Source organism: Giraffa tippelskirchi, chromosome 4, assembly GCF_054371585.1.
Source record: "Giraffa tippelskirchi isolate mGirTip1 chromosome 4, T2T-mGirTip1v1.2.pri, whole genome shotgun sequence".
Classification (NCBI taxonomy): Eukaryota; Metazoa; Chordata; class Mammalia; order Artiodactyla; family Giraffidae; genus Giraffa; species Giraffa tippelskirchi.
The window spans coordinates 25,094,796-25,383,153 of NC_137278.1; the positions used below are offsets into that span (position 1 = coordinate 25,094,796).

At 40.0% G+C, this 288,358-nt stretch overlaps 1 pseudogene; it reads right to left on the reverse strand.

Annotated features, from left to right (window-relative positions):
* Window positions 1-118,278: 118,278 nt before the first annotated feature.
* LOC145545588 (small ribosomal subunit protein uS5 pseudogene) lies at window positions 118,279-119,208 on the reverse strand (annotated as a pseudogene).
* Between the last annotated feature and the right edge of the window lie 169,150 nt (window positions 119,209-288,358).

Genomic DNA, 288,358 nt, shown 5'->3' on the forward strand with positions numbered 1-288,358 from the left:
TTTACTGTTGACATATAGACATATAATTAAATTTATACCAAATTTGTATCTTGTAAATTTGCCAAACTCCAATCAATTCAAATAATGAATCATAGACTATCTTGCATTTCCAACAGAAAATTATATTACCTACAAATAATATATCTTGTCTTCCTCCCCTTAGTTTTTATACCTCTTCTTTTTGTTTTTTATTTATTTTTGTTAAGGTGCTAACTAGGCCTCCAGTACAAGGTTGAGTAGAAGAGTTTACCGAGTTTTTTCTTTGTCTTACTCCTTTTCCTTTTATCAGAGTTCTGAGGAAAGGAGTTATTTCCCTTGAAAACTTAGCTAGTGAAATCTCTCCCCTTACAACCTTAGGATATGTGATAACATGGGCTTGTAAAGTAAGGGTGGACCACACCAGCCAATATATGCTTTAGTTCTGAAGTCATGGCAGGTCTATTTCATTCAACCTAAATGCAGATTTAAAAGTGAATAACTGGGAAACATCTTTCATTAAAGAAGATGGTAGTATTGAAATTAGTAATTCTCTGGTACATGTGCATAATATTTATATAATAAATCCCTTTCTGGGGGACCCTAAGCTTCCTAATCTAGAAACCTAACATCCCAGGACTCATGGGAGCAACAGGGATCAAAGCTCAATACTTCAAATAGTTTCATTAAAAAAGCTTATCAGGTTCATCGCAGCACTGTTTACAATAGCCAGGACATGGAAGCAACCTAGATGTCCATCAGCAGACGAATGGATAAGGAAGCTGTGGTACATATACACAACGGAATATTACTCAGCCATTAAAAAAAATACATTTGAATCGGTTCTACTGAGATGGATGAAACTGGAGCCCATTATACAGAGTGAAGTGAGCCAGAAAGAAAAACAACAATACAGTATACTAATGCATATATATGGAATTTGAAAGATGGTAACGATAACCCTATATGCGAGACAGAATAAGAGACACAGATGCATGGAACAATTTTATGGACTCTGAGGGAGAAGGTGAGGGTGGGACGTTCTGGGAGAATAGCATTGAAACATGTATATTATCATATGTGAAACAGAACACCATTCCATGTTCGATGCATGATACAAGGGCTCAGGGCCGGGGCAATGGGATGATCCAGAAGGATGGGATGGGGAGGGAGGTGGGTGGGGGGTCCAGGAGGGGGAACACATGTAAACCCATGGCTGATTCATGTCAATGTATGGCAAAAACTATTGCAATGTTGTGAAGTGATTGGCCCCCAACTAAAATAAATAAATTTATAAAAAAAAAAAAAAAAGCTTATCAGGAAAAGATTGAATTAATAGAGTGTCAGTGGTAAAGGTTTCACATTATACTTAATTCTGTGGCAGCCTATGTTCTCCCTAGAGTTCACAGGTACTGGAGATAGAAAGTAAAGGAGTAAGGGCGCAAGGCTGCTTTTTGCAACTTGATGCCTGGGCCCTCTGTGGCCGAGTCTAGCTCAGCTGTGCGCTTGCCTCTGCAACCCAACCAATGTTTACTTGTTTCCAAATCACATGGTGATGCTGCTCAGCTTTTTCTTGGATGCCATCAATTTGCGCCTAGGTCATTGCCTCTCAAAGTAGTCACTTGTTGGTCTACAATGAGGTAAGTGCAGAAAGTGAGAGTAGGCATATAGATCTTTTGAATACAAATTGATATTGTTCTGGCATTTTTACTGTATTTATCAAAAGTATCAGTCCACGGAGGATGAGACATTTTAAAAATTAAAAGTCCTTTATTGCAGAGAATGTCCCTGACATTTAACCTATTGTTTTGTTGGAAGATTAAAGGAGAAAAGATCATCCCAATCTTTTATTTTATTTTTTTAATTTACTAATTCCGTCTGCCTGCAGCACTGACAGGATTTCTTCTTGAACCTGAAGGTTCAGCTTAATATCACTTTCACATGTACATCCTCTCACTACTGTCACCAAGTCAGACTTAGCTGCTTGCTTTCTGGTGCTCCCCCACACCTTACAATTTTATCTGCTTTTGTTTCATTCTTTGTTTTATAGATAGTTGTCTAGGTATCTGTCTGTCTTCACTCCACATGAGGCTGTGAGCCATCAAGGGCAAAGATTGTGTTCTGTTTCCACTTGTTAGAGAGCCTGTATCACTGGCATCTCCATCTTGAACACTGCAGTTCTGTCTTTTTTGTATCTGTCTGTGCAAGGCATACGGAACATACCAAGAAGATGTTTGCAGAATAAATGTATAGCTTCTTTATATGCATTACTCATCCAATAAATAATTTGGTGTGCTGCCTCTGTCATGAACTGCTATACAAGAAGGTAAACCAGTGACTAAGACCCGTTAAGTTTCTGTCTTCGTACAGTTTACATTCTAATAGGTAGGAATGAATAAATGATAAGGTCAGTGTTCAAGGAGTATATGAAGAGATACAACAAGGCTCCATGGGTAGTGAATGTGCTTCTCCAGCTTTATCATCTCGAGACAGCTTTGTCTTGGTTTGGCAAGACAAATCAACCAAGGACAGGCAGTCTGGCTTCCAAAGAATCAGACAGAGAGGCTGCACCGAAAGTGCTCCAGGAATAGGCACCAGCCCCAGGATCATTCATTTCAGGGCCCAGTCTTGATGTAAAGAAGTACTGCTTGGTAATCTTGTCTCGTTGACAATACTGCGTGGGGACACCCTTATCATTGTGTCTCAGCCTCACTGTGGAAACTTACAGATTGTGCTGCCAAGAAGGATCATTTAAAAACCAACAACACGAGGGAAAGAATAGAACCAATTACTTACTTCTAAAAACCAGGGCCTCTATTTTGGATTTAATTCTGTCACTGCCAAGCGTAGAGTCCAAGATACCTAAAGTAGAGCTATTATCTCAAAATGTTTCAAAACAATAGACTAAATTTGTCTGAGCAATAGCTTCTGTAATCAAGACCAATGGTTTCTGAGACTTCACTTTTCTTAGGGAGCAGCACCCTTTATTGGGACAAAATCTTATGTGAAAGCTAAAGTTACAAACTGGATTAATTTATTCATTCCAAAGTTATTACTTGAGCCCTGCCAAATACCAGACACGTACTAGGCACTTTTATCACTAGTGATAAACAAAAGAGAAAAATGACTGGTTTTCAAAAAGTTTACATCCAAGGGACTTCCCTGGAGATCCAGCAGTTAAGACACTGTGCTTCCACCGCAGGGGACCTGGGGTCTACCCCTGATTGCGGAACTAGGCCCCTGTATCCCGGGTGGTCCCCCCAAAATGTTCACAGCCAAGTGTGTGTGTTAGTTGTTCAGTCATGTCTCTTTTTGACCCCATTGACTGTAGCCTGCCAGGCTACTTTGTCCATGGAGTTCTCCAGGCAAGAATACTGGAGTGGATAGCCACTCCCTTCTCCAGGGGATCTTCCTCATCCAGGGATCAAACCCAGGTCTCCTGCATTGCAGGCAGATTCTTTACCATCTGAGCTACCAGGGAAGCCTATCCAAGTGAGAGGAGAAGACAATAATAGCAACAATAACAAAAAAGGGCCACATGTCATGGAAAAAACGAAAGTGGGGAATGGACTTAGAGAATGCCAAGATTGGTGCCATATATAGGGTGATTAGGAAAGGCCTCTTGGATGAGTTAACCTTTGAAGAGACCTAGAGCAAGTGAGGGGAGGAAACTTTAGGACATGAGGGGGAAGAGCATTTTAAGCAAGAGAGCAAGTGCAAAGGTCCTGAGGTAGGTATATGCATGCAGAGTCCCAGGAATGACAGGAGGCTGGTGAGGGCTGCAACAGGGGGATTAAGGAGCAGATGAGTCTGGAGAGGTAGTGAGGAGTATGAAGAATGGGAAGATTATGATTAAAAGCTGGTGCTTAATTTTTTTCTGAATCCTGCATATGATGCAAAGCTGTTGAAGAATTTTGAGCAGAGGAGGAGAGACATAGGTTAACATTTTAAATTGTGCCTCAGGAAGCTGCCTAGCTATGTATCTGTAGTAACTGGAAGGAAAGCAGAGTATATGGGTGCAAATGAAGATGTGATGAGGGAAGCTTGTGAAATATCTCTTCCAATTGATTCTCATCCCTCAGTGAATTAAGAAGGAGACTAATTAGCCAAGAGCTAGTATGGGAGAAGGGTTGTTAGAGGAGAGGGGAAAGCAGAAAATAGCTTTTCAGCACAATGGAAGAGTGAATGAGCTAGGAAAATGAAAACTGCCAGGCAGCACAAAGTCCTGGTTATGAATTCATCGTTTGTGATTCTGAATCCAAAGGGAGATCAGTCAAAAGGGCTGGCTGCTATTCTCCAGCTCCAGTTTGGTTTTGGTTGATACTCTCTTCATCCATCTGCCCTGATAACTCAGTTGGTAAAGAATCCGCCTGCGATGCAGGAGACCCCAGTTCGATTTCTAGGTCAGGAAGATCCGCTGGAGAAGAGATAGGCTACCCAGTCTAGTATTCTTGGGCTTCCCTGGTGGCACGCTGGTAAAGAATCCACCTGCAGTGTGGGAGACCTGGGTTTGATCCCTGGGTTGGGAAGATCCACTGGAGAAGGGAAAGGCTACCCACTTCAGGATTCTGGTCCTGGAGAATTCCATGGAATCCATGGGGTCGCAAAGAGTCAGACACAACTGAGCTACTTTAACTTCACTTTCACTTTCACTTTCTCCATCCATCTGCCATAGTCTGGTACCAGGAAGAAGGGGATGGAGTGTCTGGCTTCCCCTAAGTTACAGAAGGAAGAGCTGACTGAATGAAGAAGAAGGAAAGGATAATAATGAGCCCGAGTATCTGATTCTGGGTGTGTCAGGAAAGGGAACAGGAAAGGGCAAGATCAAAAAATACTTTATGTCCATTCAGTGGGCTCACTGAATGGTGGGGATAGATATTAGATTTGTTTAGGAAAGTGAGGTAGAAAGATGTACTGAAGAACCAGAGATACTGTCTGAAATTATGATGGGGGAGGGGCTGGTGCCTCTAGGGTTACAAGGACTAATATGAGGCCATGGGAAGGGGCGAAGTGGGCAGAGGGCAGATCATAGGAGGAATCAATGTCAAGTCACTGAAAGACTCAAGAAGGACCATCTATGTGGACACTGAGGCCACCAAGAATCTGGATCGGAGTACACGGTGTTGGAGAGAGGAGAGGAAGAGCTTTATGGGAGTCTACAGATGAATGGGGTGAGGGTAGTCTTGCCATGGGAGCTTCTAAGCCACACAAGGGCAGTTTAGCGGGGAGACAGGGAGACTGGCTAGCACGGAAAACCAATTCAATCCTCACTTCGTTTCCTAACGTAATCACTGGGGCACTACCAAGAAACATTCAGGGTTTACACAGAGGACTGGAATGTTTCAGATTGAAGGAGGAGCAAAACTTTGAAGCCTCAGGGTTTTAAATAAGCATTTTTGGACAAATGCAGTGCCTTACAAATTCCTTGCGTTCACTGGTTTGTGTTGCCCTGTCCTCAGGAATACCCTAGTCTGGGCTTTGCCTGCTAGCACTCCAAGCACCCAACCTCTGCAGTCATTTATGTGCGTGTGTGCATGTGTGTGCTCCGTCATGTCTGACTCTTTGCAGCTTCACGGACTGTAGCCCGCCAGTCTCTTCTGTCCATGGAATTTACCAGGCAAGAATACTGGAGTGAGTTGCCCTTTTCTTCTCCAGGGGATCTTCCTGATCCAGGAGTCAAACCTGCATCCCATGCATTGGCGAGTGGATTCTTTACCACTGTGTCACCTGGGAAGTCCTCAGCCATTTACACACAGCTTTAAATAAGCACCCACTCCTGGTAAGGGGTTGGGACATCTTTCTGTCCACTCTTCACCTGCTGCTGTAACATCTTTGGAGCCGCCATCTTTGCCTCTGTATTCTAGCCCCTGTTACCAATCCTTTGACCCTTGATTTGGGGATTGGTTGTTCTCCTGGACCCAGTCTCTTCCTCCTCTGTTGAAGTGGAGCAGAGCTCTATGGTACTCCCCCTCCACTCCACGTCCTCAGCCTGCCTTGTGTCCGTAGAAAAATTTTAGCCAAAGAATAAGTTAAATCATAGAAGTGAGAAAATGCAGAAGCAAAAGAAAGCAGTCAAACAGGACATAATAATAATGGTTTAGTCATTAAATGAAGTCTAGGACCTTTAGTTCCTCCTCAAGGGCTATAGATAGTATTTTGAGCTATATCCTTTGAGCTGTTTTGTAGATACTGAAAGTCCCACCAGGTGGAAGAAGTTAACTATGTGATGACCATATTGTAGCCATGACACAAACTGCCACATTTCCAAGAATTGACCTCAAAGAAATGGGAACAAACTAATCCTGGAACTGAAGACTAGCTGTTCTTAAAACAATCAAGATAACTGTCAGAGCTAACTGTGCCATTTCTGTACGTAACTCCACCTATAAAGGATCTTATCCACTGGCTGTTGGCGGCAGGGTGAGTTGGCCTTTGTGCACGAGTCTGCTGCCTCTCCACTTCCATTGCCACACCAGCCTCCAAAATAAAGCAAACTTTCTTTTCACCAACCTTGCCCCAGAGTATTGGCTTTAGAGCATTGAGCACTTTCAGTAACACTCTCAACTCTGAATGTTCACCTGGTCTTTATGACACTCACAGTTTTGGCTTCCTGCATCAGCCATAAGCATCTTTTCAGGAGGAAGGAAGATAATGGAGCCATTTGTTCCTTAAGTAATATGATGGTGTTCTAGATGGAGAACAATGCTGGATAACTGAAACCAGAGAGAAATATTACAGAGCATAACATGAAATATATATGCTATGAATCATCAGTCATGGTTCTATTTCTTTTGTGACAATGTGAAACTGTGACAGCCTGCATCAAGATGAATAATAAAAAACAAAGAAAACATGAATATCAATTTGGAGAGGAAACACTGCTACTCTATCCAGATTATTTTTTCCCTCCTACTAATTTTGACAAGTAGCATCTCTGTCATCTGGGTTCCTAGGTGGCTCAGCAGTAAAGAATCCACCTGCCAATGCAGGAGACACGGGAGATGTGGGTTCGATACCTGGTCAAGAATAACTTTGGAGTAGGAAATGGCAACCCACTCCAGCACTCTTGTCAGGATAATTCCATGGACAGAAGAGCCTGGCAGGCTAAAGTCCACGGGGTCACAAAGAGACATGGCTGAGCTAGTGAGCACGCACATATGCCTCTCTTTCATAACAACAGGCCCATTATACTACACCTTCCCACCCATAACCTAGTCACACACCGAGGCAGAGACATCTGGGGCCAGTACCTCCCTCTCACCACCTTTCAAATTCTTTCTTCCAAGATACTAGTCAGGCTCAGGTCCTTCTGAAAGACTTTCAGAAAATTCTTTCCTTTTGGTAAACACCTACTTGCATGGGGCCATGTGATTGAATGGGCTTCTCTGATTTATCGATTGTCTCCAGGGGTTTCTGGCTGCTTCAGATACAATACAAGCTCCTATAAGAGGGACTAGCACCTAGGAGCACCCAGAGCCTCACTGGTGCTTGGTTTACTGACCTTGTCTGTTTTCCCACTGCATGGCTGATGCCCAGATATTGTACAGGCAGCCCGGTGAGCAGGGAAGTTTATCCTTTGCTGAGGCAGAGGAGGTGATTGGAATCATAGCTGCTGGAGAAGTCTAGGGATTCAGCTCTTTGCTCCTCTGCTTACACACCATGGTTCCTTAGTCTCATAACTAATATCCTTGTGTAGCATTTTTTCACCTGTAAAATGAGGGTGGAGACAGTACCCACCTAACAGATGATAGTGAGGATTAAATTGACAGTACACGTAACATGCTTAGTGTCTGTAATAAAATAAACACTCAGCATACATCTGCTACTGTGTTTGTTTGTTCCTTTTCCCCTGTGATCCCTAACTGGCTTCCCTTAGCAGCTCAAAAGGTTTGTAAGCTTTCCCATCTGCAGTGGTAAAGTTCCATGCTGCTGTTGTGCATACTTTATCATCAATTCAAACTGTTCACAGCTCAGTCAAGCTCCTGGCTTCACTGTTAGGATTTAGATAGTGCCTTGGATGTCCTGGGCAATGGTTACGATGACTAAAGTAGCCCTCTACGGTTCATAGCCCTTTACGGTCCTCGATCTTCTCTCAGCACCAGGACTGCCACATACAGTTGTGGAGGTTGTGTACTGCTCAGCTCCAGATTACACCATTCACATTATAGTCTATATGAACGGTGCCCCCTAGAGCTCTGCGCTGGAATGATTTCCGCAGCCATAGCCATGAACCTGCTCACAGCTGTCCAGTGAGGTTGGTGTTATTATTCTCATTTTAAAAATAAGAAAATTGGGGCTCACAGGAATTAAAAAAAAAAATCTAAAATACAAAGTAAGAGGTTTTACAAGAAGTTTTGTGCCTGCTTCTCACAGTCTGTGTATTTTGTCAGTTGCCAGGAAATTACCCTGGAGAAAAGCAAACAATCAATTTCAAATGGTTTGCCTTATTGCATCTTCTTCTCCACCCCCACACTGAGAAATGGAAAATTCAATAACTAATAAAGAGCACGGTAAGGTCCTTTCCCTTCGTTGAAAGGATTTAATCACGGGGGTGAACTCCACAAATATTTGGGCAGTGGATGCGGGAATGAGTCAGCGAATGCTGTTCTTCCTTGCGCCAAGGCTCCTTGGAGCGCCCTGCGTAGTCTTTGGGTGAGAGGACGACTCTGAGTTGGGTGGGTCTGTCTGTTGGGAAGGTTGTGTTCACCAGGCTCTGAAGAATGAAGGCACACATGGATGATGACTATTGCATGTGCAGCCTGTCCCTGGTCCCAGGTTCTATCTCTGTTTGTCAGGATTCATTGGAACATCGACTGAGTTTCAGGCAATCCACCAGGTGTCCATTTTCCAAGAGAAAGACTGTCAATGTACACAGAGGTTATTTTCAGTACCCATGGCTTTGAATGATCCTCCCCTCCTCTTGCGTTTGCCTTGGAGAGGGGTCCACCGGGGTCTTGGCAGTAGGAACTGTCTGTCATCTTTCCCCGGCATCTGGTCTGCAGCATGATTCCCTCCCATCCAGCCCTCATACTGTCCACCCCAGGGGCACACTGTATTCCACGATGCTTGTCCAGCACTAATTGCGTGGGGAAGAGGGAAACGAGGTTTTTAGCAAAGCCACAAAATTCTCTCCATAGTTCATAGTCTGACCCCAATCCATAAATCTGACCCCTCATTCCAGCCGCTCTCTCTTCACTTTCTCATAAACTCCTGATTCACCAGACTGCTGATAGCTCCCAGACTTTCTACCTCTGTTCTTGCTCTTTGCTCTGCTTGTGGAGCCCCGGCTTCTCTGCCTGAGCAGAGTTCTCATCTCCTGCAATGGCTCTTTCTCTCATGCTTGGTTTGGTCAGCACCAACAGCTCCTTCCTTTTAGGTGGGGGTCATCCCAATTTAAAAACATCTCTTTTTTAAATACTTTACTGCCTATTAGAGTCACCTTGCATGTGTCTTTTCTTTTTCTCTTCTTTTCTAAAAAAATATCTGGCTGCAGTGGATCATAGTTGTGACGTGTGGGATGTTTTAGTTGCAGTATGCAGGCTCTTAGTTGGGGTATGTGGGATCTAGTTCCCTGACCAGGGATTGAAACCAAGCCCCCTGTGTTGGGAGCATAGAGTCTTAGCCACTGGGCCACCGGGGAAGTCCCCAATGTATATGTTCGTCAGTCTTCTATTAGGTGTTCCTCAGAGGTATGGTCTGTGTTTGTGTCTTCTTTTTCCATTAGACTGCAAGTTTCTTGAGGGCAAGAGGCATTATTTATCCACTTCTGACTCCTCCATGGGGTCAGAACAGGGAACAGGGCTGCTCTGTGACTTGGCCGATTCAATTGAATTTCTAAATAATCTAAATGAAGTTCTCCCTTGATGACAAACGAGGTTAACTGTGTGCATTTATGGGTTGGCTGTTGCCAGGAGACACGAGGCAATCACTTTCAATATGACTGTTTAGAAATGAAGCTGAACGCAGCTGGATGCCGGAGAAGCCCTTTCTGGCAATTAGACTGGCAAGTAACCAAATCCCACAATGGCAGGTGGGAGGTCTCATTGGCTCTTACCCTGTGTCTCTGTCTGGCTTTGTTCCCAGGATAATGCCTAAGCAGAGGCAATACTGGGAAGCACATAAATTCAGAATGTGACCTCCAATTCAGGACAAAGAGGGAGGGAAGCCATATATCCTACCCGCTCCTGTGATGGGTCAGTGCTGCAGGTTGCGTAGGATCTCTGTGACCCACGGGGTACAGACAGGGACAAGCCGGATTCTGCCTGCTTCTAGGCTGGCCACAAGTTCTGTCATCACTTAGGTGATGATTTCATCCAATGATGTGGCTCTTGCACAGTTTATTTGCAAGCTTTCTCTTGAAAAACACTGAGTAAAAGCTAACTTGGTCCAGGTCCTCTAGTTTCCTACTCCTGGCGCTCTTAGTTGTCAGAATCTGCATTCTCTCTTTTTATTCCAGGGAAATGCTCTCAGGTTTCTCGATTACAAACAGGGATGAAAAAAGCTCTCCCAGGGGTTTGCATTTTTAATTCCTGGCAACAGCCATCAGAGACAAAGGACATCAAAGGACAGGGCAGCTTAACTTTTCTGGTGCCCTTGATATCACACCTCGGACTGGCTTCTTTCACCTAATATGTATGTAGATATTTACCACAGTTCTTGGCACATGGTGAAGGTTCAATAAATGTTTGTTGAACTTGACTCATAAGCCAAACAAACTTGATCAGTAAGCTTTCATGAAAAATCTACTGTTACTATAGTATCAAGAATAAAGAAGCAATGGGGAAAAAATGCTCTCTGGCTCAACAGGCTAGACCAACTGAGCAGTCAAGACAGGTAGAGAGGAAGTAATAATGGTAATAATATTAACAACAGTAGTAGTAACTCCCATTTTTTGAACAGCTACTATGTGCCAGGAACTTGATATATTTTTCACATCTGTTTCTCATATTTATTTCTCACAACAGCCCTGTGAGGTTATTATGATGTTGGCCTAATGTCCACTTCAATCTTATTTTGGTTAGTGGTATTTATGAAACATGTATTTTGTGCCAGTCATGATACTAAGTATATACCCAAACACATATTCTATCTATCTATGCAGACATATATTCTATCTATCTATCCATCCATTCATACATCCATCTATCCATCCATCCATTCTTCTACCATCTTCACTGTCCATCATTCGATGTGCATGTTATTATTACTCCAGTTTTGAAATGGAGAAAGCACATTACAGAGAGGGACTCTCTCCAAGTCACAAGCTGTGGGCTGAGATGAGAGCCAGGGTTTGAAGCAGGATTGGTTCAGTGTTCTCTTTCCACTTTGCCATGCTATCTCATCCATAGGATTATGGGATTTATGAAATTTTAATTAGCAAAATTATCTCACGGGTAAGAAAGTTGCAGTTCTGCCCCGGCTTTCATTTTCACCCTGGCTGCAGCTGGGCTGCTCCTGCAGTCCTGGTCCTGCCATCCTGTGGATGCTCCAGACAGAGGCGCTCCCCGGGGAAGCTGTTTCTGGTCCCTAAGGGCTCTTGCAGGCAAGTTTCATAAAACATTGCTTTATACCTGCACAATGGGCCTCCCAACCAGAGCTTCTCTGTGGAACAAGATGCCTCGGGATCCACATGACATCTGAACTTGAACAACCTGGATGCAGGAAGAGTGAACATTCCACAATGAGCTTCTATGGGGTTGAACAATCAGCTCGTAGAAGTGGTGGCACGCTGCTTCATAAGGCACTTCCTTGTGTTCTCTCCTCCCTTTCCTTTGCCCCTTGACTGTCCCTGCTCTTCTGCTCCCTGGGTTTGTACCCCTCCAGTAAACTGTTGCTATAGAAGCTGTTGCCTCAGGTTCTGTTGTCTAAGACAGTCCTTCTCTACAACTCTTACCTTTCTTCCACGATTTTCCTCTCATTCTGTTCTCAAAGCTGCATCCTTTTCTTGGTGGATAGAGCAGTCAGCTATGGCTTTCCAGGAGGAATAAAACCCTTCCACCTCATGTTACTCTGAATCTTAAGTTCTAGTCTCCTAGCTGGCAGTTGTGGGTTTATAGAACACTTTACCAGGGAAGTTGGAATGTACTGGGCAATGAAAAACATGATGTAGTAACTAACATCTGTGAAACAAATAGCTTTCAGAAGCACTATGCACAAGGCACTGTTTTCAGCCTTGTGGAAAAGAAGGAATAAATGAATATTGATTGTGTGTCTGTTATGTTCAATAATTCTTTCACACATTTATTCATCAAGTGTCCCTGTATGCAGCATGCTGGCTGCTGTTCTAAGGGAGTCCTAGGGATCCCAGCTGAAGGAGGAAGCCCATGCCTTCAAACAGCTTTGGGTTTAATGAGCTCTGGGCTCTGTGCTGCGCAGTCTTACTAAAGCTTGGTTACTTGTTAAGTGCTTTCATATCCATCATTTCACTGGGCCTTGGAGACCAACTTTGTAGAGAGGACTGTATCCATTCCACTGGTGAAAACACTGAGGTTTAGTGAGATGACATGACCTCCCAGAGATCTCACATTGAGTTAAGTAAGAACTTAGATTTGATCCACCTAGCTGACTCTTGACTACACTCAACTATTAGGGTGGTTTTCCTCATTTCAGACTTTGTCCTCTGGTAATGTCATTCTGTTCAGTCCTGAAGCTTCCAGAGAAACATGGACAGTCTGTCTGTGCAGCTTCTGTTAGAATTGCATGACCCACAGCAGGAAGTGTTCCCTGAAGTCCTAACGTGCCCTGGTCATGTGGCATCGTTTAGAAAGGAAACAGACATTGTGTTATGATGTCAGAAATCCAAACCCAAGGGTTCAAAAATCTTCACACCTGAAAAACGCCTTTGCAAAGTCAAAGTTGAGTATGGGGTAACCAGTCCCCACACTAAAGAAAATATTATCATATGGTTTCCTCTGGCAAGGGTATGGGGATTAGAGTGCTTTGAGAAACATTCCAGAAGGCTGTGCAGGGTCATCTCATTCTAAAGGAGGGCAGAAGCTTTCCTCCAAAGCCAATCGAACAACTTCTCTCCATCACTCACTAATGACTTAGCCTCATTTAAAAATTGTTGTTGCTATTGTTGATCAGTCGCTAAGCCATGTCCGACTCTTTGCAACCCCATGGACTGCAGCACGCCAGGCTTCCCTGTCCTTTACTATCCTCCTGGAGTTTGCTCAAACTCATGTCCATTGAGTCGGTGATGCCATCCAACCATTTCATCCTCTGTTGCCCACTTCTCCTCCTACCCTCAATCTTTCCCAGCATCAGGGTCTTTTCCAATGAATTGGATCTTCACATCAGGTGGCCAAAGCATACTGCTTCAGCTTCAACATCAGTCCTTTCAGTGAATATTCAGGGTTGATTTCCTTTAGCATTACTCTTAAATATATACATAAATACTTATATGTATATGTATATATATATATATATATATATATATATATATATATATATATATATATATATATATAAGCAAGTCTTTCACAAGATAAGCAAATAAGATTTTTTTAAATTGTAAAATAGCAACTTAACCTCAGACAGAGAAGCCAAGGCAGTAACCAGATCCAGAGATCTGTGTTATTAGAATACTGGTATCAAGCAAAAATGAGGCAGTGAATCACTTCAGCAAAGTTTACTCAGGGAGAAAATTCATTTATTTATAAAAAACAAGTTAATTCACCATCCCAGGGAACTGTTGTTCCTTCCCACTTATGAAATCAGGGCTCCCTTTTTAAGCCAGAGTACTCTTCCAGGACAATAATGAAGAATAATGCAGCTTTTTATTGCCTCTGGGGTATGTCTGTGCACAGATGGCCTCGAAAATAAAACAGTATTCTGGCATGAATTCAGTCTTTTTTTTCTCTAACCCAAGTCTCGTGAATGGGAGCAACACCATGTTCTTTAGCTCCTGAGGAGTCCCTCAAGATAAACGGAACAAACAAACCCTCATGCATGCATTATTTACATTTATACTGACAGCCCATAAATACTTGTTTATGCAAATTCCCCAACTAGTTATGGATTGTGACAACCTCCAGAAATAAATTTTAGACTGCACAGATTTTTAACTTCATTGCTGCTGAATCTTTCTGAGATATGACCCCTGGCTCAGCTGTTACTCAAAGGTCCATGCAGCCTGGATGCCAGAATTTTGCATCTTCTGTGGCTTAAGGCAGTGCAGAGGCTACATGGTCCTCCAGCTTACACCTCCTTCCTCAGAAATCACAGATCAAAGTGGTTCTGAAGAGTGTCGTCGGAAAAGATCAGCTTTCTAAGCTGACTTTCATTGATTTCTAGAGATTTTCACTCTGGAAGCATTCAACGTATTAAGTTAGAGAGGTGGTGCTAAGTTCCTTCAAAATTATTGTGGGGCAAATTGGTGAAAACTTTTATGCATGTCATTTCCAGGTTCAGAAATCTTCAGTGGTTTCTACATTCAAACGATTAAAAGCTAGGTTCTCTAACTGGCAGCCAAATCTCATTTCACCTGGAGTTATTCATTCATGATATATTTGTCAAGGGCTCACTCACTAAGCATTGTGTTCTGGGCGTCAGCATCCTTGGCTTTATAGACCTGACATCTATGGGAGACAATCACACAGGTAAGTATTGCATTATATCAGTCCCAAGAGTCATTATGAAGAGGTGCAGGGTGCTGTGAGAGCATCTCAGTGAGACTCCAGACCTGGGCTGGAAAGCCTAAAGAACCAGAAAAGAGTTGAGGCTGAAGACCAAGGACAAAGGGGTCCAGGGCAAGAGAGATAGGGAATCTTGGGTCATGCTGGGCCTTCAGGAAAATTCTATGTGAAGAATTTAGGTCCTTCCCATAGGAGAAATTAGCGGCCCTTGTGGGATATCAAGCAGCAAGATAATAAAACGATTTTCTATTTAAACATATCACTGGTTGTTGTTTAGAAGTGGTTTGGATAGAGAGCGCCAGGGACCAAGGAACCATCCAAGAATTTGTCACAGTGACCCAGAAGGGAATGCAAGGGCAGCTTGGATAAAGATGATAATCTTGGAGAAGGTGATAAGTGAATGAAGTTGTCTAGTGGGATTGTTTTGTGCTTAAAGTCATTGCTATTCTTTCCCCTGTTCTAGAGTAACTATCTAAGAGGTGAGGAGGAAATGATGCAGACTTTGGAGACAGGAGTCCTAGAATACACTACTTCTGCTCCACACTAGACTACCACTGAATAGGTCATTAATAATAGTTGCTAAATGGATGAATTATTAATAGGAGGATCATAATAAAAATGAAGAGAAACAAAAAAAAATTAAAATGTTTTAAAAGTGTTTAATACTATTTGACATTCAAGACTATCAGTTTCTTTTCTTTGTTTTAGTTCAATAAACATTCTTCCGGCACCAAAAATATGTGGTATGCAAGGTGCTGAATTTCTGTGATGGCCACGGGAAGCCAGGACAATCCATCAATGCGATTTTCCTCAAGAACAGATAAAACGGTGCTGAAGGAAGAGGAAATTAATTATGTTAATTTACTAGTTGTTCTTTGCCTTGGTTTTTCCAATCAGGTACAGCAAATTACTGTTATCTTTGAGGAAATATGAGTTTGTCTGTGTTCAGATTTGTATTTCATTCAACAAAGCATCATTTCCTGGTTCTATGAAAACACAACTAAAGGGCTTTCTTCAACACTGCCTAGTTTTTAAAAATACCATTTAGACATCTATCAACTTTCTCCCTTAAAATGTATGACTATTTCTATTCTACTTGGGATCGTTTGTCCTACAAAATTTATGAGTGATTCAGAAGGAAATGTTTTCACTTATTTCATATTTATTTCATTGACTTCCTAGTATAACAGCACCATAAAAACAACTCAAAATTCAATTTGATACAACCTAGGAGCATATTGTTCTTGAATCTGTAGAATAAATGAAAATTACCTTATCGAACATTTATTGGGGACCTGCTACGTGCCAGATTCTATGCTAGGGGCTATGGAAGATCTAAAGACAAGCAAAAAATTTCCCTAACTTACTAGAAATCTACAGTCCATTAAGACATAAAGATAAGCCCAAAAACGTCTGCTATATGAGACAGGGTAAGCTTCAGTGAAATTTCATGGTATAGTGAGAGCATAAAGGTTGGAAAGTGTACTCTCTATGTACATTCACAAAGCAGAACTAGAAAGATATCATCTGGGCGGGTTTTACTGGAATAAAAAGCTAAATCAGAAAGACAACTTTCTTAATAGAATGAATGATAAATTTAGCTTATTGGTTTTCCCCGCTAAATCATATCTAGTAGTTAGGAGTTTGGGGTTACAAGTGACAGAAAATCTATTCAAACTCGATTAAGCAAATGAGAGTCTATGACTAACGTAGTGAAAACTCCAGTGGTGGACTTGACTAAAGCCCCAGTCCTCAGAGGTGCATGACTCTGACCTCTGCTGTGTCACCCCCATTCTCAGGGATGCTCTTCTTCCAAGATCAGACATTGGCTGCATCCAGCCAGGCCTTGAATCCTCCTCCCTCCAGCTTCAAGTAAATGAGAATCTATTTCCCAAGACTCCACCAGTTTTCAAGGTCTCACTGGTCTTACTGTGTGTTTTAACCATCTTTCAACCAATCACTATGATCTGGAGAATGCATTATACTGATTGACTCTGGTCAGTAAGGATTTACCCTAGATCTTGGAATGGGTTCAACTCCAACCAAACTACATAGGCTGGGAGCAGGCAAAATTCATGTGCACTTTACCAAAAGAAGGGTAAAGGAGTTTGGATGGCAAAAATAATATTATATTGTACTAGGCAGATCAATGAATGAGGAGAGTATCAGAAGTGGTTAAAGAAGGAGGGGACATATGTATACCTGACTCATATTGATGTATGGCAGAAACCCACACAGTATTTTAAAGCAATTTATCTTCCAGTCAAAAATAAATAAATTTTTAAAAAGAAGTGCTGTTTAGAACAAAAAATGTAATTATATTTCCAAATTGTTTTTAAGTTAAAACATGACTGATGTACTCTGATGTTACTCTTCATCTTTGCTTTTCAAAAATTAGCCATCTACTTTATATGCTAATTATCAAACATTCGCTGAGGCCTCATGTAGCTAGAACTGTTGAATGTTCAGGGCATAATGACATTATCTTTACTCTTAACAGCTTGCCATCCCCTGAAATAAGCAAGAAAGACAGAATCAGAAAACCTCAGGGTTTCTACTTTTCTCTTTTTAAAGTGTTTTTAGACAATATGAATGTTATATTATATAACATTATATATACATAAAAAATATATAAATATATATATATATAAATTAAAAGAGAGACTCAATAAGCCAATAAAGAAATTATTTGGCTATTGGACTGCCTTTGTTGTCTCTGATATATGACTTGTTCAACATATCAAGGCAATGTCTATCTTTAACCCAGCTGCCAAAGTGACCCTCTTAAAATGTGGATAAAATAATGGATTTGCTTATGTTGATGAATTCCAAATTCCTAAACGTGATTCTCAACTGTGGTCTCATTAACCACAACTTCCTGTTCAAACACCCGATATTTCAGATCCTGTGAACTCTTTAGGCCTCATATGTACTTACTGTATCATTATTGTTTATTCTGTCCTATTTTCTATATACTTACAGATCAAATGCCACCTCTCCTCTATGCAGCTTTCCTGCACAGATTTAGTTCCCTTTTATGATCTTCCATAGCATAGTATAAAATGTCTGTCTCTGTTGAGCACTTGTGCGTGGTATTGCAGTGGATTTTTCTTTGCCTGTCTACCATACTTTGGGACTATGAGCACCTTGAAAGGAATCAGTGTCTTATTTATTTTTGTATCTCTAAGACTAGCTTAGTATATAATCTAAAGGTATTTTTTTTGTGTGTGTGTGTGTGTGTTAGTCACTCAGTTGTGTCCGACTCTTTGCAACCCCATGGACTGTAGCCCACCAGGCTCCTCTGTCCATGAAATTCTCCAGGCAAGAATACTAGAGTGTATTGCCATGCTCTTCTCCAGGGGATCTTCTTGACTCTGGGATCCAACCTGGGTCATTAGTTGAGGGTTAAAAAAAATATGAACTGAGGATAGCCTGAAAATGGTTGCAACAGTAGTCATTTCCAACTATTATTTTCTAGCAACAATCCATTCCTACTATTCACCTGGAAAAAGTGTTTAAAAGAATTTTTAACCTGCGTGGGATTATTTTCAAAGTTTAATTGTTTAAAAATAAGCTTGCCAGATCACCTGTCATAATCACTTTAAGAAGCAGATGCACCAGGTTAGAGAAGGAACAAAACTAGCAGGGCTTAAGAAGACCTAGGTTTCTGTCCTGCCTCCACAGCTATCATGCTCTGTGACTTTTCTGCTAACTGATGGACATCTCAGTTTTCTCATCTGCAAAATGGAGCCTGAGAAGCTCGTCTGAGATAGAGCACCTCTGCTCTATACCAGAGATAGACTCAAGGAAATTACAGGGTTTTAAGGAACTGTAACATAGTCTTTTCAAGCTTTCTTTCCAGAAATTCACTGATCAGAGAGGAGGTGGCATCTGACTGAGCTTTTCAAGTGCAGGCATTCATTTCCTGTAAGGCCCAATACTACATTCCTGGACAACGCTCATGTTAGGAAGTTCTCTACACTGAGCCGAAGTCTGCTTTTTCTCTGTAGCTTTACTCCTTGATCAACTTGATCAACCCTCTGGAGTCACAAGAATGTCAATGCCATTTGAGTCCATGGCAGCCCTTCAGTCACTATGAGATAGCTGTCACAGCTCCCCGGAGCCTCATCTTCGGATTAAACAGCCCGAGCTTATTCAAGCATCCCTTACAGGTCTCAGATGCTGATCCCCTCATTCTGACCACTATCCTTGGAACGTGTTCCATTGCACCTTTGGAAGAGAACAAAATGCACAGAAGTGTCTGATCCAGACAGACCCAGGAAGCCATGGTTCCCTTTGAGCTGGGCATTGCATTTCTTCCTTCAGTGCTTAATGGCTCAACAATTTTAGGTTTCTTCAGCCTCAGAATCCTGTTGGCTAGGGTTGTGCTTGTGGTCAGTCGATATTTCATGATTTTTAAATATGATAAATATTTCATAATTTAAAATAAAAATATCTTTAAAAATCCTCTGTCAATCTAAGCCACCCCTTCTGGTACTTAGGCATTTCATTTTTTAACCATAAGTGGAGGTGTCTGCATTTATCTATATTGCTCTCAATCCTTAAATACAACCCTCCCAGGAATCCCCTTACAGAGTAGCGACCGCAAGTAATGATCACGGCTCTGGTATTGAACCAGGATCACCCTGCTGCTCCTCTTCTCCCTGCCCTCAACTACTTGGCTGGCTGACGTCTGGCTTGAAAACCTGCTCAGACTCTCTTCTTTGCCTGCTTCCTTTTTCCTCACATTAGTGAACTTTCCACTCATCAAACCCCTTCCTTTATTGGGTTACCTATGTCTATGAGTTGTTTTAGTTGCTAAGTTATGTCCGACTCTTTTGTGACCCCATGAACTATAAGCCTCCAGGATCCTCTATGTCCATGGAATTTTCCAGGCAAGACTACTGGAGTAGATTTCCATGTCTTTCTCTAGGGGATCTTCCTGACCTAGGGATTGAACCCACATCTCGTGCATTGCAGGCAGGTTCTTTACCACCGAGCCACTGTCTATGAGAAGGCTTTCCTGGGGGTTCAGTGGTGAAACAAAAATCAAAAAACAAAACTGCCTGCAATGCAGGAGATATGGGTTAGATCCCTAGGTCAGGAAGATCCCCTGGAGAAGGAAATGGCAATCTACTCCAGTATTCTTGCCTGAAATATTCTACAGACAGAGGAGCCTGGTGGGCTACAGTTTATGGGATCACAAAAGAGTCAGACAAGACTTAGCGACTAAACAACAACAAATGTCTCTGAGTAGGAAATAACTCTCATAACCAGCCTCAACCTGCAAAATTATTACTGCCCTAGGAAGACCCCTACTCCCTCTTCATAGGAGGGGCATTATGGATTCTGGAACATGGGAACTGCTCAATAGATGCTAACTGGAGACTGGATTTAATGGGATGGCTGCCAGAGAAAAGTGAACCATAAATAGATACATGAGGGTAAAGTATCCCAAACATCTGAGAGTGATATGATATCTAATAGAAGAGAACTTGAGGAAAGGAGCATTAGAGAAAAGCTATGCTGCTTAAAGTAAGGATAAAAGATGACAAACTTGATTTAAAATGTGAAACTGCTAAAATAAGCTGTGTAAGAAAGGATCACATTAAGAATTTTAGAAAGAAAAGCATCTCCTGTGATGTGGGTCAGACTCCCTGGTTTGATATATCAAGCCCAGCAGAGCAAGGATAATGTTTGAGAAGGTATCATTTTCATTGCAAAGTCTAGGGTGGAATTCAGCTTCTCCTAATTCTGCACTGCAGACATTTCAGAGCTACCCAAGGATAAAGAGGTGCATTCAGTCTTGCATTTAGACGACTCTGCCTCAGATTCTCCTCAAGAAGTAGCACCATGTGGTTGTTAGCATGGACATAACATTTGTGTCTCCTCCAAATTCTTGTGTTGAATTCCTAACCTCCAGTGTAATGGAATTAGAAGGTGGGTCTTTGGGAAGGTAATGAAGTCATGAGGGTGGAACCCTCATGAATGGGATTTGTGCCCTTATGAGAGATCCCAGAGATCCCTCTTTGTTCTCTACCATGTGAGGCAATAAGGAGAAGACAGCCATCTTCAAACCAGGAAGAAGGCTTTCGCCAGAACCCAGCCATGCTAGCACCCTGATCTCAGACCTCTAGCTTCCAGAGCTGTGAGAAAAAACTTTTTGCTGTTTTCAAGCTACCCAATCCATGGTAGAATTTGTTATAGTCGCCAGAACAGACTGAGACTCTTGTGTTGGATCTGAGTAGCCTACACTACTCATTCAGTGTTGTAACTGTTGAATAACATTGAGAATTCTTCTTTTTAAAAAATCTCTATTGAATTTGTTACAGTATTGCTTCTGTTCTTTCTTTACGTTTTGGTTTTTTTTGACCGAGAGGCATGTAGGATCTTAGCTCCCTGACCAGGGATCGAACCTACACACTCTGCAATCAAGGTGAAGTCTTAACCACTGGACCACAGGGAAGTCGCTACTGAGGATTCTCATCCCAGAAGCTGCCACACTCTCACTTGTAATGTTTTAACTCTTAGAGTATATGCCAGCCAAACCTAGAACTGGCAAAGAATGATGTTTCTCTCTCCTTCCCTCCTTACTTTTTCCACACTGATTTGCTATGTGCTCATACAAACTCAGAAACTCTATTTGGCCCTGGGACAACCAGGAGGAATTGAACAGAATCAGAATAATTTTAATGCATAGTAAATATAGTTTCAAATTTATATGCCAGTAACAACTGACAGCATCTGTCTGGTCAAAGAAGATGGGAGAGGCATAGTTGGAGGCAAGAATCAAGTGAGGAGAGTTTCAAGTCATAAGCGTGAACATGATTAAGGGCTGCAGGCAGTCATATAACTGTGCTCCAAATCCCACATTACTTCTGGAATATACTGTCATTAAGTATGCCATTTCTCAAAAGCATCTCACTCCTGGGCATTGAAACGAATATATGGTTCTTGAATGTAATGTATCTCAAAGAATTATCTCATATCTTGTCAGCAACAAAAAAAAAGTAATAATTCTATGCTTTAAAGAATGAGTAGAAGATGATATAGTGACAGGAAGATTAAAAAAAAATTCCACCCCAATGGGTAAAAGCTTCACAAATGAGTATTTTTAGATAGCAAACTCATTTAGGAGCAAGTTGTCGAATATTAAATGATGCTGAAAGAAGAACACTTTTGCCATATTGTTTGAAACTTGAAAATAGAGCTTCATATGCTTCATGGAGCTTAAGCTACTTGAATAAAAATGAAATTTCTCTAGGCTAGAAATTATATAGCTGTGGTCTTTTTTTAATTTCCTTAAGACGACAACTAGGATGGAAAGGAAGAGATTCTGGTGGTGTGGTTTTTTGGTCTATGCTTCCGGCTGAGTAAGATGCTGAGAGGAAAATGAAGAGAATGTGGAGGGGTTAGCTTGAGGAAAAAAAGTAAAACTGGAAGAAGCGTGACCAGACATCGTCTCATGGAGATTATCAGTTGCATTCTGTTTCCTTTGTTTCTGTCCCTCTTTCTCTCATTTTTTCCCCCTAAACTGGACAAGTAACTTCCTCAAGGGCAGGATTTAAATTATGAAACTTTTCAAAAGCAATGTCAAGTTAACGTAAGTCTTTGGTTTAGCTTAAAAATATTGATTTGCTAGGACTTTAATAATAATACTGAAGTATTTTTGTAATACTAGGAGATCACATTCTACACAGACTGGGTATGAAGTTAAATTTCATTGTATTTGATAAATTTTATGTTCCAGAGATTCGAAGTCATTTGTCAAATAGCCGAAAATCTCTTTTCACAACAATTCATCATAAAAGTCTAACTATTTGGAAATGGTTTAAGTATGTATAACCTGAAATATCATGTTAATAACATTTTCTTTAGGTATTTCACTGAATATGTTCTAGTTTATTGTTTCATATAATTAAAATAAACCTTTAATTACAAATCTAAATATTTTCAGAAAAAGTTTAAATAACTTTTAGAGGGAAAATGAACAAAAATGAGTTAGACTTCAAATGAAAAGTTCAAGGGAAATAGATTTTGGTGAAAAATATTAAGCTAGTCATTGTTTCCACTTGGAGAAATAAATTGAGAAATGCTTAAAATATATTCTGGGAACTTTATGACTTTTTGATGTCTTATCAACATTCAAATTACTTACAGAGTTGTTCCCCCAACTCATTTGGAAAGGTCTTGCAGCTGTTTGCAGAGTCGACCAGTGTCAGGAAATCAGCTAGAGCTCCATCCTGTATGTCCCAGTAGAGCTCATGGCTCTGTCTTCACCGCTCTTACAAAGTAGATCCACACCTGAAGTGGGTTAGGAGTAGCATGGACTTGAGAAGATGGTTCTAGAAACCCAGGGTTTAATCCAAGTTCTGCATCCTCACCCTCATTCATTTCTTGACATTTTATAATCTGGCTGCCTTTTATCCATCCTATTTCCCAGTATATGGGCTTCCTTGGTGGCTCAGTGCTAAAGAATCCACCTGCCAATGCAGGAGACAAAGGAGAAGCACGTTCGATCCCTGGTTGGGAAGATCCCCTGGAGTAGGAAATGGCAACCCGCTCCAGTATTCTTGCCTGGGAATCCCATAGATAGAGGAGCCTGGTGGGCTACAGTCCATGGAGTCACAAAGAGTCAGACACGACAGAGCGACTGAGCACACACAAACACATAGCCCAGTTTACTGAAAAGTTGATCATACTATTCTGTTCCTCAAAACCAGTGATCTTTGTCTTCAGAGTCCATATCCCTTTGCACTAGCATCCTTGGTTGCCTCTTCCTTGGCTCTTTCTCCTCGCAGGGCCTCTAGGAAATAGTACCATGCTCAATCTCTTTCTTCCTTCCATTGTGTCTCTCTTCCTCTTCCTAACCTCTTAAGGTAGCTGGTTGCTGAACTTTTGTTCTCAGCTTCTTCATGTCTCTCTGGCTTCTTCCTCTTCAATCCTCTATAATTTCACAAATATAATTATTGAGTATTGATTAGAAAAGATTCTAATCAAAGTATATCTCAAAGTAATCAAAAGTATTTCTCTCCAGGACTAACTCTCTCTTGAGTATTGTATATCTCCACATGGATGTCCCATTGATAGCTCAACACAGCAGATCTCAAACTGAATTATTACTCTCCTTTCCAAACTCACCCTTCCTCTTTACCAGTTTTTATCAGTAGCACCATCATGAAACTATGTATTTTACAGTCTTCATATTTCTCTTTTAATGGCATCACCGTGTCTGTATTTTCTTTTATAATTGGTTTCAGATTCAGTTCAACTCAGTCGCTCAGTCATGTCTGACTCTTTGTGACCCCATGAATTGCAACACACCAGGCCTCCCTGTCCATCACCAAATCCTGGAGTTTACCCAAACTCATGTCCATCGAGTCGGTGATGCCATCCAGCCATCTCATCCTTTGTCGTCCCCTTCTCCTCCTGCCCTCAATCATTCCCAGCATCAGGGTCTTTTCCAATGAGTCAACTCTTCGCATGAGGTGGCCAAAGTATTGGAGTTTCAGCTTCAACATCAGTCCTTCCAATGAACACCCAGGACTGATCTCCTTTAGGATGGACTGGTTGGATCTCCTTGCAGTCCAAGGGACTCTCAAGAGTTTTCTCCAACACCACAGTTCAAAAGCACCAATGCTTCAGCGCTCAGCTTTCTTCACAGTCCAATTCTCACATCCATACATGACTATTGGAAAAACCATAGGCTTGACTAGACGGACCTTTGTTGGCAAAGTAATGTCTTTGCTTTTTAATATGCTGTCTAGGTTGGTCATAACTTTCCTTACAAGGAGTAAGCATCTTTTAATTTCATGGTTGCAATCACCATCTGCTAGCCAATCTGATCACATGGACCATAGCCTTGTCTAACTCAGTGAAACCCACCCAAGACAGACTGGTCATGGTGGAGAGGTCTGACAGAATGTGGTCCACTGGAGAAGGGAATAGCAAACCACTTCAATATTCTTGCCTTGAGAACCCCATGAACAGTATGAAGAGGCAAAATGATAGGATACTGAAAGAGGAACTCCCCAGGTCGGTAGGTGCCCAATATGCTACTGGAGGTCAGTGGAGAAATAACTCCAGAAAGAATGAAGGGATGGAGCCAAAGCAAAAACAATACCCAGTTGTGGATGTGACTGTGATAGAAGCAAGGTCTGATGCTGTAAAGAGCAATATTGCATAGGAACCTGGAATAAGTCCATGAATCAAGGCAAATTGGAAGTGGTCAAACAGGAGATGGCAAGAGTCAATGCCGACATTCTAGGAATGAGTGAACTAAGATGGACTGGAATGGGTGAATTTAACTCAGATGACCATTATATCTACTACTGTGGGCAGGAATCCCTTAGAAGAAATGGAGTAGCCATCATGGTCAACAAAAGAGTCCAAAATGCAGTACTTGGATGCAATCTCAAAAATGACAGAATGATCTCTGTTTGTTTCCAAGGCAAACCATTCAATATCATGGTAATCCAAGCCTATGCCCCAACCAGTAACGCTGAAGAAGCTGAAGTTGAATGGTTCTGTGAAGACCTACAAGACCTTTTAGACCTAACACCCGAAAAAGATGTCCTTTTCATTGTAGGGATTTCAGATTATAACATCTTATCTCTTATTTCATTTAATTAATTCATGTTTTTCAGAAAAGCAAGAATAATCTTTGATCTGTACAAGTCACATGGCCACTTACATATTACCTGGAGAGCAAACATTACATTTTAAGTATTTAGACTTACATGGTCCTTCTACAACAATTCATTTACTCTTTGCACATGCTCTATAGGGTTATAATTACTTTATGTGTTCTGATATAGTTTGCATAGGAAAATAAAATAATACAATAATGAAATGCTACTAAAATACTGTAATGGCTGAGATTTGTTAGTATGGATATAACTTAGAAACATTTTGCATTCTTTGTATGCATATAATATATAAACCTGTATATAATGTATAATGCATGCATTTTATCCTATCTATCATAACTGTGCCACAATTTGCAAATCCATCGAATAGTCAAAACCCTTCCTCTATGCACAGGTAAAGGTTATGCTATAAGTTTTAATAGTTTTGAATTATATTTAAAGACTGAAGTGTGTATATATGTATATGTATATGTATATATATATATACACATATATATATGCACACACACATTATATATTCCTTGAGGTATATATAAATGTCCTTCAAGATATATATATATAATATATATTAGAAATATATAATATACACTATAAATATATATAATATATTTATATATCTATATATAATATAGATATTATTCTTAATTGCCTTCAAACTTAATGTTAAACTTTTTACCCTGATTATGTTAATTCCCACCTTAATTTTAATCATACATTGATTTTCCTCCATTTGTAATGTCCTCCTTCACATCTCCACCTATTGCAATCTCTTTTCGAACATCTGCTCAGATATCACTTTCCTATAATCATGTTACCAATCTCTCCATTTTTTCCTTACCATCTCACTTTATATTGATCATTTTAATGCAGAAATAACATCCTGCCTAATATTACAACTATTTGCCTTTGTTTATTATTCTATATTAGAATAAAACTTTCTTTAAAGTAGAGACTTTATTTTAACTTCTATTTTCTCCTGAAAGCACCAAACATGGAACATAACAGGTATTCAACGAAAAGGCATTTACTTAGTGAATTGATGCATGGTTATAGTTGCCATTTTTAAATATCATTGCATTTCAACTTCTTGGAAAATAAGGGTAGGAGCTGCCCTGTATTAGTAGTGCCTGCTTTTTGGAGGAAAAACACATTATCAGGCCGTAAATAGATTTGTACAGAGGTGTCTTGTCATATTACAAAATCATGTGCTTGGATTCTAGAATGTTATCATGTTCATCATTCTGCCTTTGTGCAAGATCTTTCTTGCACACATATAAAAGTTGGATTGGAATAATTTAACTATTAATATATTTAATAATATTTACTAATATATTTAATACATAATAAATATATTTAACAGTATATTTATATTTAATTTATATTTAAATATATTAAATAATATATTTAATCATATAATAGGATACTAATATATTTAACTTATTAATATATTTAAATATTAATATAATTTAACTAATAATTTAACTATTTAACTATTAATAAGTATTCCCTGACAAAGAATTCCATCTTGGGTGTATCCTGTATCCTTCATAATTTGCCATAAATATGAACTCTCCTTAAAATTCCAAACAAGAAAGCTGCTGGTTCTCTGAAAAAAAAAGTCTGAAGTCTTGAGCACAATACAACTGATTTGTTTTTTAAAGTGTGTTTGTTAGAAAGCATAGCCTTACAAAAAGTGAGCAGAATTCAAAATATTCTTCACTTTTGTGTTAAGTGAGGGATCTTACAATGAAGATAATAAAATTGAATAAAGTATATTCTTGGCAGAATGGCAAAATATGTCATTCTTCAAATTACTATAGCAATAAATCATTGCTAACATCTTGATTCAAAGTTTCCGTTGTTAATCTTTACACCGATCCATTCCTTCATTCATTTATCCATTCCTTCACACTTTTATGCATGCAAAAACATTCACTAACCATGCACCAGGCATGAGGCATGAGTGTTAGATTGACGACCTCTTGATTGCCATTGGAATAAGGATTTTGATGGAAATTCTAGCAGTTCTTCTTAGAGTTGTAGCTGTCTTCTTGCCTATTATGAACATTTGTGAATTATTTGGTCATATAGATTCCTGCATGATCAAAGGTTAAACTTGTGTGTTTTGCATAAGATGATGTCTGGGACTCCCACCATGAAATATTGCAGGTGAATAGTTCCCAGGTGGCTCAGTGGTAAAGAATTCACCTGCAATGGAGGAGATGCGGATTCAATCCCTGGGTTGGGAAGATCCCCTGGAGTAGGAAATGGCAACTCACTCCAGTATTCTTACCTGGAGAATCTCATGGACAGAAGAGCCTGGCCAGCTACAGTCCATGGGATCACAAAGAGTTGGACATGACTTGGCAATTGCACACACATAATTCTAATGCTTCCTTGAAAGCCAACAACCCCTCTCTTTGATTTTGACTCTAAGCTAGGGGCAACACTAGCAGGGAAAGTTCTGAGAGGCCAGGGCTGCAGCTCGTCCCTGACCTGGTGACTCCCTGTTTTTGCATTTCTGGTCATTTTGTTCCTTCTGTGCTCAACACTTTTTAACCTCCTTCACTTCTAAAGCCTCTGGGTTTGGGCTTCCCAGGTGGCACTAGTGGTAAAGAACTCACCAATGTAGGAGATATATAAGGCGCAAGTTCAATTCCTGGGATTGGAAGATCCCCTGGAGGAGGGCATGGAAACCCTTTTGAGTATTCTTGCCTAGAGAATCCAATGCACAGAGAAGCCTGGTAGGCTACAGTCCACAGGGCTGCAAAGAGTCAGACACAACTGAAGTGACTTGGCACGCATGCACCCAGAGCCTCTGGGCTTAGGGGAAAGACATTGCGTAATCACTTTTCTCCTAGATCTCCTAGGTGGGTGTGTTTAGCAAGGTTTTCTAAGAGTTCCTGAAGTAGTTCTGTGTTTTCTCTTTTTTTCTTTTTTTTCACTGTGTTTGCATATTTATATCACAAAAAGATCATAACATAGAGCTCTGATTATGAAAGCAGACTGGAAATCATCTTCACCGAAGTCTTGAAACTCGAGCTCAGAAGAGAGCATGGTTTTTTAATGATCACACCTGGGACGATTGATACTGGTGACCAAGCGCAAGCTCGGTCTTGAGCCTCTCTATCTGGTACATTTTCTCCCACAGCAGTTCAAGCATTTATGCAGCTGTAGAAGCTGGAACAAGTCTGGTAATGACTCCGAGACTTGTGTTCTCATTTGTAACATGAAGACCATATTACTTTGGTGACAAGATTGAGAACTGTGCGAAATACATGCAAAGAACTGGCTCCATTTCTGGCACCCAGAAAGCACTCAGGATCTAGCTGAGTTTCTTTAAGCATGTTGTGAGAACAGATGAAGGTGTTTCTCTGGAAGCTGGAAAGCCTTCACAGATACAGAGTTTATACCACTTAACAATACAAATCATTTGTTTCTCACAATAGTCTCTCTGTTGAAGTATGTGCTTGTCAGCTTCTGAAATTATGAATAGCCCAAGTTGCATCAGCAGAATAGAGAAAAAAAAGAACAAAGCAAAAACACAACATATCACTACCCCGCCAATCCACCTATTCAAGCTGGTTGACTTTTCCATTTAGTATTTGTTTTTTGTCTTATATAGATGGAAATGGGGGTATTTTTCTCTTCCTTTTTCAGATATTTTTGGGATTAGAAACTTTGAGGAGGGAGGAGATGACAGGGGGCAGGTTAACACAGAAGTCAGCCTATATTCCAGGAAAGAAAGATGCCATGGCAGGCCAGTGACAGTTGAGACTGGGAGGTGGGAGAGGCCAGGCTGGTTAAGGGGACTTGAGCCATGGACTGAGTCCTGCTCAGAGTGAAGGAATACAGATGAGGCATCTTAATCTGCACAGGAGTTCCTGTGACAGGATGTCAGACCTTGCAGGACCCTCAAGGTCATCTTGAGAAACAACTGTCTTACACAGATAGGAGTCAGAGATCAGGGAAGAAAATGAGGGAGAGGGTGTTTATTGGTCTACCAGCCCCATAATAGGCTCTTATCTTATTTGGTTTTCTCAGCAAGACTTCTTCATGCTTGGTGGAAAACCAGGCTTGAAATCACAGGTGGAAAGTGGCTGTACCTGCCTGGGGGCCCTGAGAGTCTTGATAGCACCTGCCTTCCCACCTAAGCTCTGCCCAGATGTAAAAGAATATTCTTCTGAAGTCATGAGGGTTAATTTTCTTCTTTATGGTTTGATGGTAGTGAAAGTATCAATCTCAACCACTGGTCACTTAACGGAAAGAAGATTTATTATTTTAATACCAAAGACATTTGATATCAAATATAGTAAGCTGACAAATGCACCCTACCCTCTACCCCCAAATACTCAGCTCCTAATCCCTAAAACTTTGAGTGTTACCTATATGGCAAAAGAGACTTTGTAGATATGATCAAGTTAAGAATACTGAGATGGGGTTGGCCCTAAATGTTATCACAATGTTTTTATAAAAGGAGGCAGAGAGAGATTTGACTCCAGAAACAAAAGGCAAGGTATGCACTGAAGCAAGATGCTGCATGCTGGCTTTGAAGATTAAGGAAGGAGCCTCAGGCCAACTAATATAAGGAATGCAGCTCTCAGTTCAGTTCAGTCGCTCAGTCGGGTCTGTTTGTGACCCCATGAACCGCAGCATGCCAGGCCTCCCTGTCCATCACCAACTCCCAGAGTCCACCCAAACCCATGTCCATCGAGTCGGTGATGCCATCCAATCATCTCATCCTCTGTTGTCCCCTTCTCCTCCTGCCCTCAGTCTTTCCCAGCATCAAGGTATTTTCCAATGACTCAGCTCTTCGCATCAGGTGGCCAAAGTATTGGAGTTTCAGCTTCAACATCAGTCCTTCCAATGAACACCCAGGACTGATCTCCTTTAGGATGAACTGGTTGGATCTCCTTGCAGTCCAAGGGACTCTCAAGAGTCTTCTCCTACACCATAGTTCAAAAGCATCAATTCTTCAGTGCTCAGCTTTCTTTATAGTCCAATTCTCACATCCATACATGACCACTGGAAAAACTATAGCCTTGACTAGATGGACCTTTGTTGACAAAGTAATGTCTCTGCTTTTTAATATGCGTCTAGGTTGGTTATAGCTTTCCTTCCAAGGAGTAAGCGTCTTTTAATTTCATGGCTGCAATCACGATCTGCAGTGATTTTGGAGCCCATAAAAATAAAGTCAGCCACTGTTTCCACTGTTTCCCCATCTATTTGCCATGAAGTGATGGGACCGGATGCCATGATCTTAAGTTTTCTGAATGTTGAGCTTTAAGCCAACTTTTTCACTCTCCTCTTTCACTTTCATCAAGAGGCTCTTTAGTTCTTCTTCACTTTCTGCCATAAAGGTGGTGTCATCTGAATATCTGAGGTTATTGATATTTTTCCCGGCAATCTTGATTCCAGCTTGTGCTTCCTCCAGCCCAGCGTTTCTCATGATGTAGGCATAGGAGGAAAGAAAAGGTGAAAAGCGTTACCCAAAAACGTTCATGATAGATGAATGTGAGGAACAATGTCTTCCCGCTCCTTGTCTTTCATGGTGGAAACTTCACATTATATTCTTACATAACTATTAATACAAACATGAACTTAGAGGGTGAAGGGCAGGAAAGACATGCCATCCTAGGCACTCTGAGCAGTAGAGTACGTCTTAGGCACTTGAAGCATTCCCTTGAGAGTTACAGGATGGTGAAGGTAGGATCTGAACCCTGATTTACCTAAGTACATTTTTTACCTCTTCTGCCATTCCGTACGGCTTCATACAGAAAAAGGCATACACAGAAATAGAGCTAGACCACAAATTCCCTGTAACTGAGTCCAGAAGTATTTCCACCTTCCCATACAGCTCTCTTTTGTAAAAAGAAACATTCTTGACATGTTGTTTAGCTTGTCTTCATCCAATAAATACTTTTGTTCAGTCTAACAGAGGTAGTCTTTTATTGTTTCCACCAAACAAAGAGTAAAGTGTTTTAAAGGATAAAGTGGGTAATTTGGCAAAGAGATGATTCTTAAAGATTGTTTAAGAATACTGAGGGAGAAAATGAACATATAATTCAGTGTGACCCTATGGACTGTAGCCTACCAGGCTCCTCAGTTCATGGGATTTTCCAGGCAAGAATACTGGAATGGGTTGCCATTTCCTTCTCCAGGGGATCTTCCTGACCCAGGGATTGAACCGACATCTCCTACATTGGTAGGCAGATTCTTTACCACTGAGCCACCAGCAAAGCTTGTATTAAAGGGGAAAAGTGGCTAACTTGTCAAAGAGATGATTCTTCAAAGGTTGTTAAAGAATATTAAGGGGAAAATGAAGATCTAATTCATCGAGTTCTCCTTTGGGTGGTGTGCTTGATACCCATCTTTTCATTCATCTTTGCAAGGCTATCAGGTTAGTTTTACTATCTTTAATTTGTCTATGAGTAAATCCAAGACTAGGAGGGATTGGAGGATTGTCCTAAGCCTCTCAGTTAGATCAGTGGTTCTCAAGCTTGAGTCTGTGTCAGAGTCTCCGGGAAAGCTTGTTCAAACACAGATAGATGAGTCTGGCTCACGGAGTTTCTGATTCTGTATATCCGGGGTGGGGCCCAAGAACCTGCATTTCTAGCAAGTTCCCTGTAATTCTGATGCTGCTCATCTGGCAGCCACGCCTTCAGAACTTCTGAGCTGGAGCGTTTTTAAAAGTATCTGGACTCAGAACTGTTTGAATCCAAATCATACTGTCTCAGGATTGCCTTTCTGGAATTCCCTTCAGGTTCTCCAGTGAGCAGAGAATCATGGGACCCAGCTGCACATAAGACACACATCTACTGGCAAAGACTGCCTGAATGCCCAGGCTTCAATTTCCAACCCATTCACTGGGTCCAGCCACGGCTAAGAGAACAGAATGTCAGAGAATGTTTGAGAGAAGGAGACTGGACGGCAGCTGAGAAGAATTGCCCAGAGTTTCAGTTTCTCTTCTACTCCTAACTCTTATTTACTGGAAAGAAAACAGTTTTCATTTATTTAAAAATCTATATTCTTACACACTTATGTTACTTTTATGCTCACATACTACATTAAATTACAAAAAATATAAAATTCAAAATAAGGCAAAATTATGAGAGACTGCAACATTATTTCCATGGATCATCAGATATAAACAGTTTAAAAGTTGTGCTTTCTTGGAGGTAATTCCAGTTGGGGTTAGTTTTAACATCAATGTGTATGAAAGACTGGGCATGGTTTAGGGTCATAGCTGATTTCACTTATTTTTCTTTTATTCACCTCTAGCTCTATTATCAACAGGATGCTTGCTCTTTGTCAAGTTTGGAAAGTGCAATGGCTGCAAATGAAAATTTCCAACACATAGGACAACTACTGACATTTTATATGATTTCCTTTACTCATTTTCTTTTGTGACCTTTTATTTTAAAGCACATAAAAGTAGTCACATATGACTACTGAGCTGTTAAAATCGGGAGGGTGCAAATTGAGATGGGATGAACGTATAAATACTAAAAAAAATTCCAAAATTTGATATAAAAATATACAGGATATCTGTTCATAATTTTTGCAATAATTACATAAGTTTAGTATACTTGAGATGCTGGTTAAATATGTATTTTAAAAAGGCACAGCCTCAGGGATTATATGGGGTTGGGAAGATGAAGTGAGAAGTAGGGAAATAGGAAAATTGAGGGTTTGTGATCGGCAACTGGGGGTAGTTTAACTATTGAATGTAAAATACCTGGCTGGTGACAGTACCATGGATGTGGGAGTCTGAGATGAACTGGTTGAGAATGAAGGTTCTTAGACCTGATCAGGAAGTCAAGGTGCCGGACAGTTCATCCATTTGAATAGTGAAGTTCCCCTCGGAAGGTAGCAGTGGCTAGGAAGGAGAGGAAGCTTGGTTCTTGGTACTTCGTAGGGGCTGAAGCTGATGCACAGTTGGGAAGCCCTGGTGATGGAGATAGATGTAGAAATAAGTAGGTGAGAGGAGGATCTGTGCCAGGGCTCAGCCTATAGTCCCCAGGTCAAATCCAGCTCATTGTCTCTTTTTATAAATAAAGCTTGTTGGACACAGTCCCTCCCATCTCTTGATGTATTTTCTATGATGACTTTTGCTACAATGGTAGAATTGAGTACTTGAGACTGAGGCTGCATGTCTCATAAAGCTTAAAATATTTACTACCTGGCCCTTTACAGAAAATTCACCAACCTTGGATTTATGTCCTGGTCAAAATGAGCCTCAGTGAAGGAGGGGTTTCTTTCTAGTAGGGAGAGGTAAATGCTTTGAGAATGCTGAAATCAATCCCAGGGAGGCAACTGTACCGTTAAAGCTGCAACTCCTGAGAGATCTTAGGACCAATATTAACTTCAAAGCCTTCAGTGTCTTCTCTGCTGTGTATCTTTAGGCTTCTGCAGACACTAGCATTTATGAGAGTCACAAGGGTGCTTTACAAATGGAATATGATAGCGAGGTTTGTGTAAGTTGGCATGTACAAAACTATATACTCTCTTGTGTGCATACTGAGTTGTTCAGTTATGTCTGACTCTGTGTGACCCCATGGACTGTAGCCCATCAGGCTCCTCTGTCCAGGGGATTCTCTAGGCAAGAATACTGGAGTGGGTATCCATTCCCTTCTTCAGGGGATCTTCCTGACCCAGAGATTGAACCAGTGCCTCTTGCATTGCAGGCAGATTCTTTACCACTGAGCCACCTGGGAAGACTCACTCCCAAACCCCTGGAAATGTTTGACTTGTGTAGCATTTCTTGTTTCTATTTAGAAACAAGGAAAGCTTCACTTACTTCCTCTTATGCTTTACACACAACTAGACTCTATTATGGGAAGATTTTTTTCTTCTTGATAAAAATACCTGATCTATGGCATGAAAGATCTCATTTGTCAGAAAATACATAATGCTTCCAATTCTCCTTGATGTAATTATCCTCTCAGTAAGAAAGGGTGCAGCACTTTGGAAAGGGCAGTGGACTCAGATGCATTAGACCCAGCATATATTTATAGCTTTGCTTCTATTTTGTTGCCTCTAGATTTCAGTCTTCTCATCTATCACAATGATGGCAACAAAATGCAACCACTTACTGAGTGATGATAATAACTACTTTTCCCTGAGAGACAGTAGAATTTAGTGACTGTGAGTGGAGACTATGGAGCCTGACTGCCTGGCTTTGAACTCTGGAACCTCACTGGGTGAGTCACTAAAATTCTCTGGACCATAGTTTTTCCCTTATTTGAAAAAGGAGGACTGCTGTTGTTGTTGTTTAGTTGCTAAGTTTTGTCTGACTCTTTTGTGACCCCATGGACTGTAGCCTGCCAGGCTCCTCTGTCCATGGGATTCCCCAGGCAAGAATACTGGAATGGGTTGCAATTTCCTGATCCAGGGGATCTTCCCGACCCAGGGATTGAACCTGCGTCTCCTGCACTGGCAGGTTGATTCTTTACTGTTGAGCCACCAGGGAAGCCCAAAAGAGGAGGATAGTACTTCATTAATTGAATTAATATTTATGATACACTTGAAGCAGTGCCTGGCACAGAAAGAAATGCTATTTTAGTCTGTTAAAAATAATTAAAATAAAATGCTAGGTCTTTTATATCCACTGTAATTACTATAGTAGCAATTGTACTATACTCTATAATTACTAATAGCATATTAGGCTTAGTTCTTTATATGTACTGTTATTTAATGATAATGTCAATGCTGCACAGAAAGTATTATTTCCACAAATTTTGTACCTGAATAAACAGAATCAGAGAGGTTAACTAAATCGTTCAATACCACACAGCTAGTAAATGAAGGAGCAAGAATTATTCCAACTCTTCTTATGCCAAGTTTTTGCCAGAAATAAAGCCTTGGATTTGATCACTCGTCAGAAGTAAATAATCCCAGTTAGTTGCGGAGTTAACTTGCCAGGTTTAATGTTGGCCCATCTCTTGGCAATGTCCCTGACTTGTATGGGGCCTTGGAAATATGACCTAAGTTTTCCATTTTTGAAATGTTTTGTAGAGGATGGAAATGATAGTAACATATAGTACTAAGGGTAGGTAAACATCTGTTAATTTTAATCTGTGCTGTATCTGTTTTACCAGTTCTGGGAATAACAGCTTAATATTCCTTTGGGAAACCACCCCTTCTCTACAAAAGGACATCCATTCTAGATTTGAAAAAATGATTATGTAAAGGAAGAAGAAAGACCAGGGCAAACATGGGGAATGGCAAACAGCTCTGTGCAGCTGAAGCACAGAGAATATGATAAGGAGTGACTAAAGGGTTTATTAGGTGCTACAAGTTTCTTGGGGGATTAAATGAGATATAGATGTGAAAATGTTTTTTGCAAACTATAAAAATGTCATCATGTTGTTTATTAATTTAAAGGCCTGATATGCTAAGCTTATGAATTTAGATTCCCCCACTTCCATAGGTATTTCTTTTCCTTTTTTTTGGCCTGGAGTTACATGGTGGGATTTGCATTTTAGAAAGGTGATTTGATGCTTTTTGAGAATGATGGCTTAGAGGGGCTGGACTGAGGCAGGCTGGTTGATGAAGAGGCTGTAACTTGAGCGAGAGGTGATGTGACAGTTAATTTTATGTGTCAACCTGGCTGAGCCACAGTGCTCAGATATGAAGTCAAACTTTATTCTGGATGTTTCTGCAAGATTATTTTGGATGAGATTAACATTTAAATTGCATAAAACACACTGTTGTCCAATCAGCTGCAGGCTTGAATAGACTACTGGTCCACCCTACAGATTAGGGCTAGCCAGCCTCCCTAATAACATGAGCTAATTTCTTACAATAAAGATTTCTCTACATATGTGCACATCTATTGGTTCTCTGGAGATCGCTGACTGATACAGATGATAGACTCTGTACCAGGGCAGTGGCTGTGGAGATGGAAAGCAGGGTAGGAGTTGAAGAACTGGCTAGGAGATGAAATTGGTATCATTCGCCGCCATTCTGGGGGTGAGCAGAGAGGAAGGATGAAAGGCTTCAATGGTGATCAGATGGGCTGCTGGATGGATTCTCGTGCCAGGTGTCAGGAGCAGAAGCCCAGTACTGTTGACTATTATGTTCAGGCCCCAGTTAGAAACTGCACATGCCTGAAATAGAGGCAAGTGGACGCGAGCTCAGGGAAATCCCCATTAGGGCAGTGCAAGCTGCTGAGAGTGGGTGGAGGACAGAAAGTGTGTGAGATCTGGCTCTTCCGGTTTCCACTTCCTGTCCTGGTTTACTGGCTGGTCTGAGGAGAGCCCCGTGACCCGGCCCGTTAGGAGCATCACTGCTCTGCAGGTCAGCATTTCTAGCAGATGCCAAGAGGTGTGTGTTTGGGTGTGTAGGCACACACTATAAGCATCTGAAACAAAACCAATGACCTATGCAATAAATAAAACTGTCATGTCACTCGTGTTCCCAAAGTCCGACTTCAATTCTATACAAAAAACAAAAAAAACAGAAGGGAAAATACCTCCTGGAGGCAAAATCATCTCTGGTAAATGTGTGTGGATAGATGTTGGGGAGGGGAACGCCTTGCCTACCTGGCTGGTAGGGCACTAGGAATAGGAAACCAATCAAGAAGTACTCAGCGAAGATGTCCCCTCACATCCAGGACATGGTGGGGATGAGGGGTGGGGATTCAGATTCAGTTGTGTGAGTATTTACTGAGACTGGGAAGGCACAGCTGAGATCCATGGAACATTTTTAGAATAAAACTAAAGGAGATGCAGGAAAAAAAATACATGTAAGAATTCAGATTCAATGGACGTGAATGTGAGGCAACTCCTGGAGATGGTGAAGGACAGGGAGGCCTGGCATGCTGCAGTCCATGGGGTCGCAAAGAGTCAGACATGACTGAGGGACTGAACAACGACAAGAATTCAGAAAAAAGATAACATTTTAGAGAAGGAAGAGACAGCTTCTTGGAAGAAGGCAAGTAGAAGGTGAACCTTGGAACATACTTTGTGCAAAGTTTTGAGCATTCATTTATTAGAAAACGTAACTGGTTAGGAGAAAACATTGCATTTTTCTAAATGGCTTTTCGTCTGCACAGTTGCAGGCCACATGATGCCACCCATTGGTGGAAACTGGGATTGTAACTGTTCTCCAAGTGGAGCTGAGAGTAGAAGGGATTTAGATAGCAATGGAGAATTTGAGGACTTACATTGTCTAGGATGGATTTTGCATCGAGTCTATATTACTCTTTGGAATAAAGGAATGTAACCTCCACTTATCTACTGCATAAGCAGATTTAAAGTACCTGGAATATCTTACTAAACGCAGATACAAATCTGTATAAAGCAACTGCAATGCATTTTTCTCCTCTGGTTCCAGGATACAATGCTAATTACTAGTGAAGTTTCTGGAGACTATAGTGATTTGTTATTTTAGCAAATTCTTAGGTTGAGTTCATGTCCTTTCATCTGTCCTATCTTTCAACAGCAACCTCTTCCGATTATATTACAAGGCTGGAACTGAAAAGTTTCTGATTGCTGGTCCATCCGTTTTAGAATGTTTCTTGGAAGGTCTCAGGATTTGCTTTGGTTTTAGATATTAACATTTAGGCTACTTGGAAAACCATAAAATATTCTTGAACGTGGTAGAAAATTCAAAATATGATACCTTGAGAGGATATTGTGTGCGTGTATATGTCTGTATGTGTGTGTATGTTAAATACTGTGCCCAAAATCATGTGTATGTGTTAGTCGCTCAGTTGTGTCTGACTCTTTGTGACCATGGACTGTAGCCCACCAGGCTCCTCTGTCCATGGAGTTCTCCAAGCAAGAATACTGGAGTTGTTTGCCATTCCATTCTCCAGGGACTCTTCCCAACCCAGGGACTGATCCCAGGTCTCCTGCATTGCAGGCAGGTTCTTTACTGCTGAGCCACCAGGGAAGCCCAAAATCATGGTCTCATTTTATTCTTCTTATTGTCAGAGGTTTATACATTCTCAATACAGATCTTAAGCAGTACCTCTGTAGTATATATAAACATACTTGAAATGTAGCCTTGAAGGGACATTTGTAATTCTCTTTCAACGAAAACTGCTAAACTACTGTTAATCATTTCATGCCTAAATCCATAATTTTCCCTCCCCCTTTTTCTGAACATATTCAACCAAAGCAGGGACTGGCACCTACATAGAAACTGAAGCATAGATTTTGAATGTTTGGGAACATTTAGCATTTAGATTTTCAGTCTCCTGAGAAACTGAAATTCAGTGATTGAAATTCTGATCTCATAGTGGTAAATGGATGTAATACACCCTTGAAATCTACATGTGAGGTTAGCTCATGAATTATTCTGTTTGAGAATAAACTGAAAAAAAAAACAACACAGATGTATTTCAAACTCCAATATGATGCTGGTATCCAAAAAGAGCAAACATAACATAGAAGTAAAAAGTACTAGAAGAAATTGATCAAGATTTGGAAAGGTTATAGGACGTGCACCTAGGCTTTCATTGGTACGTACAATCTACTCCTCTCCCTTGCTCCAGTAGCTGACTGTTAAGTATATTAATATTATGGACTTTGTTTTTTCCCTTATTTTGGCATTTTCTTGGAGAACTGACCTTAAAGTGTATTTTTGTGTTGTTTTCTTTTGTTTTTACAGTCAAACATTAAACCTCCCCAAACGAATTTTTTCTTGGTCATGCCCGAATGGTTCAACACTATAGCTTGGTATTTTCCTATGCTTCAATACTTTGAATCTACAGTGTATTTTAGTAAAATGTACTACCACCTTTTTGCCAAGTGAGGGTGGAGAGAGCTGCAGCTCTGGAGTCAGGTTGGCAGACATGGGTCAAATCCCAGGTATCCCATGGAAGAGATGTCCAAGGCTGTGGGGAGATCTCCATTCTCTGGACATTACCTTCCTGAGTAATAAGAAAAAGACTTCCCTCCTTGCAGAGTTCCTCTGAGATTAAAGATTACATTTGTAAAATACTTGGTAGAGAGAGTTATGGTAGGTAAGAAAAGCTTAAAATCCATACTCGAGAAAATATCAATTCAGTTTTTAGAGTGGGTAAAGAATCTGCCTGCAGTGCCGGAAATGCAGGAGACGTGAGTTTGATCCCTGGGCCGGGAAGATCCCCTGAAAGAGGAAATGGCAACCCACTCCAGTATTCTTACTTTGGAAATCTCAAGGACAGAGGAGCCTGGTGGACTACAGTCCAAAGGGTCACAAAGAGTCGGACGTGACTGAGAACAATTGGCTTCAATCATTGCTGTCACCTCAGAACTTTGTCCACATCTCAGGACATTTGCAGTTTCTTCTGACTGTAGTTTTTGGGTCTTCATTATCTTCTCTAACTGTGAGCCTTCAGCAGGCAACGTCTGTGACTTCACCATCTTAGCATTCTTTACAACAAGGCTTCCTGGTTTCCCCATGTGTCATCTGCCAAATGCTGGGTTCCATAATATACTTCTTGAGAAAAAAAATATTCCATGATCTAATAAGTCTGGGAAATGTTGCATACATGCCATGACCCCCTTCTGAGAAATTTTCAACTTGTATTAACTCATCGAATGTGCTGAAGAGCCCAACAAAAAAGAAATTCTAACTCTGTTTGACTCAGTGTTTTTCAACCTCATTAGACTATGAGAACCACCTTTGCTCTTTAACAGCATCTATTAATTTTGAGGATAACACTTCTCTCCAGGAGGCTAGTGCAGTGTCTGTAGAACAGACAGACAGTAAGTATATATAACATTACATTTCATGTATTGATACTATATTTCATGTATTACATTTTATATAAGCTCTTCTTATTTCTAACAGTTATATAATTCTGACCATATAAAATAGGTCTGATTTTTCTCATTTGTTCAAGAACCCCTGGGCTTCTGGAAAGAAAATTGAGTTCCACATGCCAAATGTGCCAACTTAAAATGTTAATTAAAACAATTGCAACAATTGTAAGACACAGACATAGAGAACAGACTTATGGGCATGCCAGGGGGTGGGGGGAAGAAGGAGAGGGTGAGATGTATGGAGAGAGTAACATGAAAACTTACACGACCATATGTAAAATAGATAGCCAATGGGAATTTGCTGTATGTCTCAGGGGACTCAAACAGGGGCTCTGTAACAACCTAAACGGGTGGGATGGGGAGGGAGATGGGAGGGAGTTTCAAGAGGGAGGGGACATGTATATCTATGGCTGATTCATGCTGATGTTTGGCAGAAATCAACAAAATTCTGTAAAGCAATTATTCCATTAAAAATAAATTAATTAAAAAACAATAGCAACAATTGTAAATACAATGGCAACTTCTGTTCTTTTAAAAACGAATTGTGTTGGATGAAGCTAAATTTGAAAAGTGAGATTCCATTGGTGATATATAAAACTGTTAAAATTAAACAAAATATCCAACTCTCAGCTCATAAATGTTAGAATTGCATCTGCTCCTTCTCTTAGGGGAGCAATAACAGATAAAGGTATTCCCATAAATGAGTATTCCAGAAAGCAGAAACTGAGCATGCCAAACATTAAAACATTAAAAAAATCTCAACTATGATACAAATCTTTCCTAAAAATATCACACACTTCTCATCCTTATTATTAGCTCATAGAGAATATAATTTGACCCATTTTTGATGACACGGGAACAATGCCATACCACTATCCTGGCCAAAGTACAAGTATGTTCCTTCCCAAGAATATGCAGTGAGGTTCTTAGAGCATCTTTCTTCCTTCTCTAAATATTCCTACACTGCAGCTCTCTTATTTATTGTTATCAGCATCTTACTATGCTGCCAAGGTGAATTTCTTCAGACGTTCTTCTCTCCTGACACTTTTGTCCCAACTGGACCTTGTCCCCAACTGACTTCTAATCTGAAGACAATGCAGACATCAGACAGCTTGGTAAACAATAGCTGTTTTTAGCAAACATTTGTAAATAAGTAAGTTCATGTCAGCATCTGAAAAATGTCTTTATAGCAATTACTATCCATTTGTATTAACATAGTAACTAAGAGTAACACTAAAACATCATTTCGTGTAAGGGTGGGGTTCCATAAAAACTTTTATTGCTTTCTGATAGCTATGTTCCCACCTCTAGCTCGTGTACTGATGACTTGATTGAGCCAAGAGTTAACCAGTATTCATCGCTGTCAGATGCTGGGACAAATGCTGTGTGTTGGTGGTTTCTGAGAAGGACTAATCAGTAGCACTTCTCTCTTCCTACCAAATTCTTACTGACTGAAATTAAAGAAGTGAGGTGAAGTGAACTTCACTTCATGTTCGACTCTTTGCTACCACATGGACTATACAGTCCATGGAATTCTCCAGGTCAGAATACTAGCGTGGGTAGCCTTTCCCTTCTCCAGGGGATCTTCCCAACCCAGGGATTGAACCCAGGTCTCCCACATTGCATGCAGATTCTGTACAGGGCTCAAAACATCAGCTTTGTTGTTGATGAGCATAGATTGGAGAGCAGAGCTTTGATCTGCAGCCCTAATCTGGCTTCTGCCTCAGCCCCTCCTGGACTGAACTGACCCTCTCAGTCTAGGAACTGCAGCTCCTGTCACCCCTCCACACAGGTGGCTACTCATCAATTTATGTGCTTTTAGGCTAAAGTAATAATAATTACCAATTACTGGGCAGTTGCCTTTAACCCAATATGGTGTTAGGTTTTACATACACCATATATAATTCTCAGAGCCTGTGGGGTACTTTTATAGAGAAAGAAATGAAGACTGAGAGACAAGTAATTTGCCCAAACTCTGAAAATTAATCAAAGATAAGGCTGAAATTTAAGTGTGATTTTACGCTGTTCATACACTCGTGTTCTTAGCTCTCAGAGAGTGATCTACAGGTTTCTCCACTGCAGGAACCTTTTCATAGACCACACTCATCCTCACTACAGTGAAGTGTCACTATTTCCCCCTCCTGCTCTTCAAGAGCTGTTCAATGTGTACTTGATCCTTAGTGCAACCATGAAGTTCCAGTTGCTAATTTTACAAAGACTCACATAACTTAGAGTGCCTCGCAGCACGCATTTGACTATTCAGAGACCATGATGGTGGCATAAGAAAAAATGTATTTGGCAGAGGGAAAAAACACATCAACACAACCACGAAACAAGTAGAACACATTGCAGATGGCACATCACGCGTGTGTCCTATGAGTGACCTTCACTGGAGGGCTTTACGATGCATAAGTGGAGAAGATACGTACCAAGAAGCATTTCTTTCCTAGGAGAGAGAAATCCTGTTGCTAATTATTATTCTCTGAACACCCTGATTTTCTATGGAAGTGCCTTTCTCATTTCCCCTAGCTACCATTACCATTTCTTGATTTTCTTTCTTGTTCATGAGCCCTAAGGCACAGAACCCAACTTTTGGTTGGCGCTCCCTCTAGTGGCAGTTTAATGAATTTCCTGTAATTTACCCTTCGTTAATGAGATCTATCTGCATGGTGAAAATCAGAGAAGAATCTTCACTCACATACTTAATTTTCATATAGTCTTTATTTCTATAATTTTAATGACCAGAAAATGCCTGTAAAATTGATCTAAAATTATTTGTCAGCTACTTCAATTTTGACAATTATTAAAGGAAATTTCCCATTGAATACATTAAAGGGTATGTTTAGAACATTCCGTTAGGTTAAATTTTAAGTAGTTAGAATTCTGAAGACAGAGTATCTCATTTGTTATGGTAGAGATCGTGTATACCCCCCCCCTCAAATTCATATGTTAAAGTCTCAAATCCCAGAACTTCCTAATGTAACAGTATTTGAACACAGGATATTGAAAGAGGTGATTAAGTTAAAATGGAACTGTTAGGGTGGGTCCTAATCCAATAATGCATGCTCAGCTGCTGTCGTATTCAACTCTCTGTGACCGCATGGACTGTAGCCCGCCAGGCTCCTCTGTCCATGGGCTTTCCCAGGCAAGGATACTGGAGTGCGTTGCCATTTCCTTCTCCAGGGGATCTTCCCGACCCAGGGACTGAATTCGCATCTCCTGCATCGCTTGCACTGGCAGGCAGATTCTTTACCACTGAGCCCCCTGGAAAGCCCAATCCAATGCTAGTGGTGTTCTTCTAAGAAAAGTAAGAGATAACAGGGATATGCTAACATAGAGCGACTGCCATGTGATGAAACAGCAGGAGGGTGGCCATTGGCAAACCAAGGAGAGAAGTCTCAGGAGAAACCAAACCTGCCTGTACCTTGATCTTAAAAGGTTCTTAAAAGGTTCTTTTTCTCTAGGACTGCTAAGCTAGTAGGAAGCAAAATCAGAGTTAACCCTGAGAATTCATTGCCATCCTTTCAGGGAACCTTCCTGGGAATGAAGTCAGCATAATGAAAGTTTAAATGAGGGACAGATTTCTGACATACAATTTGAGCACCTGGATTCAGCAACGTATTAAGTCTTCTCTCGGACTTTTTCCATTTCAAAAGATCTTCACGACTCAGATAATCACAATGGTGTGATCACTCACCTAGAGCCAGACATCCTGGAGTGTGAAGTCAAGTGGGCCTTAGAAAGCATCACTACGAACAAAGCTAGTGGAGGTGATGGAATTCCAGTTGAGCTATTTCAAATCCTGAAAGATGATGCTATGAAAGTGCTGCACTCAATATGCCAGCAAATTTGGAAAACTCAGCAGTGGCCACAGGACTGGAAAAGGTCAGTTTTCATTCCAATCCCAAAGAAAGGCAATGCCAAAGAATGCTCAAACTACCACACAATTACACTCGTCTCACATGCTAGTAAAGTAATGCTCAAAATTCTCCAAGCCAGGCTTTAGCAATACATGAATCATGAACTTGCAGATGTTCAAGTTGGTTTTAGAAAAGGCAGAGAAACCAGAGATCAAATTGCCAACATCCTCTGGATCATCGAAAAAGCAAGAGAGTTCCAGAAAAACATTTATTTCTGCTTTATTGACTATGCGAAAGCCTTTGACTGTGTGGATCACAATAAACTGTAGAAAATTCTGAAAGAGATGGGAATACCAGACCACCTGACCTGCCTCTTGAGAAACCTGTATGCAGGTCAGGAAGCAACAGTTAGAACAGGACATGGAACAACAGACTGGTTCCAAATAGGAAAAGGAGTACGTCAAGGCTGTATATTGTCACCCTGCTTATTTAACTTATATGCAGACTACATCATGAGAAACGCTGGGCTGGAGGAAGCACAAGCTGGAATCAAGATTGCCAGGAGAAATATCAATAACTCTAGATATGCAGATGACACCACCCTTATGGCAGAAAGTGAAGAGGAACTAAAAAACCTCTTGATAAAAGTGAAAGAAGAGAGTGAAAAAGTTGGCTTAAAGCTCAACATTCAGAAAACTAAGATCATGGCATCTGGTCCCATCATTTCATGGGAAATAGATGGGGAAACAGTGCAAACAGTGTCAGACTTAATTTTTGGGGGCTCCAAAATCACTGCAGATCATGATTGCAGCCATGAAATTAAAAGACGCTTACTCCTTGGAAGGAAAGTTATGACCAACCTAGACAACATATTAAAAAGCAGAGACATTACTTTGCCAACAAAGGTCTGTCTAGTCAAGGCTATGGTTTTTCCAGTGGTCATGTATGGATGTGAGAGTTGGACTGTGAAGAAAGCTGAGCACTGAAGAAGTGATGCTTTTGAACTGTGGTGTTGAAGACTCTTGAGAGTCCCTTGGACTGCAAGGAGATCCAACCAGTCCATCCTAAAGGAGATCAGTCCTGGGTGTTCATTGGAAGGACTGATGTTGAAGCTGAAACTCCAATACTTTGACCACCTCATGCGAAGAGTTGACTCACTGGAAAAGACTCTGATGCTGGGAAGGATTAGGGGCAGGAAGAGAAGGGGACGACAGAGGATGAGATGGCTGGATGACATCACCGACTCAATGGACATGGGTTTGGGTAAACTCTGGGATTTGGTGATGGACAGGGAGGCCTGGTGTGCTGCGATTCATGGGGTCGCAAAGAGTCGAACACGACTGAGTGACTGAACTGAACTGAACTGAAGTTTTTCTATTGAACAAAATCAGTTACCATTGAATTTCAGAAAACAAACTCCCAACTGTCCTCATTAATACAATTCAGAGAGATTTTTGTTAACTGTAATTCATTCTAGCTAATTTTATTTCTATTTCTTTGATACAGATCCCAGAGATAAAGCACAGACATTTTTGTTTTTGCAGTCATTCTCATTGATAAGCAGTGAAAACACTGCTGTGTATCTTAGGCCAGTTGGATGCCTGCTAGGCATTTCAGATTAACATAGCCAAAGCAAGATTCCGCAACTGCAGTCCCAAACTAACTCCTTCTTCTAGCATCTCGATAAATGACATCTGTAATTCACCTAGGTGCTCGAGTATCATCTGTAGGTCATTATTTATTTTTCCTTCATTCTTATGCCTCACATCTAGTGTGAAAGTGAAAGTGCTAGTCGCTCAGTCGTGTCTGACTCTTTGCGACCCCTAGACTGTAGCCCGCCAGGCTCCTCTGTCCATGGGAATTCCTAGGCAAGGACACTGGAGTGGGTAGCTGTTCCCTTCATCAGGGCATCTTCCCGACTCAGGGATCGAACCCAGGTCTCCTGCATTGCAAGCAGATTCTTTACTGTCTGAGCCACCAGGGGAGCCCATGCCTCACATCTAATCTACTAGCAAATCCTTGTGAATTCTTCTCCATAGTATATTCCAAATTCTTCTTCCTTTGAATCATCCTTATCGCTTTCTTACACACCTGGAAAAACCAAGCGTTCTTTCAGCTGTCACAGTGTGGTGTGTTCTGCACACAACAATCCCAGTGGTCTCTTAATATATGCATCAGGACAGAGATGACTCCCTGCTCAGAAGCCTCCAATGACCTCTCATTGCCTTAAAGATAAAATTCAGCTTCTTTACCGTATTTGCAATGTCTCACATGATGTGACACCAAGTTACGTCTCCAAATCCATCCTATGTCACTTCCTCCCCTGCCTGTTATGTTCATCAGTGTCCTACCTGGTTCTGGAAGGCTTATTCAAGAGTTGTGACATGTCAAAGGCAAATATCTAAAAGAATGCCTACATGCTCAGCCTGGTCTGTTTTTCAACTGTTGTCAACTCCAGTGGAGATTTCCAGAGAGCAAGGATGATTTGTACAACGTTTCATAGATCCCCGAGAGTTGCTATTTTATTACAATGAATACTAAACAATATCTATAGTGAGATAATGTGTTCTTTTAGTCATTGTTCAGAGATGCACAATGAAGCCGGGGCAGGTTTTAAATTACCCAATGTGGTAATGATTACCAGCACCAAAACTGGAATTATAGCCTATTAGGTCTGGTTCATTAACTTTTCTTCTCTTCTTTTATTTTTCTTGTCAAACTTTAAATTTTAGGTTTTATACATAAAAACATTTGTATTTTAAAAATCTGTATGCATTTGTCTTTCAAGTCTCTTGGATCTCTCGACTAAATGATGCACTTTTACCCTTTAACATTCTGTTACTTTCTGGTAATAATTAGATTGGGGCCAGAATGACTCTATTCCTAAAATCTTTTATCAGGATAAAAAATGTCGAAGCATTAAAGAATTGCTTTCAACAGCTACATGAACTAAGTGTATGATGACAATGTTCCTTAATGCTCAGACATGCCTAGTCTGTGTGGGAAGAAAGTAGTCCACCCTGCACAGTGGGGCACATGTGTAAGGAATTCTGTACCAATGAATATTTACACAAAAGACTTCAATAAAGGAATGTGTAAAAATCAGAAAAAGTCAACCATCCTTCATACAGAGAAAAATGAACTTTGTGATGGCTTCTTAGGAATGTACTTGCACGAAAACTGATGTATGCAAACCTGCTGTGTGTCCTCACACATTTCTACACACTTGGAGACATTGCTTCAAGGCTCAAGGCTTATTTCAGAAGAATAATGAAAGGCAGGCGGGGGAGGGGAGGTGGTCCTGGAGGCACTCATTACCTAGGTGCTTGTCTTTTTTGACTTATACCTTCCTGCTCTGGAAGGGGATCATTTTTAAACATGTATTTGTTTAAACATTTGTATAATAAATAAATAAATCCTGTGTGTGTGCTCACTCATGTCCGAAGCTTTGCTACCCCATGGACTGTAACCTGCCAGGCTTCTCTGTCCGTGGGATTATCCCGGCTAGAATACTGGAGTGGGGTGCCGTTTCCTCCTCCAGGGGATCTTCCTGATCCAGAGATTGAACCTGCATCTTTTGCATTGGCAAGCTGGTTCTTTACCACTATACCACCTGGGAATGAATAAATACATATAAAACCCTGCCTGACCAAGGGCACATTAGTGAACAAAATGCCTGCCGCTGGCCACTTAGAAAAGCAAACTGCTTACTACAGACGTGGATAAAAGTGAGCTATAAATTTTCAGTGTGCAATTGTTTCTTTTTTCTTCACTATTGAAAACCCTGAAACAAATGAAAATATTTTGACATCGTGTATATCAACTTTATGGTGGATACAAGTCTTAATCTCCTGAGTCAGTGACATAGGGGAAAATGGGGCTTTTAAAAGATATACTGGCAGGTCATAAACTAAACTGGGCTTCTGGGGAGTTCTGTGGTTAGGAGGAAAAGCGAGCCCTTCCACTCCCTCCTTGCTGCAGAGAAAGGCAGGGAGGTAAGCAGCCCCGGGGCACACGCAGAAGCACCAGGTCCAGAATGTGGGAGGCCACATTCCCGGGAGGTTGGAGGGGTCCAGGCTGGTGGTTCGCCCCATAGGGTCATGGTTGGAAAATGATGAGGGAGGTGGGAAAGAGGCTGTCACCAGATTATAAATCATGGTTTAAGGGACTCACATTTATTCCTCTCAGTACCTGCCTGTTCCCTCTTTATTGACAGAGGAGGAAGTCCAGATGGGATACTCTGATTGGAAAGGATCTTACAAACTACCAAAAAGGCTCCTGCTAAGCTGGTGCAGGGAGAGGTCAGGAAGGGTGTCAGTCTCCCTTGACCTCATATTTTCTGATCTCCATTTTTCTTCCAGTCAGATTTCAAAATATGTCATTGCACTATATTTTGAAGACTGCAGGGAACAATGAAAAACACATGTGCCGTACAGTTTCGGACTTAAGTTCTGACTCTATGACTTATTAACGCTTTCCTAACTCTCAAGTGAATGGGGCCAGGCCACTGTAACTTTCTGAATTTAAGCTTCTAATCAGTAACATTTCTGTTTCAGAGGGTTTATCAAATATTTATTAAACATTAATTGGGCTTTCCCTGGTGGCTCAGCGGTGAAGAACCCACCTACCAATGCAAGGTTCGATCCCTGGGTTTGACCAGACTTAGTGACTCAACAACAACAGCAAAACATTAATTGAATGCCTACCATGTGTCAGACACTGTCCTGGGTACTGGGAGCCACCATTCTCATAGTTTAAAGATTGGTGAGGGAGAAATGTTTATCAAATAATTAATCAAACAATCTACGCTATGCAGGTTGTACACTACACAACTCCAGGGAGATCCATTCATGCTGTAGTCCATATGAACAGGGTTGCACCTGGTAAGCATTCTGAAAAAAAGGAAACTGTGTCCATTAGATAATATCAAAAGGACAATTAATTTAGACTCATGAGTTGGAAAATACTTCTACAAGGAAGTACTACTTAAACTGAGATGCAAAATAAGTAATAGTTTCATGTCCAGAACTAGGCTGGACATCCTCTAGCATCTACAATATACTTTCATTATCTGTGCATTTCTTCTCCTGTAAGCATCTTTGTTGGGTCTTTTCCTCTGATTTGGGATGTTGCTGGATAGATTCCTGAGCAAGGCAGTCTCAAGACCTAGAAAGGACCTGAGACAGTAGGCAAGTTGTGAGAGAAATAACTCAAGCACAGAATAAATTCCACCTTTGGATGTCAGGATGGATTCTGAGCCATTCAGTTCAGTTCGGTTCAGTCGTTCAGTTGCTCAGTCATGTCTGACTCTTTGTGACCTCATGGACTGTGGCACACCAGACTTCCCTGTCCATCACCAACTCCTGGAGCTTGCTCAAACTCACATCCATCGAGTTGGTGATGCCATCCAACCATCTCATCCTCTGTGGTCCCCTTCTCCTCCTGCCTTCAATATTTCCCTGCATCGGGGTCTTTTCCAAAGAGTCAGTTCTTCCCATCAGGTGGCCAAAGTATTGTATTCTTTGTATTGTATGCTGGAAGTATTCTGAGCCATGGTTGAGTTAAAATTCAAACCTAAGTGTTCTTGCTTGGAATGGAGGCTACAGATAAGGAATGAAACACAACAAGCTGTGCTGCTATTATTACTGTTACTAATGACATTTCCAGGCCTGGATTATCCTTGCTGATGTTCTCAATTCAGGCTTGGGGAGCAGGGTTCATGGAATGGACACTACAATTCACAGTCCACCTGGTGCTCTCTGCTGACCTCTACTGTGGGTCTCAGAGTGTGGGAAGGGGCCAGGGCAGGAGGGTGTGAGGGGACAAAGGTAGGGAGGACCTCAGTCATAGCAGGGATCACAGTGGGAACTGAGTGTCAAGGACAAGAGTCTTGGAGCTGAAGTCTGCTGATGAAAAATTACCTTCCCAAGGGTGGAGAAAAGCTCTTTAACCCTGAGTCCTAGGCTCAGGAGGGAAGGACGACATCCTTCATGGCTTCCTCTGTGGGTTATGGGCCAGCTCAGCTTCTCACTCCTCCCTGAGTAGGTCATCACTTTCCTGAGTCAGGTCTTTGTTCACACTGTGACTTCAGTTTCAGTCCTGGGTACACATCTTTTGTTGGACAGACTCCCTCTCTGCTCTTCTCAATCCTTCATAGTCTACATGAAGGGGTTCCTTTGCCCCTTAGCTTCCCAATGGGTTTGGTCAATAAGGACACCCTGCCCCGTTAGAAGATGAGAGAGAGGAGAGTTAAGTCAGACGATGCATTTCTGGCTCTTGTCCTGCAATGTCAATTCAGGCTGGCTGTGTTCCTTAACTAGTGGTCGCTGTTCCTTTCCAGATGTCCAAGTTGGACATGACTGAGTGACTTTCACTTCACTTAACTTCACTTAACAATGTACGGTGTCTCTCTCCGGGTTTTGGTAATTGCACATTCTTTCCAGGTCAGGGTTGGAAAGAATGCAACCTTTACCAGTTCTGGGTTACTGTACTCTTCCAAGGGTTACTGTGGTTTCTCTCACCCATACCTTCAGAAATAGCCCCTTCGGGGGGGGGGGACTCTCCTGAAACTATCCCATTTTGAGAGTGTCATCTGCTTCCTGTTGGGATTCTGATTGATAAACATGCCCTTCCACTTCCTCCCTTACTGATGAACTACATCAAGTATTTCAAGTTCTAACTCTAACTCTAGACCACTTCCTACCACTGCAACTCAACATCACACACAGAATTATTCACCCAACATTCTGATAACCCACAACACCTATGCTCTCCTCTGTTTGGTTCTTCTCAGGTTCTACAGGGGTTCTTTGTTGCATGTCTGGGTTACTCCTCCCTATCCATACCAGACTGTGAGTTCTTCAGGGTAGGATTGTTTCTTACTCAACCTGTTCCTTTTGTGAGTGCACTAAAGCTAACCATGGGAAGCTGGCAAGGGCCAGTGTAACATTTATAGAATGCGTCATCTTCTTCCTAGAATTGCTGCTGGTGACATTCATTTTCTATAAGGCCCCGGGTATGGGTTTTTCTAACTTGTTTGAGACTCTTGATGTGTTGATATCTAGATAATCAGGGATCCAAAGGAGGTGAGTTGGTTTGCTGGGACTTGAGCAAAAACTTCTGCCCCAATTTGCATTGTGATTAGTGAACCTAATCAAATCATGCCATACCAGTCACTGCACATTAAGAATCTACAGTGTGTTAGGAATTCATTCATCCTAGTAGGATGCCATGACCTTCAGATCAGAGTTTTAGACAGTTTACAAAGAACTTTGGAGAAAACGTGAGCTGAGGAAAAACAGAGATTCCTCTTATTTTGAAGCTTACATTCGGTATGTGCTGTTCCCTCACAGGCTTGGGCAATAATACTAGTATTCTGGCCTGGAGTATTCCATGGACTGTATAGTCCATGGGGTCACAAAGAGTTGGACATGACTGAGTGACTTTCACTTCACTTCACAAGAAGTCACATAATCTCCCTGTCTTCTTCCTTCACTTCCTTTCTTTATCTTCCCTGGCTGCAGATGTCTGTAGCCCCCAAATGCCAAAGTTTTATAGTAAATAGAAGTCTTCTTCCTCAGAATTTTCTCATGATAAACAGAAATGCGGGAAGTCAAGTATGATTCAGATTAAGTTTCTGTGCATGCTCAGTCATGTCTGACTCTTTGTGACCCCATGGACTGTAGCCTACCAGGCTCCTCTGTCCATGGAATATTTCAGGCAAGAATACTGGAATGAGTTGCCATTTCCTCCTCCAGGGGATCTTCCCAACCCAGGGATCGAACCTGCATTTCCTGCATCACTATTAATTTTCTCAACAGTGATTTATCTTAGTTATGATTGGGAATCCAAGACTTGTATAATTCTCCATAGTATTAAAGGCACCTGAGGAAGCAGGGTGGCAGTTTCAGGTCCAGCACTTCTTGCTCACTGTCCCCTTCTGTCTTTCACCATCTTTTTGACTGACCAGTCCACTTAGTTGGAATCTTCTTGGTGATAGTACACATCCCAAGGGATCCTGGTGCTGCTTGGGTCCCTATGGACGAACTCAGAGTAATTGGTCTGTGAGCCTCCAGGGCAGCATTGTGAGGCTCTTCTGACTCTTCACTTACAGAAGTACAGTGAATGTCTTCATTTATTTTCTCTGGGTGTTTCTTTATAAATTCCACTCATCTTTCTTTGGAGTTTTTGATTAAAATGCTGTCAGCTGAGGAGTTTGATGTCTGAGTGAAGACTCTGTTTGTGAGGCATTTTTCTTCTCGGAGCAGTTGGACTAGAAAATTCTTTCATGCTTGAGAACATTTCTATTGTTGTTTTCACTGTGAATGTAAAGTGGGAGCTGACAGAATGTGTTAACCTTTCTGTTCTGTGCTATTTCATCTGCATCGCTCCTGGTCCCTGCACACAGCTTTGGATTCCTCAAGCTCAACGAAGCAGCTGCAGCCAAGAGTGCTGCAGGCACAGGGTAGCAGGGAGCCCAGGAGAGGGATGCCCTGCTCTCATTGCCCAAGGGTGCCTGCTCTGCACGTGGTGGCTCTAAGGATTGAAACGTGACAAGGCACAAGCACTTTCAGTGAGGCTACTTGGGTGTGGGACAGACTCATATCCCCAAGTCCCTTTTATTAGCACTTTGTCTCCATAGCAGTCTCACTGTAAGATAAGTTAAATACTTGAATATTCTTAGTGGATTTGAAAATCATTTGTCGTGAGCTTACTGTGTGTCTGGTGCCATGTTAAGCACTACAGAATTCACAATTATGGTCCTCCAGAAGCTCAAGTCTGATGGAGAGAGACGCACATGCTGAGTAGCACAGGGTGTGACAGGAGCAAAGATGCAGAGTCTTCTGTGTCTGGGTTTAAATGATGCTCCAGTCTAAATTCTACCCACTGAGCACAGGGCCACTGTGGTGGTGGTGGTTTAGCCACTAAGTTGTGTCTGATTCTTTTGTGACCCGTGACCCCATGGACTGTAGCCTGCCAGGTTCTTCTGTCCATGGGATTTTCCAGGCAAGAATACTGGAGTGGGTTGCCATTTCCTCCTCCAGGAGATCCTGACTTAAAGATTGAACCCTGGTCTCCTGTAATACAGGTGGGTTCAATGCAGGTGCAATGCAGGTGGGTTCTTTACTGACTGAGCTATCAAACTTGGGAGAACAACACAGAGGTGGGAGGTTAAATGTGTTGTCTTGTTCTCTTGCTCAGGGTCTCAACTGATCAGCTTAGTAAAATGACATTCACCTTTTAGTCCAATGATATTGTCCTCTGAGACTGACGAAATGAAGAGCCTCCTGAAGCCTCTTAAGTGCAATGCGGTGTGAGGTCTGCTGGAAGACAAATATCTTAAATGGCGGCTGTCTGCATCTGAGTTTCAAGGAAGAGACAGTGGGGTGCAGAGACTTCTGGAGTGCAAGGACTGTGCGTTTTGTATTCAAGGAACCCAGTGGGGTGCCTAGCACAGAGTAGAAACCAGTAACTTAATGAATTACTTACTGGTTTAATGAGTTAGGAGTTGGGTGATCTGTGTTCTGTCTGGGTGGCTTTTAAGCTCTCACTTTTTCCTCATTTTGATTTCCTCACCTATGAAATGTCGGTTCATGTTTGAAGGCTCTTGCTTTGATATTTTCTCAGTTAATAAAATTACAAAAATCCACCGTCTCAGAAAAATTACAAAAATCACTCCCAGGGTGAGTGACTATGCCCAGGAGCGAAGAGAAGGTCTCTGAAGCATATGTGACATCAGTTCATGCTGCAAAGTGAAGTCAAATAAGGTCCAAAGCCAGTGCATTTCAAGTGGAGAGTCTGAGGTTGACCAAACAGTTCAGAGATTAAACATTCAAGGTTAAAGCTACATTTACGTTAAGGGAATCTATATCTCTGTTCCACTTAAGAGAACTTTTTTTTTCCAATGCTTTTTGTCTACAGAGTTCTTTGGAACACTAAAACTTCAGGAAGAAAAAAGGTGAAAGAAACTGAGGCCAGAAGTCGTGATATAATTCATAAAATTAATTGTTACAATTGATTTAAAGAGGTCAAGGCTGCCTAGAAGGATGGGATATGAGGTGGGAGGGAGACTCAAGAGAGAGGAGATATATGCATACTTATAGTTGATACTTGGGCTTCCCTGATGGCTCAGTGGTGAAGAATCCACTTACAATACAGGAGACGCATGTTTGATCCCTGGGTCAGGAAGATCCCCTGGAGAAGGAAATGGAAACCCACTCCAGTATTCTTGACTGGGAAATCCCATGGACAGAGGAACCTGATTGGTTATAGTCCATGGGATCTCGAGAGTCGGACACGACTTAGCAACCAAGCCACCACCATAGCTGATTCACATTGTTGTACAGCAGAAACTAGAAAACATTATAAAGCAAATATACTTCAATTAAAAATAAATTAAAAAAATAATATATGATAAAATCCTAATTCATTTTTCATTTTAACCTAAAGCCCAACTCATGTATCTTTATATCAATAATAAATATAGTGAATATCAAAAAAGGGGTCAAGGATGGAAATGTTATGTTGCATGCCTATTTCATCTAATACTTGACAGAAGAAATAATTCATGGCAATACATGAGTTACCTGGGAAAAGGTGGGACTTTTCCCACTCAATCACTCAGTTCCTAACCATGTTTCTGGTTTACTGTGAAGGACCACTTGGTTGAGATAACAGGCACTGGAGTCTCTAAATGCAGGTGTTATTTCCTAATGTTCCTCCTTTAAATTCTCACCTAAAATTCAGCCCAGAATTTTCACTTGAATCTTTGTTGATATTTGAGGAGCTCTGGAAGAGAAAGAGAGCCATATCTCGGAAGCTATCTTTTTTTGTCTAGATTCAGGCATGTAGGACATATATTAGAGTTTTATTTCAAATTAGGTGATGGCTGTAGTGAGGAAAAGAGAGGTAGGATGCTGGACAAAGTGAAAAAAATCACTAATTAGGACTTTGCAAAGGTTATACTGGATGGTTATAGATATCGGCAATGTAGTCATAAAGTTGTATTTTTTAGGAAGAGAAAACATCATCTTTGGATAGAAAGAGTTGGTAGGTAAGTCAGGGAAGGGTTTTGGGAGGAATTTGAGTTCAGGACTGAATTTTAATCATGAAGGAATGTGAAGGTCAAGGCAGAGTCTAGCCTTTGCATGCATTGATTTGGAGCAGAGTAAAGAAGATGGTTGAAAAAGCTGAACAAATGAGCTATTTCTATTGCACTTCAGAGCAAATACCATTGCACTTTCTTGACTCTGTATCCCTTCCCTGCTTGCCTCCAGTATTGATCCCAGAATCCAGGTCAGGCTGAAGTGGAAACCAACTAGTTTCAACTTCTAAGGATTTGAGGTCAAATCCTAGTAGGTCATTGCAATACCAGTCTACTTAGGAAAGTCCTGTTTCCAAATGCTTCTTGTTTTAGAGGTTTTCAGAAATTTGAGTGTTTGAAATTCTTTAGAAAGGCATGAGAGAAGTCAGTGGTAAGTATAAGTCCACTGAGAGTGCTGCTTCTGAAAGAGTTAGCTGTGTATGGGCTCAGTGGTGTCCAACTCTCTGCGATCCCCTGGACTGTAGCTCTCCAGGCCTCTCTGTCCATGGAATTTTCCAGGCATGAATACTGAAGTGGGTTTGCATTTCCTACTCCAGGGGATCTTCCCAACCCGGGGATCGAACCTGAGGCTCTTGTGTCTCCTGCATTGGCAAGTGGGTTCTTTACCACTGCACCACCTGGGAAGCCTGAAAGAGTTAGCTACTTCGTATTAATGATGGCAGTGGATATGACACCTGTCATGTTCACCAGTATCTAACTGTCATCTGATCAGAACGTTCCTTTTCCCTACAGTTATCTTAAAGTGTCACAACTTTCAGGCTGTGGTCCACTCTTTGCTGGAAGACTGGGGGGGAAATGTAGAAATCTCCAGCTTATCTCTCAGGGTCTGCAACAGTTAAATACGTTCCAATTTCAAACGAAATAATTCCTTATGGTGGGAGGAAGGTTTTAGTTCTCAGATCAGGTAGTCATTAGCTAAGCTATTGTCCATCTGCTAACTTCAGACTTACTGACTTCTTCTGGGAAATGAAAATAAAAACCAGAAATTTAAAAAAAGAGACCTGAATGCGTTTCATGTGCTGCCAACCATAAAAGATACCATTTGAATTTATGAATAACGAATAAAAGGGCTTTCAGTTGGACTCAATTTTCTTGGCTGCCACCAAACTTCCCTATGAAACAAATATCCATTAACTGATATGCTGGTCACCTCTCAGGACACATTAAGAAATATGACTGGAATGCTAGATGGGGTCAGAAATCATTTTTAGTGTGAAATGAGTCTTAAAATTCACTACTTCTTGAGTTTCTTACACTTATAAAAGTTTACAAGCTTAGAGAAATACTGAAATTCTTCCCAAAGGAGAGCATGAGCTGATTCAGATGAGCTAAATTAACCCAGAAACCTTAAAGCTCCCTAAAGTAATTGCCCACATGGGGATTTTACACAGAATAGTAAGGGACATGAGGTGGACTAGAGAGTGAGAGACCAAGCCTGGTTCTGGTGATGCTCTTTGTAGCTATTACACCTTAGACAAGTCTTCAAGTCTTCTTTCTCATTAGCAATATGATGAAACCTACTTATAAATTGTTTTGAAAATCCGTACCACAGTTTCCAGCCTATATACTCAGATTTATAAATATGTGTCTTTATACTTGAAAACTTGTGCCACATTTAGAAACATGTTTTAAACTTGATTATGCTTAATTGTGCTCCTTTTATTTGAGAGAGGGACTATTCTGAAGAAAAGAATGCTTTTCATCTTGAACTTTTCTCTGGTGCTATTCTTCCCAGGAGTACAACCCACCTTACTGACAATACCTCATTATTCATCACACAAAAAAGTTGTCTCCTGTAACAGTGTTTGTCTCAGAAGTCTCCTAGAAGAAATGAGATTGGGACTATTTGTGAGGAATTGAAGAATTCAAAGAATTTTCAAGATCAGAATGAAATCAAGGTCTTTCAGTTTACAGACAAGAAGAAAAAACACTCATCAGAGTCTCTTGAGGAACAGAATCTACTGTTCACCTTCCTCTATGAGACATGTATTTGATGAACCAAGATATCCCATGCATGCATTTCAAGGAGTCTTTTGAAACTGAACCCAGGCACATTTCAAATGTTGGTTTTTTGACGTATGCATATTATTAGAGTCTGAAAATGATAGGGAAGCAGTATTCTTATTTGCTAAATGAAATGCTGTTAAATCAATGTAGTAAAAGGTATCACATAAATTTATATGGGAGATAGTTAATAAGGGAATTGCCATCATTTAGGCATGAACAATATTTTTATCATCCCCATAATTCTCAAAGATAGAAAATTACGTAATCTTCAAGATTGACTAACACTTGCAAATGACCTGTGATATAGTCCAACTTTCCTCTGAAGATTACCCCTAAGAGAGGTTATTCCACTTCAGCATGAACAAACACAATGATTGTATATCCATCTCATTACTTCACAGCTTCTGGGTTAGAAACATCTTATATTGAGTTAAATTTGATTCAATATAATTTACATCCAGTGGTCTCAAATTCCACCTCACCAAGATACATTTTTTTTCCCTCATGCAAATTAGGAACTTTCAAGAATTTGAAGTTGGCACATTTTCCCTGTCTTTGTGAGTCTTTGGAGAAATCTGAAAAGAAATTACATGTTGCTTACTCCAATGATTCAGGTATGTTTGCAGATGCCTGAAAGCCTGATTCATCTTGTGGATAGTTCTACCTTACTCTTTGTCCTGAATAGGGTAGGCTCTTAGAACTGGACAAATAGATATTTCTTGGTCAACAGAGATATTGATGAGACTCAGCCATAAATATAAAAGTAGAATTGATCTTTTCTCCTGGTTATTCATTTTCTAATGGTGATATATATAATTTCAGCCTTCTGGTATCTCCCTATTACCTATTATTAGAATGACCATGAAGGGTGCAACCCTAGTAACTGACTTCTGATTTTCTCTGCCACCTAAAGTCCAGCAGCACTGAGCTTTACCTCACTTTCTTAGTTGGCTGAAATTGAAAGTGCCAGCAGAGCAGCTGCTGATCCCATTGATCAGCTTGGACTGGTCAATTCAATTCCTGTTAGCTTTCTAGTTTCTGAGCACAAGATAAAACGGTTGTTAATAAAGACACTGATTGGAGAAGCTGAGATCAGAAACTTAAGGTTCATGTGTTGTTCAACAGCACACCATCAGCCTCAGTGTGGCCTTGCTCACTTTTAAGGGTTGGATATATGCCCTGTGATAGCTGTGCAGAGGGGCAAATGGTTTCCACATTGCATTACTTTGTTTGATATAAATATTTACAGTACTCCTACTGTAAGATTTCTAGTAGGATAAACCTCTTGCTATTTAAGTGATGCGTCGTTGGGATACTTTTTTTCACATTCAGATATTTTTGTAAAACGAAAAAAGTTAACCCATGATCTGGAAGGGGCAGAAAAGCAGGATTCTAAATTTAGAACATAACCCCCCTTTTCATTCATTTTCTGGAAGCCAATTATCTCCGATTTTGTCACCAAAGTCTACTTTGCCTGCATTGTGTAAGGTATTTTCACGATGAATAGAACCCTAGTTCTTCTGCTAGGGTATGACACTCCAGTCTCTCCTGAATGTCCTGGGTGATCAATGAGGACTTTCCTTCCTGGCTGGTCAGAGATTGACTAGCTTCTCACCTTGGGCATCAATCATTTGGAAATCACTCAACTTATAGCTCCTCTGTCACGCTTCCCTGACTGCATGCATTTGTAGTCCTTCGTGCTCAGTCACATCCAACTCTTTTCAACCCTCTGGACCACAGCCTGCCAGGCACCTCTGCCCATGGGATTCTCCAGGCAAGAATACTGAAGTGGATTACCATGCCCTCCTCCAAGGGATCTTCCTGACCCCGGGGATCAAACCTGCATCTCTTAGGTCTCCTGCTTTGGCAGGCAGGTAGTTTACCACTAGCACCACTTGGGAAGCCCCAGTTGTAGTCCTACATAAGCACAACTCAGTATTCTACAAGGACTCAAGGAGACTTCAATTAGATTTCTGGAATTATTTTTCACAACACACTCCTCTCTAACCTCTTTCTTGCACCTTCTAGCTGCTTCATCTTCCCTAGACCCTAATCTAACTTCTGTCTCCTCAGCTCAGAAAGATAGCCATGCTCTGCTTGGAGTCCCCTTCTCTGCACTGTGGTCCAGAATATGCTTTCAGACAGAAATCTGGGGTGACCAAAGGGTTCACCTTGCTAGTTTCGCTTTGTGGGTCACAGAAGGGTCTGTATTCAAAATTATATTATGACTCTGCTAGGGTCTGGAATGACATTCCTGCCATACACAACTGAAAAACTGGAAAAAATATTTAAAAAATTGTTTACTGACATTGGAAAATAGATAACAGAGGACTGTGGTCCCAGAGAGATGAGAAATGATACTCTTGCCACTAAATCATAATATTTTTCCAGAACTCTTTCTCTCATCATCTTTCTGTATACATTCATCAAATCTGTAAGGAGTGTGAAAAAAAAAAAAAAACCACCAAGATTTCTTGTCTTAACTTTCTATCCTTTGCAAGTGCTTGTGTGCTTGTTTTTTGGGCCAATATTTTATATTGAAAAATTTCAATAGACTAATGGTTAAATTCAAGTTTGGAAACCTGAAGATTGAAGATTCATACTGTATTTAAAGTACAGTGTGGAAGAAATAGAGCTGGGAAAAGTCATCGATGTCAAAATGAGGGATTCTCTGGGCTAGATATTAGATTTCACTCTCTTTTCAGAGTGCCTTTGGTGAATGCACCCATTATTTTTCTTCTGTCTTTGAATCTGTCAGAGCATGTAAATAAGCAGCATTCTTATTATTTTTTAATCCTGAAGGACAGCAGTTTTAAAAATAATCATGCTACTGAAAGTCTAAAATTGAATAATTGCTTATAAAAAAGTTAACAAGTAAACACTGTTTTTTGAGGTGCCATTTCTCTGTTTCCGGCTCCTGACATTTAACTTTTTCTGACTCTACATGCATGGTAAACATTAGAAATGGGAAGGACAATACATCATAAACTTCCAAGCATATAAAGGAAGTTAGGTCTCTGAACATACTGGACCTTCTTTGTTACTTTATTTCACGTAGATTTTGGAAGAAATCATGATGTGAAATGACCATTTGAGTTTTTTCACCTCCCTTTATCAGCATTTGGTTAACATAATCAAGTTATGCATCAATTCTCATCTTTATGGATTTCTAGAAATTGTTTAAACTCAAAGAAAACAAGTTCATGTGGGATGTATAATTGGGTAACAGTTATGGAAAGATCCCCTGTTTACAGTCCTATCCCCTCTCCAAACCAAGCATAATGCAGAGTTTTCTCTTCTTGGAATTTCCTCTACTCTGTCCATCAGTAAAATGTCACACATGTTTAAATCTCATTTTAAATTCTTCTTTATCAAATTTTCTCTTCCTTTATCAAGACAATGTATCTGCCACATTTCCCATGCTTTCTATGAATTCAATACAACAGCAGTCTTACTGTATGTGGTTATATAATAAGTTGAATTATTGAGACTAAATGTATAGTATTTATTGCTCAATCACAATAAGTTTTCCCATGTTACAGAAATCATGGAGAATGTGATGCTTTGTCCATTTAAGATTTTCTTTGGTTTGAGTTGCAGTATCTTAAATGTTGAAGGAGGTCATTGAGAGAATGTAACCACCAGTTGGGGCTTACCTGGTGGCTCAGATGGTAAAGAATCTGCCTGCAGTGCAGGAGACCTGGGTTCAATCTCTGGGTCAGGAAGATCCCCTGGAGAAGGGCATGGCTACTCACTCCAGTATTCTTACCTGGAGAATCCCAGGCACAAAGGAACCTGGTAGGCTACAGTCTATGGGGTCACAAAGAGTCAGACACTACTGAGTGACCATCACTTTCACTTTCTACCATCAATTGACCCAAGAGCTGGACCTTGGCAGTCAGAGGCTACTCACCCTCTCCCCTGTCCTTACAATGTTCTCTCTGTCCAACGTTCCCTCAGTGGGAGACATTTTCAAAGATACTCAGGACTCCTGATTGAACTCTACAGCTCTTTCTTCTTCATGATGATGCTCTTCCTGACCCTTACTGTGGCCAGAGTCAAAATGTGGGCTCCCATCCACTCCTATCTTTATCTGGATGAGATGTAGGGAGAAACAGGAGTCTACTTAGTTCATGCATGTAACAGAGCTAGAGCTCTTAGGATGGTCAAACAAGAAGGGATCTAAGAGATTTACTCCCCCCTTCCCCCAATTACAGATGGAGAAACTGAGGCCAAAAAATGGAACCGATTTTCTAAAAATCAGCAGCTTTACTTTTACCTTGGTGATTTTTTTTTTTTAACCTTTCTGGATTGCAGGGAAGTCCAAGTATTTATGGATTTGTCTGTTCTGCCTTGCTGGTTTCATATGCAAAGAGCAATATTTGGCACAGCGGGAAAGTAGAGCCCAGTTCTGGCTGTCTGCTGCAGCTGGCACAGTTAGAATGTTAATCGACACTTAATGGTGGTTTGATGACTCCAGGTCTGCAGCAAGTTGGCTTCTCCTGCCTGTTGTTAATGAAATGTATTATGCTGGTTCATCATAGATAGAATGGGTCAACAAATACTGTAGTACTTTGAAGGGAATGAAGCAGTACTTCATGTTCAAAGGCTTTGTATGCAATGTCATTGGTCTTACTAGTATGGATACCTTGGTTCTTAAAATTCTCAACATTCCACAGCTTCATAGTCAGAATTATACTTTAAAGAATCATTTTTGTTCACCAGTGAGAAAATTCGCTTTTTTTTTTCTTTTTTGGCTGCACTGGGTCTTTGTTGCTGTGTGTGCATTTCCCATTGCAGTGGCTTCTCTAGTGTGGGGGCGCAGTAGTTGTGGTGCACAGGCTTAGCTGCTCCACGACATGTGGGATCTTCCTGGACCAGGGGTCAAAGCTGTGTTCTCTGCATTGCTTCTTTGCACATATCTTTTGTTTGCTTGTGTGTTTGGACCAACCTGCATGCCCTGCAATGGAAGAACTGGAATCTTAGAGCCCTAACCATCGTCACCTTCAGAAAAGGCCCCCTAGATTCACTTCTACTAGCTCTTTTGACATTTGAATCAACCCTGTGACCTGATTTTTCTTTTAGTCCTCATTTTACATACTAGGAAATTGCCCAAATTTATATTTCTAGAAGAGGTAGAGCTGGGATTTAAATCTAGATCTCTCTGGCCTTGGGGCTCCCCAAGTGGCTCAGCAGTAAAGAATCTGCCTGCAGTGCAGGAGATGCAGGAGACATGAGTTCGATCCCTGGTTTGGGAAGATCTCCTGGAGAAGGAAATGGCAATGCCCTCCAGTATCTTGCCTGGAAAATTCCATGGACAGAGGAGCCTGGTAGGCTACAGTCCAAAGGATTACAGAGTCAAACTCGACTGACTGACTGAGCACACATGCCCTCTGGCATTAGAAAGAAATAATGTGTGGGTTTTGAACTAGCTTGATATTGTAATGACCTGGAATTGCCAGGAATACTGGCATCGTGCCTGGATCACAGCCATGGGTTTCTGAGGCAGACAAACTCACAGGGAATTATGGAAAAAAGAAGCGAATGGGCACATTATTATCAGCTGAGATTTGGCCCAAAAACCCAAAGGAGAGAATTCTGACTAACCCATTTGACCTCTGTGGAGCGCTCTTTTTTTGTGTGTGCATTTTTTGAATTTTTTATTTCTTAAATTTTAATTGAAATATAGTTGATTTACAATATTGTGTTAGTTTAAAGAGTACAGTAAAGTGATTCAGTTCTGCATATATACAGTACTCGGGCCTCAGCCTGCAGCAGACCATAAGGCCAGCTGCTCTGTTTCACTGCCTTGCTCACAGTGCATCTTAAACTTTCCCCTACTATAGTCCTTTGAAAGGAAAGAGCAGCAAAAGAGAATCAAAGCACTGCAACCAATTCTGACTTTTGATGCACATGCGTGTGTGTTCAGCCACCAGTCGTGTCCGACTCCTTGTGACCTGATGGACTGTAGCCCAAGGCTCCTCTGTTCATGGATTCTCCAGGAAAGAATGTTGGAGTGATTGCCATTTCTTTCTCCTCTTTTATGCACACCAATCTACTATTATTAGAGCAGTTTCTACCAGGGTGGAAAAAGAAACACAAGAAGAAAATTAGGAAACAATGTTTTTTCCCTTCATTCATATCTGTCTTTGAACGGCAACTCTCATATTCCCCCTTTCGACTTCAAATGCCCAAATCTGTTGGATTTGAACCCTTGCCTGCATTTCCTTTTTAAATGAGGCCTTTCCCTAACTTTTCAGATTACCTGGACTCCTCATTTTCTCCTACTCATCTGTTGGATTTTTGTTAAAAAATTTCACAGTACCAGAAATCTCAGCCGCTACCCCCCAACCTCTTAGACTTGACTGTTTATCCTTTCATTCTTTTCAGGGCCACAATTCTTTATTATTAATAAGTGATACAAAATATCCATCCATTCATCTATCCATCCAATTACTTAGTCCTAAAGTGAAAATGTAGACTAACTTCTAGATGTCTGATTTTGCCAGTGTAAGAGCGACACAATATATTGGTGGAATCAAATAAAGAATATTTTCTGGGGAAATCGATGGGTGTGGGATTAATCTCAATATCAGAGTCAATACTGAAGCGGTTCCAGGGAGTTATGTAAGTGACTACCAGACTTCAATTCAGTCCAGACGCTATCATCAGACATATATCTGTGTTTATTTCATTATGCAAATGAAATTATTGGTGGTCCAGTTCTGTTGTAATTCAGCTCTGCTAACTAGACGTGTAAGATGAATATTTAAACAGGACATTAAGCAGGGCTTGATGTTCAGCGAGGATTGATGAGAAAGCAGATGAATTCTGGCATGGGAGTCGAGCTGACTGAATTTTCAGCTTGGACTTGCCACTAACTAACATTGTGAGCCTACAATAATTCCCTCCTTGATCTCAGTCTCCCAACGGTAAGATGAGAGGAGGGCACTCTTAAACACTGTAGATCTAGAATGTTGTGTACGGGTTATCTCTAAAAGTCTGATCTCAGTTCCTTTTCAAGATCTAACTTAGATAGCATTTCTTCACGAAGTCTGGTCTCCTTTCCCTGATACAGTAACTTCTTCTTTCAACTCCCCAGTGCATTTTAATGAGTGCAGTTTCAACACTCCATACTTTGCATTATTATTTTTGGGGACCACTTTCTAGTCTTCTACTAAGTCTTCTGTAGAAATCCTTCATAGCAGGGTAGATCTAAATGTAAAACACAGAACTCTAAAACTCCTAGAAAATAACAAGGTAAAAAAATCTAGACGACCTTGGCTATGGCAGTGACTTTATAGATACAACACTAAGGGCACAATCCATGAAAGCAATAATTGATTAACCCGGATTCATTAAAATAAAAACTTATGCTCTGTAAAATATGCTAATAAGAGAATGAGAAGGAAGTTGCAGACTGGGAGAAAATAATTGCAAAAACATATCTAATAAAGAACTGCTCTCCAAAATATAAGAAGAACTCTTAAAACATAACAGTAATAAAATTTAACATCTCAATTAAAAAATGGCAGAAGACCTGAACAGATACCTCATCAAAGATGTAAAAATGACAAGCAAGCATATGAAAGGATGCTTCACATCATGTTATTCGAGAAATGCAAACTAAAACAATGAGATATCACTATATACCTTTTAGAGCGACCAAAATGTGCAACAATATCAAACACCAGATGCTGGCAAGGATGCAGTGCGAGAGGAACTCTTTCATTGCTGATGAGAAAGAGAAATTGTACAGCCACTTTGAAAAACAGTTTGGCAGTTTCTTTTCTTTTTTGGCTTGTTGATGTGATTGATTTTCAAGTGTTGAACCAGTTTTGCCTACCTGAGACAAACCCCACTTGGTTGTGGTATATAATTCTTTTTACATATTGTTGGATTTGATTTGCTAATATTTTGTTGTGGATTTTTGCATCTCATCATTTACCATATTGCATTAATTATCCTGTAATTCAGATTAACTCAAAACATATTCCATTGTTGAGTCCAATGAAAATATCACAAAATAACATTTTTATATAGGAGTTCAGGATGCTGAAAACAAATTATTAATGGCATTCACTAATTATCCTAAGTATATTACTTAATTCAATTGCCATATATAATATGGAAATAAGTGTTATTACTTCTACCCTTCAGATGAGAAAATAATTTATTCTTCATTTAATTATCAATGCATTTTGTGTGAATACAGCATAAATTGTGGAAAGGAATTAAACTCAGCTCCAAATCTCATCCAGTAAGTAGCAGAGACAAAGTGGACTTGACTACAAAGTCCATGTTCTTTCTATTATAGTATTTGGAAGCCAGCTTACTTTAGGCTGATGAATGCCAATACCCTTGGAAGTAACAGTGAAGTGGGAGAAAGCCGAGAAGATTTAAAATTCTTCAAACAACAGATGTAAGGCTCTGGAAGCTTTGGGCCTTCTTAATAGTCTCAGGGCTTTCTAGAAGGAGGCTGCCTAAGAACAATGTCTTGCAACCCAACCAACTCCCCATCTAGAAACAAGAGCTTGCAATTTGGCAATCACTGGGTCAGAGGGCCAATCATAAATAGAACCTCTCATGTGAACTCAAGGATGCCTCTTTACTTTTAATTGGACTTTGGGGATGTGTCTTATTGTTTCAAAAATGAACCATAGACACTCAACCAATCTCATCATGTATCTGTAGATGGCCTAGATCCCTGTCCATAAGGCTGGTTATCTGCCTCAGTCTCCTTTCTTAGTTATAAGTAGATACTAGCAGGCTTCCCTGGTAGCTCAACTGGTAAAGAATCCACCTGCAATGCAGGAGACCCCAATTCGATTCCTGGGTCAGGAAGATCCCCTGGAGAAGAGATAGGCTACTCACTCCAGTATTCTTGGGTTTCCCTGGTGGCTCAAATGGTAAAGAATCTGCCTGCAATGTGGGAGACCTGGATTCGATCCCTGAGTTGGGATGATTGTTTGGAGAAGGGCATGGTAACCCACTCTAGTATTCTGCCTGGAGAATTGCCGTGGACAGAGGAGCCTGGAGGGCTACAGTCCATGGGGTCACAAACAGCTGGACATGACTGAGTGACTAAGCACAGCACAGCATAGCCCAGTCACACTGGACCCACAGTATCCAGCCAAGTTCTTGTCAGTCCTTTCTCCCTGGTCTGGTTCCCATTCAATATCCACTGGTTTCTACTCAGAGCCAAGTTGCAAATGGAAAGACTCCCCCAGAATCACGGGCAACCATGGTCCAACTCTGAAGCACGGGCCCAATGTCCTTATTTCCTGCTGTTATTTTCAGCCAACTTGAGCTGGAAAATAATGGATCCTGTGACTACTTCTCTTCCCACACTCTCGATTCCTATCTGAACCTCCCAGCTGCCCTTTGCAGAACAGCATTTGTGGTAAATTCTTCCTTAGTTTTAGTGCTCTTCACATTCCTGAAGCCTCATCTTGCATCAAACTCATGTCAGGATGTTATAAATGTCTATGCAGATGGTCCTGTGGAGTCCAGTTCTGCGATACAGTCTCTCTTCTTCAGAACTGCAAAGAACCAGCCATGGCTGAGAGGTCCTGAACAAGAGGTCAGTCAGTACCATGACAATTTCCTTATTAATGCTTTCCAATATGACTGTTTCAGGCTTGGGAAGGCTAAAGTTTCAGATAAGCTCAGATATGCTGCATTTAAATGATTGCATAAACAGTTTTGATGGATGATGACTACTTACAAGGCAGCTAGACCCGTGCAACCTCAAAAGCACTTCAGCACCACTGCCAAATTTGTCTAGGCTGATCCGAAGACCAGACAGTCCTTTGCTATGAGTAACTCATGCAGCTGTACAAACAGGCTTCAGATCTATTTGTTTCTTTAATCCAATTGGATTCTACTGGGACATGATTCATTCTGATATTTCTATGATTTATGATTGTAATGATAAGCCTTCTATAATCCTGAAGCTTAAAGGGCTTCAGCACCTTGGCCTGGGGAAGTCATCAGATTTAGTGGAAACAAAGTTGGTCTTAGCATTAGAAGCTTTATCCTGAAATTACATGAAAGACAAAAAATAAAGTTGCTCTGTTCCTCCTCTCTTCCTCCACCTCTGTCCATATTCTTTTTGGAAAATTAATGAACACATAACCAATTGAATTAAAACTAGTTTTAGTTCCAAATCCATTAGGAAATAAGGTCCTAGGGGGAATTTTAAGTAATTTCATTTCAGCTGATTAAGATGTTTAGATATGATGCATCCCATTTAATGCTTGGAAACACTGTCGAAGTGAAAAGCACTCTAAGTATACAATGTCCTATGAGCTGGCAAATTGGTGGTGGTATCTACTTAAAACTTCTGTTAATTCAGTAAAAATTCCTTGAAAGCTTTCCTGATTCCCTACTCATAAGGCAAAGGTCTAAGGTCTCCAGGCATCTGTGAGATGAATTCCCACCCATCAAAAATATGTTCACATTTGCTTATTTTTAATTTGCTCAGCTTACTTAGATCTAGTCTTGTTTCGGAGCCTGTTCTTGTCCCTGTTTTGATATTTTAGTCTTATTTAATGATTTGGATTCCCTACATTTCAAGAATGATCTAGACAGGTATGGCGAGTTCATCATCAGCTAATCTCATTTGACAGGATGTAAAGAGGCCTCAAGAAAAGAGGCCTTAAGTCTCCTATGCAAAAATAATATGATGTCATGTCCATAAATACATAATCAGGCACTTTACAAGTCATCACTGGCTACCTTTTTGTCCCATGCTTATACAGAAAATATCAGATCAGTGCTGCTGTCCTTACAATGCTTACAGTCTTGTGAGTTACAAAATAAGGACAGGTAATATTTCTTTAAGGCTTTCCTGGTGGCTCAGTGGTAAAGAATCCACCTGCCAATGCAGGAGATACAAGTTCAATCCCTGGATCAGAAAGATTCCTTGGAATAGGAAATGACAACCCAGTCTTCTTGCTTGGGAAATCCTATGGACAGAGAAGCCTGGCGGGCTATAGTCCACAGGGTCACAAAAGAGTTGGACCTGACTTAGTGACTAGATGAAGCATTTCTTTAGTTCTTCCTATGTGCTAGATATTTCACTAAGTGCTTCACATGGGCTATTTCATTTAATCCTGACAATTGTCTTATGAATAGGCACTATGATCACTCCTATTTTAAAGATTAGAAAACTAAGGCAATTATAAAGGCATTAAGTAACTTGGCCAAGATAATACATCTAAGGTATTTTGGAATTGGGATTTGAACCAAGTTAGCGTAACTGTAGGGCTCTGGCGTGTAACCATCACCCAGCCCTGCTTTATGGAAGGAAGATGTGCAATTTTACATGAGGATTGTACAACGTTCTTTAAGATAACAAAGGAGACATTATCTGCCTTTGACCGGCTAGGGGAGCTGATGGAAAGAATTCACTCATGTACCAACTATGTCAAAGCCGCGTGCCATAGATGCTAGCCATTATGGAAAGGAGGCAAGGAGGAATGTCCAGATTCAGAGCCACACTGGGTAGCAATGCGAATCTAGGGGAGACTCTGTTCAGAGCCACAACTCCTCATTGCTAAAATACTTCTTCTTTATTGGGGACATTCTTCCAACCTGTCTCTCTTAAGGTAATGGTTTTGTCACTAGAGTGCCGTATAATGGACAGAGAATTTGCTGTCAGAAAGATACAAAGTTCAAATATCTACTCCATAATTTACTAGTTTTATTGCATGCGTGCTAAGTCACTTCAGTCGTGTCTGACTCTTTGCGACCCTACGGACTGTAGCCTACCAGGCTCCTCTGTGCTTGGGATTCTCCAGGCAAGAATACTGGAGTGGGTTGCCATGCCCTCCTCCACTTCCCCTGGAGGTGGGCATGGCAACCAGATTTATTACCTTGAACATATTTCTCCAAGTCTTTGAATTTTAATTTTATCATGTGCAAAATGAAGATGTTAATAATTTCTTCACAACCCTATTATGAGCATAAACGACTAAAGGGAGAAATGATTTCATTGCCTGCAATGTGCTGTGGGCCCTGTCAGTGGCAGTTTCTCCCGTTCAGACTCTGCTCTCAGGGAAAGTTTTCACATCACTCTTGTGTACTTCAGTGCAATCACATTCCGAACTAGATTTTCTTTCTCAAAAGGGCAGCTGAACACCAGGACTGACCTTTCACTGGCTTCTTCCCTTCAAGAGCTTTCAAATGTCAGAGATTTTACTGAGGATGTTTTCTTGGGGAATATTTTGGTGCTGTGAAATTTAGCTGCTGAGTAGGCAGTTTTTCTGTTAATTATTCAAGGCTTGGGGGTCTTGTCGTCTGTGAAATAGTCCTAAACTCTAAGGGGTAAAGGGATGGAACAGCTGAGTCCCGAGAGATGTTGGGAAGAAAGCAAAACCCAACAGTGCAGTCTAAGCTCTGAGCTGTAATGAAAATGTGAGGGTCTGTGGTTACCTCAACTCTGATGTGAAGTTTCCATCTCTCCAGAGAGCAATACAAGGCAGGGTGTTGCTCTGCAAAAATGAGCTGAAGTCACACTATTTCCAAATAGCCTCCTTCCTGTCAGCAAGTGAACAATCTTGGTCGTAATCAATATGTTCAATTAAAGAATCAGTATACAGGGACCCCAATCCCATGCCACTCATAGATCTTTGCCAAGCATATGGAAAGTATTTTGAGCATCATTCTAGTTACTTGAACAGGTGTATTTAGTGTTAACTTCTTCTACTTCCCCAAACACCCAAACACTTTGGGGATATTGAATCCCAAAAATCTTCAGATGTAATTCATCTAGCTAACATATCTCCTTTCAATTTATTTTTTCCTGTACCATTATCTCCACTGTATCCTCTTACTCATATTTGCCCCTCTTTCCCTTTCTTCTTTTTGTTTTGAGAAAAGGTTACTGTAGGTGAGAGCCATTTTCATTTCTCTATTTAGATTTCAGATCTTTGATGGGATTAAGTAAGCTATATCTAATTCATAAAATTTCAAACTGGCTTATTTTTCCTAGGTGCTAAATAAATTTTTTTTTTTCTCTTAAAAACACTAAGTTGCTAAGGCTTACTCTTCAACAATGTTTCCCATTATGTCAGATGTTGAACGAAGGAAACAAAGCTCATAAATAAATTCTGCTTTATTGTTTACATAAATCAATAAGTTGGCTTGACATAAATCCTCTGAAAGTCAATTAGGAAGGTAAATGTTTCTCCTATGAGTTAAAGAAATCAGTGGTGACATGACTCAGTTCTTCGTACAGAAAAACAATTGAATGAGGCTTCTTTCAGACATTAGTTACGGAGAAAAGTGCTGGGCTCTCATGTTACTTTTTAACGAATAGATAGAGAAGGCAATAATAAAACAGACAAGTTAAAGACAAATCATAGGAAATGAGTAAAAGGTAAAACAAATAATTTACAAACCCAAGTGCATACTCTCCCTCAGAAAAGATGTTCAGATTCACTAGTAGTTACAGAAATACAAATTAATATAGTGTTGTGTTTCTTTTACCTTTAAGTCTGGAAATATTAAAATGAACTATATCACCTGATATGGGCTGAGATGTGAAGAAAATATCATATACTGCTGAAAGAAATACTAAGTGTTACAGACTTATTTGAAGGCAATATGAACATTCATTAAAAGGTTAAAAATCCATATGCCCTTCTACTTAGCAATCCCAGTTCCAATTTCAGTTCTGGGATTCTAGTCTTTAGAAATAAATATACAAGGTATACATATGTTCAAGGATGTCTATTTTTGACACTATGAAATATAATATGACCATTAAGAATAATGAGGTAGAGCTTTATTAGATGACTTACAATTTCCAGAAGGTAACTGCTGAGTAAGAAAAGAGGCATACTGGAAAGTGTGACTAATTTGATCACATTTTTATAAAATATTTGATTTTAAAAAGTTCTGTTTATGTACATTACCAGTCATTCTCTATCAAATTGTATTAGTATTGAGAAAAACATGGAAGGATATAATCTAAGGATATAATTAATGATGGATATGAAAATAAGTCTCAAGATCTGACACTTCTATCCACCTAGATTTCACAGTCACATTATGCATGGCCTTGTGGAGTCCTGACTCGTCGGGGGGGTTGATCTGTTTCTGTCTCTATGTCTCTATCTATCTATTTGTCTATTTATTTACTTCTCTATTTTACCACCTTTTTGATGTGTTGACAATGAGAGGGTTTTCTAGGCTTTCCAATTTTTCACATGTTCAGAAATAGTAGTCTCTCTGGGCTCTTTTTTAATAATAACGTTTTTAGTTGCAGAAGTCTGATAGTTAGGTTCATGTTTAGGTTCAGTGATTCAACATGGCCAGAGTCTAAATCTCTCTTAACACCTGACAACTAAGACTAGGGATAAGCAACCAAGGCCTGACCTGCCATGTTGAACAACAGTGTATTTTTCCATAAAGATATTTGGAAAGGCAGCCAAGTCTATGGGGTCAGGCACATGTGGGTTTCCCAGTTTTTCTAAGAGTGTGAATCTTCTCAGGATATTTCACTTCCTTGAGCTTGTAACAATCTATAAAGTGGGTATGATTATACCTATCTATTGTTCCTATGATAATTATTTGCAGCTGAAAATATAAAGTACTTCTCACTGTGTCAGTACAAAGTAGCCCCTCAGAATGGTAACTTAGAAGTATGGGTCTGTCCATTGGCATGTCTCCAAGGTGATTTATTCTGTGTATTCATGACAGATAAAGTTGTACAGTGAGGTGAGTGTCCATACTTTCCTGCAGAAGAGGGGATACTTTGGATTTACTTTTTAAAAAACTGCCTATTAAAAGTTTTATTGGAGTATAGCTGATTTACTAGACTGTTGTGTTACTTTCTGCTGTACAGCAAAGTGAATCAGTTAAACTGACCATTCTTTTTTAGATTTTTTTCCCATATGTTTACAATAGCTAGGACATGGAAGCAACCCAAATGTCCATCAATAGAGAAATGAATAGAGAAGATATGTTACATATGTATAATGGAATATTACTCAGCCATAAAAAGGATGGAATAATGTCATTTGCAGCAACATGGATCTACATTTTGAGATTACATTTAAGTAGAAGAACCCTTCAGAAATACTCAGCTCTTTGTGAAAGTTTGGGTAGGAATTTGTGCAATGTTTGCTGCAACCAGTCTAGACCCTCTGACTTTCATTGCCCCCATATTCACGGACACCTATCTAAGGGCCTCATCACTGGGTTCTTACCCTCAAACTAGTATGACCATTGGTAATAGCCTTTCCATGTGGTTTAATGTGGAAAATCAATGGTTCTTTGCCTCTCTTTTGAAACATGGCTATGGAAATAAGCTACATTCACTTGCTACATTTCTGAGATAGATCTTCTCAAAACCTGTGCTGCAATAATGTGGATAAATAATTTAGTGGTAGAATAACTTGTTTCATATCAAAGAATCTGAAGGGATTTTCCAAGGGTATTTCAATGTGGTTTATCTACATCAAAGTGACTAAAGAAGTAAAGTGCTATAACAGTAGGCCAATGCAGCAAATCTCCATTCCTTATGCTATACCTTTCAGAGGAAAAAAGATCCGGATTAAGCATAAACAAATGAACTGGAAAACGCTTTCCTCAGGAAATTGCCTTTCATCTTTAACTTTAAATAAAACTTATTTTTCACCAATCAAAGGAGTTTTTCAGGTGGAAAGACTGTATTTATGAAATGCAGGGTAAGGTAATAACCCATTCTTGCGCTGCTTAGGAGGTGATTAAAAACACTCAAAATATAATTATATTTTGGTATTATAGGTTACAATATCATATGTATGCTGATCTGCAAGTAATTTCCTTTTCTTTACCATTATGTTGGATTAGTAGGGTCCCCCCCAATCCAAACCAGACTTATTAAAAATGATAATTACTGAGAAACTAGTATATGCCAAATCTTGGAGATTGGAATGGAGACCTTGTCCTTTCTCTGAAGGAGGTTCTCTGAAGGGCAAGGAGCCTAATGAATAATTCAAAGCTGGAAGAGACTAAACTTAGAGAAGGAAAATGGTCATGATTTCACAGGGCGGTGATATTTAAGCTAACCTTAAAGAGCAACTAAGGCAAAGGCAAGGGGAACTTTATTTTAAGAAGGATTGTCAGGAATAAAAGCAAAGGTGACTATGAGACCTTCATGAGTTTAGGAATTTAGACCAAATTTAGTTCAATTTGCTTAGAATTAAGGGAGATATAGCTCAAAGACAACCTGATAATGGGACAACCCTAAGTGACAAGCTTAGCATTTAGGAGCCAGCAGGAAAGTGACATCAGATTTGTATTTTAGAAAGACCCTTACAGCAGTGTGACAGACTGCTTGGAAGGTAAAGGCTTTCAATAAGATTTAAGAACTGCAAAGTACTATACAGACATTGGTTGTAAATATTACTGTCAATGTTTTGTGTGCTGAGAGAGATCAGAGATGAGAAACTTCTTAAATTCTTCTCTCTGGTGGGGGTTGGGGCTTACTAGTAAGCCCCACAGAACTGGAATGGAGACCGCACAGGGCTGTTACCCAGAGAAAGATTATCAGGTTAAGTCCAAAGTCTTTCCTGAATGGACTTTGCATACCATGCCATAGATGGAAGGTGAAAAACAAAGGCTGAACCACGAGCCAAGACTTAGGACCAACTCATGTCCGTGAGTAAATCACAGAGATTCGTGCAAGAAATAGCATCCAAATTGGCAGAAAAGAGAGGAGGTAGGCAAATCCCAGAGGGGAGAGTCAGATGGCAGGATTGTTATTATTATTAGTTTTTATCCCCATATATGTCTCCTAAGCACTTCTTTAAATGGGCGAGGTCAAAAAAGGCAGGCCTGGATAGAGACGATGAAGGCTTGAGTCACCAGCAGCATCACAGAGGATGAGGAGGAAAGAAGAAATTCTATCAATATTAAGAAGACTTAATAGCTGATTAGATACAAGTGAGGAGTTAAGATATCCCCCCCCCCTTTTTTTTAAGCCTGAACAACCTAGACAATGCTGAAGTTGAAGCTCCAATACTTTGGCCACCTGACGCGAAGAGCTGACTCATTGAAAAATACCCTGATGCTGGGAAATACTGTGGGTAGGAGGAGAAAGGGGTGACAGAGGATGAGACGGTTGGATGGTATCATCAACTCAATGAACATGAGTTTGAGCAAACTCAGGGAGATAGTGAAGGACAGGGAAGCCTGGCGTGCTGCAGTCCATGGGGTTGCGAAGAGTTGGACACGAAGGATACGACTGAGCGACAGAACAACAAAACTGGACAAACAGAAAGAGAATGAGAACTAGGAACTGAGTAATATATTCACCTTCGATGATGCTGAATATCTGCAAGAAACTGTCTAGGAAGGAATTGAACATATGTTGTTGAATCTCAGAGGAAAGTTTAATGCTAAGTGTAGAAAGGAGAAAAGAATGCCTCATACCTTGTGACCACAGTCTCTAGTGTCTTCCCCCATGTCAATCATGCACTAAGCTCCCCAGCTGTGCTATGGGCTGTGATCCAATAGATCCCTTCTTAGGGCTCAAGACAAAGGGAACCTGGAATGGAGGGAATACGAGAGGAAGAGCATGAGTAATCTCCTGCAGGTGTGTACAGTTTTGGTAGAAAATGACAAGGACAATTCAGCTGCAGCAGGGCTCTTGCAGTACTTCTTAACAAATGGGAGAAATCCTTATAATCTCTTGCATTTGGAGAAGCTTCTGTTCAAGTCTGTGGTTCTTTGCATAGATGCTATACTTCAATCCAAAGTATCCAATACTTTGGCCACCTGATGTAAAGAACTGACTCATTGGAAAAGACACTGATGCTGGGAAAGATTAAAGGTGGGAGAAGGGGATGACGGAGGATGAGATGGTTGGATGGTGTCACCGACTTGATGGGCACGAGTTTGAGTAAGCTCTGGAAGTTGGTGATGGACAGAGAGACCTGGCTTGCTGCAGTCCATGGGTCACAAAGAGTTGGATACGACTCAGCGACTGAACTGAACTGACTGACTGACCAGTATTGACTCCACCCAGCCTTATGAAGGAGAGGGACAGTGCTCCCTCGGGGTACATAGATCACCTCTGGATAGTCTCATTCAGACCAAAAACATACTGAAATACAACAAAGCGTCGAGCCGCTTGTTTAACTATAGTTTTCCAAAGAACTGTGGCAAACTGGAAACAAGACTTCAGTGTCTTCCTACGGGGGAAAGGCCATCAGAACAACGAGATAAAAATGCACACCCCTCCAAAAAATACGTACACCCTCTTTACCTCACAGGGCTGTGGTGAGGATCAGTTTTCAAAATACATATGAAAAGTTGTTGAATGTGAGAATAAGCCAAAGAAAATAATTTGCATTATTCTCTGTGATTGCATAGATAAAATCTGGCAAGAATTTGTTTGCTAAATCAATACTTTTTTGCTTCCCACAGCTATGCACTTAAATGTAAAGAAGCAATATAACCAAGAAGACAGAACAACAAGAAAACAATTTATTTTTTAAATAGGCAAAATTTACCTTAGGACTCAGCCCCTATATATAGTAATTTATCAAAAATAGTTGTTGTGATCAAGTGTAGAGGAGAAAATGTTACCAGATGGACTTCATCCTCAAACTTTAAGATTTAAAGCTGAGTTGAGATGGATGGTGATGAGTGCATATGTGTGTGTGTGTGTTGTGCATTTGTAGGGGGTCAAAAAGGAGTTGCTTATGAGGGAGTTGGATGACTTCCCATTTGAATCAGAAAGAAGAAAATGGGTATGGCTGAATAGATTTAGGGTAGGAATGCAAGCTGCCAGGTCTCAACCTCTGAAAGACCCAAACATTTATAAACTCAAGTTCCAGAGGATTAGATCTGAACTCTTGATTTAGGGTGGACAAACTGCCTTTCCTAATTTTAATGCTGCTTTTGAGATAGTACTGAGTTTGCACAAGAGCTAGAAAAAAAAGGTCTGTATTATTTTCTTGGGTCCTGTTTGTCCTGGGTCGACCAGATGCTCTGTAATGATTTCAGAAAACAAACTTATCCATCACATTCTAAATGATACAAGTACTGTAACACTTCTGTTTGGATGTGTTGAGAGTGAGGGCATTGGGTTTGGGGAAATAAAGACAAGTTCAGATAGAGCTAGATTGTTGTTAGTAATATGTCTCTACCCTTCTAGAGTAAAAATAAAGTAATGGAAAATTGATACTATTATTTCAGCAGCGAAAAGCTGGTTTCCTGGATGTTCGTTAAACACTTCGAAATACGTATGTCAAACCTTGATGCATGCTATTCTAGTCCACTTCCAACCCATCTTTCAAGACCCTGGTACATTTTGGGGCTTCCAAAGCTTCCATGATTTTTTCAGTTTGTAAGCTGGAAATAATTTTCCCTCACTGAATTGCTACCACATTCCTTCCTTGTAATGTATCTGTTTGTGCTTTATTTTCCCTACCAGACTGTGAACTCCCTGATGACAAGTACCGTGTCCAACATATCTTTGTATTATCAAATTCTGTTTTCCATATAGTAGGAACTTTGTAAATATTTACTGAGTGAATATAAGAAGGACCATCTTGGTGAAGGGAGGCCCTGGCGTGCTGCAGCCCATGGGGTCGCAAAGAGTCGGACATGACTGAGCGGCTGACCTGAACTGAACTGAATATGTAGTCTCTTGTGTCTGGCTTCTTTAAATTAGCATAAATTTTATGAGATTCATCCATGTTTGTATCATGAATTAGTATTAGTACTTCATTTCTCTTTGTTACTAAATAATATTTTGTTGTGTTTCTCTTTCCATTTATTTCTTGATACACATTTGGGTTGTTTTCACTTTCGGCCATTATGAATAATGCTACAGTGATTATTTGGATAACATTTGAATAGCTTGTCTGGACATATATTTTTAATTCTCTTGAGCATATATTTAACAGTGGAACTTTTGAGTCACATGGTAAACCTATTATTACTATTTTAGGAAACTGATACTTTGCCCTTCAAAGAGAGTGCATGATTTTACATTTCCACCAACAATATATGTCTTAATTTCTCCACATTCTTCCATTTTATTACCAATACTTATTTATGTCTCTCTTTTTATTACAGTTGCCTAGTAAAATGATATCTTATTACTTTAATTTGCATTTCTCTAATAACTAACGATGGTGAGGATCTCTTGTGTATTATCTGGCCATTTATATATTTTCTAGTAGGTATGTTTCTATTAGGCCTTTTTCTAATAGGCAATATGTCTAGTCAAATATTTTGCCTTTTTAAAACTTAGGTCATTTGTATTTGTATTTATTGATTTTTATTGAAGTATAGTTGATTGACAATTTTGTGCCAATCTCTGCTGTACAGCAGAGTGACTCAGTTTTACACATACATACATTCTTTGATTATTTGTCTTTTTAGTATCAAGCTGTGAGCGTTATTTATATGTAAGTCCGTTATCAGGTATATCAATTGGAAATATTTTCTCCCAGTCTTTGGTTTGTATTTTCAGTTTCTTGATGGTACCCTTGAATTTCAGACATTTTTTTTTTTTTTTTTTATAAATTTATTTATTTTAGTTGGGGGCTAATTACTTTACAATATTGTAATAGTTTTTGCCATACATTGACATGAATCAGCCATGGGTTTACATGTGTTTCCCTTCCTGGACCCCCCACCCACCTCCCTCCCCACCCCATCCCTCTGGGTCATCCCATTGCTCCGGCCCTGAGCCCTTGTCTCATGCATCGAACATGGAATGGTGTTCTGTTTCACATATGATAATATACATGTTTCAATGCTATCCTCCCAGAACATCCCACCCTCACCTTCTCCCTCAGAGTCCATAAAATTGTTCTATGCATCTGTGTCTCTTATTCTGTCTCGCATATAGAGTTATCGTTACCATCTTTCAAATTCCATATATATGCATTAGTATACTGTATTGGTGCTTTTCTTTCTGGCTTACTTCACTCTGTATACTGGGCTCCAGTTTCATCCATCTCAGTAGAACCGATTCAAATGTATTTTTTTTAATGGCTGAGTAATATTCCATTGTGTACATGTACCACAGCTTCCTTATCCATTCGTCTGCTGATGGACATCTAGGTTGCTTCCATGTCCTGGCTATTGTAAACAGTGCCGCAATGAACATTGGGGTACACGCGTCTCGTTCAATTCTGGTTTCCTTGGTGTGTATGCCCAGCAGTGGGATTGCTGGGTCATATGGCAGTTCTATTCCCAGTTTTTTAAGGAATCTCCACACTGTTCTCCATAGTGGCATTTTAAATCTTGATGTAGTTCAATTTATACCAAATTTAGTTTTGCTCTTGAAATAGAAAATTATGTGGGTAGAACATCAAAATATAAAAATTGACCTCTTCCCCCATTTTAAATGCATTTCAGTTATTCAGATTAAATGGTTCAATAAAAGTCAAACTCTTTGGCTTTGTTGTAAATAGCAGTTTCATTAATATTTAAGAAACAACTTGAGTATGGCATATCTACAGGATAAGGTTCACTCAACCCCACACACACAGTAACTTGCAGGTATCCCTTCCTCTGCACACCATCACTTTCTTTAAAAATCTCAAGTCAGGCAATGTCACCACAGGTCCCTCTTGTCCTCAAATTTACTGTTTTCTCTGGTTGTTCACTCCATGTTTGATCAGGAAGGAATTTAACTATCTTTCTTGTTTCTATCTAAAACACCATATATATTTTAAATTAGTTACAAATGGCCTCAATTCCCCTGAGTTATATCACCTGTGATTACCCTATACCAATATTTTCTCAGACTTTACATTAGGTGAAATGGTTTTAGTTTAAAAGACCACTTTGGTAAAAAACAAATATTAATACATTATCATCTAGCTATAATATGTATTTTATTAAAACTGTCTTTCATTCAATTCAGCTAATTGTTATGCAGTTATTATCCTCATCTCACAGATAAAGAACCTAAAGCATGTAAATATTAAGTAACTTATCAGCTCTTCAACCATGGGGAAGAGGTTGTGCTGACCAAAATCTACACTCTTTGATGTTGCTGCTGCTGCTGCTGCTAAGTCGCTTCAGCTGTGTCCGACTCTGTGCGACCCCATAGACGGCCGCCCACCAGGCTCCTCCATCCCTGGGATTCTCCAGGCAAGAATACTGGAGTGAGGTGCCATTTCCTTCTCGAATGCATGCGTGCATGCTAAGTCACTTCAGTTGTGTCCGACTCTGTGCGGCCCTATGGACAGCAGCCCACCAGGCTCCTCCGTCCACAGGATTCCCCAGGCAAGAACACTGGAGTGGGTTGCCATTTCCTTCTCCACTCTTTGGTGCTAGTTGTTCTTATATCTATTTGGAGACTTTGAAGGAAAAAAAATGCTTATCTCATAATAAACTTACTTGAATATATTGTTAGTTAATGTATCAGTTTTTCCTCTGAATTTTGGAATTCAAATCATGATTCCAAGGGTACTGTGATCTTATCTGAAAAATATGGGAAGTATTTTCCATAGCAATTAAAAAATGATATACAAAGGTGCTTTGTGATTATCCTCATTTAGTAATTGCATAATTTTATAAAGTAATTAAGTGGCATAATCTTGAAATGCTAGTCTCATTGTGGAATTCTTTATCATTTGTGATTTTGTTGTAATGAGAGTGAAATAAAAAAAGGTGCTGACACTGTTAATAGACTTATTTTTAGAATCCCTAATAGATTAAAACTGATGGCTTCATCAATCTGTTTGAGTGTCCTTGGCATTTATGGTTCTCACTGATAGGTGATATTTATAACTGTCTTAACAAGCAATTTCAGCCAAATCGGCTTTCGCGTCATAAGTACAGGGAGTCATTCATGTTGAAAATGATGTAAGGAGTGGAGCATAATTTAAAATATATAAATTGATGTTTTTTGCATTGCTCACCATTTCATTTTTAGTATTAAAACTCTGGTACAGATATTCATCTATGGATAAGAAATATCTGCCCGATAAACACCATCTACAGGACAAGGTAAGGATTTATCTGTTTAATCCAAAGAGGGCCCTTAAAAGGGTTTCTTTTTATGGAATATAATAGTCCATTGTGTCTTCCTTTACAACCTCTTTCAGTGGCTATCAACAGTAGTGAGTTATGAATAAGTACTTTCTCAGTTCATATAATGGTCTAGAAATTTAACACTGATCAATGGACCCGCCCAGGTAAACTTAGCTCTCTCCTTTAACAAAGTAGGAAAAATCATGTGGAAAAAATCCTCAGGCTAAACCTACGGAAAATTTCCAAGTCCTTGTGGCTCTGATGTTGATAAATCAACTCTGGAACACAGTGCCCTCTTTTCAATATTTTGATTTTGTCCTTTTGAAAGCTGTCTCTAAACACATTTATATCAATGTTTTCATTTTAAATCACTGCTATCAAAAAACTTCCACAAATCTCCTCAATAGGGTTGACCATCAAAGTTTTGAAAACTGAACAATCAAACTAAAATAAGTTAAAAAATAACTTTCTTGGCTTTGGAGGCAGCTTCTCATAGTAGGTCTTGCTGTGTATTTACTCTAAGTTCCCAGGCTGATTACACTCTTCAATGTATAAAGGGTGGTATGTCATATATGTTCAGCTAGCTAACATGAATAGGTAGCTAATTTAATGGGATAATTTTTTTTTTGGTCTAATTATCATGTAACTCTACATTTAGGATATATTATGACAAGTACAATTGTCTTCCTAAAACCCAATCTTGATTATAATTCTCTCTATTTTCACATTCACTAAATCATTAGTGACATTCCCCAAATATTCTCAGTTTCCCCTCATTCTGGGTAGATTTGCTCTTCTTGGTCCCTTGTGATTGGATGGAGCCTTGTAGCTATTTCTGGCCAATGAGATGAGAGCAGGAGTAAATGTGTGCCCTTTCTGGGGTGAATCTTTACTTGCTAGGGCAAGCACTTTAAGAGCTCCCTGTGTCCCTGAGCATGATGATCTGCAATGTTTGAGATGGTGACTGCTTCTCAGACCAACACCTTGGATATCTGCAATGAGCAACAAGTTCCCTGTCAAACCATGGGGGACATGTAGCATAAGCATGAAATAAACCTTTATTGCTATAAGATACTAAAATTGGGGGCTTCTTATTATAGCAGCATAATCAAGCCTATTCTGATTGGTACATTTCTCTACTTCCCCACCACTTACTGAAAAACGTTAATTGGGTACAGAATGAAGAATGCACTCTGGCATGCAAGACTGTTAAATATGGGTCATTCTTCTTTTCTTAGGAAGATTCATACATCTTGATTTCCAGTAGAACTGGACTCTGTGACCTGAGTTTTGGTCTCTAAGTTTTTTGTGAGAGCCTCATTGATTCTCTATTGTATGTGAATTTTCTCTTTTTGAATTCCCATAAGTATATCTCGTCATCATCTGTGGCATCTCTTTATTCTATTTTTTTATTTTATTTATCTAGAAACTTACTCTCTTTACAGATAATTAATAAATTAGTTTAATGTCAACCCTTGTGACTTAATCATATCTATATTTCTTATAGAAATTAGCTCTATTTCTAGACTATAAGAAGCAGTCAGTGAATATTCATTACATTGGATTATTTTCTTCTTAAAGGTATAGCAATAAAAATAGTAGGTTTTTCATTCTTTTTTTTTAAATTTTGTCTTTCCTCAAGCAAAAGTGATTCCTAACAAGATTATTATAAACTGATAGAAATAAGAGACATCTATGAATTGATTCTTCATGTAGGTTTTTTTTTTCTGATTCATCTTAATCTATCCATCTATTTATTCTTCTTATTATTTCATTCACTCATCTGCTACTTTATGGAAGTAATATGTTTACAGAAACAAGCAGATGTATTAGGACTTATAGATGATGGTTTTATGCTACATTTCTGAATGTACTTCTCAGAAATAAGTATACAAAATACTTCTATTCTGAATTATGAAGCTTGTCATATTTTAAAATAATATGTGTATATAGTCATTAATTGATATATTAACTTTAGACATTAGCTATTAACTTTCTAAAGATTTTATTCATTTCAGTAATCTGAGAACTCTCATTCTTTCATATTTATACCATTATTTTTAGTTTTTCTATTGGTTGATATTGTGTTTTAATACTTTAAAAATTCTTATTCTTGTTTCATCATTTGTTGATTGATGTTATCTCTTGACTGCTTACTTGGTGAATGAAGATATTGTTTCTTCACCTTTACTTTAAATTTTTCAACTTTTAGAATATTATCTGTAGCCTTAATTAAGTCTTCTGTGTTTTGTCCAGAGGGTCATTTTAAAAGTTTAAAATCAATAAAGTGCATTTATTTTATTGACTAAGTAAAAGTGTTCACTGCAGAGTCTGAGTACCATGACTTAATTTTGTTCTTATACGACAGTTTGTTATCTTCCGCTTGTTGTTTTCAATGGCTTTTAAAATAAAAGTCTAGTACTGCCTGCCTTTATGACAGTGTTATGTTTTCCCATCATCTCAATAATACTCTCTAATCTAGGAACTCTTCTCTTGGCAGGAGGTTTGCTTCCGATGTCATTCTACTCTATACCGTTGTTCAGTTGCTAAGTCGTGTCCGACTCTTTGCGAGCCTATGGAGTGTAGCCTGTTGGGCTTCTTTGGCCTTGTACTGATTGATTCCTTTTTTTTTTTAATTGTTTATTTATCTATTTTTTAACTTTACAATATTGTATTTGCTTTGCCATACATTGACATGAATCCACCATGGGTGTACATGTTTTCCCCTTCCAGAACCCCCCTCCCACCTCCCTACCCATCCCATCCCTCTGGGTCATCCCGGTGCACGAGCCCCGAGCACCCTGGAGCCCATTATACAGAGTGAAGTAAGCCAGAAAGGAAAACACCAATACAGTATACTGATTGATTCTTTTTTAGATCTGTCTTTTCTCTTACTACTCCAGAACCTCATTCCTGAATCTTATTGTTTCTCTTTCTTGGTTTATCTCCTTGTTTTTCTGGAGTGTGTGTTTAAGTAACTTTTTAATAAAGAATTTATAAGATGAAAATTTCTGGAATCTTTTCATGTCTAAAAATGCCCTTTTTCCCCCCTGAGATTACTATTGATTCATACATTGGGATTCAATCCTAAGTCGACTGTCATTTTCCTTTAAGGACATGAGCAAAATCGCTGTTGCTGGACATAAATTAGAGCCAACATGATGATTCTTTTTCATATACAAGCTATTTGCTTTCTTTCTGTGCACCCTGTTCCACACTGAGCACAGCACACACAAAGTTTCAGAATCTTCTCTTTATTCTTAATGTTATGAAATTCTATAGGCATATCTGAGTGTGAATTTTGTCTTTAACATTTTACTGAGTACTTGATGGGCCTCTTTAATTTGTTTCCTTCATTTCTGCAAAGTCTAGTCTACTAATATTTATAAATTTCCTCTCATCCGTTTTCTCTGTTCTTTATTTCTTGAGTATATGTGCTCTTAATTCAAACTTTGTTGTCTTTGACATTTATTTTTCCCTAATAAGTTGGTCCCTTTTGTCTTCATTTGAGATTTTTTGGCTTTATATATACGTGCTTCTGCGAAATATCTTTTGCTTGGTAAAGATTGTATTTTTAAATTAAAAAATGTTATTTTTCTTTCATTGATTTTTTTTTATTACAGCAATTTGTCATTACTTTCTTATTTTATAGATACAGTGGCTTGTGAAATTCATGTGCAATGATGCTCTCCTGTGAAACCCAGATCCCTCTCCAACCTGGAAGCACTTTTTCATTCCCCTACTTTCTATACTCAAAGTATTGTTGCTGAAAGGGGGTGGAGATAGGGTAGAGTTTGGTGTATAAAGAGCTGGCCTCTTGTTTAAATTCTGTAAATATCTGAAGGGTCTTAAATGCCTAAGAACGCCCTGGGGTTGCCTAAGGTGTCTCTTACAACTGAATCACAGGTCAACATCTTCTGCCCAATCCTGTCTTCCACCCTCCCTTATTCCCTTCATTTGGGAGCATGACAAATCTCTCTCTCTCTCAGAGTATGTTTCTCATGGAGTCAGGCATAAGACATTATGTGAGGATACTAATTTGAAGTTGTTTTTTTAAAAAAAATTCTTGAACTTCCCTACTAGTCCAGTGGTTGGGACTCCTCACTGTCAGTGCAGGGGATATGGGTTCAATCCCTGGTCAGAAAACTAGATGCATGTGGTGGAGACAAAAGGTAAAATAAAATAATTTTTTAAATTATTTTGTTTTCTGAATTCTGATTCCCTCAGAGTTATTTATCTATTATTCATGTGTATGCCTGTGGGTGTGTATGTGTATTCATGTGGTTTATTTAAAATCTAGAACACTATTACACATACCATACTTCTCCCTAGATGGTTTTATTCATTATTTTGACCAAGAAAAAAAAAATTAAAAAACAATTTTTTTTTTATTTTGAATTAAACATCTGACTTTTTTATTCTCTGCTTAAGGGGTTTGGAAAGGAGTCATCAACTCCTTAGAACTTCACTTCACCACTTTTCTCAGCCCCTTTTCCTTCCCTGCTCTCTCTTTCCATGTCCAGTGTTCTTCCTGCAGGACACTCGGTCTTTGCTAACAAAGTCTCTGCAAGTCTCCAGGCAATGGCTTGTGTGGCTCCATTTTGTCAGCAGGTATGCTTACGATGCCCTCTGTGTTCTAGAAATGTACTAAATTATCTCCTTTGTCAATGCTCCCTCCATTCTTTCAGTTGTGGTGCTGAGTCATGCCTTCTTGCTTTTGTACATTCTGTTAGTGTAACCCTAAGAGGAACAGCATGCTCCATGCTCTCTCTTGAACCCAGTGTCTTTAGACTTCTGTGACTTTTGGTAGAATAGTTTTGCTGCTGGTTGTCCTTCAGGGAGTTGAATTTCAACTTAGTTTGTGGTGCTGTTCATTCTCTTCTCTCCATTACCCAAAGTTTCCCCTCAAAATTAAACATACATCATTAATGGAGATCTATTTCTCTGGTTTCTTTTCACTCTTAGAATCATCTGTGATAAATATGGCCAGCCTCCGGTTACAGAAGAGGGAAAGGAGATTCAGAGATTAACGAGTTTTCCCATAATTTATCAGCCCATCAATAGTTGGAGGAAGAATTTGACCTTACATCACAGTTTTGCCTCAAAAAAAAAAGTCAAAATTTTTTTCTTTTTTTGCCCCAAATATCAACCTTGAGAGGCTGTTTTTCTTCTTGATGTTGTTGTTGTTCTTTCTCTTGTTTCTGAGTTTCAGCTATTACGATTCAGTGTTGGTTTCTTTGTAGGTGGTGAGCTAGGACTCCAATGTCTTGTTCAATTTCCCTTCTGCCTCCCACACTGATGACTGATCTAAATTTTCCCTTTGGGTTTTAGCAAGTGGAGGAAACCATAAGAGGGTTGCTTTACTTTACTCTCACTTTCAAAAATCCTTATGAACTATTAAAACTAAGTTTTAATGTATTTTCACCTTACAAATTTCAAAACATGTAAAATAAATGAAGATATACAAGAGGAGGGAGTATCAAAAAAGTTGTGTAGTCAAGTCACCCTAACCCCAAAGGGAAAGAAGTAATAGTATGCATGGGAGCTTAGCACTCGGCCAAAGTGAATGCCTTTTGTACCGACACTCAATATAGGCTTTCATTTCAGTGTCTTAAATAAGCAATTACTGAAAGAAGTCATATATTCATTAGTGATATTCCTTTCTTCTTTCATTCAAGCATTCTGCAAATATTTATTGGATGACAATCAAGTGCTTAATATTGTTCTGGGCATAGGCGATGTGGCTGTCAACCTGAAGGACAAGGTCATATCTTTAAAGTGCTAAACAGTCTGGGGGTGGAAGACAGATAATAAATAAGTGGACAAATAAATAAATAATGTAATTTTAGGTAGTGATAAGAGAAATGAAGAAAATATAGCAGAATAGTGTTAGTTGCTCAGTTGTGTCTGACTCTTTGCGACATCACAGGCTAGAGCCCACCAGGCTCCTCTACCCATGGAGTTCTCCAGGCAAGAATACTGGAGTGGGGCGCCATTCCCTTCTCCAGGGGATCTTCCCAAGCCAGGGATCAAACCCAGATCTCCTACATTGCAGACAGATTCTTTACCATCTGAGCCACAGGGAAGGGAACGTTAATTACTGGAGGAGGAGAATGTTAATTGATTACCTAATTAGTCAAGGTTTCTCATGACCCCTTAGTGATCTACCTTAAGATCTTATATTCAAGGTATGGGAAGCTTTTGCAATATTCTCTCCTTGAATGTGGGCTGTTTTAGTAACTTGCTTTGCATCAAGAAAAATTGATGAAGGTGATGGGATATCACTGCCACCATTAGGTTAAAAAATTATATCCTCTGTCTTGCTAGCAGCTCCTCTCTGTTGCTTTGACAAGGAAGCTGCTATGTTAGCTGGGTCCTTATGACAAGGAACAAAAGGCAGCTTCTGAACCAGTCAGGACAGAGGCGCTTAATCCATCAACCTTCACAAAATGAATTCTGCCAACAAGCCGAATGATGCTGGAAGTAGATCCTTACCTGGAACTTCCAATGAGAAACCAGCTCTGACCAGCAAACTGACTGCAGAAAACCCCTGAAGTACTAGTCTTAGCTAAGCATGCCCAGATTACTGACTCACAGAAACTGTAAGATAATAACTGTGTTGTTTTAACTGCCAAGCCTGTGGTAATATTGTAATATAGCAGTGACATTATTGTTATTTATATGCTTAAAACTTATGCTGTGCATACAGCAGTTTCTTTTAAGTTGATTACAAGAGTGCATGCTTATTTGCCATTCATTTGTACTGGAGTATAATTGGGTTTGCTGCCTCTCTGTGATAATCGTTGATTTTTACCTTCTGGATCATTTGGACGCTTTTTTAAAAAAAATCCAGTTATCTAATCTATTTGTGCAAAATTATGCTGGTTGCTAAGAGAAGTATCTCTGTCAGTTTCCACATTTGTTAGCTTCTCAGAGTTACAGGGTCATTCATGGCCTATTACCATTAATAATGTTTAAATGTGCTAAGGTGCAATACTTTGTCATATACCATTTTTCTTTAAGGCGCTTAGAACTTATTCAGTTTCTTGCTCTGTAGAAAATTCCATGCTTACAGAAATTGCAAAAGTGCTCATGTATCAAAAATCACCCAGGGTTTATTCTATTAGAGCCCCATGAGCGCTCACCTGAGGGGTTGTGTGTGCAGCCTGTGGCTGACAGCTAGTGGTTGGATTATAGATATTGCCATCTAAACATCTTTGGTACTGTTTCCTACAATGAGTTCAACATAACATGTTTATCTGATAGCTTCCAGGCTGAGCTCCTAGCAGAAAATCTTCAGAGGAAACTGCTGGGCCTGCATCTGCTCTATCACTTACGCAGAGATCTCCCTGCAAAGCTGGCTTGCCGAAGAATGGGAAAAGTCTTCCAGGAAGATGAACAAGAGCAATAAAAACTATATATACTATGGGAGGGAATAAAAGGGGAGAGACAGGCCAGACAAAGGGTTAGTTAGGCCAAATGCTCACTCTTTTATTGCCACCTCAAGTCTTCTCTCCTTGGGGACCATCAGAAAGTAGAAATAGAGCTGATACTCCCTCTTCCTGCACTCATATCTGTGGGGGATTCTCTATTAAAGAACTTGCATCTCTTTTCCCGACAGGACTGCACTTTCCTCTTTTATGGATTGTCTAAAGCCAAAGTCACAACTCCGACTATTCCCGTTTGAATGATTTTTTTTCTCTAGTTCTCTAGTTGCCGTGAGCAGGGGTTACTCTTCATTTTGGTGCCTGGGCTTCTCATTGCAGTGCCTTCTCTTGTTGCAGAGCATGGGCTCTGGGCATGCAGGCTTCAGTAGTTGCACCATGCAGGCTTCAGTAGCTGTGACACACAGCCGCGGTAGTTGTGGCTCATGGGCTCTAGAGTGCGGGTTCATTGGTTGTGGTGCATGGGCTTAGTTGCTCTGTGGCACGTGAGATCTTCCTTAAGCAAGGATCAGACCCACATCGCCACCAGGGACATCCACTGTGCCACCAGGGACATCCAGAAAGTTTGTTTTTTGAAATAAAAATGTATACTCATTAACACAGGATTATCATGTATATGTTACTTACTCCAAGGAAAGATTTTAGCTGCTATCTTGTGTCTCCATTTTGGTCACAGTTGTGTTGCCCACCCGGCTAAACCATCTGACCCCAGAGTATCTATAGAAGGACAAACTATGTTGGCATTCTCTTAATGGAATGACATATGACCCATAGCGTCCTGGTCCCCAGGTCTTCACCTAGTATGTGCCAAGCTTACATTTTTTTTGTTGTTGTTAATAAAAATCTATCAATCAATATGTAGTCTTCGTTATCATCCCTCCTCTAGTGACTGACAAGCAAAGATAGAGTTTCAAAGCAAGTTGTTTCCCAGTCTTAAGGCAGCATGGAAACACCAGAATTGGGTGATGCCTTTGGAAACTTTGCTGATGTCACTGACAGGATGGAACACAGAAAATAGTCTCTTACCAGTGCGAAGGGCATGGGGTTATTGTCATCTTTGATATTCAGAAAATGGCAGGTTTATGTTTGCGTGGTGTGTCCATGGAAGTCTGTGTGCATGTGTATGATGAGGTCCTGAAATTGTCCTATGTATGGGCTGCCCCTCCTAGAGTGTAAGAGACCAACTTATGGTGACATGCGAACTTCTTGAGGGTTTAATTTTAAGTAGAGACAGCTTCAGAAGGTAGATCATTTCTCTTCCCTTAGATTCTCCTATGTGAAGTGCACAAGCTGTTATCTTTGTTGATAGAACAAAGACAGACATATCACAATGTTCCAGCAATAATATGTTCACCTCAATAATTCTGAAAATATATGCTTTCCCCAAATCTTAGAAGTCTCATTTTTTTAAACAGTAGCCATTAGATAAGTGTAACTAGGGATGATTCAGAAGTTAAAATATTTGTGTGTGTGTGTGTGTAAGAGAGAGAGAGAGAGGTTGACTCTTGACTCCATCTGTGATCAGTAGTGTGCCCTTGAGCTGGTTACAATTGCTTCAAAATTCAATTTTGATACTATACAAATTTTCCCTATTTGCTCCATCTGTAAAGTTAAAATAATAACAGCTTCTTAAAAGGATTTGTAAGAATTAAAAGAGATGCTCCATGTGAAACAGACCCATTAGAAAGAACAGTGCCTGACACTCAGTAAATACTAGCTATTAGTATACCCTTGCAGTAATTTGATACTTAAAATTGTCTTAAGTCATCTTAAAGATGATGTGTCAGTGGTCATACACTGTAAGTGGTTATATGATGCAAGCGTGGTGGTAATTGTGTGTATTTATTGCTTTTGATACTAAATAATCTAATGTTTTTCTGGTTGACTATTTTGGGGAGAAGTTAGATCCCTTACTCATATCATGTACAAATGTATATTCATAATGGGTTAAATATTAAAATATAAAAAATGAAAACGTGAAATAACTGGAAGAAAATACGAATATGTGTATTGTATTGATCATCGAGAGCACCTTCAGAAACATGACCAAGCAGAAACTAGACAAATAAAAATCATTTAATTACACTATAGGAAAATTGAAAACAAACACAAAAGCACCCTGTCTATGAAAGAGGATATCATAATAAAGTGCAAGACTACAACTGACCCATTTTTATACCTGATTTTTAAAAAAAATTAGTTCTTTGGGCTGCACTGGGGGTCTTCTTCGCTACATGTGGTCTTGCAGGGAGCAGGGACTACTCTTTAACTTTGGTGAATGGTGGATTTCTCACTGTGATAGCTTCTCTTGTTGCGGAGCATGGGCTCCAGAGCATTGGCTCAGTTGTGGCTCACAGCTTTAGTTGCTCTGCAGCATGTGGGATCTTCCTGGACCAGAGAGTGAACCTGTGTCGCCTGCATGGCAAGATGGATTCTGAACCACTGAACCACAAGGAAGCCCTACAATTGATCCTTAAACAACAGGGATTTAAACTATGTGGGTCCATTTATATGTGGATTTTGTCTAAGGAATATAGTACCTGTATTTTCATTTTATAGATCTTTAAATTAACCAAACATCAGTTCAGTTCAGTTCAGTCACTCAGTGGTGTCAGACTCTTTGCGACCCCATGGACTGCAGCACGACAGGCCTCCCTGTCCATCACCAACTCCCAGAGCTTACTCCAACTCATGTCCATCGAGTCGGTGATGCCATCCAACCATCTCATCCTCTGTGGTCCCCTTCTCCCCCCGCCTTCGATCTTTCTCAGCATCAGGGTCTTTTCCAATGAGTCGGTTCTTTGCATCAGGTGGCCAAAGTATTGGAGTTTCAGCTTCAGCATCAGTCCTTCCAATGAATATTCAGGACTGATTTCCTTTAGGATGGACTGGTTGGGTCTCCTTGTAGTCTAAGGGACTCTCAAGAGTCTCCTCCAACACCACAGTTCAAAAGCATCAATTCTTCAGCGCTCAGCTTTCTTTATGGTCCAGCTCTCACATCGGTACATGACTACTGGAAAACCATAGCTTTGACTAACTAAGCATAGGGAAAACTTTGTGTTTAGATTAGAGATCACAATGTGAGAATCAAAAGAACTAGAGTTTAAGTATTGATTTTCTTCAAACTGTCAGCTTTGTCCGCTTGGCTAAGTCATTTATCAATTCCTTTGTTTTTGAGGCAGAGATTAGCAGTACCTGGATTGTTGACTGTGTAGGGGCTTGGTGACCCTAACCCTTCCATCATGCAAGGGTCAACTCTAGTTTCAAACAGGGAAATTTTTCTATAAATATGGATGAAGGGGTAATGCACACAGTGTGCAAAATCTGTTTACAGATCAATTAAGGAAAAATTAATGTTCAAATAGAAAACGAGCAAAGGTTACGACCTCCATTTAATATTGCTGATGTGCTCAGTTGTGGCCAACTCTTTGAGACCCCATGGACTGTAGCCCGCCAGGTTCCTCTGTCCACGGAATTTTCCAGGCAAGAATACTGGAGTGAGTTGCCATTTCCTTCTCCATCATTTAATATTAGTAGAAACACACAACTCAATAATCAGAGTTTTAATTGAATACAGGAAAAGAGGCATTATGCATACTGGTAGTTATCATGTTACATGATTATATCTTTCTAGAGGACAATTTGGCAGTACATATTAGAATTAAAAATTTCCATTCTCTTTGATTCAACAAATCCATTTTTAGGAAATTTTTCTTACCAAATTAGTTGTTGTTGTTACGACTTCAGTCATGTCTGACTCTTTCTGACCCCATGGACTGCAGCACACCAGGCTTCCCTGTCCTTCACTATCTCCTGGAATTGGCTCAAACTCATGTCCATTGAGTCAGTGATGCCATCCAACGATCTCCTCTCTGTCACCCTCTTCTCCTGCCCTCAACCTTGCCCAGCATCAGGGTCTTATCCAATGTGTTGGTTTGTCGCATCAGGTCGGCTCTTCGCATCAGTATTGGAGCTTCAGCTTCAGCATCAGTCCTTCCAATGAATATTCAGGGTTGACTTCCTTTAGGATTGACTGGTTTGATCTCCTAAAATTATTTGTACAAGTTAGCAAAGATACAGTGTAGTCATAATGGTCGTGGTAGCCCTGTATTTTAGTGACAGAGAATTATAGTCATTCTATACACTTAATATCTTCATTCTAGCATTGGTTACCTAGGTCAGCCTTATTCAATGTGTGAGGAGATTAAGGGTAGAGAGAAATCCTTGAAAAGGCTATTTCCTTCTTGGTTCTGGTTGCAATAACACACCCTCTGTTTCCCTGGTCCTTATGGGGATATATGAACCTAAGTCTTTATTTGGGGTGTTGGGATTCTCTGAACTCCAATCTGACCCTCTGAGCAATGGTTCTCAGGGCTGGCTTCTTACTGAAATCAAATGGCTAAGTATACTGATGCTAGGTCCCATCACTCGGTATTCTTACTTAATTGGTTTGAGCTCAGGCACTGATTTTTTCCAATGTTCCTAGCTAGTGGAATGATTCATCTCACTACACAGCTTAGGCTAAGCCTGAGGCAGAAGGTCCCTGTTGAATGACAAGTATTATTATTCCTTCCACCCTTATTTCCATGTGCACAGCAACCGTGGTCTCCTTCACCCTGCACAAATCCTTTCTCCTCCTCAAGGGAGTGACACCACCAAACCAGGCACAATTAGCGTGGCACTAATTTCCTGCAGTCAGAGCTACAATGATCCTGATTATGGCTGGAAAACCGGGCGGCATTATTTTGTGCTAAACTTCTGAGTTCTGATTCATTTAATTTCATAGGCAGCAAAGCAGAAATATAAAATAGCTTCACTCCTGAATTGTGAGAGTGAGAAACTGCAGAACACATCTTTTGTTTACCATAAATCTCTAAAGTGCTGATATGAAACCTGACCCTTCCTGGCTTCCTGGAAACAGCCTGACTTTATCATTCAGAAACTGGAAACACTAGGACAAAAGGTCTGTTGGCCCTAAGAACTCATCTAGAAGGTCTTAGCATACTATCTAAAAATACCTAAAGTTAGTAATTGCAAAATAACCTGGCTGACAATTTGGGTATGGAAAACATATAAGAGGTTTCAGCAGTCCATTCCTACTTTCCAGCATTTCACACGTGCTTCCTGAATGGCATTGCTAGAACAGTTTGCATCACTGGGGTATTGTGGTTGATAATGCAGACTCTGAGAACAGATTGCCTATTTTAATTACAATCCACCATTTTCCACCACTCTGAGCCTCAGTTGTCTCTTATTTAAATTGAGGTGGGCTATAATTGTACCTTATTTCATGGAATGTGTTGAGGACTAAATAAAAGGCCCTTTGAATAGTGACAACCACATAGTTAACTCTCTGTGAAGGTTAACTCTTGAAAGAGCAAAAACTTGTCTTTAGCTCAGGCTACTAATGGGGCTAGAAAAACGAACTCAGAAAAAGCTAGTTAACAGAAATCTCTTTCTCCCCAGGTCCTACAGTAGCTATAAAATCCCACAGGACCCCCTCCTTGAGTAATTATGATTTTCTTATCTATGATTTCCCAGGCCAACTTTGCTACTCACATATATTACTAGGGATATTCAGTTAGGTAATCACCTTGGACTCAATGACCAAATTCCTAGTTAATCTCTGCTTTTCTTAATATAGCCTAGAAAAAGCAATTGAGCCAGAAATGATCTCTTCTTCCTTTCAATTTTCCTCCAAGTCCTTCATCAGAACCCAAACATTGTATAAGATGTTTCCCTTTTTCTATTTTTAAAGTAGCTTGCTAGGCTACCCTCCTTCACTGCATTGAATCAATAAATCTGGTCCAGCAGAGCCAGATTTGTGCCTACTGGTCTTTTCTTGATAAGACTTTGGCTCTGTTGTTATTATAAAGGAAATAGTAATAGTAAGATGGTTAGGGACCCAGAGGTGCCATCGCATATATTGCAGAGATATTTTATTGACTTATTGCTTACTTAAGTCTGAGACAGATTTTGTGTGTGTGGCAGGTAGGATCTGAGATGGAGAATTATGAATTTTTATTAATGGACATGGCTTACTTGTTACTTTGTAAAATGCATACACCGACAAAGAAGAAATCAGCCATTTGTGGCTTGGTAATAGGTGAGGAAATTCATTGGAGAAAACAAATCTTTTGCAGGGAGAATGAAAATCACTGAACAGGTAGGTTTTCTTTTTTCTTTTTAAGGGAAGAGGAGTAGAGATGGAAAATGGCTTCAGGCCAAGCAAAAGGTAGGGTTTCTACCCTGGTCTCAGAGTTGGGGAATAGAGATGGAGTCAGAGCCATGATCTCTGCCATGAACATCTCATGGGATCCTGGGGAGAGGGGCCCACATCACAGAAAGCCTCCATGACTGTGAGAAAATCTCAACCATCAAGATGTAGGTCAAGGTGACCTTGAAAAGAGCTATTGACAACTTTTCCCAAAAGTAATATTGACAGTCCACCTAGAGAAATCAATGTTCCTATCTTGATGTGGAACATCACATTCACATGTCAATAGAGAGAAAAAAGAAGAGTGGGGAAGAAGAAGTGGTATATAATTTTCTATTTGTAATTCCTACCACTTTTGAAAGAAACACTAGGCTACACTCTGTAGATATAAATGTCACAGCATTTTGGAAGAGAGAAAGCAATAGGGTAAGGGTTTAGGAAAGGCTTTAGGAAGAGACAGACCCTAGAATGATGCTTGAAAGATGGGCAGATTGGGGAGGGCACTCTAAGCTGGAGGAGAGTATAAAGAAGAAAGGCATGAGATTGGCGTGTAACAGCACTGTTTCTCTAATCAGTGGTTGTTGTTGTTCAGTAGCTAAATAGTGTCTGACTTTTTGCCACCCCATGAACTGTGGCACACCAGGCTTCCCTGTCCTTCACTATATCCCTGAGTTTGCTCAAACTCATGTTCGTTGAGTTAGTGATGCCATCCAATCAGTGGTTAACTTTCTTTGAAAAAGTTGGGAAAAAAACTTAAGTGACGTTTTGGCCAGTTTTTTTTTTTTTTTCAAAAGTCCACATCTGTCTTTGAATCTCTGCTTTGAATCTAAAGCAGATTTCCATTGGAATATTCTGTGATGGAAATATTTTATATCTCTGCTGTCCAATATGGTAACTCTCAATATATGGTTACTGAACACTCGAAGTATGGCTAGAGTGCTAAGGAACTGAATGGTGACTTTAATTTTGATTAATTCAAATCTAAGTTTCTACAAGTACACATAGTTACCATGTTGGACACCACAAAAAAGATTAGTTGACTTCTAAATTCTTTGGCAGAATTTTGTATTTGCATACTAACAGTGTTTCTCTCATTGAAAGCAGAGTCCAGAAATAGGTCATCTTTATAAATCACGTTTGGGCTTCCCAGGTGGTGCCCACTGGTAAAGAACCTGCCTGCCAATGGAGAGGACATAAGAGATGTGAGTTCAATACCTGGGTCAGGAAAATCTCCTGCAGGAGGGCATGCAACACACTCCAGTATTCCTGCCTGAAGAATCCCGTGGACAGAGGAGCCTGGTGGGCTACAGTCCATAGGGTCGCAAAGAGTTGGATGTGACTGAAGCTACGTAGCATGCACCCACAAATCATTCTTACCCTTTTCACCAGGAGTTAAGGACAATCAGCTCAGTTCAGTCTCTCAGTCATATCTGAATCTTTGCGACCCCATGGACTGCAGCATGCCAGGCTTCCCTGTCCATCACCAACTTCCAGAGCTTGCTAAAACTCATGTCCATCAAGTCAGTGATGCCATCCAACCATCTCATCCTCTGGCATCCCCTTCTACTCCTGCCTTCAATGTTTCCTAGCTTTAGAATCTTTTCCAATGGGTTGGTTCTTTGCATCAGATGGCCAAGGTTTTAGAGCTTCAGCTTCAGCATCAATCCTTCCAACGAATATTCAGGAATGATTTCCTTTTGGATTGACTGGTTTGATCGCCTTGCACTCCAAGGCACTCTCAAGAGTCTCCTCCAACATCACAGTTCAAAAGCATCAATTCTTCAGCGCTCAGCTTTCTTTATAGTCCAACTCTGACATCCATACATGACTATTGGAAAAACCATAGCTTTGACTAGACGGCCCTTTATTAGTAAAGTAATGTCTCTGCTTTTCAATATGCTGTCTAGGTTGGTCATAGTTTTTCTTCCAAGAGCAAGCATCTTTTAATTTCATGGCTACAGTCACCATCTGCAGTGATTTGGAGACTCCCAAAATAAAGTCTCTCACTGTTTCCATTGTTTCCCCATCTATTTGCTGTGAAGTGATTGGACCAGATGCCATGATCTCAGTTTTCTGAATGTTGAGTTTTAAGCCAAACTCACTTACTCAAACTCATTCTCCTCTTTCACTTTCATCAAGAGGCTCTTTAGCTCTTTGCTTTGTGCAGTAAGGGTAGGGTCATCTGCATATCTGGGGTTATTGATATTTCTCTCAGCAATCTTGATACCAGGTTGTGCTTCATCCAGTCTGGCAGTTTGCATGATGCAATTTGCATAGAAGTTAAATAAGTAGGGTGACAATATACAGCTTTGATATACTCCTTTCCTGATTTTTAACCAGTCTGTTTTTCCATGTCCAGTTCTAACTGTTGCTTCTTGACCTGCATACAGATTTCTGATGGCAGAAATGGAGGCAGGTCAGGTGGTGTGGTATTCCCATCTCTTTCAGAATTTTCCACAGTTTGTTGTGATCCACACAGTCAAAGGCTTTAGCATAGTCAATAAAGCAGAAGTAGAATTTTTCTGGAACTCTCTTGCTTTTTTGATGATCCATTGGATGTTGGCAATTTGATCTCTGGCCCCTCTGCCTTTTCTAAAACCAGCTTGCATATCTGGAAGTTCACGGTTCACATACTGTTGAAGCCTGGCTTGGAAAATTTTGAGGATTACTTTGCTAGTGTGTGAGATGAGTGCAATTGTGCGGTAGTTTGAGCATTCTTTGGCATTGCCTTTCTTTGGGATTGGAATGAAAACTGACCTTTTCCAGTCCTGTGGCCACTGCTGAGTTTTCCAAATTTGCTGGCATATTGAATGAAGCACTTTCACATCATCTTTTAGGATTTGAAATAGCTCAACTGGAATTCCATCATCTCCACTAGCTTTGTTTGTAGTGATGCTTCATAAGGTCCACTTGACTTTTCATTCCAGGCTATCTGGCTCTAGGTGAGTGATCACACCATCATGGTTATTTGGGTCACGAAGATCTTTTTCGTACAGTTCTTCTGTGTATTCGTGCCACCTCTTCTTAATATCTTCTGCTTCTGTTAGGTCCATACTATTTCTGTCCTTTATTGTGTCCATCTTTTCATGAAATGTTCCCTTGGTATCTTTAACTTTCTTGAAGAGATTTTTAGTCTTTCCCATTCTATTGTTTTCCTCTGTTTCTTTGCATTGATCACTGAGGAAGGCTTTCTTATCTCTCCTTGCTATTCTTTGGAACTCTGCATTCAAATGGGTATATCTTCCCTTTTCTCCTTTGTCTTTAGCTTCTCTTCTTTTCTATTTTAAGGCCTCCTCAGACAACCATTTTCCTTTTTGCATTTCTTTTTCTTGGGGATAGTCTTGATCACTGCCTCCTGAACAATGTCACAAACCTCCCTCCGTACTTCTTCAGGCACTCTGTCTATCAGATCTAATCCCTGGAATCTATTTGTCACTTCCACTGTATAATCATAAGGGATTTGATTTAGGTCATACCTGAATGGTCTAATGGTTTTCCCTACTTTCTTCAATTTAAGTCTGAATTTTACAATAAGGAGTTCATGATCTGAGCCACAGTCAGCTGCTGGTCTTGTTTTTGCTTACTGTATAGAGGTTCTTCATCTTTGGCTGCAAAGAATATAATCAATCTGATTTTGATATTGACCATCTGGTGATGTCCATGTGTGTAGAGTCTTCTCTTGTGTTATGGAAAGTGAGTGTTTGCTATGACCAGGGTGTTCTCTTGGCTAAAAACTCTGTTAGACTTTGCCCTGCTTCATTTTGTACTCCAAGGCCAAATTTGCCTGTTACTCCAGGTATCAATTGGCTTTTGCATTCCAGTACCCTGTAATGAAGGGGACATTGTTTTGGGTGTTAGTTCTAGAAGGTCTTGTAGGTCTTCATAGAACTGTTCAACTTCAGCTGTTTCAGCATTACTGGTTGGGACATAGACTTGGATTACTATGATATTGAATGGTTTGCCTTGGAAACAGAGTTCATTCTGTCATTTTTGAGATTGCACCCAAGTACTGTGATTCAGACTCTTTTGTTGACAATGAGGGGCACTCCATTTCTTCTTAGGGATTCTTGCCCACAGTAGTAGATATAATGGTCATCTCGGTTAAATTCGCTCATTGCAGTCCATTATAGCTCACTGATTCCTAAAATGTCGATGTTCACTCTTGCCATCTCTTGTTTGACCACTTCCAATTTACCTTGATTCATGGACCTAACATTCCAAGTTTCTATGCAATATTGTTCTTTACAGCGTCGGACTTTACCTGTAACACTAGTCACATCCACAATTGGGCATTGTTTTTGCTTTGGCTCTGTGTCTTCATTCTTTCTGGAGTTATTTCTCCACTGATCTCCAGTAGCATATTGGGCACCTACCGACCTGGGGATTTCATCTTTCAGTGTCCTATCTTTTTGCCTTTTCATACTGTTCATGGGGTTCTCAAGGCAAGAATACTGAAGTGGTTTGCCATTCTCTTTTCCAGTAGACCATATTTTGTATTAAAGACAATACAAGCTGCCAAATCCAGAACTTCTTTGGTCCGAATGTTTCTAAATTCTACCTTTGCTACACCTGAAGGTAATTCTTGGGACAAACAGATGAGCAAGCAAAAAACCAAAACCAGTGAACCAACCAGAACACACTCAGAAACAGTGACTGAGTTGCTCAGTTGGTAAGAGTTGATACTGGTATTCATTCAGGCATTTATTTCTGTTTTCGAGTCTCAAGATCTAAATCCATTTTAGCAACTGAGTGATTTGCTGTATGTTATGTTTTCAGACCATTCAATAATTTAGTAATTGAAATGTTATTGAAAGGAGTATTCAAGAAATGTTTTCGAAGAATCTTAATCCTCTCATAAGCTTGACTAAGTTCTTACATTCTGTTTTGTTTTAAACTGGAACACATTTGATTTTTCCACATTTATTGAGTTGCCTGGTTTTGGGGGTATAAATTGAATCAGGTCTTGTGACTGGGACCAGCTTGGCTTGGTAGTATAAGAGTCTTTATGATTTGATATTATAAATAATCAATTGGCCTGGCTTGTAAACCTGTCTTTCTCTGCCCACTCTTCTCTAAGCTACAGGCTGCTATTTTGCAACCTTGTTCCTTTCTCTGTAAATGTTAGACTGAATTTTAATTTTCACCCGAAACACTGGGAAAAGTATGAGCAGAAGCAGTCACCTTTTAGCTTTTCAAAAAGGCCTACTTTTTCAAGCTAAGTTCTCCATACCTGGGGAATGACTTGCTTCTGATTGTATTTTTTTCTGAAAAGCTCTAGTTTAGTAGCTATGAAATGTATGCTATGCTAAAATGAGCCATTATTGCTTATGATCTATATTCCCTGGGAATAAAATAAGGCAGTGTTTTAGCTGGCCAAATAAGGCACTTAGCCAAAGATACTCTTAATTGATTACTGTAAAAAACCAGGGGGCTTCCCTGGTGGTTCAGACAGTAAAGAAACTGCCTGCAATGAAGGAGAGGCAGGTTCAGTCCTTGGGTTGGGAAGACGTCCTGGAGAAGAGAATGGTCACCCACTCCAGTATTCTTCCCTGGAGAATTCCATGGACAGAAGAGCCTGGCAGACTACAGTCCGTGGAGTCGCAAAGAGTTGGACACGACTGAGCAACTAACACTATAGAAAACCAGAGGGTTTTTCAATTGCTAAGAATATTAATAAAAGCTAGAAATTATCTTTGCTGTTAGCAAAAGCAGATTTTTATTAAAAAAATTTTATTTTATGTTCTTAAAAAAAGAGATCTTCTACAGCAAAGGTTTTTGCTTGTTTTATCTTTAAAGTTGTTCAATTTCTTATGTGAAAAGTATATTAGAGATGATCCTTCCTTAAGAAATCTTTAATTTATTTGGGAATGGCAGTTTATAATGATGTTTCCTAGGTTTGCTTGCATTTTCAGTTCAGTGGCTTTTCATCAAATTTTACTTTAGTATGTGTGTTTTTTTCCTTGAGCTAGATTTCCTAGAGCTGTAATCTATTTTTTATTTGTTATTTTCCAAAGAGCAAGTTCTATTTCTTAAAAATAAACTTAGTTTTAAAAATTTATTAATGTTGCTTTATTTTAATTTTTAAAAGTTGTTTCCCTTATGACTTCCCTTATTTATTTAATTTGTTGATGGTGGTGGTAGGAATTATGGCTTTTGAAATTTAACATGCAACCTCTTTTTATCTTCTTTTCTACCTTCTTCTCTTCCTTCCTCCCTCCTTTCTTTTTCTCTCACTCTTTCTAACAATATGTTTACCCATGAGTATAGGTTGTTCTAGCCTATAAATTTAGAATAATAATATTCTTCTCTTTGTTTTTTCTGAGTTATTTGCTATTTTATATATATATTGAATGTCCCCTTTGACCTAAAGATAATTTACAGTAATTTATAGAAATATTTTATTTCGCAGCACTTGGATTTTTAGTTAAAAATTTGCTTGATGGCACTGTTAGAATGCGGTCTCTACAATGTCTGTGCTAGGAGTATTGAGATCTCTTCCTAGTTAGTATTTGATCAATTTTTATAAATATTCCATGGACACTTGAAAAGGTTGTGTATTTTTGTAAAGTACAGCATTCAATAGGTACCTATTGATTAAATCTTATTATGTGCTTCAAATTATCGATGACCATGACACTCACTGTGAGTTGATGAAAAAAATTCTTCCTCAGTGTGTTTGAGTTAACTTTTTCTTAAAATTTTAGAAAGCTACTTATATTTCAGTGCTATGGTATTTCTCACAGAGACTTTTATGATTCATATCTTTGTTGTAAATGGAGCCAGTAATTAGTACTAATTTTACTCTCTCTGCTCTATTTCTTTATATCATAAAGTCTACTGAAACCTGTTTACCACTATTGTTTTCCTTATATTCACTTTTGCATATCTATACTTGATTTTTAGATTTTTTTCATGAATTTTAAGTGTGGCTCATAAACAATGTGATTTGTAATTAAATATGACATATTTGACTTTTAAATAGAATTTAAACTACTTAAATTAATTTTTAACCTGTTTGGTCTTGTTTCAATCATCTTGCCCTTGCTTTCTGATTTTGCTGTTTTCATCCTAGTTATTATTTTTCTTGATAATTTGATCATTTTGTTTGTTTCTAGTTATTCCAATGATTTGAATTGTAGAATAATATTTCAAACTCAAAAATATTTCAAAATATCTGTAAAATAAGTTAGTTTGTAACCAGGAAAATGAATGCTACTTCTACTTTTCATTCTAATTCTCTTTTCTTTGATTCCAGGATTTTATAATTTTGGATCCAGACTATTGTTCATGAAATAAAAATGCATAAGGTATAAATATATTATACAGTAAGCACACACCCAGGCAGTTCCCTCTTTGCATGGTAGTGTGGAACTGTAAAAATGTCTATGTAAGCTGAAATTAAGCAAAATGATCTTAATAATCAATAAGAAAAATTATGATTCTTTCATGATCTTTAAAAATTTTGCCAAACATGAAAAACTCTCTTATAGTTGGTTATAAATGTATAGGGAAGTGAAAAAAAAGCAAAGTTAATACTTATTTATTGGTTGACAATTAAAAAAAGCATCAGCTTTGTTGAGACATAGTTTACACACTATAGAATTCACTCTTTTAAAATGTATAATTCAGTGCTTTTTAGTCTCTTCAGAGACTTATGCAATCATCACTACTATTTAATTGCAGGACATTTCATCACCGCAAAAAGAACTCCACCCCCAGTAGCAGTTACACCTTCTTCCTTCCTTCTCTCAATGAATGGTAACCACTGATGTACTTTCTGTCTGTGTAGACTTGACTACTTGGAACATGTCTTATAAATGGAATCACATAATACATCATCTTTTGTGACTGGTTTCTTTCAGATAGCATAATGTTTCTAAGGGTCATCCATGTTGTAGCATGCATCAGTACTTGATTCCTTTTTAATGTCATTGTATAGAGGTACTGCATCCTGTTTATCCATTTATAAGTCGATGGGCATTTGGGTTGGTTCTGAGTGGGTTAATCACTCAATTGTGTCTGACTCTTTGCAACCCCATGGACTGTATGTAGCCCACCAGGCTCCTCTGTCCATGGAATTCTCCAGGCAAGAATACTGGAGTGAGTTGCCATTCCCTTCTTCAGGGGATTTTCCTTACCTAGAGATAAAACTGAAATCTCTTATGTCTGCTGCATTGGCAGGCAGATTCTTTACCATCTGAGCTGTCAGGAAAGCCCCTGGGTTGGTTCAACTTTTTGCCTATTATGAGCAATGCTGCAGTAATTAGTGTATGAGTATTTCCTGGACCTATGTTTTCAATTCTCTGGGATATATACATAGGATTGAAACTGCTGGGTCATAGAATAACTCTGTGTTTTTTTGAGGAAATGTCTTCCAAATTGTTATGCACGGTAGTACAATCCTACCAGGAATGAAAGAGGGTCCTGATTGCTCCACAACCTCTCAAATACTTGTTAAGGACAGCAGTTATGTGCTTCTTGGTTTTCTGCTTGCTAGATCTGTCTATTTTTGATAGAAGGATGCTTAAATCTCCAACTATTATAGTTGTTGTTCGGTCACTCAGTCGTGTCCCACTCTTTGTGACCCCATGGACTGCAGCATACCAGGCTTCCCTGTCCTTCACTATCTCTTGGAGTTTGCTCAAACTCATGTTCACTGAGTCGATGATGACATCCAATCATTTCATCCTCTAAATTATAGTAGATCCATCTATTTCCCTTTGTACTTCTACAGTTTTCACTTCATGTACTTTGATGCTCTGTTGTCTGGTACATGTAGAGATGCAGATATAGAGAAAAGACATATGGACAGAGAAGAAAGGTATGTACTGGGTAAAAGGAATTGCTGTAAATTGGCCTTTAGATATGCTAGTAAAGTATAGAGGGAGGGGAAGTGTTCTATATTCCTATGATTGTTGTTGCTGTTTGGTTACTAAGTCATGTCTGACTCTTTGTGACCCCATAAACTGTAGCCCACCAGACTCCTCTGTCCATGCAATTTTCCATGCAAAGAATGCTGGAGAGAATTGTCATTTCCTTCTCCAGGGGATCTTCCAGTCCCAGGGACTGAACCAGTATCTCCTAATTGGCAGGTGGATTCTTTACCACTGAGCCACCAGGGAAGCCCCACTCCTAAGGTTAGGCTTCAGTTTTTAGTGAGGCTGCACCTCTGGATTGTGGACTGTACATGCGTTCCTCGATTCTTCCTCTCATTCCTCCTTGAGTGGGACAAGATGTCTAGAGTGACTTTCTCCAGGTGAAGGTCAGAGCCAACTAGAGTTAACTCTTTCCCTTCCCTAAGGCAATTAAACTCTGATAAAAATCCAGCTGATTTGGCTCTGGTTAATTGGTTTCTCCTAATTAACGTCTGGCTTCCTGGTGGCTCAGTGGTAAAGAATCTGCCTGCCAGTGCAGGAAACACGGGGTTGATCCCTGGGTTGGAAAGATCCCCTGGGATCTATAGATATAGATACAGATAGATATATATAGCTCCCCATTATTGTGAGTTATATATATATATATATATAAAGTTATATATTAAATTATATTATATATTTAAATATATATATGTAAAACTCACAAAGGTGTTGGACTTCCCCATTATTGGATCCCTCTGGAGTTTTTAATCTCTCAGACTTGTCTACACTGAGTCCCCATAATTTATTGATTATAGTTCAGGTTTCCCTATCTAGTCCATCGTTTTGTGGAGATTTCTTCTCATGGGTTTCTCAGCCAGTACACTGTGATTCTATGTATTTACTAGTCCATCTCTGTAATTTTGGGAGCAGCCTTTTGCTCTATGATGTCACTTCTGTTAGAGATTTAGAAGAATTGTTGACTTTTGTTTGTTAAGCTTTTCGCTTGTTCTTAGGATGGAGTGGAAACTTCTAAGCTTCTGACACACTGGATCAGAAACTGTAAGTCTGCATCATATTTTTGAAATAACTCAACACAATTCAAACTTTCAACATTTCACAAAAAATAAAGCCCATCCTTCTCCAGTTCAGTTTTGTTCAGATGAAGGATTACTGATAGAAATATATATTTTAGATTGCACTTTTTTCCAGGATAGATTGAAGGACCTAGAGACTTGTCAATGCATATAATATGTTCTTTCCTACAGGACAAACATTGGTCAGATCATTATGAAATAGTTATGTATGGTATACTCTGATAGAAAATTTTCCTTTCTTTCATTCTGATATTGTGGGTTACTGTGACTTGCATTAAGTGGTTTACTTTCCTCTCAAGCCTGCTTGCAGCCTATTTTATAAGCTACAGGATAGAAATTGAATCTCTGGTTTAGATGGGCAGTTTATGAATTTTGTGCAAAGAACTCTAGGTACTCTTAACCATTTATACTTGAAAGAATAGTCTTATGTGGAGGATCCTAAACTAACACTGCTTAGACAATTGTCAACAGCTCCCAGAGACAAATAATATTGTCAGGCCTTTTTAAAATCTAGGGGCTTCCTAGCTGGCTCAGTGGTAAAGATTCAGCCTTCCAATACAGGATACCCAGGAGTCGTGAGTTCGTTCTCTGGGTCAGGAAGATCCCCTGGAGGAGGAAATGGGAACTCACTCCAGTATTCTAGCCTGAAAAATCTCACGGGCAGAGGAACCTGGTGGGCTACAGTCCATGGGTTCACAAAGAGTTTGACACAACTGAGCAATTGAGCACATTTATAATCTAGAAGTAGATGACTTTATAAGTTTCAGCAAAACAAGAATTAATTATGCAGAACCAAATTAACTGGTAGTTCAACAGGTAAAGAATCCACCTGCAATACAGGAGACCCCGGTTCGATTCCTGGGTTGGTAATTTTCCTGTAGAAGTGTTAGGCTACGCACTCCAGTATTCTTGGGCTTTTCTGGTGGCTCAGATGGTAATGCATCCATCTGCAATACGTGAGACCTGGGTTTGATCCCTGGGTTGAGAAGATCCCCTGGAGGTGGACATGGCAACTCACTGCAGTATTCTTGCCAGTATTCAACCCACTCCACTGCCAGTATTCAAGCTCGACAGAGGAGCCTGGCAGACTACAGTTCATGGGGTTGCAAAGAGTCAGACACAACTGAGTAACTAAGCACAGCACACAGCAGATGAACTGATGAAGATGAATTGTGGTTTGTCCTGAAATATTTGTCCTGGAATATTATTGGTAGGTATTATTCTGAATTTTCTATATTTTTTATGGGACTCTGAGAAAGTCTTTTATATTTCTTTTTGATTTATCTTTAGTCATCAAATTAGTAGTCTATACTTTTATAACAGAAGTAAAAATACCCTTTAAATGATGTGTTCTTCCTGACAAGAGAGAATTTATCAGAAATACACTTATTGGGTTTCTTTAGTTTGATTATGGCCAAATAGTCAATGAGATGGAGAAGGAACTGGTAACCCACTCCAGTACTCTTGCCTGGCAAATCCCATGGACAGAGGAGCCTGATAGGCTACAGTCCATGGGGTCTCAAAGAGGCGGACATGACTGAGCGATTTCACTTTTACTTTTCAAACTTTTCACTTTCATGCATTGGAGAAGGCAATGGCAACCCACTCCAGTGTTCTTGCCTGGAGAATCCCAGGGACAGAGGAGCCTGGTGGGCTGCTGTCTATGGGGTCGCACAGGGTCAGACACGACTGAAGCGACTTAGCAGAAGCAGCAGCAGTCAATGAGAATCTTATTTTGCAATCGGGACTATAACTGGAGAGTTCTGTCTGAGTATATATTTAATTCTATTAAGTATGACAAACTTACCATCAGTAATAACTTCAAGCTTTAACCGAATGGCTATAGGATCCTTCCAGGAATCTATGGTCAGCCATTTTGTGATCAGCAATGACCTTTAGAGATTATTTATTACCACTAAGGTTAAGAGAAATTATCCATGATTTGGGAATAAATCTAAAGGATGGTTGCATAGCCTTTTAAAATGCTAAGCATTGTTTAACAAGCCCATTCAAAGATTTTCAATTCCTTGGGGGTACATTTTTTGTTTAAATTTCCTTATATGATTAATTAAGGCCACCATTTTATTAAGCTACACATTGCTTTGTAGAATTCTATCCTGTAGAGATGCAAACATTACTGTCCACTAGGAAGATAAATGGACATTAGTTTGAGTAAACCCCAGGAGTTGGTGATGGACAGGGAGGACTGGCGTGCTTCAGTCCATGGGGTCGCAAAGTGTCAGACACGACTGAGCGACTGAACTGAACTGTACTGAACTGAGGAAGATAAATGCAAATACTGAAGTTTCATTACTTGGTAAAACATTAATCAGTTATGTTTCTTAATACAGCAATCACTGTTCAACATTTTCTTCAGACACTGATATGTATATATATATTCAGTTTCTTGAATTCTCCCATGAACCAGCTTTATTGTTTTGCTACATCCCTTAATTAGCTGACATGTTTATTCTATATTTTTATGAAAATTGTAGGTTTAACTTTTAAAACATACATATTCGACACTATTATCTCTATTTAGCTAATTACCATGAGACATCTACGGGTCTTTTGATACTTCATTTTTCTGTCTAAATTGAAGACCGTTCAACAGCATGTAGCCTTTGTTTAAGTAAAGGAATGTTTTCTTCTATTATGTTTTTGTTTTTCTTTTATGTCTTTTCAGTTCCAGTATGTCTGTTACTCATAATTTTGATCTCAGTATACTGTGCTCTTTATTTATCATCTCTTCTCTCATCATGGTCATCTTTGCTTTTTGATCTGAATTCTTTGAAACCATTTATATTTTTGTTTCTATAAAATTTTCATATATATAATTATATAATATTAAAATATTATATAAAAAAATAAATATATCAATAGTTTAACCTTTTCTTAATTTATCCTAAGTCACTGTCATGAATATTGGTGATTGTATTATAATGCTGTAATTTTAAGAAAATTAAAAGTTGTATTTAAACACTCCCCAAAAAAAAAAAAATTTTCAATTTTAGGCAACATGGATTTTACTTTACACAAATTTCAACCCAAATTTCAATTCCATAATTTTTAAACCACATTTTCCGTTTCTTTCTCAATCTCAACTTTCAGCCCTTTCAACTCCTAATGGTTTCTTAACCATGTTTCATAGAAGCCACCTGTCTTTCTATTTTACTGAGATGAAGAATATGACTTATATGTTCTGTTTATTATAGAAAACTTTTTCCCCTGAGATTGACCTTTCCTCTCAAGTTTTGAGATATTTCACACCTTTTCTTATGTCACAGAATGTTTTTAAATTCTCTAGACTGGCAGCATTTCTTTGCTTTCCCATCTATCAGTGAGAGGTTATCTCTTTAGACCCAATGTTTGCCAATTTGAAAGAGGCATAGATTTCCTTTGACCTCTCTGTGTACTTGGATGTTTATAGCTGCTAGAATAACCCTAAGTTCTCTTCTTTAATTAATGTGCAAATCCCCTAGCCAAATTTAACTTATGACCATTAGTCATCTTGTGCAGCTCTGATAGACTGCCTACATGGCTTAATTTTCTTACTCTGAAAAATAATGTTTATCTCCAGGGCAGTACTTTCCAAATCTGACTGCTCATCAGAATCCCTTGAAAATTAAAAAAAAAATATGTGGTTTCTCAAATCCATGTCATCTTTCCTGGAATTTAATTTCCAGAGATAGGACTTGAAACTCATATTTCTTAAAGGCTTTCCATGTCATTGTAAAGCAGCTGGTGTATAGCCCACTAAGAGTAGCTAAATATGTCTGAGACAATTTATAGCTCTGTTTTAACCTACAACTCCTGGTCCATGACTTGGTCCACGGTCCATTCCACTGTCTGTGACCACACCAGATACTTTTTCTTCTGCCACAAACTCTGTTGCACAGTAGAATGGCAATCTATAAGTGAATGTAAGTGCTAATAGATTAGGGAGAGAAAGAGTAAACTCTGTTTCTTAAAAAAGGATCTGTGGTCTAGGGGAGAAGCTATCTGACTTTCATTTTTATGTAAGCTAGGCCAATAAGAGAGATTTGAACTACCACCACGTCTATTTCCTACCTGGCCAAACTGGGCTGTTTCAGAACATGGGTATTCCTCAGTCAATTATCTTTTGACTCCATTTAATAGACCTTCTTCCTAGATGCTAAGATCTGTCTCTTTCCGCTAGACTGTGAACTTCCTGACAGCTTTAACTGTTTCTCTCTGATCCTTTATCACCATCATAATGCCTGATACATAGCAGACATTCACAAACATATGTTAATACCTAAGTAAACAAATATGGTGACTGGTTGTAACTTTGTCTACAATGGGTACTTTAATGAAAAATTGAGAAAAGCACTCTATCAGGGTCTGCAAAGTGATAGGTCATTTAAGTCTAGAAGTCCTGTATTTAATTAAGTCCTCAAACAATGTGGAGTTTTTAATTTTAACTAACTCCTCAAAGCTTCCCTTGTGGCTCCACAAGCTTCCCTTGTGGCTCAGCTGGTAAAGAATCTGTCTGCAATGCTGGAGACCTGGGTTTGATTCCTGGGTTGGGAAGATCCCCTGGAGAAGGGAAAGGCTACCCACTCAGGTATCCTGGCCTGGAGAATTGCATGGACTATACGTCCGTGGGGTCACAAAGAGTCAGACATGACTGAGTGACTTTCATTTCACTTCAACTCCTCAAAAGATAGGAAACCTGACTTGAAGTATGTACTTTAGTTGGAGTGGAGTGAGGGGGAAAAGCCCAGAAAGGGGTATTCTTTATGTGTCATAGAGATTGAAAATGATCTTGCTTTAATGACATATTAGGTTTCAAATATTAACAGTGTTTTTTGTTAATACACTTGACCTTACAATTTTTATATTTTATGCCATGTTGTAAAGATACAAACACATAACACCAAGTTGTCTCTAACCTCCAGCATACTTTTTATGGAAACTTAAATTTAGATTAATACCATGGAGAGAGATTTCTTTCTTCTTAGGCTCAGACGGGATAATTAGTTTTAGTAATAAAATTAAAGGAGAAAGAACAAAGATAGCATTTGTTCTCTGTTGGTAATTGAGTTCCTCAAAGCTGTACTGCTAAAATATATGCCACTCTTTCAGAATTCTTTAAAGAATAAAGATTGCTCATTTGAATTTAAAGTTATTGCTTATTTGGTTTTTAGCCAACCTCTTCTTACTTCAGTTGCCTCTTTGGAAATAAAGTTTTTAATAGAAATTTTCATGTCTTTGAAATCTCAGTGAAAATTTGGTATGTAGATGCTTGGGTTTTGGTGGTTATTGTATAGTCACTAAGATGTGACTGACTCTTTGCAACCCCATGGACATTACCTTGCCAGGCTCCTCTATCCATGGGATTTCCTGGGCAGGAATACTGGAGTGGGTTACCAGTTTCTTCTCCAGGGGATTTTTCTGACCCAGGTATTTTATCTGACCTCAATCTCTCAAATTGGCAGGTGGATTCTTTACCACTGAGCCACAAAGAAGCCATGGTTTTTGGAGAGGCAGCCAAATTTGTTACCTAGTCACCTGCTAGACTATTTAATTTCCTTATTTTATTCCTAAAGAGTTCAGTAGAGTTGTATTTAGTTGCTCAAGCTGGTCTCAAGGAATCTAATACCAGAGTTCCATATGGGATAGAAGTTTAAAGGGGGGGGGGAGCATACCCTTAGGCCAACATGGAGTTGCCACTATGATTTGTAAGACCCCTAGGGAGAAAGTGAGTCTCTTTAATTTATTCATTCAGTTCAAAAGTATTAATGAAGTCGTAAGGGTTTCCCTGGTGGTTCAGTTGATAAAGAATACACCTGCAATGCAGGAGACCTGGGTTTGATCCCTGGGTTGGGAAGATCCCCTGGAGAAGGGAATGGCTACCAACTCCAGTATTCTGGCCTGGAGAATTCCATGGACAGTATAGTCCATGGGTTTGCAAAGAGTTAGACATGACTGAGCGACTTTCACTTAAGTACAGAGACTGGAACTTTTCTAGGGCAGAGCTATGGCAAAGAATAAAAGAAAGCAAGGTCTTTGTCCTCATGAGGCTTCAATTTTAGGGGGAGAGACAGATCTATAAATACATACCTAGTAGAGATGCACTGTTTTTCTCTGAAGAAAAATAGTAGTTAAGGGTATAGCATATGATGAGGCTGCTGTTCAGATGGTAATGAGGGACACTCTTCGAAGAGGAGGCATTTAAACAGAGACTTATATCACTGGAGTTGATTCAAGATCTAGATTCCTGCTTTCCTCCTCCCCTTTAAGAAGTTATTTATCAAGAAACTTGATTGACATTCCAGATCTTTCTTTCAGACTGTAAAATGTTGAGATCTACATTACTTTTCACAATTTGGATGTTTTAAATGAAGTAGTCACCTTCTTACACAGTAACAGAGATCAAATAATATTAATTATCAATCCAATTATTATTTGGATGGACAGAGAAGCCTGGCATGCTGCAGTCCATGGGGTTGCAAAAAGTAGGACACAACTGAGCGACTGTACTGAACTGAATTATTATTTTCCCTTCCACGTGCAATTTTCCCACTAAATCTAACTGTACATTCTTTTGGCTAGAAAATGGATTTTCATCAATCTTTTTAAGTATTACTGATAATTATGCTTGGATCTAAGGAGAAAATGCAGTGTGATATTTAGCAAATACTGTGGTCACTGTGGTCTACTTTTTATTGTTGGTTTTGCCATTTGAAATACAGTTTTTCTCATCTGTAAAATTGGCATTATAGCTATCTTCCAAACATGTTGTCATTGTATGTTAATCCTCTTCCTCCTACTCCATAATCTGAAATTCATGCATCTAGTTATAATTTTTCCATTAGAGACCTGTGTGTCTCATCCTTTTCAGAGGACAATTTGGCACGACTGGTGAAGATCTTAATCATTCTGCATCAATAAGACATGGAAGATGCTTCATCTTTCCTGGAATTATTTTTATTCATCATGTTGCAATTTCAACTGTGACTCTAAGACTTCCCAGATGGATTTCTCCAACAGCACATGTGTAATCAAAACTACAACATGTGTTACACTGAGAAGCTAAGAGATTGGTCAAGATCACTCAGTTAGTTGATAGTAGAGGCGCAACTAGAATCACCTTTTTCTGACTACACTGAATGTTTGTCTTGTATCTTAAGATTTACAATTTTTCAAAACTTCCAAGGCCAAAAATAGCCTCAGAAAGATGGTATGAGTTACTAGATGGCTAATTTTTGCTTTAACAGATTTGGTCAGTATCAAAATAAATATCCCTGATTTCACCTTGTTGGTGGTTTAGTCACTAAGACATTTGGCCTGCCAGGCTCCTCTGTCCATGGAATTCTCCAGGCATGAATACTGGAATCGGTTGCCATTTCCTTCTCCAGGGGATCTTTCTGACCCAGGAATTGAACCCATTTTTCCTGCATTGTAGGCAGTCTCCTGCATTGCAGGCAGATTCTTTACTGATTGAGCTACCAGGGAAGCATAAAAGACATATATTTGTCAGTAACAGATGATGGAAAATGCAGACCTGCTGAAACTATCTTTCTTTAGGATGCACTTCTGAATGTGATGTAACTGAATGTGATGTACCAAGGTTGTGGTACAACCTTGGAACGAAAGCATGAGGAGTAAAAACACATTCTTGCCTTTTCAACCTGACTTTAGACACTGATTTTCTCTTTAGTTTTCAGAAAACCATACAGTCTCATAGAAACCCTGATGTTGGGGATGGGGGAATAAGAGAGAACTATATGATTTCTGTATTTTAACATTATTGCTTTGACTCATTTTTGTTTGAGACAACTCCCTTTCCTCTTGTCACACAATACAAAACTCTAAAAATACATCTCCCCTGATGCACACAGTGGTTCCCTTGTAGGGAACATCGGAGGTTCTGTTTCTGGGCCATGTCTCAGCTTACTGCCAAACTGCCCATCAGGAAACCTGCCTCAACATCGTAAAATAAGAGTTATTTTTTCACTCTGGGGATTTTTGGAGAAAAGAGATCTATTTTTGTTTTGCTTTTCTTGTAAAAATATAAATGCTCTGATAAGCATTTCCCCCGATGTATCAAAAGGCATTTCTATCCATCGATTTTTCAGAAATGTCCTCACTGTCAGTTTTTCATGGTCCAGAGAGAACGAGTGACTGGTCCAGTGTATCACAGTGAGTTAAAGGCAGAGTTTGCATTGAATCTCAAGTCTCCTTGACAATTATTTTCAGGTTCAGATTTCCCACAGTGTACTTTATTACTTCCGTATACAACTTTTAGGTTCAGAAGGCTTTCTACAACATCTAGGTAACCACTTTTATTCCTTAAGAGTTTGAGAAGTTAGTTTTTTCTTCTTGAAATGTATACAGAAATGGCATGAAAAGTTCTTATATTTCTCTTGGAATAAGCCACATTTGTATATTTTAAATTTTCTTTTTAAAGCCACAATATTCTTTAAATTTATGAAGTGATCACAGTAATATTGGTTTTCTTTTCCTCCTTGGGTAATAACCATAGCTTTCTTAATTTTAAACTATAAAAGACCCACTTGTATATTGTCAGATATCTCCAAATGCTGTCATTCCCCCAAGATCATCTGTCATGTGGCTTTCTCATGTTGTCCTTTTGCAGACAAGCTGACCACTGGTATGAGGTGTCTCAAAGTCTGATGCTTACTGATCTTAGCATGCCAATGTACATTCTTAGATAGGTAGCACCTTATCTGAGAGAAGGAAAGGATGAGAATCTTAGAAGTTGTATTGCCAGACTCTTAAATACTCATTACTCTTGGGTAATTGAGGGAGAAACACTCTCAGATCTCATGTGCTTGGATATTGTGTCAACCAAGCAACTACCTGAAGTTTTGTTTCTCAGTAGAGTGCTATAATGTCATCTATGAGCAGCCTGGACATTCAATCTTTATTTATTAAGGTGATGTAGCTGTTCAGTTGCTCAGTCATGTCAGACTCTTTGTGAACCCATAAACTGCAACACTCCAGGCTTCCCTGTCTTTCACTATCTCCTTGAGTTTGCTCAGACTCATGTCCACTGAATCAGTGATGCCATCCAAACATCTCATTCCCTGTTGTCCTCTTCTCCTTCTTTCTTCAATCTTTCTTCCCAGCATCAGGGTCTTTTCCAAAGATGATAGATACTACCAATTGACATAGTAGAGTGCAAATTTTCCAATTTGTAGTTTGAGGCTTTATCTGATACATTAATTACAAATACCAACAGGCATAATCAAAATGATTTTAGACAGTTAATTCAAGGAAGGGTTTAGAGCATAGATTGAATTAGATCCGCATTTTTTTTAAGCCATTTTTATCAGCACACCAAGGGCCTCCCCACCTTTTTAACGATGACTTCATATTTGCTGCTTTTAGTTTTTAATCCATTCTGCCAATCTCTGCTTTTTAATTATTAGTATTTATACCATTTATATAGAAATTCCCTGGTAGCTCAGTAGGTAAAGAATCCACCTGTGATGCAGGAGACCCCAGTTCAATTCCTGGGTCAGGAAGATCTGCTGGAGAAGGGATAGGCTAACCACTCCAGTATTCTTGGGCTTCCCTGGTGGCTCAGCTGGTAAAGGATCTGCCTGCAATCCAGGAGACCTGGGTTTGATTCCTGGGTTGGGAAGATCCCCTGGGGAAGAGAAAGACTATCCACTCCAATATCCTGACCTGGAGAATTCCATGGACTATATGTCTACAGGGTCACAAAGAGTTGGACATGACTGAGCGACTTTCACTTCACTTCATACCATTTGTATTAATACATCGAGGCTGAAGTTAGCCATTTTAATTTTATTTTTCTTTTTGTTTCCTATATTTATTATTCTTCCATTTTTTTTGCTTATTTAGTTTTTGTTTGCTTTGTTTTGTTGCTTTGTTTTCCTATGAGTTACTTGAACATTTTTTTAGGACTCCATTTTGATTTGTTGGTGGTGCTTTTGAGTACATTGTTTTGTACAGTTTACTTAGTGGTTGATCTTTGTATTGCAATATACATATGTGTTGTATTACAGTCTGTTAGCATCAATATTATATCTAAGAAACCTCACTTTCATTTAGATCCTTCTTGAGTTTCAGATGGTATTGTGGACCGAATATTTCTGATACCCCAACCCCAAGTTTATATGTGAACCCCTAATCCCATGTGGCTGTCTTTCAAGGTAGAATCTATAAAGAAGTAATTAAGGTTGGTGGCCTTTCAAGATAGAGTCTATCAGGAAGTAATTAAGGTTAAATGATGTCAAAAGTGTAGATCTCAGATCCAATAGGATGAAGAGGTATGAGATATCTTTCCCTCTCTCCTCTCCCACCCCTTCAGCAGTCAAGCACTAAGGAAAAGCTATGTGAGGACATAAGAAGGTGGAGATCTACAAGCTAGGAAGACTTCCTTTATTTATCACTTCCTTTCTGTTTGAAGCATTTCCTTTAGTCATTCTTGAAGTGTATTTCTGTTAAATGATAAATTCTCATGGTTTTCTTTCATATGACAACATTTTTATTCTCCCTTCTCTCCTGAAAATAGGTTTCTAAGACCTGGAATTTGCGGTTAACAGTTCTTTTCTCTCAGCACTTGAAATATACTGTGACGCTGCTCCCTGTCTTGCATTGCTTCAGATGAGAAATCTGTAAATCAAACTGATATTTCTCTATAGAGAAAGCTTTAGTTCCATCTGTTGATTTCAAGATATTGTCTTTGTTTTTAGCATTTAGAATTGAATTCTGATGTGTCTTGACATGGATTTCTTTAAGTTTACCCTACTTGAAACTCTCAGAGCTTTTTAAATCTGTAGTTGCTCAGTTGTGTCCGACTCTTTGCAACCCCATAGACTGTAGCCCATCAGTCTCCTCTGTCCATGGAGCTCTCCAGGCAAGAATGCTGGGGTGGGTTGCCATTCCTTTCTCCAAGGGCTCTTCTCAACCCAGGGATTGAACCTAGGTCTCCTTTATTGCAAGCAGATTAGAGAAGTTGCCAAGAGAACACACTGGTCATAGCAAACACCCTCTTCCAACAACACAAGAGAAGACTCTACACATGGACGTCACCAGATGGTCAACACTGAAATCAGATTGATTATATTCTTTGTAGCCAAAGATGGAGAAGCTCTATACAGTCAGCAGAAACAAGACCGGGAGCTGATTGTGGCTCAGATCATGAACTGTTTATTGTCAAATTCAGACTGAAATTGTGAAGAAAGTGGAGAAAACCACTAGACCATTCAGGTATGACCTAAATCAAATCCCTTATGACTATACAGTAGAAGTGACAAAGAGATTTAAAGGACTAGATCTGATAGACAGAATGCCTCATGAACTATGGATGGAGGTTCGTGACATTGTACAGGAGACAGAAATCAAGACCATCCCCAAGAAAAAGAAATGCAAAAAGAAAAATGGCTGTCTGAGGAGGCCTTACAAATAGCTGTGAAAAGACAGGAGGCAAAAAGCAAAGAGAAAAGGAAAGATATACCCATTTGAATGCAGAGTTCCAAAGAATAGCAAGGAGAGATAAGAAAGCCTTCCTCAGCTATCAATGCAAAGCAATAGAGGGAAAAAATAGAATGGGAAAGACTAGAGATCTCTTCAAGAAAATTAGAAATACCAAGGGAACATTTCACGCAAAGATGGGCTCAGTAAAGGACAAGAAATGGTAGGGACCTAAGAGAAGCAGAAGATATTAAGAAGAGGTGGCAAGAATACACAAAAGAATTGTACAAAAAAGATCTTCATGACCCAGATAATCACAATGGTGTGAACACTCACCTAGAGCCAGACATCCTGGGATGTGAAGTCAAGTGGGCCTTAGGAAGCATCACTACAAGCAAAGCTAGTGGAGGTGATATAATTCCTGTTGAGCTATTTCAACTCCTGAAAGATGATGCTGTGAAAGTGCTGCACTCAATATGCCAGCAAATCTGGAAGACTCAACAGTGGCCACAGGACTGGAAAAGATCAGTTTTCATTCCAATCCCAAAGAAAGACAATGCCAAAGAATGCTCAAACTACTGCACAATTGCACTCATCTCACACGCTAGTAAAGTAATGCTTAAAATTCTCCAAGCCAGGCCTCAGCAATACATGAACCGTGAACTTCCAGATGTTCAAGCTGATTTTAGAAAAGGCAGAAGAACCAGAGATCAAATTGCCAACATCTGATGGATCATCGGAAAATCAAGAGAATATCAGAAAAACATCTATTTCTGCTTTACTGACTATGCCAAAGCCTTTGACTGTGTGGATCACAATAAACTGTGGAAAATTCTGAAAGAGATGGGAGTACCAGACCACCTGACCTGCCTCTTGAGAAATCTGTATGCAGGTCAGGAAGCAACAGTTAGAACTGGACATGGAACAACAGACTGGTTCCAAATAGGAAAAGGAGTAAATCAAGGCTATATATTGTCACTCTGCTTATTTAACTTCTATGCAGAGTACATCATGAGAAACGCTGGGCTGGAGAAAGCACAAGCTGGAATCAAGATTGCCAGGAGAAATATCAGTAACCTGAGATATGCAGGTGACACCACCCTTATGGCAGAAAGTGAAGAAGAACTAAAGAGTCTCTTGTTGAAGGTAAAAGAAGAGAGTGAAAAAGTTGGCTTAAAGGTCAACATTCAGAAAACTAAGATCATGGTATCTGGTCTCATCACTTCATGGCAGATAGATGGGGAAACAGTGGAAACAGTGACAGACTATTTTTCTGGGCTCCAAAATCACTGCAGATGGTTATTGCAGCAATGAAATTAAAAGACACTCCTTGGAAGGAAAGTTATGATCAACCTAGACAGCATATTAAAAAGCAGAGACATTACTTTGCCAACAGAGGTTCATCTAGTCAAGGCTATAGTTTTTCTAGTAGTCATGTATGGATGTCAGAGTTGGACTATAAAGAAAGCTGAGCACTGAAGAATTGATGCTTTTGAACTGTGGTATTGGAGAAAACTCTTGAGAGTGCCTTGGATTGCAAGGAGATCCAACCACTCCATCCTAAAGGAGATCAGTCCTGGTTGTTCTTTGGAAGGAGTGATTTTGAAGCTGAAACTCCAATACTTTGGCCATCTGATGCGAAGAGCTGACTTATTGGAGAAGACCCTGATGTTGAGAAAGGTAGAGGGCAGAAGGAGAAGGGGACCACAGAGGATGAGATGGCTGGATGGCATCACCGACTCAATGGACATGGGTTTGGGTAGCCTCCGGGAGTTGGTGATGGACAGGGAGGCCTCAGTTCAGTTCAGTCGCTCAGTCGTGTCTGACTCTCTGCGACTCCACGAATTGCAGCACGCCAGGCTACAGTCCATGGGGTCGCTAAGAGTCAGACACGACTGAGCGACTTCACTTTCGGTATTCCCGTTCATGCACTGGAGAAGGAAATGGCAACCCACTCCAGTATTCTTGCCTGGAGAATCCCAGGAATGGCAGAGCCTGGTGGGCTGCCATGTATGGGGTCGCACAGAGTCGGACACGACTGAAGAGACTTAGCAGCAGCAGCAGCAGCAGTTTATTTAGATCTGAGTTAAAATTCTATTTAAGCCATTTAAGTGGGGAAGGCAATGGCAACCCACTCCAGTACTCTTGCCTGGAAAATCCCATGGACAGAGGAGCCTGGTGGCTGAAGTCCATGGGGTCACAAAGAGTCAGACATGGCTAGTGGCTTCCCTTTCACTTTTCACCTCCATGCATTGGAGACAGAAATGGCAACCCACTCCAGTGTTCTTGCCTGAAGAATCCCAGGGACGGAGGGGCCTGGTAGGCTGTCGTCTATGGGGTCGCACAGAGTCGGACACGACTGAACGGACTTAACAAGAGCAGCAGCAAGCCATTTAGGAGCTAAATTATCTGAGTAAAATATTTCAAATTGATTGATTGATTTCTATAAAATCAAACATGATGCCAGTCTATATTTGACCTCTGTTGCTTTAATCAGCAAACACGGCCCTCCTTCCCCACCCTTGATGAGACCTTATACACATAGGCATACATTGTTTTATTTGGAGAACTTCTTTTTCCTCACTGTATTTGGTGACGTTGCCAATTATAATACCATTGCAAACTTTACCACACTCCACAAGGATTGAATTTTGTCCATCCTAAGAAATAAGCTGCATGAGGCATCAGCATTATCATGTTTACTCATGCCTGGAACAATGTTTCATCCATGAGACTAATTATTATTTCTTGCATGTATAAATAAATAATGACTCAAATCCCAATGATATTTCTTTCCCAGTGCAGTAAGGTGACAGAACCCTTAAAGATTTGTAGTGAGTGCTGGTGAGTAACTGGCTCTGTAATGAGGAGTAGGAATTTATTGCATTAGCAATCTAATTGTTCTGCTTCTTTATTGCTTACTCTACATTTCTCCCTCTCCACTTGGCTGCATCTATCTTACTCTGCATGTCTTTATCTAGACTATCTCGGTATTTTTTTCCTTAAGTCTCTAAGCTTCTTTATTTCTCCATTCTCTCTCTTATGATCTCTTGCCCCCTGATATTTTTTTAAAAAATTGTATCTCTTTTGATTCTTGTTTCTGTATTTTATTTTTCTTACTTTCTCCATTTTATTTATTTTTTTACCCAGCTTCACCGGTACCTCCGTTCACTTTATTTTTCTCATATAAAGCTATGTGATGGGTACAGCTGGAGCCTGGGTCCTCTGCACAAAACTCAGGTGTGAGTCTTTACAAGATGGTCAGTGAATTCCTGGTAGAGAGACTTGGTGAACACTGTCTCTTTCTACAGATTGGGGTGAGATAGCTGTAGGTCTTGGAAATGGGATTAAAGGTATCCTTGGCAAAGTTGCCCAGGACAGCAGTGCAGCCCCTGGCACAGGTGTGTTGTTCTTGTTGTTTAGTTGTTAAGTCATGTCTGACTCTCTGCAACCTCATGAACTGTAGCCCACCAGGCTCCTCTGTCCGTGGAATTCTCCAGGCAGAAATACTGGAGTGGGTTGTCATTTTCTTCTCCAGGGGATCTTCCCCACCCAGGGATCGAACCCAAGTCTTCCGCTTGGCAGGTTGATTCTTTACCACCTGGGAAGCCCAGCAACAGTGTAGCTTAATACCAGTCATCAGCAGCAGCTTTTTGGGCACAGATAATACCAGTGCTCCTGGCGGCAGATATGAGGTGCACCAGTGCAGAACCACAGCAGCCAGTCACCTTGCAAGAAACCAGTATCGGGCTTGCTGATCTTGTTAGTTACACCAGTAGCCTCACTGCATGGTGATGGAGAACTTGGTGAGAATGATGGCCCCATGGATAGCAGAGGCTGCCTCCCTGGAGCACTTAACACCCACACTTGGTTGTGACCCCATTGGTGACAAATGCCTAGACCCTGTTCTGCTGGCCAGCACAGGCTTACTTTTATACAGGCATAATCTTTGAAACCTTGTCTCTGAGAGATGCCACCAGGAAAAAGTCAATGATCACAGATGGGCAATGATTCCTTGGTGGGCAGAAAGAAGACATAAACCTCCTCCAGGGATTTATCTTCATGTCCTTGATCAGGATGCCCAGCTTGGTGACTGGGAGCCACTCTTTGTCTTCTGCTCTGGCCCCAGATGTTGTCAAAGCCTCCATGGAAGCCACTGTGGCCATCCATCCCAGGGGCACCCCTCAGCCTGTGGGGACTTCAGGTTCTCTTGCAGCACCAGTATCATCCAACTTTTGGTGTTTTTATGGAGAAGAGCTTACCTTCCCCATTTTAATTTTTTTGCTTCTTACCTGTCTAGCCAAATCTTTATCTCTATTCTTTATCAGATCACAATGGGACTGTAACCTATATGTGTTTATTTAGCATTTACTAGTTATTCAGTATTTATTTGCTATCAGTTCATTTCAGTTCAGTCGCTCAGTCATGTCTGACTCTTTGCGACCCCATGAACCACAGCACGCCAGGTCTCCCTGTCCATCACCAATTCCCTAAGTCCACCCAAGCCCATATTCATTGAGTTGGTGATGCCATCCAACCATCTCATCCTCTGTCATCCCCTTCTTCTCCTGCCCTCAATCTTTCCCAGCATCAGGGTCTTTTCCAATGAGTCAGCTCTTCCCATCGGGTGGCCAAAGTATTGGAATTTCAGCTTCAACATCAGTCCTTCCAATGAACACTCAGGACTGATCTACTTTAGGATGGACTGGTTGGATCTCCTTGCAGTCCAACGGACTCTCAAGAGTCTTCTCCAACACCACAGTTCAAAAGCATCAATTCTTCAGTGCTCAACTTTCTTTATAGTCCAATTCTTACATCCATACATGACCACTGGAAAAACGATAGCTTTGACTAGACAGACCTTTGTTGGTAAAGTAATGTCTCTGCTTTTTAATATGCTGTCTAGTTTGGTCATAACTTTCCTTCCAAGGAGTAAGTGTCCTTTAATTTCATGGCTGCAATCACCATCTACAGTGAGTTTGGAGCCCAGAAAAATAAAGTCAGCCACTGTTTCCACTGTTTCCCCATCTATCTGCCATGAAGTGATGGGACCAGATGCCATGATCTTAGTTTTCTGAATGTTGAGCTTTAAGCCAACTTTTTCACTCTCCTCTTTTACTTTCATCAAGAGGCTCTTTAGTTCTTCACTTTCTGCCATAAGGGTGATGTCATCTGCATGTCTGAGGTTATTGATATTTCTCCCAGCAATCTTGATTCCGGCTTATGCTTCTTCCAGCACAGCATTTCTCATGATGTACTCTGAATATTAGCATCAGAACTATCCAAAAGGCAGAGCACACCATGGCCAATGATCTGACTGTGTTGTCAAACCTATTCTTTGGCTAGAGAATGATTCTTTATTCATCCCACTCTCTAGATCTCAACTCTGCCGTTGTCTGTTCTGCTCTGCTACAGAACCACCCCCAGTAGAAAAGACAGAGGGCAGTAAGAGTGCCTGTGTTTCTGTCTATGGGATGACTGGCAACATGACTTCACTCAGACTTTCCAGGCATCAGCTCTGTAGCTCCAGCTGATCCCTTTGGCAATGTGTCCTCCCCAAGCCTCTCTGCTCCTCTGCCAACCTACCCCAAGTGGTGCTTAGCGCTCTGTTTTCCATCACAGCCTTAGCAGGAGAATGTTTTTTCTTATGGTGAATCAATACAATGATCTCTCCCAGTGGAGGATTTTCAACCTTGAAACTTGGCTCTCATTTGGGAATGAATCTCATTGGAAAAGAATCTGTTCCCTGGGGTCCTGAGATGCTCAGAGCTCTTAATTTCTGCTCACACCTCCACCCCCATGTCCTTGAGAATATGTGCTCAGGGCCCAGAAACATTTCATTGGAGAGCTTAGTGAAGTATTTTTCTCCTCCTTAGATTATCCTATAAATATTGAAATTGGACAAGATCTTTCAAAGTACTTAAGTGACATTTTGTTGATGTACACATGGGGTGAATAAATTTACATCTATTAGATAATTATTTATCAAGCTAATTGGCCCCAAATCATCCACTTCTTTTTCTTTTTTTAGATAAAACCTAGTGCTTGCAGAGAGGAGGTATTTTTTTTTTTTCAAACTTGAGTTCTCCTGGGACTGCTTGCAAAACTGGATTCACAGACTGCAAAAGTGCTTTGTGTGCTTTTGCAGTGAGGAAGACAAAACTGAAATCTCTAGCATTAAATAATAATTTTATCCTGCAAAACTTGTGTGTGAAGCACTGACATTCTATTCCCACGATTACTCAATTAATGAAGCCAATTAGTGCACATTGTGCTTTGTAGTTGCATCAGCAGGAACTAAATGAGCCTTTTGGGATGTTTATGGATTTAGTTGATTTCAGGAAAAAGAGTTGACTGATCAGAGCAGCTGTTGGTGGGAAACAGTTTGCACCCAAATAGGAATGAACCATAAGATTGAACAGATGCTGTTCTGTCTTCTTAGTGCCTGGATCATGGTGCGATGTTATCAATTAGTTTCCTACCAGGAAAGCCTAAAATACAGTCAATGGAAACTGTCAGAGGCCTGCCACAGCATTCTACATCAGCAGGGCAGTGTTTATTCTCTACAAGGCTTACAGTCATTGGCTTCTCAGCTATCTCACTAATCAGTTAAAAAACAAACTACAAAATAACCAGTAATTTAAAAAACTGACTTGGAAATTAGTTTAGAGAATAACTTGAAATCCTTTTAAATACATCCTGTAGTTATTTCAGTTAATTGTGGTATTGAGATGTGATAATTAGTTTTATGTGTCAACCTGACTGAGCTAAGGGATACCCAGGTGGCTGCTAAACATTTTTTTCTGGATGTGTCTATGAGGCTATTTCTGGAAGAGATTAGCAGTTGAATCAATAGACTGAGTAAAGCAGATGGCCTTCACCAATACAGGTGGGTATTGTCCACTTTATTGAGGACCTGAATAGAACAAAAAAGTGGAGGAAGAACACATTTCTTCTCTTTGCTTGGAACATCTATTTTCTCCTATCCTCAGCAATCAGCACCTCTGAATCTTAGGCCTTTGAATTTGGCCAGAATTATACCATGCACTCTCCTGAGTCTCCAGCTTGTGGATGACAGACCATAAGACTTCTCAGCCTCCATAATTTTGTGAGTCAATTTCTATAATTTATCTTCTATTTCCTATTTCTCTGGAGTACTCTGATTTATATTATACATGGAAAAACAAAGAAAAAAGGTGGAGAACAGGAACTCTTATTTCCAGAGGATAGACCTCACAGTTGCAGTCTTTCTGGAAGAAATCTGTTCTGTGTCTCTCTCCACATTATAATGCAGGAGATCTGCAACACTTATCAGGCAAAAGTGGATTTCAATCAGGTATGTCCCCACGTAGGCTGTGTGACCTTGGGTAAGTTACCATGAGAATAAAGCATAATATATTTTGATTTTTCTTTCTATAAAGTGTATATATATATATATATACATATATATATATATATCTCCTTGCTTCACAGGGTTAGATAAAAATAGCATATGTGATCATTTTTGTTGTAATGCACATTTTCTATGTTCCAAGGTATCAGATTATATAGACAATTAGTTTATTGATTTGCAACGAGATGAGGGAAACAAAAAAGGACTTTAATTGAATAAGTTGGTTGTAAAGATGTTTTCTGATTTTGAAAATGTGAAAAGGAAAACCGTATATTCTTGCAAGCATTCAAGGAGACTGAAATTGCTTGGTATCTGTTTATAAGATGCTTTGTTTTCCTAATCTGAACATATAAAATCCAGTGTACAATAATCAAAGAATCTAAGTTTGAGACGTGAGAGTATCTCAAGTGGCTTTTATTTCTTGTGTTAGGCTCACAAATAAAATAAGTTGGTTTCTGTTTTATAATTCATACTTAATTAGTCCTTTTTTTTTCCTGTGGAGTCAAAAAAGAAGGTATTGCAAAGATTCTATTATTTAACTACTGAAAGAACATTTCTAGCACAATAAATAAATTGCAAACCCAAGACATTTTACTATGTATAATTATCATGAAGCCTATTTTTATTTTCACCCAAATGAGGAATGAAGTTTTGTATGTGTTTGTGTTGCTTTTAACTTTAGCAGAAGATGGGGCAGTAGAGAGAGCTTTGAGGGAACAGTGTAGCTCTCTTGTAAAATTATTTTTACGTAGTTGTGCTCATTTATTTCATGTGTGCTCATTGATTGAAACCAAAGAAACTGTCAGATCAGAGCTGGAAGAGACAGGATATGGAAATATTGGAGACAGAAATATTGGACTTTTGAAGATAGAGGTGGGGAAATTATATACATATATATGATATTATATACTATTTATAAGTAAATAGTATATGTTATGTGTATATATATTTACACAGATACTGAAAGAAAAAAGAGATACAGATGATTTGTTGTTATTCAGTTGCTAAGTCATGTCTGACTCTTTGCCACCCCATGAACTGCAGCACACCAGGCTTCCCTTCACTATCTCCTGGAGTTTGCTCAAACTCATGTCCATTGAGTCAGTGATACTATCTAACCATCTCATCCTCTGCTGCCCTCTTCTCTTGCCCTCAATCTTTACCAGTATCAGGGTCTTTTCCAATGAGTTGGCTCTTTGCATCAGGTAGCCAAAATGTTGGAGCTTCAGCTCCAGAGTCAGTCCTTCCAATGAATATTCAGGGTTGATTTCCTTTAGGACTGACTGGTTTGATCTTCTTGTAGTCCAAGAGACTCTCAAGAGTCTTCTCCAGCACTGCGATTGAAAGCATCAATTCTTTGGCGCTCAGCCTTCTTTCTGGTCCAATCTCACATCTGTACGTGACTACTGGAAAAACCATAGCTTTGACTATACGGACCATTGTTGGCAAAGTGATGTCCTTGCTTTTTAATACACTGTCAACTGATAGACGACACAAAAATATTATTTCTGGGAAATCTAAAAATTTGACCCTGAAGGAGGTTGCTCTTATGCACTTCTCCCCCTCCACTTCCAGCGTTTCTATGAATCATAGCTCAAGAATCTTTGACGTTCTGCTTGAATCTGAGCAACATGGAACCACATGCCTCATGCACATGATGCATAATAGGGCTGGTGCTGCTTTTGTGTCCCTCTTTTGTAATCAAACTTTTGTGTTTTTGGTTTCAGAGTTCATGGAAATTTAAAATATCTCTTCTTTCAAAATCACTCAAGAAGCCTCTGCCACAACTTTTCAAAGCAAAATTTTAATGCTCTTTCTCATCAGTGTGTGTGTATGTTCAGTCGCTGAGTCATGTTGGACTCTGACCTCATGGACTGTAGCCCATCAGGATCCTCTGTCCATGAAATTCTCCAGACAAGAATACTAGAGTGGGTTGCCATTTTCTCCTCCAGGGGATCTTTTTGTCCCCGGGATTGAACTTGCATCTCCCAAGTCTCTTGCATTGGCAGGTGGATTCTCCACCACTGAGCCACCTGGAAAGCCCTTTCTCATCAACAAATAAGTGTAAATGCTAAAACTTGTCATTTTATTGAACAGTTGCTATGTTCTAGGCAGTCACCTTATTTAACTATCTAATTTAGCTCTTACACCAGTCTTATGAGATGTAGATATTGCTACAACAATATCACTTGAGCCCACTGAGATTAATTAAATCATGTCACAGCCAAGGTGGTCAGTCAATGAACATTACTTTTGCTCAGTGAAGACTGAGGGAGCTGATAGAGAGAAAGATCCTTAGGGATGGTTTAATTCACTGTTTATATTACAGAGCAGGGAGAATGAGTCTCAGAGGCAGAAAGTGATGTGACCAAGGTCTCATTGGAGTGTGTATCAGAGCTGGGAACCAAACACAGGACTTCTGACTTCCATCATCATCTTTTCTGTGGAACCAGGCTGCTTTGTGGAACAGAATGGCAACAGGCTGACTGAGGTGTGGCTGGGTGTAGGTCTCCAAACTGCTAATTATGTGCTAATGTTACTGACATTCCCTGGAATCTGGATCAAGAATCAGAGAACAGATTTGGGAAGCCACTCATCTCCTTTCTGGATTAGAACATCTTGTCACTCAGGCCCCTTCACTCCCTTTGGCCCTTCTGTCAGAGAGATGCTCAACGATGATACTTCTTAGAGTAAGACATAATTAGATCAACTACAGGATAAGAAATAGTATAGTTGCAAAAGCACATTAAAGAAAGGACCTAGAAAGTGGAAGCATTTTAGGAGACTAGGAGACTCTTCTTTGCTCGCTGTCCCTCTAAAATGACTATCACAGAAAGCAGTTACACTTTCTGAGAGAGCTTTGCTAAAGTAAGATCTTTTTTTTTTCCATAGATAAATAATTTTGTTAGGCAGATTTTTTTGCAGGAGGGTAATTGATCTCCTTAGGGGGAAAATGTTGCTTTAATATACCATTTGGAACATGGAAGTCCTTTGGATCTATTTAACAATTACTATAAACATGTTTACAAAAGACAGGTGTTCAGAAGGATCAACTTATTATTTTTACCACATTCCATTGAGTGCAGAGATTTACATACAGTTATACTGCATTTCCTACTTCAATATTCTAACACTCTCTTTGATTCTCTTAAAATGTGTAGTCTGTGTCGGGATAAATGATCTGTCTAAGGACTTCTAATCGAACAACAAACAATGCCAAATATCTACGTTCATGGAGATCCAAATACTTTGTCCTAAAGAGTCTTGATCCTTCAGTTGCTGGACTCAAAAATGGAGGCTGTCCTCAGGAGGACTTGTTCATAAAACTCTAGAGAGGATGTTGGTGAGGCAGCAGCCATCTTTGACTGTTCCCATAGGGATGGGCAGCCTCAAAGCTATAGCATGAAACTCTTAAAGGATAAAATTATTTATGACACTAGTTAAAACAGTAAAGCAGATTTTATTCAAGACTATTGCAACAGAAATAAGGACTACTGTGATGGGGCTGTGCAGTCTGGGAGAGATTAGGCTCCACTCTGAAAAGAACAAAGAAAAATGGAAATTTATAACCAAGGAGTAAGATGGGAACCTATGGATAGAAAACTACAACAGGAAACATCATGGGTACGGGAAGAAATCTGGCTCAACTAAGTTAATAGGATTCTTGCTGAAGGTAGGACAGGGTTATCAGATACTGAGTGGGGATTCTGGTTAAATCGATTTGACAGGATTCTTGCTAATATTGAGTAATACAAAGAAGGGCATGGAAATTAAAAAGTTGAAGTCTAGTTGGGAAAATGATTCAGGGAAGTCTGACTTAAACGTGGGCAAAAAGAAACTCTGTTAGGGACATGCCAAGAATATTGCAATCAGAAACTCTGAGAGTTAAAGGGGGCATTTCAGATAATCAGGCAGGGTCTTGGAAGCTGAGATGTCAACCCTCCCTCTCTGTGGGCTGGTCTTGTCCCAACATGTCATTTTTTTTTAAAGAAGCTCTTCCGTTTATTTGAAGGGTTGTCATATAGCAGAAAGGATATGCCAGTCCTAGGATGCTCCAAAGAGCAAGAACATATGGAAGTGACAAGGTAAGAACTTGTATACATGTAAATAATAAGTTATCAATGATAGTGTAGGGAAGAAGCATGTTGGTGCTCATAGGGTGTTCTGAGTCACTCATGGTTGGGGTTTCCCAGCAAACACCAGCAGACAGTTTCCAGTAGACTGTTTCCCAGCAGACACACAGACAGGCCAGGTTTAAGTTGAAGCTCTCTGTCAAGTTCACTGACTAATTGGCTGCATATAATCCCTTCCTCCTATTCAGAAAGCCCATGAATGCAGGTATGCCCTAGGGAGTTCTAGAAGTGAGTGAAGTGAAAGTCACTCAATTGTATCTGACTCTTTGTGATCCCATGGACTATACAGTCCATGGAATTCTCCAGGCCAGAATACTGGAGTGGGCAGCCTTTCTCTTCTCCAGGGGATCTTCCCAACCCAGGAATTGAACCGAGGTTTCCTGCATTGCAGGCAGATTCTTTACCAGCTGAGCTATCAGGGAGTTCTAGAAAGGCAAGACCAAAAGCAGATATGGTCTATAATATTCCTGTAGTTTATGAAGTATAACATATTGGGTCTCAGGTTTTTCCTCACTGATTCCCCTAATGAAAGTTGAATCTTTTCTATGAGGGTGATGAGTTCAGCTTTGAGAATTATTGCATAATGCTGCTGATGGCCAGGAATCCCTCATCTTGGTTCATATTGGTTCCTCTTGGATCTGGGGGAAGAAAATATGTTATTTATGTGTTTTCATAATTGAGAGAGAGAGAACTAGAGGGAGAAAGAGGAGGGAGAGACCCTTTTAATGCATACACTGACCCATTCTGTCTTGATCCTTTACCTTGTTAGACTGTGTTTCTAGGACCCTTCCTCACTGTGGCTTCTCCCCATCTGGCCCCTTTCCTCTCAATGCACAGTTCTTGCCCAACTTGTCCCTTTAATCAACTGACCTTACGAGTGTATTTAATTTTGCAGCTGGACACATACTGAATAACTCTTGTCAGTACTTACTGACTGTATATTCAACATTTTCTCCTTTTATAGATTATATTATTTACATTCTCAAATCCTTTGTATGACTTATAAGGAATCATAAGTGTCATGAGAGAGAAGAAATAGCTCAGGTTCCATACCTTTCTGGATTTTTTTTTCACTTGGAACCCGTAGATTTGTAAGAACAAATATGAGTTTAACAAATAAATAGAAATACGTAATTGCTTGTAAAACAGGCAGATGATGGGCTTTACAAAGCATTCACTTTATTTGCAGTCCTATGGAACAAGTGGTGCTTTCATTGGTTCTGATTCTTATCCGTGAGGTAAGATCTCACCACCGTGAAACTGTACATCATTCTTAGTAGGACATCATTTTCCTGTCACAGCCTTGCCAATGATGGAAGGACAGTAATCACCAGCTATAGAGAAGCCACTGATATGTAAGCACGTATACAAGAGTTCATTACCATAAAGGGAACTAGAGGAAATAGGCTGGAGAGATGCAGGCAGATTTTTCAGTTCGGCTCCTGGAGTTCATATTTCTTCCAGTTAACTGTAAATAATCTTGCCACTGAGGATCTCATTTAAGTCATGCTATTTTTTTCTTTCAGGAAAGATATATTATTATAATTAACATACCCTCATAGAAACCTAGATGAGTACACTTAAAATGGGTCACTTATTCTGACTTTCTTGATTTAATGTCATTTCGCCTTTAAAAAAAAAAAATGTGCACAGTAATTTGCTGCTTCCTCTCACCATCTGTTACCATAAGCTCATAGACAAAATATAGCTATAAATCATAGTCACTAAAACTTTACTCTTCTTGTCACATTAGATGTTTTCATTAGGGTGTGTATATGTTTGTGTTTATAAATTCACATTATCTTTACTTTCTGTGTGTTTTTCCTCTAGATAAGGAATAAGGAATAATAATCTTTGCAGACTTTAATTACAAGGGCAAACCTTAGAGCACAATGCCTTTGAACTTCTAAGATAGCTAAGAATTTCTAACCATAGCCAGTCCTTTTTAAGCAACTTCTCTGGATAAAAGTGGATTCATTTACCTGACTTTGCTATCCTCTTTTTGGAACTGATGCTTTTGAACTGTGCTGTTGGAGAAGACTCTTGAGAGTCCCTTGGACAACAAGGAGATCCAACCAGTCCATCCTAAAGGAAATCAGTCCTGAATATTCACTGGAAGGACTGATTCTGAAGCTGAAACTCTAATACTTTGGCCATCTGATGCAAAGAACTGACTCATTTGAAAAGACCCTGATGCTGGAAAGGATTGAAGGCGGGAGGAGAATAGGATGACAAAGGATGAGATAGTTGGATGGTATCACTGACTCAATGGACATGAGTTTGGGTAAACTCCAGGAGCTGGGATGGACAGGAAAGTCTGGTGTGCTGCAGTCTGTGGGGTCGCAAAGAGTCGGACACGACTGAGCAACTGAACTGAATTGAACTGAATCATTACAGGACAATCTTTGAATACATCTGGATCTGCTTAGGGACTAAACAGAGGCGCTCTCAGGCACCAGCTGATTTACCTCATTAGCACATAAATGTCTTTGCTATCAGTCTCTCCATAATGCTTTTGACCATGTGTTTGTAATACACTGTTATTGTTTAGTTGCTCAGTCGTGTCCGACTCTCTATGACCCCATGGAATATAGCCTGCCAGGCTCCTCTGTCCATGAGATTTTTCCAGGCAAGGATACTGAAGTGGGTTGCCATTTTCTTCTCCAGAGTATCTTCCCGATCCAGGGATCAAGCCCATGTCTCCTTCATTGGCAGGTGGATTCCTTACCACTGAGCCATTGCAATCAATATGTGGTATAATACAAAGACAAACCAAATGAACAAAACAGAAAAAAAAAAAAGTTTCCATAACTATTCTCTCAAGGGGAAAGAAAAAAAAAAAACTGAGTTCATCTCTTTGACTACAGTATCACCTACATGAAACATCAAAAAAATAAACTTTGTAAACTTATCATAATGCCCTGAACTGAAACTGGTAACTTAAAAATCAAAGTAGGATAGATAATCCATCCCTGTTCCAAAATGATTTGTATGGTGGTAATCAATTATCTTTAGTCTCTCTTTCGAATTTGTTATCAGCAACAGTTCTGTGTGCTGGATTTGGAGAACTATTTAATTCAGCATGGATAATAATTTTATTTTACTTGCTGAAGGGGAGTGATAAGTCCCTCAATATGCCACAGAGTTATTTGCTCACTTTCCTTCTAAATTCTGCATGGCAAAATGAATTTTTTTGCTCACACCTGTAACATTCTACTGTCATCTTGGCTGTGTTGTGGTGTTAAAAATTTAAATCGCTCTGGTGAATAGTCAATTGTGACCTTTTTTTTTTATGGAAGATGTATTCTATTTCCAATTTTGCTTGGGCTGTAGCAGCTTCCAATGCAAATGAATGCATGTCTTCTAAAATGTCACTAATAAACTCCCTGTCATTTGATGTTAGAGTAGGATATCACATAAGAAATCACTTTTATGTTTGAACAAAAATCATCAAATAAAAACCGAGATCAAATGAACCGATTTATTTTATTATATTCCCACATTAAAGTAAAATGTGTGTTTGTGGTGATTTATTGATGGGAATTAAACTGTTAAGTCTCGAGTCATTTTATTTTCACATTGAAAAGAGGCTATTACACTAATCTTTGTTTTTCCACATACAGACAAGACTAAGAAAGGTGAATTTTGGGCCAGAAATAGCTGTGAAAAGATGGGAAGCAAAAAACAAAGGAGAAAAGGAAAGATATATCCATTTGAATGCAGAGTTCCAAAGAATAGCAAGGAGAGATAAGAAAGCCTTCCTCAGAGATCAATGCAAAGAAATAGAGGAAAACAATAGAATGGGAAAGACTAGAGATCTTTTCAAGAAAATTAGAGATACCACGGGAACATTTCATGCAAAGATGGGCTCAATAAAGGACAGAAATGGTAGGGACCTAACAGAAGCAGAAGATATTAAGAAGAAGTGACAAGAATACACAGAAAAATTGTATAAAAAAGTTCTTCACGACCCAATCACGATGGTGTGATCACTCACCTAGAGCCAGACATCCTGGAATGTGAAGTCAAGTGGAACTTAGAAAGCATCACTACGAACAAAGCTAGTGGAGGTGATGGAATTCCAGTTGAGCTATTTCAAATCCTGAAAGATGATGCTATGAAAGTGCTGCACTCAATATGCCAGCAAATTTGGAAAACTCAGCAGTGGCCACAGGACAGGAAGAGGTCAGTTTTCATTCCAATCCCAAAGAAAGGCAATGCCAAAGAATGCTCAAACTACTGCACAATTGCACTCATCGCACATGCTAGTAAAGTAATGCTCAAAATTCTCCAAGTCAGGCTTTAGCAATACGTGAACCGTGAACTTCCAGATGTTCAAGTTGGTTTTAGAAAAGGCAGAGAAACCAGAGATCAAATTGCCAACATTCACTGGATCATCAAAAAAGCAAGAGAGTTCCAGAAAAACATTTATTTCTGCTTTATTGACTATGCCAAAGCCTTTGATTGTGTGGATCACAATAAACTGTAGAAAATTCTGAAAGAGATGGGCATACCAGACCACCTGACCTGCCTCTTGAGAAACCTGTATGCAGGTCAGGAAGCAACAGTTAGAACAGGACATGGAACAACAGACTGGTTCCAAATAGGAAAAGGAGTATGTCAAGGCTGTATATTGTCACCCTGCTTATTTAACTTCTATGCAGAGTACATCCTGAGAAACACTGGGCTGGATGAAGCACAAGCTGGAATCAAGATTGCTGGGAGAAATATCAATAACTTCAGATATTAGATGACACCACCCTTATGGCAGAAAGTGAAGAAGAACTAAAGAGCCTCTTGATGAAAGTGAAAGTGGAGAGTGAAAAAGTTGGCTTAAAGCTCAACATTCAGAAAACTAAGATCATGGCATCTGGTCCCATCACTTCATTGCATATAGATGGGGAAAGAGTGGAAACAGTGGCTGACTTTCTTTTTCTGGGCTCCAAACTCACTGCAGATGGTGATTGTAGCCATGAAATTGAAAGACGCTTACTCCTTGGAAGGAAAGTTATGATCAACCTAGACAGCATATTAAAAAGCAGAGACATTACTCTACCAACAAAGGTTCGTCTAGTCAAGGTTATGGTTTTTTCCAGTGGTCATGTATGGATATGAGAGTTGGAATATAAAGAAAGCTGAGCATCGAAGAATTGATGCTTTTGAACTGTGGTGTTGGAGAAGACTCTTGAGAGTCCCTTGGACTGCAAGGAGATCCAACCAGTCCAACCTAAAGGAGATCAGTCCTGGGTGTTCATTGGAAGGACTGATGTTGAAGCTGAAAGTCCAATACTTTGGCTACCCGATGGGAAGAGCTGACTCATTGGAAAAGACCCTGATGCTGGGAAAGGTTGAGGGCAGGAGGAGAAGGGGACGACAGAGGATGAGATGGTTGGATGGCATCACTGACTCGATGGACATGGGTTTGGGTGGACTCTGGGAGTGGGTGATGGACAGGGAGGCCTGGCGTGCTGTGGTTCATGGGGTCACAAAGAGTTGGACACAACTGAGTGACTGAACTGAAGTGAACTGAACTGAAGTGCAAATAAATAAGTCCTATATCCGAGTCAGGAGATCTAGGTTTTAACACCATCCTTGCCTTTTGATACCGGTATGACCTTGAGGAAATCACCCTCTCTGAGCCCTTATTACTTGTCCATAACTTAGAGATATCAATTCCTATTCTATTGCCTTGGTTTTTTATGTGAGATAATATTCTTAGAATCTGTGTACTGCTACTCAAATATGAGGTGAATTTATTTTAAATTTGAACTAGATTATTGACCAGAGGCTAAGCCAATAATGAGGCCACTGTTGGTGTCAAAATATTCCTTTGTCAATGGGCCCTACCTGCTATTTGTATTTTTATTAACCATTCCACTTTAAGACTAGCAACAGCGGATAAGAATTACTTGAGGCAGATATTTTGCTGACTCTGAGGTTGGTTGCTGGTAGCAGCTAAAAATAAGGGCTCTTAACCACTGTCTTTGAAATATTGAGCACTTTTCCTGGGACTTCACATATACTTCATTTCTCACCAAATCTCTGCAGGAAATTTCCATTATGCAGTTAACAGATATGCAGATAGTCAATGAAAGCTCAGAGATGATACCTTGCTCAGACCGTAGCGTTGGTTCCAAGCAGAGTCAGAATTAATTACTGGCCAGGACAGCACTCTTGTTAATGTGTCAAGCTTTTGACAAAGTCCTTAACAACAGAATGTTGTTGTTAAAATATTAAAAATTGCTTGATCCTAGAGAAATCCACTAAGAGGCCACCATCTTGAGGGTAAAGAAAAGTGTCTTTTTTTAAGGGAATGACTGCTGGCAGCTGTAAGAAATGATGGTTTTCCTTCATGTTTTCTTAACTTTTATTTGAGCTTTGTTTCTTAAGAGCCAATATCACCTACGCTCTTCCCTCTTGGGCCCCTATCTCCATTTACTTTTTAATTTTAGAGAAATTGATCCCATTACATATTTAAAGGAGAAGCCCATATTTCTATGATAATCAGTCATTTTGCATAAAGTTGTCTAAATAGACATTTCTTAGCAATTCATCACTATAAGCCATCATTTCTTACAGAGACTTCCCTGGTGGCTCAGATGGTAAAGCATTTGCTTACAATGCAGGAGACCCGGGTTTAATCCCTGGGTTGGGAAGATCTCCTGGAAAAAGAAATGGCAACCCACTCCAGTATTCTTGCCTGGAAAATCCCATGGACAGAGGAACCTGGTAGGCTACAGTTCATGGGGACGCAAAGAGTCGGACATGACTGAGCGACTTCACTTTCTTTCATCAGCATAAGCAATGTAGAAGCGGACTGCACATAAAGGCAAACTTGCTGTCAGCATAATGTGTGCATGCATGCTAAGTCACTGCAGGCGTGTCCGACTCTTTGCGACCCCATGGACTGTAGCCAGTCAGTTTCCTCTGTCCATGGGATTCTCCAGGCAAGAATTCTGCAGTAGGTTGCCATTCCTGTCTCCAGGGGATCTTCCTGACCTAGGCATTGAACCCATGTGTCTTAAAAGTCTCCTGGTTTGGCAGGCAGGTTCTTTACCACTAGTGCCACCTGGGAAGCTCATAGCATAATGCATACTGGGCATGATTTCTAACTAACATATCATTAGAATTCTTATACCACTTGATCAATATCTAGGCAAATTACTTTTGTTTGCTTGTTTGTTTGTCTTAGGTTGGGAGAAAGAGACCCAAAGAGAGAAAGTGACATGACCATAGGCATGACATCACACAGGCTTTTAGAAACTTTCCAGAGGTACCAAGACTTAAACAAATTATCTTTGCATTTTCTCATGCTTTTATTTCCTTTGCTTTAACAGAATCTTCCAGCATAAAGCAACTGCTCTACTTAGTACACAGTGAATAATAAGTTGATTTCCATCCCTACCTACAATTGTTTATGAACTGGGGGTACTATACTAACACTTCTCTCAACACATATGCATTGTCAACTTCTAGAGGACCACCAAAGGCTTCTCCATGGACTTCTTGTGCTCATAATAAAGATTTCATTTATTTAAGTTGATTTTGCTCCCTCACACCTACCCACTGTAGTTTAAGGCTAATTGATACTGCCTTTGAAAAGTGTGCTTCTGCGGCACACATGAAGATGACGTGATAAGTCTTATAGAAAATAGAATTTGAAATACCCAAAACGTTTAAAAATGTTCAGATGTATTCAACACTGTATTTTCTGCAAAATATTATGTCTTCCACATCAATCTTCTTTAAGTTTTTCTTCAATTTTTTTTGTTGTTGTTTTTTAGTCATTAAGTCAGGGTCTGACTCTTTGCAACCCCATGGATTGTACACTGTAGGCAACTCTGTTCTTCACTGTCTCCTGGAGTTTGCCCAAATACATGTCCATTGAGTCAGTGATGCTATCTAACCATCCCATCCTCTGCTGCCCGCTTCTCCTTTTGCCTTCAATCATTCCCAGAATCAGAGTCTTTTCCCATGAGTTGGCTCTTACATCATGTGGCCAAAGTATCGGAACTTCAGCTTCAGCATCAGTTTTTCCAATGAATATTCAGAGTTGATTTCCTTTAGAATTGACTGGTTTGATCTTCTTGGAGTCCAAGGGACTCTCAAGAGTCTTCTTTGGCACCACAGTTTGAAAGCATCAATTCTTTGGCACTCAGCTTTCTTTATGGTCCAACTCTCCCATCTGTACATGACTACTGGAAAAACCATAGCTTTGACTAGATGAACTTTTGCTGGCAAAATGATGTCTCTGCTTTGTAATATGCTATCTTGATTTATCATAGCTTTAAAAGTCATTGTGTATAGATTGGGAATGACATATAGGAACATAATTTCTGTGTATAATTTAATAAATTATTCACACATGGAATAAAAAATTAAGAATGCATGTAATACTGCTTTGGTTTCTTATCTGCCTTATCAGAGTGACTGTCCTCTGATAGATACACAGTCTTTTAAAGCTATCATATTGAAAATAAGAATAGGTGTCTATGTGACACACATGGAAATTTTGCAGTTGGATGTAATCAATTCATAAATGTGAGCAGAGTGTCATGCTGGGAAGAGAAAGAAGAAAAAAATTTAATGTTAGGGTCCTGGTCTTCCTAGGATATAGTTTATTGCTCAAATGTAACATTTTCCATTAAAATGGAATTATTATAATTTGCCCTTTGTTTCTATTATTGCTTCTCTTTTCTTGAGTGACTCATTATAATTCTTCATCGGCTCTATTTGTCTTTTCATGAATAAAATAGTAAGACATTTGAAATATGTTAATATATTAAGATATTTTCTTTTCCATTCTATTTACTGTTTGAAATTTGGATATATATGCATATATGCAAATGCTTATGCATATATATGTATACCCATACACTTATTGGAGATGATCTACCTATTTATTAATATATTTATCTTTCTATCCTTCAGTGTGCTAAAAGTAGAAAGCAAAAAGGCTTCTTGGCCAATATAGAGAGATTCTGTGACAAATATTCAAGGAAGAAAAAAACATATTCAGCCCAGTTAAGAACTAGAAATTCATTCAACCCTGACACTGAAAATCTGGAAGGCACAGGGGAGACACATGGGAAAATTTGAAAACACTTTGAAACATCTAAAAGAAACAAAATCAGGTTATATGAGCAAATATAGTCACACACAGGGAAGAGAAAAAATATGCCAGTCCTGGTTTTCTGCAATAGAATTTGTTGCTTAATTATGCATTTTTCCATTTTTAAAGTGAAATCATTATAATATTGCATTTGTTGTAACAATTTTTGTTAATGGCATGTTTTAGACCAAAGACTTTTATTGAGGAACTTGGATAGAAATATTTGATGATGATATTAGTGTCCAATCCTACACATGTTAGAATCAAAAGGCCCAGAGAGGACATGCATCCAGTCTCCCTCTTTACATGGAAATTCTGGCATTCCTGTCTTATGGTATATGTGTGATGATGGATAGGCTTCCCCTTGTCTATTCTGACAATTCTTTCTCTGGAAATTTAGTTCATTCATTCAACCAACACTGAGTACCTACTATGAGCCAGGAAGGTTTATACACTGGAACACATTCGAAGGAAAAAGTAAGACACTGCCTCTGTCTTGGAGATGATTACAGTCTAGTGAAGGAGAGAGAAATATGAATAGCTTATTAGCATACCAAGTAATAAATGCATGGTAGGAACATCTTTAAAATTCTGAAGGAAATCAGAAGAGCGAGTGATAAACACTGGACTAAAGAGTTAACATGCGAAAATGGTTTTGATTTACTACAAATTTCTATTAGATTCTCTATTCTCTCTGTCTCAGCCTCTCTTTCTCTCTGTCATGCATATAGTAAAATTATGTAGCCCTTTTTAAATTTTCACAATCACAATTTCATGTCTCATCTTTCTGCATCTGCCTTTCTCATGTTCTTATCAATAAACCTAGTAATGAATTTTACCAAAAAAACTGTTCAGATGACTTAATGGAACATGAATTGAGTAAGTGTGCCTCCAAAGGACATAATAATGATTTCTGGATAAGATTATAGGGCTTAGTAAAAAGAAATATTTCCTAATAATCAGATATTCATCACTGGAATGGGCTGCTGTCTTGAGTAGTAAGTTCTACATTCTTAGAATGTAAGTAATTGCATATTTCTATTGATGCAGAATCTTCTATTAACAAAGCTACTGAATTGTGAGTTGGGTTTATAAGAAAACCTTTAAAAACATACATTTAATGATCTTAATCTTTTGTTCTCTCTTTCTATACAATTCTATGATTCATGTTATTGATGACAATATTGAAAATTCAGGACCAAGGACAGCAATTTGAATCCAGAATAAGAGAGATGTTGGTTTGATACTAAATAGTAACAACAACAGCAACAAAGACCATATTAGCAAAAATATTATATAACCTGAAAAGATATTAGATAATATATCCACTTGATCAATGAGGGTAAGTTTCAGAGTTGAAAAGGAGGAAAATTAAGTTATGTGCAAGCCACCATATTATCTTTTTTAATCCTCTTAATAAATATGTGTGGTAAATATTGCTATCCATGATTATCTATGATGTGTGCATGTACATGTATGTTTAAACATATATGTATAATGTATATGTATGTTTATAAGCTGTCAAGATATGTTTATGAATGAGGAAGTTGAAGGATTAAAGCAACTTTCTTAAGGTTACTTTATTAGAAAGCGATTCAGTCCCATTTATGATTTCAAATCTCCCTGTCTTTTTACCCAGAGAAGAGGAAACATGAAAAAAGGGAAAGGTGGTATCTGCATAGCCAAAACTTATCATGCAATTTGACCAAATTCACAGAGAAGGAAAGTGCACTTTTAATGAGGAATTTCTCACTTTTAATGAGAAACTTTACTGAGAAAAGCAGCTTATTACCTGCTATATGTGAGCATTTAAAACACTTTGTTTTTATCACAAATATATTTCTGTGTCTAGTAAGTTTTATTCTCTAAATAACCCTGATCCAGTTTAGGACACAATTCTTCAATATACTTTTCCCCAGATTGTTTTTGCCTCTGAAAAATTCCACTCATCCTTCAAGGTCTCTGGCAAAGCTTTGTGGTTGGCAATTGAGGATTATTACTGATTTATATATAAAAACTAAAAATTACAATTTTATATAATTCTAGTACTATTGATGAAAACAGCTTTTGGATTATCAAATTTTATAAGTCACAAATAGCTTACAAACAGTTGAGAAAAGAAGAGAATCTAAAGGCAAAGGAGAAAAGGGAAGATATACCCATATGACTGCAGAGTTCCCAAGAACAGCGAAGAGAGATAAGAAAATCTTCTTCAGTGATCAGTGTAAAGAAATAGACAAAAACAATAGAATGGGAAAGGCTAGAGATCTCTTCAAGAAAGTTGGAGATACCAAGGGAACATTTCATGCAAAGATGGGCTCAATAAAGGACAGAAATAGTATGGACCTAACAGAAGCAGATGTTAAGAAGAGGTGGCAAGAATATACAGAAGAACTATATAAAAAAGATCTTCATGATCCAGATAACCACGATCATGTGACCACTCACCTAGAGTCAGATATCCTGGAATGGGAAGTCAAGTGAACCTTAGGAAACATCACTATGAACAAAGCTAGTGGAGGTGATGGAATTCCAGTTGAGCTATTTCAAATCCTAAAAGATGACGCTGTGAAAGTGCTGTGCTCAACATGCCATCAAATTTGGAAAACTCAGCAGTGGCCACAGGACTGGAAGAGGTCAGTTTCCATTCTAATCCCAAAGAAAGACAATGCCAAAGAATGTTCAGACTACAACACAACTGCACTCATCTCACAGGCTAGTAAAGTAATGCTCAAAATTGTCCAAACCAGGCTTCAACAGTATGTGAACCATGAACTTCCAGATGTTCAAGCTGGATTTAGAAAAGGTAGAGGAACCAGTGACCAAATTGCCAACATCCATTGGATCATCGAAAAAGCAAGAAAGTTCCAGAAAAAATATTTACTTCTGCTTTATTGACTATGCTAAAGCCTTTTACTGTGTGGATCACAACAAACTGTGGAAAATGCTGGAAGAGATGGGAATATCAGACCACTTGACCTGCCTCCTGAGAAATCTGTATGCAGGTCAAGAAGTAACAGTTAGAACTGGACATGGAACAACATATTGGTTCCAAATAGGGAAAGGAGTATGTCAAGGCTGTGTATTGTCACCCTGCTTATTTAATTTAGATTCAGAGTACATCCTGAGAAACTCTGGGCTGGATGAAGCGCAAGCTGGAATCAAGATTGCCAGGAGAAATATCAATAACCTCAGATATGCAGATGACACCACCCTTATGGCAGAAAGCAAAGAAGAACTAATGAGCCTCTTGATGAAAGTGAAAGAGAAGAGTGAAAAAGTTGGCTTAAAACTCAACATTCAGAAAACTAAGATCATGGCATTTGGTCCAGTCACTTCATGGCAAATAGATGGGGAAACAATGGAAACAGTGAGAGACTTTATTTTGGGGGCCTCCAAAATCACTGCAGATGGTGACTGCAGTCATGAAATTAAAAGATGCCTGCTACTTGGAAGAAAAGTTATGACCAACCTAGAACAGCATATTAAAAAACAGAGACATAACTTTGCCAACAAAAGTCTGTCTAGTCAAGGCTATGTTTTTTCCAGTGGTCATGTATGGATGTGAGAGTTGGACTATAAAGAAAGCTGAGCACGTAAGAATTGATGCTTTTGAACTGTGGTGTTGGAGAAGACTCTTGAGAGTCCGTTGGGCTGCAGGGAGTTCCAGCCAGTCAATTCTAAAGGAAATCAGTCCTGAATATTCTTTGGAAGGACTGATGCTGAAGCTGAACCTCCAATACTTTAGCCACGTGATGCAAAGAACTGACTCATTTGAAAAGACCATGTTTCTGGGAAAGATTGAAGGTGGGAAGAGAAGGGGACGACAGAAGATGAGATGGTTGGATCGCATCACCGACTCGATGAACATGAGTTTGAGTAAGCTCTGGGAGTTGGTGATGGACAGGGAAGTCTGGCGTGCTACAGTCCATGGGATCGCAAAGAATTGGACACAACTGAGTGACTGAACTGAACTGATAAGTCACAACAGATCTCTTCAGTGTAAAAAGAAAATAGCCATCTTAAAAAGATAGACTGAACACTACCTCTGTGGAGCAGTGGAAAGGTCACTAGCCTAGCCATGAGGAGACACTGGTCCTTCTTGTGACTCATTTCTGACACTGCAACTTGTGGTTAAGCAGGTTACCTTTCTGAGTCCCACAATAGAAATTTTAACTAGCCTCTATATAGTGCACTTAGCTACATGTCTTTCTAACTAAACTGTGATTGCAGGCATCTTTGTACTTTGTTTACATCCAGTAACAACCACCATCATACCTAGAGGCACTAATTTTTTAATGTTAATTGATTTAAATTAATTGAGGTTAATTTTTCCTCATGTGTGGAGCACAAATAACAATCCTTTCTCTACACACTGCACACTTTGTTCTGTGGTGAATCATTTCATGTGAAGGTTTTTTAGGGGAAACCTCCCATAAAGCATTATGCAAATAGAAGCTTAGGTTGTTTTATCTCCAAAGAAGCAGATGTGACTTACATGGCCTACATGTGTCTTCAAGAAACAGAGGGAAAATCAATTCTTCATAAATTGAATAACAAAACCAGAATATCTATTCCAGAATCTGAATGTTGAAACCTCACATGAAACAATTTCCTTGAAGCAATATTAAAGAATGAAGTTCTCATTTATTTCTCTATATTCATCTTTGCATGCATGCTAAGTTGCTTCAGTCATGTGTGACTCTTTGAAACCCCAGAGACTGTAGCCTGCCACGCTCGTCTGTCCATGGAATTCTCCAGGCAAGAATATTGGAGTGGGTTGCTGTGTCCTCCTCCAGGGGATCTTCCCTACCCAGGGATCAAACCCAGGTCTTCTGCATCTCCTGCATTTCAGGCAGATTCTTTACTGCTGAGCCACTGGGGAAGCCCACATTCATCTGTAGGTGACTACAATTGATTTGTAAATATGGAAAATAGACAACACTCTTTTATACTGAAGACTGTTATCTTTCGAAGTTATGCAATGATGTATCACAGAGGGTCAATACTTTCATCCACATCATTCTTTGAGCTTCACAAAAGCTTAGTGATTCAAGCAAGAACACATCTCACTTTTTTTGAAGACTGAGACCCAAGAGGATGAATTGACATGCCAACATCCAAGTGCGTCTTGGTATCAGCCAAGATAAAAATTCAGATAGTGTCATTCTTAGCCCCCATCATGATTCCTTCCAACCATAGTGCCATGGACATAAGAGGATACTGAAAGTTCTGGCTAAAGTCACATAGACTCTCAAGATCACTCAGAGCCCATCTCTGGTATCCATGCTTAACTTCACATCATTGACTTGAAGCTAAAGATGTTTAAGCATTTTTTCTGTCTCCTGAGACTCTGTTCAGTGTCTTGGTTTACTTCCATAAAGACACATAACATAATCAGCCAATGAGGGAATATGCTCCTTCAGGTCCAAGGGCAACTCTTTAGCATGAAGTTGATTCATTGTTCAGCAAGGTCATTGGAGTATGGTTATCACTCTGAAAACTTTCAAAGATCTTTATTCTCAGGGTCATCCTTCACAGGGATGTTTGGTATTCTGCATCTTTGAGAAATTTAGGCCTGTTTTATATGGGGTGGGTTAGGATGCTTAAGAAAGCTGTTTTGAAAATATTTTCTTGCTGAGGTCTCTAGCCTGCATAGCCTCCATTTTTACATCTTTTCATCTTTCCATAAAGTCTTAAAATGATTATGCTAGCGTTAGCAATAAAATTCCTTCCCCATCCTTCTCCACAAAATAGCAGATGGTAAATAAATAAATATTTTTAAATACTCTTACATTCTGTGACTCATTTTTCAGGCTAAGTATAGCTTTACCCAGATGTTCACAAGTCTGATCTAGAATAAAGGGCAAGAGGCATTTATCAAGCCATTCTCTGTCTTCTAACCTCTAGTTCTTGCATATGACCATGGGGTAAATAGAAACTATTGCATGAAATCATTGAAATACAGAAAATAGTTTATTTGCATGCATTCATTATAGGTATGCTTCCTCAGTGGCTCAGCGGTAAAGAATCCATCTACAATGTAGAAGACGGGGGTTCGATCACTGGGTGGGGAAGATTCCCTGGAGAAGGAAATGGCTACCTACTCCAGTACTCTTGCCTGGGATAATCCCATGGACAGAGAAGCCTAGTGGGCTATAGCCCACAGGGTCACAAAGAGTTGGATACAAGGTAGTGACTAAGCAACAGTAACAGTTGCAAGTATTGGTTAATGTGTGATCCAGACACAGTAAATGGTATCTTGCATATCACTGGTTTACCAGTATTTTAAAAAATTGTTATTTTTAATAGACCTATTCAGAAATACAAACTCTCAGAATGTATGAAACAAAGGCTGTCTGCTTTGTAGCAACTAAGATTTCATCCTTTTTGTGAGAATCAATGTGATACATTTATTGAGTCATGGTTATGGTTTTTCTTACTCCTTCTTTCTCTATAGTGTCATATGCATAAAAGGGATTCTGATGCTTCATAATGTCTTTTTAATAAATAAATATTTAATGCCAAATATATGTAAATGGATATTCTAGGTTCCTCATAAGCAGGGATCAATAGTATAGAATATATTTAATTTTATAAATAATTCAATATGCAGATGCAATTATGTCCAATGTTTATAATGTGTTATGTGATTCAGTTACTGCCATTTTACTTTAATTACAAAATCTTAAAGAATTATGTGTTAGAAGCTGAGTGCTCATTGGTATTCTATGTTCCAGGAATGGCACAAGTAGAATAAGATTCTGTGCTTACTTTAGAGGTACTTATCATTTATATAGTTAGTCACTCAGTCATGTCCAACTCTTTCAACCCCATAGACTGTAGCCCGCCAGGCTCCTCTGCCCATGGAATTCTCCAAGCAAGAATCCTGGAGTGGGTAGCCATTCCCTTCTCCATTAGACAATGAATAAATCAATGCCCTTTGGCATTTCAAGCCTCCTACCACGCGGAGCACAATGCAAGTGGACTTTCAGCTTCCAAGTCTCCAGGATCTTACTCCCAGCACAGGGAAGCCTCTTTAACATCAGCCAACATAGAGGGAGAAGACTCTTGAGAGTCCCTTGGACTGCAAGGAGATCCAACCGGTCCATCCTAAAGGAAATCAGTCCTGAATAATCACTGGAAGAACTGATGTTGAAGCTGAAGCTCCAATACTTTGGCCACCTGATGCAAAGAGCTGACTCCTTTGAAAAGACCCTGATGCTGGGAAAGATTGAAGGTGGGAGGAGAAAGGGCCGACAGAGGATGAGATGGTTGGATGGCATCACCAACTCAATGGGCATGAGTTTGGGTAAACTCTGGGAGTTGGTGATGGACAGAGAGGCCTGGCGTGCTGCAGTCCATGGGGTTGCAAAGAGTCGTACACGACTGAGTGACTGAACTGAATTGAACTGAACATAGAGGGAAGGCTGAGGGAGGGCAGCCTGACGTGTGAGGTGGGTCAGCTAATAGGGAAACCAAAACTCTCTCCTGGACTACTTGGACATCAGACTTCCTTGAGCCTCCTGGAAAGCCATGATGATTGATGATATTAAACTGATACAAAACAAGGTCTATGTTCCTGATGACATGCCCATGAAATATGTAACTAATAATGTGATATAATAAGTAGCATTCACACCATATGGTTCCTTCCTAAAAATCCTCACATGAGTGTTTTCTTTGTTAAGCCCAAGAGTGCTTTCTATATCTCCACAGTCTTGTCTCCAATTTATCTCAAGCCCAGGGCAGCCCCTCTCCTTTCTTTCCAATGGCTGCTTAGAAAGAAAGTGAAGTCACTCAGTCATGTCCAACTCTTTGCAACTCCATGGACTGTAGCCTACCAGGTTCCTCTGTCCATGGGATTTTCCAGGCAAGGATACTGGAATGGGTTGTCATTTCCTTCTCCAAGGAAGGCTGCTAAATGTATTCTATTCCTGACTGGAGGGTTTTTATCTATCTGCCGTGAGCAAACAGAGTGAAACATAAGCCTCTGCCTCAGCCCTTTCTTGCTATCAAACCTGATAAATCTGTAGGAGATTCGCTCAAGGGTTTTAGTCTTGTGGGACAACATATGGTAAAGAATTATAAACACAGAGAAGACTGTTACCAAGTCCTCACCAAGGTCTTACCAAGTTCTGTTGGTCTCTGTCTTGGACCTGACTTCTGAAAGGACAATATTTTCTTTGATTCTCAGCGTGCGATACACTCCTCTCCTCCCAGACACCTGTGCCTCTTCCATCCTACCTTTGAGAAGCCTATGTGAACCCCTTATGCCTCCTTGACCCTTTATCCCAACATGAAATTGAAGTATAGGTAGAATGATGTCTATAAACTTTATTTTATGTACAGACAGGATCAGAAGAGAGGGATTTGGTTACTGGGAGATATAGGGGAATTCATCTGAACAAACGATATTGAAAGATTACTACATGTCAGAAACTGATTTGGTGATAGCTGGGTGAATAGCACAAGGTCTTAGCTCTCTAGGAATATTAGTGTTGTGGGGTATTGTTGTTCAGTTGCTAAGTCATGTCCAACTCTTTGCGATCCCACGAACTGCAGCACACCAGGTTTCCCTGTCCTTCACTATCTCTCAGAGTTTGTCCAAACTCTTGTCCATTGAATCAGTGATGCTGTGGGGTATATGTGGGGAAAAAAGAAAATATGTGTTGAACTAAGAAATTGAGTTATCTAGACTGGATAACAGAAGTCTATAAGTTGGGATGAGGGACGGGAACTGTGGTAGGTGTCTTCAGATAATGACAGAGCAGTCTTGAACAAAAGGGTTTTTCTCAGGGGCACAAAGGGTGTGAACTGGGGCCAGTGATTAAAAAGAGCTGAAAAATTTTGTTTCATGTAATAAAGAACTTTCTGATAATCCGAGTTGCTGACTTTGGAATTGGCTCAATGTGATGTGGTGAGTTTCATCTTTGGAGAAGGGATAGTCATTCATTGGGACAATGTGAAGTTCACACGGGTGTCAATGGAGCCCCAAGGCATTCCTGGCCGTGTGTTCTACAGCTTTTTGGCTTGTATTGTCAGATACACAGGGCATATATGGTAAACTATTGAATCTCACAGCTAATTTCAAGCCTATTATTTGTATTCCACTTTATTTACCTTAAAGCCTTCCTTTTGAAAACAGCACTTTCATTAAGCAATGTAAAAACATTTCTGGAATGAGCTTTTTTCTTAAATTTATTTGTCTTGTCTCTCTTTGGTGAACAACCTTGTTTCTTCTGGCATTTCAATATTCAGCTTTGTTTTGACTCAGTACATTTTATAATGCTTGAATTGTTATTTCTTTCCTGCTTTTAAATTACCCCAAATCCCAAGACTTTGCTAGATAGAATACTGAAAAATATTTTTATTGAAAAGCTATATTCTCTATACTTCAATGATTTTGTAAAGCAAATTTCATCAGAAGTGGAAATTTTGAATTTTTAGTAAATACGAATGCTCACTTTTTCTCACCACTGCTTAGAATTTGACTGATTACACTTTGGAGCTGCATAATTGTGTAATTAATCTTGAGGATGTCAGAATGCATATTTTTAAAAGTAATTTTCTTAGGAAAATAATACATATCTTATTATTTTTTTGCTGTCATTGGTACTCATGGTCTCTTAGTTTATAGGTATAAAGCCTGGCAGAGATAGCAAATATCAGTGCCATATATTATTAAAATGAATTAATTTTTCAGCCACATCTTCCATTCAATTTCTCATTAAACGAGGCATTGTAAATTCTGATGTCAAGGAATACAAATAGCATGATTATACAATACTTGCATTATACAGAGTCCTCGTGGCTAACACAGTTATCTACCATAAACACCGATTCATTCTTTATGGCAAAGAACTTTAAGACACAGTTGGAAAAACTGACCAAGAATCAGGTGTAATTCAAACCTCTGATACTCCCATTGTTTTTACAAGCAAAAAGTTTGTAATCACTGCATACAGGAAGGAACCTAAAGATAGGTATATATTTAATTAACCTGTAGCTTTTGAAAAATATGTACAGTTTATTCAAAGACCACCATCCTTTGCATTATGCAAATGTGAACAAAAAATGGATGAATTAATGAATCAGAATAAGTAAGGGGAGAATGGTATATACCAGTACTGATATGAGTAAACTACAAGAAAAAGATGTGCTGTCTACACTTAAGGATACTGTTCTATATGAGGGCGTTCAGATTTGCGATGATGAAAAATGCTTAATGGAATCTGTGGGGCAATTAGCCCTAAATAAATGCCAGGCATTGGTCTATGTAATGTTGAGTAAGACAAGATCTTGCTTTTAAGGAGCTCAAAATCTAAGGGAATAGGCACACAACTGAGCATAATAATTTCAATACAACATTTTTGTAAGTGCCAGCAAAATGCTTTATCCAGCTAAGGAAGACGTCACCTCACTCAGCAGGTATGACATGTTAGTAAGGGAGAATTCCAGAGGAAGGGAGATCTCAGATTTGGCTTGACACAGAGAGAGGGCCATGTCTGTAGGAGGGCAAGGCACTCACTCAGGACTGAGAGACCAGCAGACTCTGAGGCATTAGGTTGGAATGAATCTGGCACTTACAAGGATTAGTAGTAAGCTCTGTGAGTCTGGAGCAAAGGGTTAGTGGGAGTCATGGTCCTACCCTGGCCCCCATTCTATAAGCAGTGGAATATGCCTGGGGCTTATATGTGGAGAGAAGCTTAATGAGACTGTGTTTTGGAAGGCTTCGCTGGAGGCAAAATGGTGGACAGATTGGAGGATAAAAGGACTTGAGGAAATATATATATATATACATACATATATTTGTATATTGTCAGAAAAATGGAAATAAAGGGGCTTATTTGAAAGAGGTATACAAAATCAAATTCAATAGAATATTGTAACTAATAGATTTGAGCCACGAAAGAGAGGTAGAAAACTAATTTTGGGCTTTAGATAGATCATTTGGTCATTAATAAAACCCAGAAAAATAGAAGGAACAAGACTGATGAGGGGTGGTGTTTTACATTTTTGGTTTGGGACATACTGAAGTTGAATTTCTTATGGCATTCAGGCAGAGATACTGAACTGAAATTATGGAGAGTTCCCATATATCCCCCATCCCCATACAGGTGCAGCCTCCCCAGTATCAACATCCCCCACTAGAATGGTACATGCATTATGATTGAAGAGCCTCCAATGACACATTATCACAAAATAGGTTTCAAAGGCTATAGTTACAAGGGCTCACTCTTGGTGTTTTACATACTATGGATGTAAAAAACCTGTAAGGACAGGTATTCACCATTATAGTCTCATATAGAATAGATCCACTGCCCTGAAATTCCTCTGTGCTCTGCCTATTCGTTCCTCCCTCTCCCAACCCCTGGTAACTGCTGATCTTTCTAATGTCTCTATAGCTTTTCCTTTTCCAGAATGTCACATAGTTGGAATTATGTAGTCTGTAGCCTCTACAGATTACCCTCGTTCACTTAGCAACATGCATTTAAAATTCTTCCTTGTCTTTTCATGCCTTGATATAGCTCATTTCTTTTTAGTCCTGGATAATATTCCATTGTCTGGATGTACCATAGTTTATCCTTTCACCATTGAATAACATGTTGGTCCCTATCAAATATTAGAAATTATGAATAAAGCTGCTATAAACACCTGACACTCTTTCTGCCCCCTTCTGATGTCTGTGTCAGAAGCTTTTTCTATCTCTTTTATACTTTAATAAAACTTGATTACACAAAAGCTCTGAGCGATCAAGCCTCATCACTGTCCCCAGATTGAGTTCTTCTCTGGAGGCCAAGAATCCTGGCATCTTTTGAGGTTCAGCAGCAACTTTTCATCTTTGGGGCTCGTCCGGGATTCTTCAGGACAAGGTAAGGAAGCTTGGAGCTCTAGTTCTTTGTTCTCCTAGCGAACATGTTTTCTGCTGTACTTTACTAAGTCTACAGTGTGCTTATGTGAATGAATGACACACCTTGCGCGAAGCAAGTGAGGAGCCCTACTCTGAGGTTCCATGGTGACCTCATATGGCTTATGGTAGAAACCCTGTCAGGGGTTTATACCGACCTGCCAATGGACTTCCCTGGTGGCTCAGATGGTAAGGTGTCTGCCTATAATGTGGGAGACCCGGGTTCAATCCCTGGGTCGGGAAGATCTCTTGGAGAAGGAAATGGCAACCCACTCCAGTATTCTTGCCTGGAAATTCCTGTGGATGGAGGATCCTGGTAGGCTACAGTACATGGGGTCACAAAGAGTTGGACACAACTGAGCGACTTCACTTCACTTTTTAAACACCTGTATACAGATTTTTATGTGAACATAAGCTTTCAACTCAGTTGGATAAATATATAGGACATGATGTTTGGATCATGTGGTAGGAGTATGTTTTTGGAAATCTTGTAATTTACAAAATGGCCAGACCATCTTCTAAAGTGGTCATAATATTTAGTATTCTCAACAGCAATGAATGAAAGTTCCTTTTGCTCACATCTTTGTCAGCATGTGGTGTGTCAGAGTTTTGAATATTGGGCATTCTAATATGTGTAGTGGTATCTCATTGTTTTAACTTGCATTTCTTTAATGATGTTTGATGTTGGGCATCTTCTCATATGCTTATTTGTCATGTGTATATCTTCTTTGGTGAGGTTTCTGATCAGATCTTTTGTCCATTGTTTTAATTGGGTAGTTCATTTTCTCCTTGTTGAGTTTTATGAGTTCTTTTTCTGAGATACTAGTCCTTCATCAGCTATGTCTTTTAAATATTTCCTCCCAGTCTGGGTATTATCCTCTCATTTTCTTTAACAAGACATTTTCCTACATCTGATACAATGAGTAAAATATTAATTACTTATCCCAGGATTGTTAAACTTTCAATTTTGAAAGCATTTTAGATTTAGAGAAAAGTTAGTGCAGAGAGATCTTATATACCCTTTAGCTAGCTTCATTTAATGTTATTATCATATATAAGCAAGATGCATTCATAAAAAGTAAGAGATTAATATTGGCACAGTGATGTTAGCTAAACTATAGACTTCATCAGGTGCCTTTTCCTCTTCCAGGATCCAAGGATTCCACGTTGCAAGTAATCACCACGTCTCCACAGTCTCTACCAATACAACAGTTGCTTAGCCTTGTTTTTCATGATCTTGGTACTTTTGAAGCATACTGATCAGGTATTTTGTACAAATGTCTTTCAATTGGGTTTGTCTTATATTTACTCCTGATTTTATTGGGATTGTGATTTTAGGGAAGAATACCGTAGTGGTGAGGTACCCTTCTCACCATATTATATCATATCAGGAAGTACATGATATTATCATAGCTTGTTGCTGGTGATGGTAACCGATTATTTGGTCAAGGTGGTACATGTCAGGTTTCACAGAAACTGCAACTGCTGTGATTGTAAATTTGTTGAATTTCCTTTTTTATACTCTATTCTTTAGGCACAAGTCACTAAGTCTTGCCCCCAGAAAGGGAGAAAATTTAAGCTCCACTCACCGTGATTTTCTGAGGCTCTAAATAATAAAGGTTAGTCTAGTTAATAATAATAACAACAATGATGTTATTTATTATTTGTTATTATAATTACTAGTCAAGGCCATGGTTTTTCCAGGAGTCATGTATGGATGTGAGAGTTGGACTATACAGAAAGCTGAGTGCTGAAGAATTGATGCTTTTGAACTGTGGTGTTGGAGAAGACTCTTGAGAGTCCCTTGGATTGCAAGGAGATCCAACCAGTCCATCCTAAAGGAAATCATTCCTGAATATTCATTGGAAGGACTGATGTTGAAGCTGAAACTCCAATACTTTGGCCACCTCATGCAAAGAGTTGACTCATTGGAAAAGACCCTGATGCTGGGATGGATTAGGGGCAGGAGGAGAAGGGGACGACAGAGGATGAGATGGTTGGATGGCATCACTGACTCGATGGACTTGAGTTTGAGTAAACTCCGGGAGTTGGTGATGGACAGGGAGGCCTGGCATGCTGCAGTCCATGGGGTCGCAAAGAGTCAGACGCGACTGAGTGACTGAAATGAACTGATTACAATTACTACTTCTTTTTGATGAAGATCTAGCAGAAATTATTGGTCACTAAGAGTGAGACACAAGAGACGAGGGTTTGATCCTTGGGTTGGGAATATCCTCTGGAGTAGGAAGTGACAACCCACTTCAGTATTTTTGCCTGGAAAATTCCACAGACAGAGAAGCCTGGCAGGCTTCAGTCTGTGGGGCTGCAGAGTCGGACTGAGCACGCACGTACTTATTGGTCACTAAGAAAGCACCATAAAGAAGAAACATCTTAAAGAATTCAGGTGCTCAGAAAGAACCTTTCTTTGGATATTTGTCAATATTTAGTAGTCAACATCGATTAGGGGATATTCTGCAAATGATTTTATATTGAGTTCTGTGAACTGAATCCAAAGTTAGACATCTTTTTAAAGTCACCACTCGGAAGTCAAAATGTCTGCTGATGGGCTATCCTAGATTATACACCTGGAGCCGCACCTTAGATGGGAGATGTCAAAACCTAGTAGTAGATAAAGGCAAATAAATAAAACAACCATCTGGTGGGAATCGCTTACCTTAGCTGGATTCTTATTTGAATGTTTACTCACTTCCACAAGGTTGCTATATATTCATAAAGTAAATATTTTATGATCCATGGCATATGTTCAGACCAAGTATCAGAGTAATAAAAACTTAATTTCAAACTGGATATAAACAAAACTATACACAAGTTTCTAAAAAGAATAACCATCCATATGGCTTTTCGGTACTACATATGATTTAAAATGTTAAATATCTGAAATGTTCTCTATGGATTCTGGCTTTTTTATCTCCTTCCCGTCCTTCTTTAACAATATTTGACATATTGTGATGTGCTTGAATTCCACTGCTGGAGCTGCCAAACTTTCCAAACAAACCTGAACATGCTGTGTTTGGAGGTAAGGGACGAATTTCACCCATGACTCCACTGCTCACAAGGATCAATGGAAGATGCATCAGGAAAAGATGTTGTGGGAAAGCCTGTGGGGCTGGGATAGCATTCAGCTACTTTTTGTACATCCTGCTGGACTCATGAAACCACATCCTTTAGGACCAAGAGTAAGGGATGATTTTGTCAGAAAGTCACTGCCATTGATCCTTCTCTCCCAAAGCATTTTTGAAGGCAGCTCCTCAGATGAAAACAGACAATGCAATTTGAGTTGAAAAACCACAATTCAAAGGCAAATCCATTTCAGCATATTCTTCCTATTCATGACCACCTGAAAGTAGAATAGCCAGATCGTCTTACTTCATTTTGCTGATTATACATTTTGCTAAATAGTAATAAATGCTTCCCTCCAAAAACAAGAGTTGAATTCTAAGTATGGCATCCACCACTCTGATCAACAGTTTAAAATATAAAGACACCTCTAGAAAATGGCGTATTTCTTTACTGAAATGAATTTGTTTACTGAGATACACTTTTTACTATCAAAGCCATTGCATAGAAATCACTGTGGAATTATACCAAAAACACAGGATTTGAAATTCAATAACCTTGGCTGAGTAGTGGCTTCTCAACTTGCAAACTGCATGAAGATGAAAAGTGACATGAAACAAGAGGTGATGTTTGTCCTGGACTTAGAAGAGTAAGCTGAGTTCAGCCGGGGAAGAGGTGCTGTTTGTCCTGGATTTAGAAGAATAAGCTGAGTTCAGTTGGAGAAGGAACAGAACGTGCAAAGAGATAAAGCATGAAAGTACTGGCAAGTGCTGTAGAAGGAAATGGCAGGAGGTAAATAAAAAATTAGGTTATTACCAGGTTTGAAAGAATGCTAGGTACCCTGTTAGCTACAGGACCTGAGAGGTCATTTGGGGCTTCAGAGTCAAGTAATGTCTGATGACATTTATGTTTTAGGAGAGTGATCTTGGGGAAATATGAGACTAGGTCAGAGAAGGCAAGACTCAAGGCAAGGGGAGCCTGTTTGAAGCCTGTTTAAATAGTCCCATGAGAGAGGAAACACAGAGGGAAAGACAAAGGAAATCAGATGGGATGCTTGTGAGGTCAAATCAACAGATTGTCCCATTACTTCCTGGATGTAGTAGAAATACAGCAGGTTGCAGTTATGGGCGGAGAAGGCAATGGCACCCCACTCCAGTACTCTTGCCTGGAAAATCCCATGGACGGAGGAGCCTGGTAGGCTGCAGTCCATGGGGTTGCTAAGAGTCGGACACGATTGAGTGACTTCACTTTCACTTTTCCCTTTCATGCACTGGAGAAGGAAATGGCAACCCACTCCAGTGTTCTTGCCTGGAGAATCCCAGGGATGGCGGAGCCTGGTGGGCTGCCGTCTATGGGGTCGCACAGAGTCGGACATGACTGAAGCGACTTAGCAGCAGCAGCAGCAGCAGCAGTTATGAGAAACAAGAGAGACGATGAAGGGGAAGGATGGTTAGAGCTGATGATGGAGAGAATGTGAAAGAGAAGAAGAGAAAGGAAGGTTCTACAACCTCCTGGTCTTTCACTGGAACAACATGGGTGTGAGTCTGAGTGGAAAGTGAGTGGGAAATAGAAAAATTTGCAAGTTTGGAGAGAAAGATGAAAAATCAAAAATGAGTTGCACATAAAGTATATATTTTTGCCATTGATAAGAAGGTTGGGAGGGGTTCCTGTTCTTCTCTCCTCCATCTGTGGGAAGGAGAAGCTGATCTAGATTATCTCTCAGACCTTGCTGGCTTCAGTATTCAAATCACAGGTTTTCCAAAGAGGTTCTCTGAGCTCACATTGCTCTTTGAGCACCTGGTGGCTACTAGAACTTTCTGCCCCTGTTAGATGATTTCAACTTCAGTTATAAGCTCTCACTAACGTTTGTTGAGGCCAGGGATTTTCATGCACTGGGGGAAAGAAAGTGCTACATGAGGGGAAAACAACCTCCCACTTTGGAAAAGGTAATGAGAAAAATTGAACATTTCCAGCTAACAGCTTTTTATGGGCTATGAATAAGTAAACACAGGGTGAAATGAGAGAGCAAAAAACATGTGCTTCACTGGAGAAATATTTGTTTATTGAGGCAATCAGTGCTAGCTCAATTTATCCTTCAGAAGGGCAAAGATGGGCGTGTTCACCTCTAGACTCAAGTCTGACACAGACCTGCTGTGGATCAGATTACATGTCTGGTTCTTTCTCTCATTTCTGCATTCACATATCAACATTTATTGAATGTTGGACTCACTGCTAGGTCCTAGGACACAGATATGCCCAGCTTATAACTTTAAAACATTCCCAGTTTAGGGGGTGAATTAGGCTTATATGCAATTAATTAAAATGTCAGTTTGTAGGCCTGACACTGGAGACACCAGTGTTTACTTCATTTCGTCAGCTCTTGCTTCCTGGCATTATCGTATATATGAGTAAGCACTTCTGTTTCACAGGGGTTTTCCTGGGCTAGAGAATAATACAAAATGTCTGAAACATTTTGTACACTCACAATGTGTTCGTCTTTGCAACTCTGCAACCAGCCCTTTTACAACTGAGTGATTGAGGAACGGACAGGGGAGATGACTGTCCTCAGATCACAATGCTAGTAGAAAAACCTTGGTATTACCGTGATGTCTGACTCTGAAGGCCAAGTACTTTCCTTCTTTGCTGCATGGCTTGAAATGTGCTCTGGGAATTTTTCTATATCTAGCCTAGGGAGCAAGGTGTGGCTTCAGGGCTCCAACGTGACTGATGAACTGCACAGACATCTGTTTATTCCTTGGCTTCAGTTGTGCCCTTTCTTTTCCACATTGGTAAACCAGTCATCTGTCGTCACAATAGTGCCATCCCCTGCAGTGTGGTCCTAACTGGGCAGTGTGTGTGTCAGGACTGTTTTGCTGGGTGACCTGGCTCCTTGAAGACTTTCCCCATGGACCAGGAACCTAAGACACTTCAACTGGAAGGGATCATCAAGCCTAGGAAGACACTTAAGAGCAGCTTCTCTGCTTTTGCTGACCGTTCCTATCAATCTGGTCACCATGAGATGGAGCAGGACTTTTTCCCCTGTGCCCTGACTTGAGATGCTCCATTAGCCCAGGCTCTTAAAGGAACCACTGGGAACCAGGAGAGCCTGGATGCAGAGCTCTTCGGAAGTGACACTGGGAACTCCAATATATTTTTGATTCAAAATCCCAGCTCCTGGGTCTGGGTATTTTCCTGCCACTGCCAGTACTACCGCCCCCCTCCCCGCATCTCCTACTGCTTCCCATGGGTCAGTGGCTTTGTGTTCTTTTTTTCCTCTTGTCTCAAAACTCCTCACATAAGCCTCTGCAGAGCATCTTGCAGTGGGATTCAATGGAAAGAGCACAAAGGGCTTCGGAGGTGAGCGGACTGCACTTGCAGTGGGACTTAAGCAGGAAGCCGAATCTCTCCGGGCCTCATTCCCTCGCTTGTTAAAATGGGGTCATGCCCTCTATCTTGAGAAATAGGGTGTTATTTAATAAGATTAGGTTGGTGAGTTGCCTGGCATAGTCTTGTGATGTTACTGTTTGGTCTATGGATAGCAATTCTTCCAGCAAATATACTGTGACTTCGTAAGAAATTCAATTGCTTCTCACATTATATATTCAACTTTACTTTTCATCTTTGTAAAGAATGTTTTAGTCTCAGTAAGGACAATTTTCATGATCATACAGTTGCTTTAAATCAGGTGTCCCTTCATCTTGCTCCTGAAATACCTAGATACCCAGGGAAGTGCTTGGCTTTTCCCAGACCTAGTACCCCTCAGTGAAATAAATGGGGCTCATCTCCTGAGTAGCCTAAGAATAATACTGAACTCTAAGCTATTTCTACTTCTATTCTTCACCTCTACTTCCTCTCAGTAGCAAGTTTATTGCTTTTTTCCTGGTTCTTTTTCTTTTTTTTTAAAAAATGGAAATACAGTTGATTTATGATATTAGTTTCAGGTGTACAGCATAGTGATTCGATGTTTTTTATAGACCATACTCTATTTAAAGTTATTAAAAATTAATGCTATTTTCCCCTGTACTGTACAATATGTCCTTATGGCTTATATATTTTGTACTAATAGTTTGTATCCCTTAATCCCATACCCCTGTCTTGCCTCTCCATCCTTCCCTTTCTCCACTCATAACTAGTTTGTTCTCTGTACCTGTGAGTCTCTTCCTGTTTCGTTATATTCATTTGTTTGTTTCTTTTTTAGATTCGACATGTAAGTGGGGATGTGGAAGGAAAGAACACTTGTAACCATCAGTGGGAATGTAAATCATGGCAGCACATTTCCTTATGATGGAAAATAGTAAGGAAGACCCACAAAAAGCTAAAAATAGACCTAACATGTGATCTAGGAGTTGCACTCCTGGGTATATATTCAAAGAAAATAAAAGCACTAATTCAAAAATATGCATGTACCTCAATGTTCAGAGCAGCATTATTTACAACAGTCAAGATATGAAAGCAACCTAAACGTCCAACAACAAATGAGTAAAGACGATGTGGATAAAAAAAGACACACACACAAACACAGAGACAGGAATGTTACTCAGCCATAAAAAAAGGAATTCTACTATTCAAAATAATGTGGATGGATCTACAGAGTATCATACTTAGTGAAAGAAGTCAGACAGAAATACAAACACTCTTCTGATGGGAATTCCTCTAGTGAGTATAAGTGGGGCATGGGGAAACCTAGAAAAATTCCCTTTAAAAATTTCATCTCAACCATGCGATATTAAAGATGGTGTGGTTTCTGGAGTAATGAGAGATTTGAAGGGAACCAGTAAAGAATCTGCCTGCAATGCAGGAGACCTGGGTTCCATCCCTGGGTCAGGAAGATGCCCTGGAGAAGGGAACGGCTACCCACTCCAGTATCCTTGCTTGGAGAACTCCATGGACAAGGAGGCTGGCAGGATACAGTCCATAGGATTGCAAAAGAGTCAGACATGATTGAGCGACTAACACTTTCACTTTTTCACCCAAAAACCTTATCTGCATTCATACAATAAGCATGTCTTGGGAATATTTTAGCCCCAGACATTAAGCTAGGAACTGGGATAGAGAAGCAAGTCAGATATGGTCCTGCCCCTGAGAAGCTCATAGTCTTTTTCAGGAGGCAGATGAGTAAAAGGACATTTCCAACACTCTGTAGTAAGTGTTAGGATAAAGTCTTTCATAGCATGTCAGTGAATGTTCAGAAGATGACATTCTAGTTCAGACTCCCCCGGCCCCAAAGAAGCAAGACCTCTTTGGGAGTTGGCTACGCTGTCACAGCACATTCCAGGAAGAAAAATAATGCTGAAAAATGCACAGAAGCAAGGCATGTGTCTGGGCCTCAAGGTTTATGTTGCTGAGTGCCTAGAGCTGATGCTTGAGACAAGCAAGTCTAGGTTTCACAGAATCACGTTAGTCATAATGAGGAGTTTGAATTTTCTTCTTAATATGATAGGATGTTATTGAAAGGTTTTAATTCATTTATTTATTCCTTCCTTCATTCCTTCATTTCAGCAATACTTTTTGAGCACCTACTGTGTAGAACAGACATGGAGCAGAAGTTAATAGCAGGGACTCTGAACTCAAACTGCTTGAATTCAAATCCTATTTCTGTTACTTGCCTATGCTCTGGCAGTTTCTCATTGCCAACTTTCCTCATTAATAAATTGGGAATAACAACTGCATCCACTTGACAGGATTATTGCACAGATTAATTTAAGGTAGTACATGTAAAGCATTTAGAGCACTTCCAGACTCATGGTAAACATTCAGTGTTAGCTATCATTGTGTGTCTGATAGATTCTAGTGGAAGCACAGGGAAAGATACCGTTCCTGCCCTCATGAGCCAACAGTCCATGGAAAAGGGAGACACTGCTGGGAGAACAGACATGACTGGTACCAAGATTCATGTGCCATGATTGGAGAGCCATGAAAAAGAAACACACAGGAGAGGCTTCTAGTTTAGATGGGGGTGACCAGAGAGGCTGTTGAAAAGAAGCACATCACTTATTTGCATCACTTATTTGAATCTAAAAAGAAATAATATAAATAAACTTATTTACAAAACAGAAAAAGACTCACAGACTTAGAGAATGAATTTATGGTTACCAGGGGGAAAAGGAGCAGGAGAGGAATAGTTAGAGAGCTTGGGACTGACAGATACAGACTGCTGTTTTTAAAATGGATAACCAAGAAGGTCCTACTATGTAACACGGGGACTTCTGCTCAATGTTATGTAACGTATGTAAGAATTTGAAAAAGAATAGATACATGTATATGTATAACTGAATCACTTTGTACCTGAAACTATCAGAACACTGTTCATCAACTATACTCCGGTATAAAGTAAAAAGTTACAAAAAGAAAAGAAGTATTAAATATATTTCAGTTGGACTCAAGAATGAGTAGAAATTAACTAGACAAAAGAGGCAGAAAAAAGTCTCAGGGAAGGTCATGGTCAGATGTGTTTTGGAATGTTCCTTCTGGCAGCATGAGCTGGATCAGAAAAGAGTCCACAGTCAAGGAGGACCACGCAGAGGCTCTCTGTAGGGGATTGTCTACAAGGCACGGAGCAGTCAGGCAGTGGCTGTTCTCCCCTTTCACAAATGAAAGAGACAAACTCCGATGACGTCGCATGGTAGCCAGGCAGAGACTGAGCCAGGCTAGGCTCTCCCTCTCCTCGTTACATTCTCACTGGTTCTCACGTGCCCCATGTGTCTTACATGAGAATCACACAGACTTAAACAATCCGGTGGGCACTGATAACTATGTACATGAAGACCCCGATGCTTGACTTATTCTCCTTCATGTGCTGCCTGCATGTGATCATGTTTTACTGTTTCATGTAAAACCTCAGGCAAATACTTATACATGTATATAATTTCCAAAACCTTACAGTGCAAAGAGCAGAATAAAACCCATTGTTGGCCAAAGGACTATAACACTTTAGAAATAGAGACTTATTCTTGCTCTTAATAACGCCCTTGAAGTTTTAAAGCTTTCTGCTTGGCCTTCCATAAAGCCTTGTTTGACATTATGATCTTGATAGTTGGATGAAGGCTGAGGCTAACATAATTGTTCAATGAAAAATAAGAAGGTCAGTGAGCTACATTGCAAACCTGCCCTTAGAATTACCAAGTTAATATAAATAAAAGCTGCATTGTCTTCATGTTTATAACGGTCACTATAGAAATAGTCTAGACTTTTAGTCTTAAGACTCCTAGTCTCTGTCCTTTCCATCATAATATGCTTTTGCCTTAATCTACAAACAAACACACAAGGCCATCTGCACCATTGGCCCAATGAAGGTAGACATACCACTTCTGTGTCTCTCCTATTATCAAGCACAATTGATATTCAGAACTTTCTTGGTTAATTTGTTTAAAAACATAGAAACTGCCTTTTTGGCAACAAAGATGAAGAAAACATATTTGTTTTGACTCATCAGGAAATGTTAATTTTCTCACATTTATAATGTTTCCCTTAAAGGTATGAGCTTGTCAAGAGTAAAGTGATTAAATTTGAATTTGCATTCTAATGTCTGGAAGTATTTCATGGATTCTCCCAGAAACCATAAAATAATTTAATTTTTTCTCAATTCTGGTGTGGTAGTCTGAGCATTCTTTGGCAGGCTAGTTTGGTTAGAATTTATAAATTAGTAATGTTCCTAAGAAAGCAATAACCTCTCAAAGGAAATGGAGGTTAGGCTCTAAAATGTCATCATTAAAAAGTAATAATTTTCCTCCTGACATCTGAACTATAGCCCAGTGAGGTCGGTGAGCTACTTGCCTCGTCAGTTTCACAGGGTGAACACAAGTTGTGGAAGAAGAGGGGAATAAAGTCCCCCCAAAACAGCCCAAACTGCTGTGTTTTGTGTCACGGCTCTTACATAAACCAATATGCTAGCACACAGGTCTAGCCGCAAAGTGGTCAGTAATAACTACCTACATGCCCAGCTTGTTCTGGTCTTTAAGGTTATCAGCTATAAGTGGAGAGAGAGAAAGAGTTGACTAAGCATACAGACTTACCAGTTAAAAACCCTGGGATCAAAGTTCAGTCACTCACTAGTTAGGAAAATATAGCTAAGTAACGAGTTTTCCCTCAGCCTCGGTTTGCTTATCTTTGAAATGATGATGATAATAGCTGTTCTATGAATTAACTGAGATAATGCACTTAAATACTTAGTTTCTGGAACATAGGATGCTCTCAACAAATGCTAGCTATTACATAAATATAATCTTAAATTGTGTGGGTGTGAGAGCCCTGTCGCTTAGGTCTCCCATTTCACAGATAAGGAAATCAAGGCATAGAAAAGGGAAGTGATTTATTTCATGTAACAGAATAAATTGAGGCTCTGTGGAAAGTCTGCCGATTGATTCCCATTGTAGATTTGTTTTTACTTTGTGAGATTTCCTTCCACTTCTCCAGGACAAGAATACAGAGTAAAGAAAAAACAAGTTAATGCAAGAGCCTTTGATCTGTAGATTTTGTGAAAGTTTTTCAAAAAATGAATTTGTTTTTTTTTAAATCACCACTTGTTATTCCAGATAGGTGAATTAAAAAATTAAACGAATTGTCAAGCTTCTTGATTTGGAACTCATCATAAGTGTATTTTAATTAATTTTGTTATATTTAAGACCCTGGAGCAAGCTTTTTGTGCTGCTTCTGTTGAATCATCTGCCAACTTGAAAAATGATCCTGTTCTGTGTGGGGACCTTTGTTCCTACAGTTAGTACCCCCTTCTGCGGGGTGAGATGTAACTGTGCCATACCTGGGCAGGGGGCAACAGCATTGCCTTGTGATTGACTCTGTCTAGCGGTTCCTTTGTCAGCAGTCTATCTGTGCCAACAGCTCTCTTTTGGGTCTGAACCACATCTATACTGAGGACTGGCCTCCTCCTAGAGCAGAATGCAGCATGTGGCAGCTCTGGCTTAGGCTAATAAAATTCAGGCTTCTGAAGATTTCTGTTGTATATGCCTCTCTGCATACAAACTCCTGTTGTTATATGGTTTAAGCTTTTGAAAACTCCTCTAGTTTCTTTTTTGTCAAGATGCTAATCTTTCAAATGGATTTCGGTGTTTATCTCAGAAATCTTCCCAGTTTGGTGGAGGTGGAAGAATCACAGGGTAGAGGGAAAAAAGCACTGGAATTCAAGAGAGAAGCCTTAATTTAATTAATGAGATACTTTACCAAACATTTATTGAACACCTAAGATGCTCCAGTCAACTCTTTGCACCTGGAGATACGTAACTGAACGTCAAACAGTCATTGACTTCATGAAGTTCACAACAACAGGCATGTAAGTAGTGATAAAGACAAAAGCAGTGATAGATCCCATGGTCCCGTGGGAGCCTGAGGTGAAATGCCTAACTCAGAGGGCATGGGAAGCAAGTGGATAGTGAGTACGAGTTTCCTTAACAAACCAAAGATGGGGAGGCACAGCCTAAAGAGAAAGAGAAAAACAGAATGAAAACAGAAAAGTCAGAAAAGCTGTTCAGTATTTCTGAATCCCAGAGTTATGCTGTGCGGTGATGGTAGTTTAGTCACTAAGTCAAATCTAACTCTTGTGATCCCATGGACACTAGTCCAGCAGGCTCCTCGGTCCATGGGATTTCCCAGGCAGGAATACTGGAGTGAGTTGTTATTTCCTTCTCCAGAGGATCTTCCTTACTCAGGGATTGAACCTGGGTCTCCTGTACTGCAGGCCAAGTCTTTACTGACTGAGCTGTTCTTTACCTTTCAGGTATGACTGATACACCAGGGCAGACCATGTGCCATGTGGGGAAGGAAGAAGTCAAAGCATGAGCACCTCGTTTCCTAGGTTGTGGAGTTTGAGTTTTGTCTAGAAGGTAATGGAGATCCTCCAATCAATGGCGAACAGAGAAATACCATGATCATGTTTACATTTTTGACAGTTTCCTGGTATCAGAGTGGGGAATTGATTATGGAGTGAGTATCATGGCAGGAAGAATATAGAGGATATAATTATTATAGTTTTGGGGCCTGAACTTAAGCAGAACAATGGAGATAAAAGAAAGTATAATAATTCAAAGGTACTTAGCTGATAGAATCATTGGGACTTGATTATCTATTTCGTAAAGAGAGTGAGTGAGAGGAAAAAGACAGGGAAGACTTCAGGGACCTAATAAGCAGCAAGGTGGATGATGGTTCTAGTTTCTAAATGGGAAATACAGAAAAAGAGAAGGAGAAGGGGAGGGGAAGACATGGAGGAAATGAAGGGAGAGGAGGAGGAGGCGTGAGTTTGGGGAAAAAGAATGAGTTCACTTTAGACATGCTGGATTTTGAGAGATGATATGTGAGATGGTATCTGGTAGGCATTTAGGGTATGAGAGACCTGGGGGTGGAGACCACTATTGGAGAGTCACTAACATGCAAGTGATGAGTAAGCAGGAAGTCACGCATTGAAAGAGAGAAGAGGGAGTGCGAGAAAGATGCTGACAAGCCTGGGCTGTTGACAGTCAAGTGTCAAGGATGATAAATGCCCTGAAACTGTTTGACACAAGGAAATTTTAGAATATAAGTGGGGTGGGATTGTTCCATTTAAGAAAATAAGAATCAGGACGATTATAAAAATATCTAAATAATTATAAAAACATCTGAATGCTTTCACAGAATAAAGTAGAGGCTTGCTTCATGGAGGATCTGAAATTAGGCTTCTGAGAAAAAAATTCCAAAATTTGGTCCTATATATGAAACACATTTTAACAGCTTTGTTGAGGTATAACTGATATACAAAGAGCTACACATATTTATGTATACAATTTGGTGAGTTTGAATGCATGCAAGCACTTGTGATATTTATACAAAATTAAAGTAGGAGATATAATATCTCCCAAAGTTCCCTTGTTTCCTTTGCTTTTGTTCTTACCATAAAAATACTGATTATTTCTTTTAATCTATTCTATTAGCAAATTTATTCTTTCAACAAATTTTGAAATGTATAGTACTATACATTTAACTATTGGTGCTATATCGCACACCAGGCCTCTAGAACTAATTCATCTAGCATAACTGGAGCCTTATACCTAGTAACCAACAACTTCCATTTCCCCTATCCCCCACCCTCTGGCAGTCACCTTTGTCTGATTTTTTGGGGGGAGGTTGAGGGGGTGGGAAGGGGAGGGGATGGTGAAGCAGAAAAATAATTTTATTATTTTGCTAGGCAAAGGGAGACAGACTGGACTTCTGCCTCAGTAAACTATGTGTCCCACCCTGGAGGATTTAATGAGAGGTTTTATAACAATAGTTTAAATGTGGAGTCTTTGACAAGACCAGGGTGTGAACCAGGCTTGCACTCCCTTAATCTCACCTGAGGTGGTCTTTTCTGCCTCCATGAGTTTGCTATTATAGATCCCTCCAACAAGTGGAGTCATGCAGGGCTAGTCTTTGTGTGACTGGCTTTTTTCATACTCTTTCATGAATTCAAAGTAGTCCAACAAAACTATCTCATGAGATGCTGAACTCTCCACTAATAGAATTATCTACACTAGGAAGGATGATGATCCAGCTCAGAGGAGGTAGAGCAGTAAATCTTTCCTTTCCCTCTTCCAAACTACTTCAGGATATTCAGTAAAAAGTACAAATTCCCAAAGCACTGCTCTATAGCTACTGGACCACAGACCTTCACGGATGCACTTTTGCAATCATTTTTCCTGGTAATATTTATATTACCTGATTAGCCACCAGTTCATGGAATAGTGCTGTAAATCAGTATTTGAAGACATTCTTGCACTTTGGGTGTGTATTTGTGACTCTCTGTGTGTACACAATGTGAGTGAGTCATGAAATAAAACAATTCCAAATTTTCTTCTAACTCTTCCAAAGAAAAACGATATTTTATCCTGAACTTTAAACATGCTTCCTTTGTATTCTCACACAGTGGAAAGTGGAAGTATTAGTCCCTCAGTGGTGTCCAACTCTTAGGGACCCAATGGGATATAGCACATCAGCTTCTTCTGTCCATGGAATTCTCAGGCAAGAATGCTGGAGTGGGTGCACATTTTTCTGAGGAGAAGCAATGTCATACCCTGACTACATCAAAGTGGGGATACCATGCTACTAAGACCTATTTGTAAGATGGCCTAGGATGAACACTCACATGTCTCTGGAGATGCTGTCACTCTGCATCTTGGGGTTTATAGATAATTAAACATCAATCTCCATGTTAGCCACCCCTTCACAGGGAGACATGGGACTCAAATGCCCCTTCTGAAGTCTTCACCTTTCTCCACGTGACTTCTCTAGCCAAGATCCTCTTATATTACAGCATCTTCTCCAAAAAGATCATTTCATGTTGAAGTCCCTTTTCCAGGCTTCTAGAGTCATGTTTACTTTAGCACAAGGCTCATACCTTAATTTGTATAGCCTCTTGTCATCTAATGCACAGCCTCCTGAAGGAAGTAAAGACTCTCATCCATCTTCTGCTGTAGTCACAAATTCAGAGCAGCTGATAGGAATTACTTATTGGCTGATTCTCAAGACAATTATACCAGGCAAATAATATATTGAACCAAGTTTCCTTCTCTTCCAAAATTGATAGAACATACTATTTAGTCCTTAATCTTGCAAACTTAAAGATGTTTGCCTGCATTTCCAGTGGGAGATTGGACCTGAGAAAATAAATTGGAAATCGCATATAAAAATGAATCATATATTTTTTATTGAGTACACATTGTCATGTTACACATCTTTAACACTTAACATGCATCTCTTCTAGCTTTAGAAATCAAACACGGTTTATGGATTCAATTTAAAACATTTCATTGAAAGGAAATCTATTTTTAATTTTCATTTTAATCATTTAAATATTTAAAGCTGTTGCCTTTGTTCTCCAAACTTCTTTTTATCATATTGGGTATGTCTACATAGGGAGTTTGAGACCATGGATATTTTTACTAACATGCTATTCGAAAACAAGTACATTTTAAACCTGGAAAATGAATTTTCTAACTTCTTGTTTTGCTTTTGAATTCCATCAAGGGTTTAACAGAGTCCGGTGTTAATATATGCTTGAGGGATCTTGGTTATTACTACTATAGATAATGATTCAAAAGTGACTTGATATTTAGCATTCTGTAATATGAGCAGGGCTTCTATGTATGATGCTTGCTTTTGCTCAACCTACCTTCATTGTCTGGCACTCACCACTCTAACAAGATATTAAATTAATGTGCAAGAATTAACTATACATCTGTAGGGCTCTGGAGGTCTAGCAGTGGAATCTATCAACAAGCTTCACTTCTATCCCGTTGAGTCTAAGTTGGCTTGGTATGGACTTTGTACAGACTTGGTTTTAAAATTCATCTCTTTCAGTTATTAATTTTGTGACTTGAGCAATTCACTTTTTGTGATTCAATTTCCTCATCTAAAATAATGTTTATTTTGCAGGATTGATGTGCAGAGCAGAGATAATATGTTTCTGGCTTGTAGAATGTCCTAGGTAAATGGTCACTCTTGAACAAGTCAATTTCCTATGAGAATGAGAACGCTGAAGTAAAGAGCTGCTTTACTTTCCTTTACTGCTTTACTGTCCTGTGGACAGCCAAAGGAACCTCAATTTATCCTTTATCTATCTCCTTTTCTTGTTTTCAAGTATAAATGCTTATCTGGTACCTAAGGGAACAACTATCTAATTACCTGAGTGCCTAAAGCCCAGATGCGTTGGGATTATGAAAGCAAAAGATGCTGATTTACCTGTGACCAGTAAGATAGTCACACTCTGTTCTACCAATGTGGATTCATTTGCTTCCAACAAAGAGGATCCTGTGCAAACATGCATCCTGGGCTGTGGATGTTGCTGCGGCTTCTTTCTAGCCCCTGGATAGACCAGATACAGCCTGTACCATTTCTACAGCCTGATCAGCCTTCTGTTTGGGGGTGAGGTGGAGGTGAGACATAGAGGCAGATGGTGATTTCAAGGGTGCCGTGAAATGTTCTCCATTGTCACACTGAAACTGCTCTATATTCTCTTTCATTACTTTCAAAAGGGAAATCGTGCCTTTCCTTTCATGACTGCTGTCATTCAGTCTCTCAGTTGTGTCCGACTCTTTGCGACCCTGTGGATTGCAGCACTCCAGGATATCCTGTCCTTCAATATATCCTGAAGTTTGCTCAAACTTATGTCCATTGAGTCTATGGTGCCACCAACCATCTCCCCCTCTGTTGCTCCCTGCTTCTCCTGCCCTCTATCTTTCCCAGTATCTTTCCCAGTATCAGAGTCTTTTCCCATGTGTCGACTCTTCTTATCAGGTGGCCAAAGTATTGGACCTTCAACTTCAGCATCCCTCTAATCTTCCATGGTTCAGTTCAGTTCAGTCACTCAGTTGTGTACAACTCTTCGAGACCCCAGGCAACACAGCATGTCAGACCTCCCTGTCCATCACCAATGCCTGGAGTTTACTCAAACTCATCTCCATTGAGTCAGTGATGCCATCCAACCATCTCATCCTCTGTCATCCCTTTCTTCTCCTGTCTTCAATCTTTCCCAGCATCAGTATCTTTCAAATGAGTCAGCTTTTCACATCAGGTGGCCAAAGGATTGGAGTTTCAGCTTAAACATCAGTCCTTCTAAAGAACAACCAGGACTGATCTCCTTTAGGATGGACTGGTTGGATCTCCTTGCAGTCCAAGGGACTCTCAAGAGTCTTCTTCAATACCACAGTTCAAAAGCATCAATTCTTCGGTGCTCAGCTTTCTTTATAGTCCAACTCTCACATCTATACATGACTACCAGAAAAATCATAGCATTGACTACATGGACCTTTGTTGACAAAGTAATGTCTCTGCTTTTTAATATGCTATCTAGGTTAGTCATAACTTTCCTTCCAAGGAGTAAGTGTCTTTTAATTTCATGGCTGCACTCACTATCTGCAGTGATTTGGGAGCCCCACAAAATAAAGTCTGCCACTGTTTCCACTGTTTCCCCATCTATCTGCCATGAAGTGATGGGACCAGATGTCACGATCTTAGTTTTCTGAATGTTGAGCTTTAAGCCAAGTTTTTCACTCTCCTCTTTCACTTTCATCAAGAGGCTCTTTATTTCTTCTTCACTTTCTGCCATAAGGATGGTGTCATCTGCATATCTGAGGTCATTAATATTTCTCCCGACAATCTTGATTCCAGCTTGTGCTTCATCCTGCCCAGCGTTTCTCATGAGGTACTCTGCATATAAGTTAAATAAGCAGAGTGACAATATACAGCCTTGATGTACTCCTTTTCCTATTTGAAACCAGTCTGTTGTTCCATGTTCAGTTCTAACTGTTGCTTCCTGACCTGCATACAGGTTTCTCAAGAGGCAGGTCAGATGGTCTGGTATTCCCATCTCTTGAAGAATTTTCCATAGTTTGTTGTGATCCACACAGTCAAAGGCTTTGGCATAGTCAATAAGCAAAAATTGATGTTTTTCTGGAACTCTCTTTCTTTTTGATGATCCATCAGATGTTGGCAATTTGATCACTGGTTCCTCTGCCTTTTCTAAAACCAACTTGAGCATCTGCAAGTTCACAGTTCACATACTGTTGAAGCCTTTAGAGAATTTTGAGCATTACTTTACTAGCATGTGAGATGAGTGCAATTGTGTGGTAGTTTGAGCATTCTTTGGCATTGCTTTTCTTTGGGATTGGAATGAAAACTGACCTTTTCCAGTCCTGTGGCCACTGCTGAGCTTTCCAAATTTGCTGGCATATTGAGTACAGCACTTTCACAGCATCATCTTGTAGGATTTGAAATAGCTCAACTGGAATTCCATCACCTCCACTAGCTTTGATTGTAGTGATGCTTCCTAAGGCCCACTTGACTTCACATTCCAGGATGTCTGGCTCTAGGTGAGTGATCACACCATCGTGATTATCTGGGTCGTGAAGATCTTTTTTGTATAGTTCTTCTGTGTATTCTTGCCTCCTCTTCTTAATATCTTCTGTTTCTCTTAGGTCCCTACCATTTCTGTCCTTTATTGAGCCCATCTTTGCATGAAATGTTCCCTTTGTATCTCTAATTTTCTTGAAGAGATCTCTAGTCTTTCCCATTCTATTTTTTCCCTCTTTTTCTTTGCATTGATAGCTGAGGAAGGCTTTTTTTTATCTCTCCTTGCTATTCTTTGGAACTCTGCATTCCGATGGGTATATCTTTCCTTTTCTCCTTTGCTTTTCACTTCTCTTCTTTTCACAGCTATTTGTAAGGCCTCCTCAGACAGCCATTTTGCTTTTTTGCATTTCTTTTTCTTGGGGATGGTCTTGATCCCTGTCTCCTGTACAATGTCATGAACCTCCATCCATAGTTCATCAGGCACACTGTCTATCAGATCTAGTCCCTTAGATCTATTTCTCACTTCCATGAGCAATATTGCATAGGAATCTGGAATGTTAGGTCCATGAATCAAGGCAAATTGGAAGTGTCAAACCTTTCTTGGTTAGAGGGATGCAAATGTTTCCAGCCAGTAGAGAATTTAGCTCCATCACATCTTGTTCCTGTTATGCCCATTGTTCTTCTAGGTACCTAAATTGCTACTTAGAAGACATTTCTTCCACCACTTTTGGCCACATTCCTTCTGGTGCAGATCATCTTATATAGTTTCTTATTTTGTAATTTTACTCCATTCTCCAAATGAACATTTATTAAACACCCAGTACACCTGTCATTGCATTAGGTACATTACATATTTGATGTTATTTATTCCCCACCACAATCCTCCTGAGCTGCTTTTTTATACATGAAAAAGTGTTCACTATAAGGTTCACTGTGAGGTTTTCAGAAACATAACCAACACTATACAAGGAGAGAAAGAAAAAGCTGTGGTTTAAAGCCAATGTGTGAGATTTCAAAGCCCATGTTCTTTACTTGACGTAGTGATGCTATTTGCTTTGGGGAAAATATGAGATTCTCTGCATGTTTACTCCTCTGATCTAACGATATAATGATTTGCACTTTTGAAAATTGGCTAAGTGGCCAAAATATCTCAAAATATAATCTTTACTTGTTGTATGCTTTTTAAGACAAAGCATTGGAGTAAGTGATTTGACCATATATCCAGGTTACATTTTTTAAATTTATAAATATCTATGCAAAGGTTGGAAACACAGCATTAAGAAAGAGATCTCAGAAGCGTAGTGCAGGGCAAAGAGCTAAAACTTTGGAAGTAGATATGCACCCAATCCAATCTTTAGCTGTTTTACCATAATCAGGGTTCTTGATCCATCTAAGTCTCAAGTTCTTCATATACAAAATAGGGACAGTGGCAAATATCTCACATGGTTATTAAAAGAATTAGGCAAGTTATGAAATGTAATGTCATAGAAGCTAACACAAATGAGACATGCATTAAATGATAAATCTTATTAACGTCATTGCCATCCTGCTACTGATACAGTAGCTTAAACATGTGTGACCTTTATAGATAAGTAACATTCAAATACTGTTCACAGTTTCCCATTGCCCACAGCACTGTGCCTTCTCTACCACTATATTCTCAGCCCTTAGCACAATACCCAGCCTATGGTGAGTACTGAGCAAATATCAGTTACATTTAGTTGAGGATAAAGCAGTAATTTAAGAGATGTAGGTTTATGACCCAGGATTTTATGAGGCTGACATCAATTTTAAATGTATAAAAGAAAAATTAGGGACTAGAAAATTTGTAAGGTTCTTACAATTGGTAAAAGCAATTCTCCTTCCTTTGGTTAATTTATTCAATAGCAAGGGAAATATGATGACTTTTCAAGAGTGAATTTGAGGTCGTCAACTACATCAATATAAAAATCTACCGTCTGATGGATGGATAGTGGAATACGGATAATGTATGCTGCTGAAAGCAATGATCCAAAATGCTGAAGAGGAGTGTTCAGATTCATTAACCCTCTCTAATGACGTGGAGAGAATGAGTTCATTGGTCACACCGCTGAACACAGTACAGACCATGCTTGCCAGACAGACAGTTCTGAACTGGGGTTTTGGTGACTCAAGAATTAATCTATCATATTTTCATAATTATTGTCCTCCAATTATGCTTTGTGCTCCAAGATTTTATCCTTAACTGTGCTCCCTAATGTCTCTACCTGTTGTTATTGTTGTTTAGTAGCTAAGTTGCATCTAACTCTTTTGAGACACCATGGACTGTAGCCTGCCAGGCTCCTCTGTCCGTGGGATTTCCCAGGCAAGAATACTGGAGTGAGTTGCCATGTCCTTTTCCAGGGGATCTTCTTGACCCAAGGATCGAAACTGCATCTCCTGCATTGCAGGATTCTTTACCACTGAGTCACCAGAGAAGCCCCTGGCCCTATATGTGCATATAAAATTTTCCTTATTATATTATATGTTCTTTGAGATCAGCAATTTTATATATTCCTCAGACTTTTAGTGGAGTCATAATGAAACTAAAAACACATTAAAATGGGTATAATGTTTCCCAGATTGTAGAATTTTTCTGAGGTTTTGAAGGGCCTGAAATGTTTAACAGTGAGCCCAGTGCCTGGCAGTTCAGTGAATAAATAATGTTGTTACTATTATTATTGCAATTATTAGTGTGCTAACTAGATATTGAAGGTTTGACCCCTTCACTAAGTCATACTTCTTAAAGATCTTAATGGCAGAGCAGAAACTAGGCATAAAATGAGGGTAATCACTGAGCATTATCTACAGTAATGATGTGCTCAGATTTTCTCTACTCCCAAGCACTTTAAGCCCCGGTGCTGTCTCAGCTTTAAATAAATTTAGAAATTAACAGCCCTCTGTTTGCTTCCTCCCAAAGGAGGTTTTTCCTTTCTGATTTGAATTGCTGAAATATTTGGGCCTTCCTACATTATTTTTTGACAAGGAGGATGTTTTCTAGTGAATGAAGGTTCTATTAAAACAGAAGGGTAATTGTCACTCCCTCATTGTACTCAAACCCCACATGCACACAAAATGAGACTGAAATGATTATCTTCTGACCAGGAAATGGTTCCTGGAATCTAAGCTTAGGATTGTCTTACCTTCATATATTTGAAATGTAAGTATGTACCTAAAGGATTTTGCCATGAAAAGCAACACATTTAGTATCAGCATTCTTGTAACTCACTTTAATTAAACTTTGTTGTTGTTGTTTAGCTGCTACGTTGTGTACAACTATTTTGGGACACCAGGGACTATAGCCTGTGAGGCTCCTCTGTCCATGGGATTTCCCAGACAAGAATACTCCAGTGGGTTGCCATTTCCTGCTCCAAGGGATCTTCCCAACTCAGGGATAGAACCTGTGTCTCCTACATTGGCGGGTGGATTCTTTACCACTGAGCCATCAGGGAAGTCTTAATTAAAATTTATCTCAACTCTAGTAGAGAATCTGGCAAGGAAATTTTATGACCTTGTTTTATTTTAAAATCTACATACTTAAGCCCTTTGAAGGAACTATTTAAAGGAGATGAACTTCAATAGGAGAGATTTAAAAACAGACCTGCAAATAGATCATTTTGTTGGTAAAATATATGCAGAGAAATAAAAAAAAAATATGGAAAGTACAGAAAGGGAATGCTTTTTCTTCTATTACTTTTCCTTAGTTTCTAACAACTTGGTGCTCAAGTTACACCAAGGATTTGGGGAAATTTACTTGCCATGTAGGTTCTATCCATCACAAAGTGTTTATTCCTTTCTTGCAGTAGTTTTTTGATACCATGGCAACAGAGTGTCATTCTCTAGCCCAGACTCTCACAGGAGAATGCATTACTCTTTCAATATAGTGAAATTCTGTTTAGGGACTGGCCCCATCTCAGGAAAACCAATCCATGTTTCACCCAGACAGTCTCTGTTATAGCAGAATGCTCAGCAGTCAAACACTCTCCCACCTCTTTCACTAGCATATGCCTGGAGAGTAAGGACATTTTCAACTAACTCTTCCCTGGAGTGAGTATCTGCAAATGGAAAGGAGAAAGAAGTAAAAGACATACTGAACTCTGATGGAAAGGTGTCCGCTTGCAGAACTTAGAATACGGACTGTGCTATATAGCTGATTCAGCCGAAGTTAATAACCTGAGGCTCTGATATCTTGCTGAACTGGAGTCCCTTTGGAATCAGTCTGTTCCCTCCCTTCCACAGTGTCATCGTCAGAGTGATTTCAGCTTGTTCTTCTAGCACAGCCTCACATTTAATGTGCATCAAGTACAACTCCAGGGAAAAGCAGAGTTTGGGGGTATGTGGACATTCAGGATGTTTGGTATTTCTGATTTACTGATGGAATAATACCCTCCAAGCCCTGTTTACTGAAAAAAAATTATAGAATCTGGTATACATTTCTCAAATTATGAGGAACTAGAACATTGTTATGGACATTCATTTTCATCACACAAGACCACTGAAGGAAGTATTTGGAAGGTTGCTACAACTCACAAATTACTTGTTTGGGTTTTCCTGTCTGCTTCTAAAGTGAAGGCCCACTGTTTACATCTATATACTTAGCCTAGAGCAGATTCTGCTATCAATACTATTCTCTGTGATAGGTATTCTAGTTAGGGGTTGGGGGAGGGGAAAGGTTTTTCTAGTGAACTTACAGGCAAAATCTGTATTAATTTCACTGCAATTTTGTTTTCCCCACGTGTCATGTTCCATCTTGTAGCCCAGAGACCTAATCAAGTTTGCTTGGTTGGAAAGAACAATGGTCTCATGCAAACACCCTAAATTGTAAAAAATAAGTGTGAATTATGTAAAAATAAGAGCGAGTTATCCAAAAACAGCCCTAATCAGAATCCATGGCAACTTCAGAGTCCTGATACCCTCCTCATCTCCTCACCATACAGCTTTCTCTTCCTAACAGCATCTCTGCTTCTCTTTTTGAATCTATTTAATTCTCTTCTCCTTATTGATTGGTGGCCTCCATTTACTCATATTTTTTGCTTCCTTATAACTTCTCCCTGAAAATAGCTTGCCTTTTTCTTTCCTCTTGGCATCCTTTCTGCTTCTGATTTCACTACTAGTTACTCTTCAACAATTTCATTGTATACATTTCTGATAATGATCTCACTTATACTTTTTGCATCAGGGCCCAAGTTTCTTAGTTGGTGGATTATCATTTTTGAGTTAGGTGCCTGTCCTTTATTCAGTCAGTCATGGTTGGGTGGTAGAAAAAGGTCTACAGTACTAGTACTATCCATGGTGATTCAGTTCCTCTCTCTCCATTGTCAGGGATGTGGGTGACCAGTTCTCACAGGAGGACAAATATGCTGTCAGCAACATGAGGCACAATGAGCCATTCAATGCAGGCTTGACATCTTTATTGTTGTGAATCTGGCCTCTTAAGTGTTTCCTCATCTGTAGGTAGGGTAGTGATAATAGCTCATGGCTCCTTTAAGGATTACAGATTTAAGTGACTTATTGTTCAGTTGCTAAGCTGTGTCTGACTCTTTTTGACCCCATGGAGTAGCCAGGCTCCCCGGTCCTTCATTATCTCCTGGAGTTTTTTCAGACCCATGTCCATTGACGGAGAAGGCAACGGCACCCCACTCCAGTACTCTTGCCTGGAAAATCCCATGGACGGAGGAGCCTGGTAGGCTGCAGTCCATGGGGACACTAAGAGTCGGACACGACTGAGTGACTTCACTTTCACTTTTCCCTTTCATGCACTGGAGAAGGAAATGGCAACCCACTCCAGTGTTCTTGCCTGGAGAATCCCAGGGACGGCGGAGCCTGGTGGGCTGCCGTCTATGGGGTCGCACAGAGTCGGACACGACTGAAGTGACTCAGCAGCAGCAGCAGCATGTCCATTGAATTGGAGATGCCATCCAACTATCTCATCCTCTGTCACCACCTTCTCCTCTTGCCCTCAATCTTTCCCAGCATCAGGGTCTTTTCTAACGAATCAGCCCTTTACATCAGGTGGCCAAAGTATTGGAGCTTCAGCTTCAGCATTAGTCCTTCCAATAAATATTCAGGGTTGATTTCCTTTAGGATTGACTGGTTTGATCTCCTTGCTGTCCAGAGGACTCTAAGGGTCTTCTCCAGTATCACAATTCAAAAGCATTTGGTGCTCAACCCTTTTTTATGGTCCAATTCTCACACCTGTACATGACTACTAGAAAAACCATAGCTTTGACTATGTGGACCTTTGTCAGCAAAGCAGGTAGAACAGTATTTTCCCTTTATAATCAAGGAGTAGTTATGGTAGTATAATTAGTAACAACAATTTTGTAATCTCAGTTGCAATGGCTGTAGGGAAAACAGTAGTGCTTGCGCAGTAATAGTTACAGTATTAGAAGTGAGAAATAGTAGGAACAGTAGGAATAGGTGAAAAGCATTTGTTTAGTTGTAGACTTTGGTCCAGGAAGAGAAGCTGTGTCTTCTTTAGCCTTTCTTGAGTCCCTGCCTCAAAGACCTAGCCAGAGCTTCAGTTCGTGAGATCAGGTATGTAATAAAAATAAAACTTAGCAAAACTAAGAGGGGGCAGAGAATTAATTTATTTGTTTAAATAACTAAAGCATCAGGGTATGATCCAGGGTATAAACTTCATATCCTGTTAAGCAGTCAGTCCCCAGTTGTTTCTCCCCTCTTCTCCAGGCAACTATTAATCTGCCTTCTGTTTCTATGGATTTCTTTATTCTGCATGTTTCATGTAAATGGAGTCATACAATGTATGACCTGTTGTGCCTGGCTTCTTTCACTTAGCATGATGTTTTCAAGTTTCGACCACGTTTTATCACGTGTCATAGATTCATTCCTTTTTATGATTGAATTGTATGCATGTAATGTGCTCAGTAGTGTCTGACTCTTTGTGGCCCCATAGATTGTAGCCCACCAGGCTCTTCTGCTAATGGAATTTTCCAGACAAGAATACTGAACTGGGGTGTCATTTCTTACTCCAGGGGATTTTCCCAATCCAGGAAGCAAACTCACATCTCTTGAATCTCCTGCATTGGCAGGCAGAGTCTTCATCACTAGTACCACCTGAGAAGCCCACGTAACACATTTTGTTTATTCATTCATTTTCGTATTCAAATTTGAACTACAACTAGAGTCTCCTGTCAAGGCTGCTGCATTGCTCAACCACAAGAAGCAATATTCACTTTGTATTCTGTGCAAATAGCAACCCACTCCCACCCGCAGAGTTACAGAACACAAGGAATCTGCTTTTAAACGGAAGCTTTGTGATACCTTATCTTGAATGCATACTGATTGTGCTGGCCATGCTCATCTTTGATCATATCATCCCTTATTCAAAGTCCTTTGAGGCTCCCCTTTCACTTATATGCTAATTACATTGACAGTAGCAATAATGTATTAAATTCTAGATATGTGCCAGGCATTTTTCCTCTCCTCTTTACATGAATTATCTCAGAGTAGGAACAGGATGAAAGAACTGTATTAATTCCATACCATTCTCTATTTTATTTTTTTTGTAATAAGCATGTATTATTTTTGTAACAGCAACTTTAAAACTTTATTTTCCTTTAAGAGAAAAGCTCTGCAAGTTCTTCTGGCATTTCTCTGCATCCTTAGACAATGCGTGGAAAGTAACTGAGATATCTCTTTAATACCCTGCCAAAGTGTTTACAGATTTTATTAGAGACAGAAGCAATATAAATATTTACAAATAAAACTATCATAGCTGTATTATAGAGAAACTCATATTGAATTATCTAAAGCATAAAATAAAAATGCAGGCTTTCTATACAACCCACAAAGTAATGAAAAAGCCATGGGACTGCATCTTTATTGTAGTTTTGAAAAAAGTGGTATTATAGAGGAAAATAAGCATGGTCTACAGCAGCAGTTTAATTTAGTTTTCTGAAAGTAGTGATAAAGTTCTTTTAAAAAGTTGGTAGATGTTTTAAGTTTAAATCTCATATAGAATTTTACTGATATATTGATTAGACATAAGCTTCATTCAAAATGAGAACAAAGCATTTCCTATGTTTTTATGGTAATTCATTCTGGTTACAATTACTGAAGCAGAGTTTGTGAATATCCATTTTCTTCCACTAAAAAGAATTGTTTGAAATTTGAGTCTGACTAATTAACTAAAACTTTGGATTCTGTTTTGAAGGAAAACTTGACTCAGTGCTCTTGATGGGTTTTTTTGGCCATGCCACATGGCTTGTGGGGCTTCCCTCATAGCTCAGTTGGTAAAGAATCCCCCTGCAATGCAGGAGACCTGGTTGGATTCCTGGGTTGGGAAGATCGGCTGGAGAAGGGAAAGGCTACCCACTCTAGTATCCTGGCCTGGAGAATTCCAGGGACTATACAGTCCATAGGATCATAAAGAGTCAGACACGACTGAGAGACTTTCACTTTCACTATGTGGCTTGTGGGATCTTAGTTCTCCGACCAAGGATGGAACCTTGGCAGTGAAAATTCAGAGTCCTAGCCACTGGACGATGAGGGACTCCCCAATGTTCTCACTGTCTACATAGCAGCTTCCATGATCCTTGGTTTCTCATATTGCTGAAGGGATTCAGTTTTCTGAGATTTCATTGACATATATGAGTCTTCCTTTCAAGGATCAAGGGAGAAGGCAATGGCACCCCACTCCAGTACTCTTGCCTGGAAAATCCCATGGACGGAGGAGCCTGGTAGGCTGCAGTCCATGGGGTTGCTAAGAGTCGGACACGACTGAGTGACTTCACTTTCACTTTTCCCATTCATGCATTGGAGAAGGAAATGGCAACCCACTCCAGTATTCTTTTTTTTTTTTTTTTTTATAAATTTATTTATTTTAGTTGGGGGCCAATCACTTCACAACATTGCAATAGTTTTTGCCATACATTGACATGAATCAGCCATGGGTTTACATGTGTTCCCCCTCCTGGACCCCCCACCCACCTCCCTCCCCATCCCATCCTTCTGGATCATCCCATTGCCCCGGCCCTGAGCCCTTGTCTCATGCATCGAACATGGAATGGTGTTCTGTTTCACATATGATAATATACATGTTTCAATGCTATTCTCCCAGAACGTCCCACCCTCGCCTTCTCCCTCAGAGTCCATAAAATTGTTCCATGCATCTGTGTCTCTTATTCTGTCTCGCATATAGGGTTATCGTTACCATCTTTCAAATTCCATATATATGCATTAGTATACTGTATTGTTGTTTTTCTTTCTGGCTTACTTCACTCTGTATAATGGGCTCCAGTTTCATCCATCTCAGTAGAACCGATTCAAATGTATTTTTTTTAATGGCTGAGTAATATTCCATTGTGTATATGTACCACAGCTTCTTGCCTGGAGAATCCCAGGGATGGCGGAGCCTGGTGGGCTGCCGTCTATGGGGTCGCACAGAGTCGGACACGACTGAAGCGACTTAGCAGCAGCAGCAGTTCAAGGATCAAAAAGCTCATAGTCAATGATGATTATAGAAAATTATGTTCGCTTCTTTGAATAATTCAGCTTATTTTAATAGTATGAATAAATGGACCACATGGCTTATAGTCTGCAATTATTTAGCTTCTTTCTTGAGATTCATCTAGATTTCAGATATAAAGAAAGTGCTCCCTCTAGGTAAACACTATCCCTGGGGTGCACAGCCTGGCAAGCAGAGCAGAGACTAGATTTCCGCCTTCACTTCCAAGCTTGGCACACTAGTGCAGTGCACAACCTGCACAATCTTACCCTAGGCCATGGGTTAAATAACAAGTGAAATCTTGGGAGTGAAAGGGATTGACTAAAAAGAGTAGTTAGAATGAGAAGGTGTCTGCTAAATAATGACTAAGGAAATTCGACATTTAAATGGTTAGAAAAGGAAATGCAGAAAGACCAGTCAGGGAGGTTAGGGGAAAGAGTTATGGAACTCAAGAACCAGCAACATTCAAGGAAGAGTTCCAGACAGTCTCAAAAGCTGCAGAGCGGAGAGAGCAGAAGATGGCGGAGGAATAGGATGGGGAGACCACTCTCTCCTCCACAAATTTATCGAAAGAACATCTGAACGCTGACCAAACTTCACAAAACTACTTCTGAAGGCTGGCTGAGGACGTCAGGCTTTCACAAAAACTGCGCATTATCTTCAAAAGAGGTAGGAGAAATTATAAAAGATAAAAAGAGAGACAAAAGAGTTAGGGACGGAGACCCGTCCCGGGGAGGGAGTCGTAAAAGAGGAGGAATTTCCAAGCACCAGGAAACCCTCTCACCGGCGGGTGTGGGGGAGGATTTTTTATCTCGGAGGGCAACGTAACTGGGAGGAAAAAATAAATAAAATCCACAGATTACGTGCCTAAAGCAACTCCCAGCAAAGAACCCCAGACGCTCGCATCATCCGCCACCAGCAAGTGGGGGCTGAACGGAGAGGAGCGGGAGGCATTGCCTAGGGTAAGGACCGGGCCCGAGTGCCCCGAGGGCAATCTGAGGGAGCTAACGTGAGATAGTAACCTAAACTGTGGGACAGCGAGAGAGAGAGAGAGAGAGAACTATCCCGCGAAAAGCCCAACTCTAAGGCACTGCCGGCCCGCTCACAGAACAAAGGACTGAGCGATACCAGAGGAGAGCTAGCCGGCTGCGGACCGCGCCATCCCCCGCCGGACACAGCGGGCAGGCGGGGCCCGCTAGAGCCGGAAAGGGGCAAACTCGGCTCCAGAGAGGGCACCCCCTACCAAACTGCAAACAGGCTCCCAGTTTTTAAGCAAAGACTGCCTGAGATCCCGGAGGGTCGACAGCAGCCGGGAGGGTCGCAGCCAGAGACCAGCTCCCCAGAACCGACACAAAGCACACCGGAGCCGGGCGCGCCCGTAAACCGAGGCGGGGACCAGGGAGGTGATAAGCCGCACCGCCCCAACAGGGGACAGCGCCCTCGCCAAACTCCTGGCCGCCTGGGCAGCTCCGACCGGGAACGGCACAAGCCGCGGGCAAAATCGAGTCTGCGCCTTTGTGGAGTAACCGGGAGCCTGAACCTGAGCGGCTTAGTCCTGGGAAGTGCACGCAGCTCAGGGCCCGCTCCCCGGCCGAGTAACCTGAAGCCTGAGCAGGGTAGACGGGGAAAGCACACACGCCGTGAGCGGGGGCGAACCCAGTGCGGCCGAGACACTGCGAGCTTACCACACACACGCCAGAATTGCAGTGTTCCTTCCTCCCCACAGCACGATTGAACAAGCGAACCTAAAGAGATCACCTCCACCGCTTTGTTGCAGGGCGGAAATTAGATACTGAAGAGATCTCCAAACAGAAGCCAAATAAACAGAGGGAAGTGCTTTGGAAGGGACAGGCCAACAGATTAAGATCCCTGTAGCTAATACCGACTGCACTAAAAAGGACCTACAGATCTTGAAAAGTATAAGCAGGAATAAGGATCTATCTAAAACTGAGCAGATCCCACACTGCTCACAACAGCTCCAGAGAAAGTCCGGGATATATATTTTTTTTACTATTATTTTTTTTTTTAATTTTTTTTTAATTTTTTTTTTAATTAAAAAAATTTTTTTTCTCTTCTTTCCTTTTTCTTCAAGTCCTCTATTACACCTTTAACTTTCATTTTCATAACACACTATTAACTTGCAAAAAAAAAAAAACCCTATTTTTGAAGCAAACTACATACATATATCTTATACCTTTTGTGTTCTTTTTTTTTTTTTAATGTTTTTTTCCTGTTCTACATTTTTTTACTGTTTCTTTTTTTACTGTTTTACTGTTTTTTTTTCTTTTTACACTGTTCCCTTTTTTCTTTTTTTTTTTCTTCTTTTTTTTTTTTTTAGATTGTAAGTTTTATAAGAGTCTAACCTCTACTCTAGATTTTTAATCTGTGTTTTACATATTTGATATCAACTTTGTACATTTAAGAACCCAATCTTTAGGACCCATTTTTACTCAGGAGTGTGATCACTGGCCTGATCACTCTCTCCCCCTATTGATGCTCTTTCTTCTCCCCCAGGGAACCTCTATCTCCCACCCTCCTCCTTCTCTTCTCAACCCAATTCTGTGAATCTCTGAGGGTGTTCTGGGTACCGGAGAACACTTCAGGAACAGGATACTGCCCAGATCTCTCTCTCCCCTCTTAATTCCTCCCTTTCTACTCATGCTCACCTCTGTTACCTTCCTCCCCCCTCTCTATGTATCTCTGTGAATCACTCTGAGGGTTCCAAACTGTGGAAAGCACAGAGGGAAGTGCTTACTGGCTAGATTGCTCTCTCCACATTTGAATTCCCCTCTTCCCCTCCTGGTCACTTCAACCCCCCCCCCCACCTCATCTCTCCATGTAACTCAGTGAACCTTTCTGGGTATCCCTCACTGTGGAGAATCTTTTCACCATTAACCTAAAAGTTTTATTATTGAGGCTGTATGGAAGGAGAAGTCTTGAGGCTACTGCAAGAATAAGACTGAAAGCCAGGGGAAACATTAATTAATAAGAGACCATCCAATAGCCTCCATAAATTCACTGAAACCAAGCTCCACCCAAGAGATAATAAGTTCCAGAGCAAGACATACCACGCAAATTCTCCAGCAACGCAGGAACATAGACCTGAGCATCAATATACAGGCTGCCCAGAGGCACACCAAATCCATAGACATCTCAAAAATTAATACTGGTCACTCCATTGCACTCTAGAGAGCAGAAATCCAGCTCCACCCACCAGAACACCGACACAAGCTCCCCCAACCAGGAAGCCTTGACAAGCCACCTGTCCAACCCCAACCACAGTGAGGAACCTCCACAATAAAGAGGAACTTCATACTACCAGAATACAGAAGGGCCACGCCTAACACAGCAATCTAGACAAGATGAAAAGGCAGAGAAATACTCAGCAAGTAAAGGAAAATGAGAAATGCCCACAAAACCAAACAAAAGAGGAGGAGATAGGGAATCTATCCGAAAAAGAATTTAGAATAAGGATAATAAAAATGATCCAAAATCTTGAAAGCAAAATGGAGTTACAGATAAATAGCCTGGAGACAAAGATTGAGAAGATGCAAGAAATGTTTATCAAGGACTTAGAAGAAATAAAAAGGAATCAATATAGAATGAATAATGAAATAAAGGAGATAAAAGACACTCTGGAGGGAACCAACAGTAGAATAACGGAGGCAGAAGATAGGATAAGTGAGGTAGAAGATAGAATGATGGAAATAAACGAAGCAGAGAGGAAAAAAGAAAAAAGAATCAAAAGAAATGAGGAAAACCTCCGGGACCTCTGGGACAATATGAAACGCCCCAACATTCGAATCATAGGAGTCCCAGAAGAAGAAGATAAAAGGAAAGGCCATGAAAAAATACTCGAGGAGATAATAGTTGAGAATTTCCCTAAATTGAGGAAAGAAATAGTCACAGAAGTCCAAGAAACCCAGAGAGTTCCAAACAGGATAAACCCAAGGCGAAACACCCCAAGACACATATTAATCAAATTAACAAAGATCAAACACAAAGAACAAATATTAAAAGCAGCAAGGGAAAAACAACAAATAACACACAAGGGGATCCCCATAAGGATAACAGCTGATCTTTCAATAGAAACCCTTCAGGCTAGAAGGGAATGGCAGGACATACTTAAAGTAATGAAAGAGAATAATCTACAACCCAGATTACTGTACCCAGCAAGGATCTCATTCAGATATGAAGGAGAATTCAAAAGCTTTACAGACAAGCAAGAGCTGAGGGAATTCAGCACCACCAAACCAGCTCTCCAGCAAATGCTAAAGGATCTTCTCTAAACAGGAAACACAGAAAGGATGTTTCAACACGAACTCAAAACAACAAAGTAAATGGCAACGGGATCATACTTATCAATAATTACCTTAAATGTAAATGGGTTGAATGCCCCAACCAAAAGGCAAAGGGTTGCTGAATGGATACAAAAACAAGACCCCTATATATGCTGTCTACAAGAGACCCACCTCAAAACTAGGGACACACACAGGCTGAAAGTGAAAGGATGGAAAAACATATTCCATGCAAACGGAGACCAAAAGAAAGCAGGAGTCGCAATACTCATTTCAGATAAAATAGACTTTAAAATAAAGGATGTGAAAAGGGACAAAGAAGGACACTACATAAAGATCAAAGGATCAATTCAAGAAGAAGACGTAACAATCATAAATATATATGCACCCAACATAGGAGCACCACAATATATAAGGCAAATACTAACAAGTATGAAAGGGGAAATTAACAATAACACAATAATAGTGGGAGACTTTAATACTCCACTCACGCATATGGATAGATCAACTAAACAGAAAATTAACAAGGAAACACAAACTTTAAATGATACAATAGACAAATTAGATTTAATTGATATTTACAGGAGTTTCCACCCCAAAACAATCAATTTTACCTTTTTCTCAAGTGCACATGGAACTTTCTCCAGGATAGATCACATCCTGGGCCATAAATCTAGCCTTGGTAAATTCAAAAAAATTGAAATCATCCCAGCCATCTTCTCTGACCACAATGCAGTAAGATTAGACCTCAATTACAGGAAAAAAACTATTAAAAGTTCCAACATATGGAGGCTAAACAACACGCTTCTGAATAACCAACAAATCACAGAAGAAATCAAAAAAGAAATAAAATTATGCATAGAAACGAATGAAAATGAAAACACAACAACCCAAAACCTATGGGACACTGTAAAAGCAATACTAAGGGGAAGGTTCATAGCAATACAGGCGTACCTCAAGAAACAAGAAAAAAATCAAATAAATCAACTAACTCTACACCTAAAGCAACTAGAGAAGGAAGAAATGAAAAACCCCAGGGTCAGTAGAAGGAAAGAAATCTTAAAAATTAGGGCAGAAATAAATGCAAAAGAAACAAAAGAGACCATAGCAAAAATCAACAAAACTAAAAGCTGGTTTTTCGAGAAGATAAACAAAATTGATAAGCCATTAGCCAGACTCATCAAGAAACAAAGGGAGAAGAATCAGATCAACAAAATTAGAAATGAAAATGGAGAGATCACAACAGATTCCACAGAAATACAAAGGATCATAAGAGACTACTACCAACAGCTATATGCCAATAAAATGGACAACTTGGAAGAAATGGACAAATTCTTAGAAAAGTATAACTTTCCAAAACTGAACCAGGAAGAAATAGAAGATCTTAACAGACCCATCACAAGCACGGAAATCGAAAGTGTAATCAGAAATCTTCCAGCAAACAAAAGCCCAGGACCAGACGGCTTCACAGCGGAATTCTACCAAAAATTTAGAGAAGAGCTAACACCTATCCTGCTCAAACTCTTCCAGAAAATTGCAGAAGATGGTAAACTTCCAAACTCATTCTATGAGGCCACCATCACCCTAATTCCAAAACTAGACAAAGATGTCACAAAAAAGGAAAACTACAGGCCAATATCACTGATGAACATAGATGCAAAAATCCTTAATAAAATTCTAGCAAACAGAATCCAACATCATATTAAAAAGATCATACATCATGACCAAGTGGGCTTTATCCCAGGAATGCAAGGTTTTTTTAACATCCGCAAATCAATCAATGTAATACACCACATTAACAAATTGAAAGAAAAAAACCATATGGTTATCTCAATAGATGCAGAAAAAGCCTTTGACAAAATTCAGCATCCATTTATGATTAAAACCCTCCAGAAAGCAGGAATAGAAGGAACATATCTCAACATAATAAAAGCTATATATGACAAACCCACAGCAAACATTATCCTCAATGGTGAAAAATTGAAAGCATTTCCCCTAAAGTCAGGAACAAGGCAAGGATGCCCACTTTCACCACTACTATTCAACATAGTTTTGGAAGTTTTGGCCACAGCAATCAGAGCTGAAAAAGAAATAAAAGGAATACAGATAGGAAAAGAAGAAGTAAAACTCTCACTGTTTGCAGATGACATGATCCTCTACATAGAAAACCCTAAAGACTCTACTAGAAAATTACTAGAGTTGATCAATGAATATAGTAAAGTTGCAGGATATAAAATTAACACACAGAAATCCCTTGCATTCCTATACTCCAATAATGAGAAAACAGAAAGAGAAATTAAGGAAACAATACCATTCACCATTGCATCAAAAAGAATAAAATACTTAGGAATATATCTACCTAAAGAAACAAAAGACTTATATATAGAAAACTATAAAACACTGATGAAAGAAATCAAAGAGGACACAAACAGATGGAGAAATATACCGTGTTCATGGATTGGAAGAATTAATATAGTGAAAATGAGTATTCTACCCAAAGCAATCTACAGATTCAATGCAATCCCTATCAAGCTACCAATGGTATTTTTCACAGAACTAGAACAAATCATCTCACAATTTGTATGGAAATATAAGAAACCTCGAATAGCCAAAGCAATCTTGAGGAAGAAGAATGGAACTGGAGGAATCAACCTGCCTGACTTCAGACTCTACTACAAAGCCACAGTCATCAAGACAGTATGGTACTGGCACAAAGATAGAAATATAGATCAATGGAACAAAATAGAAAGCCCAGAGATAAACCCACGCACATATGGACACCTTATCTTCGACAAAGGAGGCAAGAATATACAATGGAGAAAAGACAACCTCTTTAACAAGTGGTGCTGGGAAAACTGGTCAACCACTTGTAAAAGAATGAAACTAGAACACTTCCTAACACCGTACACAAAAATAAACTCAAAATGGATTAAAGATCTAAACGTAAGACCAGAAACAATAAAACTCCTAGAGGAAAACATAGGCAAAACACTCTCCGACATAAATCACAGCAGGATCCTCCATGACCCACCTCCCAGAATATTGGAAATAAAAGCAAAAATAAACAAATGGGACCTAATTAAAATTAAAAGCTTTTGCACAACAAAGGAAACTATAAACAAGGTGAAAAGACAGCCTTCAGAATGGGAGAAAATAATAGCAAATGAAGCAACAGACAAACAATTAATCTCAAAAATATACAAGCAACTTCTGCAGCTGAATTCCCGAAAAATAAATGACCCAATCAAAAAATGGGCCAAAGAACTAAACAGACATTTCTCCAAAGAAGACATACAGATGGCTAACAAACACATGAAAAGATGCTCAACATCACTCATTATTAGAGAAATGCAAATCAAAACCACAATGAGGTATCATTTCACACCAGTCAGAATGGCTGCTATCCAAAAGTCTACAAGCAATAAATGCTGGAGAGGGTGTGGAGAAAAGGGAACCCTCTTACACTGTTGGTGGGAATGCAAACTAGTACAGCCACTATGGAGAACAGTGTGGAGATTCCTTAAAAAACTGGGAATAGAACTGCCATATGACCCAGCAATCCCACTGCTGGGCATATACACCGAGGAAACCAGAATTGAAAGAGACGCGTGTACCCCAATGTTCATCGCAGCACTGTTTACAATAGCCAGGACATGGAAGCAACCTAGATGTCCATCAGCAGATGAATGGATAAGGAAGCTGTGGTACATATACACAATGGAATATTACTCAGCCATTAAAAAAAATACATTTGAACCGGTTCTACTGAGATGGATGAAACTGGAGCCCATTATACAGAGTGAAGTAAGCCAGAAAGAAAAACAACAATACAGTATACTAATGCATATATATGGAATCTGAAAGATGGTAACGATAACCCTATATGCGGGACAGAATGAGAGACACAGATGCATGGAACAATTTTATGGACTCTGAGGGAGAAGGTGAGGGTGGGACGTTCTGGGAGAATGACATTGAGACATGTGTATTGTCATATGTGAAACAGAGCACCATTCCATGTTCGATGCATGTGACAAGGGCTCGGGGCCGGGGCAGTGGGATGATCCAGAGGGATGGGAGGGGGAGGGAGGTGGGTGGGGGGTTCGGGAAGGGGAACACATGTAAACCCATGGCTGATTCTTGTCAATGTATGGCAAAAACTATTACAATATTGTAAAGTAATTAGCCCCCAAGTAAAATAAATAAATTTATTAAAAAAAAAAAAAAAAAAAAAGAAAGGGGAAAAAAAAAAAAAAAAAAGCTGCAGAGCAAGCAAGTAATATGAGATGGAAAAGTTCCCATTGAATTTATCAACATCACCCTAATAAAAACTAACGAATTACATTAGCACTAAAGCCCTTTGGATCACCATTTATTATTTGTGGATTAAGAATCCTGTTAGGGTTTTAAAAAGCTAGTCTCTGAGTCATCAACATGAATACCACTGCTCTTCATGGACACTGGTTGTGTTAAAATATACACAATCTAATAAAGATACGTTAACATAAACCACACAAATTTTGGATGATTGAGTCTGAAAAATAACTGCCATTTATCTGGCTTCCTCTGTGTCCTAGGCACTCTACATGTAACCTTATTTCAACCTCATGGAGACATTATGAGGTAGATATAATTATATCAAGCTTACAGATGAGGAAATTGAGATTCGGAGTTGGGTTACTTGTTCAGGGATGCACAGTTATAAGTGAGTGAATTAAAATTTTGGCCCAGGTCTGATGATTCCACAGCCCACGCCTTTTCCTTTGTCATTGTGCCTGCAGAATTCTAAGCTTCTAATTAAACACTCCTTGCCTTCTGGTATTCAATCCTGACTATCAAGCAGCTACCAGCTAAATGCATGGTTTTTTGAGAAATTATATGGTCTCTTGCTGAGATAACCTGGAATGACCCTGGTAGAGGAACACCAAATTGTCCATCATCCAAACTCAATATAAACAAAACTGGGGCTTGTTTTACAATATAGACCCTGCCAGGCAGTCTAAGTGGTGGTTTTATTTCCAAAACTGCAGTGATTATTGCCCTTAAATCAAGAATATGTTGTTGGTCTATAAATCAGAGATCAGATGTTAAACTACTGATGTACCAAGTCAGAAGACAAGAAGAACAAACATCATTTTAAAAAACTGTAAATTTTCCACTACTACCAGATTCTCCATGAACACTGGACTTAATCTTTCCTCTATATTCTAAAGGCAAGTTCTATGTATGGGAAGAGTATTTAAGTCTCCAGATCTTGAAAAAAGCTTCCAGCCTTGAACTGATGCTTGATTACATGAACTAATAAATTTTGTATTGCTTAAGATAATTTAAAATGGACATTTGACTAAATAGTAACATATTTCCATGATAAAAAAGTCTCAACAAACTGTGCCTAGAAGGAACGAATCTCAATTCAATAAAGGCTACATATGATAAGCCCACAGCTAACATCATACTAGATGGTGGAAGTTTGAAACTTTTTTCAAGTGTTAGGAATAAGGCAAAGATATCCAGTCTCACCGTTCTTAGTCAACATAGTACTGAAAGCCTGAGCCAGAGAAATCAAGCAAGAAAAATAAATAAAAGACACTCAAATCAGAAAAGAAGCAGTAAAACTGTCTCTGTTTTCAGATGATACTTTCTTATATGTAAGAAATCCTAAGGATCCGCTCAAAAGCTTTTAGAACTAATCAGTGTATTCAGTCAGGTTGCAGAGCACAAAATTAAAATGCTGGAAAAGAGTTAGAATGGATATTGAATTAGCCAATCTGTAGTATCTATTACATTACAAATAAATATTTCATCACGGTTTTCATTTTCTCCCTGGCTGTATTTTTCTGATGAAAGTACAGGGTTTCCCTGGTGGCTCAGCAGTAAAGAATCCACCTTCAATGCAGGAAACATGGGTTTGGTCCCTGGGTCAGGAAGATTCCCTGGAGGAGGAAAATGCAACCCACTTTGGTATTCTTGCCTGGGAAATCCCATGGACAGAGGAACCTGGTGGGCTACAGCCCATGAGGTCGCAAAGAGTCAGAGATGACTTAGCTCTAATACTGAACAACAACAACTTTCCATTTCTTTCATTCTTTTTTTTGTTGTTGTTTGTTTGATTTTTCTAGAGTCTGTATAATGCTCACTCTGGTTCCTTTTTGATTATTTTCTTAATCTTTATTTTGATTATTTATCTTATCTATTTCCTGGACCAGTTGTTTGGAGGACCTGCTTGCGGTGAAGGAACAGAGAAGAACTGAATCTTAGTAGGAATTTTCCTATCTCCCAGTGTTGTGTCTGTGAGTTCATTTAGCCTTGACTTCTTTCCACACACTAGGGACAGGCATCTATAGGCATCTGCGGGACTGTTCAAAATTGAAGTTCTCCTTCTTCCCTGTGCTACTTGTGGGTTTTCTCATTCAGTGCCCCTGCCCCTTGCTTCCTGAATGAACAGCCTCTAGGGAGGAGCCTGACATTGGATGTACATCCACGGACCTGATATGTACCTCAGGGTGCCCCCTCCCCGAGAAGGTCATTTCCATTGCTGTTTCCAAGACACCCAGCCATGGGTTCCACATCTCTGCATTCTTCCACAACTCTATTCAATACTCCACTGCTTTGGACAACTCTGACCTGCTTTGTGGTTACAACTGTCCTCTGGCTCCCTTAAAGATGTGGTTTACAGCATTCATTCCATTCTCCTTGTTGGTTTTGCATGATTTATGAGAGGAGAGGGAAAGGCTGTTTTCACACTAAGACGTTTTAAACTTACCCCCTTCTTGGAACTTTCTTCTCTCTCCTCTGTATCCACTTCTGTTCCTGGTTACTTCTTCTTGGTCACCCTTGCTAGATTTTCCTTCTTTTTTTCTTCAATGCATAACTGTTGGGATACTACAGGATTCAATCCTCAGAACTTCTCCTCCTGTGCTCACCTCCAGTCCTAAGACTTGATATTTGCTGATGACTCCCAAATTTGCATTTGTCTTCCTAACTTCTCCAAATGAGCCTCAAATTCTTATTTATGTCTATCTGCCTACTCATCACTGTCATTTAGGTACCTACCAGGCATCTCAAATTTATCATGCCCCAAATTAAACTCCTTTTTAAGCTTCCCTCTCAGAACACCACCATTTTTACCCAGTTTCTTCTCATCACACTAAAAAAATAAATAAATTTCAAGCTACTGATCAGTAAGGTCCTTCATGATCTGGCTCCTATCTCATTGATGCATCTCCTGGCACCCTCTACCCCTCCCCCTCTGCTCCAGCAATGCTAGTGTCCTTGCTGATCCCTAAAGTATCACATACACTCCTGCTTCAGGCCCTTTATACCTGCTGTTTCACCATCCTGGAATACTCTTATCCCAACATTTGCCTGGCTATCTCATTTCAGTTAAGATCACATTTTTTTTTCTTATAGTGGACTTCCCTCTCCATCCTATAAAAATCTGCCACTCTGATCAAACTCTATCCTCTTAACTTACTCTATCTGTTTATAACTTGTACACTGATACAATAATTTGCATTCATGTCTTCCTTGTGTGCTACTTCTGTGGACTCCAAGAGCACGAGAACTTGGTCTTTCTTTCTCTCTGACATGCGCATCTCACCCAGTCCTTGGGACACAGCAGGCTTTCAGTACAAGTGCTTTGAATTAATCAATCAATAGATAAATATGTAGCCCTCATGTTCTTTATCTGTGGAATTCGATGGCCAACTATTGTGCACATTTCTGATTCTTTGTTTCTTTATACTAAAGAGTTGATCACCTGGAAAAAAAATCCTACTATGTGTCAGGAATTTTCAAGTGTTAAATGTTTGACTGGGAAGGTGGGGCATTGGCAGTCATGTTTTTTCTTGGCATCTGTGAATGGCAGAATCAGAATTAAGACCCAGTGACTGAGCAGAGCTCACATACTTAACTGCTGCCCCATCTTGCTAACCTCCCTGAAGGGTCAGCATCTCCTATTTGGACTGTTTCAGTAGTGTCACTTACCACCATGTATCCAGCTAGCCTTTTTCAAGTCATTCACATTCACAGAGAAATGGCTTCGCTGGTGGCTCAGTTGGTAAAGAATCCACCTGCAATGTGGGAGATCCAGGTTTGACCCCTGGGTTGGGAAGATCCCTTGGAGAATGGCTACCCACTCCAGTATTCTTGCCTGAGAAATCCCATGGACAGGGGAACCTGGCAGGCTACAGTTCATGGGGTCACAAAAGAGTCAAACACGACTTAGTGATTAAACATCACTAAGATTCGCATCACCATGCGAATCTGATCACTTCAACTTCTCCCTTAAAACCTTGTCTTAGAACCCATCCCATGGAGATGTTATACAATCCAACCTCATATAGAGTGTCTGACTTGTCTTCTCCCCTGTCCATCTTATTAACATTTGTGGGATCCCAAATCTGACCAAACTTCATGCATTTTTCAGCACACACCATCCAAGCATATGCTTTTCTTCTTGTTCTTTCTCCTCAGAGACTATCCAATGTCCTTCTGACTGTTACTTTCTACTCCATCTCAATTCTCCACTCCTCCACTCTTAATCTAAATTCCTGTCTGCTTTGAAGACTCAGCTTGGCCCCACCTTTAGTAAGACTTCACCAAGTATTCCCCTAGTTCCTCATACAGCTTATACCCAAAGAGAAAATCGGGAAAAAGGGGAGGAAAAGAAGAGAATGAAACCCAAGAAATGATAAAGACAGGTAAGAGAAGAAAGGAGGGGAGATCAGAAAGTAAAATGATATGTTGAGGAATGAACTAGAATAAAGGAAAGAGAATAGAAACTATGGACACATCTGATATGGTCTCAGAGGCTGGCCCTGGATTTTACACAGTTCGAGAAACGACTGATCTCTGAGTGAAAAGCCTCCTCTATGCTGCCACGCTGCCTTGTGATAGCACTTGCAATGTCTTCGTAAACCGTGACCAGCCTGGGGACAGTAACTTCTTCCTTGACAGCTGTGTATTAGCAGTGACTGGTACACCTTCAGGTCCATAAATGTGTCTCGACTGAGTAGATTAAAAAGTGCTCCCAAAAGGATTAGAGAAAAGATAGCATCAACTCTGTTTAGGAAGAGGCAGGGGATGGTTGTGAAAGGCTTCTTAGAGGACAAAACTTTTCAGCTGAAGTTCGAAGATTAGTAAGAATTAGAATTTGCTAAGTGTGTATTAGATACTCTAGAATGGAAGTGGGTTTATAATGAGAGCAAACACTAACATTTTTGAGCACTATCAAGATGCAGGTACTCGTTAAAGAAACCATAGATAAATGTGCTTATTAAGTCCTTACAACATACAAGGGAGGTATGTTTCGTGATGGTTGTCCTTTTATAAATTAGGAAGCAGAAGCAAGAAAAGCATTCGCTCTTGTGCCCAAGATCACACAGCTAGAAAGTAGTGGAAGGAGGCTTCCAATTCTCACTGTGGCTCCAGGACTCACACATTATTTCATGCCTCTCTCCTGCTATTTCAGGGACAAAAGCTTCCATGCAGAGTGGTGACCCAAAGGATATTTGTTGACGGATGGTGAGTTTATCATTGAAGAAATCAGATGAAAGACTCCAAAATTCCGTTTTAAGGCCAGTGTTATTTCTACTTCTCTATGCTGCCTCCAGCATAGAAAACAATATTTAAAAATAAATCAAAAGAAAGGTCCAGGCAAGTAATGATTATATGAGCAATGTGACTGATATTATTTACTCTAGGTGGATTAAAATAGTCCCTAAGAAAAACAATCTATAAAGACAACGAAAGCCATTATACAAAGTTATGTGGAGCCTTCCAGATAGTAAAATGGATGTCATAAATTATTCCTGCCTCTGTGAAGAGAAAAGTTATTGTCAAAACAATGGAATCAAAACAAATAGTGTATATTAACACACACACACACACACACACACACACACACACACACACGCACACACACACACATATATATGGAATCTAAAAAATGGTACTGATGAACCTATTTTCAGAGCAGGAAAAGAGAGACTCAGACATAGAGAACGGACTTATGGACACAGTGGGGGCAGGAGAGGGTGGGAAAAATTGAGAGGGTAGCATTGAAAGGTATAATTACCATATATAAAATAGACAGCTAATGGGAAGTTGCCATATAACACTGGAGGCTCAACCTGGTGCTCTGTGACAACCTAGAAGGGTGGGATGGGGTGCAAGGTAGAAGGGAGGTTCAAGATAGAGGGACCATATGTACACTTATGACTGAATCATGTTGATGTATGGTAGAAACCAACACAACATTATAAAGCAATTGCCCTCCAATTAAAAATAAAGACTTCTTTTTTTTTTTTAAACAATGGAATCACAGGTCACTGTATCAGATTAAATTTATCTCATTCCAGCTTTTAATTTCCTGCCCAACACCATTTCCAAGTGCTTCTCTTTCAGGGGCCACTAACCAAGCTTTATTTTTTTGGGCTCCAAAATCACTGCTGATGGTGATTGCAGCCATGAAATTAAAAGACGCTGACTCCTTGGAAGGAAGGTTATGACCAACCTAGATAGCATATTAAAAAGCAGAGACATTACTTTGCCAACAAAGGTCCATCTAGTCAAGGCTATGGTTTTTCCAGTGGTCATGTATAGATGTGAGAGTTGCACGGTGAAGAAAGCTGAGCGCTGAAGAATTGATGCTTTTGAACTGTGGTGTTGGAGAAGACTATTGAAAGTCCCTTGGACTGCAAGGAGATCCAACCAGTCCATCCTAAAGGAAATCAGTCCTGGGTGTTCATTGGAAGGTCTGATGTTGAAGATGAAACTCCAACACTTTGGCCACCTCATGCGAAGAGTTGACTCATTGGAAAAGACTTTAATGCTGGGAAGGATTGGGGGAAGGAAGAGAAGGGGACGACAGAGGATGAGATGGTTGGATAGCATCACTGACTCGATGGACATGGGTTTGGGTAAACTCCGGGAGTTGGTGATGGACAGGGAGGCCTGGCATGCTGCGATTCATGGGGTCACAAAGAGTCGGACACGACTGAGCGACTGAACTGAACTGAACTGAACCAAGCCACAGTTGAATGTCTTTGGAGAAGTATATGGAAAATAGAAGCAAAACTACCTTTTCTAAAGCTTGCAAAAACCCTTACAGAAAGAACCATTATAGGAATTTGATGTTAATCACCAGGTTTCTCCCTAAGGTCACAATTGTCAAATTCTTGCAACAACCCTCCTTGTAAATCTTACCCTAGTGGTCCATCCACTTCCTTTTCTTTTACTTACCACCAACCCACCAGGGCCAAAGTCGAGCCTTCTTTTCCATGAAGCATAATTTTTTGTTGTTTTTCAGTCGCTAAGTCACGTTCAACTCTTTGCGACCCCATGAACTGCAGCATGCCAGGTTCCTGTGTCATCTGCTATCTCCTGAGTTTGCTCAAATTCATGTCAAGAGTCAATGATGCCCTCTGACCTTCTCATCCTCTGCCGCCCCATCTCCTTTTGCCTTCAGTCTTTCCCAGCATCAGGGTCTTTTCCAATGTGTTGGATCTTTGCATAATTGCACAATGTATATTTCCGTAGGCCTTAAATAGGATCTTATTTTCCCTTCCTGCCCTCAAGTTAGATGTCACTGCTTCTGATGATACAGCACTGAGCTCTCCAGTCATTCACTCGGGTCAGGATAAGGGCACAGTCTGAGGTGACACATAGACCTGGATTCCAAGCTTGAATTTCTCCTGACCAACTACATTATCTTGGACGAGTCAACTCACTTCTCTGAGTCTTGATTTTCTCTCTGAAAGAAAAGAAGATTATCAGAAGGATTAAATAAGACTTCTCATTTATGGGCCAACACATGGTAGAAATGCAAGCCATATTAATTATCTTCATTACTTTAAAATATGTGTGCAGCTTTCAGCTAACAAATTCTGTGTTTAATATTGTATTAGTGAGGAAAGCTATGTGAAAGGAGATGATAAAGTTTAGTGCAAACCTGAGTAATAACCACTATAAATCTGGGTTCTGTTTTTGAGTTTTATTCAAAGCATCCAAAAGGAAGAAAATTCTTCTGGAGGAACTTTACTACCCATCAGTAAGGCAAAAGGGGGTTATCCTTTTATCAACGACTATAACAATTACTCCCCAAATCGTTAAATAATATTGCTGAAAGTCACAAAGAAATTATCCTGAACTCTGAAGCACAAGACACTACAAAATTCTCACAAAAATTAAAGGGACCTCTTCTTTTCTGAAAAGACATGTATGACCACAACACACAAATGTGGTTTTCTGGAAGCTGTAGCTGTCCTTACAGTGGGAAGGAGTCATGTCTGAGTTGGAAACACTCAAGAGCAATCCCAGGGGGCGGGGATGAGTGGTCTCTTTGGCCACCCATGCAAAACCCTAAAATGTGATGCTCCTGGAAGTGGTTTCACCAGCATACACAGTGAGGTCGTCAGCACCTCCAATTAAGTAGTCCAGAACTCACCTGGCTTGGGGGGGTTAATTACACGAATAAAGCTTAAAAGAGATTGACATATATAACCGAAATGCCTATTTTGTAGCACTCTGAGAAATATGGTTGTCAGTGTGCAATAATTTTTTTTCAGTCCTCATCAGGTTAAAATTTTCCAATAATCAAGTGAGGTACAAAGTCAAATAAAAATCAGATGGCTGCTTAGTATGTATGAGATTCATTCTCTTATTCAGCAAGTGTTTATTGAATGACTCCTGTATAAGATGCAGCTATATTATATTCTATAGTTACAACAGGAAAGATGAATAATAATAATAGCTATAGTAATAATCACAGTCACAATATATATTTAGTCATATAGTACTTACTCTGTATCAAAGTGTTGTAAGTGCTTCGCGTGCTCAGTCACTCAGTTGTGTCTGACTCTTTGTGACCCTATGGACTGTAGCCTGCCCGGCTCCTCTGTTCGTGGAATTTTCCAGGCAAGAATACTGAAGTGCATTGCCATTTCCTACTCCACGGGATCTTCCCGACTTAGAGATCCAAACTGCATCTCTTAAGTCTCCTGCATTGCAGATTCTTTACCACTAGCTCCACCTGGGAAGCCAAGTGCTTTGTGTGTGTGTGTGTGTGTATATATATATATATATATATATATATATATACACTTCTGATTCTCATAATAGCCTAATAGATCACTGCTATAATCATTTCTAGTTTTCAGGCAAAGAACCTGGAACACAGGAGGTGAAGCTGTATTTTCTGCTTGTAAAGATACTAACACATCTAGTTGACAGTGGGTAAACTAAAGTAATTCAATCTAATATAGTAACTCAGAGGTAACGGTAGGTGATGGTGCTCAGAGGAGGCATGAAGGGGCATCCAGGCCAGGTCTGGGGAATCATGGAAAGTGGTACCCACATGGAGACTGAGGAACAGTGAGAGACTGCCAGGGAAGAGGGGGAGGAGGGAGCACCATAGGGGAAACAGGCATCTGTGCATTGTGGCAGGAGATTGGGAAGGGATAGCTGATCTGAGATGACTCTGCAAGACTTGGCAGGAGCCAGCTTATGAGGTCTTTCGAGTCATGTCAAGGCATTTGAATTTTATACTGAATAGAATAGGAAATCATTGAAGGGTTATAAGCAGGAAAGTAACATAAAATTTATGATTTAGAAAGATCTTTCTGGTCATGGTATGGAGAGCGATCGGAAGGCAGATGGGGGTGGAGTGAGGCTGGATGCAGGGAGATGTCAGGAAGATGCTGCCTGAGAAATACCTGGGCTTGTACTGTGGCCCTAGTGATGGGGAGGGTGGACGTGGTCTCATTCGAGGCATTCATATGGCAGAACTGATGGAAGATCAGGTCAGTGAACACAAAGTGTGGAAAGTGTTCATGTCTGCTCTGAGGATATACCTGCTTGATAAAGTAGAGACACCCACAGCCCCATCAGCTACAGACTGACACCCCCCATCAGACACCCGCCCACCCCTACCCAGAGGCAGATCATCAGTGCTTTCTTGTGCTTTGGAGTCTGACCTTCTGATGAAGGTCAGAGATGATTGGTTCTTGTCTGATTCTCACCTTTACCTGTGTTCAGCAAGGCATTTATTCCTCTGTCTCTGATAGCTCAGTTGGTAAAGAATCCGCCTGCAATGAAGGAGACCCAGGTTTGATTCCTGGGTCGGGAAGATCCCACTGGAGAAGGGAAAGGCTACCCACTCCAGTATCCTGAGCTGGAGAATTCCATGGACTGTATAGTCCATGGGGTCTCAAAGAGTCAGACACAACTGAGCGACTTTCACTTTACTCCTCTGTGCCTCCAATTCCCTTTGTAAAATGAGTGTGTTATTCTAGACTGTTAAGTCCCCATCTGGGTCTGACATCTTATTTTTTATTCCAAAGGACCTATAAGTATGATAAAAAGGAAAGCAGCCCTCCCCCCCACCGTCCTCCTCCAAGTCCAGAGAGCATTAGATCCCAGTGGTGGTGAAAGCGGGAGGCTGAGAAGACAGGGTTAGACTGAGATCAGGGGCTTGATTTAGCTGCAAGTTCAGAGAATCCATCACATGGGGTGTTATGCCCTGGAATATCAGGATGGGAGACTGTTTGCCCAGGGCCCAAGTCCTGCAACAGAAAGATCACATTAAGCAGGTTCTTCATCTGGAAAGCATTCCACTTCCCCAAGGTGGCGCAGCTTGACTCAGTCAAGGTCCTTTTCATGTTGGTTTCACAAATATGTCCCAGAAATCAATCATATTCTTCTTTCCAAGTTACTGGGTGTATCTGAGCAGGTGGCTCCTGTTCAACCTCTTTAATTGCCTTGGTTGCATAGACACACTGAAGAGCCACAGAATCATCCCTGTCCCACGACTAATGCTTGAAATGTCCCTTGGCAAAGTCATATCCAGGCTTCCCAGGTGGCATGGTGATAAACAGCCCACCTTCCATTGTAGGAGATGCGAGAGATTCAAGTTCCATTCCTTGGTTGGGAAGATCCCCTGGAGGAGGAAATGGCAACACTCTCCAGTATTCTTGCCTGGGAAGTCCCATGGAGCCTGATGGGCTACAATCCATGGGGTCACAAAGAGTCTGACTCAGCCAAGCACAAGGTAATATCCAGTGCCTTCATAGCATGGTCCCTGCAACAAGATGGTGAGTGAGGAAGTTGCCTGGGACAGGGGAAATCTGAGAATTTAAATGATTTCACAAGTAATGTGAACAGTTAGTGGCAGGACCAGTGTCAAATTCCAAAGCCTTTGCTCATTTCACTCCTCTGTAGTGTTCACTTCTAAAGTGAAGTCTTTAGAATCATCTCCCAACAGGTCAGATGAATGAAAGCTATGCACTTGATAAGCTCAAGTGCATATATATTTGTGTGCAAAGCCTGGATGTAAACATATGTGCACATACACACAAACACATCCTATGAAAGACAAAGGAAAACATGTCTGCATACCTGTCTCATTCAATATTATTTTTTAAATACACTCAGAACTTTATTAGGTGGCTCATGTCTTTTTCTTTTTCCATGAAGGATAATCCTTATTATAAAAAGAGGCCACGTGACAAGCACCAGGGCCAAGGCTTGTACTGAAGATCTTGTCCCTTTGGATGGTGAACTCTTCAAAGAAAAGACATACGCCTTCCCATCTCATTCTCTCTGTGGTGACACTCAAATCAGTGTCCCTTGAATCCCCCTGACTTGATTCATCTCCCTCGCCAAGCCCTGACCTCCCTGCTCTGAATCACAGACAATCTGATATGCTCCAGGCATGCATTTTTGTCCTTTCTGCCTCCCTATTTGATAGGAAAAGGTTACAGGCCCTCAGCTGCCATTCATCCTATGACAACCCCTGGCAGTCTCCCACTTGTCAGTCACCTCCCACAGCCAGTGACATTCATCAGATTGGATTCCTATAAGGTTACAGAGACCAGTAATTGGAAATGTCTGTTTGCTTCAGCCATAATGAGAACTGTATCTGGTGCAGTTAAAATTTGGGGACATGCCAACCTCCCCCCACTAAGTTACTGAGTAACCTCAAAAAGCACTTTCAGCTAAAAGTAGATGAGAGGAAATCATCTATATGGGGCAGGGGTCTTCTTGGGAGACTCCCTAGATAAAGGTCAGAGTCCCTAGTTTATGTGGTCTTTTAAAGGTCAAGGGGGGCTTCCCTTATAGCTCAGTTGGTAAAAAATCTTCCTGCAGTGCAGGAGACCCGAGTTTGATCCCTGGGTTGGGAAGATCCCCTGGAGAAGGAAATGGCAACCCACTCCAGTATCCTTGCCTGGAAAATCTCATGGATAGAGGAGCCTGGTGGGCTGCAGTCCATGGGGTCGCAAAGAGTCGGGCACGACTGAGCGACTCACACACACACAAAGGTTAAGGAGGGTAGACTTAGCATCTACCCAGGAGTCCAAGATGATTGATTCACCTGGTTCTCACTTCTACAAGTGTGTTCAGCAAGGCCCTTACTCCTCTGTGCCTCTAGCTTCCTTTATAAAATGGAGGTGTTATTCTAGAGTTCTAAGGTCCTGTCCAGGTCTGACATCTTAGTTTTGATTCCAAAGGACCTACTGATGTGGTAAAAAGGAAAGCAGCAACCCCTCCCATGGAGCATTAGACTCCAATTGTGATGAAAGTGTGGAGACTGAGAAAATAGGTTTGGGCTGAGATCAGGGGCTTGATTTAGCTACCAGTTCTGAGAGTCTATCCCATAGAGAGTTATGCACTAGAATTCAGGATGGGAGATCATTTACTCAGGGCCCAAGTCCTGCAGCAAAAACATGAAAGCCACGTGTGACATCTGTCTCCCAAGGTGGGGGGGGGGGGCAGCCACCGTGTTTGGAGCAAGCTGCCGGCACAGACGAATTGATTGCTGCTCTTCTGTCCACAGTTCTGGGGACAGTCAATAACTCCTGTTCCTAGAGTAAAGGCCAAAGAAAGAGGAGGACATGTAAAGCATTCATGAGCAGATCCTTGGGACATGGAAATCCAACCATGCTGTGACATCTGGGATTCCAGTGCGTGTTGGGAGGCCTTAACCAATCAGCTGCAACAGCATCCTGCTGGTGGTCTTAGCCCCTCTACTCCAACCATTGTCAGTTCAGTTCAGTTCAGTCGCTCAGTTGTGTCTGACTCTTTGCGACCTCATGGACTGCAGCCCACCAGGCCTCCCTGTCCATCACCAACTCCCGGAGTCTACCCAAACTCATGTCCATTGAGTTGGTGATGCCATCCAAACATCTCATCCTCTGTTGTCCCCTTCTCCTCCTGTCTTCAATCTTTCCCAGCATCAGGGTCTTTTCAAATGAGTCACCCCTTTGCATCAGATGGCCAAAGTATTGTGGCTCTTTTCAAAACCTCATGGACCCACAGTTGGAGAACTTTTTCCTGGAACTTCATAAAAAACATTATCAAATTTCTTTCTTCTTCCCTTTCTTTTTCTTAGGGATATGATGAACTTCATAGTCCCAGAACATAGGTCTAATCCTGTATCCCAGCTAGGATATAATAGGAAATCTCCTAATCTCTGCCAACTCCACACCTAGATCACATTTTGGCCCAAGTGCCCCAGAAATAGGGCTGACATTTTCTTACAATCTTATTACTGCTTCCAAGCTTTACTCCTCCACTTTGGCTAAATCCCTTGGTTTTAGAGGTTGTTGCCCACCAGCTACTTCACCCTACTTATAAACATCTACCTCTCAGTCATTTTCATCCTTCCTTGAGAATGGAGTCATTGGGATTTATTTTCTGTTTGTCCCATCTGTTCTTTACTCCATTGTCCCTCTTTTTCTGCCTGTTTTTAGATTGAATATATTTTATGGCTTTATTTTCTTTGTTGGGTATTAGCTATAACTCTTTGTTGTGTTATTTTAATGACTGTTTTAGAGTATAGAGACATCCCTGGTGGCTCAGACGGTAAAGCGTCTGCCTACAATGCGGGAGACCCGGCTTCAATCCCTGGGTGCGAAAGATCCCCTGGAGAAGGAAATGGCAACCCACTCCAGTATTCTTGCCTGGAAAATCCCATGGATGGAGGAGCCTGGTAGGCTACAGTCCTTGGGATCACAAAGAGACAGACACGACTGAATAACATCACGTTTTGGAGTATAGAACATACGTCTTTAATGTATAATATGTCATTCAAGTGATAGTGTATCACTTATAGTATAAGATGCCTTCCCAGGTGGTAAAGAATCTGCCTGCAATGCAGGAGACGCAGGAGACGTGGGTTCAATCCTGGGGTCAGGAAGACCCCCTGGAGGAGGAAATCACAACCCACTCCAGTATTCTTGCCTGGAAAATCCCATGAGCAGAGGAGCCTGGTGGGCTACAGTCCATGGGGTTGCAAACTTTACAACAGTGTACTTTCTGTCTCCCTTCCTGGTCTGGAGAGAAGGACCCTGAAGCAAAAGAGTTGAAAGGCTCCAGAGTAATTGATCAATGACACCAGACACCCCTGTCTTTGTTCAGTGTCTGCTTAACTTTGAACTAAGGTAAAGCACATCTTTTTCTCAATTATCTTTTCTTAAAGAGTAGATTTCTGGGAGATGGTGAGGGACAGGGAGGCTTGGTGTGTTGCAATCCATGGGGGTCACAAAAAGTTGGACACTACTGGGTGACTGAACAACAACAATAAAGAGTAGATTCAAATTACTGATGGGAGAACCCACAGCATATTCTGGAGGTTAGATATTAATCCTTAGATTCTATCTAATTACAAGTAGAAAATTAATATTTAACATCTATTCATGCTGTCTTGGCTTCCCTAGTGGCTCAGATGGTAAAGAATCTGCCTGCAATGTGGGAGGCCTGGGTTTGATCCCTGAGTTGGGAAGTCCCCCTGGAGGAGGGAATGGCAACCTACTCCAGTATTCTTGCCTGGAGGATTCCATGGACATTAGAGCCTAGCAGGCTATAGTCCATGGGATTGCAAAGAGCTGAACACAACTAAGTGACTAACACTTTCATGCTGTCTAACAGGAAGGGAGTGAATGTTCAGATCTCTTGGAGGAATCTCTCACTGTTTTGATTTCCCATAATGAATCAATTGTAAGACTGTATTTGTAATTGACCACACTAGACCAGGTTTCTCTGATTTCATTTTACCCTCCCTACATAATAAGGAATATTTTCTGTCCTGGTGAAAATCACATTTCTCTGGAATGTGCTCTTAATTGCACTGAGCTGTGGGCCCTGTTTAATATTGCATGAGACGGTATGCTCTCTTATGATTAACATCACAAACATTTGCATCTTAATGTGCACAATGAATCTCAATTAAATATCTCCAGTCTTTTTAAAGACATTTTCCCCCCACATCACAGTCTTTTTGGCAATACCAGTGTTACAACAATCATAACTTTGAAAGGACTACTGGTGAATAATCATGTGGACTTAATTATAGAAAAAGACTATGGAACCAGAACCAAAGACTTGGGAGGCAAAAGAAGCGTCCTATGTCCCACCTTGCTGTAGTGATGGAAGAGAGAATCAACCAATCTGTTCCTTTTTTTAGAATTTGGAAGGCTTTGCTTTTTGTCCAGCAAATGTGGTAAAGTATCTGTAGATTTCTATGTGGGCTTCCCAGGTAGCTCAGCTGGTAAAGAATCCGCCTGCAATGCAGGAGACCCCGGTTTGATTCCTGGGTCGGGAAGTTCCCCTGGAGAAGGGATAGGCTGACCACTTCAATATTCTTGGACTTCCCTGTAGTTCAGATGGTAAAGAATCGGCCTGCAATGCAGGAGACCTGAGTTCGATCCCTGGGTTGGGAAGATTCCCTAGAGGAGGGCATTGCAACTCACTCCAGTATTCTTGCCTGGACAGAGGAGCCTGGCTGGCTATAGTCTATGGGGTCGCAAAGAGTTGGACATGACTGAGCAACTAGGCACAACACATCTGTAGATTTACCAAAAGCTCTGCCATCCATCACATTGAAGTGATATAGAACATCTCAACTCTGCCACATCTAAGAAACATCCCTAACCTCTTACTACAATCTCTGAAATATATCTGTCTGATGCGAATTTATTTTTATCAAATTTAGATGGATCTGAAGTTGACAACGAATAACACTTCTTAGATCAACGTTGAAATTAGTGTGGAAAAAAGGATAAGAATTTCTCAAGGCCCCTACTGGTACCTCTGTGCTTGGAGGTAATAGGACTTGAGCAAAAATAGGCCACATGAAAAGACAAAATTTTAGTTGATTCAGTTCTATCAATTAACAGAGGTAATAGGGCAAGAAGAGAAGCTTCATGGCCATGCTTTACCATTGTGTTTTTGGTCCAGCCTCCAAATGGGAGAGATGCCTTGGATATGAGCCAAATTTTCAGACACAGTCCTTATTCAAGAGAAATTATACATCTACCCACCAAACAGTAGCAGGGGATGGTTCATTGCTACACAGCCTCTCATCAAAGTGGGTAACTGACTCATGGCTATGTGATGAAACCCAAGGACTAGGTGCTCGCCATCCCCAAAAGATTAAAGCATATAGTAAAATCAGTAAAGATAGTCCTTCATTTACCCTCAGAAACAGACTTCCAGAGTCGGCTGCTCCCCAAGCACTGGTAATCTCCTCTCAGATACACTTTTCATCTAACATCAACATTTCACCAGTATCTAGAAGAAGAGTTTCTAGCTACTTTTTGAGTGAATAATGAAGAGAGTCAAGAATATTCATTCTGTACTATTTGGGGGAAATAGCAGGCTGAGATGAAATTGCCTCATCAGAGATAATTAAGCCTGTGATCTATGCATAGCTCTGAAACAAATATAGGTATTGGTATATATGTATAGGAAGGGGTCACAAGGCCATGCAATAATACCACCACTGGAAACAGATTTACCTTCTTCCCGTAAACAATAAGATATTTGAAAAAAAAAAAATAGAACTATGGGGAAAGGACATTAAGTGTTCACAGAGAAAGGAATGCTTTTACTACATAAACTGTATGCTCAGTCTCTTTAATAATCAGGGAAATCCAATTAAAACCAATATGAAACACCAATCAGACTGACAAAATTATGCAGTGACACAATTCCAAAGGGGTTTCCCAGGTGGCGCTAGCAGTGAACAATCTGCCTGCCAAAGAAGGAGACACAAGAGATTTGAGTTCAGTCTCTGGGTTGGGAAGAGCCCCTGGAGGAGGCAATGGCAGCCCACTCCAGTATTCTTGCTGGGAATCCCATGGACAGGAGAGCCTGGTAGGCTACAGTTCATGGGGCTGGACTGAGCAACCAAGCATACAATTCCCCAAATTGCGAAATTCGCAGGGATGTGGAACAATGGGAATACTAGCCCACAGCTTGTGGGAGTGTGAACTGTGTCCACCACTTTGGAAAAGTAGTATGGCATTATCTAGAAAAGTTGCAAATTTTTGTACTCTACAATCAGTTGTCCTCTTGTAGATAATCACCCTAGAGAAACTTTTCCATGTGAAGGCCAGAAAATATGCATAAGGACACACATAACACACTGCTTACGATAGTAAAACACTGAAAACAAACCCAGTATGTTAATAAATTATAAACTATATGAACAAGGGAATACGCTATATTCTATAGAAATGCAAATAAATTCACTGATGTCACTTGCATCAGAATAAATCCTGCAACTGCTGGTTTCTTGTTCTCTTTGTCAGTGATTCACCCTTTGACTCTCTGAATCTTTGCTTCCTCATTTGTAAAATTAGAGAGTTTGGATGAGATGATATTAAGGAGCCTTCAAACTTTAGCGTTCATGATTCTCTTTATTTACTTTTTTTCCTCAGAACATTCGAGTTTCACATGCTATTTCTCTTAGATTGTGCCCACTCTTCTTGCTCATATTCTGAGAACATACTTTTGTTTTATGTGATCCATCTGCTAGGTTCCTTGCAAAATGGATGTAGACTTACTTGATCACCAGTGAGCAATAAGGCAAGATATATGCTTTTAATTTCCCTTCTAAGATTATTACACATTCAGTGATACCTAAGTTAGTGAGCTTTAGACTGTGGACACCAACAGCTGATGGAGGGAAAAACCTATCATCCTTTCCTTTCCAGAGGCCATCTGGAGTCACGACTAAATTAATCCTATCTGCTTCTTAGCGACCAATAAATGGAAGAGGACCAAAGCTGAACTGAAAAGGATGGCTACTGGAGGAGTTCAAGGAGGCTACAGCTTTGCATCAAGAATAAGCATTTAGCTCACTGACTCAGAGATCTCAGAAAATGAGGCCCTGAGATGAGACACCTAAAATGCATCTTGGGTTCAATCCCCACCTCTCTCTTGTGCTTTGGGTTTATTCCAGAAGTCAGTTTTCTCAATACCTGTGAATATTGCTTTTGCTAGTATTTTATAACCTTCCCTCCTGACTGATCGTTTAATTGATTTTAGTCTTCAGCAACAAAGTTCTGTGAAATTAAGTGCCCCAAGACTGATTATCCCTCAGAAGTAGCTCTGGGATCAGAATATGGGCTTTGCTGCCCTCTGCTGTTGACTAAGAGCAGTGCCTCACCTAAGACCACGGCAAAGAGCAGTCAGGCCCACTTAGGGCCAGGATGGGAGAGGCTGGAGGAGGAGAATGGCTCTTGTTCTGGACACTGGGGTAAGTGATAGAACCTTGTGTATTCCCATTATGGCATGAGAAAGCATTTCGGAAAACTTCCAGGGACATCATGGATGTTACATAAGGTGTTTTACTAAATGTAAAGGTATATCCCCTGTTAGAAAATACCACACGATTTTTAAAACATTATAGCAATATGCTCCACAATATTTTTTTTTCTTTCTAATAACAAAAACTATCAATGCCCCACCCATTTCTCCTCGAACTACTTCTTAGATCCACTTCTGACACTAGCTGTCTTGATTGATTACCCAGAAACCACGCTGAGACAAAAAATTGCAGGCAGTTTTATTCGTGGTTACCTTCAGAAGTGGAGAAGGCAATGGCACCCCACTCCAGTACTCTTGCCTGGAAAATCCCATGAACGGAGGAGCCTGGCGGGCTGCAGTCCATGGGGTCACTAAGTCGGACACGACTGAGCGACTCCTCTTTCACTTTTCACTTTCATGCCCTGGAGAAGGAAATGGCAACCCACTCCAGTACTCTTGCCTGGAGAATCCCAGGGACGGGGGAGCCTGGTGGGCTGCCGTCTATGGGGTCACACAGAGTCGGACACGACTGACGTGACTTAGCAGCAGCAGCAGCACCTTCAGAAGACAAACCTATTAAGAACTGAAGTGGGTGAAACTGGGCAGAAAAAGAAGGTGAGCAATAAGGCAGATTATTACAGTCGAGGCCTCAGCTAATCCTATGGGGATCTCTGGAGCTGAGATAGCCTTTTCAGTTCAGTTCAGTTGCTCAGTCGTTGTCCAATTCTTTGTGACACCATAGACTGCAGCACACCAGGCTTCCCTGTCTATCACCAACTCCCTGAGCTTGCTCAAACTCATGTCCATCGAGTCAGTGATGCCATCCAACCATCTCATCCTCTGTTGTCCCCTTCTCCTCTCGCCTTCAATCCTTCCCAGCATCAGGCTCTTTTCAAATGAGTCAGTTCTTTGCATCAAGTGGCCAAAGTATTAGAGTTTCAGCTTCAACATCAGTCCTTCCAATGAATATTCAGGACTGATTTCCTTTAGGATCGACTGATTGGATCTCTTTGCAGTCCAAGGGACTCTCAAGAGTCTTCTCCAACACCATAGTTCAAAAGCATCAATTCTTCGGCGCTCATCTTTCTTTATAGTCCAATTCTCACATCCATACATGACTACTGGAAAAACCAAAGCTTTGACTAGATGGACCTTTTTTGGCAAAGTAATGTCTCTGCTTTTTACTATGCTATCTAGGTTGGTCATAACTTTTCTTTCAAGGAGCAAGCGTCTTTTAATTTCATGGCTGCAATCACCATCAGCAGTGATTTTGGAGCCCCAAAATATAAAGTCTGTCACTGTTTCCATTGTTTCCGCATCTATTTGCCATGAAGCGATGGGACCAGATGCCATGATCTTAGTTTTCTGATTGTTGAGTTTTAAGCCAACTTTTTCACTCTGCTCTTTCACTTTCATCAAGAGGGTCTTTAGTTCTTCACTTTCTGCCATAAATGTGTTTTTTTTATTGCTCATCTCCAACACTGAGGTTATCACCTTTTGGGATTCCAGCTTTTTGCGGGTCTCTGATTGAATATTCATTGAAAATACAGGAGGAAGACGGTAGTAGGTTGGCCAAAAAGTTTATTCGTGATTTTCCTAACAGCTTATAGTAAAACCAGAATTACTCATTATTATTATTATTCCCCATTTGAACAGGTAAGTAAAATGAACTTCTCAGAGATTAAGTAACCCACCAAAAACCACAGAGCTACTCAACCATAGAACCAGGATATGAACAATCTCCAAGACTAGTTTTATGTTTATTTGATCAGGCTTACTCCTAACACCCTTAGAGCTTATTGTCCTTTCAGTAGGTATCTGCAAGCCCGGAATCACCTCTGGCAAGGACTGTTCTTCACATTTCACCTCTGCCCCTCATGTCATGACCCCTTCTGCTTGTTTCTCTTCCTCACCAGAATCCCCTTGTACAAAGCCCTCCATTTCTCCAGGCTCAGACAATGCCAAGCCTATGCAGAAGATATTCAAACCTCACCTTGGAAAGTAAGCATCCTACAGCTAGATGTTACATAATTTTAAGATTCTGTAAAGCCTGCATCAAGCCAACCTCAGCACATGGATGCTGTGTGATGCTACTCAGGTCCCCTCCTAAGAGCCCAAGCACCTTGGTCTCAGTATTTTGAATTATCAGCTGCTGAGAATTTGTAATTATGACTCGCACAGGGATTGGCCCTTGACTTTGGGAACCGCATTTTCCAAAGTCAAACTCCTAGCAAGGTGTGGCCTGTGGTCAATGATTGGCTGATCCAAAGACGTAAGACCCAGTCCTCTTGTCTCCATTTGGAACTTTCTAAAAGGCTTTCTCAGCTCCAGAGCTCCCCATAGGATTAGCTGAGGATGGCATCCCCAATTCAATGGACATGAGCTTGGGCAAACTCTGGGAGATAGTGAAGGACAGGGAAGCGTGGCATGCTGCAGTCCATGCAGTCACAAAGAGTTGGACATGACCTGGTAACTGAAATCAACAACTGTCTTAATCTGCATTATTTCTTGCCTTGTTTTCCTGTCCAGTTCTGCCTACTTCACTTCTTTACAGATGTCTCTCCTGAAAGTAACTAAAATAGCACAGAACAAACTGGTAGACAAATTTCTTTATAATATTAATTACCACAAATATAAATGGACCTCACTCCCTTGAGTTAAAAGAAAATGACTTTCAGCATATGTTTTTAGAATTCCAAGTATGTACTGTTTTTAAAAAAAGAAAGCCTAAAGTGTAAGGACAGAGTAAAATTTAAATGAAAAAATCAGGAAAGATGTTGCAGATACCCAACAACCGAAGTAAAGCCAGTGTGGTGGTATTAATATCAGGCAACTGGGACTTCATTTCTGAACTTTGATGGTGTGATGGATTCCAGACTTGGGATCAGACAACTGAACCAAGCTATGAAACAACAATTTTCACACATTAGACAATGGGCAGAATAGGCCTGGGATCACTGAAAGAAGGGGAATAAGAAAGTAAGGCTGCTGGAGGCTGTCCTTCTGGGTGCAGACACCTTCTGGCAACCACATAAGGTGGAGGAGCCCAAGAAAGGCACAGAGTGTCGCTGAGTTGAAGAGACAGATCTCTGAGGTTCGGGAGGCTGAGCTGGTGGAAGTGTGCAAGGCAGAGCACAGGAAGTAAAGAAGCAGATAAAGAAATCCAGAAATCTGCATATGGTTTCCCTTCACTTTTTTGCTAATTACCAAGCCATGAATACTGGGTCATATTCCGTGAAGCTGGGCAAAGAAGGGACGCCACGTTGCTATAAGCTGAACAAATGACCTAACGTGGCTGGGAGATGTTTGAGGTTCCATCTCTTGGTGGAACAAGCAGACAGAATTCAGAATATCTATCTTCTGGAAGACCTGAAAAACACTATCAAACATCTTGTCTTTATTGATATTTATTGGACAATACATCCACAATAGTGAAATATGCATTTTTTTAAGCACATATGAAACACCAACCAAGAGAAATCATATTCAAGAGTTAATAAATTTAAAAAAGTTAAAATCATAAGAAGTATTTCTCCACCTTTAACGGCTGGGTGGGCATTAACCGGGGGTGGGAGGACCAGGGAAAATTGTGTCTCAAACTGTAACCTCCGAGTTTTCCACTGGTGAGTCCTGAGAGATATACATGCAGTGACTCACAAGTGCCACCAGGGGGAAGTGTTTGCTTATGAAACCAATGAACCAAACTGTCAGTAACAGACTGGGATCCCAGATATTCTTCTGGATTATCTAGAGAAATGGGAATAGAAATATCCCAATGATGTATAAAGGGAAAGATGCTGTTGCTGAATCTTTCCATGCCACTGTTCCAGCCAACCCATAGCAGGACCACAACCCCCCACCCTCCCCTGTGGTTTAGCACAGAGCTGTGACATTTCCTGGAGGCTTATTCTGGGATCTCTAGCTCAAAGTCATCTCCGTCATTAACATCCTGAACCTCCTTCCATCCCATCTGTGGGCAACACCATCCAGCTGGTGTTCCAGAAATCTCACAGGAGACAGACATAGTGCCCGGAGACTTCCTTTTGGACGGTTTTAAAAGGAATCTCCATGACAAACTACAGACACTGGATTTAGCCCTATCTCAGCACTTAGAACTGGAGTTCAAATTTCAACTCTTCTATTTACTTGCTGCATGAACTTGGATGAATGTTTTAACTCTCAGATGTCTGGTTTACTCATTTAAAACATGGAGCTGCAGATTGGATCAGATGTATATACAAACCACCCCAGTACATAGTAAGGGTCCCAGAAGTGAGTTCCCTTCACCCTTTTAACTATTTTCTTAGTCAACCAGCCTTTTTTTTTTATTATGTAAGCCTAGTGGTGGTCCTTCTGTGGATAGAAAGGATGATAAGCTGTTCATTCCACAAGCCACCCGTGTGGTGAAGGACCCTGTAATTTGCATTGTCAATTTCATTTTCAAATTTGTTTCTCAAACTTCTGACATTCTGATACCAAGTTCATAATTTCTGCCATGTTTTCTATCTATCTGCACCATTATTTGTTTAATATAATTTAAATCAGCTCATTAAAAAAGCCCACAAATTTATTTTAAAGTAAAATTTGTATCTCTTCTGAAAATGGAAAGCTAATATTTACTATCACTTGCAATAATAAGGTCAATGTGGAAATAAGCCTTAAAAGAAATCAAGTCCTTAAAACTGCAATAATATAAATAATGTATAGACCATTACTATATCAAAGTAGTCCCTGAAAGTCTGCACTAAGCCTTAGTAGTCCTAAGTAAATTTGGTAAGTCATTTTAATACATATAGACAAGGAGTTAGTGACTTCAATAATCATAACAGGTACAATATATTTATTGTTGTAACTGAATATGCAAAGAAAGTATATTCTTATTATTTCATTATTCCTCGATAACTAACTTGACTTCTTTTACCTTCTCCTATCTGGTTATTCAGTCCATGTCCATAATTTAAACTGTCTCTTTGGATAGCTCTGTTTCTACTAAATGAAACATAAATTTTCAGCTTTCAGATGTCCCCTCTCTTCCTCTGTTTCTTTCCAAGCTGGCAACTGGGCTGTGGTAGGGGGCTGTGCTTTTGTGATCTTGTGTGAATGTATGTGGGCTTCACAGGTGGTGCTAGTGGTAAAGAACTCACCTGCCAATGCAGGAGACCTAAGAGGCATGAGTTCAATTGTGGGTGGGAAGGATCCCTAGGAGAAAGGCATGGCAACCCACTCCAGTATTCTTGCCTGGAAAGTCCCATGAACAGAGGAGCCTGGCGGGCTACAGTCCATGGGGTTGCAAAGAGTCGTACATGATGGAAGTGACTTAGCACACACGTGGATGTATGTGAGGCATGACATCCATGAGGTGTTGGAGTTAGGGGTTTAGACTGTCCATCTCAAGTCTTACTGGCTTGATCCTATGGCCTAAGCTCTGACTCCTGGCCCTTGAAGTGCCCTGACCCTCTCCAAATATCTGCATTCCAACTCCAGCACAGCCAATGCTTGACCACTTTGCTCCTCTTCTCTCTCTTTTTTGCCCATTAACCATAGGCTACAGAGGATAAGTCCTCACTCTTCCTTTGAGGCTAGCTCCAGGCCTCCTTATCTTTCTTACCTCCATATTCACATCATCCAACCTTAGCTCTTGATAAATTACAGTTAATCTGATACCCATGGTGGAGTAAGTCAAGAAAATGCAAAAGAGAAAAACATACTAATATACTTAAATAAACACACTTACTACCCAATTTTTGTCTTTTAGTAACTTAACTGGATCACATATGTATGATGTCTAATATTCATTTTAAGAACAACTGAGATAACTGTGTTTTTAAGGACAAGCTAAAAATAACAATAACCATGATAATAATATTAATGAACATATGTAATACACAAATTATGCTTATTGCATGTAGCCAGTGAGAAATATGTTTCTCCAAAAAACATTTATCTGTAGCAAAGATGATATTTCAAGACTAGATGGTTTTGTGAATATAATATTCCACCGTATTTTAAGAGTATGTATATATCAAGGGACCCAGGCAGCAGGAGTCTTCGCGCTAATGAATGATTTGATATCCTTGCTCTCCACTACCTCTTCAGGGAGCCAGTCCTCCTCAGCCTATACCAATCTCTCAGTTTTGCCAGAAGGAAAGTCTCCCTCCTGCTCAGCAATGCTCTTAACAACTGTGCCAGGACTCATGATTCCAGGCAGCCAGCACTGCATGATCCACTTGGGTCCGTAGTGTTTCTTCAACCATAGCAGTTCTCAACTGGGGTTGCCTCTGCCTCTCCCAAAAGACATTGAGAATGTCTAGAGACATATCGACTGTCATGACTGAAAAGTTGTTATTCATCTAAGGGGTAGAGACAGAGCGATGCTGATAAACATCCTATAGCACACAGGATGCCCAAAATAAAGATAATGTGCTGGTATTGCCTAGGTTGGGAAACTCAAGTGTGCTCTACCAGAATACAGAAGGAACTGTAATGAGGAAACTTTCAAGCCATTAAAACACGACAGCATTCATCACGTTCAGTGTTTGATTTCAATTCATCCACGTGGCTTTGGGGCTTCCTAAGGGAAGACTTTGTCTAAAATCTGTGGGGTGAGAGAGTGCCAGTGAACGAGAGTGCTGTCCTCAGTCGCTCGGTCATGTCCAACTCTTCTGCAGCCCCATGGACTGTAGCCCTCCAGGCTCCTCTGTCCATGGGATTCTCCAGGCAAGAATACTGGGGTGGGTTGCCATTTCCTACTCCAGGGTATCTTCCCAACTCAGGGACTGAACCCGAATCTCTTGTGCCTCTTGCATTGGAGGCAGATTCTTTCCCACTAGTGCCACATGGGAAGCCCATGTGCATCCTAATAAATAAATATTCCTTTTTAAGGAAGGAAGTTCTTTCCTGAGAACTGTAGCCAAGGGGAGGAATCTGGAGAGGACCAGCCAAGGTCAAGGGTGAGAATGGTAGTGAGAAGTGAGGAGACAAGGAAACTTGGTTAGAAGTAGTACTCCCTTTTATTTATTTATTTGTTTGTTTAATATAATTCCTAAGAGACTGGAACACTGGATGAATCTTGGCAAATCTTTTTTTTTAATCCATCTTTCTCCCCTCAACCTCCTATCTTCCCAAATGTCACCTTCCTCGGACCCTTGAGTACCATCAGTGGAAAGCCACACCCTGCCCACCCTTCACCCTGCTCCCCAATGGAAGGGTGGGTATATGCCCTGAGCAAATCTTAATGCCACTGTTAATTCATTAAGATCTTTACTGCCTCATAAGTTTTATGCAAATGAGACAGGTTTTGTAAAATGCTTTCCATGTTTTCCCAAACCTCATACTTCTACAAATTTTCTAATCAACCTGTAGGATATTCAAAGTGGGTAACATCATTCTGATGTTTGATTATTGCATTTTTTAAAAGTGAAAGGATGAAGGTCCATAATAATCTGCTTTATCCCATAACTGAAAATTAGTAAGCCACCTTCCATCAAGACATTAGTTTGGCTTTATGTCCATTTTTACTCAATGGAGAGTTTATTTGAAAGAAGTACTTTTTTTTTTTTTTCTTTTGGTTGCCCTGTGTCATATGTGGGATCTTAGTTCCCTGACTAGGGATCAAACCCATGCCCCTTACAGGCAGCACAGGGTCTTAACAACTGGATCATCAGGGAAGTCCCAAGAAGTGCATTTTTTCAATTTAAATTTTTATTTGACATAATTGTCGGTTCACATGCAGTTCTAAGACAGTAGTACAGAGTGGTCCCCTGTGCCTTTCACCCATCTGGTGTGTTTGTTTCAACATTTTGAAAACCATTGTCTGTTACACCAGTGCAATCGAAGAACAGATTGATCACTTTCATTAATTGGATATTGAGAGATGTCCTGCTTTTAGAAAGCAGATTCCAAAGACCCAAATAGAAGAATACACTAAATTATATATACATTGACCCTAACATGTGATAACTTTTTAAAAAAAGGTGCCGTGAATGATTTGAAACATTGGTGTTCATCAAGGCATTGAAAGGAATAGAACATTAGGGTAAGAGTATGCTTATCTTGTGATGTGACACATTGTAAAACATCTTTAGAAATATTTTTAAAAATGAACGAATGAGAAAACAAATCTATGATCATGAGGGGAGGACCAGAGGACTCCAATACCCAACTGTTAATAATCTGAACTGGGGAGCAGCCTGGGTGCTCCTCTTTAGAGAATCCAGCTCATGTCAGTCAGACTTGTAGAAAGGAAACTTTATTTCATGTAGTATATGGGAAATATTTGGCTTTCAATCCATCTTAATTTCATACAGAGTGGCCTTCTAGGAAAAGCCCATAATTCAATTGTGCTAAAACCAACTAATAGTTGACACTGAATGGGAAATATAAGCCATATAGAATGTGTTACTCTAAATCAAAATTCATTCTTCGTCTGAAGCCTACAGATTATAAATCAAGAATTAAGCTCAGGTCAGTAAATCCAAGCAAATGCACACAAACCTGAGAGTTAGCACCACTGGAACAGAAGCTTGCAAGGTAAACCTGCATAAATCAAATCTCAAAATCAAAGGGGGAAACAATGATTTTTCTTGTCCTACAGAGCAAGAGAAATGAACTCTCTAAACCCCTCTATGCAGATAAAAGTTCTGGTTTTTATGTAGCTTGATATATTTATGTATGGAGGAAGCACTGCCTGAAATTAAGCGGGAAGAATGAAATATTGTAATGGCCATGCCAGAGAAGCAGCTCAGCCAGCACTTTCACAGTTGGGCCATTAGCAAGAATGTTTGAGAAAATACCCCTTTAGCATTCAGCTGTGCTTTGCCAAGGGATGGCAGAGGGTGAAATGCTTTCAGAATCTGTCAAAGGGGTTAGTCAAAGCAGCTGCCCAGTGGTCGATAAAAGTCTCCCGCAGCTTTGAGATGAAGCCACTATTCCTGACAGATTTTACCTTCCACATTCCAAGAGTGATCTGAGTATTTGCCATGCTTTGCCTAGATCCATCCCCAAGTGGCTCAGGGACTCTAGAGTCCCTAAGTTTTTATCCTTTGGAACGTTAATGTCACCTTTATAACACATTTTCCCCTCATTTAAGAAAATGTCTTTAATTCACTGCCCTGTGTTTACACAATCACCTTATTAAGACAGCCAGACCCTCAAATAATTCTGGTTTATTGATTAAATGTTAAAGACCACATGCACAGAGAACTCTATTTTGTTTTGGTCAAAGGGCACTGGTGTAGCCAACAATATAGCTTAGCTTATTTCCTTTAATTGGAATGTCATTCAAGAAAAGGCTTTGGCATTTTCATGTAATGCACAGTAGGAAGCTGGGTCCCTCCCAATGCTTTCCAGGTTGCATTTACTTTCTGATTCTAAACTGATCTGTGCACAGAAAGGTTTCTAATTTAAAATAGAAAGCCTTGTGTAACAGCATTTGGCAGGACCTGTTCCATACAGAACATACCAGTGGATGCAGGATTCATTGCACAACTATGCAAAGGAGAAAAATGAGTGTGTGTGTACCTCTTGTGTACATAGATCCTTGCACATAACACGTAGGAATCCTTTGCAGTGCCTGAAAACCAACTGCAACTTGTTAATGATTCTTCTTTGATACATGTCTTATTTTGAGGCAAAATATTCAAGTACTGTGGGAACTTTCCCCAAATGCCTGTGTTTAGACCCATTCCAGAGACTACCCAGAGTATATTAAGGAAATGTTTATTTGTTAAATTCATTCATTCATTCCACAGACATTTAGTGGATGCTTTCTAGTGTGTACCAAGAGCTAGAGATACAGAAATGAATAACACAGACAAAAAGTTGAGCCCTAGATTAACTTAATCTCCTCATTGAATCACTTTGGACTGAATGTCTCATTAATAACCCTCTGTTCTTCTACAAGTGTTAAATAATTCTTACCATGGTTTTTAGGGTACCTTTTCAACCCAAAATCCAAAGTTATTTTGTTTAGTGAAGTTTTGTCTTGGAGTTATACTAATCTGTAAATTCATATCATGGCTTGGGATAGACACTCTATAATTCAGAAAAAAAGGAATTTAAATGGACAAATTTCATATACACTACGATAATAGCTATATAAAAAGATAGTGTTAATTAGACAAGGGAGTCCCAGGTGGCCTAGTGATAAAGAATCCATCTGCCAGTGCAGGAGATGGGGGTTTGACCCCTGGGTTGGGAAGATCCCCTGGAGGAGGAAATGGCCACCCACTCCAGTATTCTTGCCTGGAGAATCCCATGGACAGAGGAGCCTGGTGGGCTATAGTCCATGGGGCCTTAAAAAGTTGGACATGACTGAGCTGCTGAGCATGCATGAATTAAGTAGACTATGTCTTGGGAAGAATAAGCAAAAAGAGGAAAGTCTTGTAGAGCAAGCAGTATCTGCATCACTTGGAGGCTCATTAAAAATACAAATTCTCAGGGCCCACCTCAGAACTATTGAGTTAGAAACTCTGGGGGTGAAGCCCAACCTCTGGGCTTAAATAAGCCCACCAGGTAATTGGGATTCACCCTAGAGACTGAAAACTGCTGGTGTAGAGGGACATACCAGGTTCTTTTACTTGCAAACCTTTAATAGTATAGCTCTAGTGCAATGATTTCACAAAGCCTGCAGGGTTCCAGAGATGCGAGAGACCCATCTGTTATTTAGGGCAGATCAACACAGGAAAAACTGAATTGGTGACTAAGCTGGCCATTTGAATACATTTTTGGTTCCGAAATTTTTTTTCTCTGACTCAGAAATGCTTGATTCATGGAGTCACTGGTTAACCTTGGCCCAGGAGTCCAGACACAAATGTCCCTGTGTCTGTTTTGCGGCTAGTGAAGCTGACTGGGGTGCAAGAGATGAAACGCCTGCTCTCCTGCCCTCTTGCTGATGGAATCAGAGTGCATCAGAGAGGACCACTGAAAGAATCAATCAGCGAACTAGATTTTGTACAACAACTTCCATGTCCTGGGCACTCGGCCTGGTGTGGTTAGAGGGGAGGGGGCGGGAAGGACAAGCTGCCTCTGACAGAAGTCAGAGGGAATTTCAGGGAATTTCAGGCTTTCATTTGTGAACAAAATCACCCATGACAGGCTTTGTGCAGCTGGTGCTGAACCCATTCAAAGGACAGGAGATTGCAGTGGTCGGGGGCCATCAGGAACAGATTTGCAGAGCCTACATGGCTGGGACAATGGATGGGTAGGAATAGACCATGTGAATACTGTGTTGATATAGGAGAATCTATGGCATGTTTGAGTGAGCATTCTGCCTGCATCGATTAGTAGTGGAAAAGAAGGTTGGGATTGTTGTTGGAGCCAGATGGAAGTAGACCTTGGATGAGGTCCCATGGATCAGACAGAACCATTTTTCAGCAGGGGCGTGCTCAGAGGCAGATGGAAGTTTAAGACGTCGAGTTAAGAATAATGGTCTTTATTTTCCTCCTTTACTACATTGAGCTAATCTGGGCTTCCTAAAGCGATCATGAGTCACTCAGGCTGTGAAATGGGTTCATTTGTCAGCAAAGGGGAAAAGGTGACAACAGCTAAGCAAACAGAGAACAGCAGGCACCCCAGTCAGGATCTGGCCCCAGAGAGAGAATGCACACGTGTACTGCTTGGAGAGGAAAAATGGTTTCCATGGGCCGTCCATCAGCATCGCTATCCACAGCGACGGCTCCCCATCTAGGACCCGTTTCTACTCAAGGGAGAGGCTAGGCCCGGGAGATGTGATGGTGCCCAGGCTCCTTTGAACAGCCTCTAGTGACTGATGGCCCCTGGCTCTGTGCCTCTCCAGGATGACAGTGCAGTGTGGCTGGGAGACGTGGAGGGCAGGAACCCGTGGGTCTCAGCCAGGAAAAGTGCATGTGAAGACTCCAGGTCACAATGAAAATGCTTGCTGGCCTCCCTCGTTTCACGGTGAGCTCCTTGAAGGCAGAATCAGCTTCCTCATTTTGTTTTCTTTAGGGTCAACCCCAAGCCCATTATATGTTGGGCTCTCAGTTAATGTTCATTGAACAAATGTGTAAGTCTATGAGTTGGCACTGGCAACCCACTCTAGTATTCTTGCTTGGAGAATCCCATGGGCAGAGGAGGCTGGCAGGCTATACCTCATGGGTGAGTAACTAACACTTTTGGAACTTCTCGGAAGTGTTGGCACAGAGAATTTTTTCCCCTTCTCTCTGTGTTTAGATCAGGAACTTTAAAAACCAGAAGTGTCCTCAAACACCATCCAGTCCAAACACTTGATGTGAATATGGGGAAACTGAGGCCTAGAGAGGCATTGTGGCCTGCATAAGTCCTTTAAAAATTAGTAGAGATTATAAACTAGTATTACACGGCTTTTATCTTGTCTCCTATAACATATGGACTTTTGGAGAAATTTTTCAAATGGAAGATTCAATAAGAATTGACTCTTTCAAGCTACAGGTAAGTAGATCTTCTAAGATCATCCTGTTTAAAATAATACACACCTCCCTCTACTCCCTCTCAGTCCCCAAATTCCACCTCACAATTCAGCATTCCTTACCTTCCTCTCCTTACCTGCTCCACTCCATTTTTTCTCTGTAGCACTTATTACAATCTATTAGTCCAGATATTTGTACGTGTTTTTATGTTTTTTGTCTCCCCTAGTCACCAAGAATGGGATCTCCATGAGAGTAGAAGCTTTGGCCATTTTAATCAGTTTTGTTTCTGTGACATATAACATGCCTGGTATAGACCTTCAGTACACATTTGCTGAATGAAAGATGAAATTTAATTAATTTTCTAGAACGGAAACCACCCTGAGAAACTTGCTCAATTAGGATTCGTTTCTTTACATGATATAGTGATTATACCATGACACTGATTCCTAGAGAGGCAGGAGGTTCTGACCAAGAGTCCTCCAACTGCTGGCACCCAGGGTGGCACCAGGACTTGTGTCCAACCAGGCTGTATGTGATGGAGCAAAACAAGTATGACACCGCACACTAATTCTGTTTGTATGTCTGTCTCTCCTATTTAGCTGAGAGACCCGTGAGGACTGTGTTGTTTTCCTTGCTAAATCCCTAGCTCGCAGTACAGGTCCTGGCAAACTCCACATCCGGCCGGGCCAATAGAATTTCTACAGGGATAGAAATGCTAATATAAGTGCTGACTGAAGTGGTAGCCACTGGCCACTGTGATTAATAAGCTCTTGAAGTGTGACCAGTGCAACTTGTGAGCTGAATTTTCTATTTTATTTAATTTTCAGTAGTTTTAAGTGGGGACAGCCAGAGGTGACTAAAGGCCTCTGTTGAACAGAGGCCCTGGATTTTCAATGCACTTACTGAAAGAATAACTGCAACTGATTCAGTTGAAAAAGCCCATTATCCATAAGGCAAAAATCTCAGTAATTTGCAGTGTATGAGTGAAAGACTTAAAATTAGTCAAATGTGGAAATTGTTGATTATTTAAAATAATTGCTTTTGCCAGTTCTAAGAATACATATACTTGATGCCTTTCCTTCTGCCACAGTCAATGCATAAGAATCAAAAGGAGTTTTATATTGTGCAGTGTTATACTGTGAGGTATTTCCCATGGCCTTATATATTTTTCTGGATGATGATTATGAATATCGCATTTTAGAATGAACCATCACTTATTTCGTCACTCAGTTGTATACTGTTAGATGTGTATATTGCTTTCAGTGTTTTTGCTAATACAAATAAGAGTGTAATATGTACTCATTTATATAGATCTTGGTGTACAACTTTATTTATTCCAGCTAAAATAATACAAGTGGAGTAAAGTCTTCAAAATTTTAGAAACATAGTTGTGATATTGTCCTTTGTAACCTCCTTTGATTGAATTAACAAATGGGCTTATCATGGAGAATCTTTAACTGATGCCTTCTGTGGGCAGTGGCCCTTGGAAGCTATTGCAGGAAGGGACAGTCTTACTACTGTCCCTTCAGGATAAATGTAACTCCTAAGGTTGCCCTAATCATAGGCAGCTATCAACATCAGAGATAGCAGAAAGGGAGAGAAAACCCAGGTAAAGATTCCCATCACTTCTGCTTTCTTTTTGCTGACCTGATACTAGTCTGTGACCACAACTGACGATAGTGAAAATTTTGATAGTTATCAAGTCTTGTGGATCTTACAAGCTTGATATAATTATACCTGTTGGTTGGATCTCAGATCTGTCCACTTACCTGTGTCTTTACTGCCATTGACTTCTTTCCAGCTCCCATCATCTCTTTGCATTAGTGTAACACCCTCTAATTGGTCCTTATTCCCAATCTTTTCCTCTTCTGATCCATCCTCTGCATATGTAGCCAGAATGATTCTTTAGAAATACAGATCTAATCACATCAGTTTCTGCTTAACATTTTAAATGGTGAAACACTGACTACAGAGAAAAGAAATTTCAAACCCTGACCACCTTCTAATGACATCTAAGGCCTTTGTTTTTGGCCCTACCCGATGCTCCAGCCTCGTAGTGCTCAGATGTCTGGGGTGCAGCCATGCTGGCACATATTTGGTCTTTTAAGCATGGAAGAAATGGAGCTAAACACCAAGCCTTTGACAGCTAACTTCTCTGGGATATGAAGTGAGAAAACACATGTGTTTTCTATCACTCTAGCAAAGTTCAGCATTTTTCCTCTCTTCAAACAAATGTGGAAACTACCTGTTTGAGGTCTATGGCTTCCCCAGGCTTCCAGAAACCTAGTTCTTTACTCTGCAGGACTTCTTGGGATTTTGGAGATTATATGTTGGGGGATATGTCCCATCAGAGTTCGCTCCTGAGACCAGGCTGCTGAGCTGATCTGTCCTGTGATGTGTTCTCATAGAAAGCAGAGTTTCATGTATATTGATTTTTTTTTTACTTGTAGGTATCTGGTATTATTTCAAACAAAAAAAGTTTCTATAGAGCCAATGCTGAAGATGTTTCTTACTGCTAGCTTAAATGATTCTAGGCAAATAACAATTGCTCTTTGGGCCTCAGATTTCCCATCTGTAAAAAGAGGATGTTTAACTAGGATAATTTCAAAGGCCCATTTTGGCAATCAGGTGAGATTAATTCACTTGTTCGCTACTTATTTGTGAGCCCCCACTCTGTTTTCCGAAAAATTCTACTTGATGAGGATATTGTATTGAAAAAAGATAGAGAAAAAATCTTCTCCAATAAAGATTATATCCTAGTTTAGAGTTTAGTGGTCAGACAGACATACACAAAGACAAATGATATAGAATGAATTAGACAGTGATGGCTGCCATGTAGAGGATGATTAGAGGATGGTGTGATAAACATGAAAGTCTGTCTCTGAGATCAGGCAGAAAATGTTCCATGCAGAGAAACCATCAAGACCACTGAGATTGATGTGTTTAATGAAATTAAAGAGATCTAGGAGGAGATATAAGATTGAAAGTGGTCCTAGAGAAGGTAAAGAAGTTAGTCTGAGTCTAGCTTATGTAGCATATTTACACCAGTTCAGTTCAGTCCAGTTGCTCAGTTGTGTCTGACTCTTTGGGACCCCATGGACTGCATATTTACACGAGGGTAAGATATTTGTCCTAAGTGCTATTGAGAAGTCCCCAAAGAACTTTAAGCTTGGGATAGAAAGATCTTTGTTTAAGTATTGAAATATCACTCCTGAAACTATATGGAGGGGTTGGGAGTAGAAGATAAGGCTACATAGGAGGTTATGACGGTGTTCCAGGAGAGAAATGATAAGGGTGTGGATTAGAATGGTAGTAATGGATGGATGCAAGTGAGCAAATATGAAATATGCTCATGGAGTGTTTGCAGAGAGTGAGTATAAGGTCAAGGATATTAGCTAGGTATGGTGGGGTCATTTTCTGCAAGAGTAGAGACTGGGTTTAAGAGAATGAAATGGAGTTTTTGGAACATGTAAACTTTGAGATAACCATTATACCTGTAAGTATAGATGTCATGTAGGCAATTGAGAAAGGTCATTGCTGGAGATGTACTTGGAAGCCATTAGAAAGTGGGTAGTTTTGTGATAAACTGGATAAGATCATCTAGGGAGAGAGTTTAGACAGAGAAGAAAATAGGTCCCTTAGCACCGTGGAACTCCTTGATTTAAAGATCTGGTGAAGAAGAATAATCCAACTAAAGACACTGACAAATAGCAAAGATGAGGTAGGAGCAAAATTCAGAAAGTGGTTTCAGCTTGCAAGAGACAAGAGAGTTTCAAAACTAAGTTCATTTTTTTCTGAGTGCTTGTGAGAAGTTAACTAAGACAAAAACTGGGAAGGAACTATTGGATTTGACAACATGGAGGTCACTGGAAACTTTGTTAAAAGCAGCCTCAATGGTATGATGAGGCAGGATTCCAATCAGAGGAGATTAAGAATAGAAAAGGAGGTGAAGGAGAAAGTGGAGGAAGCAGTTTAGCAAAACTGTTGTGAGTTGGAGCAGAGACATAATGACTATAGAGGGATGAAAGACAGCTTGGATTTTTTGAAGATGGGAGAAATTGCAGCATGGTTATAACATGATGGAAATTATGCTGTAGAGAAAGAGAAATGGATGGTGCAGGAGAAAGAGAATGATTACAGAAGAGGAATCTCAATTAGTCAAGTGGAGATGAGATCCAGTCCACAAGTCAGGGTGTTGCCCTTGGACAAGATCAAGCACATTTCTTCCAAGGTGAGAGGAGGGAGACAGAGTATGGGCGCTGATACAGGAGGATGGAAAGTTGTGGGTAGATGAATGAGTTCATCTCTGATAACTTTCATTTTTAAGTGAATCACAGGGCAGATCATCAACCCGATGGTGTGATTCAGTGAATCAAGGAGGAAAAGGAGGAGGGAAAACAGAGATATGAGAGATAGAGTTGAGGAGAGTATATCTGAAAGACACAGAAGAAGGAATTATCACCTCTTCTCATAATTTAATTATAAATTAGGATCTAAAAACCTGGCTCTACAAACCTGCCAGGTCATTTTCAAATATTATATGTAGCTATCCCAACCATGATCCAGAAGGGCAGATGTTGCCTCTACTTTGCAGGCTCAGCCTGATTAAATAGCAAAATCTTTGAAGAGAAACTCTCTTCAAAGTCCTTGCCTTTTTGAAGCCTCGGTGCCAAATGGGGAAACTGGCAAGGTAAGGGCTTTCAATTCATGTATCAATTCACTTCAGCAAACATTTCTGACCACCTATTATGTGTTAGATTTCTGACTTCCACAGTGTAATGTACATCCATATCGACCCTCCAGCTGTTTCTAATCACTCTCCCTGAAGAATCAAGACTCTGGAAACATAGCAGTGACTGAGGTGCAATGCCTCTTTCCAGAGAGGGCAACTAAAGTAGGCAGAAACATGTGCTTTTATTGTAGTGAGCCCAGGGATTGGTGAATGCAGACTTGTGGGGATCAGAGAGGGCTTCCAGAGGAGAGACATCTAAGCTCTCAGTTCTGTCAATGCTTTTGCCTCACTAACATCCCCCTTTTCTCTGCAGCCCATATACAGAGACTAAACATCAACCTTCGTTGGTCTTCCCCACCAGCATCCCTTCCAATCCTCCAGAGACTAACTTCCCTGAAAAGTTAACCCTGTCACCATCCTCCAGTGGAACTCTGAACCCAATCTCTTTAACTTAGTGTGACATTCAAGGTCCTCCATGCTTTTACCCCTTCTCACCTCTCTTGTCAATTTCCTTCATCTCCATGCCTCCTTTACTGCCCACTGCTACCCTCTACCGCCTTCTACATAATCTTAACCCCAATCAGAACTTCTTGTAATTTTTGCATCCCTCCAAATGTTCTCTAGCTTTCAGCCATTTCCTCATATTGCTCTTCAACCTGGAAAGCCCTTTTTCCACAATTCCTGTATTGCCATCTTCTTTCAGTCCTTTAGGATTCCATTTAGATGTTACGCTTTCCTTGGAAATTTCTGATATGATCCTCCCACCCCCACCACACACACCGTCTCTTCTCCTCTGGACTGTTGAGCTTCTACAAAACTCATTGCTACTTCTTCCTAAACCTTAATACACTGTAGTGCAATCATTTATGTGCCCATCTCCCTGCCTGTAATGCCAATTGTTTGATACCAGAGATGTATCTTATTATTAACTACCCATAGTGGTACCCAGCCTAAAGTAGGAACTCCATGTATACTTGCAAAGAAATGAATAAATGATCAAATAAATAAATGAATTAATGCTTGCAGCTCTTCCAACTAGCTTTGTGTTCTTAGGTTCCATATCTTTGAATATGCTTTTCCACCTATTGCTCTTTTCCCTTCTCTATCTTCTGCCAAGTCCACTTGGCAAGCTCCTGTTCTTCCTGAGACCCAGAGAATTTGTGATGCACCAATACAAAGGCTTCTTAGCAAAACAGATTTCTTAAAGCAAGTATCACTTTATTATAAACTAATTATGCCTGGATCCTTTGGTTTGGGATCCTTGGAGAAAGTAGAATTGATTAAAGTGGTTTTGAAAACTGAGTTTCCGTCCTTTTGAGCTACTGTTGCAGAAGTTTAGATGTGCATTCCAGAAGGTCAAGGATCTCTTAAGTGTCAGTACAATACTTCCCTTCCCCCACCAATCACTCCCTTGAGAATATTCTATTTTAAAAAGCATTTGTTAAAAAAAAAAAACCCGACACTTCTGGACCAATTCATCTGCAATTTGCTATACTTCATAGGGCTCAAAGCCCCCGCGTGCCTAAACTACTAGGAAAGATTTCTGGACACGTCAATAAAAGTATCTTAATGAACAACAGCTGCAAAGAACATGTCTTTAAATAAATTGATTCCAAATTTTTCTGCATGTTTCTGTGATTTTGCTTTTTAAACGGGCACCACTGACTTTAAACTTGGCTAGCTGAAAAACGTTGAAGGGAAAAAAAATCATATATTGTTTCAAAAAAAAGTCATTGTCTTGCTTTTCTTCACCATTCTTTCTTTGAAGAGGTTAATGCGTGTTCACAGTGATTACCTCACTTCTGCTTCTAATAGCTTTTTAGAGCAAAAGGAGGCAAGTTATACACCTTCCCCACTTCGAATGTGATACAGAAAGCTTACAGAGTTGTCCAGATTGAGGATTGGAATTAGAACTCAGATCTCTTGATTTTTGAGGATTATGTTCAGACCTTGGGCTCCATTGTCTATTTAAACAAAACCAAGAATAGCCCTCTTGCCAGCTAAGAACATATATGACAAGAATGTTCGTACTGTACTCTGTTGAGGCTCTTTGAACTTTGTATCTAACATAGAAGAGTAGGATTTGGTTCAAAGTGTGTGTCCAGTTATAAAATGAAATGAGATCTAGCATTTTTCTTCCTCCAAAGAGTAAGACTTAACCAATTTAATTTAGACAAAAAAAAAAAAAACTCTTTTCTATCCATAATTTATCATCTGAAATCATATTTAAACTATCAATTATATTTAAACATCATAAAGAATGAATTGATTTACTAATCATCAGTAAATAAAGATGTGGCACTTAGAAGGAGATTGTGATAGATGCTTCCTTTTGGGGTTTTAATAGCCCAGCAGATGGTCTTTTTTTCTTATGCAGGCGGCTAGAAATCAAAATTTGGCTCTATAGTCACATGGTTTCCCTTCTCTGATCTACTACTCTGGACATCTGGGTTTCCTGTGGATTGCATTCAATCAGCAGTGTGGAGGTAGTAAATATTTCACCATCCAGCTCCCCTCTTTTATTCTTACTGAATAAAAGGAGCGAGAACACAGTGAATCCCGATCTTGGAAATCCTCCTCCGTCGCCTTGCACACGTCGTTGTTGAAGAAGCAGCTTGTGACATTGCTTGGCTAGGGCAAAGACAAATGCACACTAGTGGGAGGTAGGGTGGAAGGAGGGAAGGGTTGAGTTAGGACCCAGAAATTGTTGAATAGAACAAAATGAAAAGCTGTTCCCAATTTGAAAAGTGAGTTGACGTCTGCTACTCTGGTATGTGGTAAAACATGTTTTTCATCTAAGACATAATAAAAGCTACAAGCATTTTACACTGTGCATTAAGAGCTGCATCTTTAAGGGAACATCTTTTCATAGAGAGAGCACATAGGGGGTTCTCTGTTTGATGATACTTTTGAACACTTTATTATTACAGTAGATGAACTATCCCCTAGTCACGGCAAATCCTAAATGAACTGACAGGACACTTTTGTAAAAATGACTGTTAGGGGTATACTAACATTGCATTTTTTTCCATCTGTTTCTATAAATATGAAATTTATGTTCAGACTGAATGTGGGGCTAGACTATATCATTGGAAGAGAATTAATAGAGGAGATAGCTTGCATGACCTGCAAATAACCCAAGGGAAACCCAGTCAAGGTGGATGAAGATATTGAAGTGAAGTGAAAGGGAGATGGGAGCAAAGAACGCATTTTTTAAAATTTTTTTCTGTATATTGGGCTTCTCAGGTGGCACTAGTGGTAAAGAGCCCACCTGCCAATGCAGGAAACATAACTAATGCAGGTTTGATTCCTGGGTTGGGAAGATCCCCTGGAGGAGGACATGGCAGCCCACTCCAGTATTGTTGCCTGGAGAATCCCATGGATAGAGGAGCCTGGCGGGCTACAGTCTATGGGGTCGCAAAGAGTCGGACATGACTGAGGGACTTAATCTGTATATTAAAAAATTTTACTTATTTTTTTTTTGTGTGCTGAGCTTGAGGTCAACTGGAAAATGGACTTTGGGAGCCACACCTTTACAGGGGTCCACAGCTTCTAAAGAGTCCATTGACATTGTATGTTACATAAATGGCACTCTCTAGGGCTTCCTTTGTGGCTCAGCTGGTAAAGAATCTGCCTGCAATGCAGGAGACCTGTGTTCAATCCCTGGGTTGAGAAGATCCCTTGGAAAAGGGAAAGGCTACCCACTCCAGTATTCTGGCTTGGAGAATCCCATGGACTGTATAGTCTATGGGGTCGAAAAGAGTTGGACACGATTGAGAGACTTTCACTTTCTTTTTCACTTTCAGAGTTGCACAAATGCAGTGCCCCTGAAGAATGACAACAATTTAAAAAATCTGTCACGTGGAATAAGGAAGATAAGTGCCTAGGAACCTTTCTTTTTATTTATTTTTTTCTAATCTCTATTAGAAGATAATTACAATATTTTGATGATTTTTGCCATCCATCAACATGAATCGACCATAGGCATACATATGTCCCCTCTCTCTTGAACCCCTTCCCATCTCTCACCCCATCCACCTGCCTTCTTTCTTTTGCCTCTGCTTTTATTTCTTCCTTAAATTCCTTCTTAGTCTCTCTCTCTGACAATTCTTTCTTCACTTGTTCCTCTTCCCTCCAGTTTTACTGAGATACAGTTGGTACCTGGTCCCTAAGTATTGGTCTTCTTTTGGATTCCTAAATAAAGTCATTTTTCTGGTTTTTGGCATAACCTTTCTACAAAACCTCATTTTAAATATTACCTTTATAATGATGGCTTCATCTTTTTATCTTCAAACTTGCCTCTCCAAAGAGCTTCCACTCTGTGTATCCACCTGCCTCCTGGATATGGAGCTCTGTCTGGCTATTCCCTGGGTCCTCTCCTCAGTCAAATGAAACTAATAGTCAATCCATCCATCAGCTCTGACCTTTCAACTGCGTCTCCCAGTAAATTGCTCCATCATTAGATGAGTGTGGTCTGGAGCTCCAGATGAATACCTTGGCGATCATCCTAAACTGTTTTCCTGCTCTCTGCTCTGAATATCTGACTGCTTATCAGGTCTAGGAAATTCCTCATGCCCAGGTCCTCTTCACCACACCCTTGGCTGCTACCTTAGTTCAGGTTTGCGTTATGTCTTGCACTGTCTAACTGCCTGAAGGTCTCCAGTTTATTTATGATTTATATATTGCAACACTTTATGCTTAAAGGCTTGCACCTTGGGGCATTCTATCACAGTTGTTAGGACCAATGACTAAACTGATGATGTCTGTATTGAGCACTGTGCTTTGTTGTTTCGAGGATATTCAAGGGGGCGACAGAAGATGAGATGGTTGGATGGCATCATTGACCCCATGGACATGAGTTTGAGCAAACTCGGGGAACTAGTGAAGGACAGAGAAGCCTCACGTGCTGTAGTCCATGTGGTTGCAAAGAGTCAGACATGACTTAGCTGCTGAACAACAGCAACCAAGAATTAGATAATATTCATTCAATAATTGTTTATTGAGCACCCGAGTGAATATACTCCTTCTTGGCCCTCCACATGTCATATTCCTCAATGTAGAGGATGCCAAAATATATAAAAAATATACTTCATGTTAAATATAGAACTCGTGTGAAGAATATAAAATGAAAAATTGTAATAATAACTAATACAAATAATTTAATCAAAACTAAAATGTTGGTACAAATAAGACCAAGCCAATTCAGAGATAAGAGACTCTTGAGGTATAAAGTTGCCAAAGGCAAACTCTGGGGAGGAAACAGAACTTAAAGAAATTATAGGATTTTTTTTTTTTTTAATAAGAGCAGTAGTGGAAATAGAAGGCTGCTTCACAAGAGGTTAGCTTCATCAGGAACATGAAGATAAACAGGATTTCTTGCTGGCATCATAAGAAAAATAAGGCAGAGGAAATATGTCTGTAAGATTATAAAACCAATGGCTTGTTGATAGTTTGGGGAGAGGCACTGTGGTACAAAGGGCACTGGTGTATAGATTTGGCTTCAAATCCAAGCCCAGTGCTTGAAAACTACCTGGTAGCTCAGACGGTAAAGCGTCTGCCTGCAATGAGGGAGACCCAGGTTCGATCCCAGGGGTCAGGAAGATCCCCTGGAGAAGGAAATGGAAACCCACTCCAGTATTCTTGCTTGAAAAATTCCATGGATGGAGGATCCTGGTGGGTTACAGTCTATGGGGCCACAAAGAGTTGGATAAGACAGAGTGAATCAAGAATACCTTAGAAGAAATGGAGTTGCCATCACAGTAAAAAAAGAGTCCAAAATGCAATATCATTGCATGGATGCAATCTCAAAAACAACAGAATGATCTCTGTTTGTTTCCAAGGCAAACCATTCAGTATCAAAGTAATCTAAGTTTATGCCCCACCGGTAATGCTGAAGAAGCTGAAGTTGAACAGTTCTATGAAGATCTACAAGACCTTCTAGAACTAACACCCAAAAAAGATGTCCTTTTCATTATAGGGGACTGGAATGCAAAAGTAAGAAGTCAAGAAACACCTGGAGTAACAGGCAAATTTGGCCTTGGGGTACAGAATGAAGCAGGGCAAAGGCTAACAGAGTTTTGCCAAGAGAACACACTGGTCATAGCAAACACCCTCTTCCAACAACACAAGAGAAGATGCTACGAATGGACATCACCAGATGATCAATATCAAAATCAGACTGATTATATTCTTTGCAGCCAAAGATGGAGAAGCTCTGTACAGTCAGCAAGAACAACACCGAGAGCTGACTATGGCTCAGATCATGAACTCTTTATTGCCAAATTCAGACTGAAATTGAAGAAAGTAGGGAAAACCACTAGACCATTCAGGTATGACCTAAATCAAATCCCTTATGATTATACAGTGAAAGTGACAAATAGATTCAAGAGATTAGATCTGATAGACAGAGTGGCTGAAGAACTATGGATGGAGGTTCATGACATTGTACAGGAGACAGGAATCAAGACCATCTCCAAGCTAAAGAAATGCAAGAAAGCAAAATGGCTGTCTGAGGAGGCCTTACAAATAGCTGTGAAAAGAAGAGAAGTGAAGAGCAAAGGAGAAAAAGAAAGATATGCCAATTTGAATGCCGAGTTCCAAAGAATAGCAAGGAGAGACAAGAAAGCCTTCCTCAGTGATCTGTGCAGGGAACAGAGGAAAATGATAGATTGGGAAAGACTAGAGATCTCTTCAAGAAAATTAGAGATACCAAGGGAACATTTAATGCAAAGATGGGCACAGTAAAGGTCAAAAGTGGCATGGTCCTAACAGAAGCAGAAGATAATAAGAAGAGGTGGCAAGAATACACAGAAGAACTATACAACAAAGATCTTCATGACCTAGATAATCATGATGGTGTGATCACTCATCTAGAGCCAGGCATCCTGGAATGCGAAGTCAAGTGAGCCTTAGGAAGCATCACTATGAACAAAGCCAGTGGAGGTGATGGAATTCCAGTTGACTATTTGAAATCCTACAAGATGATGCTGTGAAAGTGCTGCACTCAATATGACAGCAAATTTGGAAATCTCAGCAATAGCCACAGGACTGGAAAAGGACAGTTTTCATTCCAACCCAAAGAAAAGCAATGCCAAAGAATGCTCAATCTACCACATACCACAAAATTGCACTCATCTCACACGCTACTAAAGTAATGCTCAAAATTCTCCAAGCCAGGCTTCAACAGTATGTGAACCATAAACTTCCAGATGTTCAAGATATCTAAAACCTTTTCTGGATTTAGAAAAAGGAGAGGAACCAAAGATCAAATTGCCAACATCCGTTGGATCATTGAAAAGCCAGAGAGTTCCAGAAAAACATCTATTTCTGCTTTCTTGACTATGCCAAAGCCTTTGACTGTGTGGATCACCACAAACTGTGGAAAATTCTTAGAGACAGGAATACCAGATCACCTAGCCTGCCTCTTGAGAAATCTTCATGCAGGTCAGGAAACAATGGTTAGAAGTGGACATGGAACAACAGACTGGTTCCAAATAGGGAAAGGAGTATGTCAAGGCTGTATATTGTCACCCTGCTTATTTAACTTATATGGTGAGTACATCATAAAAAATGCTGGGCAGGATGAAGCACAAGCTGGAATCAAGATTGCCAGGAGAAACATCAATAAGCTCAGATGTGCAGATGACACCATCCTTATGGCAGAAAGTGAAGAACTAAAGAATCTCTTGATGAAAATGAAAGAAGAGAGTGAAAAAGTTGGCTTAAAAGTCAACATTCAGCAAACTAAGATCATGGCATCTGGTTGTATCACTTCATGGCATATAGATGGGGAAACAGTGAAAGACTATTTTTGGGGGGCTCCAAAATCACTGCAGATGGTGTCTGCAGCCATGAAATTAAAAGACACTTAATCCTTGGGAGAAAAGTTATGACCAACCTAGACAGAATATTAAAAAGCAGAGAAGTTACTTTGCCAATAAAGATCAGTCTAGCCAATGCTATGGTTTTTCCAGTAGTCATGTATGGATGTGAGAGTTGGAGTATAAAGAAAGCTGACCATCAAAGAATTTATGCTTTTGAACTGTGTTGTTGGAGAAGACTGTTCAGAGTCCCTTGTACTGCAAGGAGATTCAACCAGTCCATCTTAAAGGAAGTCAGTCCTGAATATTCATTGGAAGGACTGATGTTGAAGCTGAAACTCCAATACTTTGGCCACCTGATGTGAAGAACTGACTCATTTGAAAAGACAATGGGAAAGATTGAAGGTCAGAAGGAGTAGGGGACGACAGAGGATGAGATGGTTGTATGGTACTACTGACTCAATGGACATGAGTTTCAGTAAACTCTGCTAGTTGCTGATGGACAGGGAGGCTTGGCGGGCTGCAGTCCATGGGGTCGCAAAGAGTCAAACACAAATGAGTGACTGAACTGAACTGAACTGATGATATTTTGTGGGAGTTAAATGTGAGATTATAGAAGTCATAAGGTACTTATCTGCCAAGGCCTCCAAGCTCTATCAGAGGCCTGGCCCTGTAGGAATATTCTAGCTCCTGGGCATGGATGCTTCAAGGCCATCAGGCCTTAAGCAAATGTTATTTGAAGATCAGCTCTTGTGACAATATGATACTGACAACTCTCATGGATTTTGATTAGAGATTACATGCTCCAGCTTCATCTTTCTCAAAGCATAGAATTCTAGAATATCACTGGTTACCAAGTACAGCCCTCTGGGTCCCCTTTTTCTCCTTTCAGCCACTGTAGCTTTGCTGCTCCACATATTGACTGTACAAAGGGTTCTGAAGCTCCCATAAGTGTGAAAACCACTGATCAGAATCAAACTCCACCATTTTACCGATAGTAAATCAAGATCCATGTCAAATTTACTGTTACTGCGCTATACTGTATACGCCATTTATAAATTACCTACTATTCTGTTCTCTTCAAATTAATAAAGTGATTTCATGCACATGAGTACATACATATAATGGTGTTCTGAACTGTTAAATTTTTCCTGTAAATCTCCATTCTAATTAAAGTTGCATCAGCAATTTTTTTTAAAGTGCCATAAGATTTGATTACTTAAAGAAAACCTATGGTGAATATTCTGTATAATAAAGAATTATTTTTTAAGTTGAATAATTTACTTATCAGAATTTTGATTTCTTTGTTTTTGAAAATTAGACTTTTTTTTTTCTAAAGAACCTCTTAGGAAAGAATCTTTCCATATTGGAGTATACTTCTGTCTACTTGACAATGTAATTACTGAGCATAAAGGAAAAATTTCAACCCCTTTCTTCAGAATTAAATAAAAATAAAAATTGAGAGTCTTTATTTATTTATTTTTAGCTAATGAGTTAGGATATATAACATTTTTTAATTGCAAGAATTAAATATACATGCTTCTGAATTTTAAAAATAATTCATGTTAGTCTTTTTAAATTTATTTAAAAGGGAAGGGACATATGTATACCTATGGTTGATTCATGTTGAGGTTTGACAGAAAACAGCAAAATTCTGTAAAGCAATTATCATTCAATTAAAAAATAAATAATTTTTTAAATTTATTTTTTATTGAAGATAATTGCTTTACACAATTGTGTTGGTTTCTGCCAAACATCAACATGAATCAGCCCTAGGTATACAATGTCCTCTCCCTCTTAAACTTCCCTCCCACCTCCCTCCTCATCCCACCCTCTAGGTCATTACAGCGCCCTAGTTGAGTTCCTGGAACCATACAGCACATTCCCGTTGGCTGTCTCTTTTGCATATGGTAATGTATATGTTTCCATGTTGCTCAAAATTAAGAGACTTTAGATTAAGAGGAAGAATAGTGTGGTACAGAGAGGATAGACCTAAAATGACTACCCTGAAATCCCTATCCAGTGCTTTCAAGTTTTGCGACCCTGGATGAATTTTTTTATTTTGCATCTCATCTTCTTTATTTATAAGATAGCAATAATATTGTCATTGTCACGCCATTAGCATGAGGAATAAATGAGGCAACACAGGGGCCAGTGCTTCACAAAGTGCTGACCCTCAGTAGGCCCTCCTGCAGGGCTCATTGTCCTCCTCTCTGACCACATTGGGCCCTTCCCGAGTCCAGACCTCTGGAATATTGTCAGTCTAGCCCACCCAAAGGAGGCCAGATGTTCATTTACCATTACGAACCCCCATCTCCACCTCTGCCATCCCAGGGAACTCACTGATAGCCTGTATAAACGATCTGATGCTGATGGAAAAAAGTGGATCCCTGAAATATAGTACCATTGTAAGTTTGCTTCTTTTTCTCTTTTTTAAAGATTGTTACTTTTATTTTTTGCTGCACTGAGTCTTTGTTGCTGCTCATGGGCTTTCTCTAGTCATGGCGAGCAGTATGTACTCTCTAGTTGTGGCACAAGCACTTCTCATTGTGGTGGTTTCTCTTGTTGCAGAACACTGGCTCTAGGCACATGGGCTTCAGTAACTGAGGCTCACAGGTTCTAGAGTGCAGGCTCAGTAATTTTGGTCCACAGAAGTAGAAGTTGCTCTGCAGCATGTGGGATCTTTCCGGACTAGGGATGGAACCCATGTCCCCTGAACTGGCAGGAGGATTCTTAAACACTGAACCACAGTGAAGCCCCTTTTTTCTTAAATACAAGGTAGATCACAAACCTGAGGATGCCAAGTGTCTTTCATTGAACAGTTGTAAACAAAAGTTAAACAGCTTTCTCTCTACAGTTATCTTTGGCTGACAAAAAATTTAAAAATCCAACAATGCAGATCTTTTCCAACATAAAAATGGGGAAAAAAAGAGTGTTTTATTAATTGAACAATACTAGCCTTTGAACATTATAAAAACCATGTTTCATAAGGGAAGTAATAAACTGATTCCAACAGACAATTTTCTATGTTAAATCCACGGAAAGGTAAATTTTGAAAGAGATGGTGTCTGACCAGGGCCTGTGTACTAGTAGAAAGGATATAATAGGTTCACATATGAAGCATGCGTGTGTTCATATTCAGCAAATTTATAATTCCAGAAGGAAGAACAAAGAAAAGAAGAAATCGTAAAGGTAATCGTAATCAGAAAGACAATAAAGTGTAGGCTGGCAGAGGTTGTTCCCTTGCTATCTTCAGACTTCAGAGTTTTCATTTATTTGTGTTTGTCTTTTAAGGTAATTCTTGGCATATTTCCAAGAGAAATGCACTTGGAAAATATACATAAGAAAACCACATTCTATCGGTTCTGAGGAGTCAGAATGCATTAGACAAAGTTTGAATTCTCTCTTTCACTCTTTTCTTTCATTATGTTAATACTTCTGTGAAAAAAACGGAGCGCTTCCCTGGTGGCTCAGTGGTAAAGAATCCGCCTGCCAATGCAGGACACACCGGTTTGATCCCTTTCAAAAAGTTACATAACTTAATAAATGAAATGTTAATTCATATGCAATATGAAATATATGGTCAATAGCTGAGTAACCTTGACTATATTAGTTAATTATAATCAGGATTAAATATTTATATATATATATTTTTTAATTTCTTTTTTTTAAAATTTTTTTTATTTTATAAATTTATTTATTTTAGTTGGGGGCTAATTACTTTACAATATTGTAATAGTTTTTGCCATACATTGACATGAATCAGCCATGGGTTTACATGTGTTCCCCTTCCTGGACTAAAATGAGATATGAAAAGTACTTACCACAGTGCCTGACACATAATGATGAGTAGATAAAAGACCCTGATGCTGGGACAGAGAGAAGGCAAAAGGAGAAGGAGGTGGCAGAGGATGAGGTGGCTGGATAACATCACCGACTCAATGGACGTGAATTTGAGCAAACTCCAGGAGCTACTGAAGGACAAGGAAACCTGGCAAGCTGCAGTGCAGGGGTAGCAAAGAGTAGTACATGACTTAGCTACTGAACAACAACATACATACATTGTCTTTTTCTGCATTAGAATAAACACAAACAGAATGAGTTTTGTTTTGTTTTTTTTTTCAGTAGCCCTCATTGACTCAGTGATCATTGCAAAGAAATAGAGGAAAACAACAGAATGGGAAAGACTAGAGATCTCTTCAAGAAAATTAGAGATACCGAGGGAATATTTCATGCAAAGATGGGCATGATAAAGGACAGAAATGGTATGGACCTAACAGAAACAGAAGATATTAAGAAGAGGTGGCAAGAATACACAGAAGAACTGTACAAAAAATATTTTCACGACCCAGATATTCACGATGGTGTGATCACTCACCTAGAGCCAGACATCCTGGAATGTGAAGTCAAGTGGGCCTTAGAAAGCATCACTACGAACAAAGCTAGTGGAGGTGATGGAATTCCAGTTGAGCTATTTCAAATCCTGAAAGATGATGCTGTGAAAGTGCTGCACTCAATATGCCAGCAAACCTGGAAAACTCACAGTGGCCACAGGACTGTTACAGGTCAGTTTTCATTCCAATCCCAAAGAAAGGCAATGACAAAGAATGCTCGAACTACTGCACAATTGCACTCATCTCACATGCTAGTAAAGTAATGCTCAAAATTCTCCAAGCCAGGCTTCAACAATACGTGAACTGTGAACTTCCAGATGTTCAAGCTGGTTTTAGAAAAGGCAGAGGAACCAGAGATCGAATTGCCAACATCTGCTGGATCATCGAAAAAGCAAGAGAGTTCCAGAAAAACATCTATTTCTGCTTTATTGACTATGCCAAAGCCTTTGACTGTGTGGATCACAATAAACTGTGGAAAATTCTTAAAGAGATGGGAGTACCAGACCATCTGACATATCTCTTGAGAAACCTGTATGCAGGTCAGGAAGCAACAGTTAGAACTGGACATGGAACAGCAGACTGGTTCCAAATAGTAAAAGGAGTATGTCAAGGCTGTGTATTGTCACCCTGCTTATTTAACTTACATGCAGAGTACATCATGAGAAAGGCTGGGCTGGAAGAAACACAAGCTGGAATCAAGATTGCCGGAAGAAATATCAATAACCTCAGATATGCAGATGACACCACCCTTATGGCAGAAAGCGAAGAAGAACTAAATAGCCTCTTGATGAAAGTGAAAGAAGAGAGTGAAAAAGTTGGCTTAAAGCTTAACATTCAGAAAACTAAGATCATGGCATCTGGTCCCATCACTTCATGGGAAATAGATGGGGAAACAGTGGAAACAGTGTCAGACTTTATTTTCTTGAGCTCCAAAATCACCGCAGATGGTGATTGCAGCCATGAAATTAAAAGATGCTTACTCCTTGGAAGGAAAGTTATGACCAACCTAGATAGCATATTGAAAAGCAGAGACATTACTTTGCTAACAAAGGTCCATCTAGTCAACGCTATGGTTTTTCCAGTAGTCATGCATGGATGTGAGAGTTGGACGGTGAAGAAAGCTGAGCGCTGAAGAATTGATGCTTTTGAACTGTGGTGTTGGAGAAGACTCTTAAGAGTCCCTTGGACTGAAAGAAGATCCAACCAGTCCATCCTAAAGGAGATCAGTCCTGGGTGTTCATTGGAAGGACTGATGTTGAAGCTGAAACTCCAATGCTTTGGCCACCTCATGCGAAGAGTTGACTCACTGGAAAAGACCCTAATGCTGGGAAGGATTGAGGGCAGGAGGAGAAAGGGACGACACAGGATGAGATGGCTGGATGGCATCACCGACCTGATGGACATGGGTTTGGGTAGACTCCGGGAGTTGGTGATGGACAGGGAGGCCAGGCGTGCTGCGATTCATGGGATCACAAAGAGTCGGACACGACTGAGAGACTGAACTGAACCTCCAGGTGGAGCTAGTGGTAAAGAACTCACCTGCCAAGGCTGGAGACACTAGTTTGATCCCTGGGTTGGGAAGATCCCCTGGAGGAGGGCCTAGCAACCCACTCCACATTCTTGCCTGGAGAATCCCATGGACAGAGGAGCCTGGAGAGCTACAGTCCGTGGGGTTGGAAAGAGTCGGACACAACTGAGCATTTACTCACTCACTCAAGCCAGGGTCCCTGTACCCATGGTAGCCTGGCTCTCAGCACAGCCTCAGAAGGTGCTTCCTCTCTGAGTTCTTTGCCAGTTATCAGTTTATTGCCCATCAGCTCCAAATTTACCTTTCATTGTCTCCCTTATAAAAATATGGGCAAAGTTTCTCTTGGTAGCTGGCAATAAGTTTATCCTTGTCCAATTGCAGGATGAAGGAGTTTCCCCTTCAGGATCTAACGTGCTTTCCCTACACACTCGTGTATCATGCCCAGCTCCTACAGCCCACACATTTCCCCTGAGCCTGGCATTTACTGTGCTGAATTCTCCACTACTAGGATCCTGGCACATTCTCCAGCATCTGACTCCTGCACTAGCAGCCAATAGCACTCAGCTGCCAGTCGCTTTCCCAAGCAATCCCTTCAAGAGATTTTGTAGCCCAGTGCCTCCAGCAGTCACATTCCCTGGCACGCTAGAGAGCAGATTGGCACGCACACAGAAACTTCTCTGCCACCCCAAGAGCCGTGACCACACTCTCCAATAAGGACTGGCTCTCAGCCCTGGGGATGTGTGTGGGAGGTTCTTTCTCAGGCCCCCTATTTCAGTCCTGAGGATAGAGGTTGCTGCTTATATCTGCTATTCCTGTATCCTTTAAAGTTCTCTTTATTTCTTGTTAGCCAATTCTTCATTACTTCAATCCCATATTTTAGCTACTAATCCTTATATTAAAATTTTCCCCATTTAGATTACTGTGTGGCTTCTCTCTCATGCTTGGTCCCTGAGTGATATGGGCTCTCATTTTCACCTTTACACGGGTGATATTTAAAGAGGGCTAGGGACCAAATCCTATGCCTGCAGCAAAGGCTCAGCTCAGATGAAAGCCACCCCTCTCATTTCCCTCATTTCTGGCATGCGTGTGCCATGTGCTTCACTCTTTGCGACTATGGGCCATCGCCAGCCAGGGTCCTCTGTCCATGGGATTCTCCAGGCAAGAATATTGGAGTGGGTTGCCGTTTCCTTCTGGAAGGGATCTTCCCAACCCAAGGATGGAACCTGTGTTTCCTGCATTGCAGGCGGATTTCTTTTTACCTGCTGAGTCACCAGGGGAGCCCAAGCAAAGCCATGAAGCAAGTTAATTCAAGACATTACTAAAAGTTTCTTTAACTTCTTAGGTCCACTGATTTTCCATGTTCTTGAGCAGAAAGAGGGAATTGAGTTTTGTTTCCTCTGGATAATTAGACTAGTCTTCACCCAATTTATGTTTCAACGCTGAGTTAGCTTGATCTTCCTCGTTTGAAGGGAGAAAGTTAGTTTTACAGACCAGAAAACTTTCTAAACCAAAAACTCAACGGCCTAAGGGTATTAGGGTGTCCTCTATGGGTTCTATAATTCCAGCTGGCCGTGTCTTTTGGCCATTGAAATAAACCTGGCTTTGCATTTCAGTAAAATGTTGAAATTAAATTACTTTAAGCTAAGCCTGAAGTTGGAAAATTTTATCATACAGAGTAAGTAAATCATTGTAAAATATTCTAAGTTTTCATTTCTAGATGAAAACTTCTAGTTTTCATTTCTATGGCACTGAAATAATCCATACAGGTTTTCCTGGCTCCCACAGAAGTAAATATACCAATGAGCTCTGATTAAATCATTGGAAAATGTAAGGAAAATTCCTCTTTCTGGAAACAATTTTATTGGGTCAGATTCTCATCATAAGAAAGCTATAGGGATTTTATATTTAGAGGAACAAAACAAAAATTGAAAAATTGTTTTATTTGCTCTTTAACATGTAAATATATCCTACGTAACCTCAGGGAATGATTGCAAAGAAAATACATAAAAATATTTTTCAGATAAAAACTTCATAGGGCTAGATGGGAAAAGGACTTAGTTTATTATTTCTAAATTTGCATATCAATGTAACGTATTGTATTGAGTCACTTTTGGAGGAGTATTATGGTAAATCAATTAGGCAATTACCATTTGATGGTGATCTTTTCAAACTGAAAGACTGGAATAGGATTTAAACTTTAGGAAGTTTAAATTCCAGCTCATCTGTCATTATATGATTTGTTTCCCTCCGAAATATTTTTATTTAGAAAGATGCCAAAATTGATCTTATAACATCCAGGATTTTTCCTGTGTCTACTTAATGCTTTCAATGAAGATTTTCTGCTTGGGAAATAAAGAAGGACTCTTTCAGGCCACATTGCCACTAAGAACATTTTTAAACAATATAAAGCAAACACAGCCTAAATGTCAGTGTATTATTGGTACAAGAACGTGGCTTTGCAAACCTCAAAGGCTTACAAAGTGACAATCTAATAATCCTAAACTGCTAAGAAAATGTTAGATTATATTGAATATCTTCTGCTTATGAAAAACCAAAGTGTATGAAAGAATTTTAGAAAGATTTAGATTTGAAATAATAATACATTTTTAAAGTTTGAATGCTTAAAAGGATAAACCCACAGCTGTTTAATACAACTCATTCCTCGGTGGGTTTCTGATGCTTGAGATTTTTGTAATTAGTTTAAAATATGCCATTGTACTACATTTCTCAGGGTTAATATATCAAAATAACTTCTGTTTATTGAATATTTAGTTAATAATACTAAACTTTACACTATTATCTTACTAAATGCAATTTCTATTTTACTAGCTTAGAAGCTGAAATCCCAGACAGGTTAAGAAATTTTCCTAAAAGCATATAGTTGGTAAGTGGTAAAAATGGAATTTGACCCAGAAATTCCTAAAAAACTATTATGCATATTTGCATTATTTCATATTACTTTTCATTGATTTCAAGGCTAAGACCTTTAGGAACATAGTGAGTGACTTAAAAATATGGGAGAATTTGCTTGTTTTTAAAAGTGGTATTTAAGTTTGAAAGCAATTAAATTAGAATAGAAAGAGTTTTAATTACTCTCCCATCCCCTCTCTTCTCACTTCTTCAGTTAGCTTGCCCAGTTCGGTAATCACACAAATATCTTATCCATATTAGGAAAATTTAGCAAATCTCTCTCTTGATTTTTTTTTTAAAGGAGAATTTCCAGTTCATCATTTAAAAAACTTAATATATATTTTCTTTTCAAGTCAAAAAATATCCCTATTTCAAGATGTATTAACTTTTCTAATGTAGCTTTGAGCCCTTCTTGAAACAGTCACTGCCTGGAAGCCTGAAGCAATGTTAATGCAACTTCCAAATGGGTCTCACCCTATGAGGGAGTAACTTTGGCACTGGGAGAATTTGGCTCAGCAGATTTCAGCAGAGTCCCAGCTCAGGAAGTCAATTCCTTGGAAAGATGAAACATCTGAACATGTAAATTACTAGCTCAGTCGCAACTCTATGTGTTACATGTGTAGAAACGCAAAAACACATTTGTTCAACGGATTTATCATTCGCTGCCACATTGCACAGAATGAAAACTTAGATATCCTTACATAAACACATGAGTCACCTTTCATAAAACACAATTTTCCATATAAGCAAGCTACTGATGAATGTGGAGTCAAAGACATTTTCTCTTTGGCTGTTGTAAAATTTTCTACAGAAGATAAGAAAGAACATCTTTAAACGCAATAAGTTCAAGAGGATAACTTGTCACAGCGGGGAGGGAAGCCAAGGGGTCCCAACATCTTTCATTCCCATGTCTTCATGCGAGCACCTTGGCCAGAAAGCTTTCACCCTCTGAAGTGAGTCATGGGTCTAGAGAGCTGCCTCCTGTTTAGGAAGAGGGAGGCATTGGGCACTGCTTCCTCCTTATGTCTTCTGAAGTTGGCTCTGTTTAAACGTCTTTTATCTTAGAATTTGGAAGCTATTTTTTTTTTTTTTTTAATAATGAGATGCAAAGTGGCTGGTGTTTTGGGAATGTCCACTCAGTGGATCTTATTCCAGGTGACTCATGTTTCTGTCTCTTTCAAAACAAGTGATTATCTGTGTTAGTGAAATTAAGAAAGATGAGAGAACTCTTACTGTTTTTCAAAATATTTATTATACAGTCCATTATGAGACTGAAGACGTCCAACAAACACCACCCCGGTTGCAGCTTTAACCAAAAGCATGCTGCCAGCCCCACCCTAAACTCTGCCCCCATCCCCTTAATTTGGAGAAGAAAATGCAACCCACTGCGATATTTGTGTCTGGAAAAGCCCGGGGACAGAGGAGCCTGGCAGGCTACAGTCCATGGGGTCTCAAAGAGTTGGACATGACTTAACGACTAAACCACCACCAAGTTTCCCTTCTTCTTTGTTGCCTCTCTAGGATGTATTTGTATTTGATCAAAGTAGCTTGTAATTATATGTCAGTTTGTCTGCTCTCCTCTTTTACTGGACTGAGACCTCCAAAGGCATAGACTTTGTCTTTAATGCATTTTTATAAATCCAGTCCCTAGTACTGGGACTGCCACAGAGATGGTGTTCAATGAATATTGGTAGAATATTGAAAACTTGAATTATTTAACTAATTTGGCATTTATCTATAAAAATAGCATAATTTATGATGCTAATTTGATGATTCTAGACTTCCAGTTGAGAATTCTGGATTTTTGGGGGGATAGCATATTTGTAATAAAGATTATCTTTAGGCTAAATGTGATTACCTTTTAAAATATTATCATTTTTCTACTCTAATAAAATTTGACTCATTATAAATATTCTGGCAACATAAAATAAGATTTTTAAAATAGAGAAAAAAAATCTTGTAATTCAACACCCTAACAGCATTTCTACCAATATCCTTGTAGAATACATCCCCGCATTGTACCCTACGATTACTTCCATTGAATTACTGCAAACAAATATAACCATAATTGAACTAATGATGAAGAAAATGCTGAGCAGTAATTGATTACCTTGCCAAAAATGCCCTTTAACATACAGAAAATAACAGTTAAATGTTGACTTTAATTGATGTGTGTACTTGATGTACATTATTAGGTACATCATAGTTTTTTTTTTAATATTGTATTTTTCTTGTTATAAAAGAAATTCATCATTGAAAAATGTGAAAAATTAGTATAAGAGAAACAAAAACAGACATAGACTTGGATAAGCAGGTAAACACAGAGGCAGTTGCTATTAATATTAGGTATATTTTCTTCCATATTTTATGTATTTCAAATAAAAATTGTATTGTCTATAAAACAAATATTTTTTGCCAATTAGCATTAAATACTGAAGTTTTCAATCATGCAATTGAAGAATCTTATGAAAAACTATAGTTCCATACTGTTTGTTTATTTAAAGATATCGTTGGTAATGTAACTACCTTCTTAGGTTAGACTTTTTGGTAGGTCTGATCTTTCATTGTTTATAATTAGTTTTGCAATACAGGTATTACTCTACATGAATCTTAGAATGGAATTGTGATTATTTCCACTAATTGGATACTTGAGAAAACTTTCAATGCTCTTGCTACCCATCACTAAATTGAATTTTAAGAAAATGGAAAAAGACCTGCATTACGACCAGGAGTGAGAGTATTTCATTTTTTTGTCCCTTTACCAGTGTTAAATATTATGATAGCTAGGGTTTTGTTTGTTTAAGATTTCTTAAGTTTACAGGTATAAAAATATACATAGTATTTTCTTGTAAAAAATTTTTCATAGCTATGGTTAGAAATAGACTCTTGGTTCCCAGAATTGTTTATTTGTATCTTTTTCATTTTTTCCCTAAAAAATTAGTTTACTAAAAAAATGCATAACATGGTGACAAAAAAACATTTAATCACACTAGAAAATGAATACATAAAAATAAAGCATCTATCTTTTTATTCAATTACCAGTATTTCCTCTTCCCAAAGGAAATAACTATTAACCATTTCTCAGATATCTTTTAAGAAAAAGAAAAAGAATATACCTGCATTTATATGGAGATCTCTTTTTAAAAAGTGCATTAATATGTCCTTATGATACAAACTGTCCTGCATTTTACTTGATTCACACAATATCGTGGACATCTTTTCATGTCAACACATACATATATATGCCCTATCATTTTTAATAGTGATGAGAAATATTATAAATTTAAGAAATGCATTAACTTAATAGAAAAGAGTGGTATTTTACCATTTTAAAATTTATATTACTTTGTGATTAAGTATTACTTTTCTGATACCTATATTCCATCATCTATATTTCATTGCTTCATGACCTTTATCCATTCTGATACAAGTGACTTTATTTTATTTTATTTTATTTTTTTTTGATGTGGACCATTTTAAAAGTCTTTATTAAATTTATTACTATATACTTCGGTTTTATGTTTTAGTTTCTTGGCCAGGAGATATGTGGGATCTGAGCTCCCTGACCAGGGATTGAACTCACACCCCCTGCATTGGTAGACAAAGTATTAACCGCTGGACCACCAGGGAAGACCTGCAAGTGATTTTCAAAACCATTATGGACGAATTGTCTCACAGAGATTCTGGGAGGATACCTTGCCTCTATGCTAATTCCAACTCCAGCCTGATTTCTTCTACTATCCTGAACAGCTCTTGGAGGGGCAGCCAGGCAGCCCCTGGAAGCTGTGAGCCAGAGGACCGCAGTGGTTCTCTTTTCTCTCTGAATCTGGGAAACTGCATGGAAAATCTCAGCCATGGTGCCCGAGAGAGGTAGCTCTTGGAGAAAAATTCTGAACAGTTGTACAAGATCCTCTCTACTTCCAAGACAAGAAGAGCTTAAAAACACCAAGGTACAAAAAACCTCCCCTGAGTATTTGCATGACGAACCGGCACTCTGCCTGATGCCCAACAATTAGCCCAAAGTATCAGATACACATGTTATTAGTTTTTTGATACCAGATTCTCTTCTTCATCTGGGCACATGGAAATCTGGGTTTTGCCACCTGCTTGAAGTGGGGGAGATGACACCACCCTTATGGCAGAAAGTGAAGAAGAACTAAAGAGCCTCTTGATGAAAGTGAGAAAGGAGAGTGAAAAAGTTGGCTTAAAATTCAACAATCAGAAAACTAAGATCATGGCATCTGGTCCCATCACTTCATGGCAAATAGATGGGGAAACAGTGGAAACAGTGGCTGACTTTATTCTTTTGGGCTACAAAATCACTGCAGATGGTGATTGCAGCCATGAAATCAAAAGATGCTTACTCTTTGGAAGGAAAGTTATGACCAACCTAAACAGCATATTAAAAAGCAGAGACATTACTTTGCCAACAAAATCCGTCTCGTCAAGGCCATGGTTTTTCCAGTAGTCATGTACAGATGTGAGAATTGGACTATAAAGAAAGCTGAGCACCGAAGAATTGATGCTTTTGATTTGTGGTGCTGGAGAAGACTCTTGAGAGTCCCTTGGACTGCAAGGAGATCCAATCAGTCCATCCTAAATGAGACCAGTCCTGAGTGTTCATTGGAAGGACTGATGTTGAAGCTGAAACTCCAATACTTTGGCCACCTGATGTGAAGAGCTGTCTCATTTGAAAAGACCCTGATGCTGAGAAAGATTGAAGGCAGGAGGAGAAGGGGACGACTGAGGATGAGATGGTTGGACGGCATCACCAACTCAATGGAGATGAGTTTGAGTAAATTCTGGGAGTTGGTGATGGACAGGGAGGCCTGGCGTGCTGTGGTCCAAGGGGTCGTGAAGAGTTGGACACAACTGAGCTACTGAGCTGAACTGAACTGAAGTGGGGTGGGTCATGTGACCATTCTAGCCAGTTAAATTGTACTTAATATTTGAATTACCTTTGCATAGTTCTCTGTTTCTCTTTCACCCTGCTGGGGCAAATCTTGTAGCCTTGTCTTAAAGGAGGGACACTTAAAGAGGATAGAACTTCTGTTATTCTTTTTCTTCTTTCTAGCGTATCTCAACTTTATTTTTTTCCTGTTTTGCTGAGAAATTGTTGATGTACATCACTGTGTGAGTTTAAGGCTTACAGCATGATGGTTTGGTTTACATATATTGTGAAATGATTACCATAGTAGGTTCAGCTAACATCTATCTTCTCATACAGGTACAGTAAAAAAAAGAAAGAAAGAAAGAAAGAAAAGGTAAAATAAAAAAAATTCTCCTTTTGATGAGAACTCAGTATTTTCTGTTAATTTTTCCTACATATTGTACAGTATGGGTTAGTTACAGCCACCATGTTGTATTTTACATTCCTAGAACTTATTTATCTTATGACTGGAAGTTTGTGCTTTGACCGTATTCCTCCAGTTCTTCCTCTGCCCTGTCTTTTGCCTCTGGTAACCACAAGTCTGATATCTTTGTTTTCATGGATTTGGCTTTCCATTTTCTGGTTTTCTTAGATTTCATATATATGTGAGGTCATCTAGTATTTGTTTTTCCCTGTTCGATTTATTTCACTTAGCATAATGCCTTCATGGGCTATCCACGTTGTTGCGAATGATAGGATTTCTTTGTTTTTCTAACAGCTGAATAATATTCCACTGTGTACATATATATGTACACAATGAAATATATATAGTTATAGTTATATATATATGTGTGTGTGTGTATGTACAACACAACTTTTCTTAATGGACACTTAGGTTGTTTCTATCTAGGTTACTGTAAGCAGCATTGCTATGAACAGGAGGGTTCATATATCTTTTTGAGGTAATGCTTTTGTTTCCTTTGATTGTATTCATTCCCAGAAGTGAAAAATGCTATGTCGCCTGATAGTTCTGTTTTTAATTTCTTAGGATTCTCCACACTGTTTTCCGCAGTGGCTGTGCCAATTTGTAGTCCCATCAATAGTGCACAGTGTTCCCTTTTCTCCACATTCACACTCGTGTTTATTATTTCTTTTTCTTTTTTGGATGGTGATCATTCTAACAGGTATGAAATAGTTTTAATTTGCTTTTCCCTAATGACTAATGAGGTTGAACATCTTTTCATGTACGTGTAGGCATTTTGTATATCTTCATTTGAAGGTATATTCAGGTCCTTTGCCCATTTTTAATTGAGTTATTTGGTTCTTTTTGCTTTTGATTTGTATAAATTTTTAATATATTTTTAATATTAACCTTTAATCAGATTGCAAATATTTTTGTTATTCTGTTGGTTTTATTTTCACTTATGGTTTCACCTCTGTTATACTTGTTTCTGAACCAATGTGAGAATCAGAGCCATTCAGTATATCATATTAGACATACGACATCAAAGAAAAATATACTGACATTTTACTGTAGCATAACTTAGTTTGTACTGATTAATAGAATACTCTAGTTAGAAGCCAAAAGGAAACTTAGCAATCAAAAAGTAACGATAGTTCATAAAGATAAAGCTGTTGGATAAAATAAACAATAATTTTAAAAATGTTAATGAACTTAAGTTGCTTAAGTTTTTTTTAATGTTGAGGACTATCTTGAAAGCATAAACAGTGATTGTTGAAGCTTGATTTTATCAAGTGGAGAAATATCTCAAATACAAAGCAAAAATACCAAGAGAATGAAAGTTATGAAGAAAAAGATATAAAGTTCGAAAACTAGACTCAAGAGAACTAATTTGTGAGTATTACAAATCCAAGAAGGTAATAAAAGATGGGTAGAAGAAAATAATATTAAACAGAAAAACAGGAAAAAATTTTAAAGTAAAAAAAAGAAAAACCAACCATGCAAGCTACAGCCTAAGAAGTTGGAGAGGAAAACGTACACCCACACAAAATAACCAGGTTTATTTTAGAAAAACTGCTGAATTTCAAAACAACATGACGGTTCCTTAAAAAATAAAAATAGCAATTATTATATGATCCAACAATTCCACTTTCAGATACATTCTCAAAGAATTGAAAGTAGCATCTCAAAGAGATATTTGTACATCCATCTTCTTAGCAGTTCATAGCAACATTATTTGCAATCACCAAAATGTGAAAGCAACCCAAGTTTCCAACTATGGATGAATAGAAAAGCAAAACGTGGTATATACATACAGTGGAAGATTATTCATACTTAAAAAGAAAGGAGAGTCTGACACATGCTTCAGCATGAATGAATCTTGGAAATGTGCTGAATGAAGTAGCCAGTCCTCAAAAGATAAATGCTTATTATATGAGGTATTTTGTACTCCAGGACCAAACTTGCCTGTTACTCCAGGTGTATCGTGACTTCCTACTTTTTCATCATCCCTTATGATGAAAAGGACATATTTTCTTGGTGTTAGTTCTAGAAGGTCTTGCAAGTCTCCATAGAACCATTCAGCTTCAGTTTCTTTTGCATTAGCAGTTGGGACATAGACTTGGATTACTGTGATATTGAATGATGGAAATGAACAGAGTTCATTCTGTGGTTTTTGAAATTGCACCCAAGTACTGCATTTCGGACTCTTTTGTTGACTGTGAGAGCTACTCAATTTCTTCTAAGGGATTCTTGCCCACAGTAGTAGATACAATGGTCATCTGAATTAAATTCACCCATTCTGGTCCATTTTAGTTTGCTGATTCCTAAAATGTCGATGTTCACTCTTGCCATCTCTTGTTTGACCACTTCCAGTTTACCTTGATTCATGGACCTAACATTTCAGGTTCCTAAGCATTATTGTCCTTTACAGCATTGTATTTTTCTTTCACCATCAGACACATCCACAACTGGGCATTGTTTCCGCTTTGGCTTAGCCTCTTCATTCCTTTCGGAGCTATTTCTTTGCTTTTCTCCAGAACCATATTAGGAACCTACTGACCTGGGGAGTTCATCTTTCAGTGTCATATCTTTTTGACTTTTCATACTGCTCATGCAGTTCTCAAGGCAAGAATGCTGAAGTGGTTTGCCATTCCCTTCTCCAGTGGGCCACATTTTGTCAGACAGAATATTAAAAAGTATACCTAGACAGCATATTAAAAAGCAGAGACTTTACTTTGCCAACAAAGGTCCGTACAGTCAAAGCTATGATTTTTCCATATGGAAAAGTAGGAAGTCAATACTTTGGCCACCTGATGCAAAGAACTGACTTATTGGAAAAGATCCTGATGCCAAAAAGGATTGAAGGCAGGAGGAGAAGGGGACGACAGAGATAAGATGGTTGGATGGCATCACTGACTAGATGGGCATGAGTTTGAGCAAGCTCCGGGATTTAGTGATGGACAGAGAAGCCTGGTCACAGAGTCAGACACAAATGAGTGACTGAACTGAACTGATGGTTTTTCCAGTTGTCATGTATGGATGTGAGAGTTGGACCATAAAGAAGGCTGAACACCAAAGAATTTATGCTTTTGAACTGTAGTGTTGGAGAAGACTCTTGAGAGTCCCTTGGACTGCAAGGAGATCAAACCAGTCAATCCTAAAGGAAATCAGTCCTAAATATTCATTGGAAGGATTGATCCTGAAGCTGAAGCTCCAATACTTTGGCCACCTGTTGCAAAGAGCTGACTCACTAGAAAAGACCCTGATGCTGGTAAAGATTGAAGGCAGGAGAAGAAGAGGACAACAAAAGATGAGATGGTTGGATGCCATCACCGACTCATTGGACATGAGTTTGAGCAAGCTCCAGGAGTTGGTGATGGACAGGGAAGCGTGGAATGCTGCAGTCTATGGGGTCTCAAAGAGTCAGACATGACTGAGTGATTGAACACAGCAACAAATATAAGGTATTTAGAGTAATCAAAATCACAGAATCAAGAAGTAAAGTGGTAATTTCCGGGTTATGGCAGGATGGAGAAAATGGGAATTATTGTTTGATGGGTGTAGGCTTTTGATGAAAATTTGAAGGTGAAATTTACAAGATGAAAATAGTTTGCAGATGGATGATGGCTTTGGTTACACAACAATGTAGCCATACACTTAATGCCATTAAACTGTACACTTAAAAATAGTGATGGTAAATTTCGTTATATGTATTTTACCACAATAAATAGAATGAAATGAATAAAAAAAAGCATGAATTTGTACTATTTATATCAAATGGCATGTACATGTAAAATAGTTTATAAACCAATAGCAGTTCCATATTATCTGTAGAAGTGACTTGCAGGGATATTTATCATTTACTGACAAGAACAAAATATAATTTGCTGACTAATACATATAGTATAATTATATTTCAATAAAAAAGCAACCAGGAACAATTTAATATGTCTATAAATATGAGAGTTGAAGAGAGATAATTTATTTTACATTTGTATACATACAGTATCACTCTTTTCAACCACTATATATTAGTCTTATAATTTGAAAAACTAAATATAGAAAATGTAAAAAGTATAATTTTAGTAAAATCACATTATCTAGTAAGGACTGAAAACAATTCTTTTTCTCATTTGGTGAATGTTTTCTTAGTTTGAGTCATGCATTTTCATTGTGTAATAGTACAGAAGTAATTTAAGATAACACACAATATATTACATTTACTGTATTATTACTATTATTATTATTACAGTGATATTATTACAATCTTAAATTATGTATATACTACTTACATTGTATATACTTATGGTATATATTATTTTAAAGTATGTATGTATATATAGTTTTAAAATATTTTAAATGTATATGTCTCCTTGATATTCTCTGTCAAATATGGATTTATTCCTGCTTATAGAAATCTTGTTCTAGTAGAGGTAGAATACAAATATTGATGACAAACTCTATAAGATAAAGATCAGTAGCTGTTTTATCAGAAAAATGTATATTTTAGGGAGAGATCACACACATATTTTTTTGCATAAACTGTTCCCATATTATGTGTAATACTTTGTTTATTTAAAATGTAATAATTAAAGACAAATATGCAATGACTAAAGTGAAGAAATCCTATAATTATCCCTTTGGGGTTCAGCTGATTGCAGTTATAACCCAAGTTTATTGTCACTTTTTCAATATTTTTGCCTTTGGGTAGTGCTCTCATACTGACAACAGGCCTAGGTCATATGATCTGTTTGGCCAAGGGTACAATAAGTAGCAAAGTTGCAAACAGTCTTGAAAGGCACTTGTACATTAGGGCTTATTTTCTTGCTATTTTTGTAAACTTGCAACCTCATGGAAAAACTTGGGCTGGCTGGCCTGTGATGGGTACAAGACCATGTGGAGAGAAGCCCCAGTCATCTAAATTGTCCAGAGGCAACCCACCAGCTGAGTGTAGACACAGAAACAAGCCCACCCAAGATCAACTAAACCTGAGCCAGTCAGGGGGATTTCTACTTAGTCTAAACCCAAATTATCCACTTGCAGAATAATTAGCTAAATTATTGGTTGTTGTTTTAAGGCATAAAAACTGTTGTTGTTTTATTGCATAGGAAGCATACACCCAACACTTACACCCACACACAATCTTTCATATTTACTTTGACTATACCCAGTGCAACATTTTTTTAGTAGCTCTCCTTTATCCAGTTTTCATAAGCACAATAACTTTCCTTTCTCATTCTCATTATATCATTTTATATAAAAGTTAAAATGTTATAAAACTTTTATAAGTATAATAGCAAGTGTAACTACTGTAAATGGGTTTGAGAAGAAAAACAACTGATTGCTGGTAACTGTAGACTGAACTCAAGGTAGAACCGAAGTGTATGGATAAAACTACAGGGTGACCTACAGTCATGCCCATTTATCATGCTGTTGGCATTAAGGATGTGAACTTATCCTGTAGTCTAACAACACTGCAGAAAGTCTATTAGGCTGGGACAGCATTTCCTGTCTGCCTTCACTGTACCATTAACTTTAAAAATCTTAACATCATTGTCTTTCCTGCTTCAGCCAGGAAAAGTTTTCTTAATGACTTTAAGATGATCAGGATTCCTTCATAATTTGTGTGAACTGTGCTGTTGTTGTAGTGTTATGCTCAGTTATGTCTGACTCTCTGCAACACTATGGACTGTAGCCTGCCAGGCTCCTCTGTCCATGGAATTTTCCAGGCAAGAATACTGGAGTGTGTTGCCATTTCTTACTCCAGGGGATCTTCCTAACCCAGGGATCGAACCCACGTCTTCTGCATCTGCTGCCTTGACATGTATGGTGTTAAGTCGCTTCAGTTGTGTCCAACTCTCTGTGATACTATGGACTGTAGCCCGTCAGGATCCTCTGTTCATGGGATTCTCCAGGCAAGAATACTGGAGTGTGTTGCCAGGTCCTCCTCCAGGGGATCTTCCCTACCTAGGGATTGAACCCTCATCTCATTATATCTCTTGCATTGGCAGGCTGATTCTTTACCATTGTGCCACCTGGGAAGCCCTTGTGTGAAATTACATATGCATTTATAAATGCTAATATGTTTAAAATATTAAAATTTTGAGAGATACATATTTGGAACCTAAAACATTTATAACTATGGTTCATTATGTTGCTATCACTCATGATAGGAAGACAGTTGCATTCAATCTTGCCATTGATTCTTAATATATACTGAAATAAAAACAATCATAATCCTAAGCAATGAATAGAGTCAACCCAAGAAATGCTGTTCAAGTAACTTTATTAATGAGAACAAGTATCACAGAGGTCCTATAACAGACAATAGCCCAAGTTTCAGTGACTTAAAATAGTAGACGTGTTTTCCTTTCTGATGAATGGCTTGTTTACCATGGTTTCTGTTCCATTAAGTCATTTTGGGATCCATGTATCTTTCATCTTATGGAACTATCATCCATACTTGGCTTCCAAGATTCCCGTGGAAAAAACAAATGAGAGATAGAATATTGTGGAACTCACTTTCTAAGTCTAGAAGTGACACATGCCACTTCTACTCACATTTATGGTCAAAAATCTAGTGATGTGGCTTCATCTTTTCTCTATTTGAACTGAGAAACGTGATTTAGCTGTGTGGCCAGGAAGAGGAACAAGATCAGTGTTTGCCATCTATCCAGTCTTTGCCAGTCATTAAACCCAATTTATCATTCCACAAACCTGAGTGTATTAAATTTATGTTTAAATATAATGGAGAACTAAAACAAAGGATTGAAGTCAGTAGCAAAGAGATGGTTCTATGGAAGTTAAGTGGCCTGGGTATACAGATACAGGCAGAGTCAGCACAGTTTCTTACCTTCAATTTGGGGCTATAAGAAACTCAGACATATCAGTGGCCTTCTCCAGAGTTCAGTTTCCTTTTTTTTTTTAACTAGAAATAAGGAATTAATAAATTTCAAATTTTAAAGAATGATCAGCAAATTGTTCTAAGAATGTTCTGGGATGATGTTGGTGACTAGGACAGGGCTGAGACAGGACCTCAGTCTGGCTCCATGACCTTCCAGATCACTTTCTCACATATCTACTGACACCCTGGGTGAAAATTCAATATTCTGGTTTATTAAGAACAGATTTTTTTCCTTTCTCTACATATTTCTTCCTAACTTCAAAGCCATAAAGAAAAAGACTTAAATATGCTATATGTATTCATTCATTCAGCATTCACAGCATGCTTTTTTTTTTAGTGATTCTTTTTAATTTATATGGCTTTTATTGAGAATCTGTGACAGACTTTATACGGGAAAGTGGGAGTGCAGATAAATAAGTTGTAACTATGCCTTTGAAGAACTTCGAGTCTAATAAAAAAAATTGATTCAATCATTCAACAAAGATTTAATGAGCTACTACTCATGAATCTGGCACTGTTCTTGTGAAACTGCTTAGAAGAGCCAGTTAAGCAAATGAAGTCATCAATTACATGGGAGAACGAAAAGTGCTATGAAGGAAAACAAACATAAAATGGTGATGGAAAGGACTTCCCTGGTGATCCAATAGCTAAGACACCACGTTCCCAAAGCAGGGGACCTGGGTTCAATCCCTGGTTGGGGATCTAGATCACATATGTGGCAACTTAGAGTGTGCATGCTGCAACTAAAGATACTGCGTGCCAAAACTAAGTCCAAGCAGAGCCAAATGAATAAATAAATGAAGATAAATATTAAAAAACAATAAAATAAAGTGGTGATGGAAGGCTAATTGATTGTGACTAAGTGGGATGTCTCATTGGCACTTGAATTAAAAGAGGAAGATGCACATGTCAGGTTCTGTAGCCAGAGGGACCGTTAATTAAAAAATGGAATGATCTGGGTAAGTTCAAGAAAAGTAGAGAGTCTAGGGAAGCTGGATATCCATGATTGAGGGGAGCTGGGATAGAAGATGGATAGTCAGCACCTCAGCATTGCTCCCATCCTCAGCCTGCATCCCCAGGGAGACCTGAATGCTGCTGGCTAAAGCTAGGTAAGCATTTTTCAAACTGAGTTAGTTTGTGAGGCCTGGGTGATGGTAAATTTCATGTCAACTTGATTGGGCCCAGATAACTAGTCAGACAATTGTTCCTGAGTGTGTCTGTAGAAGTGTCTGAGGACAAGATTAGCATTTCAATCAGTAGACTGGCTAAGGAAACTCTGTCCTCATCAAGGCAGGGGGCTACTGTCCAATCCCTGGAGGGACCAAATACAGCAAAAAGTGGAAGAAGAGTGAATTTACCGTGTCTGATCAGAAACATTCATTTCCACCCATCCTCAGACATCTCTGCTCTTGGCACTCAGGCATTCAGTCTTAGGCATGAACTTACACCATCAGTCCCTCCACTAATTCCTCCGTTCTCACACCTTCAGACTTGGACTGAACTACACCACTGGCTTTCCTGGTTCTACAGCTTGCAGACAGCGGATTGTGGAACTTCTCAGCCTCCAGAACACATGAGCCAATTCCTGTAATATGTCTCCTCTTCTATCTATCTATCTATCTTCTGTCTACCTATCTTCTGTCTGTCTACTTATGTATCTACCTATCATCTATTTATCTTCTATCTTCTGTTTTTCTATCTATCTTCTGTCTGTCTATTTATCTATCTCTCTATCTATCTATCTATCTCCTATTGGGTTTATCTATCTCCTAATGGCAACAGATAGGTTGCCATTACAAAGTAAGATAGGTTGAGTAAGTTAGGATGTCATTACAAAGTACCACAGACTGCAGGTGCATAAACAACGGAATTTAATTTTCTCTTAGTTCTGGAGGCCTCAAGTCCAAGATCGGGGTGTTGGCAGGTTTGGTCTCTCCCGAGGCCTCTCTCCTTGGCTTGAAGCTGCCACCTTCTCCCTGTGTCCTCACACAGTCATCTCACTGTATGGGTTCTCTGTGTCCTGGTCTCCTCTTCTGATAACGACACCAGTTGTGTTGGATTATGGAGCACCAGTAACACCTCATTTCACCTTAACTACCCAGTTAAAGGCTCTCTCTGTGAATACAGTCACATTCTGAGGTCATAGATATTAGGACTTCAACATAAGAATGCGGGGGACCATGCACAATTCAACCCACAACACAAACCTTAAATAAAATGTGCTTGTGGAAAACAGGATTATTTTCTATTTCAGTGAGTAACATTTAGGAAAGGGTGGGTCTTCAGGGTGTAATAGGCTATGAGGCAAGGTGGGGATTTTAAGAGAAATGATAAACCATTAGAAGTTAATCATGGTAAAGAAATTTTGTTTTATGGCAGTTCTATTCCCAGTTTTTTAAGGAATCTCCACACTGTTCTCCATAGTGGCTGTACTAGTTTGCATTCCCACCAACAGTGTAAGAGGGAATGCAAACTAGTACAGCCACTATGGAGAACAGTGTGGAGATTCCTTAAAAAACTGGGAATAGAACTGCCATAAAACAAAATTTCTTTACCATGATTGGTAATATGACCCAGCAATCCCACTGCTGGGCATACACACCGAGGAAACCAGAATTGAAAGAGACACATGTACCCCAATGTTCATCGCAGCACTGTTTACAATAGCCAGGACATGGAAGCAACCTAGATGTCCATCAGCAGATGAATGGATAGGGAAGCTGTGGTACATATACACAATGGAATATTACTCAGCCATTAAAAAAATACATTTGAATCGGTTCTATTGAGATGGATGAAACTGGAGCCCATTATACAGACTGAAGTAAGCCAGAAAGAAAAACACCAATACAGTATACTAATGCATATATATGGAATTTGAAAGATGGTAATGACAACCCTATATGCGAGACAGAATAAGAGACACAGATGCATAGAACAGTCTTATGGACTCTGAGGGAGAAGGTGAGGGTGGGACGTTCTGGGACAATAGCATTGAAACATGTATATTATCATATGTGAAACAAAACACCATTCCATGTTCGATGCATGAGACAAATGCTCAGGGCTGGGGCAATGGGATGACCCAGAGGGATGGGATGGGGAGGGAGGTGGGAGGGGGGTTCAGAATGGGGAACACATGTAAACCCATGGCTGATTCATGTCAATGTATGGCAAAAACTACTACAATATTGTAAAGTAATTAGCCCCCAACTAAAATAAATAAATTTATTTTAAAAAAAAAGAAATTTTGTTTTAAGATCATTCTGGTTTCTTTTAGAGAATGAATTTTCTGACTATATAAAGATATATGGGTGAATTGCATTAGGATCATACCAGAGAAAATGGTATGGCATTCTCAGATTTGGAATCTATTTTGAGGTTTAACCAGCAGAACTAGCTAATGGATTAGAAATCCTACTGATACAGAAATCAGTAGGGAAAAAAGAAAAAGGCATCAAGGACCCAAGTGTCTTGAACTACTGTGTGGGGTCAATGGGTGGATCCCAGTACAAGCTATTGCTAAGTATAGAAAGATCATTCAAACTTAGGTCATTGACTTTGAAAATGTCAATATTAATTCAAATGAAGGTAAAATAAAGTTTACAAATTAGTGATGAAGAACTAAAAAGCCTCTTGATGAAAGTGAGAAAGGAGAGTGAAAAAGTTGGCTTAAAGCTCAACATTCAGAAAACTAAGATCATGGCATCTGGTCCCATCACTTCATGACAAATAGATGGGGAAATGGCAAACAGTGACTGACTTTATTTTTCTAGGCTCCTAAATCATTGTAGATGGTGATTGCAGCCATGAAATTAAAAGACGCTTACTCCTTGGAAGGAAAGTTATGACCAACCTAGATAGCATATTAAAAAGCAGAGACATTACTTTGCCAACAAAGGTCCGTCTAGTCAAGGCTATGATTTTCCCAGTAGTCACGTATGGATGTGAGAGTTGGACTATAAAGAAAGCTGAGCACAGAAGAATTGATGCTTTTGACCTGTGGTGTTGGAGAAGACTCTTGAGAGTCCCTTGGACTGCAAGGAGATCCAACCAGTCCATCCTAAAGGAGATCAGTCCTGGGTGTTCATTGGAAGGACTGATGTTGAAGCTGAAACTCCAATACTTTTGGCCACCTGATGCAAAGAGCTGACTCATTTGAAAAGACCCTGATGCTGGGAAAGATTGAAGGCAGGAGGCGAAGGGGACGACAGAGGATTAGGTGGTTGGATGGCATCATCAACTCAATGTACATGAGTTTGAGTAAACTCCGGGAGTTGGTGATGGACAGGGAGGCCTGGCGTGCTGCAATCCATGGGGTTGCAAAGAGTCGGACATGACTGAGCGACTGAACTGAACTGAATCATCTAGTCTCCTGGAAACCATTATTGCAAATGGTATAATATTAATCACAAATACTTAACAGACACAATAATGCAGTAATTGAATAAGAATGTATAATTGCGAAAGAATTTACCTACTATACACCAACCAGTCAATGACTTTGTTACTTTGTTTCTTTAAAAAGCCTGATTTGGTTTTAGACTCTCTAGACAACTCTCAAACTTGAGAATCTGTGAGTGTTCAGCTGCTGCTGCTGTTTAGTCCCTACGTCACGTTTGACTCTTTTGAGACCCTAAGGACTGTGGCCCTCCAGGCTCTCTGTCCATGGGATTTCCCAGGTAAGAATACTGGAGTGGATTGCCATTTCCTTCTTCTGCCTCCAAATGCTAACCTGGCCCAGGTCTCCTTTTCCTCACTTGCCCTTAGCCTGGTGATGGGACCAGCCTCTGAAGGCAGCACGATGGCTTCTAAACAGCAGGGGTCCACAGCAGGGGTCCCCCTCCATTCAACTCCCCCCGGTCCTGGGCCCAGTGTGAGCTGGATCTTCTGGGCACCGGGGCCAGGTAGAAACACATGTGAGTCAGACTGGAGGTCAAGGCTTATTTCCCTCTGACTACAAGCTTGCTGCTCCCCTGGAAACTGCTGTAGGGAGCAGTCTCTCCCTCACCTAATCATTGCTCCCTCACCCTCCCTTAACCCAGGTCCCTGTGGAGAACTGAATGCTCCTGGCTGAAGCTGGGAAAGCATTTTTCACACCTTTAAATAAAATGTGCAGATTGAGGGTGGAAGGGTTATTTTCCATTACAATATGAAGCATTCTGGCCCCTTTCCCAGAGTTTATAATAGCCCTTGGAAGAGGCCTTCTCCCCTGAAGTATGGTCCTAGAAACCAGCTAGAAATGAACTGGGAAGTCTGGACCAGACTTGCTAGGGAGGGAGAACCCATGCCTATGGAAATCTTGGGACATTGGCCTTTTTACTGCCTCAGTACCACAGTCATGAAAGTCTGTGCACCTCTGCAGAGTCCACCCATACCTTTACCCTCATCCTCAGAGCCCCATGGGATCAATATGTTAACTGGGGTTAACTCTAGGATACTGGGGATCTCAAAGACAGCTAAACACAGCAATGAGAAAGGTCTCCATCCATTGACCCAATCCTTCTAAGTATCACTGATATCAGTAAAAAATTTAAGTCTCCTACAGTCTAACTATAGTAATAAAAAAAAATCCCAGTGGATTAACACTATAAATATTTATTTCTTGCTCACCCCATGGTAAGACTGATTGTGTGTTGGGCATCCTTTTATAGTGTGGCTTAGGAACCCAGTATCCTGCCATCAATCACAGCCTTGCAATCTTCCACCAGATCCTCTCATTCTGCCTGGAGACAATTAATTCTGTCGAAGGACCTGGTAGAGGACTTTAGGAGCCAGTCATGGAAGTGGTGCGGCTTACTAGATCAGCCCCACTGGCCAGCACTCAGTCACATGGCCCGTCCAACTACGGGGCACAATTTACTACACCACTTGTCCAAAAGGAGAAGAAACACATAGATATTGGTGGGCACGTCCTCTGCTATTTCTCACTAAGAATAAAAGTGTTAGTTTGGGTTGTCATCAGTCCTCACATATCAGTGGGAATGAAAGTTCTGAGAGAATGCTGAGATATGGAGACAGGAGACTTTGGGGCCTGGGGTCACTGTTGGAAGACTTCCTTACTTTATCCTTTCTGTTTACTGTCATAAACGTTTCTTTACGAAAGGTTATAGAATGTATTCCCCTGCATTAGAATTATATGATGTTTACCTATCTATCCCTCCCAACCCTCAGCTTGAAGGTAGAGACAATTTCCAACTAAACTTTTTGAATCTCAAGCTCCTATCACAGGACTTGAGTTGTAAAAAAAGTGGTATTAATGTTCTATGCTGAATAATATATTATCACAAAGTTAGTGACTTAAAACAAAGTCCATTTATTATTTTGCCATTTCTGTAAGTCAATTTAAGATATGACTTAATTGGATTCTCTGCACTGGGGTCTCACCTGACTTCAATTAATACATAAATCAGGCTGCATTCTCATATGAAGGGTTAACTTGAGAAGAATCTGCTTCAAAACTCACTCATGTTGGTGGAAGAAATCATCTCCTACGATTGTAGAACTGATCCTGGCTTCTTGCTGCCTGTCAGCCAGGGACCACTCTCAGCTCACAGAGGCAATGTGGAGTTCCTGGTCATGTGACTTTCTCCATTAGACCCTCTCACAACATGGCAGTTAACCTCTTTAAAGCCTGTAAGGGAAAAAGTTACCAGAGTCAGTCTTTTAGCAAGATAGAGTCTTATACAATGTAGGTTACTCATGTGAATGACATCCCGTCACTTTTACTGTATACAGTTAGTTAGAGGCAAGTCCCATCTGCATTCAGGAGAAGGACATTACACAAGAGTGTGAAAACCAGGAGGGAGCAGTCGCGGGCACCTTCTCAAAGACTGTTTTCCTTACAAACTGTTTTTTAATTTTATGAGCAGATGGAAACATGAAGAGGAAAGAATTACAGAGAAAGAGATGGGCTGCTAAGCAACATATATTTTGCTCTGAATCTAACTCTTATCACTTATAAAATGATAACAATGACATTCACCTCCTAGGTGACTATTAGGCAGTTTAAAATAGAAAACATAGATAAAACATCTTATAAAATGCTAACAAAAGAAGGTGACCAACAAGTTTTCCTTTTCTCTAACTTACTGATGGCCTTGACATGTGATTTCCCCCTCCTGGGGCTTGGTGCCACCTCTATAAATGAGCAGTTTAGCTTCAGGAGACTTTCCGGGAGTCACTGCCAACTTGAAAACTCACGTCACTGGACAAAGAAGATCTGACCCAACAGTGACTTGTACACATTCTCCTCATAAAATAAGAACTTGTAAAAATAAACTGAAGGCAAAAGATAAGGGACTTCCCTCCTCTCACTTAATCATGGAATTAAGGGCAGAGAATGTATTTCTTCTTGATCATCCAGTTGAAGGCATTTTGGAAGTTGACTTTGAAAAGTTTAGCTATTTAACATTTTGGATGAAATAATCAGAGATTAGATCATCTCATTCATTTCATGTATTACTGTCGTTCTAACTAGTTGCAGCCTTCAGGAAGAGATGGTGAACTTTTTTTTTTTTTCTTGAGTAGCTATTAATAAAACACAAATTGGTTTAAATACAACTTTAGCTCCACTGCAAATTAAATAAATTTCTAACTTTTAAACATCTAGAAATAGGGGCTGACTTGTGTGTTTAATTTGCTTAAATGGGACTCAGCTACCATGCATATTTCATTAGGGAGCAGATATGGGGAGGGAACAAATCAGGATCAAGTCACTGCTTGGACCGATAACCACTCTTGCTGAGGATGCTTTATATTTGCTGGGCTCTTCTCTATGAATTTCTCTTTCTGTAACTCTTGTCTCGGCTCCTCTTTCTCACACTCAGAGATTCCTGCTCTTCTCCCAGCTCTTCCCCTCACCATTTATCTCTTGCACACCCAGATAGTCAAAAGGAATGGTATTAGCGTCACCAGTCAGCCTGAGATTCTTTCTCTTTTCTCCTTTCTCAAAATGAGGCGTCTCAACGGGCTCCCCTGGGTCTGTTGTCTCTAATGAGGTCACTGTGTATATTTCTAGGGGCTCTCTGTGGTGTTCTGACTCTAATCAGAATATCTAAGCCTCTTAGGTTGAAAATATACCTGAAAATAGGTTACTCATGTGAATGACATCCCATCACTTTTACTGTATACAGTTAGTTAGTTAAATTCTGAACGCTCACCCCCCATGGGGACTAGCTTGGATAACCTCCACATCTGCTGGGGTGGGAGACAGAGGGATCAGTGAGCCCCCCGACCCCACTTTGTGCCCTGGGTACCTCACTCATCCCCCACTCCTAGTCCCCGCCCTGCTGGATACAGATTGGCCCGGAAGGTCCACATTGAGCACTCAACTGAGCTGGGCATAAAGACTATATGGCTGTCCCAGGGTTGTTATAATAAGTTACCATGAACTTGGTGGCTTAAAACAAAAGAAACTTTGCCTCCCAGTTCTAGAGGCCAGAAGTTCAAAGCCGAGGTGTCAGCAGGGCCATGCTCCCTTCAGAGAATCTACACGAGAATGCTTCCTTGCTTCTTCCTGTTTCTAGGTGGCTTCTGGTGGCTCTGGGTAATTCTTGGTTTGTGGTGATGTGAGTCCAAGCTCTGCATCTGTCTCCATGTGAACTTTTTTGTTTATGTCTTCTCTTCTTCTTATAAGGACACTTGTCTTTGGATGAAGGCCTCATCCATATAATCCAGGATGATCTCATCTTGAGATTCTGAATTTAATCACATCTGGAAGACTCTTTTTACAAATAAGTTCATATTGACAGGTTACGGGTGGGTATATATACTGGGGAGTCACCATTCCACTCAAGAGATTGAAACCCAGACATCTAGACCATGAGATACTCCATGTAGAATTACTGGTTCAACAAGCCTGCTGGTGCTTACTCGTCTCTGGCTCCAAGTCTTATGAGAATGCAGATGACACTGATAAAACCCACATGGGTCTGTCCTATAGCGCCCTCAAACAATAGCAAAGCAAACAAAAACTATTTTTTCCTCTTTCTATCAAGGAACTTATAATCAACTGGGAAAAATGAAGATAATCAAACAGAATATTTGGTTTAGGGAAGGGAATGCTAATAAAGTTGCCCAGCACTGATTTTCAGAATTGAGTAGCTGATGGAGTTCAAACAATTCAATCCAGGGTTTACAGAGATCCATCACATCAACTCCTTGGTATAACATTTATTTTCAGAAATATTACTTTAAGAAAAAAATTAAGAGATTTAATTGGAGGAAAAAATTACATAAAAGTATGTTTGGTGTGGCAAAAAAAAACCCACCACTAATGAATAATTGATGAAGTAATGAAAAATTTTCAAGTAGCACTGTAAAATCAATCTCAACAGCACATCCTTAAATACATATTCAAACTCGACCCATTCTTAGAGGTCCAGTTCAGACTCATTTCTTCTAGGAAACTCTTCTCAGCCACTTGAAGCCAGAGGTCACACAATTCTCATTCTCCCAAAAATATGTTGGTATCTCCCAGCCAGTTCCTTCCTGTCTTCTCCTATCTCAGGACATGGCACCACTACCTGATTCTCCATGGAGTTCTGCAGCTCCACTGCCTAATGTATCCAGACTGTCCAGGTCACTAGTAGCATTTATTCCAGAACATTATGAATGTCTATTCCTGAAGCATCGTGATACCCTCTGAATTCATCTCCCTTCTTCTACTCTTTCCCTTCTACCATCTATTGTCTGCAGAGCAGGCTTGTGATGTCTTGAAACATAAACGATGTTACTCTTGATTTCTCCAATGGCCTTCCGTTACCCTCAAATAAAATCCCACCTCCCTATTCTTACTTAAAGGGCTCTGATATAACCTTGCCGTTCCAGTCATCTCTGAAATGATCTTCCTTCTCTCTCCTCTTTGGAGTTGAAGCCCCAGCCACAGAGATCCGTTTCTGTTTCTTGAAGGAATAAAGCTGGTCCTTGCCCGAGGCTATCGAATGTGATTTCCCTCACTTGAAACAAGCTCCCGTTTATCTGTACAGGTCTGTCTGAACAATCCTACACCAATCCTTAGTGAGACCTTCCCTTACCACTCAGTCTAAATTATCCCACCTTAGTGAATTTTTTTTTTTTTTTCAGTCGTGTCTGACTCTTGCAACCCCATGGAGATGGTAAAGCGTCTGCCTACAATGTGGGAGACCCGGGTTCAATCCCTGGATCTGGAAGATCTCCTGGAGAAGGAAATGGCAACGCACTCCAGTACTCTTGCCTGGAAAATCCTATGGACGGAGGAGGCTGGTGAGCTACAGTCCGTGGGGTCGCAAAGAGTCGGACATGACTGAGCGACTTCACTTTCACTTTCAGTGCGTGGTTGTTCAGTCATGTCTGACTCTTTACAGCCCCATGGACTATAGCCCACCAAGCTCCTCTGTCCATGGAATGTTCCAGGCAAGAATATAGGAGTGGGTTGCCATTTCCTTCTCCAGGGGTTCTTTCTGACCCACGGATCAAACCCAAGTCTCTTGTGTCTCCTAAATTGGCAGGTGGATTTTTTACCACTGTGCCACCAGGGAAGCCCACCTTCACTTGCCCTCAGTCAGACCTGTCTGCTCTAGTTTCTCCATTGCTGTTGAAGAACTAAAATCATCTTCAATTGGTTACTACGTGTATGGTCTATCTCCTCCCACTAGAACATAAATTTCACAAGAACTGGGACCTTATCTGTGTTTCCCTCATTGAATCTCCATGTCTAGATCACTCTTAAGCATGCAGTAGACGCTCACAAATATTTGCTCAATGACTGAATAATGACTGCAAGGCTATCTATTATTCTCAATGCTTAAATATAATAACTGTGTCCTTTAATAATGTAAACTCTATGAGAGAAGGCACCCATGTTCTTCATACACACCCTAACACAATTGTTAACAAACATAAATACGTGTTTAGCTGCTTTGTCAAGGGGAAGAAGGAACAGTGTTCTAGATTTTCTGCTGAATACCCTTTGGGTCTCTCATGTTTCAGAGACTCTATCCCTGGTCTGTTGTCCTTTGCTGTTTATTCACAGAGATAAGGCAGTTTTGTGTGAAGAAGGTCTGTTTATCCTTCAATGAGCCCAGACTGGGGCCCTGTCTAAGACACCTAGTATGAGCAGGTCTCCCTCTCCTTCTGATTTCCTGGCTCCACTTCTAAGCCTCTAACATATCACAGAGAAATCCATCCAGCAGCTAACTCTCAAGCCCTTACCTATAGAAATAAAGAACAAACCAACCAAAAAATGTGCCAGCCATGACTATAATTTGGAAGAGCATGATGTGCTTAAGTGAAAGATACCCTACCAGAACGCTTCAACCTTGACTTTCTAGAAACACTTGCTAATTTCCTTTAATGGCCATCATCGTTGCATTTGCATGGTACTTTTAGAAGTACTGTCTCCTTACAGCCAAAGGAGATCCTCTCTGTATCACTTTTTGCCGTCAGTGCATCCTTGAAACTAATAAGATTTGTGAATGACATACCTCAGGGGACTATGTTGGGGTAGACTGGTCAGACTGACTCCGCTCTCTGTGTGGAATAATCTTATCTGTGTGTGCTCGGGTTTTAAATTTGACCCTCATTAATCATAGCTCCAGTTCCTTTAGACACTCCAGAGCTGATCCATCCATTTTTTCCCCCTGAGCAACCATCCATATAGACCCCCAAATAAGTTATTTATTCCTGAAATGACTTGATCTGGCATCACCCAGCCGTCTATAACCTCCTGTGTATGAAAGAGAGAAATGAATGACTTGGGCTACATCAAAGTGTTGTTTTACTTTCCATATAGTCATTAACTTTAACTGTTCCCAAACTAATAGTCCAAGACATTGTAAAGAGTAATAAGTTCAAAGGAACAGAAAACATAAAGCAGAACTCCGAAGTCATTTGAAAGTATTTTCTCTAAATGTGTGCAAGCTTTCAAGGCTGCTAGGCAAAAAGAACCTGGATCGGCATTTTGGCTGGTGCTGAAAAGAAGTTTCCCCAAGTGGAGTGTGAGCGAGTTGCCAGGCCAACCTCTTTGAGAGCAGAAGCATGTCTTTAGAGGATCTGCTATTTCAGAGAAGGCTGCACTGAGCTGGCTCATTCTTCCTTCAATTAAAGGCCAATTTGTCTCTTTCTTTAAATCTCTCTTTCCTTGTTTGGATCCATGTGCTCCGGGTCACTTAGTTGGTCTACTGCTCAACAAAATAGGGTGTCTCTGTAAAAGAAAATTACCAAGGGATTAAGTTATATAAACTGAAGATCCAAGTTCCCGTTGTAAAACCTCTACTCATTGAGTTAAATAGAGTGTGGGGTAGAAGGTCAGAGCCCTATATGTTTCTCTGAAACATCAGAGCTAAAAAGTTGCTTTTTTTCTTTTTTCTCCCCAGCAGACACATCCTTGGAGAAAGTCACCAGAGTCACGGAGTTTTCCATGAGCAGACTTGCTAGCAAGCTGTTTGCAGAGACGTGTGCTTCTGCTATTCTTCACACCTTCAGATTCTCACAGCTTCCATCACACTTGGACCACTGTGGATTTTGCATTCTATCCTCACATCCTGGGCAGAGACTTGAAACCTAAAAAGGATGTGGATTACTTTTATTTCGAATAAAAACCATGAAATACAAAACACTTTTAATTGTTCTCCCTTTCTTTACACATTTTCTTCTTCTCTTTCATGATGTGCAGACTAATTTTTGTATACTCAAAATCACAAGAACCCACATATGTCTCATGCTACTTATTTTTTCACTTAACATTTATGCCTTGGGCATAAAACCCTGCTATGCAATTTTCAAAAGAGTTATTTTAATGGCTACTGAAAATTTCATTGAATGCATACCCTAGGACTCACTTAACCATCTGCCTATTACTGGATATTTAAATTGTTTTCAAACATTTCAGTATTAATGCTCTCAGTAATAAACATTTTTAGCATGAATAGTTTTCTTTTTTTATGGGAAGTATGCCATTTGGATGGGATATTTATAATGGGATTATAGAGTTGCAGCAAGTAACATTTTTATGGCTCCTGATAGAGGTGGGTAAGATTCTTTATAGAACACTTTGTTCAGTTACAGTTTTTATATGGCATTGTTCAGGCACCATTTCTCCACACCCTCACCCACATCGGACATGGTAGAGAGGAAATTATTAGGCATCCCAGAGATACCAAACTGTACTAGACACTAACCAAAACCAAAAATTATGACAAGGTGAATTTAGTCAAAAACTATGCACAGATCGAACCTAATATGAATCTTGCTTTCATTAGGTATCTATCATTTTCTTTCTTAAAAATATTATGTTATCAAAGGAAATATATAACTTATTACAATACATTTTGAAATTTGGAGAAAATAAAAAGTACTCATGTTTCTGCCACCTGGATCATCATTATTATTATTTATTTATTTTAGTTTTATTACTACTAATAATTCATATTTTGGAGTGTTATTATGTGATTACTGTTTTATACACATATTTTAAAAACAAAAATAGAATCACACTGAAAATGTTGAGTTTGAGTATTCTAATTTTCACTAAATAATATATGTACCATACACTTATAAGAAACAATTTTATCACAATAGTAATTGCAGTGATTATTTGAAGTTATCAGATGAATATAGCAAATCTCCTATGGTTCGTCACAGGTAAGTTTTTCAAACGTTTATCTGTTGCAATTAATGCTGCAGTGATAACCATCATTCTAGTGGAAAGGACAAAACTGTAATAATAACCTAAAGATAATTTTTAATATAGAATTTCTGGACTAAAGTGTACTCATATTCTAAGGCCTGTGACGAACATTCACAAACTGCCTTTCAGAAGTGCTGTCTGGCAAAAGCCTAGGCAGTGATTTATTTTCTAGATGCTCACAACCCAGAACAGCATCATTTTAAAAACAATCATTTTAAACTTAATGGAAAAACATGATATTGTTTGACTTTAATTTGGATTATTTTTATCATTTGTGAATTTATCCATCTGCTTTCTGATATTTACTTTAACGTATATTTTTGTGTGTGTATTCGTGTCCTTTATCTGTTTTTCTATTGCTAACTTTTCTCCTGTTTAAACTCAGTCTTCAGTTGTTATGAGCACTGGAGTGTCCCACATAATGTGGGCACCTCATAACTTGCGGCTTTATTCTGCCAAGCTGCTCCCCTGGCTTACGCATTGAGTTAATCCTGGGCTTCTGAATGAGGAGTTAGAACATTTGAACTTATCCTGAGGAGTGTCACCAGAGTACCCATGCAAGGGGCTATCAGAACACGAGACATGAAAATAAACATGTTTATTTTCAGATCAGAAACGGCGTTCAATGCGAGGGGTTTAAGATTCGTTTTCCGTCCGCAATAGGGAGCCATTAAGTTTTGCGTGGGAGAAAGACGTGATGAAAAAAAAGTTTCAGAGAGAATCCAGCAGGTGGCGCCATTGTAACACGTCTTCTGCCTAAGGGCTTCTGCAAGCATCTTGAGTTGTGCAGGTAAAATCCACGAGAGAAAAGGTACCTTTACCAAAACATTCAGACTTGATGGTCTAGACCACTCTAGTGGACTAGGCTGGTGTGGTTTTTCCTAAAGACTCTTACAGAGCAGCTGTGCCCCTCCTTTTTTAACAATAATATTCATGTTTTCTTTCAGAGCCTGTTTTTTTGTTCATGTATATTTCATTCCTCCAGAGTTTTAGTTCTTGCTTTTGTGTACACCAGGTTATTTCTTCAAATATCAAATGTTGTTTCTGACAAATTATTGTCAGCCTTTTTAATGAAGGCTAGAGTAGTAACTTTCAACTCTGAAAATTTGTGAAAGTATCAGTGCAGGAGGGGAGAACTGTACTCTGAACAAGTCACTAAGTTAGGGTCCATGACTTCATTCTCACCAGATAAATAACAATATGTCCAAATGACTAGACATTCATTTCCTTCCATGAAATTCTTCATGTCCATTGAATGGTATGTGCATGCGTGCTAAGTCACTTCAGTCCTATGGGACGCTATGGACTGTAGCCCGCCAGGCTCCTCTGTCCATGGGATTCTCCAGGCAAGAATACTGGAGTGGGTTGCCATGCCCTCCTCCAGGGGATCTTCCTGACCCAGGAATCGAACCCACATCTCTTCCATCCCTGCATTGACAGGCAGTTTCTTTACGAGTAGAGCCACCTGAGAAGCTCCCCCATTAAATGGTAAGGACAGAATACTGAGTATTTGATATTTTGAGATATATGAGAAAATTCAAGAATTCCTCTATGCTTCTAAGAGCTATTTTAAGATTTGTATCATCTTTTGTGCTTTTGATTCAATTCAATTTGTTTGAAACATCTCCACTTACATTAAAAAAAAAAGGGGGGGGATTCAGTATAAACTATTAGAAGCCAAATGTTTTTTTCCCTGAAACCTCAGTGGATCCCCTCTGAATGACAGCAAGGCACATGTTTGTAGTTGGGAATCTGGCAGCAAGGAGCATAAATGCTGATGGTCAAGATGTTCTGGTTCAGAAGTTAGAAAATAAATAATTCCTGAGAGGAAGGATTCTCCAGCTCCGGGCAGCTGATACGGCAATAAAATAAATAGGCAGTAAAATACACTTCCTGTTTTGAGCGCTCACATTTCATCTTGGCCAAGCACATCTCTTAAATTCAATCTCATGCTTCCATAAATAAACCTGGCACCTTTTTAAACACTTTTCCATCTGCTGCAGAATGAGGAGCGCATTATTGAATACACCTCAGGGAGTCCCAGAAATGGGAAAAGACTACTTGTGAAGAACACGCCATTGCCGTTGGCCTCGGCCCAGAGAAGCCATCAGGAGATTGTTTGAGTTCAAACCATTGTAACAAGACCCTGATGGTGTTTCCCCACCGCCTTCGCTTCTATGTGAGGTTGTCATGGTTGGGGCTTTGCACCAGGAGGAGTGAGGAAGGGTCTTAGGTCGAGTCAGGATTAGACATGTTTGCAGGACTCGTTTCTGTAACACCTGTGGTAGTTCTCCTCCAGCTCCTGACACCTTTTCCAACATGTTAATCCAGTTTCCTAGGATGGATAGAAAAGTCTATCGTCCACCTACACTAGAACCCAGAGGAAGTAGTCTGTTGTCCAGACAATAGAGTGCAGGGATCTCCTTGAGTGCACAGTAGTCAACTCTGAGCTCATCCCTTTGGTGGTGGAAAGCATGGGATGCTATCACAGAGAAACGATGCAAATCCCAGCTTTGCTGTTAACTGTGTGATCTTCAACAGATAGGGAGCTCACTGTATCCTCACAGTGCTGCAGGATAAAGTGTAGTAAAACCCGTGTGTTCGTTTAGTCACTGAGTTGAGTCTGACTCTTTTGCGACCCCGTGGACTATAAGCTCACCAGGCTCCTCTGTCCATGGGGATTTCCCAGATAAGAATACTGGAGTGGGTTGCCATTTCCTCCTCTAGGGGATCTTCCTGACCCAGGCATCGGACCTGTATCTCCTGCATCTACCTGAATTGGCACATGAGTTCTTTACCACCGAGCCACCAGGGAAGCCAAAAACTCCCAGTTCACCATCTTGTTCGCCATCATATCGTCCACACTGCTTACAATCTTCCTGAGCCACAGGGCCATCTACCAACTGGCACAGGATCTGAACCAAACAAGCCATCTATAGATATTAGGTATTTGTATCATTACTCTGGTAAACTTTATTTCAACAATGATCATGTTTTATAATAAATCTATCAAAACAGTTTTCAAAAATTTTTTGGGTGGCTCAGTGGTTGAGAACTTCTATCTCCTCCTGCCAAAGCAGGAGACACAGCTTCTATCCTTGGTCCCGGAAGATCCCACATGCTGCAGAGCAACTAGAGAGTAGCCCCCAATCATTTATCAGGTCATCTTGTTTGTGAACCAAGGACTGGGGACAACCTGACTCAGATGACCTGGAGAGGGAGTTATCATTCAATACCTACATTTCCCACTTGAGACCATTATTAAATACAGGATACTTTCCTAAATGTTTTCTTTTTTTTAAACATCATCTAATTTGACCCTTATAAATTTCAAAACAGTTTTTAGTATTTCCATCTTACAGATGAACAGATCAGAAATACTGCTAAATGTTATCAAACCTTAAATACAATTGGCATCACCCAAGGAAGACAAAATCTCTGATACTTCATCAGTAGCAAGGTGCATCAAAATTTCAGAGATTTTAAAATACAGGAAAAAATGGGCCTTTAAAGCCAATGAAAAAATAGTAAGAAACTTGCCCGACCTCACACGCTTAGTGGCAGAAGCAGAAATTTAATGCAGGGGACCCCAGTGGACCCCCAGTCTTTCTCTAACTCAATGCCCAGGAGCTCTGGTCAGCCACTCTCCATGCCCAGTGCCAGCCGCATGATTCTTAGTACTCCATCTCAGCTCAAGGTTCTTGTCTTGACTTCTGTTCTTCTCTAAAGAAGTTGCCTCAACTTCCTCATTGCTTCTGATGAAATGGCACAGGAAAAATTAGACCTTGGGCTACAGGTTCAAAGCAAGATGTCTTAAGGCAAAGGAAGTGAGAGCTTTATTACTACAGCAAACATTACCCAAACAGAGCAAATGGTACCCTTGCATTTCCGCTAACTCTGAGAGATTTTCCTAAAATGGAAAGGTGAGTAGGAAACGATGCTTCCTCCCTGAGGGACCGTGCATGACCGGATTAGATCTAACTTCCTGTTCCGCCACCTGCCAGCACCGTGACCATGGGAATTCAGGTCTCCTGGTTGAGTCTCTTCTTCCCCATCTATCATTCAATGAGTTGAGTTATTGAATCCTCTTTCTAATTTCTCTGGGCCCTGACACTCTGATTCTCAGACATTTCTCATCTTGCTGGGTTGGGCACAACCATTACTTATTGCCTTTTGTGTCTGCCCTCAAAAACCAAAGTGCTCCGTGAATCACAATATTTTTAAAACTTTCACAGCATCATGGGAATCTTGAACCAGCCCAGGATCTTTTTCTTGAGCCATGTGACCTCAGATTTGTTTCAGGAAATCGGGACACTGTGCTTTATCTAGATGACCATAGAATGATGTTCCGTCTATGCTTCTTACTGGCTTAATATACGTTCTTATCTAGGAGCCTGAGAGCAAGAACTACAGATTGACTTCTCTCCATAGATCTGCAGGCAGTTCAGCAGTAAAGAAAAATCTGCCTGCCAATTCAGAAGACATGGATTTGATCCCTGGGTCAGGAAGATCTCCTGGAGAAGGAAATGGCAAACCCATTCTAGTATTCTTGCCTGGAGAATTCCATGGACAGAGGAGCCTGGTCGGCTACAGTCCATGGGGTCACAAAAGAGTCAGACACAGCTTAGCGACTGAACACCACCACCAACATAGCTCTGGGATAACAAGGCATCTTTGTACAAATCTAGATCCTGTGCCCAATGTTCACTTCCCCTCTGGGTTCTCACCATGCCTTTGGGCACAATTCTACCTCAGTGTGTATGTTCATTTATTTGCATCTCAGTTCCCCAGATAGGCTGTCAGCTGCTTAAAAGTCCAGAAAACGCTTGAAGTATCTGTGTCCAGAGAATCTAACACAGTGGATGTAGGGTTGGGCATCTCCATGCAGGAATGCAGTGGGGACCTGAACATGAGATTTTGTTTGTGGGCAAGGATCAGGGAAGGGGGCTTTCTCAGGAGAGGTATCATGGGGCCACCACTGGGCTGGAAGGAAGGGGGCCTCAGAAGCATCTTCCAGGCTGCTGTCTGCCTTTCTCCTACCTGCTGCTGGAGCGCACGCACATGTGTGTGTGTGTGTGTGTGTGTGTGTGTGTGTTAATTTAACTGTAAGATTTACTTGGCACCATGGCCTCCAGTATCCTCCGAGTCCATGCCATGTCCTCCTCTACAATTCGTGATCCTACATGGTGTTTATGTTGCTGCTCAGCATTTGTCATTTATTTTACTAAGTATTGACATCAAGCTTCCTAGGAAGGAATTACCACTCTCTTTGAGAAGTTGCAGCAATGGTTCCTTTTTTACAGCCCTTGGATCCCCCTTTATCTCTCTTCAATTTGCTTCTGGAATGGCGCTCTGATGAGGCCATCTCCATCTTTGACCCCCGAGCTTGTCTTTGTTTGATTTTTCCCTTAGATTTTCTCCGAGGGTATGGAATCACCATGTTGTTATTTATCACAGTTTTCTTTAGATCTTTTTGATTAACTTGGTTATTTCAATATTTGAGTCACCTTGGCAATTTCACCGTTTATCCATGTTGAAGCCTGATTTATTATCAGGCTTCATCGGGCACATTTCCCCCTTGCTCCCCATCTCAGGAGATGAGTCCAAACCCATCTTCAAAGCCTGTTCTGAGAAGGCCAAATCATTCCTAGTTATTTGCTCTCCTTCAGGGCTGTAGAGATAAAGCTCTGGTATCTTGCCAGTCACATCCAGGATAGCTGGTCAACCTATTTTTACCTTCCTGGGATGTTCACACTGCCAGGTGTGAGATATGCAGAGGGTGGAAAAAGTGAGCCTTCTGGAGAGCATTCAGATTTTTCAAGGCCCAGAATTAGAGCAAGTTTTGGGGGGTATCAAGGGCACACCTCAGGCCATTGGATATATGATGCCAGCATCTGCCCTGTTTTCTGAGCGAACCTCATCCACAGCCTGTAACACACAGAAAGCATTAGGCCTTTTGATCCAAGAGTTGCATCAAATCATTTTGACCCTTTGAGGAAGATATGTAACCTGGGCCAAGTAGAGCCAGATGACTTTTTTTTTATTACTGGATCATAAAGCGATATTAAATGATTTCATGACTTGTAGCCAGAACATCTGTTATTAAACATTAGAAATCTGATTTATTCAGTTCTAACAAACTGGCACTCAGCCCTCTCTGAAGGGATGCCTTGCCTTTGGGGTGAGAAGGTGTTATTGGCCAGTTCTCTTTTTGAACATACCATCCTTTCCATGTGTCCCACGGCTGTTCCTCTCCTCTCTGAGACATGATGTCCCTGTTGGGAACAAGGACTTCCCAGGGCCAGAGGGGCAATAGGGGTGTGTGACAGGCTGTGCTGTTTCTAGGGCAGCCTAGCAGACCCTAAACCTTAGCTCCCCAGAGGGCAGCTGGGCTGTCACAGGTGAGGGGTGAGACATGAAGAAGAAAATGTTCCTATGTGGAACACTGAGGGCTGTAAATCAAGCCACAGGGTTGGAAAGATGGACTCTTGTATCAATGGCCAATTCCTCCAAATTGGCCCAATTTTTCCTTCTGCTTCACTTCTTTGGCCCTTATGAGGCATGATATTCTATTCCATGTGCAACCATCCCTAGGTTTGGGGAAATTCCCATTCTCAAATCTTTCATTCATCACAGAACAGTGGTCCCCAACCTTTTTGGCATCAGGGACCAGATTCGTGGAAGACAATTTTTTCATGAATTGGGGTGGAGGGGATGGTTTGGGGATGATTCAAATGCATTACACTTATTGTGTACTTTATTTCATTATTATTACATCAGCTTTACCTCAGATCATCAGACATTAGATCCCTGAGGTTGGGGACCGTTGTCACAGATGATGAAGCATTTCTCTGAGAAATGTGGGCTTCTGATTCTTAGGACATCAACATTTTGCACAGATCAAAGTAATAAATGGAAATCACGGTCTTCTACTGGTGGGATTTCAGACTTAAGTTACCAAGAGTGTGTGTTGGTGGGCATTGGGGCAGGCAAAAGAGATAAAAGGAGAAAATCTTTCCCAATAGAGGCTTCCCAAAATAATCCAAAGTCACCCACTCACTTTATCCCTGCATTCCATCATTCTTACACTTGTACATTCAGTCACAAAATGCTTTATTTTTCAAATATTTACCTGTGCTAGTCATTTTTCTAAGCACTGGGAGAGGGGTGATAAAATTTAAAGAAGAGGCAATCTATTAACTCAAGAAGTTGACAGTCTGATAAGAAAATTAAAACACTGGCACAGGCTATAAAGTAGAAAATTGTGAGTCATTAGAGAGACCCTGATAAAGGATTGTGGAAAGTTAAAGGGGGAAAAGAGAAAATGTCCACTGGAAGGCTCCAGGAAGAGTTTCATAAAGGCTGTGGGATTTAGGCTGGGTCCTAAGCAAGGACAGAAAGAAGTTGTTTAGTCACTAAATCATGTCTGACTCTTCATGATCTTATGGACTGTAGCCAGCCTGGCTCCACTGTCCATGGGATTTCCCAGGCAAGAATACTGGGATGGGTTGCCATTTCCTTCTCCAGGGGATATCCCTGACCCAGGGATTGAACCACATCTCCTGCTTGGCAGGTGGATTCTTTATCACTGAGCCACCTGGGAAAACGTAGAGAAAGGAGAGACAGTGAATATTCTATGAGGAAGGCGTGGATATAGGGCAGTATGAGGCAGGCTCAAGGACTGGGAAATCCTTCATGTTCCTGAAACCCACAGTCCATGGAGAAGAATAAATGTAGACAAAGTGAAAGACTGGCTGAGGCCATATCTTGAAGGTCTTTATGTGCCTGGCAAAGACCTACTCAGTAAGTTGAAGGATTTCTGAGCAGGCAAACAGGACGCAAGGAAGATTTATCTAAAACCTTGTGTATATTGATGGGGTGTGGGGTGTCTGAAAAGATGCAGGTAAGAGATAATAAAAACGTCAGCTGGAATATTTGGAAGGGAAAACAGAATACATAGGGTGGATTTACAACAGCTGGATTGATACGGTTTCAGAGTTGATGTGTTGTTATAAAAGGGATGAGTCGGGCTTTAGGATGAACTTCATTTTTTTCTCACTCTCGGAACCTCCTGGAGTAAGTCACAACTTCTCAGGCTTTCTCTTCTTCCTCCCCGGCAGGTACCTGAACACGTGTTAATAAAGGCATCACGGGAAGGAGGGCTCACCTAATTCCTTCCCGACTGTGAAGAAGCTCAGATGAGGTCATATGTGTGGAAACATTTCATAAAGTTTGCAAAACCCTCCCAAGTTCATGAGGGCTATTTAAGTTACTACCTGGATGTGTGGGACAAAGAGAAGGGCAGGGTCTCAGATGAACTTTGGATTTCTGAACAGGAATGCCTCTGCAGGTAGAAAATAAAGGGAAAGAGGATGGAAAAGGAGGTCACCACTCACTTTGCAGCTCAACACAAACTCCAGGAGGATCAAAGATGTGACGGGAAACTGGAAACCGCTGAGGACATTTTATAATGTAATGGCTGAGAAATTCTAAGAACTCCAGTGAAGCTAGAAACCACAAAGGAAAATATCAATAAAATTGGCTGCCTTAGAAGTTACAACTCCTATGTGACAAAATGTAATAATAAGATTGGAAGAAAAATATCAAACAGGGAAACTGGTTTATCAATTATATAACTGACACTGATTTGATTTTTAAATACGTAAAGAGCTTTACAGAATAATTAAGAATATAAATGAGTAGCCATTAGAAAAATAGGTGAAGAATGTAATTTATAAAAAAGAAACACAAATCAATATATACTTTATATAAAAGAAAACTAATTAATCCTAATTAAAGATACTCAAATAAAATAAGGTCTTTTTTTTTCACCTACTGCTAGATTGGTGATTCAGTTAAAAAGGTTGAAAATACTCTTTTAAGAAGAGTTGGAAAATTATTGCTCTCATATACTACTGGAGTGGGTATGAAATATAAATAATGATGTATTTTCTGATGTTTGATTTGGTATGTAAAAGTGACATCCTTTGACCTACCAAACCCACTTCTAGAAATTTACACTAAGATAGATATGTGAATGTAAAACTCTAAGTGAATAAAGAAGTTTACTTAATTATTGTTTGTATCAGCAATGAAATATATAATAGATGAGGTAAATTGTGATATATCTAAAATTTTTTTGTTACTAAAATTGATAACATAGACCCTTATTTATTGAAATGTAAAGCTATTAGCTGTTATTGAAAGAAGTGTGGTACTATCCCGTTTATTCAAAATATTACATACATATATATACACTTATTCATACAAGATATGTCTAGGGAGATATTCATTAGACGGTTAGCAGCGTTTTTCTGTGGATCATAAGATTTCCCATGCATTGTTCTGTATTGCTTCAGTTTTTAAACTTTTAAAAACATTTTTGCCAAAACAATCACATTTCCAAGTGAAATATGTAAAATAGAGAGACGTAACCAAAGAGGGAGAGAGAAGAGAAAAATGGGAGTAAGAGAGAGTTGTATTCAAATGAAGCTGTGGAATTTTATTTCATAGAAGGGACTGAGTGATGACACAGAGGGGTCAAGTCATTGGGGGAAAAAAAAGCTTCTTACAATTTTCAAGACAAGAGGTCACACCACACAATGCAGGGCAACATGAGGAAGCACCAGGCTTGGTCCAGAGGCAGTGAGGACAAAGCATAGACCAGAGCATTTATTGGGTTTTCTGTGGCTAGAGCAGGCCAGGGGAAACAGTTTAGGATTCGCTGTAGGGATAATGGTGGTGGGCTGTGGGATATAGCTGTGGTTATCTGGTACCTGGCCCTGTGTTGATTTAGGGCAGAGGGAATATTTGCTTGGTGTGTGAAAGTGAAATGAAGGAGGTGGCTGGGTGTATGGGCATGGGATTGATGGTTTTGCATCTGAAAAATGTGTTTGCAGCAAAGTTGCTTATTATCTCTAGGAATTAGCCAACCCTGGGAGGGGCTGTCAAAACATCATAAAATTTAAAACCATGATTAATACAGGAGGGAGAGAATGGAAGAAAGGAGAGAGAATAGTCATTAGGCAAGGCCCTTTGAAGGTGGAGGTGATGGTCTGAGGATTACTGGAGGGTCTTGCTATGGCCTGAAGGAGGGGCAGTGCTTCCTTTAAAAGTGAAGTGATGCTTGAGAAGTCACACAAATGTCTGCTATATATAGAAAGAGTCAAAAGAAACTCAACCTCAATGGCTTCAGTCTTGGTGAAAAAGTGGTGTAAATTACTCCTTGAGATTTACTGGGATAGAGTTTAGTAAAGAATTTTAAAAGGATTGGAGCAATTTTAAATAACTCTTGGAGAAAATTCTGTATGTGACTTTCTTTGTGTGAGTAAAACAATAGCCATTGGGGTCCTTCTGTGGTTATCATCGTCAGGCACAGAAGGAAGCGTAAGCTTGACTTAGGATATTTGCTAATGGAGTAGAGTTTTTCAGCCTAATTCTTAAAGTTCAAATCCTTGAACCAACCCATTTTTGTACCAGGAAGTGGCTTCCTTGGGAGACCAGCAAGATGATACAAGAACCTATGTTGACTGCAATAGGGACCGCTCTCCACCATCGTGGCTGACTTTTGAATCAGGTGAGAAGATTCCCAGGATACTTCTTCTATTCTTCTTCCTTGCTAACTGGAAGACTCACACCTCTATTCACCAAGCCCTCCTTCTATGCATGCACGTTAGAAAATGATTAATAACTGGGGCTTCCCTGGTGGCTCAGATGGTAAAGGATCCGCCTGCAGTACAGGAGACCCAGGTTCAATCCCTGAGTCAAGAAGATCCCCTGGAGAAGGGAAAGGCTGCCCACTCCAGTATTCTTGTTTGGCTGGAAGACTCATCCCTCTACGCATGGACCCCTCCTCCTATGTATGATTACAAACTGCTCCCCTCCCAGTCCTTAACATGGCATAAGAAAGAGATGAAAAAACCCATAACCTGTTGTCCTATGACTTTTCCCAAGATTTCATATCTTGAACATTTTCACAGCTCTCTCTCTTTAAATCCTTCTACTTAATGAGATTAAAAGCAGCCTGGGAAATGCATTTGCTAGTGAGTGAATGAATGATGTCATTCTTTATTTTAATAGAGCTTTACGATGTACAGTGTGGTATAGAAGGCAACCTAATTATCACTGCTTTCTCTCTCCATGCGTGGTTGAGTAACTGATGTCTCTAAGTGCTTGAGTGAGGGCAGATGAAGGGGAGAAACATGAAACAGCTCCCAGATGTCAGCTGATTCCACATGACAGAGCCTGGCTGTGTGAGGCGATAAGTGTGTTCTGTGGACATCAGGTTGAGCTGTGCCAATATGAGCATGTTCGGAAAAACAAAAAGCCAGCGTGGTCATTTCTCTGGGCCTTGTCTTCCTGTCTTCCAACCAAGCTGCATTCTTTATTCCTGGTCTGGAGGCTATTTACAGTACATCCCAGGGAGCCAGCCCATGGCGCTGACTCTACTTTCCTTTGGAAATATTAGAATTTGTCTCCTGAGGGAGTCAGAAAGATTGTTTGTTAGTTTAAAAATAAGTCATACGTTTGATTGCAATTGTGCAAGACTCTCTCCTCCTCCATGAAGTGTCCATTTCAGGGCTGGTGGAAAGGAAGATGTCCGCAGGGAGACTGAAAGCAGAACTGCTATCTAAGGGGTATGCTGTCTCTTATCTAGAGATAAAAGAGCCAAGAAGAGAAGTAATAACACTGCAGGGACTGCCTGCAGTGGAACGGATGCTTTTTACCAGGAAATGGAAGTCAAAAGGGAACAGAATTACACATTAGTGGGAGAGGATTAATACCCAGGCCAACTTTTCCCATTGTTTCTCTAGTGGAGTCTTTGAAATAAAAAGGGCAGGAGAAAAAAAAAAAAAAAACAACGGAGTTGTACAATAGCTGCAACATCTAAAACAGAGATTTCAAAAGTCCCAGCCTACTTTAATAACCTTCCCATTTTTCGTCAAATCGTCTAGGCTCCAGCCTGGACCTTCACTTTATATGAAAAACAGTTCTTATTTGAATCACACAGAAGACTCTTTCTCTTTTCTCCAACCACACATTTTAGATGGACCATTTTGTACATTCTCATAGCCCACCACATATAGGAGGATATAAACCTGGTGTGTAGCCTATAAACTCAGTCTTCTGAGTTCTTATCCTTTCTACAGAGTTGCACCTTGTCTCAGAGATGCCTAAGTCACAGTGTTTCCAAAACCAAAACCACCATGTTCTGTCAAAACCAGTATCTCCTCATTACTGATGTTAGTCAATAGTCATAATACTCAGTATTTTGAACTAAATGGAAAAACAAAACAAAAAACCTACAGCTCTATCAGAGTTCCTGTCCTAAAGTTTTGGCTATATCAGGCTTCTTTGAGAAAGGATAAGATATACATCTCGGCCTGGGCTAATGAGCTTACCAAAGTCACAGATCTATGCATGTCATCTTTAATATCTTGCATGCACACTAAAGGCACTCAATGCCTTTGGCTGTTGCCTCCTACTTGGAACTCCATCCTTCATTCCTGTAACCACCTATTCTTTATTCATTCTTTTTGTCCGTTTCCTACTTTGGCTCTTCCTCCTTCTTCCCTATAGCAGTGTTATTCCTTAATAAAAGTATTATCTTATCTACCCTATTCTTTTCATTAGAGTCCTAAATATCATCCTGAGAACTTCTTATTCAGTAGATCAGGGATTTGTAATTTCCTAGAAGCTCTCCAAGTAGTCTAGAACCATTTTGTCTATAATTTGCAGATAAACAAATGTAAGGTGGCACTGTCTTTACAAACAGTATGTGCACTAACATGTATCTGTAACCTGTATTTCTCCCAGCAGGACCAAGGGGAAAGCCTGGCTAGATGTTTACCAGACCTACTTCCTCTACTGTTTCACAGTTTTGTGCAGCCATACGTCTGAGTTCTAGCCATCAAGTGGAAGGCCCATACAAACCTTCCATTGGTACTTCTCTCTGCTCCTTTCCTCTTCCAGTTGGCTGAGTCAGTATCATGGAAAACTGTCAAGTCATGTGCTAAAATGGCAGAGACTCAGTCATCCTAAATCATTAACATACTGCACAGGCAAGGGTTTCTATGCTGACTTTTTTATTCTTTCCAGTACTGTCCCATCCAGGAAACAAACTTATATTGTTCCAAGCCATTGAAATCTGGGGGCTATTTGTTATAGCAGCTGATGTTTCACTAACATAGTCAGGTGAAAGGTGATGGTAAATCAGCCATTTCCATGGTATACCTCAAGTATATCTGACTACTCTGTCTCCTGGCTTCCTAGTCACTGTAATATTGCTTAGTCCAGGGGTTCTTAAACTTGTCTTATACCACAGATATCTTTGGCAGCCTGTTGAATCCTATGAATAACTTTTAGAAGAAAAAAAACTTAAATGTTTAAAATAAGCCATATATAAAAGCAAAAGACCACAAAATAAACTAACTTAATTTAAATAGCTACAATAATCTTTAAAAATTAAAATATATGGTATTGGCATTAACATATTCAATAGCAGAACAATACATTTAGAACATAAACAATTTAAAAGTGAATTTTATTTTTTATAAGCTTATTAGTATGAAGTCCAGTTCAAGGCCACTGTTTCTTTCCTTGAATAAAGATATTGAACTATGGGGTGGTTTTGTCAAGGCAACACATGTGTCATGTTGGATGTTTAATCAATGTTGATTTTTTGTTTCGATGGTTACAAGTATAGAAATCCCAATTCACAAAGATATATTGAGGTATTTAGAGTTAAAGGCTGCCATCAATGGTATTACAAGGCCAGGATAGTCTATCAAGGAATACCAGAAATCTCCATGGATTTTTGAGTTATACTCCAATGTTTCACGATTTTAGTTTTGTGATCAATGAGCTCATATTTGGCTATGATACCATCTTTGATATCATTTATATCAGAAACCATTCAGTAACACATTATGAAAATGACTCATCCCTTTCCACATATTGATCAACAAACCATTGTAGAGACAGAATGTATTGCAGATGTCTGGGTAACCAGTAGTTGGTGGCTGATGATGCCTGGCTGTGGGTTGCGTGAGAGTCATCTGGCAACATTACACAGGAAGAATGTGATCATGTGTGATCTACATTTAGGACAATAACAACCATTAAATTTAAAAGAATTCTGAAATATCTGTAATAACTGTCATGCAATTGGACAGTATCCTATTTCTATTGGTGAAAAGTCACAAATATTGCTAATACTCCTGTGGTTTACTGTCTACATTTATAATACAAAGACAGGCTACAATTCAGTTAAAGTTATTGGGAATAAAAAGTGAGACTTTTTCTCAACCAAGTTCTAGAACCCAAGGAAACCTTGGGGAGAACCATGGATTCAGGTAGAAACCCCTGTTCCAGACCTTTAAGACACTCTTGTGTTGGGGTAGAATGCTCCCCTCTTGCCAAAAATGTAGACTGTGCATGCATACATGGCCTTTCTGCAGCCAAGTTTATGCCCAAAGTGAGGAAATAGCTCCCTCCTTCCTTTCTTTTAGCTCAAGTGGCTTCTTATTTTTTCCCCGCGCTTTACTCTGTGGCAAAAACCCACACCAGAGGGACACTGCATGTTCTAGGCCAGACCACACACACTCTAGTTTAGCCAAACATGTAACAAGTATCAGGCTTTCCTTTCTCTCAATCTGTCTTTTCAGTGGTGAGTTTGGGGAACCCTCTTCAGGAGTCTTTCTATTCCATTTCTTCCCTGAAATAGTCTTGTTTTCTCATACTTTTATGAGCACCATATAAAGCATATGTTACTATATAAAAGTGAAATGGAATTAACCTATATAGATACAAAAAATACAAATAAGTACATGTGTTTTCCTTCCTTAGGATAATTTCCCTAAACATTAGTTAGTGTACATACACCCACACACACAGAGTAATTTGGTATTATCAGCAAGTCAGACTGCTCATGGAAAATATCCACTAGATTATGAGCTTCAAGAGGAATGGAACTGAGTCTTAAATATCCGTGAACCTCTGGTTCCTGTCTCACTGAATGACATAGAGCATGGCCTCAACAAATGTTTGTCAAAGAGAACTAAAGCCTGCTAGTTTAGAAATTATTTCAAAATATCTTGGATAGTTATACATCTGAAATAATTGGCAAAAGTTTTTAAACTGGAAGTAGAATTAGTTGATTGTAACATAGCCTTTCTGGAGAAGGCAATGGCACCCCACTCCTGTACTCTTGCCTGGAAACTCCCATGGATGGAGAAGCCTGGTAGGCTGCAGTCCATGGGGTTGCTAAGAGTTGGACATGACTGAGCGACTTCATTTTCACTTTTCACTTTTCACTTTCATGCATTGGAGAAGGAAATGGCAACCCACTCCAATGTTCTTGCCTGGAGAATCCCAGAGACAGGGGAGCCTGGTGGGCTGCTGTCTATGGGGTCGCACAGAGTCGGACACGACTGAAGCGACTTAGCAGCAGCAGCAGCAGCAACATAGCCTTTCTGTAATACTGTATCCTTGGGAAAGTTACTTGAACTCTCTGTGGTTCACTTAAATCATTGGTAAAATAGGATAACAATATCTTCTTAGAATTATGACTAGCTCATAACAAAGATGTAAAGAGTAATGCTTGGCACATAGTATGTACTCTGTAAACATCAGCTATATGATTATTGCTAGAAATCACAGTACTCATAGTAGTAATTTTGTCACTATTAGAAGTGTCAAAGAGTATTGAAATGATCAGAAATTAATGTTCTGCAATAAGTTCTAGATCTTATTGCTTATTAAGATCTTGTGTTTGTTTTTTATTAAAGTATAATTGATATATATCATATTAGTTTCAGTTATACATCACAGTTACTTGATATTTACACTCATTTTGAAGTGGTCGGTGTGATAAGTCTAGATACCATCTCTCACCACATAAAATTATTATTATTATATTATTGACTGTATTCCCTATACTGTAGATTTTATCCCCGTGACATTTATGTTTTACCTGGAAGTTTGTAGCTATTCATCTTTTTTACCTACTTTGACTCTCTTCTAGGCTCACTCAGGTTATCAAAACTGACAAAATTTATTTTATGGCTGAATAATAGTCCCTAGAGGAAAATAAGTTAGAGTAAACAATTACTGTGTGATTTCACTTATATGTAGAATCTAAAAAAGCAAAACAAATAAATAAACAAAACAGTAAGATAGACACAAAGGAGAAACTGATTGTTACCAGAGGGGAGGGGGTTGGATAAGAAAATATGGTGTATATATATATACACACACACACACACTATATATATATATATATATATATATATACACACACACACACACCACATATGTATACCTTAAAGTAATATGTTGTATATCAATTATACTTTAATGAAAAACAAACGCAAGGTCTCAATAATAATAAGATCTATAACATATTGTAGAACATTAATTTCTGAGAGTTTCAGCGCTCCTTGGCACTTCTAATAGTGACAAAATTACTACTATGAATACTGAAATTTCTAGTAATAATTATATAGCTGATATTTACTGAGTACATACTATGTGCCAAGCATTATTCTCTAAATCCTTGTTATGAGCTAATCATCATAATTCTAAGGAGAAGATATTATTGTCCTTATTTTACAAATGAGTTAAGTGAACCACAGAGAGTTTAAGTAATTTTCCCAAGGTTACAGTAGTACCAAAAGGCTATGTTGCATTCAACAAACTCTTCAGTTTAAAAAGCTTGTGCCAATTATTTCAGATATATAACTATCCAAGATATTTTGAAATAATTTCTAAACTAGTAGGCTTAAATTCTCTTTGACAAACATTTGCTGAGGCCATGCTCTGTGTCATTCACTGAGACAGGAACCAGAGGTTCATGGATGTTTAAGACTTAGTTCCATTCCTCCTGAAGCTCATAATCTAGTGGATATTTTCCATGAGCAGTCTGACTTGCAGTTGATACCAAATTACTCTTTATGTGTGTGTCTGTGTACACTAACTAATGTTTAGGGCAGTTATCCTAAGAAGAGTAAGCATAGAAAGCACATGAACTTATTTGTATTTTTTGTATCTATATGGGTTAATTCCGTTTCACCTTTATATAGTAACCTATGCTTTATTTGGTACTCATAAAAATATGAGAACACAAGACTGCTTTTTTATTGGTGGGAATGTAAATTGGCACAGCAACTATGGAAAACAGTATGGAGATTCTCCAAAAAAATTAAAATAGGACTACCATGTGATCCAGCAATTTCACTTCTGGGCATTTAGCTAAAGAAAATAAAAACACTAACTCTTGTGTCTGCTTTGAACTTTGCTTTGTCCTTCAGCTTCATTGCCAGTCAGTCAACCAGCACTCTGCATTACTTCTTACCCTGAAATTTCCCGTCTATATTTCATTTTATAATTGACTCTGAACTTGGAATCAAGATAATGCAAGACTGCTTGTATTAAATAGTACTAAATAGATGGGTGGGCTTCCCTGGTGGCTCAGCAAGTAAAGAATACTTTGGTCACCTCATGCGAAGAGTTGACTCATTGGAAAAGACCCTGATGCTGGGCAGGATTGGGGGCAGGAGGAGAAGGGGACGACAGAGGATGAGATGGTTGGATGGCATCACCGACTCGATGGACATGGGTTTGGGTAGACTCCGGGAGTTGGTGATGGACAGGGAGGCCTGGCATGCTGTGATTCATGGGGTCGCAAAGAGTTGGACATGACTGAGTGACTGAACTGAAATAGATGAGTGCATGTATCCCATAGGGGTCTTCCATGGTGGCTTAGATGGTAAAATATCTGCCTGCAATTCCAGAGACCTGGGTTTAATTCCTGGGTCTGGAAGATCCTCTGGAGAAAGAAATGGCAGCCCACTCCAGAATTCTTAGCTAGAGAACTCCTGGCTACAGTCTGTGGTGTTGCAAAGAGTTAGACACTACTGAGTGACTCACACACACACACATGTGTCCCGTAAATACATTCATTTTCTTGACTGACTTGTATGATAACTATATCTAAATATTTGGAAGGATTCATTTTCTGAATAATTAGATATATCCACTTAATAAGTAAAGTATAACTGTGTGTTTGCATATAGACTAGCATCACTTTTCTTTTATTTCCTTTATCATCATGACTTTTTCCATCCTCAACCCTGGTCATAAGGTAACAAATTCTCTCAAAGCACCACAAGCTCATGGTTGGAAAATGGCAAACTGCTTGATTTTAGGGTCAGTGACTACTTCAGTATTCTATGATTTACGTACTTGACCAATTCCAGGCCTCAGGTATATGTAGAGATGAGGGGGATTGGTTAGACACCACAAAGGCATTTCTTCTTATGCTTTGGATTCCAGCAAATAAAACGAAGGATGATATTTCTTCCTGTCAACACATGCACTTGCTTGATGTGATTTCCACCCCTGCTGATGGGCAGGGCAGGGCCGTGGCTCTGCCACACCGGTGGACATGAATTCAGCTCCCGCTTCAGTGGAGGAACAAATTCCAGAATGTTCATCTCTGCAGGTGGTTGTGTCATTCTTGATGTATTTCCTGCTGTCTAACCAGTTGGTATTATGAAGTTTATAAATCTAATGCTGTGGTGGAGACAAGTTGGATGGAAGATTTTGTGCTTAGGAAGAATATGCTTATGGGGCTTTAAGCAGAACGGTATTAAGTTGTTTGTGTCACTGTTTTATGGTTCTGGACAGTCTGTTCTAGCTGGACAAAATGTCAAGATTTATAGTAACATCAGGCTAAAGAATGGTGCATTTTTAACATGCTCACATGTCACCTTCCAGCTGAGGGAGACTTAGCATGATTCCTGTTGCTTTGGTGGAACCAGTTTCCCTTCCGGCTTCTTTAAAAAAATAAAATAAAATTGGCCACTCCAGGTGGCATGCCAATGCAGGAGACATAAAGAGATATGGGTTCAATCCCTGGGTCAGGAAGATCCCTTGGAGGAGGGCATGGCAGCCCATTCCAACATTTTTGCCTGGAGAATTCCATTGACAGAAGGGCCTGGTGGGCTACAGTCCGTCGGGTTGCACAGTGTCAGACGTGACTGGGCGACTAGGCACAGGTGGCATGTAGGATCTGAGTTCCCCAGTCAGAGATTGAACCCACAGCCCTTTCAGTAGAAGGTTAGAGTATTAAAGACTGGACCACCAAGGAAACTCAGAGTATTAAAGACTGGACCCCTACCAGCTTCTTGAATGGGTTTGAGTCTTGGGAAGAAGAGTCTTCCCAGGATAGTACTTGGCTGTCTTAAGGCAAATCAATAGTATGGCCAGATAAGCAGGCACCATGGCAACAAGAGCATCTTCTTTGGAGAACGGTGGTACAATGGGAAGTTTAAGAGATATGGAGGGAAGAATGTTGACCTCCGGTCTCATCACTACACAAACCATGTCATCCACCTTGAGCAGGGGCCAGGACTTCTCTGGGGATCACTGTGGCTACCATGGAAGCACACACTCAAAAAGGAAGCTTCCAATGGGGACTACAGACTCAGCTGCACACTCAGGTTCCAACACAGCCTCCTTGCCAATGCCACACTCTTCCAGGGATACTCACAGAAAACACTTGAACATATTAGGGTCTTCCTGCCCAATACAGGACTCCTCTCCTATGGCCAGAAGGTGCCCTGGGGTTCCCCTCGCTGGCCAGCACACCCAGCTGCACTGGAGTCCAAAGTTCTTCCTACTCAACCCTCCTTCATCTTCTCTCTTCTTTCAAGAGTATCAGAATAGCATCGCACTCTGCAGAAGCCCCTGCCTGCTGCTGTTCCTTCTCCCCTTTTTCCTCACTGAAGTTTTCTCCCAGAAATCTCTTGCGTACCCATTCCTATCTTGGTTTTTGATTCTCAGAGGACCTGAATTAACACAATCAGAGTGTGGACTCATGTTATTTTGGCTTACACTGTACATTTCCCTCTTCTTATAGAAATGCAGTCCCCACAGAAACCCAACCACCTTATCATAGAACCGCTCTTTTTCAACCCCAAACATGGGGTATGGTGGAATGTCAGGGAGGCAGCCTGCCTCCTTATTCTGCTGCCACGGGTGGCCACATAAGTCATGTCTGATCACTGTGTTCATCTCCATGGTCACAGTGATTCAGATGGGCTGGTGGCCAAATCAGTCCAGTCAGAGTCTTCCCCTGGGATATGTCACCCTGACACTGAGGGAGACAGTTCCTCTCCTTCCTATTAGAGATGAGTTAAGGGCGTGAACCTAACGTCTGATAACCATGCACGTTAGCAAAGGAAAGAGAAGGAAGCCAATGTTCAGAAAGGAGCAGAAGTAAGAGTCTCAGAGTACAGGGTTCCCAGGCAGGGGACTCTCAGAACTGCCCTCTTCCTGCCACTTTTCCTTTGGGTCTGAAATCTACTCCAGAAATCTTCTACTCCATTCCCTGTCTTTTTGTTTTATTTTCCCAACTTCAGTTGAAAATTAAATCGCAACTGAAAATTAAGTTGACATTGAATTGGGTTCTGTCACTGATACCTGAAATCACTTTCATTAATAGATTCAGTTTCTAATAAATGGATTCAATAAGCCTGTTCTATAAACTGCGACTGCTCCTGCCTTGGAAATGAAATGAAATCTGGATTCGCAGGAAATTCAGCCAAGTGCCCATCATAGAACAGGCATCCATCAGTACTTTTTGAATGAAGCTGCAAAAAAGTAAGAAAATTAGAGTTTAGGCTCAGGAATAAGGACATAATTCTCAGGTCCTAATAGCGCCTTGCATATTGTCGGCACTTAGTTACTATGTTGTGAAACTAAGGTAGGAATATGAAAGGACTTGGACTCACTGTGTGTTTGTTTCACCAGATTTTCTGTGTGTCCGAATGACAAGTTAGGGTACCTGGGAGTAGCATTCTTTCTGAGACTGGGATCCATCTTCTCCTTCCAAGTCAGAACTCACCAGCTGGAAAGGAGTGGCAGAGGAAAGGATAGTGGGGAAAGGGACTTAGAGATATTTAGAGGGAGTGACAAGAGGCAAAGAGCAATAATCGTATGGAAGGTAGAGAGCAGGGCATCTGAGACAGCTGGTGACCTATGGCCTTTTCCTTGGTTTCAATGAAAGGAGCCTCTCTTCAGGGCCAGACTGAGACCCACAGGTTCTCCCCATAGACCAACAATTCGGCTCCCCATTAAGCCAATGTTCTTTAAATATTTGTTCAACACTTAGTGAAGGTGAACTGGAGTCAACAAGGAATTCTGCTGCTGGTGATCCTTTCCAGGACACTGCCTGGTTCCAAACAAAATCTACCTACGACATGATCAGTATATCAGAGGTCCCATGAGGAGGGTAAACTGGCACCATGTTTGTAACTTTGTTGGTGTTAGTGTGTCTTCTAGGTGGGAAATATGATACTAATCTGTGGGTTAATTAGGTTCTGCTCGTCCCAAGGAGTAATAATTGGACAGGAGGCCCGGAGGACACATTTCCCAGATTGATGCTGGAAGACAGCCCTGGGCAGAGGAATGGGTGGTCTAGGGAGAATGTGATCAGTAGAGCCAGTTTCTTGATGTGTATGGTATATCTTGGGCTTCCCTGTTGGCTCAGACAGGAAAGAATCTGCCAGAAATGCAAGAGACATGGGTTTGATCCCTGGGTTGGAAAGATCCGCTGGAGAAGGGAACAGCAACCCACTCTATTATTCTTGCCTGGAGAATTTCATGGACAGAAGAGCCTGGCGTACCGCAGTCCATGGGGTCGCAAAGAGTCAGATACGACTGAGCGACTAATACTTTCACTACATGATATATCTATTTGTATCTGTATTATCACATGTCATTCAGTCTCTTTACATGAGAAGACCCACAGACAACTCTGTTTACTTCTGATTGGGGAATAAACGAATAGCATGCGAAACTTAGCCCTGAACCTATAAGTAGTCTAAGTATTTTTTTAGGATTATGGAAGCAAGTCATTAAAGTATCATGTGGTCAACTTACTGTAGTAAATAATCACGTTCAGGGTGAGCTGGGAAGGTGTGTGAGCACTAGGACAAAGCCAGGCAGGCGTGACTTGGCAGAGATTTCCCTCTGGGTGCCGAGTGGGGTGGGGCAGGGACTCCTCAGAGGCAGCAGGAATGTCCTCTGGGTGAGGAGCCAGGGTAGAGTGGCAACCCCTGAACCTACATCTCAGACATCTCAGAACCTACAGGCTCACTTACCTCGAGAGCATATTTTTGCATCAATTGTCAGTGAGTGGAAACTTGGCGCCTTGCTCAGGGAATTGACCTTGTTTTGTCAGGGTGTCATAAGAGGACTGTCAAAAGGGAGGGGCCTTTTGAGAACATTAAGTCTCCATTGCCTTCCCACCTTGTCCCAGAGCCAAAAGCTCCATGGCCACCTTTTTGCTGTTGCTTTTGACTTGCCTGGAGTTGCCAGTCTCTGATCTGAGACCTTCTCTTTCCTGTCCCAACACCTGCCTTTTATTCTCACTTTCATCTTGAAAGTGATGGAGCCAAATGCTCTGCCTTTGAGACTGTCATGCCCTCATAACTACTCCTGTCTTATCTTTCATGACTTGGCATCTAATCCACCTAAGAACCTTAGATAACCTCAAGCCCTTTGTCTCCAAAGGAAAAAATAACGACACCCCTGTTTTATTAGTTGAGCTCAGATAGCAGCACCTGGGACACAAAAATGATACAAACAGAGCCCAGGGAACCTTCTCCAAAGGAGCATACATTCTAGCAGGATGAAACAAAAATATGGAAAACTGGTGAAAGGTAGACAGATGCCGGAAAAAGGTCAGAGAATTCTGACTAAGGAGATCAAGGAAACTGACATGGAAGAAGTGTCATGGTGCTGAGCAACGAATGGCAAGGGATGTTTCAATATCCAGAGTATAGAGGGGAATGCAATCCTGCCCAGTGACCAGCAAGCTGCATAAGAAGTGGAGGTGTAGCCTTGGCAGAGTGGAGCTAAAATCAACAGACTGTCCTTACAGAAATAGGAATTCTTCTAGCAGTCATCTCACTTACTGCTACATTGTTTTACAATGGCCCCTGGAAGTTGTGTGTCTTGTTTATAAATTTTAAGCTGGTGCCCTTCTCCACTATCTAGAGCAGAGGCAGGATCCCAGCAGGCGGTCATTGAAGGTCCAATCTGTGAGTGGATGTTCAATCTGCAGAAAAAAGAAACATCAGTGGCTTCATCCCACAAACATGCAACCATTCTAAGCAATTTGTTTTCTTCAGGTGAGGTCCCTGTCTCAGATGGGATGGGCCACTACATGGTACAAAACTTTGGGGAACAGCCTCACAGCTCCCTCTGTCTATCAGTTCATTGGCTTTGATGGAATGAGTCTCCACTTTTCCATTTACTTTTAGGTTGTGGATGTGGAACTGAGTTTGGTTGGTGAGGTCACCACATTGTCATACAAGTTTTTGCCAGTTGACTGATTGCTGACTCAAGCAATCCAGATACGCACTGAATGTGAATGGAGTACAATTCCTTTGATTTTTTTTTTTTTAATTAATAGGTGCTGGAAGTAAATTTCACAATTTCCAGATTGTGTGGGCTTTGAGCTTCGAAGGAAATTGTCTCATTTACTTATTTATTTATTTGGAGAAATTTGCAGTTCTTTGAATAAATAATCAACAGGTTTTTGTAGACCATTTTGTCCTCTGGTTGAATATTTGCCTTTGACTCAGTTTGAAAAAAATCCTTGCAACTTTACTTCATGTTTTTTGGTCAGCAGATATTGTTAATTGTTAGTTCGTTTAGTAACTGAGTCGTGTCTGACTCTTGTGGCCCCCCAGATTATAGCCTGCCAGGCTCTTCTGTCCTTGGGATTTCCCAGCCAAGAATACTGGAGTGGATTGCCATTTCCTTCTCCATGGGATCTTCCTGAGCCAGGGATGGAACCTGCATCTCCTGCATTGGCAGACAGATTCTGTACTACTGAGCCACCAGGGGAGCCTGATACTGTTTGTACTGACACAAACGAAGTAATAAAGATACATTGACTATGTGATTGCTTAACTGATGGATGACGGAGTTGTCCTGGGTTTTTTCCTTTATTTTCAAAACCACACTTTTATTCCATGTGCCCCAGACACACGCCCTGAGAGCAGAGCCACTCCGATGTACTCTGAGGCCCCAGTGTCTGTCATCTATGTCCCCTCAATTTCCTGGAATAGGAGACACTGTATTCTTTCTTGTCCACTCTGGTCACAGTGATATTTGCTTTGTCCCTGCCAAAAGAGTTATGTTTCAGTCAGCAGCTTTTCTTGGTTTTGGCAAATCCTGTTCGCTATTTCTCAATTATAAACTAATGATTCAGATTATAGCACTCCCCGATTTAACATGAGCACAGCAGATTGGATTTGTTAAATCAAAGAGGGTCAGAAAGCAAAGCCAGTTCTTCAGAGGCAGTGACAATCTGACTTACATTTGTGGTGCCATGGGCAAGCGTAAAGAGAAAGGCAGAGGGACCTAGAAGAAAAGGGTTCTTAATCCATTTGGAGTACAGTGGGTTAGCTTGAGTTGAGTGGGTAATTATATTCTGTAAAAACTCTATGGAATGGTCATTGTGCTTGTCAAAGTAGTTTTAAATTTTGCAGTAATAACAAACCCCTCAAATCTCAGGGCTTTTTACAGCAAAGGTGTGTTGTTCTGCTCAGCTGGCTTGTTCAACCCGAGACAGAAGGGGACTGTGACCAGCCCCGAGCCCAGGTGGACAGAGACACCCTTCACTGGCCTTTGTGGTAGCAAAGAAAAGAGACTGGATACTTCTCCATGGGCTTTTTCTCTGCTTCAGCCAAGAAAGGACAGTTGCTACTTCTGCCCACATTTCTTTGGTCAGAACTGGTCACATGGCCCTCTTCAGTTGAAGGAGGATGATACAACTCCCAATGTGGGCTTGTAAGGAGAAAAGGACCAGGTATTGGTCAATACTAACAATATTGGCCACATCTGCACTTCTGCTCATGCAATGATTGCTTCACTTTTGTTTCCACGTAGAAAGTACTCCTCTCGCCCACAGTAGAAAACCTAGTGTGTCATTCATTCATCACAAGTGTGTCAACCTCCAGGACTCAGGGGCATGGATGACAGCCACTACCTTAGGTTTCTTCATTGTTTTCTCTTGAGCCAAAGACTCGTGTACTAAAAGGGCATCATGCCATCATAGAAAGGGGAAGGGATTGCCATGATAAATACTGCCACGTGAAAAGGAGCAGAATGAAGGCTCTCATCTGCCGTGGAACTGACAATTCTGAAACCTAACTAGGGGTGAAATATTCTGGGGCCTCCAATCCTGAGGAAGGAAGGGGAATATTCCTCAATTATGCCCTGATTCTACTTTCTGTAGTTTGTTGCTCAGTTGCTAAGTTGTGTCTGACTCTTTGTGACCCCACGGACTGCAACATGCCAGGCTCCTCTGTCCTCCTCTATCTCCTGGAGTGTGCTCAAAGTCATGTCAGTTGAGTCTGCGATGCTATCTAACCATGTTATCCTCTACTGCCCCCTCCTCCTTTTGTCCTCAATCTCTCCCAGCATCAAGGTCTTTTCCAGTGTTCATTTAGTCAATTAGTTGCTAAGTCGTGTCTGACTCTTGCAGCCCCCCTGGACTGTAACCCACCAGGCTCCTCTGTCCATGGGATTCTCCAGGCAAGAATACTGGAGTGGGTTACCAGTTCCTATTCCAGGGGATCTTCCCCATCCAGGGATCAAACCTGCATCTCTTGCGTCTCAGGCATTGGCAGACAGATTCTTTACCACTGTGTCCACTTAAAAATCTGTCTTTAGGATATTAACTAGTGCGGGTCAGGCTTTGTTCATTTTTGACACCTTCATCCTGGAAACATCT